The 288,358-nt window shown below is 37.9% G+C and overlaps 2 protein-coding genes and 1 long non-coding RNA gene across 9 annotated transcripts; 2 read left to right on the forward strand and 1 right to left on the reverse strand.

Annotated features, from left to right (window-relative positions):
* Positions 1-272: 272 nt before the first annotated feature.
* tulp1a (TUB like protein 1a) lies at positions 273-141,282 on the reverse strand. 6 transcript variants are annotated; one of them, XM_039748752.1, is made up of 15 exons: positions 141,269-141,282; positions 64,257-64,345; positions 53,158-53,197; positions 23,198-23,327; positions 17,492-17,593; positions 17,080-17,202; positions 13,112-13,225; positions 12,668-12,802; positions 8,795-8,892; positions 6,173-6,340; positions 5,925-6,037; positions 3,151-3,259; positions 2,659-2,757; positions 1,403-1,574; positions 273-512 (listed from the first exon to the last, which is right to left on the reverse strand). In XM_039748752.1, the coding sequence occupies exons 2-15, from the start codon at positions 64,301-64,303 to the stop codon at positions 379-381; spliced, it is 1,584 nt and encodes a 527-aa protein (XP_039604686.1). In that variant the 5' UTR covers positions 64,304-64,345; positions 141,269-141,282; the 3' UTR covers positions 273-378. The 6 variants fall into 6 exon arrangements, with proteins under 6 accessions (XP_039604686.1, XP_039604690.1, XP_039604687.1 ...); XM_039748756.1 differs by lacking the exon at positions 141,269-141,282 and having other exon boundaries at positions 23,198-23,343; positions 64,257-64,287; XM_039748753.1 differs by lacking the exons at positions 64,257-64,345; positions 141,269-141,282 and adding an exon at positions 63,570-63,642 and having other exon boundaries at positions 23,198-23,343.
* LOC120525979 lies at positions 109,997-135,696 on the forward strand. 2 transcript variants are annotated; one of them, XR_005633054.1, is made up of 3 exons: positions 109,997-110,277; positions 110,761-110,877; positions 135,374-135,696. It is a non-coding gene; the product is annotated as an uncharacterized LOC120525979 (long non-coding RNA). The 2 variants fall into 2 exon arrangements; XR_005633053.1 differs by lacking the exon at positions 109,997-110,277 and having other exon boundaries at positions 110,638-110,877.
* A 76,008-nt stretch (positions 141,283-217,290) lies between the features above and the next one.
* On the forward strand, positions 217,291-279,223 carry LOC120525980 (solute carrier family 22 member 3-like). Its single transcript, XM_039748759.1, has 11 exons — positions 217,291-217,714; positions 232,971-233,074; positions 233,433-233,587; positions 236,575-236,743; positions 239,757-239,874; positions 253,310-253,416; positions 254,181-254,395; positions 255,602-255,710; positions 270,436-270,548; positions 278,317-278,416; positions 279,159-279,223. The coding sequence occupies exons 1-11, from the start codon at positions 217,316-217,318 to the stop codon at positions 279,214-279,216; spliced, it is 1,647 nt and encodes a 548-aa protein (XP_039604693.1). The 5' UTR covers positions 217,291-217,315; the 3' UTR covers positions 279,217-279,223.
* The last annotated feature ends 9,135 nt before the right edge of the window (positions 279,224-288,358 follow it).

The raw sequence follows: 288,358 nt of genomic DNA on the forward strand, positions 1-288,358 counted from the left end.
TTTTGTATATTCCAATAAATAATTGACCAAAAAAGATTTTACCTCATTTTAACTATTTCACCATAAACACCCCACCATTATGAGGACACAGTAAGATAATGGCGTTTCTTTTTTTTTCGATAAGCTACAGCTTGATTGCATTAATGACTGAAAACAAATGATTGTTAGTTCTGATAGAGTAGATAAAGCAAAAAGAATGTAGAAGGTATGCAATATGGAAATGTTTTTTATCATATAAGTTTAAAAAGATTTTTATTAAATTGACTGAAATATAACAAACATAAAGAACTAAAAGAGAACGGGAATGAAACAATGATTTTATAACTTCATCTTGCTGTAAAGTCCTTTATTCTCCCTCACCTCAGGCTCCTGTGATGCTTATTCACAGGCAAGCTTGCCATCAAAACTGGAAAGAGCAATAGCGAAGGCTTGCACAGCACACATTGGATAGCTGTAGTCCAAAGTGAAGGTGTCCTCTGCTACTCGGCCAAACTGCATAACGATGTAATCCACTGCAACAGACAGAGAGACACAAGCAGAAAGTGAGTCATGTATTCCAGTGTTTACCAGCAGAGGGCAGCTTCACACTTCACTTGGAGGTTCTTCTATCTGGAACGCACTGATACTTTTTAGCTTGTAATGACAGTCAGTGTAGTCAGATGAATGAGAATGCAAACTACTGTACTTGTGGGAGGATTTCTGCTTTCTTCGTCATCTTGCTGAATGCTTTCATTCTATCCTTTTTAAATTGTTACAATTGAGGTACTGTGTATTATTTTCTAGATGTTCAAATTCTTTTGCTTTATAAATAATTTGTAGCATAGCAGATATTCTTAAGTTGCTTCAGAATGCATGAAACAAATTTGAGAAACATTAAAAAACCTGAAGTTGTTAAGATCCTTTGTTATAATTAGAAAAATGTAAACTTATGGCATGTAGACTTATCTTGCGAAACTGGAAGAATCCTAGCCCACCTCTTTCAAGTCAGGGGGTAACTGATGTTATATATTATTTGAAATTGGAAAAACTCAAATTCTTACTTAGTGGATCTGTTCAAAATTGTTTTTAAACCTGGTAGGATCTAATCAATAACATTTTAGAAAAAGCTTTTATATTGGGGCAAAGTATTCTCTTCCCTCTTTTCTACTCTTAAAAGTTTTACTTTGGCTATTGGCCTTCCTCTCTTTCTCTTGGGTGGGGGTTGAATTGAAATTAGTTTTGGTAAGTTTGACTTGTTTCTATGGAGTGTTACTTGCTTTTAATAAATTCAATAAAATATTATAATAATAATAAAAAAAAGAAAAATGTAAACTTCTGGTCATGGAAATTGTCTTCAGCCGGCTTAGTGTTAGTGTGCAAAATGGTGATCACAGACCCTATCAACAGTTTTTATGACACTTACCATCTTTGCTATGGACAATCTGAAAATTCTTGACTGATGCGTGAGTCACTCTGCCTGAAAAGTTAAGCACGTAGGACTGAGTCTCATTATTCCATACAGGAGTCTTGTTGTGCAGCTCAATCATGTTGTCCATGTTTCTGTTCTGGTATCGAATTAGAAGGCCGTCGTTATCCTAGTGTAGGGAATAGTGACAGGTAGTTTTAGACTATTGTTCTGAAGCAAATGAGTGGCCCATACAATATGCCATCATAACAATGAATGTTTTACATTAACTGGCAATTCCAAACTGGCTTGGTGTAAGAGAGTGGGTCCTGAAATTGAATAATACCCTGTCTAGGGTTGGTTCCAAACTTTTGCCCAATGCTGTAGAGATACATAATGGCTCTGTGTGATCCTGAACAAGATAATCAGGTTACAGAATGAATGATTGGACATGGTCTGACAGTAAATCTTCCTCCAGTGTCTGTAGCCATTTTATAGGTAATAACAATGTCAGTTTTCATTTATTCCTCTAAAAACAGGACACCAAATAGCATTAGACACTGTCCCATTGTCTTTCCTACTTCCTGCTCCTGTTAAATGTGTCTCACACAACAAATTTTGGCAGGTTCCTAATGATTACATTTATATATATATATTAAACCCATTAGCAGGTCTACAAACTGGCTGTGGCAAAAGGATTTTGTTGTCAGAATGAAAACTCTAGCCAAACACTGTATGGACGCAAAGTGATTTTCACAGAGTTGTTGTTTTCTTGAAGAAGAAGCTACTAAGCCATTCTCTTCCTTTATTTACTTGCTCACTATGTCTCCTATTCTGTGGGTAGGGTTGCACTACTCCATGGTAATGGTGTTAGGCTGAGATACACCATGACTTGAATAAAATAATATACAGAATAATGGAAATTTTCAAAAAATTGGATCTTCAAAAATTAAAAGCACTCTGTAATATTACAACTCATATCAGATAAAAATTCCTAAACGGCATAACAATAATTACACTTTTATACAGATACCTCTCAAGTCTCAGTGAAATATAGCTGCTTCATGGTGGACAAGTCTGGTGGAAGAGAAATTAAATCCTTGCAAAAAATATTTATCAATCCCCTTCCCCATCAAACTGACAAAAATAGTATTTTCCTTCATTTGTTACTTAGTTTAGCATTCTTAACATCTTGATACAGGAGGAACGTTATGGAAATTGTCTGAAATCACACAAAAAGAATCCACATAAATTGTCAAGAAGGAGTTACATACATTTCTAGGCCGAACAGGAACACGTTCACTTTCTTCGTTCATGCCTGGAATAAGCACTGTCATTCTACGTGGCCCTTTGAATCCCAGTACATTTGTTTCCTTAAAGAATTCATTAAAAAAAGTAAAATTAAACAAAACAGTCAAAATGCCAATGTCTATGATAAGTGGGATGGTAAGACTGTGGTCCGCAGATGAAGGACTAAAATCACCAGTTCTCGGTTGAACCACAAGACAAACTAGTGAGGGAAAAAAGCAACATCTCAGATATAGAGCTTGAGAAATTGGGTTTGTTAGGCAAAAGGTTTCTAAGAAGGCGTTGAAGATGTTAATCAGATATGCAAGCCTAAGATATTTGGTCTTCTATAAAGAGAAGACTTAATAAAAGGTTTTAGAAATGGCGGGAAAGAGAGAAGCAGATTTCTACCATACCAATATAAGGGCTTAGCATTGTTGAATATGTAAAATCCATTCACTTGACTGATTTATACATACGTAAATAACAGCTGCTAGTTCCTGACGCACATTTGTCCACTCTGAGTTGGCTCTGTCGGGATTCACTCCATTATCAAACACGGTGAACTTTGTTCCCATTAAATTTGATCTGAAAAAGAAGCCATGCAATTTTTTTCTAGTGAGGGTTTTGCTACATTTTGTCAAATAGCAGGTAGCTCCAGATCCTCTTGGCTTTAGGTCTGAGTCACCAGGTATTCAAAGTCACACACCACAAAAAATGGTTGCAATACAAAGTGTATTTGACACTTAGCATTCATCTATGGTGTGCAGAATTGCACAGACTGGACGGACATCATTCAGATACACTGTAATTGAACAGTCAAGACCCTATTTATAAAGCACATGGACTGTGCAATGCATTTGTAATCATTTATCCAAGACAGTTGATCATCCCTGAGTTAAGTTACGCAGCTATATATATATATTTTTTTTAAATTACAGCATTCAAAAATGTACTTTCGACAACATGAAATATAGGAGATTAAACGCTGACATGTGTAAATTGTTGTATTGCTTGCAAAAGGCACAGCATCAGATTACTGATTTATTACATTTCTGGTCATTATTTTGAAAGTTACAAATGGAAAGCTGTATATCAGATTTGCCATGCAATGACAAAAGCTGTGTGAGTCAGGTCATGATAACCTTGGGGCACATGTACTGTTGCTACAACACAACAAGTTACCTAATAATTGCATTTGAGTTTGACAGACGCTGAATCATCGGCCTTTGTGTGACTGAGTGGTCAACCACATGAGCTTGTGACCTAACAGTCTATCCATCAATTAAACAATTCTTAAATTGAGTGGGATAGTTTGAAATCATTTATGGATATATTTTCAAACTAAGCATTCTTGATCAAGAGGGAAAGAAATCTTTATTTTTTTAATACAAATTCTCATGTAGTTATTTCACATTTCTTATGTAAGACAAAATTTAGGCATGGAATTTGAGTGGGCGAGATGCTCTTATATAAAATGGCTACTGTGATGTCCTAACTCTACATGTGTGCAAAGATCTCCCATTAATAATCCCAACATAGTAACAACAGCAACTAATTGCGTTGATTTGTTCATCCTCTTAGTATGTAACAATGCAGAAAAATGTAAAATAAAAGAGCAAAATTATATTTTTGATGATGCAATTAATAAAAATAATTAGAATAGGAGTGGTACATATACAGTATTAAACAAATAATGAATAGAATTATAAGAGTGGCACTGGGTTAGTGCTTCATCATCACAAGTCCAGTGTCCTGGATTTATATCCCATGCCAAGTCCCTCTTTGTGGAGTTTTAACGTTTTCTCAGAGTTGGTCTAAGTTTTTTCTAGTTGCTCTACTTTTCCTCCACTATTCCCAAAGACACATATGTTAGTTTGATTGTTGATACCAAAGTAGCCCTGTGTGGGTGTGAACAGGTCCTAAAACAGACTGGCACTCTATCCAGAATTAGTTCTTGCCTTAATTACAATGCTGCTGTAGTACTAGGGTGTTGTACTGTTTTAGCCATTATGAATGTAGAGAAGAGCCAAGCAAAATGACACCTTTTATTGGCTAACTAAAATGATTACAATATGCAAGCTTTCGAGGCAACTCAGGCCCCTTCTTCAATGCTGCTGTGATAGGCTTTGGCAGTAAGTGACCATGAATTGGCTAAGTGGCACTGAGAATGTTATGTTACTTGTAATAGTGTGAAAAAATTCTGAAACACATGAAGACTAACAGACATATCTTGGCATACAGCTGCGATAATAATTTGACATTTGGGACTCACTATTGGTGCTAGTTGCAAAAAGGCTTTGTAAGTCCAAGACACACAACATCACCTGTAACTAGAGGGCATGTGCTAAGAGAAGGAGAGAGAGAGAGCGAGGTTTCTGTTGCACAAGAAGCCATTCTGCATCTGTCTGAAACCTTCAGACACTTTGACCATGCAACAACATTTAAAGAAGATGTTAACATCTATTACTCAAAAATCGGTATCATTTCTGCCTTCTTTCTGAAGTTTCCAACAGGAAAGTGCATAATTGCACAAGGCTTCTACCTTGCAGGAATGCCAACAAGTCAGCACCCTGTCCTGATGAGTTGTGTCCTCAGTACTACTACGTACACAGTAAATGGGACAAGATCATGTGATGTTACATCGAGTATATCCTGTTGTTCCATGCACAGTCTTTCAGAACAGGGTTATCTGGTTAAATTTTCCTAAAGGACAGATAATGTTCAACTGCTCAGTGGTATCTTGCTGAACGGTCTCCAACAGAGAATGCTTGTATACGTCTGAGACGCTAGATATAGTCACCACTACCTTGAAGAGAATTTGTGTGATTTGTGTGGGCCACAGGACCCAACTCAGGATTTTGTTTGTCTGAATGAAACAACAAATAATGCAGATGCTGTTGTTTTACTTGTTATTAAAACCTGATGTCTGACCCTGTTCTGAAACTGTCAACAGCTTTGGACTAACATGTAATTTGTCAGTGGTCAAGAGGCATGGTAACCTTCTTTCCTTTGATTAAGGAGGTTTCAGAATGTTATGCTGTATCATTGGTTCTTTGAGTAGTTCTGTATGCTACTGTTCATGCAAACTGAATACAATGTTTTTATTTTTTTTCACACAATGTATAAACATAGTCCTAGTGACTACTGTTCATTACAAAAAATGTAATGCTGAAGGTGAAACATTTCACTCCTTATGTCCTGTGCTCTCTTTCCCTTTACTGTATCTACAATGGCAAGGTCACAGACTTACCTTAACTTGCCAATAAAATTATGCCCATCCCTGGATAAGTCAGTTGGATCAATTGAAATCAGGTAATTGGATGTTGTACTCTTTTTCCGTTTTCTCCCAGCCAGTAGAAATACCTTGACAGTATAAAAGAGGAATTCTGAATGGATGATTTATTCTTGACTTAGCCCCTTGGGGTCACTTTGTATCCAAAACGCGAGCCTCATTCTCAGATCACACAGAGGCTTTCAATATTAAATTCTGATCACTACCTTTTTGTCATTGTCGAGGTGCAGATAGTATGTAGGATAAAGCCCTCTGTCCATGCCTTTCTTATCACGAGTGACTCGGCACTTGATGGTAACTCCCTGCGGTGCAGGCTGCAGCACAAACTCTTCCAGATTCTCCACTTCAATGACAGGAGAAGGTGGACGTTCTTCCTGTTAAGAGAAAAACATATGCTTATATTTTATTCTTGACTGTTATCATTAGCCAGCAAATAGAAAATAGACGGACATCAATGGCAATTTCAGAAGAAATCAAAAGATATGCATTAGTCAAAAAATTAGTCCAAATGTAGCATCAAAACCCAACATAGAAATTGAAACTCCAAATCAAGAATTCCGACTTAAATCTACCACCAATGATCCATACAGTATAATGCATTCACACTTTGTTTTGGATGTATCCATAATCTCAAAGTTTATAACTCTAACGTTTATGCACTTTTAATCATCTATCACGGCTGCTGATAACAAAATATTCGAAACATGGAGGTGCTACAGAGATCTAAAATGGCACTGTGTCAGCCACACTAACATGCTCCTTAGTAAATAATGGAGAAAGAAAACAACATTAAAGGATTCCCATGCAACATATATAAATATCACACATAAATGCTCGGTGCATTCTAATTTAAAATGACCAAACTTAGCTTGATTATTTCTACATTGACTCTAGAAGATAAAAAACTGGGAAATGATTGCTTGCTTCATTTGGCTAGGAGTTCAATTAAAAACCAGAACTTGTCTGAAACATAAACCTGCAGCCACAGGGCCTCCTTAGGACCGAGTTTGAGGACCACTGGACTAGAACATTTTAATTGAGAAATGCATTTGAAATCTAAAGAAATATTGTTAGCTTACAGTGTCCTTTTTTGAGTCTGTTAAAACCAGATCTATTTTTTGGTAAAATAGTTGGGTCTGAGACATAGAGCACAATGATCTCTAAATACAGGTATGCAACTGATCCCGGCCTGCATTGGGTATATATTCTGTTTTTTGGCCCCTGTTGTACAGGAAAACTAACCAAAAGACATCAGTATTGTTTATTCCAATACACTTAGAGCCCTGAACACTGCCTACCAGAGAATATGAATCTCCTTCAATTTGTGATGTAAGCCAGGAAAAATTATCACATGTGGTACATCCAACCATCCAGGAAAGGCAGTCTCTTTTAACACACAAGGGGTTTCAAAACAGTCATGGGGTCACAAGTTTGATATAAAGTCAGGACAGATATTAAATTCTGACACACACACTAAAACAGTATGTTCCCGCAGACACATGTTTCTGTATGAAAGTGGTTGAATGGTCTCTGTACCCCTCAAATATCTAACCTTTGGTGGGAAGGCTGCAAATGAGACTGACTTTCCTGCTGCTTATCATTCATGTGCTGTGTTACACCAAGAGGAGGTCCCGTAGCAATTGGGCTCTTCAGGGTGTTTTAGTAGTTGAAAGGTGGCAAGGCAGAGGACGGTGACTTTCTGCGGGAGGTAGTAGAACCCTACATGAATGTTGCCCAGATCCAATGGATTCTATAGGCTGGAGAACAACAAAGTCTACTATTTGGGTGTGCAGAGTTTTAGTTTTAGGTGAGACAAACATATGAGATAATCTATTAAACTAATAATTGTTTTATATCTTAGTAGAAGTTTGTTGGAAATATGCATGTTTTATTGTTATTGCTAGCTCACTTCATTAATTATCCCTTGTACCTGTATGTTTTTGTGGTGTACGTATGTGCAAAGTGATGGGTTAATTATAATTACAGATACTGAGACAAGACATTCTAACCTTGTAACAGCGCTGATCCACAGCATTTGAATGCCAACAGCATGCTTAGCTTACTGGCAAGAGTAAACAAAATTCCAAAGTGAACATCTAGCTTCTGGTCTTAGTGAAGCAAAAGTGTCACTGAAAATGTTTTCTCAGCACTTCAATACATCTTTATTTTATCTTTTGCTCTTCAATGGAACACATACATTCATTTGTATTTCTACCAGTCAGATGGGAATATTTGGGTAACCCCACAGTATCAGTCTGCCAGGTTTGCAGTGTGCATACATGTGGTAAGCAAGAGTAGAAATCTAAGCAGTAGGCCTTTCAAGATCATGTGCTGAGAATGCGTACTGAACTGATTTTGTGAAAAAAAAAAAAGCATCTATATCCGGTTAGTTTTCAAGGAGTGGATATAGATTGGTTCACATCAGTGTCAAGTTGGACAAGTCTCGGAACACAGAGGAACTATATAACAAAAGGCAGACCTTCTCTTTTTCCTTAGGAGACTGTGCTCTTTTAATGTGGGTACTAACATCCTTTACAAACTGGTCAGAAGTATTCATTTCTTTCTTTTCTAAATTGTCATCCTTTTTAGTCATTTTGGTGTGTTCAGACAATGGTGTGTGTGTATATATATATTTATTTATCTATCTATCTATTTATGTATTTATTTATTTAAAGAGCTTCTGTGAAAAGTCAAATGTTCCCCCCCAGGACAAATAAAGTGTTTCTTTCTTTCTATCACAATGGGTAGATACACTGAACTCCACTGCAATTCCCTAGCTCATGTCTGGTAAAGCTCATGTCTTCCAGTGAAATATGAATACAAGTTACTTTTTTTCCTTTTTTTCCTTTGCCTTTTCTCTTTGCAGTTTTCTGGGTAGCTTCAGAATTCTCCTCCTCACTTTTCTCCTCCTCAGCTTTGGCAGAACCTGTTGCGATTAAAAAAAGTGGAAATTGAATGATTTGATGTGAACGTGTACACCCACAGTGAACAGAAACCCACCCATCTAGACACAAAGATTAGGAGCAGCTTTTTGGGAAACAGACACACAGGTTCATATTCAACCTGAATATTTTCTGTAATGGTAGTTAACTCATACCCCGAAGTGGACTGAAATAACCCTCTTATAGTCAAGTGTATTCTGCAGTGACAAGTTATTAATGTCCTGAACTATTAATATCCTGAAAGAGACCAAATTTGATCTATACTTTCAAACTGTTTGGAAAATCTTGTGTGCTCTCTTAGCTATTAAACCAAAAAAGAGACAGAATATATTATTAGCAACATTATATTAGTAACACCAACAATAATATAATTTTTGGAAATTTCTTATGATTCTTCCTTAGGGACTTACAGGATAAGTGGTATTTTTCAAATCAAAGTTATTTCTTCACAAGCGTCGTATATAATAATTTGCCACATGAACATGCATTCTAAAGTGAAGCATATTTTACCACATACGTCCGTTTTTCAAGCCAAAAATGTTATTGTGAATTGATCTGTGTCTTGAAATTACACACATATTGCAAAACAGTGTATCTATGTTGTTTTCAGAAAAATGAAAAGGCAAAACATTGTTGTGAGATTCAGCCATTTTCAAAGGAGACTGGCTGTGCACTTCACTTCACTGCTCACCTTCTTCTGCAGTGGCCAGAGGTGTAGATTCACCTTTGAAAGCCACTGTCAGGTGCCGTTATTGACACTGAATATTGATAACCAGATGTGATTTGTTGTACCTGTTCCGTAAACCACTAAACAATAACAACCAAAAAAGCAACACTTTTGATCATATATATATATATATATATATATATATATATATATATATATATATATATATATATATATATTTACTTATATTCTTTCTTTGAGCAGAAGCTTATTTAATTATTTCACAAAGATATTGCCTGCTGCCACTGCACTGATAATGCGTCTGTGTGCTTCAGTAAGTGGTATATTGAGCATGTGTGTAGCATACAATCAAGTCAAGTGATTGAACTGAACAGAGGTTACAGGCATCCATCCATTAATCCATCCATCTGTCTTCCTAACCCGCTTATCCAGGGCAGGGTCACAGGGCATCGAGCATCGGGTACAATTATTGTTCAGAGTGCCAGTTCTACACCCACACACACACAAAGTTAGCAATACAAATTCACATAAGTTTCATTAGGTTGAAGATCAATATGTTTAGTAGCGATGTTTTAACTTAGGCAGTGTGGTAATGCAGGTTATTCTTTCCTCACAGCATCAGGGTCTGCATTAAGTTTGCATGGTCTCCTCATGTATTTACAGATAAATTGGTTATCATTTAGTTTCAGTGAATTTACTCACTCAAAAATGTTGTCTTTTGTCCTTTTACTACTATATCCACAGCAAGAGCAATTCATCATGCGTTAAAAAAAATTGGTAATTGGTATGTAGTGCTTCAATCTGTTCTCACACTCTGCCCCATTCATTATCATAATTTTTTTTTTATTGTATGTGTGCACAACACACTGTTGAAAGTGCCATGCAGGTGGCTTGGCTCTTTCTAAAGCTTTTATAAAAAATACAAAATAGTACAATCGGTTCAGTTCAGATTTATAGTTATGTGTATAAAGTACAATGAAACTCTTATCTGCAACACAATGCTGCCACTCAACCTGAATCTAAAATAAAATAACAACACAGAACATAAAGGGTCTTGGCCTGGCTCTCTTTCTAATGGGTAGGGTTGATTTGACTCAAACCTAGTTTTGTATAATTTGACTTGCTTGTATGGAATGTTATTTGATTTTAATAAATTCAATAAAATGTTAATAATAAAAAAACAAACAAAAAAAGAATATAAAGAGTGAAAAGCAGGCACTGCTTATAAAAAAAATAACCAAATGATGTGAGCGTGCATCTGCCTATTCCTACAGCTTAAGCCATGGCAAAATATTAATGCTGAAGAAATAGAATTGCAGAAGCAAAAATAAGAAAATAAGCAGAATATATTGTAGATTAGAGAAGGAAAGGTGGAAGATGTTATAACTCCACTCAAGATGCCTGCCGCGAGCAGAGAGGCGTGCAAGAAACTTACCTTTATCTCAAGAAAAACAGTGCAAAGAATCTGCGATAAAATTAAATATCTCGCCCATACTGGCGCTTTAAATTGTAGGCTAAGTGGCACGGTGTAAAAGCTTAAAAATGTACCAAATATGTCAATTTTTCAGGCCAATATAGTTGTTGAGTCTTGTGATTACACACACATTGCAAAATAGACTGTTATTTTTAACAACAAAACACCAGTATTATGAAAGACGAGGAGCTGTGTTCAATAGCTCAGAACTTAAATCTTCTGCAATAACTTTTCAACTCCCTTGGAGAATGGTTTCATCTTGATAGACCAAGTCACAGTAAACCTGTTGTGCCACGTGGTTTTGTTTTATTTTGATTCACTTCTGTATTTACGTGAGAACTCACACAAGTAGGTACAAAAATTATCCTTACCATGAGATGTAGTGAGAAGTCAAGCAAAATGGCACCTTTTATTGGCTAACTAAAAAGATTACAATATGCAAGTTTTTAAGGCAACTCGGGCCCCTTCTTCAGGCAAGATGTGGGGGCCTGAGTTGCCTCAAAAACTTGCATATTGTAATCTTTTTAGTTAGCCAATAAAAGGTGTCATTTTGCTTGACTTCTCACTACACCCATAATGGCTAACACGGTACAACATTCTAGTACTCCTTACCATGAGAAAAACAGTACCAGGGATATGTGATAAAATGATTATTTCTAGACCCCTTTTGTTGTCACAAACCTGCGCTGGAGACCTGGAAAGTGCAGATCAATACTCAACAACTGTCCTGGCTTGAAAAATTAACGTATTTGGTACGTTTTTAAGCTTTTCCTCCATGCCCCATACTCTTCATTGTAAAGCTCCAATTTCGCCTGACAAATGCATTTATACCATATTTATGAAGAAACTAGGCTGACCTGCCTTTTAAGGCGACTGACTTTTAAGTTGACCACTTCTGAAGGCAATTCAATATGTAGATCAATTTGATATTTTATACAAACTCATTAATTTGGTTATATTGCATTTGAGCGGTGTTACTTTAATACTCGTAGTTTCTGTTATTTTTGTGATGAAATTTAAACTTTTTTTCTATATTGAGGTCGCCCTTTTGAACCCCCCTGATATTTACTATGCGGTGAGGCATTTGTACTCCATCAACATAAATAATTTCCAGAGACATAATTTTGTCTATTTTTCCAGCGCATTGCGCACACAAAAGCAAGGGAACGATGGGAGCACCAGAACTCTGCTCACATCATGTCGCTTCGTACCGCAAGCTGCAAGTAGTAAGTCTGTGATAAGCGGAATACCGCTACGCTTTCCACTCACGGGACGGAAGGACAATCCCAACCGCTTTTATATAATAAGATAACTTTGACTCGAAAAATAACAACTTTAACATAATGTAACATAACATGGCATTTTCAGTCCATTTATTCCAATTCAGCGTTGCAGGGAAGTGGAGCTTATTCTGATAGCTCTAGGCATCAGCCAACTCAATTTCAAATTACACATGTCTTTAGGATTAAGAAGGAAAATAAGAATTCAATAATGATGCATGCACTTGCTTTTAAATGTCAGGTTTAGCTGGATTCTAATCCACACCCCACCATGGATCATCTACCTACTTTCACAATAGCAGTGTGAGATGACAAACCTTTCTTTTTGCCTTTCTTTTCCTTGCTTTCACCTGCAGTCTGGAACATAGATGCTGATTTGGCTGTGCTTTTCTTTTTGGATTTGTCCTTTTTGGATTCGCTTTCACTGTCCTCCTCATCGGTCTGGGGTTCTTCTAAAGTTGTGGAGTATATATGAGAACTCAGAGTCAGTTTCAACTTGCATTAGTCAGTGCAAATACAAGCAATTGACAAGAAGCCTGTAAGCAGTGGAAGACTAGGAGAGGAGGAGGAATGTGGGACAACAATGTACAATTTACTGTGTTCATCTAGCAAGCTACAAATCACAGTTTCCCTATAAAAAGACAAACAATTTTTTTTTCTGTTTCTGATGCCCTCTCACTTGCTTTGCTCCCTTGGCTTTTGCCTTGTGACTGCAATAGCCTTCTTTCAAGTGGAATGTACCACTTTTCTTTCAAACTCACCTTTTTTTTTCACTTTCCCATCAGCTTTATTTCCATTGACCTGAAACATGGAAGCAGGTTCTTTCTTTTTGCCCTTTGGTGCCTTTGTCTTTGCTTCTGTGTCATTTGTGTCATCTATAAGAGAAAGTAAAGTAACAAAACCATGAGTGGCACCCCAGCTGCTTACAATGACACTCCTCGGTGAATGCAGGTTAAAAACAGATGTCATCTTCTTTTATTCAATATAACATGAACAAGAATTGGACATTCCACAAGCAAAAGAAACAAACCGCACAGCTCCTGGTTATCGGTCTCAATCTCATCTCATTTAATCTAAAACTCATCTGATGCAGTCTCCTGCAATTTCCACGTTTATATCTCATCCTTGATCTTTTACCTTTACAAACAACAATCTACATTGCTTAAACTTAACCTTTCCTTACATTCTATACAGCACTGATAAGTAAAATAGACATTTCTATAATCACTATATTTAACATAACCTCAAACATATTTCAGTTATATACTTTTTAAAATATTTCATGCCATCTTCTTCTTCTTCGTCTTTATCATCTTCCAGTTTATGGCAGGCTGACATCATTTCCTGTGATGTATTGTTACCAACTGCTGAACAAACTGTCCTATTCTTTTCCTGGGTCTCTTTCTATACCTTGATCTTTTCTGTGTCATTTAAATATACTGTAAATGATCTTAATAAAAATCTATCCTCTATGATCATTTTGATTATTTTACTAAAATTATTGAATGGTTTTCCCTTTTGATTGAAATTGTCTTAACTTTTGCTGTTCATTTTTAAACTTTTTGCAAAACAATGTAAAGTGCTGTAATGCTTCTTTATCCCCATACGATTTGCAAGTCTATTAATTATCTCCTCTTCTTGACTGGATATTAAGCTTAATTGTGGCCTTAACTGCTGGTTAGAATTGATATAATTGTTTCCCTTATTACTGTATTGTCATATTACTTACCACTCATTTAAAATTAGTTTTTTTTAAACACATATTTTATTTCATTTTTTCCTAAGGGTAATTCTAAATCTACTTTAGCTTTATTCAGCAACCTTTGTGCCAAATTATCAGTAATTTCATTTCCCAGTATCCCTTTATGTCCTGGAACCCATATTAATTATACTAACACCTTATTAAATATAATTCAGTCAATTTATATTGTACTTCTGTATCAAGTTATCTCTGTTAGTTAATTTCCCAGACTCTAAAGCAAACAAGGATAACGAATCAGTTAAAATAGGTACTTTCTGAAATTTTATTTCAATTATCCAATCAAGAGCCAAATAAATTTCTGTCATTTCAGCTGAAAAAAAAAACAATTTATCTGATATTCTGATATTAATGTTTCATCTAAAATTCCGATGCTACTTGATTCTTTTCTACTTGATTCTTTTTCTTGATCTGTATATATATATTTGGATGTACTCCTTATGGTCTAACTATTCAAATATGATATATTTTTTGACTTATTATTAAATTTGTATGTTTTACTTCTTGAGTTAAATTAAATTCAATAGCTGGCCTAACTAAATGCCATGGTGGCCACACTGAAATTGTGTTATATGTTACCAAGTATACCTGTAGTACTAAAAGACTCATACTTTGTTTTCCCATACTGATATTCCCACCAGTATTTCAAAATTTCAGCAATTAGATGATTATTGTTTTGTTTTAAATAAACCCGATAATTCAGGTCATAAAAACATCTTTAAAGGTTTAATGGCATTTCTCCTATCTCTACTAGCAGTGCGTTAGTAGGAGTAGCTGGAAACACATTCTGACTGCCCTGTATTATATATGATCTTATTGTGACAACAAAACTGAGGCATATGCTTGACCTCCATAATCCAATATAGGTCTAGTCAAGGAAGTACACATTTTAAATAGTACTGGTCTATCTGCCCCCCATAACTGTCCAGACACACATCTCATAAGATTAAGTTTAATGCTACATTGAAGTACACATTTTAAATAGTACTGGTCTATCTGCCCCCCATAACTGTCCAGACACAAATCTCATAAGATTAGGTATAATGCTACAATTGCTTATAATCTCTGGAATATGTATTTTCCAATTAAATTTATTTTCAAATATCATTCCAAAAGTCTAAATTCATTCTTCCATTCTATTGGAATGTTATGCAAGGATTTACTTTTCTTAATTTTTCTTAATGAGAAACAAACTGCCAGTGTTTTTACTACTGAAAATTTAAAACCCAATAATTGGCTTGTAATTGAGCATTTTAGGCTGCACTTTGGACTTTCCGAAGAAGGTATTCAAAGTTTCTTCCTCTATTTCAAATAGCCCCATCATCTGCAAATAGAGAGATATTTACATCTGATACCATACTAGGTAGATCATTTATCATTAAATTAAATTGGACTAATAAAACTACCTTGTGGTGTGCCATATTCTACTCGCATTTCGACTGATGTTTCGTTGCCTACCTTAACTTGAAAGGTCCATTCAGATAAAAAGTCCCCTGTCTACCAATGTATTCTCCCCTTCAATCCTAACTTGTATATTTTAATTAATAACCCATCTCTCCATAACGTGTCATATGCCTTTTCTATATATAAAAATACTGTAACAACTGTCTCTTTATTACTTACGGCCTTCTTTATTTCAGTTTTCAGTCTTAAAACAAGATCAGTTGTACTTCTGCCTTTCTTCAATCCACTGTAATCAATGCCCGATTTACTAAAATATGATGGCAGTGCTACATAGGTCTATATGAATCAGGAGAACTTGGATCCTTCTCTGGTTTTTGTATTGATAATGTTACTGATTTTTGGTAAATTGCTTCTTATCCAAACAATATTAAACAAATCAACACTAGTTCAATTACCTTGTTCAATTAAAATTTGGAAATATATTGTTATATATACATTATCTGATCCAGAAGCTGTAATTTTTTTCCTTTAGAAATTGCCAATTTTAATTCTACTAAAGTATACTTGTCCTTCACATAAATATTGGTTTCAGACTAATCCTTCAAAATCCAATTAAATTTCATAGTCTATTGATGTCTAACTTCTTTAAACTGAACATTTAAATTTTCATCTCCAGCAGCTTTACTCAAATCCCTATTTATCTACCCAAATTCAGTTTTTAGACAATTCACTTTCTTACATAGGTATTTACCATTCATTCTTTTTATTTTGTCCTGTACTTCTTTAATTAGAGTGACTTTGTTTAGTGTTGAACAATAATTGCTCCAATATTCTTTTTTTGTTGATTTAATGGTTTTCCTGCTCTTCGCTACTAGCCCTTTATAATGTATTAAACTAGCTTTTCTTAACCTTCTGAGTGCTCTATTTCTTTTGTGAATTATCTTATTACACTCACTAGTCTGCCATTTTTGACCACACATGCTTTAATTTGTTAATTGGAATACATTTAACAGTCGATTCATTTATTATACAAACTAACTAAAAATTAAATTCATTGATATTATCTGAAATTGTCAATTGTTCAGCTAATTCATCACAAAATTTCTTAGTGAGCTTTATTAAAATTAAACCTTATTATCCTATCCATATTATGGGGTTTACTTATTTGATCTATTTAAATTATTGTCAGGAAGTGATCACCTCCCATTGTTGCCTCATAATCTATTTTCCAATTACACCACAGAGCCCACTTACTAGACACAAATATCACATCCAAACAACTATACACATTTCTACGGTTATCATATCGGGTCCCTCTACTATCATTTAGGCATGCAAGATTTACATCATCTAGCAGCTGTTGTAGACTCTCTCCATTTTTTTCTGTATTTTTACTACCCCACAGTACATTATGAAAATTGAAGTCTCCGCATATCATAACTGGATAACATACATTTACAAACAGCTTTTCTAATTCTAATAGTTTAAACAGGTGAGAGAATATTATTATGTTGTGCTATGTATGGGTGATCTTGTGCCTTCTGGATTTTGCATGGAATACGCCACCTTTTAGCTTTGACTTTTTTTCTTTGGCTTCTCCCGATGTACCGCTTGCATCTTTGGCTATTTTCTTCTTTGTTTTCTTTGTTGGGGTGTTGTCTTCATGCTCTTCTTCATCCTCATCAGGATCTGAATGAGAAGAATTTCATAAAAGAAAAATTAAATGAATGATATTGAAATACGTAAATATAACTAACAAGCTGGTTAACTGTGCTAACAACACTAAACAAGATATAGCAGATGTCAGACCTGGGCATATACAGTATTTAGCAAATGAGATTAAAAAAACAATCTTTACAAAGAACATGTGCATGGCCTACTGCTATGATGTCTTCTTCATCAGACCTGTTCCAGTTATATATATCTGACGCCACTGCACACTCTAAAGGCAGGTTTCTCTTTCACATGCAGTACTTGCCTTTCTTCTTCTTTGACGTCAGTTTCAACTTCTTCTTATGTTCCTTCTCTGTTGTTTCTTCCTTTTCTTTGTCAGTTTTCTTTTTCTTTACTTTCTTGACATCTATGTGTTGTTTGTACAAGAATTTAAAAAGGCAAGACAGTTTACAGACATTGAGCTCCTTATTTATGCTTTCATTAATATCAATTATTAACAAAATGGAACTACACAGGTAGGCTTCTTCAGAAATATTGTCACCATGTTCTGCAAAGCTAGACTGCTTTTAGTATGCTGGATGAGACTTCAGTGGAGACCACAGGCTTTCTGTTTTTGCCCAGTCTTACTGGTAGAATTCTCTCACCTGATCCTGGGAGTTAAATCAGGAGTTTACAAACTCAGTGCCACTATGGCTGCTGATTTTTATTAGAAATCCTAACTTGGGCTATCATTGTCTGGTGGTCCAATGTTCAGCACTGCCAGCAAACAGACACATGCCTATCTGTTCAATGCCTACTCTTGATTGCCAATTATAATTAACAAAGATCGCGAGAAACAATTGCTGCTAACGTTTCAAGTTCTGTTTTGGCATCTCATTTTTTTAAACCACTATTGTTCACCACAGAGTTATCTTTGTTTTGTCCATGATAAATTTAGTAACATTTTATGAATGTAGACCCATATAGCAAGGCCTCCCTGGCAACAAAACTGTTATTCAGTGCTGACTGTTTATCCAGTTTCAATAAAAGAAACAGTCTGCACTGGAGGAAGAGGTTAAATGGGACTGGAAAAAAAAAAGAATTGGTGTGAATGGTCCAAATTTTGTAATTCAATAGGCCTGGTCCCATGACTTAACAGAGCAGTTTCCAAAACTCCTGGCATAATAAATCAATTTCTATGGAAGTTGTCATTGGACAGTTTTTGAAGGATATGGAGATAAGTACTGAAGCAAACTGAAAAAAAAATCAATAGGCCTAAAGACTGTAACGAGACAAACATAATGCCACTTGTCTGAAGAAGACAGGGCCATTTATCACTATAAATTGGTCTCTGTGTTCAGGGCAGATATCTTGGAAACTGATCATTCAAAAAATTTCGTATCTTTATGAGGCTGTAATTATCCAGGAGCTCTATACAACACAAAAGATTTCACACTTTTCCGAAGAAGATTTAATTTTAAGATAGAAAATCAGTTTTGCTTTTCCACAGACACGCACACATATACCTGTACATATCATGCTACAATCAACTTTTCTTGACATTTTGAACAGAGTCTGAATCTGAACTTAAATAACTTCATAGTTAATTTTTGAGCCCATCATTAGACTTCCATATACATGGAAGTAAAAACCCAGAGATCAACTAAGAGAGAGAGAGAAAGAGAGAAAGAGAGAAAGAGAGAAAGAGAGAAAGAGGAAGGTTAGGAGCATGCCGCACCCACCACATGACAAGCCAACTCTGGATCCCAGATTAGGACCCGAGTGCAGCCATGACACCTCAGCGCCACACTAGTTCAGATGGAGTGAAACAGTGTGAGGTTTTTTTTTTATGGTGGCTGGAGTGGCAATTCTGCCAGCAACCCCTAGGCTTTCCCTGCAGGTTGGAGGAGGGCCTACTTGCAGGACTGAATGCAGATTAACATCATACCCAGGACGGAGCAATTGCAGGTTAAGGGCTTTGCTCAAGGGCTTAACAAAGTAGAGTCACTTTTGGCATTTACGGGATTCGAACCGGCAACCTTCTAATTACCAGTGCAGATCCCTAGCCTCAGAGCCACCACTCCGCCCAGAGATCAACTAAATGCATGGAAAATTCCAAAAGGGTAGAACTTGGGCAGTTTGAGATGTTGGCTGAATCTAGAAACTTCTGAAAAGAGTTTGTTTTACTTTACTTAAAGATAAAATAAAGGTACATGTTTTATTCACAGTAATAAATATTTTTCCCAGATCTTGTTAAACTCGCATTTCTATAATTCGCACACTAACTAGAACAGAGATGTATATAGTAATGTAATGTACAAGAAGAAGTGTCACACTTCAAAATCTTTTAGGATCAACTATGGTGTGCTCCTTTTCTTGAAAATCTTATTGAAGTGGGTGCTTGCATAATCTGTACAGCTTCTAAACAACTAGCATAAGTAACATTTAAAAAGAAAGCCCATTTCAATTTTTATTTATGTCATGACATTACACCTCAGAGATTTTTCTGGTAAGGAAGACAGACATTTCGAGGTATAGTATTTATTTAAATTAAGAAGACAAAAGGTTGGAGATAAAGAAGTTATACTCACTAGTCATGTTACTGGGGAGAAGTGATGTGTTGCATGTTAATTAGCACATATAAATAAGAATTTCACTGTACTCTGTACACGTGGCGATAGAATGACCCAAAAAAGCAATACTATTAAAGGAGACATATACTTGTAAATGAAGAGGGTGTGAATTAAACAGAAGAAGAGCTTCAATTTAATACAATATGTTATTTGCAGCAATATTTGGAAAATATTAAAATACTCAAGGGATCAAACTTCTAATAAGAAATAAAAAGAAAATGCAAAAATACACTGATTTTCTAAATTGTTTAGTCTTTTAAAGTGGAATGACAGCAAGATTCAGCGTTCTAAATTGTGTGACTTACTGATGCTACAGAATGCAAGCAGAAATTTAGGTTTTTAACTAAATAAAGCCATGAATTAATGAGAGGAACTGACAACTAAACAAGAAAGAGGTTTAAACTAAAATCAGCAGCCATACCGGTCTATAGGATAAAACTTAAAAACTCTTGATACAGAATATTCTGTCAGTCCTCATATGCAGACACATTGTGATAATAATTCTTCATTCTATGGCAGAATTGTCAGTATTTTTGCCATACTGGACATCTTTATAAGAGACCTGCTGTAGGGAAAGTAATTGTTCCGCTTTACAAGATGTGATTCTGTGTCATGATATGCATTTCTTTTTGTCTAATAATGTAGGCCATGAGTAGTTGCTCCTTAGAGATTATTATATGAGACAACTTTGAGACAAACAAGCTGCCCAAATAGTTATTGTATCTGTTGGAAGAGCTCTTTGACTAGCACATTTCTAAAACTCAGCCCATTTCTTAAATGATGCTGTTTTAAAATATCCTAAAATACAGAAGTTAAATGCTTAAAGTTCACCATTTTTCAAGTTAAGGGTATTTCTTCAGTACTAGGGTGATGTACCGTGTTAGCCATTATGAATGTAGAGAAGAGCCAAGCAAAATGACACCTTTTATTGGCTAACTAAAAAGATTACAATATGCAAGCTTTCGAGGCAACTCAGGCCCCTTCTTCAGGCACTAATTTGCCAATATGTTCTAAAGTGAAGCAGTTTTTATAAATTTTAAAATACCTTATCTATTCTTGCAGCTTACAATGGGACTAATGGATACATGAGCCCATAGGTGAATGAGAATGCCTCAAAACTTGCAAAATTTGTCCACTTTGAAGCAGCAAGTTTTAAGAAAATATGCCATCTGTGTTTATGAGGAATCCTTGTGATAACAAAAAGAAACTAGAAATAGTTATTTCATCACAGATGCCTGGTCCTATTATTCTTGAGGTAAGAATACATTTCCTGTTTGCTTGTCCGCTCGCAGCATCCATTGTGGGTGGAGATATGGCAGCCTGACAAGCCCCCTTTGCTAAGCGATATTCTGCTTATCATCCTTCTTTTGTTTTGTAATTGTATTTGTAATAACAAACAGATGCATGCTCACATCATATAACTATATTTTACTTTTTACCCATTACATTCTGAATCTATGTATTCATTTTACATACTGTAGCCTACAGTGTGAGATTCACAATGAGTGGCAGCATAGTGAAAACAGCACATAAGAGTTTCAATGGACTTTGTACAAATAACAATCAGTCCAAAAATACACGGGGAGAACATGTAAAACTCAGGCAGACTCAGGCGCTCTGAGTTAGAAATGATAAATTTGTGTTCCTTGCACAAGTCGATATAAAAGGAGCTCCGTGAGCAGTGGCAGCATCGAGGGCTGCAGGTTTAGGGCGCAGAACACAGACAGCGAACGTCCTGAGCGTGAGAAACATCACCTTCTTTGGAGGCTCTATTACCCGTACCTTACATGACAGATTGCTATTACATTTTGCATGTTTGGTATAAAAATGCCGATTACAATTATGATTGTGATGCGCTGTCAATGACGAGGAGCCTTTAGAAAAGAGTAACATATGAAGGGGTGAGCAGGGTGAGGTAGTAGCATGTGTCGTTGCATGGTGGAAGAGGCCACTGAAATAATGAAACAAGCTTCTGTATATTGAAAGAATATTAGCAATCGTTAAGTGTGCCTTTTTCAGTTATTATTGCCTAGTTATCTACAGGGCACAGACAGCAGTTCAAATCTAGGCATCAACATCCAGCATCAATAACACCACTTGGTGAATTTGCAACCCTGGCCCCAAAACATGCTGTAGAAGAAAACAGTTGGAGGTATAAAGTCTATTCTCCTTTTAAAATGGCTGAAAGTCACAAACATGTCCTGTTTTGTGCCTTTCTTTCTTCTTAAAACAACAGGGATATGCTGTTTTTGCAACATGTGTGCAACTTCAAGGCATGGATCAATACTCAAAAACATTTTTGGCTTGAGAAGTAGAGATGTTTGGTAAGTTTTAAGGCTTTTTCATTCACCTATGGACCTGTGTATGCATTAGTCCCATTTTTAGTTGCAAGAAAAGAGAAGGTGTTTTAAAAAACTCACAATTTTATGTGGCAAAATATTATATATCATGATTGTGAAGAAATAACTTTGACTTGAAAAATACAGAACTGTCATGTGCTGCATGAGAAAAGAGCCCACCTGTTATTATGAGGAAGAAAAATAACGAGGAGATGAAACACCAAAAGAAACAGACAAAATTGTAGTGAGGAACGTCAGTATTTCTAAGGGGCAAGACAAAGCTTGTAGTTTGAATATAAAGCAAGTATTTAGAGCTGAAAATGTGCAAATGTTAACTGAATTTCCTTTTTGTGAACTCGCTGAAGCCTGTGGGATGTCTGCTAATGCCAGGCACTACCATTTTATGCTCCGATGACATCATGCACTGCAGAATACTGATCACATGACAAAACAAAATGGTGGCTTCCATGAGTTCCAAAATGGTGACCAAACAAAAAGTTTTTTTCATATGTTCAAAATAAAAATGAATTGCAAAATTTTTGTATGAATCCGAATATAATGTTACAAAGCTATGGATTACAAAAATGGCTTATGAAAACTGAAAAAAAACATTCAACCTTAAAAAATATTCTAATGTAATGGATTGTGCCACAAACACTCTCCCCAGGTTTGACCTAAAACATATTTACATATTTTGGGCTTTACCAAGGAGGTCTGGACATCACATATTTATGTTTATTATTAATAATAGGGAATTTTTAATGTTGGTATTTTATGCATCATGCTTTTTTTAAGTCTAAGTAAAACTAGAAAGTAAAACTCTAAGAGTGAAAGCCATATCCAAATGCTTGTAGTATTACTTCAAAATGTAATAGATTAGGTACTTTATTACTTTTTATCTGTCCTGCACATTGAATACTCTTTAACTAGTCCTTTAATTGAGAAAACATACATTTACTCTTCAAAAGTGAAAAGAGACCATGGTGCATTTTTTTCCCACGTCACCCTACCCTACGTGCACTATAATAACACTCCTGCTCTACACAGTGCAGCTCTTACTCTCTACAGATGAACCTTGTTGGTCTTCTGGGAGCTGCTCATCACTCTTCTTAGCTTTGGTTTTTTTGGGTTTGACCTCCGCTCCATTGCTCTGCCCTTCACTGGCCTCCTGTCTCTTTTTCTTTGGCTTCTGCTTCATCACATCCCTGAAGATACAGACAGTATTATTGCAATTATATCAGAGGCTGCAGTAATGCATATAAAAGACCGCAGAGGCTGGAACACCTAACCAGACTGTATAAATGAGCAATATAAATGATGGCATGACTGCTTTGTTTACCTGTCATGTAAGTTTTAAGTTTCCATAGATTTTACTTCTCCAACCAAATTCCAGGTGGTGAATGCAAATGAACATGGTCTCTTTTGTCCTTAATTCTGAGACAAGCATGTGTATGATTTTGATGAATAACTCTATTTAATTACACTTATATAGCATGTTTACATAGCACTACTAAAAGTAATTCACATAAACAATGGGGATTCACTTCCACAATCACATATATCCAGCATCCACCTGGACAATGTGACGGTAGCAACTTATGCACCTGTATGCTCACTACACACTAACTATTAAGTGGGGAGGAAGAGAGAGAAAGATAGCTAGACAATAAGGAACAGGGGATGATCAGGGGGCCAGAATGGGCACTTTAGCCAGGACTTCAAGAAAGACCCTATTCCTTTCGAAAGATGCTCAGGGATCTTTTATGACCACAGAGAGTCAGGACCTCTGTTTTATGTCTCATCCGAAGGATGGTGCCAATTTTTACAACACAGTGTAACTGCACACACAGGCCACAGGGTAAGTCCCTCCCTGACAGCCTCGCAAACACCTCTTTCAGCAGCAACTCAAGCTTTTCCTAGATGGTGTCTTCGGTACTTTCCAGGTCCAAACATGCTTGGCTTCAGGTGGATGACCTGTTCTGAGGTGCAGGTGGTATGGCTACTTCCAAGTGAAAGCATTAGTATATATGTATGTATCTATCTATCTATCTATCAGCGCAACATATTTGTCACCATCAACGAATCGCTCAGGTTCCTGCCTCTCTCCATATCATTCACTCTGGGAGACTGACCATGAACACAGCATCTTCAACTTATGTCACACAAGTCATCCAATTGAGCTAAAAGAACCTTCCTTACACAGCTGAGCAAGCATGCCTTTTGATTTCTACATAGTGTAGAAGTCTCTGAGCCGCACTGCCCCTCTCCTGAATGCTGCCTGACAAGGTCTCCAAAAGTCGGCAAGGAACCACTCAAGAGTCTTGTCCCTCTCCATTTCACATTCTCACACCGAAAAGCGGGCTACAAACCCTTGGTTGCCAAGTTAGAAGTTAATGATTATCCAGCTTCGTTAAAGGAGACCTCTTGCTGGCACAGAGGTTTCTGTATAATCTAAGATCCCAAGTTCACATCCCCTTGCTGCACAATATTTTATTTAACTACTTGATTATTGGCAGTTTGCTATCCAAAGGAAAATATATGACCATTTTCTGACTTGAGTTGTTACCATTTTGAACTTTGTCTAAATTGGAAGGGACATGGCTGGGGATTGCTATGAAATTTCACCCTGTTGCCTAAACAAGTTATTTATTTATAGATCCCTTGGTCCTTGCAATATACCTCTGTCAATAATCTACAAATTGTTTAATATAATTTAAGATCCCTCTGTGGTTATTGACATATGTACAGCTACAATCTCAAGAGAATCTCATTAGTCAGAGAGGAGGTAGAATAAGTGGCTTACCGTGTTGATGATCATCAGGAAGCAACGGGAATGTAAGAAAATAGACAGTTACAAAGAGAGATGAAAGGATCAGATTAATGTTATTACTTGTCTGCTGTCACTAACAGTATGCCATTGACTAAGGATCCCCACAGTTCAGTGTGCCTTACACGTGCAATGAAGAGCATCCCAACAATAGTGTCAGATGCCCACCTTGGACTTCACTTTGAGCAAGCAAGAAACTGCTGTAGCTTTCTCTTGAGGCATTTTCTTCACAGATTGAAACAATTAAAAATATTTTATTAAAATTAAACTGCCTGCAATTGATTTTTCCCATTTAACTCTTATGTCAAATAGGATTTCAGAGGATTTCTATCAGACTAAAGTTAGAAAAAAAAAATTCCATGTGTTTAATGATTCATGTCTAGATTAGCTGGTTTTGTCTTCTTATGTCGAGCCCTACACATCTACAGAGCTGCAGCTCCACCCCTGTCAAGGTTTGTTGTTGTGTAACATTAACCAAGTGGCAGTCATGTGAGAGGAGGGTCAAAGAAATCAAAGAGGCAGCTTGGGATAGGCTCTGTGCTTTGGGATTGTACTTACAGTAAGTGCCTTTAAAAAGCCACAAGACAAGGTCTTGTTGTATTTTTGATCTTTTGCTTGGTTACTGAATTATGAACTTCTCATGTCTTTCCATACTTTTGCCTTCTCCTGTGTATTTGCTTACAAGCCATCTGCCTTTTTTTTTAGAGAACTTGAATAAAGAAAAATTTTTAATGTCTTTGAGTCTGCATATTAGTATTAGTGTGTGTTTTCCTTGGAAATATTTTCCTTCTTCAAACCAAAGACACACATTTTGGGTTGTTTTGTCCTCCTGTATGAGCGTGTGAGAGTCTTTGCCCTATAATAGATTTATGCCATAACCAGTCTTGATGCTTGCTTTGAGCAAAATGCTGCCTAGATAAAAATAACGTGTAGGAACTATGGGGCAAGAAAATAAATGAATGAATGCAGGAGTACAGACTAGTGAATTATCCAATGAGGATGCCTTTGTTGTCAAATCATTTTTGATTGATATATAACTGGGCATCGGCCACCAACAGAGAAATAACAGATGGTCCTGTCACTACTTAAGTTACATGTTTAATGAGCAAAATGAAAGCAATCAGCAATAATCAGGCAACACGTTTAAGAGCAATGGCACTGGACTTTAAACCACAAAGTTGTTTGTTAATTTCCTGCCTCTTCTTCTTCTGTTAAAAATTCTTGCAAGTCACCCTAGGTAGATATATCAATCAAATATATAATAATAATAATAATAATAATAATAATAATAGCCCTGGAAAGAAAAATCTGTGTCAATTTCTGACTTGGTCAGTGTGTGCAGTTCGTGTGTGTTTATCCTGTGTCGATGCAGGTGTTTTCCATGGACTCCACTTTTTTTTTTTTAAACAGATTGGAGTATTTATAACACATCATATCAGGCAACCCAGTTCCTTACCCTTCATGGTAGCAAAGTGCTGTTTTTGTACTTTGGCCTTGGGAGCCTCCTTGTAGCTGCTATTTTTTGTTTTAAGTGATTTCTCAATGAGAAAAAAAGGAATTTGTTTTTACTGATTAGGTACTTTCTCTCATTTCACAGTATAAGTATGCCCTAAAAATGTTTGGTGCACTTATCTAAAAAGTGTCTTGAGACAGCAGTAGATCAGAACCCCTTCTGTGTTTTAAAATGCTATCATTAAAAATGTGTTTTCAAATTATTATCAAAGCGGCCACTTTATAGTGAGCTGACACTGGGGCAAATGACACTGAATTAGCTTTTTAAAGTAAGTACAGATAACAGAGTTAAAAAATTAAGGGTTAACAAGTAAACTTATCAAATACAAATAAAATATAAATAAAATAGCTTTTAATGTAGTAATAGGCAAGGCAGTTATAAACTTTATAGAAAAGTTCAGTACTTACTATTTGAAAATGTTAGAATTGCAAAATGAAAGCAGAGACAGACCAGCTCAGGAAATGACAAATTCCAATAAAGACACTGAGTGGTGCAAAATTCCTGGAGCTACAGACAGGGCCAGGGTCATGTTTTGACACCTCTAATACATTTAAAGTAAAAAGTATAAATGGGGGACCAGCTTAAGGGGTGCTACAGAACAACAAAACGATTAAGAATCAACTCCTTGAGACTGATGAGCAACATTAGAACATTAGAAAAGTTGTGATGAGAACAGGCCATTCAGCCCAACGAGCATGTCCATGGTATTCATCTAGATTGTCAAAAATAACATTGAGTCAAGATCTGAAGGCCCCTAAAATCCTATCCTCCTACACACTATATCTTTATATTTCACCGAGTGAAGGAAAACTTTCTAATATTTGTGTGAAGTGTGTTCTCCTGTGTTCTCGTTGCAGAATTTAAATTAGGATCTACTATAGTAATTCTTTTCATACTTTAAAAGCTTCAATAATGCCCCACCTTAAGGTGTTTTCACACTCCTAGGTTGCTTGCTTTGTTCTGAATCAGGGGATGATTCATTGCTTTGTTTTAACTTCCAGTTAGTTTGGTTGTATTTCACACTGCAAACTTTTAAGCCAACTAAGAGTACCAAAAAATATCCTACGACCGTATTGTGGACTTCTTTCTTTGTGCAGAAACATTTTTTTCCCTAATTATCATGGAGGGTTGAAAGCATTTGTGTTTGCACACAACGATACATCTTCCATAATTATTTGTTAATTTACCAGTTGTGTGAGTAAAACGCCTGTTATCGAGCAACTGGAAAAACACTTAAAAATCATGGACTACTGTGCATGGTACAAGAAGGGCATGTTTCAAACAGCGGAGTGTACAAAAGAAGGCAAGTTCTGCTTAGGGTGCTCACTGAGGCGCTTCACTTTATGACAGCAGACATGTCAGATGAGTGTCATATAACTGAATGATGTTAGGTATATAGTGCTTAGTAGCCGCCATATAAACCTGACCTCAAGATAGGCCATCTCAAATAACGTCTTCTGACGTAACTCCTATGACTATTTAATTATATTTACAACTGAATGTTTGTTTAAAATGTACTACTTATGTCAAAATTACTGTGCCTCTGTATCCACCTCACCCCAGAAAAGTAATCACATTGACAGGACACCCTACCGTTGTGTATCACTTTTGTGGTGTAAGATTAGGGGCTTTGACTCACAGGACACTGCTGTCAGTTTCTCGCCACCTCTGTATGTGTGTTGATCGACCTGATCACAAGTGAATTTACACCTTTCTATTTTTTTTGCACATTTGAAGGGCATGTATCAGGTGCTCGGCCTGCTCTGATTGACTGGTAATTGTACAAGTTGTTTTATGGAAATTGTGTCACATTTGTACCTTTGTATGTATTTATTTTGACCTCCTAATTTTTTGTAATGCTCCATGTTAAGCCTCTACTCTGTTGTGAGTGTAATTCGATAATTACCAACAGCATACACTTAGCATAACTATTACGGCATACACAGTTTCACGTATAATGCACCTTATTTCTTGTAGTTAGATCTGTCCCTTGTCAGATCACATTCAAATCTCATGAGAACCACTCCTACCATACCGTACTGAGACCATCCTTTCTAAAGGGTCTTGGTTCTGCCCTTTTGGTTCACTCACAAGTGCGAATGGCATGTTCACGTCTACTTAAATGAACTAGACGTTCAAGGGAAATCCACCACAATTTGAAAAAAAACACCAAACAAAACTCACTCTTAAAAATAAATGTGCCAGAGTTCTTCAGATCAATGAGATAGGGGACCATTTTTGCCTTCCAAAAGACCCATTCACATGAAGGTTCCAGAAAGAACTTTATTTAGATCAATAAAAGTAAATAACCAGAAACATAGGGTAACAGATTTGTTAAATACCTATGTTTCATGATTTTCAAAGGACTCCTGCTGCATACTATAACATGGGCTAAGTTCTGTTTTTTTAATCTGTTAGTGTACTGATAGATAACCTACCACACAATACATATATATATTTTTTTATATTAGGAAGATTTTCAAGGCACAAAGAACCAGATTCACATAGAAAAAAACCCTCCCAGAAAAAAATGGTGCTTTATCAAGAAATAGTTCCACAAGGAACCACATTACCCATTAAGAACCATACAGTACCATTAAAGAACCAGTATTTTGAAGAGTGTAGACGTGAAATACAATTTCATTTCTGTTCACTCAAGCTGAAAAGGTTTAAGTCCTTCAATCTTTCCTCATAGCTCATACCTCTTAGTCCTGGAACCAGGCTAGTTACTCCTCTGTGAACCTTCTCTGTTATTGCTGTGTCTTTATTTTTGGAATATGGAGACCAAAACTGAACACAGTACTCCAAGTGAGGCCTCACTAGTGCGTTATAAAGCTTAAGCATAGCCTCTCGTAACTTTTATTTTGTGCATTGTAATATATAACCTACAATTCTGGTAGCAGTCTTAATCATTTTTCCTGTACACTGTCTTGTTGTAGATAGAGATGACTCCACTATGACTCCTACAGTAGGTCCTTCTCATATGGCACACTTTCAAGTGTCACAGCTCCACTGAGTGTTGGAGGAAACATTCTATGTATCTTTAAGATGCTAGGGAACACATGATTTTAAATGTGTTCAAGTGAGATGGTGATATGGTGATATACCTTAAAGGAAGTCAGATAAGAGGCTGCCTAGATGTTCTGGTCCTGGTAATATGAAGTATGGGGGTTGCAGGGACACCAGGAGCCACTAAGTCAAATTCTAACCTGGTGTCCCTACTCCAAATGGAGACCAGACCCTGACCTGAATGTACCTGAAAATGATCCCAGAAGTGGTTCCAGACAGGGGTTTAAAAGGCCTCTTTTTGTCATAAGGTCAGTGAGCATGGAGTCGGGAGAATTGGTGCTGGCAAGGATGAGAAGAAGCCAGAGTTTGGACAGCAAAGGTGTGGCAGGTGAGAAGGGAGTCCTTCCTGTTAGTGCTGTGGTGGGTGAGTGTGTATTGCACTCCACTCGTTAAATAGGAGAGCTGTTAGCCAGGCTTTCTCTGGTTATTCCTCCCTTGTATTTTACTTTATTAATAAAACACTTTTTTGATTTATTTTGGCCTGGCCTCTGTTAGGATTATTTTTCTATTTTCTGTTTTTTAGAAAGCTTTTTCTGTATCAACTCTGGTAATCTGACACTCATTGTTTTATGAACCAGTGAATTTGATTCTGACAATTGTTGCAATTCTCCATCATTTTGTACACAACTGAATTATGTTCCTCTTGAAGGCTCTACATCTTTTGCATGATGGTTTATAGCTCTTTCTTCTAATATTAAAAGAACTAGCAAAATACCCACGCTTTGCAGCGGTGAAGTACTAGCTTAAAATTTTTATTAAGAAGAAAATTAAACCTTTTTAAACTGAGGGAAAATATACCAATAATTATTTGTTAAGGATCTCTTTGTATACCACATTGTGAGTTCGGCCCATCGGTTGTAATATGACCAAGCTGTGCGCTGAGCTTACTCTTGAGCATGCAACGTACAGTTGGCCATGTGAACAGTAATCTTGTTTCAAATCTCACAGCTTGGATTGCTGCTGTCATAATCGGTTTGAGTTTCATGGTTTGTTTCAATTACGACAGTATTTGCAGGACTTGTGTTGATGGGACAATCGGCATCTGTCAAGCGTTCTAAGTATACAACCGGTTTCATTGATAACTTGATATCCAGCTTTTGAGAGTTTAAACATTCATAAACATCAAAGTGTCCACTACTGAAATCGTCACCTGTCAATCTAAGATGTTTAAAATGCATTGGCGGTTGTCGAAAGGTGTAAAATATTTGGCCATTTCGGTACACTTGAAAGCGACAACCGAAAAATTCAGCGGCAGCCATCAACTCACATGCAGATGCATAGGTGAAGGGCTTAAGCATTTCATTCTTATAGTGCTCCTGTGTAGTATAATTATCTCCTGTACCGTCATCAGCCTTCTACCTACACAGGAAGTTGGACAATTAGTGACGTTGGAAAGTTCAATATGGCAGCTGACAGTGGCGTCATACCACCGAAATAAGTACGTACATTGGTTTCGGTTAGCTCAGGGAAGCCGCCTACCGAATTTCGTGAAGATGGGGCCATGAATAAGAAAGTTCAACATGGCGGACGTTGTTGACCGTTATGACCATTACGCATAGAATTTCGAAATGAAACCTGCTTAACGTTTGTAAGTAAGCTGTAAGGAATGAGTCTGCCAAATTTCAGCCTTCCACCTACACAGGAATTTGGAAAATTAGTGACATTGGAAAGTTCAATATGGCGGCCGACAGTGGCGTCATACCATCGAAATAAGTACATACATCGGTTTCGGTTAGCGCAGGGAAGCCGCCTACCAAATTTCGTGAAGATGGGTCCATAAATAAGAAAGTTCAACATGGCGGACGTTGTCGACCGTTACGTGTAGAATTTCGAAATGAAACCTGCTTAACTTTTGTAAGTAAGCTGTAAGGAATAAGCCTGCCAAATTTCAGCCTTTTACCTACACGGGAAGTTGGAGAATTAGTGATGAGTGAGTGAGTGAGTGAGTGAGGGCTTTGCCTTTTATTAGTATAGATTAAAATATTTTACTCATTAGTAAATAACAGAACTAATTTTTCCAAGGGTGGTCTATTCCCTTGAGAATGGCTTTTGGCTTTGGCTACATAATACACATCTACACACAATATTAGACACATGGAGCTTAGATTAAAGCTGATCTATAGATGGCATCTCAGTCCTGTGAAAACAGTTCAATCTTATGAAAATTGTTTTCCTATATGCTGGAGGTAATGTGGCAGAAATGGTACTTTCTTACTTATGTGCTGGTCCTGTAAGTTACTTTATCATTATTGGTTGGTGATTCAAAAACTTCTCTCATTCTCTTTAAAATTGAATGTGAAATAAACTGCTCCGTTGGCTAGAGATTTTGGACAAATATCAACCACAATGTCACACTTTTAATCTTACAAACTTTATTTGCATCTAGACTGGTTATAGCACATCATTGGAAATCCCCTATTGGTCTAACTTTTTCTTGGAAGAAATGTCCTTTGTGCTTCTTTTGAAATAACGATCACAATGAAAAATTACTTCTCTCCTTCATTTAATTTGTTACGTCATCACATCACCATTTTAGAAGCCATTTTGAGTGGGAAATGGGTTGCAAGGGAACATTACCTGGTTGCTACGAACCGACTCCATGACCAACGTCACGAAGACTTGTCATAAAATTCCAGCGTAGTGACAGAAGCCCTTTAACTGAGGTTGAGATTTGACTACTTTGAGTAAAACTTGATAATCAGGATTCTGGCACTCTAGTTTGTGACTCATAGTTTTTCTGTCTCAACTTGTTTTTTGTCTAAAGTTGGCGCTGGTTAAATAATAAGACTCTGCGTAAGTGATCTTTTAAAATCATTGTCCGACTATGATTGTGGTTTAACTCTTGCAGCATTTTTTTTGCTCTTTTCGATTTCATTCTCAAATTAAATACACATCTCCTGGTCTGCTGCTATTGACATCTTAGAAAACATTATGCACTTGGAATTTGCAACTTGCAGCCCACTTGTTTTGTTGTGCCAAATCTTTGCCTATACAGTATGTCATATTGGGATTTCCCTGGTCAGAATTATTGATTGGCGGCTGAAATAAATTACTAAATGGACTCCTTAGTGTCAAATTCCTGGTACTGGAAAGGGTGGTTCCCCACCACTAACCTGATATTCAATCAATCTCTTACCCAGAGTTTATGAGGATTATGAAGGTGTCTTTAATAAGCAGTTCACAGTAGAGCTTCCCCTCTATTGCCCCATTACTATTCTTTTGAATTGTTGCCAGGTTATGCTTTGCCTAAGAGGCACACTTACACATTATCCAGACCTGAGGGTCATGTGATGGATATCTCATAGTTCTTTGGGGCTAGAGGTATTTTCCTTTGAAAAGAAAAATGGAAGTCTTGTTCATGTATTGACTATAACAAGATTGATGTTAAAGTAGCTCTCTGCTTCTGTTATTTTTTGTACTGAATCAAGTCACATGTTCCACGAAACTGGACCTTTGCAGTGCTTACAATTCAGTTCAAATGTGAGAGGGGGATGAGTGGAAGATGATGTTTAACACCACTTCTGGAAGTTGTGAGTACAAAGTAATGCAGTAATGAGCTGGCCAATACATCCTTGGTTTTTAAAGCTTTGTCAAAATAATTCTTTGTGACTTATTGGGAATTATGGTTTTATGATATTTTCAAATTACATGAAGAAGCATGATTCTTGGACAAAGTAAACTCTACACAGCTTCAAATGTGCAAGTTTCACAAAGATACTGTACCATGTTATTCTTAGGTTATGAGACATCTCTAATAGGTCTGAAAATGAATAAGACTAAGTGTGGTGATTCACGTTAGGCTCCATGGCTGTAGGCAGGTTTTTAAAAAGGAACAGTGTAACTTGGGCTGTGTGGGTGTGTGTGTTTGTGCAGCCCTGAGATAGTTAATGGGCGGATTGGGGCTGATCACACTTGTATATGATGGTGCTGTTGGTTCCAATTCTTTCATTCACTCTCTCTGGGTTCTAATTAGGACACTGCACCAGCAGAGGTATGACAGTCAAAGCATGTGAGATGGACAACAAAAAAGAGAAAAAACAGAGACAGGAGGTAAAATGTGTGAAATAAGGGAGACAAGAGAATTGTGATGGTGCTGTTGCTGATTTCTTTGATCGCTCCCTTTCTTATTCCACCCACATAAACCACATTAAGAAACTTTCTTACTTTCACTCTCACATATCCCACGTTCGCTCATTCCTCTTCTTCCAGCTGCTAAGTAAGTTGCCCATGCTTTTATCACACCCTGCATCGATTATTGTAACTCCCTACTTGCAGATGCCCCTTCTAATCTTATATCACAGCTCCATTTTATTCAAAACTCTGCTGCAAGAGTCTTTACACAAACCAGCAACAGCAAGCACATAATACCCATCCTGCTTCACCTCCACTGGCTCCCTGTGTCTTACAGGATTGCATTTAAAATCCTATTAATAACCTACACAGCTTTAAATGGCCTTGCACAGAATTACATCAGAGACTTTCTCTATCACTCTGCTCCTGCTTACTCACTAAGGTCCTTTAACTCTGGCAATTTTGTTGTGCCCCACACTAGTTAGCTGTATAGCACCCAGACTTTGGAATGATCTCCCTATAATTAATTAGATAAGCTGACTACATTCATTCTTTTAAAAAACAACTTACAATTCATCTGGAAAGCTCTAACATTCTGCCCCTTCTTTCACTTTACAACTCTGACCAGAGGCTCAGGATAATTTGTGTTTGTGTCTTATATCACACATGATGTTATTTGTTTCAGGCTTTTCTTCTAGTATTGAATTTAGTCTATTTAGACTATTTCTGTCTTTTATTGTTTTCTATGCAGGAGATATTTGTATCCAATGTTACATATACACTGCTGTTCTTTCTGAGACTATGTGAATTGCCTTGAGCATAGGAAAGGTACTATATAAATAAAATGTATTAATATTATTATTATTTTTAGTGGAGAGCAAGCTGTTATGCCTCGCAGTTAGGAGATCCGGGTTTGCTTCTTGGGTCCTCCCTGTGTGGAGTTTGCATGTTCTCCCCATGTCTGTGTGGGTTTCCTCTGGGCGCTCCAGTTTCCTCCCATAGTCTAAAGACATGCAGGTTAGGTGCATTGGCGATTCTAAAATTGTCCCTAGTGTGTGCTTGGTGTGTGTGTGTGCCCTGCAGTGGGCTGGCGCCCTGCCTGGGGTTTATTTCCTGCCTTGTGCCCTGTGTTGGCTGGAATTGGCTCCAGCAGACCCCCATGACCCTATAGTTAGGATATAGTGGGTTGGATAATGGATGGATGGAAGGAAGCTGTTAAAAGAAATTAACTTAGGGAAGCATGTAGGCAGTGCTAGAAGGGGCTGAAGTACAACTGCTCTTGACATCTGTAGGCTGAAGGCCAAAGACTGGTGGCGGGACACAGAAGCAAGGCTCAGCATGGCAGCCTGCTGGATGCCTGGTATGGTGGGGGGTTAATGGACCAGGGTTAACGGTGGATTGCACCTGTTGGTTGTCATCTCCTTGTGCTGAGGAGTCCAAAAAAGGTACGTCAGTTTTTAGAAGGAAGCACTGTGGCTCAGGATGGTTCTAAAGATCAGGAGTCTTCCTGAGATTTTAACCATGTTTTAGGGATATATTTATTGTTATTCATTGGATATTTTAACTTCCATCAATGACACTGTTTTTATGATGGAATTTTTAATTATTACAATGGATAAAGCACTGCACAATTTGCACTTTATTTGGAAGAAAATAATTTGTGTATCACACCTATTGTCAAGTGCCCTCATTTGCACTGGTGCATCTTGGCTCATGAATGTCAAAGGATTCAGCTGCAGCCAGTCTAGATGTCACATCAAGGTATCTAAGATTTAAATGGTTGATTCACCAATGGTTTGTACTTTTTAAACATCTCTTTTCAGTGAACACAAACAGAGTGATTCAGTGGAGCACACAGAAAGTGCTAAAGCACATGTGTGTCCTTCCTGCGCGATGTTATCAGCGTCTTTCATTTCGCTTGTAGATGTTTAAAGCACATGTGAATGAAAAGCCTGAATCAAAAATTCTGATTCATCTGATTTGCAAATGAGTTAATACTCAAAAATAAGTCTATTGATTCTTGTTCATATGATTCAATGAATGAATCATTATGAATGTACAATTCCCATTCACTTGTGATTATGTAATAAAACATCTTATTTTAATTAAATATGTTATGCTTTGTGTATGGAAACAGGACAATGACAAATGAATTATCATGTTAAATTTACAAGTTACATATATATATATATATATATATATATATATATATATATATATATATATATATATATATATATATATATATATATATAATTAGTTATATATAAATTAAGAAAAAATGGTTATCCACAAATTGTGATGCAATACGAGTGGACCACCCAAATCTAAATTCTCCCCCCTATGCCCTGGACTCCCCTTATATGTCAGACTGAAAGTTAATCAAAAGAACTGATTCACTTAAACAGGTAGTTTGATAAAATCGAATCAGTACAGTGAATCAAAATGGCCATCACTAACGGAAGAATCTCTATGCATCCACCTTATATATGCAGGACAAAAAAGAAATGACTTCTGCAACATATGACCTGTGCGTCATGACCATAAATATAGTAACTTGGCCAAGGCAATTTAAAGCTAACACAAAAGGGAACTGACCATAAGAAAGAAAATGGTGTTGCCAGACTAATGAAAAATATTTCAAAGCTCTTAAAAACAAATTTTACACTCTCACATGAGTCCAAAAGGGAAGGGTAAACAAAATGATGTCAACAAGAAGACATTCACAGGAAGTTCAATCACTAAGCAAAAGATTAAATGAATGGAAATAAGACAGCATTACGAGATGCATGCAAGAGGCTGCAGAGATTTACATGTAATACATAACATCCTCAGAGCTGCTTAATCTAATTCATGGATACAAAGGTGCAGAGTCTGTCCCAGCAGAACCAGGTGCAAGGCAGGAATCAGCCCTGACCAGAGAGTGTCAGTCCACCACAGGTCAATTCCAAAACATAGTCTTAAATGTGGCATCATTTGTTAAAGGCAATGGAAAAAAAGACAATGGATTAAGTCTGTTTGACAAACAGGAAGAGAAAAAGTTCACAGAGACACTTGAAATACCATAACAGGTGTTACATAATAAAAACAAAGACAAAACAAAACTGTTTCCAGCTTTTGTAAATGTGCTAAATTTGAATGCATGATCTTCCCACAATAAACTTTGCATTTAGACTGCAGAGAAATTAGGTCAGCCTAATGTTGAGGAAAGGACTTAATGTCACAGCTTCTAATCTCATTAACAGGAATCTATTTGTAGAGTCACCCCAGACACTCCTTTTGCCTTCCACTTAGAAAATTCTGGGCAGCATCTGTAAGCAGTAATTCCACGAAGGAGATGTTTTCCCTTCCCCAAAATTCATTCCACTAGGCTAACAAGCACTTCCTGGTTTTCTGCTAGGATAAGACTGATATATATATATATATATATATATATATATATATATATATATATATAGGTGGCAAATATCCACTGGCCATTTGTTGGAATATACTTTAGCAGTTGAGCTGATAAAGCAGCACAATGCAAGTAGCTTGGACATCAGTCTTTACCAGTAACAAGCCCTTATTGGTCCACTATCTCCATGTCACTCAGAGCAGATCATTAACGCCCTGAGTTATCCATTAACTGACAGGAAGCAAGCAGGCACATTCTAGTAGAGAGACATGCACAGCAAATATCTTGGGAAAACCCAGATTTGTAATATAAAAATGGCTACACTAATGTTTTTCAGGTGTATGTATATACACTTAAAAAAATGTAAATGGACAGTCCTGAAAAATAGAGGTTAAGACTTGAACCATACATTAAGAACATTAGGAAAGTGGCGAGCCAGCTCATCCAAATAACATGCAATTTATTCATTACTGCTTTGAGTTATTTACACCTTTGTTTTTTAATGTATATGGTGGAAGGTTTAATATATCCTAACTACAGGGTCACGGGGGTCTGCTGGAGCCAGTCCCAGCCAACACAGGGCAGGAAACAAACCCCGGGCAGGGCACCAGCCCACCGCAGGTTTAATATACACAGTATTATATATTTTAGAAGTATTTTACATATTGTATATATGATTGCTTGCTGTACTGAGGACAGGTGCAAAAACAATTTACATTGTTGTTGTAGCAAGTAAATAACATTTAAATGGAATAGAATTTTTCACTCTTTTACAAAAAAACTTATAAAATTATTTTAACATTATAAAAATCTTTCAGTTTATTCATTATACACATTATACTCATTGCTTCCCATCAGAAAGTATAATTCAAAGTAATTAAGCTGCCATACTATAATGTCTCTGTGTTCAGTGCACCCTGCTATTAGGATTGTGCATTTGCACTGGGTGACATACTGCAAACTCAAATCTACTCTCTCTATATAAAATCCTAAGCCTAAAAGCGCAACAATTTTGTGCAACGATTTTTTTTGTCATGCTTGGTCAGGGTTATTTTATTTTTATCCCTTTCAGAATTTATCAAACTTTAATGTGATGTTGTTAGATTTTCAGATTATAATTCATTATAAACTAAAATATCAAGAAAGTAGTGTTTTTTATTTTTTGATCAAGTAAACATTCTTTCATTTAGGCGATTTAGTTAGCTGAAGGTCAAGTTACGATGACCCATTGCATACCACTTTAATTTTCACATGATTTTTCCTGTTATTTAAATGAGTCATTTTTTTAAAAAAAGTTTTTTTTTATCTATAAGAATGTCAGTTAAAACGAATGGATCATTTGTTTAGTCTCTTATAAATACTCATCGAGCATATTGGACCTCAGTTTAACGGGAATACTCCAATCAGTAAGAGAGTAAATATTTTATTCTCATTTCTTGATTTTTACTCCGTTAAATAATAATTAATTTTTCTTTTACATATGTATAGAATTCCGTGATTTTGACTCCAATAAATAATCATTTTTCTTTTGTACATTTACAGATTTCACTAATATCCTGGCCGCAACTGGGGGTTGGGCGCCAAAGGTGCCAGGGGGCTTGGCCCCCCTAGTAAGATATAAATATCTATAACTTAATATATTTGGACATTTTGAATTTTTTTTCAGTGTTATTAATCATTATTAGGGCTTTTAAACAGCTATACAAAACAGAAGTCCACACACAGACACGCACACACACCAAGCAAATCTTGTTCCCCATAAAACTCTCAGAAGACAATCTTATAAAATAATAATTGTAAATTAATGCATTTGCACGTAATGCTAGTTAAATGTTAACAAAAATGTAGGTGAACATGCATCATTTAACACTCACAAAAATGCTCTTGTATTAACATGTACACACACTGGGCTAAACTAGAATCTGCAATTACTGTAAATTCTATAATGCATACCTCTTAAAATAAATGACATTTTCTTATAAACAAAGCTGAATGGCTGATTAACTTAAATGACCACATTTTCTATCTGTAAATGAAGGTTAACATGCTCAGGAACTGCGAGAAATTACAGATTCCAAAATAGGCCAGGCCAGGCAAAGAAGCAAGTACCTAGGGGCTGCCAGTGAGCAGTGCTAACTGGTATACCACTCAAATGAAGGACAACATTATCTGAAATATCTTTGCTTACTTCAGCTCACAAACTCTGGTGATAATGTGACAACTTAAAGAGGAGGATGGGCTGCACAGGCACAATAAGGAAAAAGGAACAAAAATGAAAGGTGGAGTTTCATAATACTTTGTAATTATGAAGCAAAGCACTGACTGTGAACAGCCTGCGTAACCTGCTTTGCATCGAATCTGCTAATAATGCAGTCTTTATTTAACTGAATGACTAAACAATATGAAACACTTAACAACTGATGGCCTTTTGATCTACAGAGAGCTCTTGCGTAATAAGCCTCCACTGGTTCACAAGGCTTGACAAAAGACTTCACAATTCTTTAAGGCTTGCGCAAGTGTGCCATAAAGTGGCGTTCTCTGCCAAGGACACCCAAAGCTCTGGACAAGCCTTGTTTTCACTGACACACAGTTGGTACTCTGGTTGAGGGATGTCTTTGGCAGTCAGGTGAATGGTTTGTTTGTTGACTCAGTCAGCTAATCTGCTTTATTCTGCTTATTACATAACTATTCACTCAGACTCTCACTAATCAAATCTTAGTACAATGCATTTAACTTCATTGTAGAGACCAAGGAGCCAAACAAGTGAAAAAGTGTCAATTCAAACAGCACTAACTTGTCTCATGGTATTTCTATTTCCCATTTGTGTCAAACTGAGGTGGCAGATATGAAGATGCCTAGAAGATGCCTTCTACTGACAACGTCACAATCACACATTAAGGCTCAACATTACTATGATGCCCCCGGGTATGCCTTTCAAGATGCACTAAGAATACACTGAGATTCTCCTTCAGGCTAAAGGAGAAATAATGCAACAAGTTCCCATCTTACTGATGACAAGTAGTTGGGAGTTTTTTCTCTTGGTAAGGCAGATCCCTAAATGCCTGTTCTACAGGAAAACAAAGTACAAGGTCATCTCTTTATCAGACACAACAGGACCGAATATGCCAAATGCGTCCCCAGAATCTAGAAAAAAGGCCGGCTGGGTGGTAAGCACCTAGTCTCAGCTCCACAGATGAGATTAAGGGCATTGATATTAAGCGTGCAGCAGCCTGTGTGGTTTACATGAAATGATCTGCTGTAGCACAACTTATACAGAGCAAGGAGAAATCATAATTACCTTTTCAGCTGACATCTTCTCTCCACCTGCTGCCATCAAACATCCATTACAAGACAAAAAAAGAAAAATGAAGGCAAAGAATGGAAAAGACGTTGATAGTTAAGCTATAGAAGAAGAGGCCCTCAGCAGAAAGTTAGATGTAATAGGATTTCCGGGAGATCCATCTGCCAGTGGAATAGCACGCTAGTACTTGGAAGAAACCATTCTCCTACAGGATGGTCTGCTGCTTTAGCCATACCACTTGTGGTCATTCTCAGAGTCCTAATCCAGCAAACTTACTAGAGGGGCTGGCAGTCTGCAGCCGGGGTCTGTGTACTTTGTAATATGGATGAAAAGATTTTAAACAAATGCAAATAAAGTTATTGCCATTAACCAGCTAAGAGAAAAAAATATGTATGTGCCCAAAAAAACTGTTATTAAAAATGCAGCCCTTGGTTTTTAACAATCCAAAATCCTGTATTAAGCTTCACTTCAAACTTATATGGCCGCCTCAGTGGTGCACAGCCCAGCTACATAGCAAGTAAAATAAAGAATGTGCTGTGCATAAGACACAGTACAAAGGTAATTAATGACACAACAATTAATGTTTAAGCAACTTCTTTAGTTGCCTTTCAGTGTACATTCATTATCTGTGCTCTTTAGGCACAATTATACAGCAGAGCAGCCATATGTGACTGAAAGACTGGAAATGCAACTCCACTCAAAGAACTTGACTTCAGTATTGTAATATTAAGCCAAGAACGTTTTGGTTTGTCGCAGGTCTCGCTCTGATGCTTTGCTTTTGACTTTTTCAATTGAGTTTTCCTTGTTTTTTGTTAAATAGTTCTGTTTAACATGATTTCTACTAATTTCTTCTTAATTTCCTATTATGTGTATGCTATTCCTTCCAATATTTCTATGCCCTCTCTTCTGCATTTTGTTAATTTAAGTAATTTAATAATTAAACTGTGGGCTGAGAGCCCAAATTAGGCAATTGCCTTCAGATGCTTCTCTTCGGGTTTTCAGCAGTACCTAGCAGCTGTGAGACGCACCTGCTGCCACAACATTTTGCTGTGACATTAACCTTGTGTTCTTCTGCTCCATCTTTAAGCTGGTCTCTTTTTTTGACCACTGAATTAAGGCTTTTGTTTGTTTGTTTTTTTAATTTGAGTTTGTTCTTTGGATTTTGTTATTGGATTTTTGGTTTTGTTTTAGGTTTTTTCATTTATTTTCTAGTACAGAGTATTTCCTATATTTATTTTATTTTTATATTTTTTTAACTTCAAAATTTGTTTGTATATTTTTGCTTTTTTATTTTGTTCTTTGAATTTTGTACTTTTGAAATTTAGAGAATTCAAGATGCATGTGTGTGTTTTTTAACAGTTTCCTCCATTTTGGCATTGACTGTTTTGAGAAACAGTCCTTTCTGAATGTAAAAAAGAAGACCTGACACCCATATATCACCTTCTGAACTATATAAAAAAAATCTATATTTCTAAGTTATTATTTTATAAAATTGGACGATGCACTGGAATCAATGAAATAAAGTTGAAGGTGGAGGACAAAATAATAGGAGCAAGTCAATTTTCAGTTAATTTGACCCTTTACAGACAAATTAAACTGACATTCAATTAGCCATCAAGGAAAATGTTAAAAAATGTCTAATTCAATGATACAATAAAATGCCTGTATTTTAAATACACAAGTCCTGTATTTTCTCATAAAACTCAGTGATTTAGATTAAGGAGGTGCATCACCTGCATACTGTATGTGGAAACCTACATTGGTAAAAGTGGACTATTTATGTGACCAGTGTAGAAACATCCCAGGCTCATTGGAACACATGTTCTGATCTACTACAATTTTGGATGGCAATTTTTGAAACTTGTTTTCATATCTTTCGCATCACTATTGAGTAAAATCCCTTCATTGTTTGTTTTGCAGTTTTACCAGATGATGTATAATAATCCAAAGAGAAGGTATATTTGGTATCATTTCTTACCTTTTTAACAAGGTGGAACCATTCCACAGCCCCTGTTCCCTCAGTCTGGATCAGGGAAATATCATACTTTGCTAAACTGGAAGGTAAGGTACACTCAAAATGAATCATCAGCCAGCTTTTTTCAGTATATGAAGAGCTTGTAACACATTTTGGCAGTGTTAGATGGTAATGATGATACAGTAACTCCGTAACTTTAATATAAAGTGTGTGAAATGGACCATACACAAACACACATACACATATTTCAAATGTATATATATATATATAGGCTGCTGATCAATATAAAAATGTATTAAAAAAATTCCCTGTAAGAGGAAATCTTTAAAACAACAAATAAAGGACAAAGTCAATTTCCCCAATATAAATGCTTATTCAAAATTTTTATTAATTAGATCTTGCCGTATTTTAAAAAAAGTTTTGAACAGATACTTTAATTATATTTTTTTCCAATTTCAAACAGTATAAGACATCAGTTACCCACTGACTTATAACAGGTGAGCTGGGATTCTTCCACTTGTGCAAGGTAAGTCTATGTGCTAGTAGTGAAGTAAAGGCAATTACAGTACAATCAATTTGTCCGTCCTCACTTTAAGCCCATCTGGAAGTACACCAAACACAGATATTAAATGTTTAGGAGTGATTGTGACAGCAATGCTGTCTGATAGGCATGCAAATATATGTTGTTAATTTGGTGTACACTCAAAACATGTGGCCAGTGAGCCTGAAGCTAAATTGCAACATTCACAGGTTGAATCTTTCCCTGGAAACATTTTGGACAATTTTAAATGAGATAATTGTGATGGTTAAAAGATTTTGGGCTGAACGATTGAATGCTTTGCATATATGGAGCTAGAGTGTATTCTATGCATGGCCGATTACCACCCTTTTTCTGATATATTAGCTTTAAGGTCCTTTCCCCATAATACTCTGGCATCTTTGAAAGGAAGAGAGTTTTAAATGTTTTTATATATTATTGAGATTCTGGGGGCGGCATGGTGGCGCAGTGGGTAGCGCTGCAGCCTCACAGTTAGGAGACCCAGGTTCGTTTCTCAAGTGCATGTTGTCCCCGCGTCTGCGTGGGTTTCCTCCGGGCGCTCCGGTTTCCTCCCACAGTCCAAAGACATGCAGTTTAGGTGCACTGGCGATTCTAAATTGTCCCTAGTGTGTGCTTGGTCTGTGAGTGTATGTGTGCCCTGCACCCTGCTTGGGGTTTTTTTTTTCTGCCTTGCGCCCTGTGTTGGCTGAGATCGGCTCCAGCAGACCCCCGTGACCCTGTATTTAGGATATAGTGGGTTGGATAATGGATGGATGGATTGAGATTCTGTCCGAGTCTTCATGACTGATCAGTATTTATTCTGGAATAGAAATGGGCAGGAGGTGAGGAAAATTGGGCAGGTTCCTTTTAGTAAAGTTTCTGATTTGAAAGTAGTGGAAATTTGTGTTTATGGGAAGTTAAATTTGAAGCATAATTGTTCATAATATGCAAAGACATTATCTATATACAAATCTCTTAAGTGTTTTAATCCCAGATGATTTCCAAACATTAAATACTGTGTAGGTTTGAGAGGGTAGAAAAAGTTGATTATCATGCAGTGATGCAACAGATAAGAGCTTCTCTGTCTTAAAGTGCTTCCTGCATTGGTTCCATATTCTGAGTGATTGATGGGCAATTGGATTATTAGTATATTGCCAATAATTTGTATTTAGTGGGGCTTAAAGCAGGGCATATAAATAAGTACAGCAAGATTGTATTTCTATTGCAGACCAGATTTGTGTATTCATAAATTTGTGTCAACTTCCAGGTCTTTATAGCCTGTATATTTGCTGCCCAGTAATAAAACTGAAAGTTAGGTAGTGCCATGTGCCCTTCTGCTTTAGGCCATTGTAGAACCACTCTATGTATATGTGGATGTTTCGAATTCCAAATAAATGAGGTTATAATTGAGTAATTTCTCAGAGAATGATTACTTAATGTATAAAAGGATGCTCTAAAATAGAAAAATAAGCTTGGGAAGGATGTGCATCTTGGCAGAATTGATTCTCCCTGATCTATCTATCTATCTATCTATCTATCTATCTATCTATCTATCTATCTATCTATCTAATGTGAGATGGAGGGTAGCCTATCTGTTCACATCTTATTTAATTTTTCCATGCTGATAGCAAAATTTTGTTGAAAAAGATCATTATAATTTACTTGTGATGTTTGCCCCTTCATTTCTAAACTGATCTGCTAAAATTAATGGAAAGGTCTAATATTGTGTGCAAAGTTAATTTTAAGTTTTTTGAAATTCTGCTAGTGCATTAACTACTGGTACTGAAATTTGTGGGTCTTATATACTGTATAGAGTACCATATTATCTGCATATACTGTAGTGATATTTTCTGTTCAAGTACTTCTCTGGTAATCGCTTTTATTTCTGATGCATTTTGAAAGTGAATGGTCAATGGCTCAATGGTGACTGCAAAAACAATGAAGATTGGGGGCATCCTTGGTGAGTAGCACATTTTAGTTTGTAGTAGTTTGAAGTAATGTTGTTAATACAAGCATATACAAGCTGGACTGGTATAAAGTACTTTTATCCATGCACATATGTTTGGGCCAAACCCAAATTTGTGCAATGTGGTGAAAAGATGTTCCCATTCAATCATGTCAGATTACCAACACAGATGAAGATAAAAGTATTGACCATAAAAATATAACCCACACATTTATGGAGTACTTTATAAGTCATTCTATTCTACTCAGTTTAAGGATTATAAGACACTCATTACAAATTCCACAGTTAAGATACTGTTAGTGCAGAGTAACTGGACAAAACATCTGACAATCTCAGAATTACTAGATGCTACAGACGGTTTTGGAAGTAGGTCCTGATGGCTACCCAGTGGAATTTTATAAACACTTTTCAAGTTAGTTACCTCCACTATTATTAGCAATTAGAAGCTACAGACATTGAAGCCTTACCTCAAACATTTTGCCAAGCATTATTACTGTCTTTCCAAAGAAAAATAAGGACTTACTACAGTGTGCATCATACAGACCAATCTCTCTTCTGAATAACAATGTTAAGATACTCTTCAAAGTTCTAGCCAGAAGGATTGAGAAACTGTTTCCTTTCCACAAGGCCAAACTAGATGTATTAAAGGCAGACACTTAGCTTCTAATTTTTGACATTTGTTTAATGTAATATATTCGCCCATTTAATCTGATACCCTGGAGATCTTATTATCTTTTGACACAAAAAAGCAAGTTATTAATTTCTAATATAAAACAGTTAATATTTACTTGCCTATTCCTATTCAATTATTCTATCTAGTGTAACAGAAACAACTGAATAAAAGTAAGTTTTTTTTGAGCCACATTATGAAACAAATCAGTCTATCACTTTGACAGTTCCATCATAATTCTGTGTTTAAATTTATATGAAGATAAATAAGACATTATTGATGTTCTGAAGATTTATTCAATCAGTTGCTTAAGCAAATTAGTTAAATTTACACTGGTTGTTCAAGTGATTCCCTTATCTTATTAACATCATATCCAGGTACAGGAAGCAAATGTTTACAAGGAACCAGTATTGGGAAATGATACTTTTAAAGTTAACGTAGTTGCATTGTTCATTACTTACAAAAAAAGTAAATATGTTATATAATTACTTAATTATAAAGTTTAATATGTTACAAATAGTACATTACATTAACTTTATGTTACTTTTCCTTCTAGTAGAGATATGAAACCTATACTTGTAATCTACTTGAAAAAGAGAAAAAAAGAATGTTGCAATATTCACTACTACTCCATTCCAGATGAAAATCGATGCTATTCATTTAATTATGCAGTTTTTGATGCTCCTTATTTAAGACTTTGTTGCTTCTTAGCACGACATTTCTAGCATTGGTTACAGTGGAACATAAATTTCAACAAAGCTCATTTTAAATTTAAATGTAGTGGTCAACCACTTCTCAGTTAAGAATATATGTTTAGTCCTTTGTGTGCTGTGAAGTAAATAACATCCATCCCCTTTTTCCATCCTCAACACAAGCCCCAAAGATTCGAAGGCTGAGCACTAGCTGCTGCACCACCAGATCCCGCAGTTTTAACAAATCTATAGAAAATAACTGAATCAAAAATATACTGATTCTTTATTAATAGGTTTCTGTTAGTGGACTGCATACGGCACACTCTTTTCTGATTGGCTGTGTGACTGAGCACTGCAAAGGCATACAGTCTAACGCATCTGGCTCTTGCCTTTTACCCAGTGTTGCTGCAATGATCACTGGCTTCCTGTGAGCCAAAACTGGGTGGGCTAAATATACCCCTCAACACCACATGCAGGATTAAATGCATTCATATAACTTTTCTTCAGTTCGTTTCACTAGATTGCACAAAGCCTGCGTGTTTTTAACGCGTCCTTACTAGTTGTCACCAGACAGCTAGAGTACCTGAGTGCACAATGTTATAACTCCAGAAGGTGATGTCTTTGAGAAAAGAGGCAATACTTCTGCAAAATAATGCAGTTGTTTTTTTTTTATTGAGTGGCAGGAATAAGCCTCTGTAGTAACACAGTAACATATGTGTTTTTTTTATTACTTCAGTAAAATAAGTATTGCATTAAGTTACTTGTTACTTCAGAAATTAATCTGACTATGTAAATGTAAATTTTAAAGTGGCATCCCCCAACATTGCAAGGACCGTAGTGGCCAGGGTTTCTAGCAAATTCAGCCAGGACTGGGCATTTATCCACCTGTAGCTTTCACCACTGCAATGGGACTAAGTCAATGTCAATTTGTTGCTCAAGTCCGTATCAAACAACAATATTCTGTGGAGGAAAAGTGAACTATCAATGTCTCATCTTCATAGTCTTATAACAGTTGTGCTACTGCATTTTATTTTGGGGTGTTTTTTTCTTATGCGAGTTAAACATTATCAAGAAACAACACAGGAAACAATAAAGCAAAGCTTACCCCAGTGACCCACTACCACTATCAATACTGTAGATAATCACTGTATAGTATATAAAAATATTGAAAAGAAATGCAGTGATGGACTGGCTTCCCGATGGGGTTGAAGGACCCCTATAATGAAAGAAGGACACAAATAGATGTACAATGGTGGATGCTATTGCCAATGATTTGGATTAAATAAGACAGAACCTTTCTGCTGATTTTACAATGCAACATAGTGAATACAGTACAGCTTCGAACAAGTTAGAAAATGCATGCAGGACATTATGTTCATGAGCATTTGGGAATTGTTTAAAAAGTTCAATCATATTTTTAGAGCTGCTGATTAACCGCTGTTAACAGAAGTGATTAACACATTAAAAATTTCTATTATTATTTTTTTATGCAACCCCTAAATGTGTTACCAAGTCCAAGGAACTCTGTGTAGATAAAATTGTGGTGAGGCACAGATCAGGTTGGTTGGTTGAGAGCATATGCTGATAGTGCATTGTCACTCCCACCATACGACAAACCACCTCAGGGCAAGGGTATAAACCATTTATAAAGCTTTGACTGTTACTGGGAATACAGTGGCCATCGAGCCGAACTGAATAACTGAGCAGAAATTGACTTGGTTAGGGAGGTGAATGAGAACCCAATGGTCACTCTAACAGAGCTTCAAACGTTTGTCTTTCTGTAAAGGTTTTCCTATCTCAGCAGCAGGGGATGAGTTTTGTACCATTTAAAGGAGGGAAGGGTTGAAATCACCTCACCAGGGTGGCAGTATGGTTTTGTTTTTTTTTTCCTATACAATTGGGCCCTTTGTGTTGTCACTATGATCATGCTTGTCTTGTGCACTGAAATAAAAAAACAAGAAATAAAAACACAGTATTTCTTTAAAGGCATGAAAACTGTTGTTTGATGTCCATGGTGCTTCCCAGCAATACTTGATGACATTGGATCCAAACTTACTACAATATATTAATTGAGATTAATCAATAAAATCAGGATACAGGGTCACGAGGCTCTTAAAAGACTTACACGTTTTTGCATTCAGTACTGTCTGCATGGTATTACATTGCCCCTTGCTCAACTAGTGACTGATCTTCACGCTCTACCTGGCTCTAATGGCTGACAGCTCATTGGACAGATGTCTTTCTTGAACATGCAGGGCTTTGCAGAGAAGTGGAGTACCTGGCTATATTATTCAAGATTGGATTCAAACGTTTGAATCTAAACGCCAGAAGACAAGGAGATACAAAAGAAAAAAAAAAGGTGAGTAAACCAGTCTGATGAAAAACAGTTGAGAAACGGTAAGAAACCACATGGTCAAAAATCAATTAAAAATGAGCAAACAGTAATAATGTTGATCGGTGGAATTCCCCAAAGTGTTTTTTGCAGCAAGTATCCTCTATTCACTCATGACCTTGTTCACTGAATATTTTTCTGGAAATTCACAGTATAGCTGGCTTAGATTACATTTCCCAGTGTCCCATGATGCTTTGCAAGGTCGGCATGACATCACAGAGCTGTAGCAGCCAGTGTTGGATTGGACATTCACAGGGCTTTGAAAACACAGGGCCGTGTTTGGGACATTCTGGGGAGGGTATCACAAGTAAAGGTTCTATTCCATTTTATTACAGATGCTAAAATAATTTCCCGGGTCTTAATATAAATTTGATCACAAAAAGAAACACATAAACATCTCATTTTAATAGGCCTAATTGTTTGCCTAGAAAACCTTCTCCACTATCACCTCCAGTCGGTACTGTTGAAACAAGGTAGGATGAATTAAAGGATTCATGCTGTTTATGCCAAATCTTAACCTTCACACTGGATCAGGAATCAACATTCACCGGATGTAACAACTTTATTCCAGTGTTTAACAATTCAATTTAGGTGATTTCATACCCACCACTGCCTTGTTTTCCTCTGCTGTCAGCTATCTGCCAAAAATTCCGTCATAGTGTGCATTCAGATGCTGTTTTGTACAATTTTCAGACTGGTCATTTTCATTTTACTTCTTTCATTAACAAGTTGTTTTCACCCCTAGCACTGCCACTCGCTGGATGTTTTTATTATTCCCTCCCCCCAAGTTTGCAGTAACAAGTGAGTTAACATAAAACAGTGTCATGTGATGGGACAGCTCCTTTTTCAGGGGTGGTTCCCATTCTGCACTCAAAACTGATGGGATAGGCAATCGGGTCCCAATATTCCTAAACTGGATAAGCTGCTTAGGTGAATGAAGAATGAATATCATTAATCAATAAACAGTCATGCTTGTAAGTGCTTTCCAGAAAGTCATTTGTGCACCCTGTGTACAGTAGAATTAGAGACGTTTCATACCTACCAAGTGTGCTGTTCTTTACTGTATATATAAATACACATGTCCCCCAATGACTTACTGACAAGATATTCTTGCAGACAACTTAGGGAAACATGGATTTTACTAACAGGCCAACTGTATGGCCCAGAAAAATCCTCCTTCACTTAAAAATTAATTTGACTGTGAACAAAAAACATCAGATCAAACAGAGATAATGTTTCACATTTAATAATTGCAAATGTCCATTGTGTTATTCATTGCATAAGAAAATTGATATGCCCCTTAATTGCCAATAGTAATTAATATACTATAAAGTGAATGGGAAAATAAAGTAAGTATAATAAAAATGGTAGCGAAGTAACCAACTACAGTACATGTAAATGACGGTAGTATAAACAATATGTAGTTTCCAATTTTATACACAAGGGGGCAGCATGTATTAATTCTTTTGCTGCCAGAAGACTGGTATGGCAAGCTGAGTTAACATTTAGAGATTTCTCAAAATTAACTTTAGATATCTTAAAATCTAGATAATGCGGTTTCAGATATCTGAAACTTATTTTCAGATGTTTCAGAATATGTTTCTGTAAAATATCCAAGTAAAACATTACAACAATTGTGAAGATAACAGGCCATTCAGCCCTACAAGCTTTTCTATCCTAATCACATTGATTCTCCAGAGTAAAATCAAAATCAATAATAGCACCACCTTACTTGGTAATTTATTCCATGTGTTTATAGTTCTTTGTCTAAAGGAAAACTTTACAACATTTGTATAAATACTGCCCCTGTTCTTGTTAAATAATTTATTTTAAAGTGACAGCTAGGATCTACTATTCTAACTCACTTCATAATTCTAAACAGTTCAGTTGTGCCACTTCTTAATCTGTTTGCTTAAACTAAAAAGTTTCAGCTCCTTTAATCTCTCCTCACAGTGCATGCCTCTCAGTTCCAGAATTGACCTAGTCACATTTCTCTAAACTTCCTCTAAAGCTGCTACATGTTTTCTATAATATTGAGACTAAAACTGCATACAGTTCTTCAAGTGAGGTCTCACAAGTGTATCATATGTCTTACAAATAATGTCCTTTGATTTGTGCTCTATATATAGTGATACAGTATATAACCTGAGAGCCAATTAGCCTTCTTCATCACTTCTGCCTGGATGTAGATAGTGATAAATCCTCTACAACTCCAAATTCTTCTCATAAGGAGTACATTCAAGTTTCAGCCATCCCACTGTTTATTCAAATTTAACATGTCTATTTATGCAGTACTTTACATTTACATATATCAAATTTCATCTGCTTAAGTCTGTATGATGTCCAAGTTGCTCTGTAATTATTCAATGGATTCAAGATTATCTGCCTTTCCAGCTAGTTGGGTATCATTTGCACATCTTGAAATACAATTCAAAATATTCTTAACAGACAGACATTTTAAAATATAACAAATTCATGATATCTAAAAGTATATCTTAAGATACTGTGATTACATTTTTAGATATTTTAAAATAATATTCAGACCATTTCAAAATATATGAAATGCTTTTTAGGACATAATACCTCATTATCAGATATCTCCAATGTATTTCAAAGACATCACAAAATAGCTTACTACTCATTTCAAGATATCTCAAATTTATTTAGAGATATCTTAAAACAGAAAGGAGGTCCCAATACAAAATAGGAAATTGTACAGCAAGGAAATTTGAAATATCTTGAAATTCACTGCAGATATCTCACAATTCCTACACACTTATTTTAAAAAATCTCAAAATGTATTTAAAATCTTACAAATGTACAAGAACTTACATCAAGATTTCCTGAAGTGCATTTCAGATATCTGAAAATAATCAGCATATCATTTCAAGATATCTTAAAATTTGTTTTAGATATCTTAGAAAATGCCATCTTACAGTGCATTTTAATAGTAAATTTGCCTTGCCACAAACAGGTATCATTGCTGATAGCAATTTTTGTTTTGTCTGAATAGTGGAACCTTGGCTCACGACCATAATTCATTTCAAAACTCTGGTCGTAAACCGATTTGGTCGTGAACCGAAGCAATTTCCACCATAGGATTGTATGTAAATACAATTAATCCATTCCAGACCGTACGAAGTGTATGTAAATATATAGTTTTTAAGCACAAATATAGTTAATTATACCATAGAATGCACACCATAATAGTAAACTAAATTTAAAAACATTGAATAACACTGAGAAAACCTTGAACAACAGAGAAAACTAACACTGCAATAGTTCACGCTATAGTGCTAGGAACCGCTAAAAACTCTTTTTTTAATGAGTTTTAAGCACAGGGAAAAAAATTAATATTTGAAAAATCTGTAATTTAATAAACCACCAAGAAAAGTAACATGCACGCTATAAACTCATCGCTGTAAACAGAACTGAAAAACAAAACAGGCCTTTTCTACCTTATGCGTCCAGCCCTCCCTCTCTCGCTCGCTCTCTTGCTCATTCTCTCTTTCTTTCGTGTGTGTGTGTGTCACTTTTGCGAGCGCCTGTGTGTGTGCCTTTGTCTCGTGTGTGTGTGTGTGTGTGTGTGTGTGTCTGTCTCTTGCGTGTGCCTGTGTGTGTGTGTGTTCCTCTGTCTCGTGTATGTGTGTCTCTCGCACGCGCCTGTGTGTGTGTCGCGCTCTCTCTCTCTTCCTCACTCGCTCGCTGCACAGGAAATGAACAGGGATAGACTGAACATGTACAAACCGAAAGGGAAACTGGCTTGTACGTATACCGAGTGTGTGTGAACCGAGGCAAAAGTTTGGCAAACTTTTTGGTCGTAAACCGATTTGTACATATACCGAGATGTTCATGAACCGAGGTTCCACTGTAGTACCTAATTTAATTATTGAAGAAAAAACTAAAAGTGACCAATTCTCTCATGTGTGATACTGAGCCAGGATATAGGACGCAGAAATATAATCTGACTGACAATGTGTTATGAAACTTTTTAGGAACACAAATTTAAAGAGGCTTGATTCACACATCACCCCTTATTCTGCTGCACTAGACTCTGTGTGTGTGTGTGTGTGATGTAGCTTAGCCACACCCTTCACCCCCCTGCCATCCATAACCCTACACCCTGTTTACCTTCCACCCTTGTTCTGTGTACACCTGCATTAGTCTGACCATAATAAACTTCTTGTTGCCTCTCTGGTTAAGGATCATTTGACTTGACTATTGTATGCTTGTTAAATAATTTCATCCACAGTACTCCTTATCATCTTCTGTCATGCTAGTCTACTATACTGCCCACATTTGCCTAGTTTCTTACCATCAGCGGTTACTGAACTCATAGTTCCAGGAATAGTTCTCTTGATAGCTTTTACAACTCTTTGTAACATTACTTAAAAAGAAAGCCAAAATTAATGGTATCAATAGAAATGAGCCTTCATCTAACAGCACATCCAGCTTGTATTTGACTATTTTCATTTCTATTGTATGAAATGAGTGAACTGCCTTAGAAAATGCTCTGTACTAAATGTTAACTAAAACCTAACGAATAGCTTAAAGTCTATTTTCTGCCCAAGTTATGTGGCCTTCTTAGATTTCTCAGAAAGTTCTTACCTTTAGAAGCTTTGGAACAAGGTCATTCCCATTTTGTTGACTAAAACAGAAAAATGGAAGAAAATCAGGTAAAATAAATGTGGGAAAGAAAAGCAACACAATGATAATCATAAAGACAGACAAAATTGAGAGCAACAATGAAAGACATGTCTTGTTTGAGAGTAGATCCCATTCATTGGGAGAGATGGTTGTCTAAGATGGTGGTCTGCAGGCAGCGGTGTTCACTTTGCTGCCTTTTTATATCTGTTTGATATTGCATTTCATCGACTAGTCAAGCAGTGGATGTAGAAGTGGTCCACTCTTACAAGTACTTGGAGGTCCACATTAACAACAGGTTGGAATGGTCTATGAACAGAGAAGAACAACATAAGAAGGGGCACAGCAGGTTCTTTTTCCATAGGAGACTGTGTTCCTTTAATGTGAGAAGTGACATCTTTCATATCTTCTATAAATCTGTGATGACCAGTATGACTTTCTACTCTGTGGTGTGCTGGGCTGGCAACATCATTTCAAGAGAGGCCCACCTAATCAAAAGGATAATTAAAAGGGCAGGCTCAGTTAAAGGAATCATTCTGGACCCCCTGGAGGTATTAGCAAAGGAGGGAATTAAAATAAAACTGAGTGCCATAATTAGCAATGCTGCACATCCCCTCTCACTGACTTGCTAACACTGAGGACTTTCAGCCAATGAATTATTCAGCAAACGTGTGTCAAGAAACACTACTGGGGCTCCTTTATACAAACAGCAATGCGTCTGCATAATGCCTCACTGCAAATGGGACAGCCACGTCATTTTCATTTTCTGGCTTCATAGTCATTCCAGTGTGTATTCAGACCAATGTTTTTGCATTTGTTTATTTATGTACTCACTTACTTATGTAGTCATCTACCTGTTTATGTACTTGTTTATTTAAATAGCTTCTGTAAAAAGCCATATTTCCCCGTTTCAAAGGGAGAAAACGAGGGAAAAAGCAGCTAACAATCCACTGAAGTCATAGCCTGTATCGAGTTCATATTCGCAATATGGCCTACCACATACTGAGCTGGAGGAGACAGGAGAAAGAATAGATCAGCCAGAGCCTTACAATGCAACATCTACTCTGGCCAACAGCAAATGTGAGAACAAAAACTAGATTGAGGCAGGCTGGTTTTGAATTGGGCAGAAATTCATCCCCACTGTCAAAAATTAACAATACCTCCTGCAAGTCAAAAGCATTAACTCTTTCTGGATACACAACTCCACCTTCCAAACAAGGAGGTTGCCTGAGTTGAAGATATTGCTAACTGCCTTTGGGTTTAATATAAAGGAGAATATAAAGGGAACGCACAATAGAAAAAAATAAATCACACAGTAGAATAGATAAGCTGAAATAGGAAATGAATAATCAGGAGGTATGTATGGGCAGTTAAAAGAAAATTTAGCAAAAGTGGATGAAAATATTAAGGAAATAGCAAAACTGAGAATAAATTCAAAGTATTTGTGACACAGCTAGAAGAAGTTAAGTAAATGTTTACAACTTGCATTGAAGAAGTAGAACAATTGACATCTGCCACTGATAAAAAAACAAAAAAAAAAAACCACTGCCATAGAATCCAAATTCAACATACTTCGTGGCAGGTATAAAAAGAACAGCATCAGAATTTAACAATTTTTTGAAAACCAACCTAACCCAAGATAACAAAATGTTCCCAAATGTTAAGAAGCTGTATTTATCTGAACAAACATTGCACTTTGTAAGCTGGAATGTCAAAGGCCTCAATCATGATCTAAAGAGAAAAAACATATTCCCAGAGGCCTAAATGCTAAGACAGTGACAGTATTTTTACAGGGGACTCACTTAATATGCAAGAACCTGGCCAATTTTTTCATTCCACCTATGTAAAGAAAATCAGACATGTGGGGATTTTAATACACAAGGCAATCCCATTCGTAGAATCATATTATATGACCCTGAAGGGCTCTAAACCATGGTGATGGGTAATTTATTTATTTTAAAAGTAATTTTGATAAAGATATATACACCTAATAATATGGATGACAGAGCCTTTATCCAGGACTGTTCCCATCCATTCCCAATGTGAGCCCTTATAAAATTAGAATGGCTAGACATTTTAATTGTGTTTTAAATCTAGACCTGGGTGGAACTTCAACTGCAGTAATGATAACATCTCATACTGAAAGGATAATTGCACAGTTTGAAAAGACTGTGTACCAATGGAGATTTTTAAATCTAAATTCAAGAGTATATTCCTTATTCTCTCCAGTAAATCATAGCTACTCAAGAACTGATTACTTCATCAATAATAATTTACTTCCTACAAATCTTGTAAATATGACACTATTGTTATCTCTGATCATCCTCCTCTTACATTGGAGCTTGAACATTATGCTGTAAACTCTCATTTCATAGCTGGCGTTGTAACCCCCTGTCATTACCATTTGTGAACTTTATAGAGTTCATCTCCAAACAAATGAAATATTTTTTAGAGACTAACACATCCTCAGAGGTTTCCAAAGGAATACTTTGGGAAACTCTGAAGGCCTTTTTAAGTGTTCAGATTATTTCATATGTCCCACATACACATAAAATAGACACAAAAAAGATGTCAGAATTATTCAGTGAGATTCCAGAATAGATAATGAGAAGCCATATTTCCAAATGAGGCAATATACAGGAAAACACACCCTCTACAATCAGAATTTAATCCCATAACAACAAAAGAAACTTAATAACTCATTTTAAAATTGAAACATCATTAGTAGGAACATGAAGAGAAAGCTAATAAGATTTTAGTTTAACAAATCCACAAGCAGGACGTTCGCAATGCAAGAACAGAAATTATCAATGCAACTGCAGATAAAATCATGGACCATAAAAATTTTACTTAAAACATTTAAAGAGTACTATAAGTCCTTATACTCCACTCAGTTTAAGGAAGATGAAACTCAATCTAATTAGCAGGGGTGTGGAAATGAAATTTGTTTCTACTTGTCCACAGACAAGTAAACTTAGAAAATCCACTTGTCCGCCGGGTTAAATTCACTTTCCCATAAACAAATAGCAAAAGTGAAAAATAGTTTATTTTTTCTGATCTCTTTTATTGATACCAAAACTGCTTTCCATTTTAAAACTGAAAAAAGTTCTTTCAGGGAGTAGTATTTTGCCACCTTGCTCTAGAACATTATATAAAAGATTCCCTTATTTTAACTGGCTAATAAACAATGCCTTCATTATAGCTACACTAGTTCTTTTTTCATATATTAGTTACATAACAGAACACTGTCCTGATTCATTTTCTGCCATGTTCTTCAGCTTTTATCTTGCAACACCTTCTCCCTCAAGAATCTTTACCATCTCAGACAGCATAGGCTGAATGCTGTTCATTTCTGCTTGAGCTGAACTGCATGGTTCCTGGATTGATGGTCCTGCAGAAGTGGATGCTGATGACTTTTCAGGTTTTTTATGAGTGATGTGCCTGTTGCCAGGTGACAGCCAGAATTCCACAGCTGCTCTTCTAAAGAAGCAGTATTGAACAGCCTAGCATAACGCTCAACCCTTCGAGCGTTCAGCTTTAGAAAACGCTTTTTCAATTGAACCAACTTTTTTCTTACTTTTAGACTCATGTCTCTATCTGACGTACTAAACCCCCAGTTCCTATCCTTTTTCTTTCTGCACATAACCAATCACCACAAAATAAACGTATTTGTGAAATTAAAACTAGTTATAAGCTTAGACCTCTGAATGGATGGCATAATTAAACATGTATAACGAAAATTGTTTTTAAAGTTCTGAAAACTGAGGTAAAAGTTCTGAAAACTGAGGTCTAGGTTTATAACTAGTTTTAATTTCACAAAGATGTTTATCATGTGGTGATTGGTTATATGGAGAAAGACAAAGGCTAGGAACTGGGGGTTTAGTATGTACGATAGACAAAGCAAACATGCAATAAAGAAAGCCTGCTCAGAAAAACATCCATTGAATTCTGCGTTCGTATCTCCGACCTCCAGATCACGAACCCAACATTTATACAATATTTCAGTTAAACCTGTGCGATACCCATTCAAATATCCAGTTTTTTGGAGCCTTGTCACACCTGCCATAAACTTCTCTACACTGAACGTTGACCTGAGAACCCCTTAATGCAAGGGAACAGCACTACAGTCACGCCACCGTGCCCCCTGCCACCCATGTCTAATATATGCTTTAATGCATTTCATCGTGAAAAAGATATCAAGTATTTATCTTAGTATTCTGAATGTTCATTGAGCAGGAATATCATGAAGTCAATGTGCGGCGATTGTCCTGTTGAAGTATCCTACCTACATTAAACTTATAACGTTATACCATGTCATCATTTAATATGTTGTATTTAGAAGTCGTCTATCAAATTTATGGAAATGTTAACATTTCTCAATTTATTATATTTGCATCATTTAATGGCTGAAAGAGACACAGCCTGATGCAAAGATTTCACAAGACGGTGATTACTCGTGCATGGATACAATGGCCTGTACAAGATTAAAAGTCACACATGCAAAATATACAACTTATAAAATGTTGACAGTAAATACCTATGCAGTAAACTGTAATAAATGCATTAATGCAGTAAGGCTAAGAAAAGCATACATAAAGTTGCGTAATATTGGTCTGCGCATGTGTAGTATCAGTGAGTAGATCATTTCAATGGGTAGGATGTTTCGTTAGAACACCGGCGCCTCTCACTGCAAGAGAAAGTCAGTTTAAGAAGCGCGCAGAGATTAACAACTGGGTCGGGGAACACTTAATATAAAGCATTTAATGTGCTACATTAAATTATGACAGAGTTTGAGAAAATCTAGTAAATGAAGCATTCATTTTAAGATGAAATTTAGTTTGCGACATTCTACTGACAATTATGAGAATAAAGTCAACATGTCGACTTTAATTTCGACATTTACATTTTTTTGTCTTCACTGTGTCCGTATTTTTTTCACAGTGGCCTTACTACGCTTTCTTAGGTTTTTCAAGGCCTGTTGTACCAGTTTTAATCAAGAAATGATCCATTTCTCATCCGCGATGCTACTCAACAACACGCATATAGCAAGAACAGCGTGCTTACCGCAGTGCATTATGGGTTACGCAGGTAATTCCTAATGACATATTCGAAATTCAGCAAGAGGTTACATTTCCAAAGAAGTAAATATTACCGATGTTGTCGGAAAAAAAAAATAATCGCGTCTAGGTGAAGATTTTTATTGATATTTCATAACATTTGGAAACCGTTAGAATGTTTTCTTTATTTTTAAAAAACTGACAGCGCGAAACCAACTTGTTTTATATGAAAAATTCTCTAATCAAAAACGATCTATAGACAGCTCATCAAAACTGATGTCACGCAATAAATTTCTTAACTCCTCAATATATCACAACCTACGCGAAATCGCAAATTTCAGAAAAGATCAAATGCCTAACAAGCTTTATGTGGCGAAAACAATTGCATTGTAGGTGAAATGACCGCATTTTTATGTAGAAAAAATTAATTTTATTAATAATATATAAAAGTTATCAATTATAATGAAAAATCATCAAATTACATCGTAATGCCGGCATAAAAAAATCTCCAAGCGTGTAAATAGTAGGGTAAAATACTTATGTAAGACCACAAGAGTGCTTCCCCTTTGAAAAATCAGCCATCATTTTGTAAACAATATTGAATACCAATTTGAGACATGAAGAACATGCCTAAGTAAACTGTTTCCGCGAATGCATACCCAAATGTTTAAAATTTGAAAGTAGTGGTAAAAATGTGCCCTGCACTGCACATTTAATTGTTTTATTCTCCAGAAAAATTGCACTTGTCCACGGACAACTGAAACCAGAAAACACGCTTGTCTGACGGTCAATTTACCCGTGTCGAACGAGTCGGGCGTTGGATTTCCGCAACCCTGAGGAGTATTTTGATCCAATACAAATACCACAGTTCAATACTTGGTGCAGAAGAACTTGACAAACCACTCCAAAGTTGGAAACCAGCAGGTCCTGATGGCTGCCCAGTGGAATTTTATAAAAAAATTAAATTAGCTTCATTATTATTCATAGAAAATTGAGAAAACAAAAATTTACCACAAACTTTTTTACCAATCATTAATTACAGTTTTCCAAATAAATAAATAAGGATTTATACAGATCAATTTCACTTCCGAATAATGATGTTAAGATGCTCTCCAAAGTTCTAGCTATAAGGATTGAGATTGTGCTTCCTTCTGTAATATTCATTAAAGGCAGACACTTAGCTTCAAACCTTCACCGTCTGTTTAATGTAATATACTAACCCACAAAATCTAACACACCAGAGATCTTATTATCTTTGTGTGCAGAAAAAGCCTTTGTTGTGTTATCTATTCACCACATTTGAAAAATTCAAATTTGGCCCAAATATATCTGCATGAATAAAATTACTTAATGATAGTCCAGAAAAATCAGTTCATATTAGCAATACCTACTCAGACATGTTATCATAAGCCACTGACTATTCATTTTCAAAATACATCAGAGATAAAGGGGATTATTGGGAATGACTTAAACAGAAAATATCACCGTACGCAGATGATATAGTACACATCAGACCCATACATATCTTTACCATTAGTCCTTAACGCATTAACATAATTTAAAAAGACATCAGCACTCAAAATCAATTTGGATAAAAGTACTTTTTCCAGTGAACTCTCTAGCACACCATTCTGCCATTTTACCTGCTTGACTGTATACTATGACACTTTCTTAAAATAAAAAAATGAAAGTCATTACTTGATGATGTAGCTTGCAATCAATTATGTACACAGTTTCACTCATCTGTATCTTTGAGGGACAAAATTGATGACAAAAACAGTTCATTTGGGCTTGTCTAGATTTGACTGTGCCAGGAATTCTAAGAAAGTTAAGTCTATTGGAGTTAACTTAACAATGTGTAGCACAATAGGGTTGTTTATCACATGTGCTTGATTACAAAAAGAATGACAATATTGGAAATCTGGATATTAAAGTGAAGAATACTGCACATGTAAGACAGTGAAAAATCAGGACCTCCAGGAGGCAGTGCAGCACATGTAGATAAATGAGACAGAATGAAAACCTTCTCTTGAACTGTTATCGAATGCTACACATAAATCACTGTGTCTTTACTGGTTTCTCAAAAAGCAGTAAACTAAACAGAAATGAGTTTCAGCTTTAACTTAAGGGGCTTAACAAAGGTATTGCATTAAGCTTTCAGAAATTACATCATTTTTCATCAAGTCTCTCCACTTTCAGAAGCTCAAAAGTAATTAGACAAAGTAATATAAAATATATGCATTGTTTTAATACTTAGATTAAAATCCTTTGCAGTCAACAGCTGCCTGAAATATGGAACACATTGACAACACCAAATGCCGAGTTTCCATCCTTGAGATGCTTTGCCAGGCCTTTACTGCTGCTGCCTTCACTTGCTGCTTGTTTGTTGGTCTTTCTGCCTTCGGTTTTGTCTACAGTAATTTAAAAGCATGCTCTATTGTGTTGAGATCAGGTGATTGACTTGGCCATTGAAGAATATAACATTTCTTCATCTCCGTGGGTGTGTGTGCTCACACAGCTATGGGAGGATGGTGGAGTAATTGGGGAAGGGTATGGTCTGTCTCAATTGCTTCAATGGCTTTCTGCAGTGCACGACTGAAGTGCTGCATCCACAGAGGCAAATAAAAGGGAGCTGGCACAAAAAGAAAGAAAGAAAGAAAGAAAGAAAGAAAGAAAGAAAGAAAGAAAGAAAGAAAGAAAGAAAGAAAAGTTAAAAGATGGGAGAGAAGAAGAAGGCAGGAGGCAAAGAGAGCCAGAGCCAGAGCTTGTGAGCAAGTGGATGGGAGTGAGACCACGAGAGAAGGCAGGCAGCGGGGAGGAAGTCCCTGGAGGGAGCATGGGGAGGACGCTAAGGGGCTGTTGGCCACTCCAGCCAAGCGACGTGGAAGCTAGAGTGGCTCACGCATTGCTTGACTGGAGTGACCCCACATAAGGCCGGGGGAAAGGGCACAGGAGCTGCAGGGGTAACGAATGGCACAATCAGGCATCCTACAGGTGGTGCCATGGACCGCAGGGACACAAGCCTGACAGCGGGAGTGGGAGGCTCGGAGTGTTGCCCTGTCAGGAGCCAGAGACGCCTATAGAGACATGAGCCTAGGAGCAAGGGCACAGATGGTTGGCTGAACTGTTGGGCATCCCATCAGCTGCAAGACCCCGCCTGGTGTTTTTAGGTGATGCACCGGGATCTGTATTTTTAAAGAATGGATATCTCCCTCTGTTTTAACCTCATTTTAATGGATTATTTATGGAATTGTTTTTAACCTCCACTATCAGTTTTTTTATTGGAATATTTATTTATTGAACATTTTTCTACTGCACTTTTAGACACTGTTTGATTTTGGCTGTTTTTAATATAAGCACTTTTATGCACCAAACCCTTGCTTTGTGTGAATGCCCTCATCTGCTGGCTCATCCCTCATGTACACTATTGCCAGAAGCGGGTTCAAGAGGCTCCCGAGATGCAACCAATACCGTGAAACTAACCTGTACCATCACAGAGACATTTTATCTAAATAATTTGTCATGGAATAACAAGGGAATGGAGAACACCTGGCCAAAAAACTGCTTGTCAGTCATATGTCCAATTACTTTTTACTTTTGAGCCTCTAAAAATGGAAGAAGTCTGTGAAAAATGGCTATAATTTCTGAACGCTTAATGCAATGCCTTTGTTAAATTCCCATAAATTAAAGCTGAAAGTCTATATTTCCATCACATCTTGATTACTTAATTTCAAATCCATTGAGGTGGTATACAGAGGGAAAATTACAAAATTGCATCAATGTCCAAGTACTTATGGATCTAACTGCACATGCTACACAAACATATGGGCTCTCATGTTTGTACTCTTATAACACTGCAGAGCAGATCTAGTCTTGGACATCTGCAGTCTTTATAGCTACTGCTGCACCCTTTTGACTCATTCAATCCCCTTGGTCATGACTTTTTTTTTCTTTTCTAAAATATCATTACTGGTTTGCAATGTTCTTGATATCTCTGTATTTGTTTGTCTCGCTTTCTTCCAGGTCACATAATTATAGTCACTGGTGAAGAGCGTATGACAAGAATGAATTCTTTATCATTTTCATTGTTGACTGCTTATAACAGTCTCTCTGCTTTATATAAACATTTCAGAAATAAAGATTAACTCATGAGAATTTGGCTGGAAAAAGAGTGGTGATCTGATGACGGAAAACCTATGCAAATATATTGTAGAAAAACAAAATTTACATTAAAATAGATGGTCTATTTGAGTAAAGAGCTGTACATGCCTCATCTAAATTATGATCTTCACATTTGCAAAAACTGAAACCTAAAACCACAACAACCCTCTGGTACTTTTTTTCACCTTATCTTCTTCTATGCAAACCCACTTATTTGAACATATATACGGTAATATAAAGATTTACATATACATGTACACATATTCCTTTAACATGTTTATATGTGCAATTTTAAACTACAGATGCGAATACTGACACATACTGTATATCAAACAGACACACATAAGCAAACATATGCATTCACCTAAACAGTCCTATATTTGCACATGCAAGTCTAAGAGCAAAACAACACTGATGAGCCACACAAATACACATTTATACAACAATATGTACACAATTATTTAGATGGACATACTACAAATAAACACGTGTACATACTCCTATCCGAATATATACATATCAGTTTGCCCCATATTGCTAACTGCTACACACACACATGATAGATAGATAGATAGATAGATAGATAGATAGATAGATAGATAGATAGATAGATAGATAGATAGATAGATAGATACTTTATTAATCCCAAGGGGAAATTCGCAAAATTAAGTGCTTTAAGCTGACTTCTTGAATAGGCGATTCTCGAGTGTAACAATCCATGTCAAATAGTAAAATAGTAAAAATGTGTAAAAAGTGTCCAGGGAGCAATTCCACATAAAAGAAAGTGGTAGAAGTGATCAGTGAGATAGAGAAAAATAGAGATAAAAAGGTAAAAAGATAAAGTCGTATACGGAGCTGCTGGAAAGGCTGCCACTCGAATGCGGCGTCGGAAATGAAAAAAAATATATACATTAACAATGCAATAACATTAACAGACCCATTTGCAGAGATGTCCACATGCATGTATAATGCCAATCTCCAACACTCATATACACAAATACCAAGCAAACATATTCTACCGTTCATCTTTACACAAACACAAATACCCAGTTTTGTCCCACTGGTGTAAGATCAATGCTCAAATACAAATAAGATAAGAATTCACATAAAACAAAAAGTACCACCACACAGTTGACAGACCACGTTCAGGTAAATTACCTATGAATGTCGTGTATTGCTGACCTGGGCTTCTCAATATTTTGCGACCAGAACACGTTGTAGGCATGAAGAGAAATTGCCATGATTGTCACTGCCTATCCAACATGCCTGTTGCTTGTTTAATTAACTGATGAAAGCTGAGCTGCAAGTTCATATTTCTCGGCATCATCCTTTTGTCACATAAAATGTTTACCACAGCTTTTTCTATTAATTTACAATGGCAGCAGGGCTCACTGTGCCCTTCCAGGGACAGATGAAGAGTTTATTTGAGGTTCTGGCTGCCTGTGAACCCAAAGGTCCCACAGAGAAGAGCACAAAGTCTTCTAAATGTTATAAAGGAAATACATTGGGGTATGGGAGATTTGCATTTCTATTACTTTGCTTGCTTGTGAGCACTGCCAGTAACTTATATAGACACCCACAAGCAGATAAGTTGGGTGTATGGGAAAACAGGAGTGAGTTACAATGAAATTGTTTATGTGTGTGAGATGTGGTATAAATTTGTTGGAGTCCAGCTGCCCAGAGGGCATCTCCGACCAGTCTCCATTTTCTTCTACTTGCTGCATTTCTGGTTGACTTGAGTTCATCAACAGAGCCTTAAAACATGCTAAGAAAGAGTCACAGCTACAAAAAGCTCAAAGAAATTGCAGACATTCACCTATTTCAAATGGAATGATGAGTACTTACTTGTCAGCAGTCCAGACTTCTCTCAAAATATGAGACTGAAGTGGCATGGCTTTCCTGGAGATGGAAAATTTGCCTTGTCTTGTGCAATTCTGTCAGCAAACAAAAATATATATATATATAATTTATAAATTGTTCAAGAAGCCTCACTGCAAAATATCCACAGTATTTTCACCATGTCTCAGCAGTGCCCTCATCTTCCTTACAATGCTGTCTTTGCTGGGTGTTACATCTTAGGCCATTTTCTAAGAGGATTTGAGGCCTGACAAGGTTAACCCTTGAAGGGCAGACTTAAGCTGCAAAATGAGACAATGTGGCACACACATTACAGAAGAGCACTACGGGCACACACTGCCCCGCAATTTTTAAAGTACAGAGGCAAAGCTCTTTACTGCAATAAGAAGCGAGTGAGTGCAATTACATTTAGCTGTCACACACATTGCAGAATTGAAAGTGAATGAAAAAAAAATCTCCTGGACAGTAACAACAGATGGGGCAGCTCATCTTTCATAATCGCCTTTATAGCAGCAAGACAGAAATGAGTCTGTTCACTGCTATTGTCTTACACTCTCATCTTGTGAAAAAATTTCAGGAGGCAGGGTCAAAAAGTAAAGGTGCCAATCTGTCTCTCTGACTCGTCCATTGTGTGAGCTAAACAGCAGCTCAGAGTGAGCTTGGTGTAAACTGTTCAGCACCTGGAACTTATATTTTCCTGTTCCGCTTACCTTGCTTTACAGAGACTAAGGCCATATTCACATTACAAGCCTCAATTCCAATTTTCCGCTCAGATCAGATTTGCCTTCTTGGTGGTACACATTCATATGTACAAGTGACCTGTATCTAACTCTAATGTTAATGCATTTGTCCTCAGAAAAGACACGTTTGCGCACATTGATACATTGTGCACATCTGAGGCACCAACAACAAATTTATATTGTATTTGTTAAACAGCTTGTGGTATTAAAATGGACAAAATGAACATGCTAGTAGCAAACAGTTTGTTAGCTGTACATGATTAGGTCAAGAAGGTGAAAAAAAAAAAAACACAGAGCATTTGCTGTTTTCAAAGGTATTGCTGGCACTGGTGCACCAAGAGATGTGTGAGTACAAGAAAGGAGCCTGCAATGGTGGGGCCATGTCTGCTGTCACAGATGTAGCTCTCCTCGATTGTTGTTTTTCTGTGCTGCCTATGCTGGCTAATGACGGAAGCGCTCAACCTGTGTGTATAGGCAAAAAAAACCACATGAATTCTCATCTGACAGTTCTCACTTGTGGTATGGACATGAATCAGATACATATGAATGCAACTGAATGATCAGATTCCCTTGTCCAAACAGCCCTGAAAACTTCAGATTTGTGTCATATTAAGGCAAAAAAAAAAAAAAAAATAGGATTTGAGTTACTTCAGCCTGGTAATGTGAAATTAGCAAAGGAACTGTGAATTCAGCCTCAAAATGTGGGTTCTCCTATTATCATCATCATCATCATCATCCATTTTGCTAAAAATACTGTAAATGGTGAAAGTGAAATACCTTTTCTGAAAAAAAGGAAAGTTACCTTATATCCTAATGTAAATTACCTGTATATATTAAATAATACATTTCATTATTTTTTACAGCCAAGTCCTGTTAAAGCAATATTTTTCTACCTTCAAAATATGCTGCATACGCAATATACTGTTTACTGATACATTACATATAGCTTCCCAATATCTCATCCAGATACTTTTTAAAGGTAGTTAAGGTTTCTGCTTGAACCATATGGCTTAGTTGTTTCTTCCAGAATCCCAAATAACTTTTTCCTGGCTTCAGCATTACATGAACTTCCCCTTAATTTCTGCTAGTGTCCTTGAAGTATATGAGTATTCACCATTAAGCTAAAAGAATTCTGCTGGACCTACTTTATCTACATAACATAATCATCATCATGAGGGCCAACACTGTGACTCAATGCTCTTAGCACTGGGCACAAAGAAAATAACATTAAGCAAACAACATTGAATGTTCTTCATTAAAGAGCCATGGCTGTCTCACAATATGAAGACCAAATCAATAGTATACTTTGCCTCTATAACGGAAGACTCACCATGCCAAGAGTAATTGCGACCTTTGCTTTCAAAAGTAATTAATCCAATTAAAAGGCACAGTCAGTGTTAACTAGAAGCACTTCATGAGTTGTGCTTATCAAAACATTTCCCTTATTATCTTATGGGTGTGAATAAGGCGCTATATAGGCGCCCGACCCGGCACAGATTCATACGTCTTCCCAGTGTCCCACAGGCCCAACACAGTCCCAAACCACTTCAACTCAACTCAACCCAACCCAACCCAACCCAACCCAAACCAAACCAAACCAGTTCTTCCTCTGATGGCGGCACCACCACTCCTCTCAGGCAACCTCATCCTCTTCCTCCCGATTCTGGCTTCCGAGTAGTGGCTGCAGGCTCTTTTTGTAGCTCTCCCAAAAGGTGGTGATTGGCCTAATTAGGCTGCACTTCCAGGTGTGGTTGCATTCTAGCCCACAGAGGCTCGTTAAGCCATGCAGCTCCTCCGGGTGGTGGCCATGTAGCCCAACAGGTCTGAGTCCTGAAGTCCCACACCTGTGGCCCCAATGTAACCCAGGAGGGCTGCCACAAAGCATTAAGGGGGAAGTAGAGTGCATCCCATGGCTGCTCCCCCAGATCTAGTGTTGAAGGGGCGCCCCGGCCGGGCATGGGACCCGGCCGCCCATCACAAGGGTCAAGAATAATGGGTTTAAATCAAGGTACTTACCTGTGTGGAGTTTCCAAGTTCTCCTGAGTGCTTTCAAACACGTGCATGACTGGCTAAATGAGGACTTTAAATAGGACACCAAGAGTGGGTTTGTGCATAGGTGGACCCTGCAGTGATGTTCCAGTTCCTGATGTCTCTGGATTGGATCAGTAGTAAAATAGATTTTGGCATTTACCGAACCTGCTTAATCCGATTTTATGATCACAGTGGCTGGTTGTTATCAGGCACAAGGCCGGAACTGAACCTGGACTACGCTAAGTCCATCAAACACCCACACGCTGCCATGCAAGATGAATTTAAAGTCTCTAACATAGCACGTAGAACTGTTGGATGCACACAGACAAACGTATCCAGAGAAACACTCACATACAGAGTGTGCGATCTGCATACAGAAATCAAAACAAGGTTCCTGGAAATAAATGTGAGAGAGCAATATATTAAATATTCATAAAATTAGGCATTAGCAAATTAATATGAAAACAATAATAGTAATAATTCATGTTCCTAATACTAAAAAACAAATATTTGTTTCTAAAATATCTGTTTAATTAAATCTGCACTTCAATAGTTTGGTTTTTATAAACTGTAATTTATTTATATTAACCATATCTTATTTTTATGACTTTTATTTGTCTTTGTACTGTTGTAAATGAAAAGCGGAATAACTTTTCAAAAGTGATGGGGCACCTCCTCTTGAGGACAAAAATACATTTACCTCATATTGGCTAAAGCACAGGAGCTCTGTCTCCATCTGTTGCTGGTCCTGGAATGAACACCATTTCCAGTACTGTGAGGGGTTGGAATTTATAGGAGTTCTTCTGGAAAGGAGAAGCTACCAAGACAGGGCAGAAGTGAGGTCATGTGTTATCTTGACTTTGCCCCCTTTAGAAATGTAGATGGAAAAGAAGTTAGTGTCAGCACTCCCTCTCATCCTGGGGTAGAATCACTTACCTTGACAAAGTCCTGAAGGTGACCCTTAAGCACTTGTGTGTGACACTGTATATGTATTTTTTTCTTTTGTAAAGAACTTTAATCTGCACTTGATTTGTATGAATACACCCTATATATAGAAAACATACATGTGGATGTTTTAGAAAAAAAAATGTTTAATATGAAAAATGACACATTCTGCTGCACAAACTGCAAATATCCACAGCCATACCCCAGTGTCAAAAATCAGTGTTTTTACGTCATGAAATCAACCATGTCCTGTAATATCTAAAAAGTGATGAAGCACAGGTAAGGAAAATAATATGCATTAGTTTATGTTTGCATGTTTGTATCCTGTTGAGTTGGTTTAGTTGCAGCTATTTAGTCAAAAAGAAAAAAAATGATGGTATGCAGCTTTTTTCAGTTGACATGTTATATCAGAAGGAAACATTATTGCATGTAAGAGTTATTGTCTCTATCCATCCATCCATTATCCAACCCACTATATCCTAGCTACAGGGTCATGGGGTTCTGCTGCGGCCAATCCCAGCCATCACAGGGCACAAGGCAGGAAACAAACCCCGGGCAGGGCGCTAGCCCACTGCAGATTATTGTCTCTATTGTTGCATAAATTACAGTAATTATTTAGTGTACCTTTCTCCTTTATTGTACTGTTTTTACTTAATATTAAAACACTCCAAGCTACTCCTGTTATTTTATAATCATCCTTACTATATCCAAAGAAACATCCAAAAAGTAATAAGATAAAAATTATTGCTCTCCTATAAATTGTCCAAACATTACTGTATTAATATTAATAGGCTGTAAAAGTGAATGTGTGTTTTTCACAATTCAATATACTATTCACCTAATATTTTATAAAAATCCTAAGACAAGTGGCTACATTGAATGTTTAATTGACTAAATTATCGCTGTATGTCCCAAACTCAGTCTTTTCCCATTTTGTAAAACAAGCAAATTTACAATGCTGTAATGACTTGGCAGTCACTTGGCTGAGTACTCGTAAAATCAATTTACATATAAGTGTTTTAGACTTGATGAGAATTTTCAACTGCTGTGCTGACAGCCTGACAGGGATACACATTACAGCAGCTCTAAGCAACAGGAGGTGGAGCCTTTGTCACTCAAATCATCCAATCCGGTAAAGGCAAGAAATGGCAGGCTGCTCTATGCAAATTCTGGTACTGAAAGGCCTTGGAGGTGGCACATAATCTCACAATGAATAAAAGGATCAGAGACCAAGGAAGAGTTTTGTTGTGCATGAGTGAGTTATTACTTATTAGGATCATCTCTGAAAGACAAACTTGACAATCAGGTGGTGGAAATCCATGATTAGTAATGTTGGCCTGCAAAGCAGTAGAAGCATCAGAGGGAGAAGAAGATACAGTCTGATTGCTATCGGGAATCTGGCAGAAGCTGTGGAGCTGGTAGTGGCAGTGAGAGATGGATGGGCAGTCAGGGAATGGTCATTCTAAAAGAGTTTCAAAAGTCCTCTGCTGAGATGCGAGAACATCTCAGCAGCACTCCTTCAACTAGGCATTTATGGTAGAGTGGTTACATGGAAGCCACTCTTGAGTAAAAAGGCGTATGACAACCCAAGTCGATACTGACAGAAGAAGGAAAAAAATTCTCTAGTCTGATGAGACAAACACTGAAGTCTTTGGGCAGAACTCCATGTACTATGCCTGCCAAAGACCAGGCACTTCTCATTACCTGCCTAATACCAACCCTACAGGGAAAGAACTTTTGTGGTAGCATCATGGAATGGAAGTGCTTTTTAGAAGCAGGGACAGAGAAACTAGTCAAAACTGAGGGAAGGATGAAAGCAGCCAAATACAAATAGGTCCTTGAAGAAAGCCTGCTCCTGAGTACATGCAACCTTAGACTGGGATGATGGTTCACCTTCCAGCCTCTCAATAAACCAAAGAATACAGCCAAGACAATGCTGGAATAGCTCTGGGACATGTCTCTGACTGTCCTTGGGTGGCCAGGCCAAGCAAAGCCCAGATTAAAAACCTTTAGAACATGTGTGGAGAGACCCAGTGAAGGCAGTTTACAGGCACTTCCCGTCCAATCTAATGGAGCTTGAAAGGGGTTCACAAGTGTGCAAAGCTTTTAGAGACATAGCCAAGAAAATGTGAAGCTGTAATTACTTCCAAAGGGGCCTCTACAAAGTACTGAATTAAGGTTCTGAAATCTTACATGAATGAGAAATTTCAGTTTTTGATTTTTACTAAATTTGCAAACCATTATGAAAACATACTTTCACAATAATATGTAATGCAAGTGAAGACATCTGAATCCTCTATAAAAAGGTAGTAACACTGTAGGAAAATTATAAATATGCTGTCAATTGGAATGATGTTGGCTAAGCATGAGAATTGTCAAGTTAAGAATTCAAGAGTCAGCCAGTGTATATTGACTAGGTGCTAAGGTGGGCTACTGCAGAGCACGGGTTAAAATACCTCTCCTACCCAGCTGCACAATAACTGGAAAAAAATATGCTACATTTTGGCAACTTGGTCTGTAACTTTCATGGGAGAATGCCAGACAGGAAATGGCAGCATATGAAGTATAGCTTGAGCAGGTCCACTTCAAGTCATCAAATTAACAAAGGTCTGCTATACCTGTAATGGAAGAAGTTGCTCATGAAAATATACTGAGAATTGCTTCAAATAGAAGAGAACAAACATATGCATATTGAGACAGAGAACATTTGATTACAAGAGAATAACATCAACTGCACCTGAACTTGAACTCTAAACTCCTTCTTTCCAACTGATAATATAGGTTGCCACCTTCTAGTCTTTAAGAGCAGATATACTGTATATTGTACAGTATGCATGAAAACACACTACTTTAGATAAATCACTGCTTTCACATTCCAAGAATGAGTGACAATTACAAATCAAAAGCAGAAATTTATAAGTTAGCTGAATGACTTAGAACAGGACACTGCAGTGTTTTCCTGGCAATAATTAAAACCAAACTGCTTTATGAAGAAGAATGCAGGAAGAGGAAACTGTTATCACTTTGAAAAAACGCATAGAGAAACAAGAGACAAGCAAAAGTGTTTGATAATGCAGAAACACAAGAAAGAACAGCTCATCACCAGACTACAAGTCTTGTCACATCCGGACAGCAAGAGCTAGAACAACTATACTGGCATCTATCCAGTTCACCTCTCAAGACAATTGGAGGAAGTATAATTAATGTGGCTGATTGCATTACCTGTTTCTGAATAAGCTGAATAACTGCTGTAGCAGTCGAGCCATTTGATGTTTCTTGTTTTGTTTTACTCACTTGAAGATTTAGGACTGCAAGTACTATGGGGTGTTTTCTTCAGTGAAACAAGCAGTCATGTTGAGTATTCTAACTATGGCCTCTGTTTTATTTTACTGCTAGAGTAACTCAAGGCAGGCAGATTTTACCATTATTACAATGAGGCAAAGACAGAGTAAAGTGTAGCCCCTAGGAAATGGGCATAAAACCCCAGTGTACACTTCTTGCACTCAGCAGCAAACATTTTGATGTGCAGCTGACTGGATTTTATCAAGCACTCAGTTGGTTTCTGTAGAAATATTTACATAGGAAGTGCTGAGACCCTCTCCATTTTACTTTTAGGCAAACGGGATCCCAGCCTCTCATATGACATGTGTGAAGATTTCAAGAATTAATGAATAATTCTCAGAGTGGGATGTTGTCTGAACTTCAGCAGTGACTACATCTTGGAGTTTGTAAAGCTATCCTGTGCCACTGGTCATGGAGTTTGACATTCGATCCAGTGAACAATGGTTTGTAGTTGCTAGCATTTTGTGGCTAGAAATTGAATATTTTGTACATTTGTAAACTGCTGGTGATTTTTGAATCAGTATGATTAAGCACAGACAAAAAAAGTAGGGTGGTTTATACATTGTTCTTCCAATCTACTTTTCTTTTCTTATTCCACTCCTTTTTAATTCTTGGCAGATTATCATTATTTGTAAAAACTTTTGTTTGTTATCACATTTCACCATATGTTCACGCAACAAGATGGGCAGAGTTCTTGAAGCATCAACCCCATAAACACCCTCCTCCCCTTTACTGGGTAGACCACTAACAAGAGAGTAATACCTATGGACCTGTTCTCTTGTTGCAGGTAGGCCATAAAATTATGAAAACCAGGACATACACATTGAGGGCTACTGGAAGCAGGGAATCCAAAACGAGAACTAACCCTTCCAGTTAATCTCCTCTTGAAGGATATAAAAGTAGATGAAGAGAAATAAAGGGCAATTCACTTACCATCCAAACGTAAGCCTGATAGTCAGCTCTGAGCACCACAGAGGGATTAAAGTACAGTATATAATCCAGGAGGACAGAATATGTGAAGAATCAAGATACTCATTTTTAAGGGTTTAAGTAAATGGGCCACAATATCTGAGCTCAAAGACCACACAGGAGTCACATCTTGTGCTTCATTAGACATCCACTATCAGGCATTATATCCTCTCCAGTTTTACATTATCTGATATCTGAGTCTCTGTTTTGGTGATCTATATCATAACAATGACCAAGCCCAAAACAAAAAAAAATTACATATTAGACTTACACATAATCAAGCAGCAACATATGCAAAGGAAGGATGTAATTAAGGATAACCGTTAAAAGCTCCTGTAAATTTACAAAAACTCTAAATTCTGGAATATAAGTGAAGACCAGCAAAATTCAATGGAGAACAGGGTAATTTTTTAGATGCATACAGTTGTCAAATGGTTATAATGATACAGCAAACTACAAACTACACTGCTTAAACAAAATCTGAATTGTTAGAAAAGTATTTTAATGAATTTCAAACTATAGCAATAAAATGTTCAATTGCAGCAATTTGATTGAAAGTAGAGATACAAGAAACCAACAATAAATCTGTTAATATTTTTGCAAATATTATAACTGTCAACAGAAGTGTGTCTTTGTGTGGGGAGTGTTTTCATAGGTCATTAATAATGACAGTGGACAGTGCTCAGACCACACAGCTGCAGAGTCCAGGGTTCAAATCCTATCACAGGTGCTGCCTAGTTGGAGTCTCCCCCTATTTGCATGAATTTTTCTTTGGGTATTCTGGCATTCTTCTCATATTCCAAACAGGTTATTTTCATTGTTGGGTCTAAATTGGGCTGGTATGAGTGAGCGTGAATGTGCGTATGAGGGTTGGTTCTTGCCTTGTGCACACTTGCTGCTAGGAATATGCATCAGGCCACCCTCAACCCTGAACAAGATAAACAAGTTGATAAACGGATGTATGAATAATCACTTGGAATCTGATTCCTGGACAGTAACCGATTTATGTATTTTTGGAGCTTGTAGGTAACTATTTTTCTCCTGTGTTTCAAAGACATGCAGGTTAGGTATCATTGAGTGTTGGTGTATAAATAAGTGTTCCCTAGTTCCCACCTTGTGCCTAATGTTGCCGGGATAAGCTTTGTTTCTGTGCAATCCTGCACTGGATAGGAATGTCAAAAATGGATGAATGAATGAATGAATCATAAATCTAGGTTTGATTTCTGGCCTGATCATTGGCTGTGTGGAGTTTACACTTCAAGTCTCACCATGTCCTCCTACTTTGTGTAAAAGATGTATCTATACTAATAAAAGGCAAAGCCCTCACTGACTGACTGAATGACTCACTCACTCACTGACTCATCACTAATTCTCCAACTTCCCATGTAGGTAGAAGGCTGAAATTTGGCAGGCTTATTCCTTACAGCTTACTTACAAAAGTTAAGCAGGTTTCATTTCGAAATTCTACACATAATGGTCATAACGGTCGATAACGGTTGACAACGTCCGCCATGTTGAACTTTCTTATTTATGGCCCCATCTTCACGAAATTTGGTAGGCGGCTTCCCTGCGCTAACCGAAACCGATGTACGTACTTATTTTCGATGGTATGACGCCACTGTCGGCCGCCATATTGAACTTTACAACGTCACTAATTTTCCAACTTCCCATGTACGTGGAAGACTGACCCCATCTTCACGAAATTTGGTAGGTGGCTTCCCTGCGATAACCAAAACCGATGTACGTACTTATTTCGGTGGTATGACATCACTGTCGGCCGCCATATTGAATTTTCCAAACGTCACTAATTCTTCAACTTCCCGTGTAGGTAGAAGGCTGAAATTTGGCAGGCTCATTCCTTACAGCTTACTTACAAAAGTTAAGCAGGTTTCATTTCCAAATTCTACGCGTGACGGTCATAACAGTCAACAACGTCCGCCATATTACGATTATAGTTATTGTGTAGGTATTTTAGACTTACTTTACATTGTTCAGATACCCATTTCCTTTATCATTCCAACCGTACCCGCATTAACATGTCTATCGAGGTGATCACCATCGATCAAACAACTGTCACTTACCGAGTGGTTTTCATGCCCAGAGATGGCACCTGTCTTTTCCATTCTCTTTGTTATGTATTGCACGGCCGTATCAGCCTCACTGTTGATATCTGGAGAAACATTGTGTCTTATGTATCGAATGACTGGGACAGGTTCAAGGTGTGGACTGATGATGGTACAGGAGATAATTATACTACACAGGAGCACTATAAGCATGAAATGCTTAAGCCCTTCACCTATGGTTCTGCATGTGAGTTGATGGCTGCCGCTGAATTGTTTGGTTGTTGCTTTCAAGTGTACCGAAATGGCCAAATATTTTACACCTTTGGACAACCGCCAATGCCTCTTAAGCATCTTAGACTCACAGGTGACGATTTCAGTAGTGGACACTTTGAAGTTTATGAATGTTTAAACTCACAAAAGCTGGATGTGAAGTTATCGATGAATCTGGTTGTATACTTACAATGCTTGACAGATGCCGAATGTCACTTCAACACAAGTCCTACAAATACTGTCGTAATTGAAACAAACCATGAAACTCAAACCGATTATGACAGCAGCAATCCAAGCTGTGAGATTTGAAACAAGATTACTGTTCACATGGCCAACTGTACATTGCATGCTTAAGAGTAAGCTCAGCGCACAGCTTTGTCATATTACAACCGGAGGGCTGAACTCACAATATGGTATACAAAGAGATCCTTAACAAATATTTATTGGTATATTTTCCCTCAGTTTAAAAAGGTTTCATTTTCTTCTTAATAAAACTTTTAAGGCAGTACTTCGCCGCTGCGAAGTGCAGGTATTTTGCTATATATATATATAGATATAGATATAGATATAATGTGTGTGTATGTGTGTATATATATATATATATAGATATATAGATATACAGATATAGATAGATATATATATAATGTGTGTGTGTGTGTGCATGTATGTACAGTATGTATGTGTATATATATAGAGAGATATAGATATATATATATAGGTATTAGATATATATATATAGTTATACGTAGATATATATACTGTATATATAATGTGTGTGTGTATGTATGTATGTGTGTGTGTATATATATATATATTGTAATAAATCAAGAGTCTTTTCAAACTAGAAAAAGGTTTGGGGGTTTGTCCCCATATATTGTCGTCCAGACAGAGAATGAAAAAGTTGATTCAAAATGACTTTACAGTACAAAGTGAATACATGACTGCAACAAGATGGCGTTTTATAACAGATGGGATGATGGGAAAGGAAATGGTTGTCAGGAAGTGACGATTGAGGCGGACCATGGAACCAATGTCACCAAGAGTAGACCAGAATAATCGAGTGTGGAACCGAAATGACGCCATCAGACTGGAACCGAAGTGACGTCATCGCGCCATTTTGGATTTGAACTGGAAAGTGTTTTATTTTTCTTCCGGTTTTCTGTAGATAGAAAGAGGTTCAGGTAAGTACCACGTGATAAACCCTTGTCTCGCGAGATTTCACTCACCTTTAGGCTCTTTGACTGCCTCCTACTCGCACGCAGTGTGACATGACCCCCTCAGCCCAGACCCATCCGTCGGGCGATCTGCACCGAGAGGTCGTGGACCCGGGAGAGAGCATCTGCGTTGGCCTGTAAGGAACCCCTACGATAAGTAACGCTAAAACGGTATGGTTGAAGATCCAAAAACCACCTAGTGACACGAGGATTCGACTCCCGATGAAGGGACATCCACTGTAAAGCGGCATGATCCGCTATCAGAGTGAACTCTCGCCCCAATAGGTAGTACCTTAATGATGTAATAGCCCACTTAATCGCCAGAGCCTCACGCCCACCGCAGCATACTTCATCTCCGGTCCAGCAGTTTCCGCTCAGATACATAATGGGGTGTTCAGCACCGTCGATACATTGGCTCAACACGGCACCCAATCCTGTGGCCGATGCATCGGTCTGGAGAACAAAAGGAAGAGAAAAATCAGGAGATTTTAATACAGGTGCTGACGTAAGAGCCAATTTTAAGTCACCAAATGCTTTATCTACTTTATCATCCCATACCACTTTAACAGGTGCTCGCTTTGTCAAATTGGATAAGGGCGTAGCAATTTCTGAGAAATGAGGTACAAAACGACGATAGTATCCAGCTAATCCCAAAAATGCTTGTACTTGCCGCTTATTTATCGGACGGGGCCAATTAATGATGGCATCAATTTTAAGACATTGTGGCTTCACGACACCTCCCCCCACTAGGTAGCCCAAATATTTGGCTTCTTTCAATCCAAAGAAACATTTCTTTGATTAATACGCAGCCCTGCTGCTGCCAGTGTGGAAAGCACCGTTTTCACCTGCTGTACATGATCCTTCCATGTGCTGGAATAGATGACAACGTCATCTAGGTAGGCGGCACAAAAGGAATTGTGGGGCCGTAGCAGTGTGTCTACCAGACGCTGGAAAGTAGCTGGCGCCGTGCAAACCAAATGGAAGGACCCTATACTGCCAATGTCCACTGGGAGTGCTAAACGCTGTTTTTCTTTGCAGAATCCGTTAAGGGAATTTGCCAATACCCTTTGTCATGTCAAGGGTAGTTAGAATTGAGCGCTTCCTAGCCGATCGAGCAGGTCATCTACTCGCTGCATCGGATCGCATCAAATTTAGAGACCTGATTGAGTCGCCGGAAGTCATTACAGAACCTCCAAGACCCATCGGGTTTAGAAACTAGAACAATTGGACTAGACCAAGGGCTATAGCTTTCTTCGATAACCCCTAAATCCAGCATTCGCCTAATTTCTAACTCCACTTCCGCTTTGCCTCCGGAGTCTGTAAGGTCTCTCCCTGACAATCACCCAGGGTCCGTAATAATATCATGTGCAATCAACGCAGTACGCCCAGGTAATTCGTCCACCACCTCAGGTACAGACAAGATAGCTTTTCGAGATCTTGTCTCTGTTCGGTGTCAAATCGGGACCAAAATTAAGTTTGGCACAGGACATAAAAGTGAACTAGGCTGTCCGGAGGAGGGATCAGGCTCCCTTTCCTTCCACGGTTTCAGCAAGTTAATATGATATACTCTTTCACTCGGTCGACGATTAGGTTGTTTAACTAAATAGTCGGAGACCTTTCTTTCTTTAATTTCATAAGGTCCTTGCCAATGAGCTAATAATTTATAATGGGAGGTTGGGACTAATACCATAACACGATCACCCGGGACAAATTCGAATGGTGGTGTTTCTATTATAATAACGTGACTGTGCTGCTTGCGCTTTTCTAAATTATCTTTTAGGATAGGTCGGATTTTTCTAGCCTATCGCGTAACTGCGCGATATATTCAAGAATATTCGAGGTAGGGAGTACCTCCTCCTCCCAACCTTCTTTTAACATGTCCAAAATCCCCCTGGGTTGTCTTCCATATAATAATTCAAAAGGAGAAAACCCTGTTGAGGTTTGAGGGACTTCCCTGTAGGCAAACAAAACGAGGGAAGCAACTGATCCCAGTTTCTCCGTCCTCGCTAACTACCTTGCGTAACATCTGTTTTAACGCCTGATTAAAACGTTCAACCAGTCCATCAGTTTGAGGATGATAAACTGATGTTTTAGATGTTTTATCCTGAGTAATTTGGCCACTTCCCTGAACGTTTCTGAAGTGAAAGGAGTCCCTTGATCTGTTAAGACCTCTTTGGGGATCCCAACACGCGCGAATATCCCTACTAATTCCCGTGCGATATTTTTTGAATTTGCTGAGCGCAAAGGAACAGCCTCTGGAAAGCGAGTGGCATAATCTACTAGAACTAAAATATATTTAAAACCTTTTAACGAGGGTTCTAATGGACCAACGAGATCTATACCTACTGCTCAAACGGGATGTCAACAAGGGAAGGGGAATAAGAGGAGCTTTAGACCGTCTGGGTATCTGGCGAAGTTGACACCGGACATGAAGCGCAAAATCGCCTGACCTCCTCATTAATTCCCGCCAAAAAATCTGAGTTTTATTCTCTCCAAAGTTTTTCGAGCCTAGATGAGCTCCTAGAAGGTGGGCATGTGCTAATTCACATACGTTTACAAACGCACGTGGAATTAACAGCAAAGCCCGCACTCACCCTCGTGTTCTGCCACTCTATATAATAATTCATTTTTAATTACAAAGAACGCATCGGTGGCATGGGATCTAGGTTTGTATAACCATCGGTAGATACTATTGCATTTCTTGCATTTTTTAATGAATCATCATTCCATTGTTCTCTTTTGAATGATGATGGGGTTAACCGAAATTGAGTTGCTAAGTTTTGAATAGGGTCTCTTTCGAGTTCAATGGGAGGGGCTATCGCCTCTACGCCTTCGGCGCCGACTGTATCAGTTCCCGCAGAGGACGATGGGACATCAACATTTTCGCACTGGGTACCCGTATGGATCCGTGCTACTGAGGGACACGGCGTGGAGGCAGTCGGAGCATTATTCTCCATTACTAAGCCTAAATTTTTTAGATGAAGTTACGTTCTTACCGCTGTTGATGTTATTCCAATCTCTTCCTAAAATGACTGGAAAAGGGGGATCGGGTAACACTGCCATAGCCATACTGGTTATTTTATGATCTAGCGATATTACACACCTGGCAGTTCTGTAATATTTAATATCCCCATGAATACATCTTAGACTAGTTTTCCCCTTAGTCCACTGTCGCGGTAATACGTAACGGGCAGCAACAATGGAAATGTTACTCCCGAATCAAACATTGCCCTTACCTTTCTACCATTTATTATAACTGCACCTGTATATGGAAGAGACAGAGGGTTATTCACTGCGGCACAGTACCTTTCTCCCTTCACTATCGAGCAATCCATAGGCTCGTAGGCACAGCTCGGGGACAGATGTCCAATCTCCCCGCACTTGAAACAGCGAGGGGGACCGGCTAGTCTGTCCCTTCTACGGACGGCAGGTTCGGAGTTTGTCGGGGGCTCAAGGGCTGCTCCACGTATCTGTTGGGTTCGGCGAGAAGACCGTTCCGTACGCCCGATTTATAGGCTGCCCAATGACGCTCTGCTATTTGTATTAGGGTGTCCATATCCTCGAACGTGTGCTTTCTTATTTGTTGGGCGATGTGGTCAGGGAGGGCATTCACGAAGGTTTCGCATGCCAGGAGCTCAGCCATTTTGTGGGAGGAATTTATATCGGGCCGTAGCCAGCGACACACCTTACCCCAAGCTTCAAAGCCCTGAGTTCTTAGCGGCCTTTCTGGATCGAATTGCCACTCCCTCCACTCTCTCGCCTGTTGTTCTGCTGAAACGCCGTAGCGCTTGAACACCTCCGTTTTCAGAGCGTCATAATTGGCCGCCTGCTCCTCGGTTAAATCGTAATAAGCCCTCTGCGCCGTTCCCTTCAAATAGGGAGCCAGTAGGTATGCCCACTCCGACTTCGGCCACGCGTTCCGCTTAGCGGACGCTCAAAAATCAAAAAGTAAGACTCGATGTCATCTTCTTCAGTCAAAGGGTTAACTGGATTGGCTGTGGCGAACCACCTCCGCCGTGCACCAGCACGAACGAGCCTCGGACTCTGCCAGTTGAGTCCTGGTTTCTCCCATCTGTATCTTCAATGTTTGAAGATCTCCCATGATGGTGTGAAGTACCGTATTGAGGTCCTGTTCTTCGCTCATGATGAACAATATCCTGCCGACTACGCCAATTGTAATAAATCAAGAGTCTTTTCAAACTAGAAAAAGGTTTGGGGGTTTGTCCCCATATATTGTCGTCCAGACAGAGAATGAAAAAGTTGATTCAAAATGACTTTACAGTACAAAGTGAATACATGACTGCAACAAGATGGCGTTTTTATAACAGATGGGATGATGGGAAAGGAAATGGTTGTCAGGAAGTGACGATTGGAGGCGGACCATGGAACCAATGTCACCAAGAGTAGACCAGAATAATCGAGTGTGGAACCGAAATGACGTCATCAGACTGGAACCGGAAGTGACGCATCGCGCCATTTTGGATTTGAACTGGAAAGTGTTTTATTTTTCTTCCGGTTTTCTGTAGATAGAAAGAGGTTCAGGTAAGTACCACGTGATAAACCCTTGTCTCGCGAGATTTCACTCACCTTTAGGCTCTTTGACTGCCTCCTACTCGCACGTGTGTGACAATATATATATATATATATATATATATATGACAGTAACACTCATAACAGTGACAAAACAATTACATTGACGATCATGTTACGTTATTTTCAAGATGTTTCCTTTTCTTTTTCATTATTTCTTTAACACACTACTTCTCCGCTGCGAAGCGGGGGTATTTTGCTAGTATTTTAAATTGATCTAACACAAGTGATTGTTGCATTCATGATTTCAACCCAGCTTGCAATTGATACAACCTAGATATGTTCCTGGTAACCCTGTAATGGATGAAGTAGTTTCTGTTTGACCAGTAGTTAGATTTTAGAGCACTAAAGCCTTTCATTATTTCCTTTCTTTTTTAGAAGCAATGTAAGCCTCCAAAAGCTTATTAAATGATTTCACTATGCAATACTTTTATTAATGTAACTAGCCAACCCGCAGCGTACCATACGCCGCATAATCAGGCCGAGTTTTTAATGATTTTTAAGCACAGGGAGAAAATTAACATTTGAAAAGTCGGTAATGTAATAAATCAGCAAGAAAAGCCACATTGTAACAATGCACGGAACGAACCAACACACAATCTTCCGTGACTGAAAACTGGCGGACCCCCATCGCACCTTCTCCTGCCAGACAGAGGGATGCGAGTGCACTGCGCTCAGGTGCGTGTGGAATGGCAGGAGAGGAGAAGGACGTCCACTCGGCCCTCCGTCATGCTAGTCTGCTGATTTCTCGTTCAGTATGTACTGCCCGTTCATGTGCCCACCTCCAACTCGTCACTGGAGTCGTTGTCCTCTTTACACAGTCCAGATGCACATGTGACTCACGTAGACGTTTCATTGCTCTGTGCGGTTTTGGCTGCTTTTCTATATATAATCCACCAAGACACCCGACCACGGTAGTAGCGAGGTGGGAGGGGGGTGTCCACAAAGGGTAGGGACGCAACCAGTGGGAGCGTACGAGTCGCACTTAGTGGGAATTCCACGGTTTGCAGCCCGAATGGGGTTCAACGGCTTACCCACGCCTAGACACGCGCTTTTATTTATTGAATGCTAAACACTTCTGGAAAGACACAGTTGTCTAAAAAGGGAGGGTTTTAGGATACAACAGAAAGTGAATGAAAAGACGGAACTCTGAAGAGAGCAACATATAATTGTCCGTGAGTGAAGAAGACGCATGTTTGTCGCGGATGCGAATTACTGTATGTAGCGTGTAAAACAGTTTGCTATGGTGCAAAAAAAAACTTGTTTTTTAAAGACTGCTTACTTCATTGTGTTTTAACCTCAGTTGTAAAGGATTGTTTTAAGGATCCCATGGGGTACCCCTCGCAAATCGTTTTACATGCTGCATATGGCAATTCACCTCATGCCTCTATGAACAGTCAACGTGGCTCGGAGGTGCCAGGAGTTGGTGGGCATGGCTCCTTCCTGCGTGCGCCATAGGTGTCTTGCTTGTCAGCGGCTCAGTGAATCCACGCCCCTTCCGGCATGCTTTCCATGGTTGTCTTGCCTTAGTGAATTATATATATATAGATACTCTGTGTTTTGCAAAGGTACAGAATTTCCAAAAATTAGCTTCTTTTATCTTGTACCCTAGTGCTAGCTGAAAACACACTGACATGCATTAAAACAGACGATGAATGATAAAACACTACATAAAAATAGCAATCAGCATGACTGTAACTGCTGGTTTAACTTTGGACATACAAGCAGCTGTAGAGACAAAGTACATTTCATTAGCATCATTTACATCATCAAGTTGAAGGCTATTCTCAAAACATATAGAGTACACTGAAATTATTACCTGCATGTCTTAAGCAACAGGCAAAACTTTGTCACTCTTCAACGCTATAATCAGCAGATATTACCTGTCAAAATTGTGCCACATCTTGAAACTTCTGTATTTTGCCTTTCCCAAAAGTGGTTTGTTCATTCAGTAACATGAAATATCAATTCTTACAATACAGTATATACAGTTCAATGAGGTATGAGTCATTGTTTAATTGGTACCTCTAAATTTTTGTCATTATATGTGATCCAGTTTGAAAATCCACTGTGATGGACTAACCTTGTCTAAAGTTGGTTTGTACCCATTGCTTCCTTGATATACTCCAGTCCCAAATCTCAATGCCTGTAAATATAATTATATATTGTGTAGCAAAACACTTTGTATACAGTTAGGTCCATAAATATTTGGACAGAGACAACTTTTTTCTAGTTTTGGTTCCGTACATTACCACAACGAATTTTAAATGAAACAACTCAGATGCAGTTGAGGTGCAAACTTTCAGCTTTAATTCAGTGGGTCGAACAAAACAATTGCATAAAAATGTGAGGCAACTAAAGCATTTTTTCAACACAATCCCTTCATTTCAGGGGCTCAAAAGTAATTGGACAATTGACTTAAAGGCTATTTCATGGGCAGGTGTGGGTAAGTCCGTCGTTATGTCATTATCAATTAAGCACATAAAATGGCTGGAGTTGATTTGAGGTGTGGTGCCTGCATGTGGAAGATTTTGTTGTGAACAGACAACATGCGGTCAAAGGAGCTCTCCATGCAGGAGAAAGAAGCCATCCTTAAGCTGCGAAAACAGAAAAAACCCATCCGAGAAATTGCTACAATATTACTAGTGGCAAAATCTACAGTTTGGTACATCCTGAGAAAGAAAGCAAGCACTGGTGAACTCAGCAACACAAAAACACCTGGACGTCCATGGAGGACAACAGTGGTGGATGATCGCAGAATCATTTCCATGGTGAAGAGAAACCCCTTCACAACAGCCAACCAAGTGAACAAAACTCTCCAGGGGTAGGCGTATCGATATCCAAGTCTACCATAAAGAGAAGACTGCATGAAAGTAAATACAGAGGGTGCACTGCAAGGTGAAAGCCACTCATAAGCCTCAAGAAAAGAAAGGCTAGATTGGACTTTGCTAAACAACATCTAAAAAAGCCAACACAGTTCTGGAAAAACATTCTTTGGACAGATGAAACCAAGATCAACCTCTACCAGAATGATGGCAAGAAAAAAGTATAGAGAAGGCGTGGAAAAGCTCATTATCCAACCAGATCATCTGTAAAACACGGTGAAGGCAGTGTGATGGCTTGGGCGTGCATGGCTGCCAGTGGCACTGAGACACTAGTGTTTATTGATGATGTGACACAGGACAGAAGCAGCTGAATGAATTCTGAGGTGTTCAGAGACGTACTGTCTGCTCAAATCCAGCTAAATGCAGTCAAATTGATTGGGCGGCGTTTCATGATACAGATGGACAATGACCCAAAGCAACCCAGGAGTTTATTAAAGCAAAGAAGTGGAAAATTCTTGAAAGGCCAAGTCAGTCACCTGATTTTAACCCAATTGAGCATGTGTTTCACTTGTTGAAGGCTAAACTTCAGACAGAAAGGCCCACAAACAAACAACAACTGAAAGCCGCTGCAGTAAAGGCCTGGCAGAGCATTAAAAAGGAGGAAACCCAGCATCTGGTGATGTCCATGAGTTCAAGACTTCAGGCTGTCATTGCCAGCAAAGGGTTTTCAACCAAGTATTAGAAATGAACATTTTATTTCCAGTTATTTAATTTGTCCAATTACTTTTGAACCCCTGAAATGAAGGGATTGTGTTAAAAAAAATGCTTTAGTTGCCTCCCATTTTTATGCAATCGTTTTGTTCAACCCACTGAAATAAAACTGAAAGTCTGCACTTCAACTGCATCTGAGTTGTTTCATTTAAAATTCATTGTGGTAATGTACAGAACCAAAATTAGAAAAAAGTTGTCTCTGTCCAAAATTTTATGGACCTAACTGTATATTTTACTGTTATTGTGACTATTGGCTGTGAACATTGTCTGTTGTTAGTACAGTGGTGTGTGTTTGTACGTCATCCTAGATTCAGTCTTCATAACTTTAAGAATTCAGCTTCATTGTGGTTTGTGTGATGAAGAAGCATATTAAATTATTGTTTTTGTATACGTTTTTCATAACAAGGTTGTTCCTAATTTGGAGGGTGCCTGCACTTTATATCTCTTATATAAAATATACTGAGACAGTATACTGTAAGGCAGGCATGTCAAACTCACTACCATTGGTGGGCTGCTTCGACTGCCATACATGCGTCAGCGGGCCACACTGTAACAAATACTATTATAATATTATACACAGTTATTGTAGTTAAAGTTTAAATAAAAGCAATTTATTTCCATGCAATCTACATACAACAGCGTACAATTAGAGTCTTAGCCTCTTAGCTAGGTCCTAATATTATTATATTATAGTCATTATATTATATTCATTGCTTATATAGGAGTCTTACAGTGTGAGATCTATTTCTTTTGTCCCTACACGTGGCATCTCTTGTTCGTCAATATCAGGCTTGAAATCTTGTGCAGCTGCAACTTTTATGAAGGATGAAAGCTGCTCGGCAGTAAGTCTTGAGTGATGTGGGGTTTTGGTAGCTTTCATTAACGAAAACAATTGCTCACAAAGGTAAGTGCTCCCGAACATAGACAGTACTCTTGATGCCAACTTACAGATCTGCAAATACGAGGGTGGCAGGTAAGCACAAAAGCCTGGCACACCAACTTCATTGTATTTTGCCTTCAGAATAGAATCTGACTGCAGTTCAATCAATTCCATTTGGATATTCTCAGGCTCATTCTCAACATTGTAACAGAACAGCGCAAAGTCCTGTTCGTGTGGACTGAAATCATGAAAATGCTCACTGAATTCATTGACAACCAAGTGGCGACCCATGATATTCTCATTACGGCAGAACGTTATAATACTACATATAGCTTACTGCTCCGACTCTAGCGATATTAGTAAATACAGCATACTAATTAACAAGAAACACAATATTTTTCGGTCACATTGCCGTCAGCTGTGTCATTATTTTCTCTTTCTGTTTTATACTCAATATATATTGGTGTGGCGGCCCTGTGCAGGTGCACAGTTTGCACATGCCTAAGGCCACCCCTGCTGCCCGCTGCTACAGCCTAGCACTTCAGTTGCGACATCGCGGCTCATTAACTTTGGTCAAGGCTTGTGGCTATACTAGCAGATGACGTTTCCGGTACCGTAATGCCATGGGAAAATGTGCTTTTGTCAGAAGGCAGAAGTAAGGAAAGTCAATAAGTAACGCTGAAGATGCAGAATGCTTTAATCACAAAAGATAGTAATCATTTTGTACAAGTTCAATGCTAACTAAGATCTGTCATGTGGGCCGCACATATTTCTGTTGCGGGCCGCATGCGGCCTGGGGGCCGCGTGTTTGACATGCTTGCTGTAAGGTATATGGCAAGGTTTTGTATCTGTTGCTGAGTTTTTGCCTATGCAGCTGTGCCAAGACATTTTGGTTTACAGGAAAGGCATGTAAAGGCTAGATGGAATATTTTGAATAGCAGTTCAATGGTTAAGCAATGAGACATAAATGGAAAGCAGCAGGGGGAATGGCTGCTCTTTTATGTCTTATTAAAGTTCAAATTTATCATTATGTGTACATAGTACAATGATATTTATATTATAACATCTGACCAACATGCACCACTCTGCCACTCTTTTGTGCTATAATCAGTAACAATTACTCTCATCCTCTCTTTCTCTCTATATCCATAATATTCTGGGAAGTATTATACAAAACATTTTCTACGTGCCTTGAAGCAAAATCTTCTCCTGAACTTTGTCCCTGGATATTTGATTTCAGCCTTAGCCAGTCTTGAAATCATGAAAGGATGTTGGAAACTGAAGTTTTTTTTTTTAATAAAGCACTTAAAACTGATACATAATAGATATATCTATGTCAACCTGCTACATATAAGACAAAAAATTATTACAGTTATGCCAAAAGTATTTATTCACATCTGTCCATCTAAATCCATCCATCCTAATCATGATTTTCCAAAACAAAAAAGTTAAAGTTATGTGCTTCACTTGTTACACCATCTGCTTACGGCACTGGCTATTTCCAGAAAACACTAAAATGCTTTTATACAGTATATGTGATTAAATGCAAGCTAAATCCATGTGTAAAAATATAAATCAAGCATAAAATCATGTAATGAATACTATAAGTTTGCATTTCCACATTTTTTCCTTAAATCAATGTCAGACTTGTGGTATATTATGCTTTAATTTGTTGCCTATTGCATTATTATTCACTTTCTTCAGTTTTTTTACACTCCCCAATATTTAGCAGCAGCTGAATGGTTAACAGTGATGATTGCCACAACTGTATGACTGCTAAACATGTAACCTAAAACAGAATTTCCACAGACTCCTTATCTGTAGTAGATGACTGAATGTACTGTATGCAAGAAAACAAGTTAAGATACAATCTGACATCTTAGCAGGTGGGCCTGGGGGAATCAGTCCATGTGAATCCAAATTATAAAACTACTAGATGTCTTGACTCCAACCGCAGGCATTTTCTCTACTCAAGATGAGACTGGCATTGTTCTGTCATGTTCAAAGTGGACATGCTAGTGCAACTAAAACTTTTTAAAATACCATGTTCAGTTAGAATAACAATACTGCAATATACTGCTAAGACAAGATGTATAAAGTTTCCATTATTTTACAGGGGATGAAGGTAAGATTTGCTGCTCTGTAATTAAAGAGATCAATTTAAGCTCTCTCCTTATGAAATTGAGACATTTCTTCTGTTAGCAGGTGTTTTTCCAATTTAGGTGATTGCTACAATATGTTTATGAGTATACTATTGCTTTATAGATACCACTGTCCACTTCTTTTAGCATTACTGTTAAATTCATTCAGGCTCAGACAACCTGATAACCTGTCAATGCACATAATGGCTGGATAAAACCTCCCTATTTTAATTAAGCTTGTAACTTTACCTGTCAATAGTCTACATATCAGTTAGGAGACTCCACTAAATGGAATCATAGAAGTAGGGAAGAAGTGATGAAGAAAGGCAGATTTCTTTCAATAATGGTACAGTCTCATAAAATGAATATACCCTTATGACCATTATGAAGAAAACTTAGAGAAACACTTATTTAATATATGTATAAACTGTTTCAAGAGATGAATCAATACGCAGGATGTTTTATGGCTTTTGTTTCTCATTTATTCCAGTAGCCCACTGACTGTGATGAATGGCCGGTGACTAAGTGCAATTTTAAATAAATAATCATGACCCAGGAAGTGCTTTATAAATTGAAAAATACTAAACTCATTGTTTAAGATGGGCTATTGTAATACAAAAGTTAAGCAGGGTATAGATCTACTTCCTTATGACCTGACGTTTTTTAAACTGGCTCTTTATGTGCAAATAGAGATACATTAATAGGCTCAGTTTCAGAATCAAACATTTCACTGAATTCAAAATTGCTTACCCTAGATTAGTTACATTTGCAGTATAAAGATGAAAATACTGGAAAACACTTGGAAATATTGGAATTGGCTTCTTATTAAACTGAAAGAAATGATATGATATATAGACAGGAGAATCACAACTTTTACCACAAAATAGAATAGAAAGTGTGCTTGTTAGGCAGCTTTGAGATGAGCAGATCATGTGAGCTCCACTTCTGCTTGCTAAATCCTTAATCGAGATAAACACCATTTATGAAAGCAGAGAACATAAAATGATAAATTACTCTTGCCACTTTGCTTAAAGATCAATTCATAAATATGAGTTGAAGAGCCAACAGAGACATAGACATTAAACTATACAACACAAAATAGCTGTTGACTGGTAACAAGCAATAGTTTTGCAAGAACAGAAACAAAATGACTTGGGCTTTAGTTAGTTCAAACACATTACCTAAAAGATTAAAACAAGTAAATCAAATTACAATCAAGAAAAAAGTCAAACTTATGAGAAGCTAGCAAGTTGGGATTAATGAGAAACTACCACAAAACACAAATATTGTGTAAGTGTCAAGAGCTTGCTTAAATGTTATAACCAAAAGGCTAAATTAGCCTTAGTTGATTGTTGGTGTCTTGCAACAACAGGCAAAAAGTTTGGTCTTGGGTAAGACACAGCCAAAAAACTGCATTAAAAAGGTTTTGAAATTAACAAAAAAAATGTTTACAAGGAGCAGGAGATGTGAGTCAAAATGATAATTAAAAACAAGCCAAGGTCAAAACCAGGAGAAAAAAATGCTAAGTCACAAAAATCCATTATGCAAAACCAAAAGCTAAGACAAAGAAATACGCAGAAAAATCCTGTTTTCCTGAAACTAGTAACCACATAAGATTTTGTTTCAGATATTCAGAACTTTGAACATCATGATTAGCATGCAGCCATCTTATATAGGCATGGAATGATGCCTTAAAATTTCACATGATTAGCAATAAGCATACCAACAGTAAGGGTGCAGCCATACAAACAATCACAAAAGGTGGCAGGACTCCAAAACAATACAAAATGGCACTGACCATGATACAAAAGAAATGGTGCAAAAAATGGCATAAATATAACAATAACATACTTTCATAATCATAATTAATGTCAAAAGTAAATGTATGGGAACTATTCAACAAGGTTAAAAAATAAAATAATGAAAAGAATGTTGCTCTTCCACTTTCTTCAAGGATTATTGATATTCAGTGGCATTTTTGGCATGAAAATACTGTTGGTGAAACAGGGACCTGGAAGAGAGATATTGTCAGGTGAAGCTGTGCAGATTGAGTGAGTGTGTGTTTGACTGTGAGTGAGAGAATGAGAGGACAGAGACAGATGATAAAACACTTAAAGAGTAGGACTTATGACCCCGATCCTCTTCTTAAATCTATTGGCCCAAGTACATTGCCATTCCAATCCAATCCAAGCATTACACATTCCAGGGAATAGTACTGGCTTGGATTGGATCCTGGAGTTGGGAAAAGAGAGTGAAGAATGTGTTGTCTATAATCATAATTGAATGATGTGAGGAGGAGAATCCAGGGTGATAAATTTGCAGAAACCAGACAAGACAGAGAAAAGCTCATTAGAGTCACACAGAAGGAGCCATGAAAGATTGGGGAGGCAGTAGCTATGTTGGAGGGAGGCTGAAAATGTAGACGGTCCACAGTAAACCTTGCATAAGGGACAGTGGGAAAGACTGCACAGTACCAGTACCAGTGGTGATAAAATGTCAGCTGAGCAATGCCATAAAAAAAAAATAAAAAAAATCACATGAAATGAAGATTGTCACCAACAAAGGTCCAAGGTTATTGCAGTTAAGGAAAATTAAAATCAAAAACTGAAACTATTAATAAAAAACATTTTCATAAAATGAAATAAAATAATTAACAAAACTGAAATTAAAAACTAAAACTAAATGAATTCATTAAAGTAGCTGGAAAGACTAACGGAAATAAAATAATAATCTACTAAAAATATTTTTAGTTTTCATCAGAACTGGACTTACACAATGGGTAACCTAGGATGCAGTGGTCCCAAAATTAATCACATATTAATGAGAATTTCTTATCTGACTTTTGAATAAATAATACACTACACCAAATTCCAGGCTGCATATGAGTCTGATGTTTGTTATGATGAGCTGTCGCATTTCTTTGTGCTGCTTTTTGTGACTGCTATTAGCGAAGTTGTGTTTTTGGTTGTGCGTCACGCAAAATGGAACAGCGGAATTTGGAGCAACGTTGTGCCATTAAATTTTGTGTTAAGCTTGGAGAATCGGCAAGTGTGACGTTTGAAAAGTTAAAACAGGCCTATGGGGAACATTCTTTAATCCGAGCTCAAGTTTTTCAGGGAGGCCTTCAACTTCGAAAACCAATGAAAACATTGAACGTTTGAACACTCTTGTGAGATCAGACCGTCGTTTAACATTAAGAATCTTGAGTGAACAATTAAATTTGAACAGATTTACCGTTCATCAAATTTTGACTGAACATTTGCACATGCGAAAGGTCTGTGCCAAAATGGTGCAGAAAAACCTCACAAGTGAGCAGAAGGACAATCGAAAAAACGCATTCTTGTGGTTCCCCAGCCCCCTTATTCACCTGACCTCAGTCCGTGTGACTTTTTCCTTTTTCCTAACCTGAAAAATGTCCTCAAAGGATGTCATTTCGGGACTTTAGAAAACATCCAAAAGAGTGTAACGGACATGCTGAAGACCATACCGGTTGAAGACTTCCAGCGCTGCTACCAACGGTGGGAACAACGTCTCCAAGGGAACTACTTTGAAGAGGATAACATTGATGTTTAAAAAAAATAAAAACTTTGGTAAATAAAAAATCAGTCTCATTACTTTTCTGCCACACCTCATATGTCAATAGTCTAATATAGTTAAGTGCAGGGTGACCTGCAGAAGGACCACATTTCAAATGTTTATTCTACAAAAACTCTACAAGATAAAATAAATTTCATTACGACACAAGAAAAAAATAGAATTTTTTCACTGTGTTTTAAAAATGATGTCTTGAAGATGGTGGCCATCATTAGTGATAACACTCTTTGAGATGATTTTTGACTGCTCGCATGACTCGTTCGGCCATATCAAAGGGAACAGAAGCGATTTTGTAGTGAATAGCATATCCTTGAAGGCTTCAGGGTTTTGAGGTTGGTGTGTATATACCTTCGACTTAAGATAGCCCCACAAGAAGAAATCACACGGCGTGAGATCAGGCAATCTGGGAATCAGGTAAATGTTTATGATAACCGCAGCTTTTCCCCAAATAATGGATATTTTTTTATTTCCTTTTCATATACAGGTATGCTTATTTGGAATTCACTCACTTTCCCCTCCTATTACAAGTATTATGTTTTTCCTTCAGTCATACAGTACATCTGATAAAGGTTATACAGTACTGCCTAACATTGTGTCTATAACGTTATATTTTTTACTACGAAGATGAATATACCTTTACCTTTTTTTTTTTGCTTTTTCAGATACCCACTAATTCAGTCCTTCAATAACTGAATTTATATTTTTTTGCTATTTACTTCTTTTGTGATGCAGTGGTGTAGGCACAGTTACCCGTTTTTACTGAAATTTTCTTAACCATAAAAATGTTTAAAAAGTGCAAATCTGTACTAAACCCATTTACTGAACAGTGTGGCAGGTATCTTGAAGTTGTTAAGTGAAACACATATGATGCTATCACAATAAAATGGCACTGTGAACTGTAAGAGGCATTACACTTACTGGTGTATTCCAGTAATTTGCACACTAATAGCCACCCACAACAGTGCATCAGCCTGATAAGACACATTTACTTTCCTTCAGCTCTACAGGAAAATGATGGAGTATTTTATTTACACAGACAGTAAGTATTTCAGGCTGCAATGAATCACAGGCAATATTTCCTGTGTATACTCTTAAAAGTATTATCATTGTGTTTCTGGTTATAATTATTTGCAGGTACTGTATAGGCATTCTTTAGTCTGTGCCTTAACAATGAAATTTAGTCCACCCGCATGTTTTTGTAGCCCATTTAAGCAGTTCAGGCTCATGAACAGACACTAATGTAATTGCATTTTTGGTATGCTTTGTTTCCGATTTTGGACTTGATGTACACTTCTACTCCATTTTTGTAAAATGTACAGTAAATTAATTCATCATTATTTTGCCAATTCCAACTTGTGTTGTTTTATGGAGGCTTGCTGACATTTTGTGACAACCTCGGTGTGGCCACTTTCATATTATTCACCATTGCTTTGTATGTTGACAGTTCATTGAAACAGTGGCCACATGGCATATTGAGTCATCACCCCCAAAAAGGTGCTCCTGACATGCATGTATGGAAACATCTTTATCACAAAAAAACAAAAGTCTCTGGTATTGCAATTAGGAACAGTTTTAAAACAAGCCAGTGAAAGAACTTTTGCTGTGTTTCTTGACTTTTTTGATTAGTGTTTTAGTTTTGTTGTTCAATTGTCAGACTTCCACTGTTTCTGAACTCCAGCATGCCTCAGACCTAGTTTCTGTTCCTCTGCATTTTCTTTTTCATTAGAATAGAGAAAGCAGAAAGGCCCTAACAAGATATAGGGAATTTGTCTGCCGAGCTTAGTGCTTTATCACCTTGTTTCAATCTTCCATAATTATAACAGATGGTGCCTATCCTGGTAGCTCAGAGCTCAAAGCACAAAGCACTCCAGACTGGGCATCAGTCTGTCATAGGTCAGATACCTGCACACACAAGGGTCACTCATTCAAAGCTAATTGAGAGCATCATTTAATGTAACATAGAGGTCTTTGGGATGTGGAGGAAAACCAGTGTCAGTGGAAAATATTTTACTTCTGTCAAAAGCATTCACTTAATTATAAGAATTTTCATATTTTGTTAAAAAGCTGAGGTTTTGGGCTTTCACTCAGTGCCTTTACAAGGCCACACATAACTGGTTTAAGGTGAATGACCCAGTTAAGGCAGAAATCAGGTTTCTTTAAAATCCTTGTTTACATGAACAAGTAATCTCCTAAAGATCCCTTTTGTCAAAAGTCTCCAACATCATTAAACTGTGCAAAAAAGATTTAAACATCATCATCAGCCACCATGACTCTGAATACAAGTATGATATCTGTGATCATTTTCTTGTGTTTTATAAATATGTTTAGTGAAACTGACGCTTTAATTATAGGTTTCTGCTACCATGCATTCAGGACACTCTTTTTAGCTTGGCTGTGCGATTGATCATTGCAAAGAATCCAGTATGTTTACTTCCTGCCTTAATCCCTAATGCTGCTGGAATAATACTAACATAGGTATTTTAACTTCAATAACTACCCAGATCTGAGATTTTACCCTTAAAATATTGTACACCAGTATAATGTAGAATAAAGATTTATTTCCTCCTTCTCCAGTTGTGCTAAAAGTTGGGCAAAATCGATGTAAAAAAACAAAAAAAGCATTACTTCTGTACAGTAAAATTTTCAGAGACAATTTTTTCAACATTTTACAGGTGGTAGATATGTGATTTGCATTTGAGGTATTGTGCCCATAGATTCACACACAAATGTCATTCTGAAAGTTCATGTTCAGGGATACTTAAAATGTGTAGATTTGTTGAAAACTAGAAGCCAAAATTTTAACCCCGTAACAGTACTTTTCCCTATGTGCATACGGTGTATATACTGTACATTATACACACCCACTCCCATGCATAGAGTGGAGCGCAAAAGTAAATACACACCATGAAAAGGTGTCTTTTTTTACATTTTTAGACAAAAGGATATTTGATCGTGTAACACGTGAGATTGGCATGCATTTTGGGAGGATCAGTGAAATGTCATCTGATAGACCACATCCAAGGAGGAAACAACCCAACCAGAATCCACTGCCATTTCTTTCATCTTTATTTTTGAAAAACCTTTTGGCAATTAATTGGGGTGTCCAACCCTTTTCGCAATCTGTCAGGCTCTCATACTAAAAAATGACTTCAGTACAAAAACTAAGCATCAACGTTTCAGATGAGGCCTGGCCCCAAATTTGAGAAGCAGGCTTCATGGCCTGAACAAGTACAAATAAACACAATGCTGGGAAAGATAGAGAGTAACCATAAAATCCCTGACTGACAATAACACAATAGAGTTCCTTTAAATTTAAAGATTTAACAAACATGTATGAAAATAAAAAAAAAAAGACAGGAACAAAAAAGGAAGCAAAAAGTGTACCCCTAAATGGTAAACCTAATGCAAACAGTACCGATCTTTAATTCAATAATCAGAAACCAAAAACAAGAGCACAGTTTATAACCAGACAATCACAAGAAGTAATCAAAAAATAAAAAAAAAAGAAAAAATTAAAAAATCACAAGACAAAGCCAAACAAACATGAATGAATGTCAATGCCTAAGCACTATGAAGCTTTTTTCAAGTTTATATAGGCCTGAGGACTATCTCACAGCGCAGTGTTAGGGGCCCCTAGCCCCTCTGCCTCAACACACAGGACAAGGGACAGAACTAAAAAGTATACAATCAATATGATACAATAATATAAAATAAATGAATAACGGGACAGTATTGTTTAATAAGTAATAAAATAAAACGGAAAGAAAACATAAACATAACTTGAAAAGTGCCTGTAATAACCCAAGGCTTCAGCTATTTCCAGCCACACAATATACACCTCTGTGGTTTCTTTAATCTTGTAGCACTAAAACAAGTTAGACATCGTTTTACTGCCATTTTCCAGGCACTTGGCCATGAGCAATCTGCACATTGTAAAGCTCTACTAAAACTTGTTCATACAGAATTAATCTGATGAAAATTCAGAGTTCAACTGAAAGCCTCAATGTATTTTTTAATTTTGCTTTAGGCAATGCAAGGACATATTATTTCATTTTACTCTACAAATGAGACAGAGGCTGCAGATTATTTGCACAAGGTTACTTGAAGATAAACTGGTGATTCAGGATGCATGTTTTTTTTATCCTGCTAGGAATGTAAAAATGATTTTTCAGGTATAATTTCCAGGGCCTGTTAACTTCTTGATCTTTTGCAGTTTCCATGAAACAAACTTGGATTGTTATATACAGTACCTGACATTTCAAACTTTACATGAACTATGCAACAGTTCTTTGCTTGGCAGGGGATCCAGAAGCAGACCCATGCTAGACCTCAAGAAAGACGAAGAGGCCTGGGGACAGCCCTTTGGCATGTACATCCATTGCACAGACGGTGACAGAACAGAGTCAAGGGAGCGTAAGAGTGCCAATGGGTACCTTATCATTTAAATAATGTGGGCAACTAAGACTCCAATGAGGCTATGCATTTGACAGCCCTTTTTACATCTTGTGCATTCAAAGGTATATACTGTATACTGAATACAAGCAGGCGGAAGCAATGTACTTCTTTTTCCTGCCCATTTGAAAAAGGTTAAACATAATTCTTTGTGTTAGCGTAATATGCCATTTTCTGGTTATCAAAAAGATATTAGGGAGCTGGCTAAAAATTTATTGTTAACTTTGAAAATGCCTGTTGATCAAAGCCATCTTGTATGCTAGAACACAGTCCTGGGGTTATTGGCAGAACTTTATTATTAGGGATGAACATTTTCATAACTTTAGTATTCAGTTATTATTACATTAACCCTCATGAACAAATAGTTGGGGAAAATAATATCCTGAGCTGTAACAACTGAGTGAAATTGCACATATCCTCAGTTTACGCCAGCTCTGAACATCCTACTATTTACTGTAGTAAGGTTTATCTGTATGATAACAGGAACCTGTTTAGTTTTAAATTTTGCATATTATGAAAAGGCAAAGAGTAATATTCAGACACTTGGCAGAGACTACCAGATCTACAAAACATGCAGGAGATTGGATGAGATGGGAAACAGAATTGAACAATGGCATTTCTTGTTGGGAATGGTGGGAGACAGAGTTCCATTAAACTAGAAGAATACTCCACACAAAAAATATATATTTTTTTGTATCTGTTATTCACCCATCATTGTTTGTAGTAATGGCTAAAACACACATTTAATTTCATGCTTTAATGGTGAATAGATATTTAAAGATTTCTAATAAAATAGGCTTCAATGGAGACCCAGCTTGAACAAAAGCAAAAAAATACCAAAACATCCATTAAAAAATCTTACATTTCTTGTATCAAATAATCCAATTATCAAATATCCAGTTGTATGCTCACAACATTCCAAACACGTTTTGGCAATAATTTCATTAAACAAGCCACTTTAAAATGCCCTCATGCATTACAGATAAACACATTCTAACAAGTCTTGCCTCTCTTTCATTTGTTGATCATTGAATATTATTGTTGTTTTGGTGAAGAACTCCTTTATGTTTTCACTTGCGCTTAAAACACCTAAATTAAACAGGCTGACAGCATCATGCATGAGATTTAAACATCTAAAGCAGACTTTCTTAAACTTTTAATCTGAGGAGCCAAATTAAAAAAACTGGTATTGTATTAGGACCCAAGAAGAGGATTATTATCATAGTGACAAAGCATTCATAAGCAGACATATAACAAATGCTATATAATAAACAGTAAATGTTTTTGCTTCTTCTCAAGCATATTTTCTCACGTGAATAATTCTAAAAAAGTAAAGGTTTATCCATATTCCAAATATGTTTATTCAGAGCAGGGTTATGGAGCAGCTGGAGCCTAGCTCAACAACCATAAGGTGCAAGGTAAGAAAAATCTCTGGATACAATGTCATGCCAGGACCAGCAACCCACCTGAACTGCAGGACTGTAGGAGGAAACCGAAGCACCAGGAGGAAACCCACACAGGCATGGGGAGAACATGCAAAATCTACACACAGACCTCCTGGAGCTTAAACCTAAAACGGATATTATTATTTAAAAGAGGAATAGATTCATAAGGTGCATCACTGCCAGTGGAAGTGCTTAGTTTAAGCTGTAGTAAAGCTGAAAGAAGGAATTCTTTGGTCTGTAATGTGAGGATATGATTTTTATTTGACTCATGGCACCAGTTAAGAAATGAAGTACTGTAGTTAAAAAATTTATCAATCTATGCAGCTTATTTACCTTGTCTTAAACATAAAAAAAAAGTGATTTTTCAATTGAGCTCCACCATTAACAAAACATTTTTCTATGAATGCAAATAGTTTAAGATACTCAAGTTCAATTATGCAGAAAAAAATGTAACTTATTCCTAAAATATACATACACTGTGTACTTTATACAGGTAGTAGGATAAATCTTGCTGAATAATTTAGTGAACAGTCCACTTTTAAATGTTTAACTCTACTGGCTAACATCGTGCTGAATGTCTACTGCTTGTCTCACCCTTTTGATATTTTCCAGTGTTCTTGCAGTTCTCAATGGTTTAAAAACAAGTCTTTTACAGTACCAGTAGATTGATATTTACAGTATCAAACTACTTTAAAATTGTGTGGCAAGAAGGAATTCTTCTTCACGAGGGCATGTTAAAGTTAATAACAAGCTTTCTTTCCACATCAGCTTCAGATATATAGTATATTCAATGTATGTCATAAAGACGAACATGTAATGAAGAACCAACCAGTTGAGCATGAACACTGAAACTTCGTTTAACATTAAACACTGCCATGGCGCTATATATACCCTCACAAAACCCCAAAAGTTGTCACATCCTTGAGCCACCCCTGCTTTTTTCATTTTAACATTTCAAACTAGCGTCAGTCATGTCTTCCTCTCTCCTACTTTCTTATAGTTGTCTTTGCAGTCAGTCTTACTATTTTCATTGTTTCACTGGTTGAGATGGAGGGTGGGAATATTTATATTGCCACAGAAACAAAAGCTCTCTGCGTTGTGTAAACGGCATTGTTTCACATGGTGTGTGCCATAAACAGTATAATTGGCATTGGGTGGTTTATCAGTCGATACAGAATTTGCACTTGGACAAACTTGGTTACATTTACCACATGATTATTTTGCCATGACCAATAGTTTAAAAAAGACTACAGTGGAACTCTACTGAATTGATTACAGATGAACTGAAAAGAGTCCTGCAGAAAGAATGACCAGTTCATTTGACTGTAAAATGTAACACATCGCCATGTAGAAATGGAGTGGAGTAGAAAATCAACATATTTGTCAAAAGTATCCACAGCAAATTCTACTTAAGTAAAGAACAAATATGTGAAAAATGCATTTAAGTATAGTAACAAAGTAATTGTACTTTGTTACTTTCCACACCTTACAGTAAGTAATCTACAAATATAAAAGCTGTGAAAGTGCCAAAACAAGTGAGGATGCTTTTTTAAATGGGATCATTTTTCTTCTCTTTTACCATTTCCCTGTTTGCACTTCTCTATGCAAGTTACAGCTGCTGCTCTATTTTAACATAATTTTTCCTAAAAATTCAAGTTAGCTTTAGCTCAAAATTTTTGGGCATGAATTATGTAATTGCGATCATGTGCAGACAAACTAGAATGCCAATGCAGCAATGCCTTCAAAATCTTGCCTCATCTAAATAAACATTTTATGATCTAAAGGTTTACAATAGATAACAGTGAATTGAACATTTTGTAGACATACATTTCTAGAAAATATCCTGCATAAACACTATTTAAGGAACTCTTGGTGCTGTTTTTCACAATTTCACTTTATTGTAAGCTCTAAAAATCTCAGCAGAAAATGTTCTTTAACAAAACTCAGTTTTGCAATAATCACAGCATTTTCGAATTTAAGCCTTTTTTTACAGAAGTTGCTCATACTAATTCATATATATATATATATATATATATATATATATATATATATATATATATATATATATATATATATATATACATATACATTGCCCACAAAAATTAAAGGAACACTTTAAAGAAACACATTAGATACATCAGATCTCAATATGAAGTTGGATATCTATAAAAATAACAACAGGGCAATGTCTTAGGAACAAAAGGATGCCAAGTCTTTTAATGGAAATAAAAGTTTTCTGCCAACAGAGGGCTCAATTGTGTAGACACCCTAAAATCAGAGTGAAATGAAGATGTGGCAGGCTAGTCCATTTTTTCAAAAACTTAATTTCTGCTACTCAAAATGCTTTTCAGTATCTTGTGTGGCCCCCACAAGCTTGTATGCATGCTTGACAACGTCGGGGCATGCTCCTAATGAGATGACGGATGGTGTCTTGTGGCATTTCCTCCCAGATCTGTATGAGGGCATCCCTGAGCTGTTGTACAGTCTGAGGAGCAACCTGGCGGCGCCTAATGGACCGAAACATAATGTCCCACAGATGTTCTATTGGGTTTAAGTCAGGGGATCGTGAAGGCCATTCAATTGTTTCAACTCCTTCATCCTCCAGGTACTGCCTGCATACACTTGCCACATGAGGCCGGGCATTGTCGTGCATTAGGAGGAAACCAGGACCTACTGCACCAGCGTAGGGTCTGACAATGGGTCCAAGGATTTCATCCTGATACCTAATGGCAGTCAAGGTGTCTTTGTCTAGCTTGTAGAAGTCTGTGTGTCCCTCCATGGATATGCCTCCCCAGACCATCATTGACCCACCACCAAACTGGTCATGCCGAATGATGTTACAGACAGCATAACATTCTCCATGGCTTCTGCAGACCCTTCAACGTCTGTCACATGTGCTCAGGGTGAACCTGCTCTCATCTGTGAAAAACACAGGGTGCCATTGGTGGACCTGACAATTCTGGTATTCTATGGTAAATGCCGATCGAGCTACACTGCGCTGGGTTGGGAGCACAGGGCCCACTAGAGGACGTTGGGCCCTCAGACCACCCTCAAGAAGTCTGTTTCTGATTGTTTGGTCAGAGACATTCACACCAGTGGCCTGCTGGAGGTCATTTTGTAGAGCTCTGGAAATGCTCATCCTGTTTGTCCTTGTCCAAAGGAGCAGATACCAGTCCTGCTGATGGGTTAAGGACCTTCTATGGTCCTGTCCAGCTCTCCTAGACTAACTGCCTGTCTCCTGGAATCTCCTCCATGCTCTTGAGACAGTGCTGGGAGACACTGCAAACCTTCTGGCAATGACACACATTGATGTGCCATCCTGGAGAAGTTGGATTTCCTGTGCAACCTCTGTAGGGTCCAGGTTTCGCCTCATGCTACCAGTAGTTACACTGACCATAGCGAAATGCAAAACTAGTGAAAAAACAGTCAGAAAAGATGAGGAGGGAAAAATGTCAGTGGCTTCCACCTGCTAAACCATTCCTGTTTTGGGGTCATCTCATTGTTGCCCCTCTAGTGCACCTGTTGTTAATTTCATTAACAGCAAAGCAGCTGAAACTGATTAACAACCCCCTGTGCTACTTAACTGACCAGATCAATATCCCAGAAGTTTCATTGACTTGATGCTATACTCTGTTTAAAAAGTGTTCCTTTAATTTTTTTGAGCAGTATATATATATATATATGGGCGGCACGGTGGCGCAGTGGTAGCGCTGCTGCCTCGCAGTTAGGAGACCCGGGTTCGCTTCCCGGGTCTTCCCTGCGTGGAGTTTGCATGTTCTCCCCGTGTCTGTGTGGGTTTCCTCCGGGCACTCCGGTTTCCTCCCACAGTCCAAAGACATGCCGGTGGATTGGCGATTCTAAATTGGCCCTAGTGTGTGCTTGGTGTGTGGGTGTGTTTGTGTGTGTCCTGCGGTGGGTTGGCACCCTGCCCAGGATTGGTTCCTGCCCTGTGTTGGCTGGGATTGGCTCCAGCAGACCCCCGTGACCCTGTATTCGGATTCAGCGGGTTAGACAATGGATGGATGGATGGATGGATATATATATATACTCAGCAAAAAAAGAAACGTCCTCTAACTTTCAACTGTTTTTACTTTCAGTAAACTTAATGTGTAAATATTTGTATGAACACTAAAAGAGTCAACACCATAAGACATAAACTAAAAATGTTTCACAATGTGTCCCTGAATGAAGGGAGGCTCAAAATCAAAAGGACCAGTCAGTATCTGGTATGGCCACCAGCTGCTTGAAGTACTGCAGTGCATCTCCTCCTCATGGACTGGACCAGATTTGTCAGTTCTTGCTGTGAGATGTTACCCCACCCTTCCACCAAGGCACCTGCAAGTTCCTGGACATTTCTGGGGGGAATGGCCCTAGCCCTCACCCTGTGATCCAACAGGTCCCAGATGTGCTCAATTCCTTCGATGATAAACACAAATCCGTCCATCACCCCTGGTGAGACAAAACCGTGACTCATCAGTGAAGAGCACTTTTTGCCACTCCTGTCTGGTCCAGCGAAGGTGGGTTTGTGCCCATAGGCGGCGTTGTTGCTGGTGATGTCTGGTAAGGACCTGCCTTACAACAGGCCTACAAGCCCTCTGTCCAGCCTCTCTCAGCCTATTGCGGACAGTCTGAGCACTGATGGAGGGAATGTGTGTTCCTGGTGTGACTCAGGCAGTTGTTGTGGCCATCCTGTACCTGTCACGCAGGTGTGATATTCGGATGTACCGATCCTGTGCAGGTGTTGTTACACGTGGTCTTCCACTGGGAGGATGATCAGCTGTCCTTCCTGTCTCCCTGTAGCACTGTCTTAGGCGTCTCACAGTACGGACATGGCAATTTAATGCCCTAGCCACATCAGCAGTCCTCATGCCTCCCTGCAGCATGCCTAATGCATGTTTACGCAGATAAGCAGGGACCCTGGGCATCTTTCTTTGGGTGTTTTTCACAGTCGGTAGACAAGTCTCTCTAGTGTCCTGCGTTTTTAGAACTGTGACCTTAAATGCCTACTTTCTGTAAGCTGTTAAGGTCTTAACGACCATCCCACAGGTGCATGTTAATTAATTGATTATGGTTAATTGAACATGCATGGAAAACATTGTTTAAACCCTTTACAATGAAGATCTGTAAAGTTATTTGGATTTTTAAAACATTATTGTTGAAATACACAGTCCTGAAAAAGGGACGTTTCTTTTTTTGCCGAGTATATATATATATAAAGATAGATATAAAATACACACACACAGATATTCTAGCAGAGTTACTTGCCATTACTCTGAAAATACATGTAATGACTAACATTTTAGAAAACTGTAAAAAGAAAAAAAAAGTTTTTTTTTGTAAGGCATGGATATTTATACTGTTTATCCTGTAAGGGGGCAACTTATCCAGGAGAAAGTAAGAGCAGGCATAGAGAAGATACGCATAAGTTGAATGGTAGGAATGAGGTAGCAGGGGGCCTGGACTAGATGGCACAATGTGCTAGAGCGGAAGGACACCTGGTCTGACATCTGGCATGCAGAGCCCTAGTGCATAAAATTCCTGATCCAGGCAGTGTATGATGTTTTACCAAGTCCAGCAAACCTTCACACCTTGGGCAAGAGTGAGACACCGACTTCCTCCTTATGCTCAGGAAGGGAGTCATTAGAACACATCCTCAGCAGCTGCCCAAAAGCCCTTGGAGACGGTCGCTATCATTGGCGACATGACCAGGTGTTATGAACAGCGGCAAAAACTGTTTCCTCGGCCATCTTTGCCAGCAATCATCATCGCCCACCTAGCAGGAACACATCCCACCACAGATCATTCAAACAACCAGACATGGCTGTACTGTCAGAAGCCACGAAACAATTAGTAATTATAAAACTTGCTGTTCCCTGGAAGGATTGCGTAGAGGAATCATACAAGGGAAAGTATGCTAAGTACAGGGACCTTCTGGAGCAGTGCCGGAGACAAGAATGGAGAGTTTGATGCCTACCAGTAGAAGAAGGTTGTAGGGCCTTTGCTGGCTCTAGAGAGCCTTCAACCAGCAAGGCATGGCAGGGGTCAAAAAAGAAGAGCAATCAGAGCCATCAAAGAAACTGAAGAAAGAGCCCCAAGATAAGAAACTGGAAAGGGCATCTCTTTTGTAGTGATATTTAAAACATGTTTTAAAAATCCAAAATATAAAATAAATAGGAAGATTAAAGCAGATTTATAATGGAAGCCATGTATGATATTTATGGTTCTAGTGCACCTAATGCTCAGATAGACTTAAATGAGACACAGTGAAAGGATTTGAGTATGATACCGACACTCGCTTGTTTTACTTTTCCATTTGTAAAATAAGAAGATAATGCAAGAGGAAGATAAAGCATAATATATCTGTAGCCAAAAGTGGTCTACCTCAGAGACCAAAATGATAAAAGGAATGTTGAATTACAGTAATAGCTCATTGTTTGAAATAACAGGCCAGGTAAAAATTATGAGTGGAAAGGAGTTTGAGGGAAGAGGACAACTAGATGAACTATCCCCCAAAAGAGGTAGTGAACAACCTGTGAACCATTACCTTTTTTTTATTATTTTTTTTTACTTTCTTGTTACTTTAAGTTCTTCCTTATAAATTTCTTTCTTAGTTATGTTTTAGTCTGTAAAAAAGGGATACTTATTTCTGATATACCTTTGACTCCTTGGCATTGTTCAAGGTTTTTCAAGGAAGTATCAGACGCGCTTACTGATAATATCTTTGACATAGTAAACTCGTCATTAGATACGGGGGTTTTCCCAGACTGTCTTAAGACTGCTGTAGTTAAACCCCTACTCAAGAAAAATAATCTTGACCCCTCTGCTTTTGAAAATTTTAGACCCATCTCTAACCTGCCCTTCTTAAGTAAAATTCTAGAGAAGGCAGTAATTATGCAGTTAAATGACTACCTCAATAAACATGCTATTCTTGATCAATTTCAGTCAGGTTTTAGAACTAATCACAGTACAGAAACTGCACTCGTTAAAGTAGTAAATGACTTGCGGGTAAATGCAGACAGAGGCCATTTATTTGTTCTCATCCTCTTAGATCTGAGTACCGCGTTTGATACCATTGAACACAATATTCTTAGAAATCGCCTTAGTCAATGGGTGGGCATCTCTGGAAATGTCTTAAATTGTTTTGAATCTTACCTAGCAGGGAGAAAATTCTTTGTTAGTTGTGGTAATCACAACTCAAAGACCCATGATATTCTATATGGTGTTCCTATATCCTAGGTCCGCTTCTTTTCTCAATCTATATGCTCCCGTTAGGTCAGATTATCTCAAGTTACAACGTGAGCTACCACAGCTATGCTGATGACACACAGCTGTACTTATCAGTAGCACCTGATGACACCGACTCTCTCGAATCAATAACACAATGTCTTACTGGTATTTCTGAATGGATGAATAGTAATTTTCTCAAGTTAAATAAAGGGAAAACTGAAATTGTATTGATTGGCAAAAACGGATTCAGTGAGGTTATCAGAAATAAACTTGACGCATTAGGATTAGAAGTTAAGACGGAAGTAAAAAACTTAGGGGTAACCGTTGACTGTAACCTGAATTTTAAATCACATATTCATCAGACCACTAGGACAGCATTTTTTCACCTAAGAAACATAAGTAAAGTTAGACCTCTTATATCATTGAAAGATGCTGAGAAATTAATTCACGCTTTTGTTTTTAGTCGATTAGATTACTGTAACGCACTGCTCTCAGGACTACCCAAAAAAGACATAAATCATTTGCAACGGCTGCAGAATGTAGCTGCTAGAATCCTAACTAGGAAAAGAAAATCCAAACACATTTCTCCTGTTTTGATGTCGCTACACTGGTTACCTGTGTCTTTCAAAATTGATTTTAAAATTCTGCTTATAGTTTACAAAGCCTTAAATAATCTCTATCCATCTTATATATCGGAATGTCTGACACCCTATATTCCAAATCGTAACCTTAGATCTTCAAATAAATGTCTCCTTAGAATTCCAAAAGCTAAACTTAAAAGAAGTGGTGAGGCGGCCTTCTGCTGTTATGCACCTAAAATCTGGAATAACCTGCCAATAGGAATTCGCCAGGCTAATACAGTGGAGCACTTTAAAACACTGCTGAAAACACATTACTTTAACATGGCTTTCTCCTAACTTTACTTTAACTTAATCCTGATACTCTGTATGTTCAATTCATCATAATAACTATTCATGGTGGCTCTAAAATCCGTACTGACCCCTACTCTCTCTTCTGTTTCTTTTTCCGGTTTCTCTGTGGTGGCGGCCACCACCAACCTACTCAAAACACCATGATGCCCCAGCATTGATGGACTAAAAGCCAGAAGTCCACGTGATCATCATCATCATCATCATCATCAAATCCTTCCGTGAAAACCATAAATACAAAGAGGACTGTTTCATTTATGTTAGGTAGATTGCCCGGAGGGGACTGGGCGGTCTCATGGCCTGGAATCCCTGCAGATTTTTTTTTTTCTCCGGCCGTCTGGAGTTTTTTTTTCGTTTTTTCTGTCCCCCCTGGCCATTGGACCTCACTCTTATTCTATGTTAATTAATGTTGACTTATTTTATTTTCTTACTGTGTCTCTTATTTTTCTATTCTTCATTACGTAAAGCACTTTGAGCTACATTTTTTTTGTATGAAAATGTGCTATATAAATAAATGTTGTTGTTGTTGTAGGTTCACAGATAAAGAAAGTGGGTAAGAAGAAAAAAGAAGGATAACATTAAAAATAAGGAGAATAAGCAGATGATTAAAAGGGGATTTCAAATTACTTGTGTAAGTCATTAAAAATGATTTCCAGTGGTCAAATACCATGTTGCTGTGTCCCACAATGAATACAGGTCTGACCTAAATAGGGTGTTAAATATATACAGTAGCTGCGGTGGGCTGGTGCCCTGCCCAGGGTATGTTAGGATGTAGCGGGTTGGATAATGGAGGGATGGATTCAAATGAAACTGCCATATTTGGAAGTGCCCAAGGGGATTGCAATACTGGTATCTCCCTTTCCCCAAGCTCCTAGACTGCACTAGGCATTTCCAGTGTCTATGGTACTCAGAAAGCATCCTTTGAACCATTTAGCATAAAACAGAAAACAAGGCTGTATTAGCACAATTGGTCATCAAGCCATCATCATCATCATCAATTGGTCATCAGCCATTTTCATCTGCTGTTTGTGAAACTGCACCATTGATGTGACATTCTTCTTGTTGAAACACTTCATATATGCATAAATATGAGGCATATTTGACATTTAGAGAAGGCAACAGGAGTAATTTGAGGTGTTTTGATATTGATTGCAGTTGTTACAATGGAATCCCACTGTATCATCTCTTTTCTCCATAAAACAATACTTCAACTGTTTTGCTGAACCATCTACAAACAACCAGGGGTAATTAACAGAGACAAAAATAATCATGGGCGTATGGAGTATTATAGCACCCAAGGTTTTTCTGGGATTACATTAGAAGTAAATCCAACTTTGAGAATAATTTCTAGCCAGAGGTCATTAATTCTGGAAACTATAGGAAAGTGGGGAGAAGGTTTATAAGGGGAGAAGTACTGCTAGACAGATACAGAAGCAGTATTGAAGGTGAGGCAGGACTTTCATTAGAATGTTTTGTTGAATGTAAGTGCATGACTCATTCACCCTAGAGGACTGGGCCAAGCACTTGTATAATAAAGACCAGAGACATGGCAGAGCTTTGATTGCTCTTATTATCGATTACTACTTTGGTTCGTTTCCAGCTTTATCTGTTCTTCATATTAGTAAATAAACGGTTTACTGTAAAGTTCTTTTGGCCCATTATATTTTCTGTTAATATTTTCTGCCCCATGTACATTATATTTTATGAAAATTGTTTAGAGTAGGAAAGTGTTTTTAAATCATCTTACATAACTTTTAGTACAAAATCTCTGACATAATTTATTAAACAGTGAAGGAAATTCCAGCATATCCATCCATCCATCCATCCATCCATTATCCAACCCGCTGAATCCGAACACAGGGTCACGGGGGTCTGCTGGAGCCAATCCCAGCCAACACAGGGCACAAGGCAGGAACTAATCCCGGGCAGGGTGCCAAACCACCGTAGGAGACACACAAACACACACACACAACAAGCACACACTAGGGCCAATTTAGAATTGTTCCAGCATATCATGTATGTAAAAAAACCTATACAATCGTACCAGCTAAATTCAATATTTTAAAAAAGCAATGCAATTGTCATCTGCTTGAGTCAGCTCATTTGGGCCTATTTTAATAAAATGCTATATAATTTGTAGTAGTATCCATAGACATTGGAATACTGCAGAATTGTGATTTCTTAATTTTAATGTTCAGGAAGAGCAAGATCAATTTAAATTTTATCTAAAATCAACTGTTTGAAATATCTCTCTCAACACACAAATTTAAATAAAAGGGAAAAATAAACTTTCACATTGGTAGCTATGAGAGCAAGTAGTGATGCATAAGAGGAACACTTCATTTCTAATTTATTAGCATGACTTGTCTCAAAGCCTATTTTTGTAGTACTAGGGTGTTGTACCATGTTAGCCATTATGAATGTAGTGAGAAGTCAAGCAAAATGAAACCTTTTATTGGCTAACTAAAAAGATTACAATATGCAAGCTTTTAAGGCAACTCAGGCCCCTTCTTTAGGCAAGATATTTTAAAAAGATATAGGCTATTGATTTTGACAATACACTTTGGTGCTCAAGCAGAAATAAATTTTGGATTTGACAAAAAACATGCCCTTTAATCAGTATGTCAACTCTATCTATAATTTATGACATAAACAGTAATATTCATGTAGCAATTATGTAGATCTAATTATGCTTTGAATGTTGGGAAAATAAATCAAAAGTAAAAATTCATTTTTAATAAAGGCAAAACTTTAGACTGAGTACTTGTCTTCAAAATGTAGATCATTTTTGTATAAAAATGAGTCAAACAACACATCTAAGTGGCAAATATTACTATCCAGCCAGAACTGCAATCATAGACCCTATTATAAAAATTACTCAAACTGCAGAATATCTGTTGAAATGTAAACAGACAGTTGTTATATGCAATTAAGAATATCTGGATTACACTTACAGAATACTGGGTTTGCAGAAATATTCTGTCTTTTAAGTACTAAAATATAGGAAAGATAAGATTAGACGTGTGATTCCTTTACATCTAAATGCAGAGAGCGACAGTGCATGCACAACCATGTAAGTCATGTCAATAAATTTCTTTGCAAGTTCAGCATGAGAAGGCACACTTCATAGTTATGTCACCATGGACAACCCACTTGATGTTCACATGTGTACTGCAATCCCAGAGAAGTCAAATGACAAACCAGTACACTCCAAAATGTCTTAACTTTTCCAAGAAAATATATGATACTTTTACTCAAACAGCAATTTCTGGGGTCTTGTTACATTGTGTTGATGGTAGACTTTCATCATGTATCTAGTAAGTACCATAGAAGCACTTTCTAAACCATCCATGGCATTTTAACTAAAACTTCCTTAAGCAAATGGTTCATTTTTATTGACATCATGAGTTCATTTAACCAAGTCTAGGAACACAAGGAAATTTTCACCTGCAGAAAATGCCATTCAGAATCATCAATTAATAATAAAGTGATCTATCAGACTGAATCAAAAAATTGTATGTTTTAATCTTCAATAGAGTACCATAAAATAGTATCATCTGCACATATCACATAACTATAATTTTTATACATTTAATTAAATAATGAAAATATGAGTGTACTTTATTACTACAGTATTTAGTTCAAGACAATCATCATTTCTGTTCTGTTGAAAGCAGGGTTATTATATGCAATTCTCTGTGCTCATGGCTTTTCATTTAATTTGAGTGTTGGAATACTTTCCTTTTATATGACATGATATTTTTCTTGAATACCCTCCCAGTTTATTTCCTTTTAACTTGTTCCTCAGTACAAGTGCAATGAAAAGGAAGATAATTAATTACATATTATCTATTTGAAGTTTACCCTTTTCTAAACATAAAGTAAATGTATACAATTTGTTTTGTTTATATTGCCAACTCATAGTGCACTACAAATGTTTTTATCACTGGCTTCATTCTCCCGAGATCCTGACCTTTTCACCATAAACCCATCACAACTCCAGGCATTTAACAGGTTTAAAATTCCCTACTCAAACCTGATATTATATTTTGGGGCTTTAGTTGTATAAAAGTGTTAAGAGGGATGCCATAAGCATTTTATTACAATGCACTCTCTAAATGTTTTGCATCTGTACTGCAATTGCTCAATCTTCTAGCTTACTGACTCCTTCACTCACACCAATTTGCCAGAAAACAGGTGCTTCAGGTGACAAATAAAGTGGTAGAAGCATGCAACTGGTAGACAGAGCAACAGAAAAAGTTGTATTCACTTGCAAGGGCTTATTCTTCCCACTTTGAAAGTTATTAGAAGGTTGTTCTTACTTATCCTCCAAAACAAAGTGTTACATACCCTGTAAAAGACTGATCTTTGTGCTAAGACAGAATATTCAATACAGCATATAATGTGTTATTCTTTTTGCTTTATCTTAAAGGCTATGTGATAAATACTGTGGTAAAAAGTCGCCTGTAGTTCCAAACCATGAGGAGCAGCTAGAAAAGGAGTGGGAAGAGGCTTTTCTATGACACTGTGCAGCACAGCTGTAGAAACAGGAGACGCATGCTTAGGGTGGAGCTCAGCGTGCTTCTTTGAAACATGCCCTGCTCTCTTTGAGCTTTTTGAAAGTCTGCCAGGCTTGCTGCTTTCAAACTGAACATGAAGAGAGACAGCTAGAAAATGTTAAACCACGCCTCTCTACTCCCATTTCTGATTTGTGTTTAATTTTTTTTAATGTAAGAAAGTGTTTTGTAAGAGGAGGGGTTAAGTCAAATCGCGCCTTCTTCTGAAGGCTAGCTTCTTAAAAAAGAGAGAGAGAGAGAGAGAGAGAGAGAGAGACAGATATAAAACGAAAGGAATTGACGTCACTTGTGTGGCTGTCCAAGACAATGCCTGAGAGAGGAAGACAGGAAGAGAAGTGAGACTGTGACAGGCCAGGCCACGGGATACCAAAGCCTTGCCAAGTGCACAAGGTTTCTGGTATTCCTATCTCTGGCAGACATGCACATCTGCGGTTATGGGATGCTGCAAAGATTTGCCACTCAGCCACTTACTGAGTGACTGGCTGCTTTTTAAATATCTACACTTTTTCAAAGGAACTTCCACCACGTTTCACTCTGTGCAAACCACCAACATGCATCTCTTACCATAAGCGGAAGAGCATGGTGATTGGTGCCCTTTAGTTGCCACAGCAAACACGCTTTCAAATCAAATCACGCCGCTTAGAAGGAGCCTGCACTAATGCTCTCATTAGTATTCATCATGTGGTGTTTTTTTTTTTTTGGGGTGTTGAAATGGGATAGCGGGGAGCAGAAAGGTAGTCATATCTGAAGGATGCAGTATATATATTTTGTGTAATTCAGTCAGGCGAAAGATAATAGTCAAAGACCTGTTAAATGGTTAGCAGGGACGAGAAAAGTCAGGCATGCAATACCTGGGATGCGTGCCAACTACCGACAAAAGACTCCAAAGCATGCTCACAAGAAACGTTTCCATTTGTCTTTTTCGTGCTTGCTTTTTTATTTATGGAAGCATCTGCAATTGTGACGAAAAACCCCTGCAACTCACAGCTGGTACATCAAGTCATGTAAGTATCTTTTTATTACTGTACCCACTTGTGACAAGGCTTTCTGGAAGACATAGTGTCCTTAAAAAGGGAGAAAATAAACCTTGATGTGTGTCTTTAATGTATAATATATATGTTTTTAAAATACGAGTCCAACTGCTACAAGTTTTGCCACTTGAAAGAATTAACATGTGAAAGATGCGACTTGTCCCTCTCTTTCCTGACATTGCCTATTCAGCGCAGAGGAGACAGTGTTATTTAATGGCTGTGTCTGTGCCAACCGTCTCTCTCTCTCTCTCTCCCTCTTGCTCCCTCCCTCCCTCCCTCCCTCGTTTCGGTCTCTCCCACTTGGCAGCCAGGCCAAAGTGGGCAGGGAGATTGCAGAAAGAAAACAGTTTACAGAGAAAACGGAGGCCGCAAAGCTGCCTGGGCCTGGAGCCACATCCCCTGTTTGAGTGTGACTGACTGTGAGCGCACCCCTCTGCCTTTTCTCTCCCTTTGCAGAGAAGCACGGGGCAAACCAACGTGTTCTCCAGTCCGCGCCCAAGTTTCGCCATGACCCTTTCGGCTTCAGTCTCCTGAGATCCTCACCCTCTCACCTTATACCCATCACACCTCCAGGTATTTAATACTTTTGATATTCCTTAAGCAATACTGATATCGTGCTTTGGGGCTTTAGTTGTAGTCATATCTAAATTTTTTTTAGCCTGTGTCGTTCTCGGCGTGCCACGCCATTTTACCAAGAGTAGGCCCCTGCCAGGTCGGAGATGGTGAACATTGGAAAAGGTGCTTACTGCAATCAAAGCCCTTCTCCGATATAAGAAAGCTTGCCATTTTTCACATCGTTTTAGCAGAGGCATCGGGCCATGAACTTGTGCAAGAAACATTTTAAATTTTCAATGAGGAAAAAAAAAATCACTGGTTACTACAACAAAGATTTGCACAAGTTTGTGTCTTGCATGTTTTCTTTGAAAAAATGTGTAAAGTAAGAGACTGGCGTCGTTTCGTGTGTGCCATAAAGATGGCCTAAACTGAACACAGCAATCAAACCTCTGCCGCCATACTGTGTAGAAATGCTGGAAACGAAGCAGGGTTGGCGCGCCAAAATGGACGCGCACGAAAAAAATTTTCAAAGATTTACTTTTACACTGTCTTTTCTAAGTTTCAATGGAACCATAATATTGCGTGTGTTAATACACGATTAGACAGTTAAAGCCTAAGATACAAGAAACACTGCCATTGTTGAGCATCCTGCATGAAACATTCTCATTTGTCTGTTGAAACCTTTCCCTCGTGTCTTTCATGTGCTGGGTACGCTTGCCTTTCACGACATGTGCTGATCATTTTTGCTACAGTGTCAAAAATATTACTACCACGATCATAAGCTTTCTTCTTATGCACCTACCAGTATCCTGCTTGATGTCCAGATAAAGGTACATACAAGTTTTGTTTTTCATGTATTTTGAAATGGCACATTTATTTCATTCTTAACCTCACAGCAAGCTACATAAAATACACGCACTTATACGAATATATACAAATGGATGTTTAGTACAAAAAACAGCAGCTGTTATTTTTTTAAAAAATGAACGACTTGTGGGCAGTCACACTGAAAAAAATGGCATAGATGAAAAAAATCACAAAAACCATGCCTTCATTTATTGGAGTACCACAAAAAGCATGTTCTTGTGAGAAAGCAATGTAAGCAATTTGCAATAAAACTGTTCAGTATTGTAAATACTGTTTCTGAAGACTCAAAACACTATTCCTAAAGACTCCTTTAAGTGAAAATACTTTTTTTTAACTTCTTCTGGAAATGGAAATTCTTACAGCACTACTTACAGTTTTAAGTTGTTCTACATGCACACACATTTTTATCCAGGTCATGCTTCCCTGTAAAATACTAACTTGATAGGAATTGCTCTTCTAATTTTTTTTTTTTTATTCGGAATAACTTGAACAGTAAATCTGTATTTCAAATGCTAAAGCAAGAATATAAAATATGATCATCCAAGACTATGCTTACAAAACTCAGTGCTCCACCCTGACATGGAAAAAGATTTCTTTTTGTAAATAAGTAATCTTCAAATTATTATGAAACTGGTATCATTGTTCCCAGTTGCTGTATTACATTTTAACATAAAATTAACCTCTCTGGTGAAACTTAGTAATACTAAATTAAATGTAAGGTGCTAAGAGTGCTACTCCAGCTCCTCCAGAAATGATTCTTGCCTGGGAAATCTCTCTCAAACCATCCTGGGTTAATAATTTAACATTGCCTTTTGAAATGCCAGTCCTGTGTGTGTGCAAGTGCACACATTTCACAGGAACTCAAATCCTCCACTAACAGCAGTCTGAGTGTGTTTTTTTTCTGTTTTAATGACCGAACGGCAATGACTTGTTTTTTTGTACTCAGATTTATCATCTACTTCCTTCTGGCGATGGCTCTCCTCAGATGAACTCTGCTGCATGTTTTTGTGTGAACAAGGCAGCTTTGCTTTCCATTTGTAGTGCTTACAATCCCGCCTTGTCTGCTCACCTAAAACCACAGTGACATGGTTGCGAAGTGCAAAGTCCTATTTCTATATAAAGTAGACGCTGAACATGCAGGCTGTATGAAGAAAACACTTCTCTCAGCAGGAATTGTTTCGAAAGCTGACCAGGAAATACTTCTTCCTTACCCACTGCATTTTATATTTCTGTCTTGATATGTTTATTCATATCTGCAGTACAAAACATTGGGAGACAAATTAATTAAAGCAAAACTTCTTCCATACAGTCAGACATTCACGTAGAGAAATTCTCTTCTTGGGGCATTTTAGTTATTTATTGTATTTAATTCTCTATATTTTAAAGTTAGATCTTCCTTTTCGCAAAGGTAAATTTTTTAAATTATAGTGCAATATGTTCACTATGTAAAATAGACATACAGGCCACAAATGAAGAAAATGTAAGATGTTATTCTGGTAAAAGTTCAGCACTCACATTACTTTAAATATCTGAAAGCTAGCATATATATACTTAGTTTCCACAATAGGAACAAGTAAAATTTATACAGAAGTGAAAACAAGCAGATAGAATCAAGGTAACTAGAATTTTTTGAGGACGCTGACAAGGGCAACCAATCATGGTTTGGCCTATTTGGTGTGTATGTGTGTGTGTGTGTGTGTGTGTTGGGGCTGCTTTCAATTTCTAATCTTAATATTATATTGTTATGTTTGACCCTCGCAGTGAGTTTTCCACACTGCTCCTTCCTTTATCGAAACTTCTGAGGGTATGAAGTGCATTAGGTTCGCTCATTTGTTTTTTTCTATTAAATAAAATTAAGATGCATATTGTGATATGTTTTTATTCACCATGGCACTATAATGTGGTAATCTGTTGTATGGATGGACATACAAGTAACAATTTCACTGTACTATGCACATGTGACAGTACTTCAACTACTTTTACTAAAACAATTTGATTTCCACTAAATCAGATTAGACCTGAGTAACCTTGGTATGGACGAAGAAAGTAACTTCAGATAGTCAAAATGTTGCAAGAAAGTAAAAGACTGATCATCAAATAAAAACAGTGAACCATAGCTCTGTTTACAAAGGCACATGGAGAGTGGATAACAAAACGAAGGAAGGCAGAAAAGAATGAGTAAAAGACAAGCAAAATTTTAATACAGAAATTAATCTATAGAAAATGAAAAACTTGCGAAAAAGGCTTAGAATACTTTATACAGTTTCTGGAATGTATACACATTTTCTTATGCAGGATCTATGAAGCAACATGGCTTAAAAATGATTCTAAGCAACTGACTTATGCAGTTAATTTTTAGATACAAGAAAAAATAAAACATACCGGTTTGGGGTTCTGAGAAAAGGATGAAAAATCAATTCCCATACAGTTTTAAAGCATTAAACTATTACATATTTTTCTGTTGTACCAACGGATAGCTATTGTGACAGAGTTTAGTCTTGGAACATTCCAAAAATTCTTCTAAATGAACTAGTTCCTGTCCCCCAGAAACTGATCATTTATTTTTGCATTGAATGAATGTTGAATCTCCAAAAAAACTAGTTAGAATTAGGCTTTCAATCAATTCTGGCAGCTGACTGCCTATAACAAGCGTAACTGACATTAGATATCAAAAAGCTATGTCCACGACAGCAAGGTCCAGGATGCCTTTCACTGCTCCCTGTTCATTCCTGGCTGCCAGGACATAGTTAGACTAATCGGCTGCTGAACTCTCAGGAGACCACAAGCACAAGTCAAACAAGGTCAATGGCAGTGTTACTTCCTGTTGTACAGTTGCTGTGTGTGCAAGTTGGGCGTTTGTCGTTAACATGGATCAATGTAAGAAATGTTTGCTGTGCTTCAAAAGAAGAAAGGTAGCTCAGTGCTATTTACTGAGGTACAGAAACTACTTGGATTTTTTTCTTTTAATTCAGCAAAGACAAATTTTACTGTATTTTCCTCATACTGACAAGCACATTTTGAAAAAAGCACTTGTGTGTTTGCACGTGGAGCTACAGTACAGGCATAAAAAAAGACTTTACTACTGGTAGAAGCTAGGGAATAAGAAGTCTGTGTTTGAGAGGTAAGTTCTGTTTCAATATTTTATTTGCTAAAATGAAATTATGTCATTTGAGCACTTTGCTCTGTGTGCTTGTGTACATTTTAAAATGCAATTATTAAACTGAATTCAGAGGAAAAAAATCATCTAGGGTTAACAGTAAGCCACTATTTTGTTTTACTTTTTCAATTTTTATTTTTCAATAACAAACCTCAACATGCTAAATATTCTACAGTATGTTTACAGTAATTGTACAAATTAAAAGTTCACATTTTTTTTAATATTACTTTCCAGTTGCTGCCCAAGTGGAGTATACATGTTCCCTCATATACCCAAACATTTCTGGTCAATTGACAACTACAAACCAACTTCATACAGGGCTTAGAGTGTTTGTGAGTGGGCTTTACAATATGAATATACAGTTTGGTAGAATTACTTAATATTAAGCAATTAAATTACTAAATCTATTAAGGTAAAATCTGAAAGTTTCACTTTACCTCTTCACCAAGTATTGCTTTATGTCCTGAATTGAAACAGTATTGAGTTTAAATAAGTCAAACAATAGTTCAGGTTGTCATGAAATATGAAGACATCTGCACATACAGTACTTAACCTTTTAAATAAATCACATTACAGTACTCACCCTTGTGTAGTGGGCTCTTTTTGTACAAAGGTACATAATGCATCGAAAATATTTTAAACTTTTACATGGATAATTTGAAAAAACAAAGTTAATGGTCATATTAAAAGTAAAACATACATATTTAAATTAAACAGAAAAATTTAGACCGTGTTATGCAAATTTTTAAAATATGTTATTCATTGATGAATTCTTCAATAACTATGTCGAAAAAAATCACATTACACACTATACTGGTTATATGTAAGGATGTTTATGTATTTATATAATATAAATTAAGATTTACATTGTTTATAATTGTTATATTTTTCTTTTAAATTTATACATACTGCATTTTTTCTTTTTTTATCTGCTACAGATAATATATACTAAAAACTGTATGATATATAAGAATATTATGAATATTATGAAATTACCACAGGAAATACAAATACTATATTTATAAAGTAAAAATGGGCATCATTTAAAATTATTCTACTATCAAACTACTTGATTTATTAGAAACTAAATATTGCATTTATAAAGGCGCTAAACAAATAGCTTTAGAGAAGTGTGACTATGAACTCGACTTCTCTGATACAGTATGTTTTTAGCTGTTAAAATATTCAAACTACATACATAAGCATGACTGAACAGATTTACAGTATTATTAAAATAATGGATATTTGAAACTGATTTGTGCAAAATGAGTTGAAGTGATCTGTAATATAGTAAACTATATTCAAAGTGTGTGGAAAAAATAAAGAATGCATTTTATGCCAATTACAAATTTTAGAATGTATAACATACGTTTGTAAATCCTACTTAGGCTTTTCAGTTTTTGACTGCTTGACTTTGCAATATTTTGAAAAGGTCCTTTAGGTCAGATCCTTAATGCAATCAATTCTTTTAAATTTCCTTCCTCTAGCTTTTTGCACCTCTTTATATGACATAGTATCTTTCTGATACTTTTGGCACTTTTTAAATTTCCTTTTAGTAATACAAGCTCATGTGTTCACGTTAACCTAAGAAGCAGGAGCTGATTTTACATTAGATACCCAATATAAAGAATTCCCTCAGAAGGGGCCGCCAGAGAGATTTGGTTTTTGAAAAATTCAAACGTTGCACAATTTTTCAAGATGATTTCATCATTTCCAACAGGAAAAGCTTGCCGAGTAGTACTTTACAATAGTGCATAAGTTGAAGTATATTCAGAAGTACTTATAATGTATTCTTATTAATGCTTATTTCGACACTGATGTCAGAATTTTTATTGTTTTCCGCCATTGCATTTAATTCTTTTATTTGGAGAAGTGCGAAGGTCTAAGCTGAAGACAGCAGATTTACAGTATATCACTAGGATTATAAAACACAGGGAATTCTCTTAGTTTACACTACCTGCTTGTAGCAACATCTGATGTCTTTATAGGATTCTGAAAGAAGTTAATAAAACAAGTAGGCAACCACTTAATTAGTTTGCAAAATACACAGTTATCCTTACATATGTTTTTGTCACATTATTATAACATTTGATACTTTTACAATCACTTCCATTATATTCAATAAAAAATGTTTACAAACAGAGCATTAAAAGCATTTAAGGACCATTCAGAATGCAAAAAAAACATTATGCAGGAAAAAAATATGTCTATGAGCTAGTAATCTCAGACTGATAACTTTACTTTGATCTTAGTGGACTGATACAAACAAGAGGAAAACATTAGTACGTTAGTATTTCCTGCTAGCAGACCCCTGTTTGCTTTTTCCTTTCAAAACAAACATCAAAATAAATTGTAGTATGAGAATGCTGTAACACAAATGAATAGTCCCACTGCATATTTGCAAACAGCAACATTTTTAATCTGTAAAGCTTCAGTAAAAAAATCTTCCGGAAAATATGCATGATGGTATTTGCTGGTAATACCAAAAATGTTTATGCTGGAGTTAGTTCCAATGCCATTAGTACTATAGTTTCAGTAAAATGCTGCTAGATTAGAAATCTGAAATCAAAATATAGGCTTATACTGTCCTTTTCAATAGAATATGTATGAGAGTATTTACAAATACATAAAAACATATTCTGGCAAATGATGAAGATGACATCAACTGGACTGAACAGGCTTATTGCCATCTCCTTAAAAACATGCCAGTGCTGCATGCACCAGCATTTTAACTAAAGTTCGCCAGGAGAGGACAGAAGTTGAAATAGTATTCTGGATGCGCCTAACATGTAGTGTATGAAAATTTTAACTCTACCTTGAAATAAATAAACAAAACAGAAACTAAGAAGCAGTCTGGGTACATAAATTGTAGCTTTTCAAGTGTAAAAGCATAGATCACCAATGGTGGACTAAAATACACTAACCTCTTTCCATTATCACAGTGAGCCTTATTTGTAGATGGCTATGGCTTGTACGAGGCTTCATGGGGTTTCTGATGGACTTTGTTTTTACACTACTGCTGGCGGTACCTGTGCCTTGAAAGGCAACATACATAAAATCTTTAGATTGGATGATGAAAATATTAAAGAGGAAGAGTTAGGGTTAAAGTGAATGTATTAATTGACCACATTTTGAAGGATAAGAATGGAAAAAAATTTCTGTGAGCCACTATACAGTGATCATTCAGTAATAGATGACTGTATCCTGACTGCAAGCTCCCTGTACATAGGATAAGGTGAGATGCCTCCAGTTTTGATAACTCTTTAGAGCACAATAGCACAATATTACCACCAGATGTACGGATGTTAGCAGTGGGTGTTTATGAGACTGGTGCATGGCTAGAAGTGAATGAGCACAAACAGCTCTGGACTCAGGAGTTGACAGTGAACACCCACAGAGTCCAAGCTATCAAAATGTGATGTCCTACCACTGTCTAAAGTACAAAATCAATAAAATAAGCCAAAAAATTAACTGTTAACAATTATTTACATGGAAAAGCTATAAATGTAGAGGATTATTAAATTACAAAATGAAAACGCCCACAGTATTTATTTCCTAGGCTATACTTCAGTCACATAACTATGTACCAGAAATATCCACTCTCCCTCTGGCTACAAATGCAATTACCTCAGGTACATCCCATAACCAGAAATGGGAGATTTTTTTTAAACTGGTACAAGGAAAGCAGCTGAAAACTAGTCTTATGTTGTGCTAATGGCTACGCACAGTAGTGAAAAGGGGCTTTTTGTGGATAAAATGTGCTAAAACAGATCAGGAAATGAAAGCACATGAAAAAGATAAGAACAAAGTGGTTGATTTTGCAGAAGTTTGTCCTACTGTTCTCATAAACAACATTGAAGTTATTTTCATCCATTAGCATATACTTGCCATACTTTAAAAAAGTAAAACATAAAAACGAAAATATACAACTGTTACTATGCTAGTAAGTGTGAGCATACCCCTGCAGAATCATATCAAAAAGTTTTACAAAAGAACACCATTAAACACCTAATATTTTATGCTTTATAACTAATCACTAACACTTTATAGTGTTACTCAAAAAAAAACAAAACGAAAACTTAAAAAAAATATTACTCATTAAAGAGGTATCATACAGACGTGTCCAAACCAATTTCAAAAATGAATACTCACAGTTTTTCCTTAATCTTTTCTTAATCTTACAAGTGTTCAATATTTCATCCCAGATTCTTTGAAGCATATCATCATGGTTGACACAACAATCCATATTCCTTTCAAGCTCCAAAAAATGAGAAAAAATTAACGGCATCTCTACAATGTGGTACATACTACATGTTAAAGTGATACTTTGCTTTTTAATAGTATATGTCATTCACCTTGTATGTTTGAATTTCTAAGTATTCAAACTGGGCCTTCAGAATATGATTTCCATCTTTAGTGCACATATGAATGTCAATTACTGTGCTTCTTGCCACAGTTAATACAGGCTGTTTTGCTTCATAATGTAAGAAGCATTCTAGTTAAATACTGAAATCACATGGTTCCTAGGGCTGACCTAAAGTTTGGGCATGCAACACCTACTATTTCAAAATAATTTATACCATACAGCATGTAAAGGTGCAATTATTTAAATTATTATTCCTCCACTTTAAAGACAATATTTAGTGCAATAAAAATAAATCATTGTTTCTTGAAACATGCCATTTGAATCAGATAATGAAGGACACAAAGAAAAAAAATGCAGGACTGAAGCTATACAGTCAGAGAGAAAGACTAATGGCTCTCCGCCACCCTGCACAGCACATCCAAGATGAGCAGAATGCTATTTGCACAACTGAGCAGACCTTGTCCCCCTAATATTCAACAGCTTGGGCTTAATGCTTGTGACATCAAATGTGGCCAGATGGTGAGCTGCTTGCTGCCAACAAGACTGTAGCTGTGCTAAAGCCAAAGTAGAGAGACAGTAGGTGGGAGGATGCAGGCACCAAGTATTACAACCAAAAACAAGGAAGAAAGTGAATTAATGATGAAAGCTGAGCTAACTAAAGGGAAAAATTCACACCTGCATTGTTTAAGTTCAAGATCAAAATTGCTGTCAAGTATCCATAATATATTGTTAGTCTTACTTGCATGTGTCCCACAGACTATTGACAGGAGTACAACAAGCAATTACTATACCAATAACAGTGAATGCAACACCATACATTAAATAAAGTACAAGCAGTAACAAGTACATTAAATAATGTACAAGCATTCATGCAATTATCTGTACTAGCCTTATGACCTGTGGGAAAAATACTCCTGAAAGTGGTGGTGTGAGTACTAACAGTAGTGTACAATTTACCTGAACAGAGAAAGGGGAAAAATGCATGTGCTGGATGTACAAAATTTCATAAATAATTCTGTTTGCCTTTCTTAGGAAACAAGTGTTACTGTATATATGTTGAGTTGAACGTAAACAGTATTTTGAGACAACTTCTCCTGCCTCTGTAGTGCTTTGCAGTTCTAATCTGAATAAATAAAACACCAGGATTTAATGTAGCCATAGAGGACAGACTCAACTGTGCTCCAATTAAAAAAAGATGGTGAGCATCGAAGGAGACGAGCAGACTTTGCCCAGACACCCAAAGAAGTAAGGGCACTGACAAGCCTTCTTGATTATACTTGAGATGTATTGTGCCCACTACAGGTTGTCAATAATAGTGACTTCTACAAATTTAAAACTACTGACCCTCTCCACAGCAACCCCTCTGAAGCAGACCTAATATTCACATAATATTAGATGCAGATTGCAGTCCAGAGTATTCAACACCAATGTCATTAACTCTACAAAGGAGTAAAGCTCCTTGTATCCCCTATGGACACTCTGACTACATTAACCTCTTCCACATTTCAGTGTTTTATTAATTAGTAAGAATTCATCACTTGTTTATACTGTACATGTCTGTATTGCTTATAGCAATTAAGGAGGGTCATTTTGATGTAAAAGGCAAAAAAAAATACATCAGTCAAATGAAACCTTGTCGAATAAACAAGAGTGACTATGCTTCTGCAAGGGTAAACAAGATGCTTAATGTGCTAATTACCTCAAGTTGAGAAGTTCATATTGGCACTAACTATTAAGACATGTAGATACTGTAAGTTCAAGTCACAAAATGTTGTTTAAAGGGTGGCAATAGAGCAGCATACAAAAAATAAAATGTTAATGATTATCATGCCACAATATTGCATTGCTGCACACATGGTCTTAAAAATACTTTTACTTCATTTACAGTGTTACATTAAAGTAGGCTTCTAAGAAACAAACATCAAAAAAATCAGACGAAGAATAGTTATTGCCTAGAGTTTGTGACAGATAGGGGGTGCTATTGCTCCCTTGAACCCCTGTCCAAGACTTCAGACACCAGATAAATGTCCAAATGTTGACTTTATTAATTCTGCACAGTACACAAAGCACGCTCTCCTCCACAATACTCATTCAAATATAATAACAATAATAAACTCTCCACCACTCCCAGACGCGTTGCCCTCCTACAACCCAGCTCAGCTCCTCGTCTGGAGTTCCCGGAGTCCTTTTATATTCCCTGACCCAGAAGTGTTCCCAATCCCCAGTCCATGTGATCCTGTATCACTTCCGGGTCAGGTAAAAAGTCCTTTGCTTCACCCTGGAAGCACATCATTTCCCTTTGTCCTTGTGACTCGGACGTACTTCCTGGGCGTAGGGTCATTGTTCTCCCCTACAGCGTCTCCTAGTGGTCCCCATGGCATCCAGCAGGGCTGTGTATAAAAACTGCAATGTCCATGATGCCCTGCTGGTCTTCGGGGAATCTCCAAACTGCAGGGAGGGCTCCACCTGGCGGCTTGGGAGTATTGGCCGGGATAAACGGCCGGCCATACACCACAAGTTTAAATTAGAATTGTTTTTTGCTCTTCAACTTGACAGTCATCTCTCACCATTTACTACTTCTTTCTGCTCCTTGGTGTTTGGCCAGACATCTATACACTGGGCTCGGAAGTGGAGATAAAGTAGAATTTTTAATTATAATATGCACTTTTGAAATATATAACCTACTATATGTATGCAGAGTATAGACCAATTTTTGGATATTTGCACAATTATTGATTTTTTCCTGTTCTAGCATGCAAATATGCCAGTGAGACGTTGCTTCTTTTTAAAATGTTTAATTATACAGTTTAAACTGAGCTAGAATTACATTTACTAGTATGCGAAAAGCCTAAGGCAATCCAATAAGGCAGCTAGCAGTTTTCACTCTGAAGCTATCAGACTGTACTGCTGAATTTGTGTAGCATGCCTGAGGGAATGAATATATTCTTTCACTTTAAACAGATGTATCAGTAGGAGACCCCCTTTCCACTGACATGTTTCACATAGTTTCCATACGAGTTTTTTTTTCTGATAAAGGCTGCAGTGAGCTGATATGTGTGGTACATCACTAGCACACGCATATCATTTTTGACGTACATTAGTGCAGTTCACAGCAAACACATGTCAAGGCATACTACAAAATTATCCAAACTATGGATTGCATGTGACATCAGGAGGAAGACAGAAGATCAAAATGTCACACAAAAAATGCCAAAAAGTACATATCAAAATATAGCAGAGGAAATGTTCAATTCAGGCTCATTTTTGCTCACTTTAAGACAATCTTAGATTCTAAAAAATAAATCCTGCAGGATAATAATACAAGTATATTTAAAGGGTTTGCCATGTGCAGGGTTCCCAAGAATTAGGAATAAAATAACGTGTAAGAAATCATTTTTCTTAAGAGAAGAAAAATACTTACATTTGAAGTCCACGCTCATTGAAATATTTGGCTTTGATGAAAACAGCATAAGTAGCAATTTAAGGGAACAAAAGTATATTTAATCAATCTACAAAAAAATTAAAAAATTAAAGTAAATATTTTAGTTTAACAATTCATTCCCATAAATTGATTCTTTGAACAAAAGCCACTGGAAACAATTTCAGCTTTAAGCTTTCTTGGATATGTTCACATCAGCTTGTACAACTCGACCCAACTTAGTCAAGCTCTGTCAGGCCTGATGGACAGCATATGTGAACTACATTCTCTGTGTCTTTCCTTATAAATTCAATGGATTCAAACCTTGGCTTTAGATTAGATGTGCCATTATTAATAATAGTATACCAATGTTTTATATAAGGTCTTTATTTTGTCTCACTTTCTTGAGCATAATGTACCTTTTGGTTTCACAAAATGATTTACAATTTACAGCACCACCAATCATGTTCCAACCCTAGGAGGATTATTTCAGCTTTAGGTATTGTGTGTTTTTCCTGTGGAAAGTTGAAATACTGCCCCAATCACTTGAGGCTGTCCCTCAGAAGACTTTTTTCAATACTTGGCTCCATTCATTGTTTTGTCTTATCATGATGGTGACACAATGGCTGCTGCTGAAAGGTATGCCCTTAACATGACACTACCAACTTCATTCTTTTTGAAAGTGATGATATAACTCTTGAGATGAGCTATTGTTCAGTATGCTCCAGACATACTCTTTGCATTTGGGTAAAAGTGTTGCATTTCTTTTCTATCATATCAGAAAATTCTTTTACCATATTCTCTTAGAAATAGCCACATGCCTTTTAACAAATTCCAGAAATCTTCCAGATAGCTTCCAGCTATCCAGTCCTCCAGACAGACTATTATATCACAGACGAAAGAGGCTATAACTTTGAAGTACTGCAAACATTGCTGGCCAATTGCACTCATCTCTAGAATTAAACTCTTTGGTCATGTGATTCTTGCACTATCTGGCTACCGTGGGATAAACATCCGCTCTACTATGAGCTGCTTTACATTATAATTGATTTTACAAACCTTTCAGAATGTAGAAATATTCTGTATTCGGACTTGGTCTTCAGGCTAAGGTGGCTATTCTAACAACTGTAGTATTTTATGCTATAAAAAGAGGTGTATTTCTCCTAAAATCATAATAACAAATTAAAGTGCCAAGAGAAGGACTCCATTCATTGTCTAGAACTGGACAACATTATAAAGTAATCTGCTCAAATAAGTGACAGGAAACTGAGTTTAGAAGATAACAAAATGAAACAATCCAAGGGAAGCTGAATATTTTGTGAAGGCTCTGTATAAACTCAACTTAAAGCTACTAGAACAATCAAAATAATTACTCATGCTTCATTTCTGACAAAATCGATCTCTTTAAACAATGGTATTAAAGAAATAACATTACATATGATTCACAAACCTTATTGTTTATTCATATTAACAGTTACATTGTTATTCATACCTTTAGGAATGTTGCAGTCCATTTCTTTGGTTTCCAGTATTTTTTGAATTTTGTAAACTGGACCTAAAGTATTTACTTGCACCATGTTCATAACAAAATAAGAAAGCTACAACAAAGCACAGATGTTTAGCTATGACAATTTGCATTTAAATAATACTGATAATGTAGGTAGTGTTGTTTTGATTTCATTTTGATTTCATTGTATCATGATATTACAAGCTAAAAAATAAACTCTTATTTAGGCATTGTTTTGAATCTGGGAAAACTTGAGTTTTATTGTTGCACTTCATAAACTGATTTGCAGACCCGTAGTTTAAGGTGGTAACTGAAGTTATTTTAGTCTAGCATATTGTATGCAAACAATATCTGGCAATAGGGTGGTAGAGGATCGACTGTTGAGAAGAGCTGTAGCAGTCTGAGCCAGAATATTTTCATCTGTATTCAGACAAATACAAAATGATTTCTTGGTATCAATTATGTAAGTTCTGGCCATCACACTCATCCAGGGTATATCTCCAAACTATTCTGTGATCATGATTATGTTTCTTACGACAAAATGATGGAGGAAAACAAACAACAAAAAAAACCTTGAACAAATTGCTTATGACATTCATCTATAGGAATCATTTTTTTAATTTGCCAAAGCCGTCAATGTTATACTAAAATAAAAATTCTGTGTTGTAAATGAAGTACTGTTGTTATTTCCATTAAGCCATGCTTGTTAAAACATTTTTAATCAACTATCAAAACTATGTCATTTCAGAAAAATGTTTTTGTAGATGAAAGAAGAGCTGTGAGCAGTAATCTAAATGAAAGCATAAAAGCTTAAGTTTAATAACCCATCATTATTTTTGGAACTTTTACAGGTTCAATGACAGGTTCATCACTTTGTTCTCACTAACCTAGTAGGCAAGAAGATGACTTTACATTATGATTTCTTCAGATAAATAATGGAATATTAGCAAACATTTCAGCATCAATGAGCTTTCAAGTGCACGTACACATATACATACATACACATACTGTACATACACATACATACATGCTGCTGATTTAGGAAACTATTCAGACCCGTTTACTTTTTTCACAATTTTTGCAGCTTTGTGCTAAAATTATTTCCTCTACATCAAGCAACACTCAATACCCAAAAAATTACAAAGTGAAAACAAAATTGTAGACGTTTTTGCAAATTTATTAAAAATAAAAAATGAATATCACATTGACACAAGTATTCAGACCCTTTGCTATGACACTTGACATGTAGCTCAAGTGCAACCTGTTCTTTTGATCATAATTGCGATGTATTTACAACTTGTTTGGAGTCCATCTGTGGTCATTTGAACTGATCAGACATGATTAGGAAAGGCAGACAGACTCTTGTTATATAAGGTCCTACAGTTAAGAATGTGTATGAGACAAAAAACCAAACCATTAGGTCAGAGAAATTGACTGCAGCGCTTACAGACACAGTTATGTTGAGGCACAGATCTGGGGAAGGCTACAAAAATTCCAGCAGCGCTGAAGGTTCCCAAGAACTCAGCTGCTTTCATAATTAATTAAATTAAAATGGAAGGGATTTAGAACAACCACAACTCTTCCTGGAGAAGGTCGCATGGTGAAACTGAGCAATTATGGGAGAAGGACCATGGTAATTGAGGTGAAAAAGTACATGACGGTCACTCTGGCTGAGCTCCAGAAAATCTGTGTGTAGATGAGAGGGATTTCTAGAAGGACAGCCATCACTGCAATACTCAACCAATCGGCTTTATGACAGAGTGGCCAGACTGAAGACACTTCTCAGTAAAAGACCCATGGAAGCCAACTTGGTGTTTTCAAAAAGACACTTAAAGAACTCTTGGATTGTGAGGAACAAAAATTCCTGGTCTAGTGAAACCAAGAATTAGTCTCAGGCCTGGAGGAAACTAGGCACAGCTCCATCAGCTATGCAATACTATTCCAACAATGGAGCATGGTGGTGGCAGCATCATGCTGTGGGGCTGGTTTTCAGGGGCAGGGACTGGGATACTGGATAAGGTTGGGGGAAAGCTGAAGAGAGCAAAGTACAGAGATATCTTTAACAATGACCTGCCCCAAAGTGCTCTGGACCTCAGACTAGGCCAAAGATTTATCTTCCAACAAGACAATGACCTTAAGCACAAAGCAAAGACAACACACAAATCCTCCCATTTAAACATCCCTGAAGACAGCTGAAAATAGCTATCCAGCAACAGTTTACATCCAGCCTGACAGTGTTTCAGAAGATCTGCAGATAAGATTGGCAGAAAATCCCTAAATTCAAGTGTGCAAAGTTTGTTAAATCATACCCGCAAAGACTCCAGGCTGTAATCAATGCCAAAGGTGCTTCAGCTAAGTATTGAGTAAAGCATTTGAATACTTTCATCAATGTGACATTTCAGTTTTGCATTTGCAAAAATTTCTAAAATCCTGTTTTTGCTTTGCTGTGCTGAGGTACTGAGTGTCTCTTTAAATAAGGAAAATGAAAAAGTGTGCGTGTATATATATAGCATATTAAAAGAGATATTTTTCTCACAAATATTAAGATAGCAGTGAAAACACCAGCCTACTATATTTTATCCATTCCATTCCAATACAAGATCATGCAGAAATGGATCCTTTTCTAGTTGAAACAGACTTATGGCAGAAAACAATATTGAGCGGGATGTCAGATGCCCAGAGGACACACTTTTGAATGTATGGTTAATGATATTGGATGGATGGATGGTGATGTTTTAGAAAAATGAAAATTAGCTGACATATATTTTTTGATGTTTGATATTTGTTATTAATAATGCTGTATCTAGTAAGTGGGGCATTTTTACGCACTGCATCTCCCGTTCTGCCATAGTGCTGAGAACGACTGCACAGAGAAATGGGGCGTGCCCATTTATGCAAATGAATGGCATTTGTTGAAGAGAAGTGAGGGGAGCAAATTTTGGTGAAGCTCGAAAAAGAAGCACTTAGCAACTGCTTGCCAGGTGCTGTGGCTGTGAGCATAGTCAATTTTGCGCAACTGATCCAGTTAGTACATATCATCACCACCCCCATTTTATCTGCAACCTTGTGCAACTGCTGAACTGGAGACTACAATTCCCATCAGTCAGTGTGCAGCTCCAGACAATTTAATGACAAAGTTTAAATATCAGCATAGATAAAAGCATCATGTAATCAAATGTAGCAACTGCTGCAATTTTTTTACCCTTAACCACCTTTGGATAACTATTTTATTGTCTCACTCAGTTACACTGTTTATCTTGGAGCAGTGTTTCCCAACCTTTATGTAATTGGGACCCATTTTTACCTTTTAAAATTTCTTGACAAATCACAAACAGAATTTGAATAGTGGGGGAGTGGAGTCCCCTTGGTGAAACAAGCACAGTTAGAAACAGGGAAAAATATCCCACAGCTTTTTTGACCACTTCAGTGGAGAGAGGGATGGGACACATGTGACAATAAATCTGAGATAAACTAATTACACAGCATTATATTTTAATCAGTGCATAGCCTTGTGTTTTTGCATATCATCATAATGATCAGGACTAAGCACCTTTTGAAGTTAAAACAAAAAAACAAAGTCGAATAAAAAAAAATGCAAACTGTGGAGCCAACCCAAGATTGAATGAAATGAAGCATGATTTTTTACAGTTGTTGAAGATGTTGTTCTTCAGAATGTGATAAGAAATAAAGAGGAGTAAGTATGAGCGAGTAACAATAATTAGTAACTTTTAATTAGTAACATTTGTTCAAATTCATTGTATATTGAGGTAGTACAAATTTTAGGGGTTGATGCTAATGGAAAGTAAAGATTTTAAGCAGTTTATAGCTTTGAATGAATCCATTTTAATTCACCTTTGTAACATTACTGAATACTACTTTAATACAGAGTTCTGCTACAATCTCTTTCACACCAGCACAACCAAGGACTGTATGTTACATGTTCAACAGTAAACGGCTCAGGTGAACTAATAATATTAGACCCTGTTTTACAAAATACAAATATTGTATAAAGAAAAGTATTTAGTCACATTAGCTACAGCTGCAGTAACATAGTTTTGAATATGCAATGGGAAGTCTGAAATTAGGATTTAAGAGTTGTAGTGGCGTCAACACTATCAACTTCCAGACAGTGTTCAGATGCCATTAGGAAAGCTAACAAGTTGTTAGGCTTTATAGCGGCCTGATGTGTAGAGTACAAGAGCAAGGAGGTTATGCTCATGCTTAATAACACACTGGTGAAGCCTCATCTGGAGTACTGTGTGCAGTTTTGATCTCCAGTGCAGTGCTCCTACAAAAAGGATGTAGCAGTGGTGCAAAAAGTCTAGAGAAGAGCGACTAGGCTGATTCCATGGCTACAGAGCATGAATTATAAAGAAAGATTAAAAGAGCTGAGCCTTTTCACTTTAAGCAAAAGGAGTTGAAGTGGAGACATGATTGAAGTGTTTAAAATTATGGAGGGATTTAGTGTAGTGGATTGAGACTGTTATTTTAAAATGAGTTCATCAAGAACACAGGGACACAGTTGGAAACCTGTTAAGGGTAAATTTTCCAAAAATATTATGAAGCTTTTCTTTATACAGAGAACTAGAGACAAATGGAATAAGCTATCAAGAAGTGTGATTGACACTTCGATTTCTATGGATTTTTAAACCTAGACTTAATGTTTTTAAGAAGAATTAAATGGATAGGACTGGTGAGCTTTGTTGGGCTGAATGGCCTGTTCTTGTCTAGATTGTTCTAATGTTTCCAGGTAGTTCTGATTCATCCACTTAACCATTGGCACTATAACTGAGACCCACTGTCCTAGAAAATTTCCTGGGCAAAGTCAGGTAAAACAACTAGTAGAGCATATATATGAACTTATAACATCTTATAATTGTATCTCTTGTAGAAGCAGCTTTCAATGTGCCAAGAGTGTTTTATTCAGCTTAAATTGAAAACATCAAACATGAAATAAAATCAAAGAATTGGAGAATAACAAATGAAAATATATACCAATAAAATGTTATTATCCCCAATAATACAAGAGTGTTTTGATTATGGTAAATACTCCACAACCATGTAACTTTTGAAATCTACAAAAGACAAAACTATAAAACATTTAGAACAGGTATTTCAGTTCTAAATATGTATATATAAGCGTGCTGGATTATTTTTGTTGAATACAGATAACAATGGAAATATTGTATGTGTTGTTTGACAGCTGAGGTTAAGACTTAACTAACCACCATCTAGCTCCTTGCCAAATCGTAAAATTAGATAAGTCATGATATGCAAAACCACAGAATTTAAGGAGGGTTTACTTTCTTTTTTATATGCCAGGACAGCATCCCTAGGTACATCTTCAGTCTAGAATAAATGTCACTAATATGTGTCCAAAATGTTAGAAATGCTTTTATTATACCAAACCAAATCACATAGGAAAGGTAAATAAAATGAGAATACAAAGTAGTACATGAAATTGACAATAAATTATCCCTGGTGCTACACCATACCGCTATACAGTTTTCCAAATACCAATGAAATTATTACCTTAATATAGGTGTTGTGCAGTTTGTCAGGTGACGTTGTTATTAATTTGCTTCTTGATTTCTCCAAACATTAAATATTTTTTTTATTTTTTTTTAAAAATATGAAGAAAAGACTATGACGGAAAGGTTTCAGCCTTGCGCCCACTGCTGCTGGGATAGGGTCCTACTCATCAAGATCCTAAACTGGATTAAGTAGGTTTAACAATATTTTACTAAACAAAAGAAAATATGCTATTTGGGTGTTTCATCACTCATTTATGGCTAAACAGATCATTTCTATTTTTTATATAACAAACTTAAGGGAAATGCCAGGCTTACACAAACCTGAGCAATCCTTTGCCTTTAATTAGCCAGGCCTCAAAGGCAGCTTGTGGTCTGACTGCTGCTTTCACTCTTTGGCATCCTAAGCCGGATATCTCTGCTGCCACCTTCAAGCTCAGAGGAATGTCTCCCTCTGACTCTGGCACCCTTACGTAATTTATTTCACATTGGCATACATAAAATAGTAGTCTCCATCAGCAACTGTGGATTTCTCCCTCACAAATCCTTTATATGTCTTACACCTGTACTGTGCCAACCAGCTTTAATTTAAATAAGAATTAATCAATAAATTTCACTTTCACTAATTTGTATAAGAAATCATTGTTCAATTTATTTTTGAAAATGTATACAAACCTTTATTACAACATTACTGTTAAAGGCACTTTTTTAATCTACAAAAAGCAGAATATATTTTCACTATCATAATAATCCCAGTGTAGCCTATGTCACAAAATATCATTACTGTTAAATCTTAATTACACCCTTCAGCTCATCCTCATTTATTCCAGCTCAGCAAACATAAGCCTGCTCTAATTTAACCTAATTGCTTGCCAAAATATTTTAAGTAATGTCTATGTTAATTGGACTAAAGAAAAAGCTTAGATATTAATGAACGCGTGTTTTTTTTTGGAATCGCTTGTTATCATGCAAATTTATGCAAAAAGCGTTAATCCCATCCTAGACTTGCACCAATATTTATCATTCCAGAGTCCTATGCCATTGCTCCTCTTGTGTCACTTTCTCCTGTTTATAAAAGTACACAATAGAGGCTTGAGCCAGTCTGAACAGTCACCAGTGTTCCTTCTCTTAAGTTAGCAATAACAATAATGCTTGATCACAGAACAACAGTGAATTTGTTGCTGAAATGTTGTGAGACCTTTGATCTTATACAGTAGATTTCAATCGAGAACAGGCATCTTTGAGTAAATTGTGGTTTAAACCACATACAGTATTCTATAATTGGTAAGGTAAATAATTTTTGAAAACTTTGTTCAAAGTAACAAATAAAAGCTGAAGTGGCTTAGGATAGATTTTAGGTTTAAGACAGACAATGAATTAATTTGTGAAGAGGGAGCTGTAGCTTATAAAAATAATATATAGGAAATATGCAATGAAGGTAACACAAAAAGCACATTAGAAAATGTCTGAAACTGCTCCACACTAAACAGAGGAAGCACAGGACAAACCTGGAAATTCTAATGAACAATCAGTGAATGAATGCAAAATAATTTGTCAGTCATTTAAGAAAAATCATTTCCCCAAATCTTTTCTCAACTGTGCACAAGTCTCAGGACTAACTGCCACTGCTGCTGTGAACATAATAAATCAGAGAGTTCAGCAAACATCTTAAAAGCATGAAGACTTAATTCTCGATAGACTAAACCATCCATGATAGTGCATATGTTTACTCAATTAGCAAATATTTACATGTAAACAACAGGACCAAATGAGCCTATTATATTTAGTGTTTCATAACAACACTTGAGGGACAAAAACTATCATTTGTACTTCTAGACTTTGTTGTAGTTTGGATGGTATCAAATCATACTGGAGTTTATCAGATTTAATCAAATATACCAGTCACAGCAATGAAAAACAGCACTGCACTGCACTGTAAGTGAGAACCAGGATCTTAAATTCAATTCTAAATTCTTCTGGCTGCCAATGGAAGGATGATAACTTTGGTGTAATTAGAGACCTTCTACTGGATCTAGTTAAAAGACTGGCAGCTGTGTTTTATACAGTTTACAGACAGTAGAAGACAAATTTACTCAAACATGTAAACAATGAATTACAATTTTCTGGGTAAGATGAAATAAAAGCATGGATAAGCATTTTGACCCCTGTCTTAGTGACCACGGTTTTAAGCACAGAAAGGTTTCTCAGATGGAAATAAAAACAACAACTGAGAGACCTGACATGGGCATCAAAGGTGAGAGATTAATTAAAAATGACACCCATGTTAAGAAGACACGTTGAGTGGCGATAGATATCTTTGTGAGCCTTTGACTAATGACAGGATATACTTCAGGAGGAGCAAAGATCAAGCCTTCTTTGGATTTAATCGTAAATAATTGGCAGAAAACCAATTATTAACTTCCAGCAGGCAAACAGCTAGGGATGCTTGCTTGTGTAACTGCTGAAGCTTGAAAGAGTAGTGAAGCTGGATGTCATCAGCACAACAGTGATAGGAGACTGCATTAAATGACAAAATAATCTGAGCTCAGGGTAAAATATATAACAAAAACAGAAGGGACCCAAAATAACCAAACACATCACATGACAGCAAGGGACTGGTAGAAGTGTACTCACCCACACAGATGGAAAAACTTCTCTCAGCTAGGTATGATGAGAATCAAGCCAAGGCTGTACCCGAAATGCTCACAAGATTATGCAATCTGTTGAAGAGACCCATGCGGTCAACAGTGTCAAAGGATGCACTGAGATCTACCAAAATGTATACTTAACACTCTTCAGTATCAGCAGCCATAAGTAAATCAATGTAGTAGCATTTCTGGAAGCCTGACTGATAAGGGTGTAGCACCATAAGATTTTAAAAGAAAATCATCCACCTGCAACTTAACAACTTGTTCCAGAATTGTAGCAAAAAATGAACACTAGAATTCCTGAAGTCTATGAAAAAACTCATAATCCCAGCCCACCTTAAATCCATTCACACCTCTACCATCAGCGTCTTTTGTTTTGTTAATGTTTTGATCAGCACAAACAGCAAGCAGCCTGCTGTCCCATCCCCTGCCTTGACGGAGCTCAACTTGGGCAAAAAGTTCTCCCAGCTCAAGCCAAGGCTCCTTATCTGCATGTGATGTGCCTGGATTTGCATATGGTAAATAATACAGTACATCGTTATTTGGAATACATGCATTTCATGTGTGTTCCATGTCGACAAAGATCTGGGTAAGTGTAGGAGCTTTGGAGATTGAAGTAGAGCACGGAGTAGCCCAGGGTTACGCCCACAATGGACCATGCCTTCATTTACCGTAGGTCTCAGGCAATCCACCAGCCCATAAAAATCAGCATGAATGATGGGCCCCTAATATAAAGCTTTAATTAAGCCTGGAGCAAAATTCTGGGAACAATACACTAAAAACCTCAACTGCAACACAGTCAGCAGCTTTAATACAAAAATGGGTTTATTCAATTAAACACTTGTGCAGAGTGGAACAGTAGAGTTGAATTTCATTTATAGTTTCTGTTTTCTTTTCAAGTAGGACACAAGCACCTTGCCATACTATTTTGCATGAAATGTGGTACATTAAAGACTGTAAAATAATGTATTATCTTTAAAGGCTGTAAAAGGATTTATTATTCTGTTGGCCTACAAAAGATTTTCTATAGTTGTAATAGGTGCTTTATTGGGTATTCTAAAAATTTCTAACAAATGACTGGGATGACACATACCTTCAGTGTAAATGTGAAACAAAAAATCTCAGCCTCATTGTGGTCCAAGGCCATGTTGAACCAAAATTTGCCGTGTTACTAAAAACTATCCATTAGAACTCCCTAAGTTTACATTACAAACAGCTGAAAAACAACATATCATTCCACTGTTTTGATTTATCTATAAAAGTGCATTTCTACAGAATGCCTTGTCTAATGTTCAAGGTAAAATTTACAAATGTTTTCTACATGGATTTACAGAGTGTCATAATGACCCCAAAGCCAGGTTCTGCCAGAATGCTCCACAGAACTAAACTTGTCTTCTCAGGCAACGGCAACTAAAATGGCTGATATGCGGCCATTTTGTTTCGGCAGCAGAGGCGTTTTTGTTTTTTTTTTTTAACGTGAGCAGTGCTTTGGGAAGGCAGCTGTAGGAGGCCATGTTTAAATTCAGCTGTTTATTTCTGCCTGTTAAACAGCAAGCTTCCGAGGGATTGCCTGTTTGGATTCAGCCCAGATTTTGACGAAATGGGCATTAATTCCTGGCAAGCACAGAGCAGTTTTCTAAATCGAATGCCAGCATTCAGGATGCCAGTGAGTTACTCTTAGAGATTTCACAAATGAACAGTTAGTTTTTTTTTTGATGTTCTTTTCTGTATTTTATTACCTTGTTTCATTTTTTGTTAAACAATCCACAGTAGTTGCAGGTGTATTTACGCCTGATATTGCCCCTATGTTTTGTGTGCTTATTTCTTTTTGGTCACAAGACATGCTGCCTACTTTCAATGTGCTCTAGCACTGAATGAAATGCTGCTGCTTTCATTATCCAATATAATTATATTCATTTTACCTATTGTAGCTTTAGCTTATTCAGCTACAAACCAACATGCAACATGTTATTTTGGTGTATTAGTAGGACTTTTTAATGCTGTATTATTTCTTGAGCTGAAAAGTGATGCCCTTTTGAGCATGCTAAATGCAAAATCAACTGCACAACTGCAACTGCTTATCTTTATAGAATTACATTTAGTACTTGTTATACTGCTCTACACGCTCTGGCATGTCTGCATTCAGATCTGTCCTAATCAAATGGGAGTGACGACTAATTCTGGAGACCCAAAACTCTCTTGCATTTTGAACAGGAAAGCCTTTATGTAGCAGTGGCAGTATAGCACCATCAATCAAATGAAGTAGCAGAAGGAAGAGTATCACTGACCTGCAGGTCTAAAGGCATTAGAGTCGAAATATAAAAAAAAATATGGCAAAGTACAAGGAAATTTTTAAATTCAATCAGCTTTAATATTTTTCTTTTTAATGGTTAATAGATGCAATGTGTCAACGATGTCTTTCCACATAAAGTAAAATCCTATGCTTCAGTGGAGGCGGGATGCCATCATATGACATTGGACACGATTTATCAGATGTTTATCACCTGTTTTGGATTAATATGAAAATTTAAAAGACCCCTGATTGCTGATAAGAAAAAATTATTTGCATTTTATCTTTAGATATACCATAACACTAAAATTTAAAAAATATGGTTCCAGGTGATTTAAAGATCATAAAACTGACAATAATTTATTGTGAAATCATCCTGTATTGCATTATGTCTCTGATGACTTTAGCAGGAAAGATCAAGGCAGTTACCCAAAATGTTTATGTAAATGATTTGCATACTTCTATTCCAAACATTTAGCAGTAAGACATATACTAGAAAGGTATTTGGCAAGCTACATTTTTTTAATTAGCTGAAAATGATCTACAAAAAGATTCAAAGAGACACGGCAGAAATTAAAATAAATAACATAAAGGCATTAGAACCATGTAGTTACTTTATAAAACTGATCTAATGGTAAAGATCACCGGCAGGTGAATCTTTCTTTTTGGTCTTTTAAGTTTTTGTAGTTTTTAATGCTCACTCTAAACTTTTTCTTTTGTTTGCCTACAGGAAATGGAGTTTGCTTACCAGGAGATAACCTCTTTTTTGATGCTGTCCTTGGGGCTGAGGTAGTAGATTGAATAGTTGTGGGGAATCATTCCTTCTTGTGTGATAACTATACAATCTACTGTCTTTCCTAAGGAGACAGCCGAATCACCCATAAGAAAAAGACTACAGGTGGAACTGCACAAATAAAAAGCCAAGGACAAGATGGACTGGCATTCAAAAGGGCAAAGAGGGCATTTTGATACTCAGAAATGTTTGATGGCCTTATTACTGTAGTATATACTGGAGTGCTCATAAATAGAAAAGAGTTGAACTATATTATTTTAGTTTGTTCTGGGGTGTGCAATTGTTTTACTAACTCCAAGTTCTTCAGTGTTGGTTGGTCATTGCATTTTATTCTTTACATACACGATGTCCCCTGGTTGGGGAAAATTCTTAAGATTAACAGGTGGGGAATTTACTACACTTTATTTAAAGGACAATGCAAGCACACCCAGCTTTTGCATATATGGAAATATAATTTGATCAAAACCAGGAAAATTAGACTGCTGACCAAAAATAAAACACCTTTATATGCACTGTGTATTATCATATACCAATTCTTAACTTAATAACCTGTTCCACAATATATAATCAAAATATAAAAGCAAACTGTACTCTAGATAGAAGACCACCCATTATGAGAGATGACACAACAAAGCATCCTACAGCAAAAGACTCATTCTTACAATATGAGATGGCAGGCTAATTGTCTTGCACAAGAAGGATCACACAGCGAGTCAACAGTAGGATAGGAACCTTCCTTTCCACTTCACTACGCTTCCTGATAATCTTATTAGGACCTTAAGATCATCCACTGCCAACTTGTAAAATTTTACCTGACAATCAACTTACCTTACAAGCAGAACTTGCTTCCTAACATGTGCTACTATATCTGCAGTCTACAATAGTGGATAAAGCAGATTCAAAGCAACTTCACTAAAGATTCACCCATTGCCTTCACATACACTTACAAATGGTACACACCACTGGATGATACAATGGGGATTTTGGTAAATGCAAGTCCTGAAATGCAAGAAAATATCTGGAGAGCCACTGATATGAATAATGTAAAATAAGCTACAAAATTGGTCATCTGCTGTATTATCCAAGCTGCTGCATCTAAGATGAATTTACCATCAAGTTCTAAGCAGAACACCCAACAGAGAAATTACCGTTCAAAAGGACTGAACCAGTACAGTGCTTTAAGCTAATTTCTAACCATTCTAATATTACATAAAAAAAGTTTTAGAAAAATCCCTTATATTGCTTTGTTATTAATTTTGAGAAATTATATTTTGCCTAATAATAAAAAACATGCAAAGGAACTATCAGTATTGTGACACCAGTAATTCAAATTGTTTCAGAGTATAACAATGTTATACAGTATGTCTAATTTACTTCATCTATTTGAGATTTGTCACTACTTTCTGCACTTTAAAATTAAGGTGTGCTCTATTCTCTTCATTGTTGATGCTCGTCCTGTCAGCCTCAGCATGGAATTTCTGCATTCAGCACTACAGCCGTCTATTTTACAAGAAAACGTACATTTACCAGTAAATATTCATACTACTCATGAAATGTGAATCAGTCGTGAATCAGCACAGAGCAGATATATTGTTCAACGCAACCAGCATTCTGCATTGACATGTCACATTCATGAGCTGCACAGAAGACAACTTGAAAATCTTAAGTCACTTATGAACCAGCACTTAAAAATGAGCTGTGGCCCTCCATTTTTTAAAATAAGTTGTAACTCTCTTGAGTGAACTCGACCCTCCCTGTTTCTTTCTTTTTTTTTTTTTAATTGTATTGATTTTATTGTAATCATGCCATACAAATAGATCATTTTTTACAAAAGAATAGGATTGAAAACAAATCAACCCCTATCCCTGAGAAAGAGAGCATGGCCAACGGACTAAAACTTAAAAATAGAAAAAATGAATAAATTGATAAGTTTATTAGGCGGATAAAAATAAATGGAGAAGAAAAAGAAATGGGAAGAGAATCTGCTTCCTTGGTGCTTTAAGAGCTTATTCTAAAATATTATTGATTAGATCCTGCCAGGTTTTAAAAAAGTTCTGCACAGATCCTCTAAGTGAGAATTAGATTTTTTCCAATTTCAAATAGTATAAAACATCAGTTACCCACTGACTTAAAAGAGGAGAGTTAGGATTCTTCCAGTTTAGCAAAATAAGTTTGCGTGCCAATAATGTAGTGACGGTACACTTCAATTAGATTCAACCAGCTTCACAAGGAGAGTTTATTTAAAATTATAAGAGGAAATGCACTAAGAGCATATGTGGACATCACTCAGATTCAAAAATGGTCAGGATTTTCATATACAGTATATCATACACTTTTAATTTTAGTTTATCAAATAATTGTTACTGGCAGGCCCGTACAGAATAAATACTTACTAAAAACATTGTGACAACAATCTTTGACTGGCCATTTTAAATACTGATATACATTTTACCTATGAAACCTATCACTAAGGCAAATTACAAAACAAACACACTTTCTGAAAGTAGATAGAGCTAAATATTTAAAAAAAAACAGGAATCATCTGTCAGAAACATGCAAATAGGTTGTGCCTTCGCTTCCATTCACCTTAAAGGAGATAATCTGAAGTCTTCATCATAACTAATAATCAAAACTACTTCTGCAAAGACGGCTACTTTAGGGTGTGCTGCAAATCTACAGGTACGAGCTTGTGAATTGTTTAGTCATTGGCTGAAATGGTAAACATTTTTAACATGGTGATTTTTAGGCGGTTTGTCTCCTCTTCCAACTTCATTTCGATAGTAGAGTACCAGAAGATGTGGAAGCCAGTGTCACCACAGGATGAGGTAGTAGGTTGTATAGTTTGAAGGGAGGAATTCTATCCCATCTAGGTGATAACTATACAGTCTACTGCCTTCCTTGAGGGGCACACAGTCTGCCATACAAGCTCAGCAGGACCTCAAACAAAACATAACTGGAAACTTCCCAAATGGGTATGTGCATTAAAAGATGGCTGGACCATAGAAAATAATGACTAAGTCATCAATAGTATTGTCTAGAGGTGTGTAATGGTTTAATTCTTCTCTCATTATATTAAGGTGAATGTTATGATTTTTTTGTTGTAAAATCTTGCAGTAGAAAAGAACATAATGACCTCTCATATGTCAAATGACTTAAAAAAAATAAATAAATGATTTATAATACCAGTTTCTATCAGTGATTAATGCCAGAACTGAATAAATAAACATATAATAGGGAAAAGGCTACTTTAAACAAATTCCCCCAAATGATTTCTGGAAAGTGTAACCACACTGATTTTTAAAATTCTTATCTGGGCATTATCATATTTGTAGGAATGTGAATATAACCTTGTGTAAATGAGATACAGGAGAGAAGTAGAATGAAGAAATTACTGCAGTCATGATGCATGGTAATTTGTTCACTCTACACATATCAGATCAATGCGTCTGTGGGAAAGATAAAAGCTTGTCAGGATGGAAAATGGCCATTTTTATCAGCTGTGCTCTAGTCTAACATGACTCCAGAATTGTATCTTTTCATCTGAGCCACCATCTACATCTCTGCATTGCAGTGGAAAAAATACATCTCTGTTTCAGCTTCTCTAGGCATTGCTGTTGTATTAATACTTCCTGAAGAGAAGAGGGGATTCAAATGAAAACTATGTTATAGTACAAAATATGTTTATTGAAGTTTCAAGAATTTGGATGATTCTATAGTAATTTAAACAGAAAGATATCTAATTTACACCTTTTTTATTGATGATACGTAGTGTCATAACTTTCCCTACATGATGAAGCAGTGGTTAGAACTGCTACTTCCTTGCAGCTCCAAAGCCCTGACACAGTCACTAAAGGCCAAGGGCACCAAAGACCCGAATGAATTATGGATTTAAAGAATATTAAAATTGACAGTACAGTACATGTATGTGACTCAGGGCATAGAAAACTGGTATGACAGTAGTAGATTTTTATCTCCTACTCTGCCTAAGCATTGCAACATAATATTGTTACTCAACAAAAGAACCAAAATACATCACATGAACTTTCACATTACAGAATTTTAATTATTTAACTCTTTTTCTCTTCCATCAAGGGCCATGACTAGATTTATTTTATTAAACAAACAGTTTCAAAACAACCAACAGATGCTGAGAAAAGACACACTGATAGAACTGGATTTTTCAGCCTGAACAAACCAACACCTACTATTAGGCCAAAGAGAAAATTCAAAATATAAAAAATATTCATTCACCTCTACTTTTATAAACCAGCTGATTCAATTACAGGTTGCTGAATTGAGTTTTATCTTGGCATCATTAGCCAAAATGCAGTAAAGCACCATGGCTGGCATACCAGTTCATTACACATGAAAGGAATAAATCAAGGTTTAAAATAGGTTTTCTAACAACGGGACAGACTCATGAGTGGAATTTATTTAACAGCCATTTTCATTTAATCATTTGCATAGTGACAATCATCTTATGGTGCTTTACATGTATTAAGTTCTAAGAAGTGTTATATATATAAAACACATATATATATTTCTTAAATTTGATCAATCAGAATCAGGACTGCTTTGTCAGGAACACTGAATTTATTAAAAGCAAGTAACATTCCACACAAGCAAGTCAAACTTGACAAAACTAAGTTCAAAGCAAATCAACCCCCACCCATGAGAAAGAGAGCTAGACCAAGAGACAGACTAAAACTTTAAGTGTAGAAAAGAATTAAAAATAAAAAAGGGAAGGAAAGAGCTTGCAAAACTATTTGAGTGAATGCCAAATCCTACAATGGAATTTTGTTGTTTATAGTATTTTTATTTTAACTCAAAATTGTTAAATGTTTTATATTAATAAAATCTTATGAAGAAAAATGGATTTGGGGTGAGCAAATTTAATCTGCCTTTTAACATCATTGCTACTCTTGTGATAAACATTTTAATATTTGGGAGTCCAATGCTAATCAAACAGAAACATCTGCTTGTCCCATACTATGCCGAAATTTTTCAAATGTGCTACGTTTGCCCGTTAATTTAACTAGTGGACACACATTGGACCTGGCAAAGAGTGTGAATTAATTTGACCATTGTGTCTGCATTTCGGCTGGTAAAAGTCCCGTTCAGCATAACACAACGGTCCTACCTGCTACAAACACGAGGAAATAAAAGTGGCCCGATGTCATTTAAGAGCACAGAGTGCTCATTACTGCAGTTCATCCAGCAATGTATTTTGCCAGTTAAGTGTGTCCACACTGGCCTGAACAAGTTTCACTCCCAATCACAATATATAATCTAACTCTTTGGGATTACTAAACAGGTCTAATGATATAAATACATCTACATGTTTTGAAACGCGATCTCTTCCAGAACTTGTATTAGAGCGGAATAATTACGTAGTAAGCAGCCAGTTTCAGCCTCAGCGGAATGTAATAGATGGTTGAAATAATTAACATTGTACACGAAGACAACTCGAAAAAGGCAAGTAGCTGGTTAACAAACGCACTGCATTTGTGGCACATGCCATCGATTCTGGGAGTAACTCAAAAAGCAAACAGAAGTTAATTTACAGGCCATTACACAGGAAAGATGATCATGCAGAAGGCGCCGAAAATACGACACAGAGTCGTCACACAAGCTGTCATATGTAATGTTTATAAGCGCTGTTGCATTAGAAGCTTAACGTTTTTATGACAATTCCGTCCCTTCGGTATCATTCTGAGGATTTCAGATGCAAATTTAAGCAGTTACTCTTGTTTTCAATTTCCAGCTGTTAACATGGAAAAATTCACACTTTCAAATAGGCGCGCCAGCTCAAGTAAACGATGTGCCTCCTACCACGTCTACGTCCATCTCTAGCGCCTGCCGCCCACGTCTTATGCCTTTCTGCACATGCGCAACCGTAAAACACATCGCCTTTAAATGCGCATGTCTAGCTTCGCTTCTGGCGCCGAAGGTTTATTCTGCTCCACTTAATCGGTTGAATATAAAGTTGGAAGTGCTTTCGCCATAGCTTCTATCCGTTCAATTTGAGAGCTCAGTCTTTATTCGTGTTAGTGATGGAGGTGTTAGCGCAGAATCCTGGATTCGAAGTCAGGCTAGTCTTTTTAGCCTCGATTCCTTTCATTTTTTTTTCTCTCTCTCATTTTCACAATATTCTGCGTTTATTTGTGCGTTTGTTGCCCCCTACTGTTAAACTTCGCGATCGCTGCCATGATAAAGTTTAACCTAGACTAGCTATTGTTACTTGGCTTCGCCTAACAATGGTCTTCAGTTATAGTGCCGTTTGTTAATCAGCTGTATCAAAAGTATCATGTAACTAAGTGCTATTCTGTATACATTATCGGCAGGCAGCGTGTTGTAGAGGTTAAGGCTTTGAACCTGGAACGTCAAACCCTTTTGTTCAAATCCTACTACTGACACTGTGTGACTCTTAACAAGTCGTTTAAACTTTAAAAACAAAATAAATGTACCAGTTGTATCTCAGATGTTTTCAGCTGCCTTGGATAAAGGCATCAGTCAAAAATATATAATAATACTAGCTGATTACCCAGTGGCTTCGCTCACTGAGTGCAAGGGAAAAAAATAAAATGTAGTATACAAATTATTAAACAGTAAAACATTAACATGTAAGAAGTAAAGATACATTGACCAGTACTGGAGTGCTTAGGGGTAAAGTACATTTTAAAATAACTATAACACAACAGGTAAGTAGCACTAACAGCAGCTTAAATGTATTTGGGTCATCTCTCGGTAGGAGATCCCTTGTGAAAGGCGCTACACGACCGATATGGTATAGAAATAACATTTTGTATGTGTTCCTCCAAATTCTGACAACGTTGCACTACGTGCCTGTGATTTAAGAGAAAAATTATTCTGAGAAATGTGGACGCTTTTGTTCCGTGCTTAACAGGCAGAAGGTCCAAACAATTCCCAAATCCAATACTTTACATGAAGAGGTCGGTACACCTTCTTAGATGTAAACCCCACATGTTGTTAAAAGAATTCATCACAAAAGCAACCTTGAATGTTGCAGGGTTTTAGTGACCCAAACTCACTTTAAGGGACAGTAAGTAGTAGTGCAGCACAATTTACAAAGAGAGTCTTGCTTCGATGGTGCCGATTACTGTCATTCGCAAAGATTTCCACTCTCCCAGGAGCCGACGGGGCACTCGAAGTGTCACAAACAGTGCGAGAAGAGAGAACGCTGCCGGAAACTGCGAAGCTCTCGACCCGGTGGAGGAGCCCGACATTCCACGCCTTTCAGCGTCCACTTTGTTCTCACGACCTGTCGCTGCTGAAGGCGGTGTCATTTTCACGTTGTTTACTGCTCGGCGCAGTTAAAAAGTAGAAAGACGCAAAGCTGTTTTCCTAATCTCTTCTACTATCAAGTACTGCCAATTAAAAAAAGTTACAATATGGCAGTTTCCGCAACAGTGATGTGGACGAATAAATTAAACTTCTCTGTCAGAATGCGCCTGGCAGCGGACAGCTCAGCGCTGGAGTCCAGAGAGGAGGGCTGGGAGTGGGCGATGCGGGGCACAGTTCTATGGGATAGATCGACGTGTTAGTCTTTATTTCTTTTCAATATCAGTAAAATAACTCTCACACAAATAATAACAATTCGTAAAAACGATATAAAAATGGTGTCCACAAACGAAGTGATTAGTGCCTGTATTATAATATGTTCTGTGGTCATACACAATTTCCATTTCAAATGCGAAAATAATTTTATATATATAGATAGATAGATTAAGTCAGTGGAGCTCCTTACTCTTGAACATGCTATACATCAGGGGTGCCCAATACGTCGATCATGAAGGACTGGTAGATCGGAAAGGTAGTGCAGGTAGATCGCGTTGCATTATAAAAATGTTTTTTTAAATTTTAGTCTATCATATATCCTCCCTATGGCATTTACCACTTGATTGACATACAGGGCGGCTAGTCTGAGATCTCTTTTCTTCTAACACACTGGTTGGTCACCCCGCACGCACGATCAAACGCACTAGCTACTGCAAAACTTCGGCTATCTAAGTTATCTGGTTAGCCTTCCAATTTATATTGACTAAAGAAGGGATTTAAAAAAAATTTTTGGTTATGGACTGGATGTGGAATTGGAAGAGGATTTTTTTTCTCACAATGTCACAACTGAAGTGCGTTTGTCTGATCTGTCAATCTGTCATTGCTATTCCAAAGAAGGAAAATGTGGAAAGGCACTTTTGAACTGTTCATAAAAACTACGAAACTGACTTCCTTCCGAAAAGCGATCTGAGAAAGAGAAAGGAGAGAGAACTAAAATCGCAGTTATTCAGACAGCCGTCATTTTTCAGAAGCATTTTCAGAAGCATTCTTCTGGGTGAGTCAATCAATCATTAAGCATAAGAAGTCCTTTCAAGATGGAGAGATGATAAAAGATGCCTTTGTTGAGGCAGATGGCTAGGGAGAAATTCCTGCTGAGATTTCAAGAACCCTGGCTGGAGAAAAAGGAGTTTCTCCTTGTCATTAAACATGCAGAATACAAGCAACTTAATAACGATCAATGGCCGCTAGACTTGGCATTTTTTTCCGATCTGACCAACATGTTGAATGAGTTTAATTTATAACTGCAATGAAAAGAGAAAATCATGGTCAATATGATTAGCTCAGTTAATGCTTTCAAACAAAAAATGCAACATCTGTCCTTAAAGCTGCAGCGCCTTGATTTGGGGAACATCCAAAACCTCGCGTCAGAGCTGGAGATGCAATGGAAGGCGTGTGCGCAACTTGACAGCTTACACTACAGAGCAGATTGAAAATTGAAAAAAAAACTGTACATGTCCATTATAAACTTCACAGACACACGTCTCATTTCATTTTGCTCCCTCACATCTTCCAAGACGTTATAAAATTCAAAAGTTGCCATCTTTTCCAGTAACAAGTCCACTTACAGACGGAGATAAACAACAACACAAAAATGACTCGCAATTACAGCTCAAACCTGACAAGTGACGTGTGTCGTAAAACATTAGACATGCGCAGAACAAATCGGGCAGCGTCGTGAAATGAATTTTAATTAAGCAGAGAGTGTGTGCGCGAGACAAATCAGATGGGGACTCGTGTCGCAAAGTAAAAAAACACAGATTGGGTAGGGTTGTAATAGTAAAGTTCTGCACATACGTGCGCATGCAAATCAGGTAGGCACCGCAGATTGGGTAGCGACAGCGCCGATGATTTCCGCACATGTTCAGTCTCTCCCTGTTCATTCCCTGTGCAGAGAGAGAGAGAGAGACACACACACACACAGACGCACACGAGAGAGATACACACACACAGACGCGCGTGAGAGAGAGAGACGGCTGGACACATAAGGCTGAGAAGGCAGTTAAAGAATGCACCAGGCCTGCTTTTAAAGAGACAGATCTGAGCATTGTTTTAACCTCGTATTTAATGAAGACTTTTTTCTATGGGATTTTAACCTCCACTTCACTTCTGTTTACAGTGATTGGTTCGTAGCGTGCATTGTTGCAATGTTACTTTTCTTGGTGGTTTATTAAATTACGGATTTTTCAAATTATCATTTTTTCCCCTGTGCTTAAAACTCATTAAAAAAATGTGTTTTTTAGTGAGCGGGTCGTAAGGCTATAGCGCAAACTCTTACAGTGTTAGTTTTCTCTGTTGTTCAAGATTTTCTCAGTGTTATTCAATGTTTGTACATTTAGTTTACTATTACGCTGTGCATTCTATGGTATAATTAACTATATTTGTGCTTAAAAATCTTTAAAAAAATATATTTACATACAGTTCGTATGGTCTGGAATGGATTAATTGTATTTACATACAATCCTATGGGGGTAATTACTTCAGTTCACAACCAAATCGGTTTACGACCAGAGTTTTGGAACGAATTATGGTCGTGAACCGAGGTTCCACTGTATATATATATATATATATATATATATATATATATATATATATATATATATATATATATATATATACTGTATATATATATATATTCATGGCATTCGTAGTCTGAATCACAATCTGATTGGTTACCTATATAGCATTTTTAATGTAGGTAGATCATTTTGACCTGGTCATTTTAAAAGTAGCTTTCAAGCCAAAAAAGTGTGGGCACCCCTGCTATACATAATTGTCCTAGTGACTTGGCATTTGTTGATGGTGATTGCAAAACAAAACTTTTGTCCTTGAAACTTTTAGCACCACAACCAGGGCAGCTGGAGGTCAACAGTGCGTAACAGCTGAGATAAAAGTTCTGGTAGTCAGTACCTAAAACGGTGCTTACTGACCATTGACATCTTCCTTGAGGTTTGTTGAAGTGTCTCTTTCCATTTCATAATGTGATCGCATCATTTTTTCCTTGTCCAGGACACCTCTCTCTCTTCAGTTATCAGCCCACCCTATTGGCTTCTGCTCTGTCTATCATTTGCGTAAAGCACGCTCTTATCACAGCAAAGAATATGTAAGTTACCATAAAACTAATAATCATAGACAAATAAAAAAATTATTGACAATTAAAAAATTGTCAGCAAATCTTTTCTTTATAATTTTACCAAATTTCAAATAAATTCGTAAAGGTGCTTTTGAGATTTTGATGTATTAAGTTTTATATTTTACCCCTAAATATTGATATATGTATCAAAATGTCCTTTCTTAGTGGATACCAAGTCCCCTAAATGCACCATCCTGCCAAATTACTGTTTTTTAACTAAATGGGAAAAACTGTTTTTGTTGATGAGCGAGTGAGTGAGTGAGCATATGAGTGAGTTTTTCAACATTGCATTGTACATATTAGATACTTGATGCTTTGAAGCCGGAAGAACAGTCTTTCGTTATTTCCTGGTGCAGCTATGTGGTGCCAGATATGCAGGGATATTTCAGACAAAAGAAATAAGCTAATGAATACTCAAATAAATGTACTGTTAAATGTGACAATAAGTAAATAATAACGTGAAATGTGAGTACAGTTATTCAATGTATCATAAAATATTTGTGTTTGTTGCTTATTTACTTCATTATTTCTTCTTTTGTTTATTTCAGTGACACACGCGTAGCACATAATACAGCTTGAAATGAAAACTGTCATTATAGAGGTGCTGTTGATGATAGTTTTCCAAGAGAGGGAGAAGGAAGAAAGGAGATCACGCAACCACACACAGGCAGACACCTAGAGGTCTAGCCGATACTTTTCACTGCATATTAGAACACCACTAATTTTAATTTGGGAAACAATAAAGATGAAAAATTATACAGCTGGAGTTAGGGAAGGGGAGGGTACAACGCTATAGTATCTGCTTCGAGGACTGATTGGAGTTGGAGATAATGTAAGAAAAAAGAAAGGAAAACTAACCCTTAGTTAATAGAACGTTGCAAGCCTACAGTTTTTGTGGATGTTACAGTTTTTCCTAATGCCTTTACCTGCCCAGGATGGGAAAAGATCAGTTTGCCATTATGGAATGGGAGTTTGTGTATGCCTGTTCAGAGGACATCCAAAGATGATTCCCCACCTTTGGCAGATTTAGAGAACACTTGAAACTTAGGGAGTCAAATTCCAGAAGAGTGATTTTTATCATCAGCAAATGGAAGTACAGCAGGGAGTCTGGGATAGACCATATCAAGTTCAGTGAGAAACTGTGACGGCAGATTTATGGAAAAGTTTAACCAGTTCCATACAGTTTTAAAAAATAAATGTCCAGTGCCATAGTCCTAAATCAGGGGAAAACACTATCCAGGGTCGGTCGTAAGCAACAATATTGTAACAACTGGTAGTTGAGTATTGAAGTTCTCGGAGCTGAACTTTGCTGCACAGTTCCCCCAAGCTATCGGCTAGCGGAATACCAGCGCCATACACGCAGCTGTACCTAGCTCATTAAGCAGGCGAACACTCGTGTCCCATACACCGCACGACCCGAGTGTCTCTGTAAATAATTGCATATTTGGAATAACTAGCAAGACACAGCTCTGTCCTTTATAACTTCTTTAATAGAGCAGAGAGTCAAAAACAAAGCTTAACACATTGCAAGCCCATTGCCAAGGTCATTCATAAAGACATCTTTCTCCATGATGGTAACTGTTACACTTTTATATAACTGGGCTGCAAATGAACCAAACCCACCCAAACTAACTTGACATAAACACATAACATCTCTAATACAAAAGAAATCGACTGCCTTGCTTAATTGACATAAAAAGTAAACTCTAAAGAAATACCCATAATGCACCAGGCTGTTAGCGCTGACTGCCGGGTCATTACAATATGTACTGTTTTTGAGTAAGCAAAAATCAGCACGGGCCAAGTCAAAACTGGGAAGGAAAGAAACCAAAACACCTAGGCACAAAACATTTCAAAAATTAAGTCAAAAATGGCTTCCCTAAATTTGAAAGCCAATAGAACAAAAATACTGTACTACAATATCACCGCCAAACATATGGTCCAGTATCTTGGACAGTTTAACATAGCAGACCTCTAAGTGCAGCTCTCCGTGTTCTTTGCCTGTTTTTATGTTCTTAAATCGTGTAAAATCATTTTCTTTTGTTTTCTTTTAATAGTTTGTAAGTATTTATTTCTATAAGATACTGTAGCGACCCGGCAGTCAGCGCTGCCGGAGTGATGCATTGTGGGAAGGTTGTACGTTCACTGCTTTTTATAATGTTTTTCCTGTTGTATTTATTAATGTCTTAACTTGTAAATAATTGTTGTGTTTGTGTTCAATTAGTTGGGTGGGTTTGGGTCATCGCCGTCCGGTGTTATTTATTTTGTAAAAAGTACCGGTTATGTGAAATGTGTCTTCGTGCATGACCTTGACCATGGCAGTGCAATAATGTCGAGCTTTGTTTACTGGCTATCTGTGAATAAAGAGATACAACAGGACAGAGCTGTTATTCATTGCTAAGATTTTATCTAAGCAATTAATGCCGAGACACTCGGAGTCGTGCGGTGTATGGGACATGAGTGCTCGTTACTTGAGAAGCTGGGTAAAGCTGCGTGCTGCCGAGACATTCGTAGTCGATGCGGTGTATGGGACACGAGTGCTCGTTACTTAAAGAGCTGGGTACAGCTGCGTGTTTAACGCTGGCAATCCGCTAGCCGACAGCTTGGGAAAGGTGCACGGCAGCGATCGGCTTTAAAAACTTCAAGACTCGACCCCAGGTCGCTACATTGGTGTCAGAAGTGGGAGACCAGGCTGTTTAGAAGACGCCGTTATGGAACAGAGTCTTGAAGAATTGGAGCGTGCCATCTTAGAGAACAGCGTTACGTTAGAGCGCCTGATCAGCGGAGCTGTGCGGAGAAAAGCGGCAGACCGGCCTGATGGTACCAGTATTCCCCGGACAGTGTTGCGATCTTCTGAGCACGCCAGAGGGGCGCCGGCTGCCGCAGCGATACCCCAGGTTACCAGTCGGACGGTCCGCTTCTCACGGTCACCTGCTAAGCTGCCGCGATACAGCGGATTGACTCCTTTAGAACCATACCTCGCACAAGTGGATCTGGCCGCGATACACAATGAGTGGAACCGCGAGGAAGCTGCGACACACTTGGCCCTTGCCTTGGAGGGTCCCGCACTTCAAGTACTCATTGATCTGTCATCGGAAGAGTGTCGTGATCTTCAGGCTCTCACCGCTGCTCTCACCCGTCGCTTTGGACAAAGAACTTCAGCAGAATGCAACAGAGACAAGCTGACTAGCCGACGTCGGCATGAAGGTGAGAGTATAGGAGCCTTTGCCGCTGACGTCAGGGTATATACACGAAAAGGTTACCCTACTTTCTCGACAGCAGTGAGGGAAGAACTCGGCCTTCATGCTTTCCTGCGGGGCCTCACACCAGAACGTCTTCGCCAGCATGTCTGTCTATCGTCACCCCGAGATTTGAGCGAGGCACTAAAAGAGGCTGAGCGGGTTGAAGACGTACTACAGGCTGAGTCACCGACAAGACTAACGCCACGACCGAGTCGACTAACAAGAGCCGTTGAACGAAGGGCGGAAGGGGACCTGTCTGAGGCAGTGGAGGTCAGCCGCGCCCAATCAACATCAACCCCGACAGAGACAACGAGTGGACTGCTGTTTTCGATCGCGGAGAACCAGGGCACTTTGCCAGGGATTGCCCTGCCCCAAGTCCGTTGCCTCGTACAGCATCACCGCAGGGAAACGACATCGGGGTGAGGCCGTGAGGGGACCCTCGCTCCGTTTTTCAGCACCCCTCAACAAAGACTGCTTCAAAGTTGGGCTGTGGATTTTCCACTGGACTATACCTAGACTGCACTATTGATGGACGGCCATGCGTGCCTTAGTGGACACGGGGTCCACTATTTGTTTGCTAAGAAAAGGAGTGTTGCCAGAAACAGCTAGTCTTCTTCCCGAGGGCTGGACCCCCACAAATAGCGAACTACGCACAGTTACGGGTGAACGGACAGTAATGCCCGGAAAGAAACTGTTATCTGTGGTGGTAGGGACGAGCCAGACCAACCACGAATTCTGGCTTGCGGACATTAAAGACCAGTGCATTATTGGGTTGGACTTGTTGGCCCACTGGGGAGCATGTGTTGATGTGTCTAGGGCCGTCCTCTGCCTAGGTAATGAGACTGTGTCGCCAATCGGGCTGGAACCGTCCTGGAAGGGCTGCTGGCTTGGATTTGCCTGGATACCACGGCTCACCGGCTCCCGACCGTTGTTCGGAAGATGCAGAGACTCAAGGGGACCCCAGGAGAATGTTGCAGCTCAGACCAGTGCTTCCCAACGGTTTTCCTCACGCGACCACCCATCAGCTGAGACAGTTGCCGCTGTAGAGGAATTGGGCCGTCGAAGTGGGGAACATCTGAACGCCACAGCAGGAGCAACTTCAACAACTATTGAGAGACTTTGTGGACATTTTGGGCTCGAGAGGAGGACTGTACTAGAACGAATTTAGTGAAACACCACATAGACACTGGCCATGCCGCTCCCATTCGTTTGCGCCCCCACCGATTGCCTCTTGCAAAGCGTCAAGCTGCCGAGGAAATGATTTGTGAGATGGCAGCCAACGACGTTATTGAGCCTTCGGACAGCCCCTGGGCTGCACCAATGGTCATGGTACGGAAGAAAAGGGGGGTTGGCGCCCCTGTGTGGACTTTCGGAGGTTAAACGAAGTCACTCGAAAAGACTCATACCCACTGCCACGCATCGATGATGCATTGGATTATGTGGCTGGATCCTGTTGGTTCAGCACCTTGGACTTGCGCAGTGGGTATTGGCAAGTGGAACTGGCACCAGAGGACCGACACAAAACCGCATTCACCATAGGACAAGGGCTGTGGCAATTCAAGGTGATGCCGTTTGGACTGTGTAACGACCGCCACCTTTGAAAGACTGATGGAGCGGGTCCTAAAAGACATTCCCCGAACCCGATGTGTGGTCTATCTGGACGATCTGTTAATCCATGCCAGAGACTTTGATCAGGCTGTCCACAATTTAAGGGAAGTCTTGACAGCCATTCGTAGCGCCGGGTTGCGGTTGAACCTCGAAATGTAACCTCCTCTCCCGACAGACTCAGTTTCTGGGACATGTGGTTAGCGAGAGTGGAGTGGCTACCGACCCAGCAAGGTGACTGCCGTGAGCAACTGGCCCCACCAGCCAACATCACCGAGCTGCGGAGCTTTCTGGGCTTAGCCTCATACTACCGGAGATTCGTGAGAAACTTTGCAACCATTGCTAGCCCCTTGCACCAACTGACGAGTAAGGGCCAACAGTTTGGGGGACGGAGGACTGCGCGCCGCTTTCAACAACTAAAAGCTGCTCTTACCAGTGCACCTGTCCTGGCTTACCCTGACCCCAACCAACCCTTTATTTTGGACACTGACGCTAGTAATGTGGGGGTTGGCGCAGGACTCTCCCAGAGGGGAGACCGAGAGAGAGTGGTGGCCTACTATAGCTGCAGCCTCAGTCGACCGGAGAAAAATTACTGCGTTACCGGCGGGAGCTATTGGCAGTAATCCTGGCAGTACGACACTTCAAGCCTTACCTTTTGGGCACTAAGTTTACAATTCGAACTGACCATGCTAGCCTTACATGGCTGTTAAACTTCCGCAACCTGAGGGCCAGGTGGCAAGGTGGATAGAAATACTTCAGGAGTATGATTTCGAGGTGCAACACCGACCAGGACGGCAGCATGCCAATGCTGATGCCCTCTCCAGGCGACCATGCGTCCTCGACGACTGTCGATATTGCCGCCGGCAAGAAGAAAGGGGTATGGGACCATCATCAGCAGCCGGGTTAGAGGACACTGATGGAGCAGGGGAACCATTCACCATCGACCAGTTACGGCAACTACAAGCAGACGACCCAGTGCTAGAGGAGGTAAGGGGTTGGCTGGAGACCCAGGAATGCCCCGATTGGCAAACCGTGTCTTCCCAGGGGCCGGAACTCAAGTTGTTACATTCGCAGTGGGGCAGCCTGGAGTTGCACGATGGTGTGATCTACAGAAGATGGCAGGCACCAAGGGGGGGTACTGACCGTTTGCAACTTCTGGTTCCCCAGGCTTTACGCATAACGGTCCTCCGTTGGGTTCATGGAGCAGCTGGATCTGGGCACTTTGGAAATGCAAAGACAGTGCGTCGGCTGCGGCAGCGATTCTATTGGCCCGGATGTCGACAAGATGCGGAGATGCACGTCCACTGCTGTGACGTTTGTACAGCGCAGAAAGGACCTGGCCAACGCTCTCACGCGCCACTACAACAGTATCTTGTCGGGGCTCCCATGGAGAGGATTGGGGTAGATGTACTGGGTCCTTTCCCTATCACCGAGGCAGGAAATCGTTTTGTTTTGGTGGCGATGGACTACTTTACTAAATGGCCGGAGGCATATGCCATTCCAGATCAAAGTGCCTCCACAGCCGCCCAAAATTGCTGGATGAAATGTTCACTCGATTTGGGGTGCCGAATGAACTGCACAGCGATCAAGGGCGGAACTTCGAGAGCCGTTTGTTTAAAGAGGTGTGTCAGCGGCTGGGGGTGAAGAAGACCCGAACCACTCCCCTTCACCCTCAAAGCGATGGACTGGTCGAACGGTTTAACCGCACCTGGCGCCCAACTTGCCATCCTCACTAGTCAACACCAGAGAGACTGGGACCAACATTTGCCTCTGGTCTTGTGGGCGTATAGGACGGCCGTTCAGGAATCGAGTCAGTGCACACCAGCGGGGCTGATGTTCGGAAGAGAGATGCGCACGCCGGTGGACTTGGTGTTTGGCTCGCCCCCTGAACCTGAGCTTGTTGGCGGTCACGAGACGGACTATTTCCGACGATTAAAAGAGCGGCTGAACACCGTGCATCAACTGGCCAGGGAGGCACTAGCGGGAGCTGGAGCCCGTCAGAAACGGGCATATGACATTCGGGCTCATGGTCCAACTTTCAAGCAAGGGGACAAAGTGTGGGTCTTTTGCCCACAAAGGAAACGGGGGTTGTCCCCAAAACTGACACACCATTGGCAGGGACCGGAGAAATTCTGGACATGATTTCGAAGTTGTTTTTCGAGTCCGAATGCCTGGAGGGCAGACGGGTGGTGCTACATAAAGATCGCTTGAGCACCATACCACCCATTGGCCCCAGCACCAGAAGGAATTGGAACTCAAAGTGGCTCTCCAACCTCCACACTCGGTGTCGAGACAGACATTGAAAGTCTCCGGACTGAACCTGACACGAGTAGTGGCGAGTCAAGCAGGCCAAAGCGTGTTCGTCGCCGACCGGGATATTTATTAGACTTTGAATGTAACGACTAGGGTTGTGAGGACACTAAACCCTCTTGGGAGGGGCTATGTAGCGACCGGCAGTCAGCGCTGCGGAGTGATGCATTGTGGGAAGGTTGTACGTTCACTGCTTTTTATAATGTTTTTCCTGTTGTATTTATTAATGTCTTAACTTGTAAATAATTGTTGTGTTTGTGTTCAATTAGTTGGGTGGGTTTGGGTCATCGCCGTCCGGGTTATTTATTTTGTAAGAAGTACCGGTTATGTGAAATGTGTCTTCGTGCATGACCTTGACCATGGCAGTGCAATAATGTCGAGCTTTGTTTACTGGCTATCTGTGAATAAAGAGATACAACAGGACAGAGCTGTTATTCATTGCTAAGATTTTATCTAAGCAACTAGCAAAATACCCGCGCTTCGCAGCGGAGAAGTAGTGTGTTAAAGAAGTTATGAAAAAGAAAAGCAAACATTTTAAAAATAACGTAAGATGATTGTTAATGTAATTGTTTTGTCATTGATATGAGTGTTGTTGTCATATCTATCTATTTATATATATATATATTTATATATATCTGTATATATATATAGCAAAATACCTGCAATTGGCAGCGGAGAAGTAAAAAGAAAAGGAAACATTTCAATAATAACGTAACATGATTGGATGTAATTGTTTTGTCACTGTCATGAGTGTTGCTGGTATATATATATATATATATATATATATATATATATATATATATATATATACACACACAGACACATATATAAACATATATATATAAATATATATATATATATATATATTGTCAACGGCACCCGGGCACAGACAGGCAGACATCTTGTTTTGCACAAACCACCACACGTTTATTTACACTATTTACAAATTATGGTCACAAAGACCCAGAACACACCGTGCACAGTACCCCAATCAGTCAATAATCCTGGCCACAATGCCTTTCTTCGGGCCGCCTCCACTCTCCACTGCTTCGTCCTCCTTCCACCCGACTCCAGCACTGAATGAAGGGAGACGGCCCCTTTTATAGCTGACCCGGACGAGCACCTGGTGTTCCCGGCAATCCTTCGTTGCCACGCCCCAGCGTGGCGGAAGTGCCGGCTGTCCTCCCGGCTGCTCTCCGGGCGGCGTTATAAATCTTCCCCCCAGCACTTCCTGGTGTGGCAGGAGTGCTGGGGAAACAAGTCCCCAAGGCATTGGGGCGCCTCCTGGCGGTGACCACGGGCTCCTACAGGGAAAGGCTTCCATGCCCTTGACCCGTGGTCCCCAAAGCAACCCGGAAGGCGAACCCCACGTGATCCAGGCAGGGCTCTGACCCTCTTCCGGTCCCTCCTGGCGTCCCGGCCGGGTCATGGCCCCTGGCATCCCTGACAATATATACACATCTATACACATATATATACACAGTTATATATATATATACATATACACACATACATATATATACATATACATATATACACATACTGTATATACACACACACATATATACATACTGTATATACACATATACATATCTACATATATACTGTATATACACATATATATATATATATATACAAATCTACATATATATATCCACATATATATATATTAGGTGGGACTCGATTAAAAAATTAATCCAATTAATTAGAGGCTGTGTAAGAATTAATCTTGATTAATCGTATGTAATCGACACGTAAATTTGCCCCAAATCGCAAATGTTTTTTTTAATTTAAAAGTGTTTTAGTGGGCTTACAGAATCAAATAATAGACATGGACATGAATATTGTAAACTGAAGCTGTTTTAATTTCTGAAAAAAAAAGCCTTTAAACTGCATTTGAATTCAAAACAGAAACAAAAATATCATCCCTGGTTAAAATTGGGCAGACTTAAAAATAAAGTGGTAGTTTAAGTACTTTAAGTACATTTTCAGAATAGTATTGTCTTTAAATAATAATAACCAAAATTTCAACATAAAGTGCAGTTTTTCTTCTTAAAAAATAAGTCAGAAACATAAAAGGTAATTTGACCAACTTAATCTTTAAACTCTGAGTAACATTAGCCAAAATTATTTTGTACATTAGGCTAAAACAGTGTGATCATTGAACATTTTGTAATTAGATGTAATTAGAATTACTAACGGTCACGGAAGTCCAATGATCCCCAGTAAGAGCCACAAAGTCCGCTTTCTGTAATGCATCTAATTTTGCTTGCTTTTCAGTGTGCACAAAACCATGCTTTTATCAAGGCTTCGCTCGGGTAGTCGAAATGATCAGTCGTAGGAACGCGCTTTATTCCGACTCTAACATTTTTGTAGCTGTGATGTGTGCATCAGTGTAATGGATGTACCAGGAAATCATGCATTGACAAAAGTTCCGCTTGCTTGGAATTGAAAGTGTGATTAAATGCGTTATTTTTAGCGCGCTATGGAGTACATGCATCGAAGCTTCTCAGCTGTGCTTGTGCTAATAAAGGGAAACATTTTAAAAATAACGTAACATGATTCTGCATTAACCTAATATTTTTCATACGTCCCAAACCAAGGAGATGAAGGTAAAATGAATCGGTAGCGCGTACATAGTCAGTACATCCCTCTCGAATCGAACCTGAATGTCGGCATTAGAGGCTTAAGACTCTACAATTAGCCACAGCGTGTGGCTTGTCTATGCTAAAGTATGTATTGTAGATCGGGTATATATATACATTTATATATATACCGCGTATCGCAGTGGAGAAGTAGAAGTTATGAAAAGAAAAGGGAACATTTTAAAAATAACGTAACATGATTGTCAATATACAGTAATTGTTTTGTGAGTGTTATTGAATGTTGCTGTCATCAAGGATTTGATTATCATTATTTGTTTCAATCAGGGTCGTATTTGTAGGATGTGTTGTGTTCAAGTTACATTCCGTGTTTGTCAATCGTTGTAAAGATAAGAGGTTTCATTCATCGATTAGTTTCTTACTGCATCAATAAACAGCTCGTCTTCCTCTTTATCTGAGATGTGACAAACTGCATGCACGTTTTTTTACACTGTCTTCCTTTAGCAGGACATTCACTTTTTCCACCGTGTGCTTTGTTTCCGCAGTAGCTGCACTTATGAATATGATTCTATGTATCAGACGCTTCATATTTTTTTGCTGCCTTCTCAATTGTGTAATTCGGTTTTTGTTCAGCACTCTTTGGAACTGTTGCTTTTTGTCTGTGCACTGCATCAGTTCACGTGAGCCGCTTGGTGTTCTTGCATCGAAGGTTCCCAGCTGTGCTGGTGCCATCTCGTGTAATGTCAGCTAAGACCCGGCACTTAAAGGTTTCTCTCGCAGTTTCAATGAGTTTGTGCCAAACACCACCCTGACCATCTCATCTTCCTCTGCATAAGCACAGTCCTTCACCGTGAATATTTACCGCAGTGTTTGTATTGGATTGCCGCTGATGGACGGCCTTATATGGGCAGGCACTAAATTACAAACGCTAGTGGCAGCCTGTCTATGAACTTAATTTAATATAAACTTACGGTTCACGTGCTTTGTTTCCGCAGTAGCTGTACTTAATGAATATGCTTGTATGCATCATTTGCTTCATAATGTTTTTCTGCCTTCTCAATTGTGAAATGGCGTTTTGTGCTCATCGCTGTTTGGAGTTCTTCCTTGTTCTCTACGTACTTACGTAGGAGGCGTGATGATGTCACACGAAACTCCCCCCACGCCATCTCCAACTCAACTCCATTACATTATATGTAGAAAAATAGGTTCCAGTTATGACCCTTACGCGTAGAATTTCGAAATGAAACCTGCCCAACTTTTGTAAGTAAGCTGTAAGGAATAAGCCTGCCAAATTTCAGCCTTCTACCTACACGGGAAGTTGGAGAATTAGTGAGTGAGTGAGTGAGTGAGTGAGTGAGTGAGTGAGTGAGGGCTTTGCCTTTTATTAGTATAGATTAATGCCGAGACACTCGAAGTCGTGCGGTGTATGGGACATGAGTGCTCGTTACTTGAGAAGCTGGGTACAGCTGCGTGCTGCCGAGACACTCGTAGTCGTGCGGTGTATGGGACACGAGTGCTCGTTACTTAAAGAGCTGGGTACAGCTGCGTGTTTAACGCTGGCAATCCGCTAGCCGACAGCTTGGGAAAGGTGCACGGCAGCGATCGGCTTTAAAAACTTCAAGACTCGACCCCAGGTCGCTACAATACTTTATAACAGTTGCGGAAGTTTTCTACTTTTGATTGTTATCAACTTTGTAATCCAACGGCACATTTACACTCTACCTGCACAGGAAACCCCAGGTGTGTTGCTGGCACTGTTCATTAACAGCCGGGACACGCTGCTATCACTGAGATCAGCTACCAGTTACTCTCCATGTACTACTAAAATACCGGACGAGTTAAAAGCTTTGAAACTCAGAAGGCAAGGAAAGAGAGGTGGACTTTGAGTACGTCTGAGACGAAGTTTTTAAGACAGCTATCATCATGAGTTGGGCCCACGATTTACCGCGGCAAGAAATAGTAAATTCCGCGGCATGTTTTTTTAAATTCGCAAATGCAGTACCAGAACTCCATAAGACTAATTCGTAACCCAAGCAAAATAAATGCAAATTTTCTTATTCTTAATCCTTAATAATAATCAATCGTAATTCGTAATACTAATCAAATAGGTATATCAAAGCGTTCACATCCGCACATTTTAATCCAGAGATTTGCTTTAGACAAACGATGATGAAACATATGTAGGCATAATATTATTCTTAACAAACTGTCGAATAATGTTTCTAAAGTTATTGTTAATTTATTGTTGAAGCAAACGGCACTGTAAGCTCGTAGGTTTTCTTATGAGAGAGTATCGCAGTGGTGACAACACCGATCCATATTTGGAGAACGAACGTTCCATATCAACAGAAGAGATCGGCACCGCAATGTAAACTTTAGCAAGAGCTGCTAAGCGAGGCAGGCTGTAATCTAAGGCACGCCAAAAAGCAGTGATATCAGCTAGAATTACTTCACGATATGCTATGTCCAGATAAACTTGCCATTCATCTGCTGCAGCCATCATTGTTGGCACTGATGGTGCATGATCAGCAAAATTCTTCGATAAGAGTGGTAGCTGTCATGGATCAAATATTCTCACAGATCTGAATTGGTTTGTTGCCGGCTGTTTGGTTCCCACAAAATATTCTTCAAGTTTAGCAGCAGTATTGTGCTTTGCATCTTCACAGCTGCTTGTTGTAATTGGAAATCTGGACGATTTCAGGCAAGATAGTAAGTCAGAAACTTTGTTGTAGACATTGACAGCCATGAATGACTGTGCCTCAAAAGAAGTCAGAGTGTTCATAATTGGCTGGCAGTGAACATATACAAATTCAAGTTCAGCTCTCAGCTCGTTAGGTTTATCAGTACTTTGCAGCAACGCCAACAGCTTCTTTAACTGGACTGTAGCTCTATTGTGTTCGATTTCAGTAGCAACGAAAGAGATTATAATGAGATGATGCAACAGGCTAAAGAAAGAACTTAAAGAAGTAATAAAAACTAATCATACTAATATCAATATGCCTCAAATGGTGAGATTTCATTCAGATTTGGTATTTTCCGCGGCAGTTAGGTTAATTAGGTAAATCGTGGGCCCTTATCATGAGTAATACACAGTTCTTGAGGAATAAACTGGACGGGCTGAGAGCATCTGCGCGATACCTCCACGAGTACCGAGAAAGCTGTCTTGATGTGCTTTAGTGAGATCTGGTTTAAGAATACTGACTCAGATACAGCTGTTGAAGTGAATGGATTTGATTGTGTACGCCAAGACAGAAACCCACCTTCTGGTAAGCAGACGGTTGGTGGGGTCTGCCTTTACATTAACAAAAGGAGGTGCAAGAATATCACTGTTAAAGATCGCATCTGCACAATATATATCGAACTACTCATCCATACTATTTGTCACGTGAGTTTAATGAATTATTTGTGACAGTAATTTACATAACGCTGTATACTGATATGGGAACTACAGCTGAAATGATTCTTGAAACTGTTCAGAAATTAGAAATCAAATCACCTGGCAATTTCAACCTTGTGATAGTTAATTTTAATTTATTTAATTTGGAATTAGTATTACCACATTACCATCAGTATGTGAATATTAATACTACAGGGGATGAAACACTACGTAAGTGTTATGGAAACATGCCTGGAGCCTACATATCGCATCATAGAGCAGCTCTGGGTGCGTCTGACCATGTTGTTGTTCACCTACTACCAAAGTTCAAACAGAAACTGAGACAAGAAAAACACAAAATTGGTGTAAGGACAGTATAGTGGAACTGCAGGAATGCTCCTGTACTGACTGGGATATGCTGACATCCTTACAGTCACTTAATGAGACCACTTTCACTGTGAATGAATTTATGAAATTTTGTGAATCTATGATCGTTAAGGAAAAAACTGTCAAGGTTTACCCCAATAGTAAATCATGGATCACTAAAGAGGTTACAGCACTACTATTGGAAAAACAACATGTTCATGAAGAAAATAAGAAAACAAATTTTACATCAAAGGATTAACAGGTTAATTAAAAAAAAAAAAAAATCAAGAGGTTGTTTAATGATAACAAACCAAGGCAGGTTTGGAAAGGGATACAGACAATCACAGGGCTGGGTTCTAAAAAGAATGTCAACTTTCCAGTTGACAAAGACCAGAAGCTTTTAGCAGATTATTTTAATAATGTTTTTACCATATTTGAAACAAGTGATTTCAGCACCCAAAATGCAGACATAAAGGAGATACTTTACCAAAATACCAGGAATTCTGCTGTGATAGGGTTGCAGGTTAAAAAAAACAGGACAGCGGTGCCAGACAGCATATGAGGTTGGCTCTTAATGTCCTGCTTTAAGCAGCTCTCTACGATTTTTCATTTGCTTTTTAACTGGTCTCTGACCTGTGGTATTGTAACAAAAAACAACATGATATATCCATCCATTTCCAACCCACTGAATCCAAACACAGGGGTCTGCTGGAGCCAATCCCAGCCAACACAGGGCAGGAACCAGTCCTGGGCAGGGTGCCAACCCACCGCAGGACACACACAAACACACCAGCCAATTTAGAATCGCCAGTCCACCTAACCGGCATGTCTTTGGACTGTGGGAGGAAATGGGAGCGCCCAGAGGAAACCCACACAGACACGGGGAGAACATGCAAACTCCACGCAGGGAGGACCCGGGAAGCGAACCCGGATCTCCTAACTGCGAGGCAGCAGCGCTACCACTGCGCCACCGTGCCACCCACAACATGATATAACAACATATAATTGGATACTAACCCACACCTATTCTGTTTCTTTTCTCAGTACTCAAATGTGGCACTTGGTGCCACAGCCCCCCTGCCAAGTTGTTTTGCTTGCTGTGGTGGGTGGCTGGGGTTGGTACCCAGCTGGGACACCCAGGAGGACCGGAGGTGGGCTTGTGCCTCCTCCAGATCAAAAGGGGGCGACTGCCCTGGTTGTGTTGGGGGCCACGGGTAGAGGTCTTGGAAGCCCAACCCTGTAGGTGCCCGTGGCTACCGCCAGGGGGCACCCCGGTGCCTGAAGAACCCTGGACCTCAGCACTTCCACCACACCAGGAAGTGCTGGGGGGAAGAAGACTGGGGACACCCGGAGGGCTTCTGGGTGCGCAGCCAGCACTTCCGCCACACAGGGGTGTGTCCGCGGAGGACTGCCGGGAAGCAGCTGGAGACTATCCGGGCTGCTATATAAGCGGCTGCCTCCCTTCACTCAGGAGCAAGAGTTGGGTGGAAGAGGAAGGAGCTGAGAGAGGAGTGGAGGCAGCCAAAAGGAAGGCACTAGAGACTGTGAGGCCTGGACTTTAGGGGATCGGTGCTGGAGGCACTGGGTTGTGCACTGAATACTATTTGTAAATATTCTGTAACTAAATGAGTGTGTTGGGTGCAAAACCTTGGTCCGTCTGTCTGTGTCCGGGTCTCATTCCACACTGCCTAAGGTAAAGTCATCCCTGAAGGAGGATCACAGGAATCGTGGGTAAGAGGGGTCCTTTCATCGGATTAGTGCTACAGTCATCCCTTGCCACTTCACGCTTTGACTTTTGCGGCTTCACTCTATCGCGATTTTTTCAAATATATTCATTAAAGAGTTGATTGAGACAGTGAAAATGATACAGCGCACGCTCAGTTGTCTGAGTCAATTATACACCCTTGTATTACAATTAAAATTAAAATTAATATACATATGGACTGTAGGCCTATGTATTCGAGCACCCCCGCAAATACTTCAACACCAGGTGCAACCGTTCGACCACTCCTTGTCTGTTCACTGATTGGGTATCCTATCCTTTTCCAATCCTGGCCACTGATTGGCTCAGCCTCATGCAAGTTCGTTTCTCTCATACACGGTTCTACATCGCTACACATCGGAAGCATCTTTGCTCTTGTAAGTGTTTGCAATTTCTGAGAACTTTTATCTAAGCCCCACGATGGCTCGTAAACGTGCTGCTTCTTCTAAGCCTTCTGACGATGAAACTAAGTGCCGGAGGAAGATGCTTACCAATGTACAATAATAATAATATGATATTTGTAACATCTAATATGTCTTATTTTCTCTTATTTTGTCTAATATATTGGGTAATACAAGTGTAATGGTGACTAAAGGGTGTTATTTCATGTCTAGTGGGCCCTAATAATGTTAAAAAACTTATTTAGAAGATCGTAAACAGGTTTTCTATTCTCTAACTGCGAGAATATTCGATTTATAAATAAAGAATCCTACTTCATGGAAATTCATTTACCGCAGTATAGTCTGGAACGGATTAACCGCGATAAACGAGGGCCGACTGTATTTCAGCTGTGGATTGGCCAAATGGGGGAGGCAGCTTGATGGCTGAGGTCTCCAGGACTGTAAACAAATCCAAATCATATTATGTGATATCATCTACTGTTAAATTCTACTCTGTATTTTTTATTTTTATACTGTATTGAGGATTTGTTCTGTTCTGTGTATTGTATTGTATTGACCCCCTTCTTTTTGACACCCACTGCACTACCAACCTAAGTGGGAAGGGGTCTCTCTTTGAACTGCCTTTCCCAAGGTTCCTTCCATTTTTTTCCCTACTAGGGTTTTTTTGGGAGTTTTCCCTTGTCTTCTTAGAGAGTCAAGACTGGGGGGCTGTCAAGAGGCAGGGCCTGTTAAAGCCCATTGCGGCACTTCTTGTGTGATTTTGGGCTATACAAAAAAAATATTGTATTGTATGATATTTTTATATAAAATGAATTCAACTTTTTCATTCTCTGTTAAATTAATTATATTATGTTAAATGAACATGTCAACAAACCATAATATTTTAACAATTGTTTAATAAGCTTTATAAAAAATGTGCCTCCCTGAGTTACTTCCCCCGTGACCCTGTGTTAGGATATAGTGGGTTGGAGAATGACTGACTAGCTGATGAATGAGTTACTTAGCTATAACCTTTTTAGGTTGTCAATTATACCTTTTCCAGTTTCATTTAGTTCATGTTCACAGTCATTCATTATTCATAAGAAATAAACAGGTTTGCTTATACCAGAGCTAGGTTCATTTGGTAAAAACAATGTAAACCAACATAAATAAAAAATATTATTATTCAAAAGCAGAAATGTACAACAGTTGTACAAGAACACTGCTTCTTTGGGTGTGCCAGAATGCCATGACCAATGTATAACTAAATATGAACACAAAATGCCTCTTGGATAGAGTGTTATATTATAAAATACATTTATTTATACAGTATCTGGAGTGGATGAAAGCCTCTATCTAAATCAAATGGACTGTATGGTAAACTGGTGGAGTAAACACTTTCTCACTCTGAATGTAAAAAAGACCAAAGAAATTATATTTGATTTTAAGAGACAGAAATCTGTATGTTCATCCATTGTTGTTTTGGGGTAGGAGATTGAAATAGTGAATAAAATAAATAAATAAATACTTAGGAACTAACTTAGATAACAATCTTAACTGGAATGCAGATACAAAAAAATATTCTCTAAATGCAATCAGTGTTAATTTCTCCTCCGTAAACTCAAACTATTTAAAGTAGACAAGGACCTCATGTTGTCCTTTTATTGCAGTATGATTCAGTCCGTTATCCCTTTCAGTTTCAATGTCTGGTTTAGTGGTCTAACAAACCAAAATTTAAAGAAGCTCCAGCAGATTACTAAACATGCAGCTAAAGTTATTGGAACTGATGTAGATGATCTGGCAAGTGTGTGTCAGAGGACAGTGGAACAGGTTTAAAAATGTTTTACATGTAATGCAGATGCTAAATTTGGAATTAATAGGAAACTAAGAAAAACTCCATGATGGATTAATAAAGATTTGAAAAAGAAGTTGCAAAGGAAAAAACTGCTGTATAAGGCATATAAGACTAATGACTGCAAAGTGAATCGTAGCGCATATGAGAACATGAGGGCAACCATTAAGAAGGATATCAGAGAGGCTAAAAGACAGTTGGAGAGGAATATAGCAGATAAGGCGAAAGAAGACCCCAAGAGATTCTTTCAGTATTTTAGTAGTAAAAGAACAGTTAAGGAGGAGGTCAAGTTCATCAGGAATAGTAAAGGGGAATTAAAAGACACAGACAATGAAATAGCAGATGCCCTAAACTTACATTTTTCTGAGGTGTTTACAAGTGAGCGAGTGGATAACCTGCCAGAGGTAAACGCAACTACTAAGGAGGTACTGAGGGATCTGGAAATTGTAGAGGGAGAAGTGCTGCTTAGATTAAATAAGATGAAATCAAACAAATCACCAGGCCCAGATAATATTTATCCTCGTGTTCTTAAGGAGGCTAGTGAGTACATATATAAACCCTTGACACATATTTTTAGGAAGTCATTGAGCACTGGAGAGATTCCGAAGGACTGGAAAATGGCAAATATCATCCCATTATATAAAAATGGTGACAGGACAGATCCAAGCAACTATAGGCCAGTAAGCTTAACATGCATCACAGGAAAATTAATGGAAGGAATTATTAAGGATAAGATTGAGCAACACATGGCAAGGACAGGAGTTATTCTGAACAGTCAGCATGGGTTCAGAAGAGGGAGGTCATGTTTTACTAACATGTTGGAATTCTATGAGGTTTCAACAAAAGCATACGATCAAAGTGGAGCTTATGATATTATTTATCTGGACTTTCAGAAAGCATTTGATAAGGTGTCACATGAGAGGCTGGGCATCAAGTTAAAAGAAGTGGGAGTTCAGGGTGATGTTTTTAGATGGGTGCAGAATTGGCTCAGACACAGGAAGCAGAGTGTGATGGTGCGAGGAACCTCATCAGAACTGGCCGATGTTAAGAGTGGTGTTCCACAGGGGTCAGTGCTAGGGCTGCTGCTATTTTTAATATATATAAATGATTTAGATAGGAATATAAGTAACAAGCTGGTTAAGTTTGCAGATGATACCAAGATAGGTGGATTAGCAGATAATTTGGAATCCGTTATATCATTACAAAAGGACTTGGATAGCATACAGGCTTGGGCAGATTTGTGGCAGATGAAATTTAATGTCAGTAAATGTAAAGTATTACACATAGGAAGTAAAAATATTAGGTTTGAATACACAATGGGCGGTCGGTAAATCGAGAGTACACCTTATGAGAAGGATTTAGGAGTCATAGTGGACTCTAAGCTATCAACTTCCCAACAGTGTTCAGAAGCCTTTAAGAAGACTAACAGAATGTTAGGTTATATAGCACGATCTGTGGAGTACAAGTCCAAGGAGGTTATGCTCAACCTTTATAATGCACTGGTGAGGCCTCATCTTGAGTACTGGGTGCAGTTTTGGTCTCCAGGTTACAAAAAGGACATAGCAGCACTAGAAAAGGTCCAGAGAAGAGCGACTAGGCTGATTCCAGGACTACAGGGGTTGAATTATAAAGAAAGATTAAAAGAGCTGAGCCTTTACAGTTTAAGCAAAAGAAGATTAAGAGGTGACATGATTGAAGTGTTTAAAATTATGAAGGGAATTAGTACAGTGGATTGTATTTTAATATGAGTTCATTAAGAACACGGGGACACAGTTGGAAACTTGTTAAGGGTAAATTTCGCACAAACATTGGGAAGTTTTTCTTTACACAAAGAACGATAGACACTTGGAATAAACTACCAAGTAGTGTGGTAAACAGTAAGACGTTAGGGTCTTTCAAAACTCATCTTGATGTTTTCTTGAAGGAAACAAGTGGATAGGACTGGCGAGCTTTGTTGGGCTGAATGGCCTGTTCTCGTCTAGAGTGTTCTAATGTTCTAATGTTAAAGAAACTACAAATAACCTCAACTGACGACAGACATTCATTACATTCAGAACTTAACTTACATAAATCAGAAGGGATAGTCAATTTGAAAACCCACAGAAATCACTCCAGAAATTTCTTTCTTCCTAGTACCTTATGATTTTTTTAATAAGGAATATCAGATAACATTTTTAAGGTTTGCTGTGTATCCTATAACAATGTTTGTGTAAATATGCATTATCAAACTATCTTACCTTAACCCGTCTTGTTTTGTTTTATTTAATTTCTTTCTATCTTGTTATTAGATGCAACTGAGAAGGCAAATTTTATGTTTTATTGTGTAAACACAACTAAATAAAGCAACCTTGAACTTTGAACCTTGAAATACCATCTTGATAGTCCAAAATGGTAACGAATTTGCCAAAAAACAAAAAGGGCATTGTGGGAGAACATAAAATAATAAACAGTCCAACTAAGTAGTTCCCAATGTCAGGAACAAAGAAACAAAATCTAATTTGTAGAAAAAGTTAGAAAAAATAAAAACAAACAAACCTAGAATCTAATTTATGATTCAATATGGATAATGAAATCAAGATTGCAAAGTGCAATGACAAAGGGTTCAAGTGCAATAATAAAAAGTGGGGAGACAGGAGACAAAACTGTCTGGCACATTTTTGAATCTGAAAGTTTTGGAAAATACTTGAGTTGATGAGAATTTACTGCTTGTTGAGAAAGAGTATAGTGTCCTGAACATTTTAATATAACCCTTAGCAGAACTCATCCAGCCCACAACCTTCCAAAGAAATTCACAGTTCATGTGGTCAACATTATCATTATATGACATGATTCTGTGGGGTCATTATTGTCATGTTTACAGAGTACAGTGCTAATCTCCATGCAATATGTTGCCAATTTGTTGTCACCAATATAAATTAAGCTCAACAACAGTGAGGCATCAACATGAAATTCCAAATGCCTTTTTTATTTATTTTTTGCCCATTACATTTTGTGCCATTGCATAAAACCTACATTAAACAAATTTCACATTTCATTATGCTTTTTAATTAAACTGAATTATAAAACTGCAAACTGATGAAAATTCACAAAAAGTACAGAATATTCACCAGGGAAATTCACCAATACCTGCACATTCAATCAACTGCAAGGGACAATGGATTCTCTTCAGCCTTTATAGGACTGAGGGAAGTAGGGAAGTCCTTTAACTGTAATGAGAATGTGGCCCCACTTCCTGGTTGACCACCCACGAAACACACAGCACGTGAGAAAAGATGCATAGACACAAAGAAACAAAATAATCGACTATGTTATACAACAGATAGCAATGAGCAAGTTGAAACATGAAATGCTTCCTGTAAGCAGTTGCCTTTTCTGAGAGGTGTGCTCTGTGTGTGTCTGTCTGGTGAGTTACCTATTCTGGTTAGATCACCTGGGTTTGTAGTTGGGGTTTCTGGTATAAAAGAAGCCTGTTTTGGCTGGTTCAGAGAGAACTTGTGTTCAACAAGGCAAGCTATGGAGAGGAAGGCTTGTTTTTGGTGTTTTTTTGTTAACATTTTGTTAAAGTTTGATTGTTTTGTTTTTAAGGAGAGGTTGTAAATAGCTACTAAATGAATTTAATTGATAGTGGGTAGCTAACTTTGTATTTGTTTAGCTAGATGGGTAAGTTAGTGTTTCCCTCTTACCTTTACTTTCATCAAGAAAATTCTACATTAGAGTTAACTAACTAACTGTACTGTTGAGATCCACCTGCTGGTTTATGTGTAATTGTACTGTACAGTACATTTTTCCTCCACTCTTTCTTTCTTTCTTTCTTTCTTTCTTTCTTTCTTGCAACTCTTTTTTTATTTACTGTAGTTATTCATACATCACAGCAACTGTGGAACCCTTCTTAATTCTTTGGATTTTTGTTTATCATTGACTGAACTTTCAAAGTAGCAACTTCCTTTTAATATATGACATGCCTTATGGAAAAAGAAGTATTTCAGCAGTGACATTAAGTTTATTGGATTATCAGAAAATATGCAATATGCTTCATAACAAAATTAGACAGGTGCATACATTTGGGCACCCCAACAGAGATATTACATCAATACTTAGTTTAGCCACCTTTTGCAAATATAATAGCTTTTAGACACCTTATATAGACTTTGATGAGTGCCTGGATTCTGGATGGAGGTATTTGTATTTTCTTCCATACAAAATCTCTCCAGTTCAGTTAAATTTGATGGCTGCCGAGCATGGTCAGCTTGCTTCAGTTCAAGTCAGGGGACTGTGATGGCCATTCCAGAACATTGTGCTTCTCCCTCTGCATGAATGCCTTTGTAGATTTCAAACTGTGGTTTGGGTCATTGTCTTGTTGGAATATTCAACCCCTGCGTAACGTCAACTTTGTGACTGATGCTTGAACATTATCCTGAAGAATTTGTTGATATTGGGTTGAATTTATCTGACCCTCGACTTTAACAAGGGTCTCTGAACTAGCCACACAGCCCCACAGCATGATGGAACTTCCACCAAATTTGACAGTAGGTAGCAGGTGTTTTTCTTGGAATGCGGTGTTCTTCCTACCCTCCATCAAAGCACTTTTTGTTATGATCAAATAACTCAATTTTTGTCTCATCAGTCCAAAATACTTTGTTCCAAAATGAATCTGGCTTGTCTAAATGAGCATTTGCATACAACAAGCGACTCTTTTTGTGGCGTGAGTGCAAAAAGGGCTTCTGTCTCATCACTCTGCCATACAGATGTTCTTTGTGCAAGTTGCGCTGAATTGTAGAATAATGTACAGATACACCATCTGAAGCAAGATGTTCTTGCAGGTCTTTGGAGGTGATCTGTGGGTTGTCTGTAACCATTCTCACAATCCTGCGCATATGCCGCTCCTGTATTTTTCTTGGTCTGCCAGACCTGGGTCTAACAGCAGCTGTGCATTTGGCCTTCCATTTCCTGATTACATTCCTTACAGTTGAAATTGACAGTTTAAACCTCTGAGATAGCTTTTTGTAACCTTCCCCTAAACCAGGGGTGCCCAGACTTTTTAGGCTTGCAAGCTACTTTTAAAATGACTAGGTCAAAATGAACTACCTACATTAAAAACGCTATAGAGTGGAACCTCTAGATACGATCACCTCTGTATACGAGAAATTCAAGATAAGAGGAAAGTATGAGCGAAAAATTCAGATCTAAATACGAGCATTGGCTCAGAACAGCCACGAGCCAGGCTGTGGTTATGCGTGACACGTTTTCCGATCCGCCTCGACTTGGGGATTCACCCAAGCTGACGCTGCCAGCTCGTCAGCTCACTCAGTGTTCCTTGTTCTCCCGTAGCGTGAGGATCTACGCGTTTGTGCGCTTGTGATTTCATTGTTTCGCTGTAGCAGTTCATTGTATAAGCGTATCCAAAAATATTGCGGACATGCAGACGGAGAATAGGAGACGATTGCCCTCAAGAGGAGAGAGAGGGAGGGAGAGAGAGAGAGGCACGCGAGCAAGCGAGATAAGGAGAGAGAGAGAGGCGCACGCGAGCGAGCGAGAGAGATAAGGAGAGAGAGAGAGAGACCCGAAAGCAGCAGAGAGAAAAGGAGAGACAGTGCGCGAGCGAGAGAGATAAGGAGAGAAAGATGTGTGCGCAAGCAAGAGAGATAAGGAGAGAGAAGATGCACGAGAGAGAAGAACTATCAGCTCAGTTATGCTCACATGACGTCCAGCAGACAAAGTGTATCCATACTACTTGTATTGCAAGACATCACTCGTTTTATCAAGTCAAAATTAATTAAAAAATTTAGCTCGTCTTGCAAAACACTCGTAAACCAAGTTACTTGCAAACCGAGGTTCCACTTGTATATATTATTTATCAGTGTTATTTGTTAGGAAAATTGATTTTTATGTTGATATTTTGGGGGTGCAGAACGGATTAACTGGATTTACATTATTTTCAATGGGGAAGTTTGTTCTAGATACGAGAAATTCGCTATACAAGCTCAGTGCTGGAACGAATTAAACTCGTATCTCGAGGTTCCACTATATATATATATATATATATATATATATATATATATATATATATATATATATATATATATATATATATATTGTAATAAGAATGAGTCGGAGACATCATAAAGATTTCGGGCAGCCACCCGTATAATTAAATCGGCTGCAAAAGTAGTTGTAAATAGCACAATGTGCTTAGTTCAGAGTCCAGAACAGAACTGCCTATACTGAGGCAAGATGGCAGTTTTAAAGGGCTGGAAGGGAAATGACGTCATCTATGCTGGAACTGGTGTCCTTGTGCCCGGAAGTGACGTCATCCTTGGGGCCGGCAAAAGGCGGGATTTCCCGGAAAAGGTCTGCAAGGGACTGAGAGAGATAGTCAGTACACTCCGCCACCCCCTGGCCTGGTGTAGAGCTACTAGTGTTTAGGCCCTTCAGCTGATTCCCATGAGCACATGTGTGATAAGACCCCCCCCTTAGCCCAGACCCACCAGGTCAGGCGGACCTGTCCGAGAGGTCGTGGACTCGAGAGAGGGCATCAGCATTGGCATGGAGAGTACCCTTACGATGAACGAGCCAAAAAAATGAAGCAGGCCACCTGCTGCACAATTTGCAGGGTAGTAAATTCGAATGGCTTCAGCCATAAACCTGCTGTTTCCCAGAGAGCATAAGCTTGCTCCCGGGTTGATCTCTTTGGATCATATTCCCAGCTTTGTAGGTGCTTTACCTCCTGGTCTGGGGACAGCCCGTATGTCTCTGGAACCACGGTCCCAACGGACGTCTCAGTCCTCTCCTCTGAGAGAACATAGTAAGCCCTTTTAGTTTTCTTCGCAGGAACCAATCCACGTCAGTGGGTCTCCTCCACATTCTTCTTGTGTAGGACTAGGGGCTCGTTTTCCCTTGCTCGAAGCGAAGCCTGCACCGTGTCGCTCCGGACTGCTAAGCGCACCCCCCACCTGGAAACACGGCCCCGGTACTCTCCTACCTGAGTAAATCCATGGTTCCTTCCCGGTTTCTTCTGGGAAGGTCTCATCCTGCCGGCTACGCCACTGTAATAAGAATGAGTCGGAGACATCATAAAGATTTGGAGCAGCCACCCGTATAATTGAATTGTCGTAGAACTACTAGTGTTTAGGTCCTTCAGCTGATTCCCATGCGCACGTGTGTGACTATATATATATATATATATATATATATATAGCAGAATACCAAGCCAGTAGGAGAAGTAGTGTTTTAAAGAAGGTACGAAAAAGAAAAGGAAAAATTTTAAAAATAACGTAACATGATTGTTAATGTAATTGTTTTGTCATTGATATGACATCTATCTATCTATCTATCTATCTATCTATCTATCTATCTATCTATCTCTATCTATCTATATATATATATACCTCTATCTATCTATCTATCTATATATATATATATATATATATATATAGCAAAATACCCGCGCTTGGCAGCGGAGAAGTAGTGTGTTAAAGAAGGAAAGAGAAAGAAAAGGAAACATTTTGAAAATAACGTAACATGATTGTCAATGTAATTGTTTTGTCACTGTTATGAGTGTCGCTGTGATATATATATATATAGCAAAATACCCCGCAGCATGATGTCATGTGTTAAAGAAGTTATGAAAAAGAAAAGGAAACATTTTAAAAATAATGTAACATGATTGTCAAAGTAATTGTTTTGTGTATTTGGTGGCAGCGTCACAAAGTTGTTTTCGTAGCTGCATCAGAAAATGTACCACGACGCCTGACACGCCTCCTTTTTACTGTTTTCTCACAGCTTGGATTGCTGCTGTCATATATATATACACACACACACACACATACATACATATATATATAATATACATATATATATACACATACATATCTTCATATCTACATATCTATATACATATCTACACACACAAATTATATATATGTGTGTATGTATGTATGTATGTATGTATGTATGTATGTATGTGTGTGTGTGTGTGTGTGTGTGTGTGTGTGTGTGTATATATATATATATAATCTAGATAGGGGTGTGTGTGTATATATATATATATATATACACATACATACATATATATACACATACATATACTTGTGTGTATGTTTGTATGTGTCTATATGTGTGTGTATAGCTTTGGTCACTGAGTGCAAGGGAAAAATAATGAAATATAGTCTATAAGTTATTAAACAGTAAAACATTAACGTTTTAAGAAGTACAGGTACATTGAGCACTACTGGAGTGGTTGGGTAAACTACATTTTAAAGACTGTGTAACAAAACAGGTAAGTAACTAACAGCAGCTAAAATGTATATGGATCATCTCTCAGTAGTAGATCCCTTTTGAAAGGCGCTACACGACGGCTGTGGTATAGAAATTACATTTTCTATGTGAACGTTCAAATTTGTGCCTCTGGTAATGTGCCTTACCGCAATTAAAGAAAATTATTTTTGTGTCCTCTGCCGTGTTAAGAGAGAAAGGCTTTGGTTTGGGATAAAAGGAAAAAAGGTGTAAAGAAAGGAAAGTTGCCTTTTTCTTTTATATAGTATAGAGAGATGTGTTCGCTGACGTTATGATCGCCTTTTGGGACAGTCGCGTGGGTCTTGTGTAGACTGGTGAGACGCCCCGCCATTAATCGGCTGTGATGGCACTGTGAGTCCTCCACTCGTATGCGTGTGTTCATAATCCGAGCTGAGGACCTGATAATCGATACGTGCAAAAGAAAGTGTGAATCGCCTTAATATTATTTTGCCGTGGTGTAGAAAAGGGGTCCCGTGTTTGCACTTGTCTGGGCTATAGCTCAGGGGGCGGATGAAAAAAATTAAAAGTGCTCACTTTGACTTAAGGCAGAAGCGCAGTCAGCGTCTCAAAGGCCGGCACAGCTATGCACGCGCTGGCTGCTCGACTTTTGCTGGGCAGGAGACCCCTTTGTACACACGCTCATGATATCAAAAGTCTCAGCGCTCTTTGGAGGTAATTCATATATTATATATATAGCAAAATACCGCGCCGCAGCGGAGAAGTAGTGTGTTAAAGAAGTAATGAAAAAGAAAAGGAAACATTTTAATAATAACGTAACATGATTGACATTGTCATGAGTGTTGCTATCATATATATTCCTGCCTAAATAAGTCACCCTCGCTTCGCTCTTACTTTTTTACCGTTCATTTAATCATGGCTAGTGGCGGAAAAATTATAAAATGGAAGGAGGATGGCTTTACCAAAACAATTATTGATGGCTAATCGATTATTCATAAAGCTTGAATTGGTGATCTGTTTTTCTGTGTTAACCTCATATTTTTTCATACTTCTTCTCAAACTAAGGTGGTGCGAGGGTAAAATGAATCGGGATGCGCTGATCAATGTAATCGTGTACCAGGAAATCATGCATTGACAAAAGCTCCCTTTGCTTGTAATGCAAAGTGTGATTAAATGCATTATTTTTCAACGCGTTATGGAGCACATGCATCGAAGCTTCTCAGCTGTGCTTGTGCTAAGAAAAGGAAAGATTTTAAAAATAGCGTAACACGATTGTCAATGTGACCTTTTGTAAGTAGTGCCTGGAGGATTCAGTGTGTTGAAACTCTAGAGACAGCGTGTGTATTAACTTGAGGTAAATGGGAGGGAGATGATGACGTGACTCCCACCCGCCTTTAACTGTCAATCCCCACAAACACAGTCTCGAATTTGCATAAGCACACCCCTTCACCTACAATTTTAACTTAGTTACAAAGTGATCAAAACTCGTTTATATCCCGCGCCCTCTCATTAAACTTGTATCCCGCATTACCTGTGGGCATGTGAAACGCCAGCGGTAGCCTGTCTATGAACTTAATTTAAAGTTTAGGTTTACACCTTGCTTTCTTTCCGAGGTAGCAGCACTCATGAATATGGTAGTATATGCCACTCGCCGCTTCTTATTGTTTCGCTGCCTTCTCAATTATATAATGCATGTTCTCTTAAGCGCTTTTTGTAGGTCTTCCTGGTTTTCTACGCACTGCGCTGACAGTCAGTTCACGGATTACGGGAGGCGTGATGATGTCACACGAAAACCCCCTACGCCTTTGCAGCTCTACTCCATTACAGTTAATGGAGGAAAATACCTTCCAGTTATGACCATTAGGCGTAGAATTTCGAAATGAAACCTGTCCAACTTTTGTAAGTAAGCTGTAAGGAATGAGCCTGCCAAATTTCAGCCTCATTCCTTGGAGAATTAGTGATGAGTGAGTGAGTGAGGGCTTTGCCTTTTATTAGTATATATATATATATATATATATATATATATATATATATATATATATATATATATATATATATATATATTGTCAGGGATGCCAGGGGCAACGACCCGGCTGGGACGCCATGAGGGACCAGATGTGGGTCTGCGCCCACCCTGGATCACGTGGGGGCCGCCTTCCTGGTTGCTTTGGGGGCCACGGGTTGAGGGCATGGAAGCCCCACCCTATAGGGGCCCGTGGTCACGGGGGGAAGATTTATAAGGACACCCAGAGAACTGCCGGGAGAACAGCCGGCACTTCCTCCACGCTGGGGGTGGCCAAGAGGGGAATGCCGGGAATCACCTGGAGCTCATCCGGGAGACTATAAAAGGGGCCGTCTTCCTTCATTCAGGGCTGTAGTCGGGTGGAAGCAGGACAAGGCAAAAGAGGTGTGGAGGCGGCCCGAAGAAAGGCATTTTGTGGCCAGGACTGTGTTGTGTGTTGGGGTATTTGTGCACTAAATGGACAGGGTCTTAGTGACATTATATTTGTAAATATTTGTAAATAAACATGTGTGGTGGTTGAAGAACAACATGTCCGCCTATCTGTGTCCAGGTCAAGTCCACTATATATATATGGAAAAATGGAATAAATCCATTTTTTTCCTCAGAATTCTACACACAACACCCCATAATGACAACGTGAAAAAAGTTTACTTGAGACTTTTGCAAATTTATTAAAAACTAGACATCAAGGCTAGAACAATAGTGCATAAACATTAGTAGGAACAGTCTATATTAAATGGCAAGGGACCTTGACCTTATTCTGTTTCTTGTCTTAATTTTTTTTTTGTCAAAAATATTTTTGCAAGAAGCCTAAAGTAAAATAATAATAAAAATAAAATAGAAACGTATATGAAAAAATAGTAAGTATAATTAATATTGCCTTAGTGTAAAACTTTGTAATAATCTGTGAGACACAATATCTGAAGAAGATATTTAGGTAAAATTTTCTATTTTTTTACCTCATGAAATTTTTCTATACAATTTCATTATAGACAACATTTTTTGTAAATATTCTGTCTGAGTTTGGCAACAGTCTGTCTTGTTCAGGACCATCTTCAACCTTGACAACAAAATCTGGAAAACTTCTAACTTTTGATAATGCAACATATAACTGACTGTGGCTGAATACTGGTTCTGGCAAGTAAATGCCAACTTTTTCTAAGGTTTGCTCTTCTGAGTCTTTCTGTTTTAGCGTTTTTCTGATGGTCATTTTCTTTTTCTTCAATCGATCTATTTGCTCGCATTTTTCTTTGTCTTTCAGCCTTTCTTTTGTTGGTATTTACTTGTTGAGCCGACCGTTCTTCCAGGAGATGTTGCTTATATAGGATTTGATTGTCTGCGTCTTTTGTCCTATTTGACGTGTCCTTTTTTTTGGGTGGCATGTTGTTAGTTGATACGTCCATAATATTTTCTCTTACAGTAATACTGGCTTGTATGTGGCTGTAATATGCGTCACTGTATTGTGTGTTTTTAATTTTCTCTCGCAGTAATGGTTTGTTTTCTGTAAAATGCCTGTAATTTTCTCTGACAGTAATACTGGCTTTGATGTTTGTAATATGACTAATATAATTTTCTGTCACAACAATGGGCAATCAGCAGTGTCCCCAGCAACTGATGTAATGTGTGGCGTGTAGCTGATAATCGTGCCCGTGGCGTCTCCCCAGCAAGTACTGTTTAGTTCCCCAGCAAGTATTTTAATCTGTGCTGGCGTGCAGCTGATTATTGTATGTGTGGCGTCTCCCCAACAATGGATTTTATGTGTGCGGCCGCAACTACCCAATCAGCACTCTCCCCAGCAATGGTGTCATTTATTTCTTATCATGCACGACCATGGCAAGGCCATTCACTGTGTGTCCAGCTTCCAGTGTGTGTGCGTCCACGGTGCTGTGTGCAAGGGTGGGCGCAGTGCGATGCGCGGCGCGGCCCATACATGCGCACTTCACCAGAAGACACACACACGGACACCTGGACGCACACAGGGATTTTATTAAAGAGGATAAAAAAAACTGAGAAGTCACATGTACATAAGTATTCATAGCCTTTAACATGAACCTCAAAATTGAGCTCAGATGCATCCTGTTTATATAAGGTCCCACAGTTGACAGTTCATGTCAGAGTATAAACCAAGCATGAAGTTAAATGAATTGTTTGTAGACCTCTGAGACAGGATTTTCTCGAGGCACAGATCTGGTGAAGGTTACAGAAACATTTCTGCTGCTTTGAATGTCCCAATGAGCACAGTGGCCTCCATCATCCGTAAGTGGAAGAAATTCAAAACCACCAGGACTCTTCCTAGAGCTGGCCGGCCATCTAAACTGAGCAATCGGGAAAGAAGGGCCTTTGTCAGGGAGGTGACCAAAAATCCGATGGTCACTCTGTCAGAGCTCCAGAGGTCCTCTGTAGAGAGAGGAGAACCTTCCAGAAGGACAACCATTTCTGCAGCAATCTACCAATCAGGCCTGTATGGTAGTGGCCAGACGGAAGCCACTCCTTAGTAAAAAGCACATGGCAGCCCGCCTGGAGTTTGCCAAAAGGCACCTGAAGGACTCTCAGACCATGAGAAACAAAATTCTCTGGTCTGATGAGACAAAGATTGAACTCTTTGGTGTGAATGCCAGGCATCACGTTTGGAGGAAACCAGGCACCGCTCCTCACCAGGCCAATGCCATCCCTACAGTGAAGCATGGTGGTGGCAGCATCATGCTGTGGGGATGTTTTTCAGCAGCAGGAACTGGGAGACTAGTCAGGATAAAGGGAAAGATGACTGCAGCAATGTACAGAGACATCCTGGATGAAAACCTGCTCCAGAGCGCTCTTGACCTCAGACTGGGGCGATGGTTCATCTTTCAACAGGACAACGACCCTAAGCACACAGCCAAGATATCAAAGCAGTGGCTTCAGGACAACTCTGTGAATGTCTTTGAGTGGCCCAGCCAGAGCCCAGACTTGAATCCGATTGAACATCTCTGGAGAGATCTTAAAATGGCTGTGCACCGACGCTTCCCATCCAACCTAATGGAGCTTGAGAGGTGCTGCAAAGAGGAATGGGTGAAACTGGCCAAGGATAGGTGTGCCAAGCTTGTGGCATCATATTCAAAAGACTTGAGGCTGTAATTGCTGCCAAAGGTGCATCGACAAAGTATTGAGAAAAGGCTGTGAATACTTATGTACATGTGATTTCTCAGTTTTTTTTATTTTAATACATTTGCAAAACCTCAAGTAAACTTTTCACGTTGTCATTATGGGGTGTTGTGTGTAGAATTCTGAGGAAAAAAATTAATTTAATCCATTTTGGAATAAGGCTGTAACATAACAAAATGTGGAAAAAGTGATGCGCTGTGAATACTTTCCGGATGCACTGTATATATATATATATATATATATATATATATATATATATATATATATACTGTATATATATTATTACTGTATATATATATATACTGTATATAAATATACACTGAGTATCAGAGGTGGGTAGTAACGAGTTACATTTACTCCATTACATTTACTTGAGTAACTGTTTAAAAAAAATTGTACTTCTAAGAGTAGCTTTACTGCACCATACTTTTTACTTTTACTTGAGTACATTTGTGAAGAAGAAACGCTACTCATACTCCGCTACATTGGGCAACACTTGAATCGTTACTTTTTTTCCATTAGATAAAGTCTGACAGACAATTTTCAATCTGCTCTGTAGTGTAAGCTGTCAAATTGCGCACACGCCTTCCATTGCGTCTCCAGCTCTGACGCGAGGTTTTGGATGTTCCCCAAATCAAGGCGCTGCAGCTTTCAGGACAGATTTTGCATTTTTCGTTTGAAAGCATTAACTGAGCTAATCATATTGACCATGGAGTTCTCTTTTCCTTGCAGCTGTAAATTAAGCACATTCAACATGTTGGTCAGATCGGAAAAAAATACCAAGTCTAGTGGCCATTGATCATTATTAAGTTGCTTGTATTCTGCATGTTTAATGACAAGGAGAAACTTCTTTTTCTCCGGCTAGGGGTCTTGAAATCTCAGCAGGAATTTCTCCCTAGCCATCTGCCTCAACGAAGTCATCTTTTATCATCTCTCCATCTTGGAAGGACTTTTTTTGCTTAATGATCGAGTGACTCACCCGGAACGATGCTTTGGTGTGTCTGCCTTTGCTTTTGAATTGAGCCGAGTGAAAAATGACGGCTGTCTGATTAACAGTGATTTTAGTTCCCTCTGCTTTCTCTTTCTCAGATCGCTTTTCGGAAGGAAGTCAGTTTCATAGTTTTTATGAACAGTTCAAAAGTGCCTTTCCACATTTTCCTTCTTTGGAATAGCAATGACAGATTGACAGATAAGACAAACGCACTTCGAATGTGACATTGTGAGAGAAAAAAATCCTCTTTCAATTCCACATCCTGCCCATAACCAACAATTTTTTTTAAAATCCCTTCATTAGTCGATATAAATTGGAACGCTAACTAGATCACTTAGATATCCGGAGTTTTGCAGTAGCTCGCGCGTTTGATCGTACGTGTGTGATGACCAGGGTGTAAGAAAAGAGATCTCAGACTGGCCACCCTGTATGTCAATCAAGTGGCAACATGCCATAGGGAGGATATATGATAGACTAAAATTAAAAAAAAATTTTTTGAATGCAGCGAGATCTACCTGCACTACCTTTCCGATCTACTGCTCGATCGCGATCGACGTATTGGGCACCCCTGCCTTAAACCATGATACTGAACAATCTTTGTTTTTTAGATCTTTTGAGAGTTGCTTTGAGGATCCCATGCTGTCACTCTTCAGAGGAGAGTCAAAGGGAAGCACAACTTGACCACCTTAAATACCTTTTCTCATGATTGGACACACCTGTCTATAAAGTTCAAGGCTTATTAATGAGCTAATCCAACCAATTTGGTGTTGTAAGTAATCAGTATTGAGCAGTTACAAGCATTCAAATCAGCAAAATTACAAGGGGACCCACATTTTTACACAGCCAGTTTTTCACATCTGATTTAATTTCATGCAACTAAATCCTGCTTTACTAAAAATCTTTGTTCAGAAAACACCCCAGTACCCAGATGTTCCTAGAAAATGAAAGACATACCACTGTTATCTTTTTTGTTGAAAGTTGAGTAAATTATTATGCAGGCTGAGAGGGGTACCCAAACTTTTTCATATGACTGTAACAATAAAGATATCTAATCTAACAGTCTGATACATCTTTGTCTTGTTTTTAAAAGGGAATCATTTTGGCTGAATTAATTAAAGTATACAATCTGGAAGAAGAAACAGCAGAAGTCAGCATTTGCGTATTTGGGGGTACTGTTTGCAAACACCCAAATGGAGCTAGGAATTAGGCCATCAGGACCTGGAGATTTCCTTGGATTCAACGAATGCACAGCCTTCTTTAGTACTGATAGTGTAGCCTGGTATTTTCATTGCAGTACCCTCTTCTGCAGAATGCTTTGGCTTTGCAATTTATTGTATAACTGGTATAATACTTTGCAAATTGTTCTAGCAATGCCTGGAGTGCAAATTACATATTTTAAGTTTTAAATAATGAAGGAGGATGAGCTTGCCAAAGCTTTTAAATGCATTATTGCTCACCATTGACATTATCATTATTGTAATATGGGGGAATATGTTATATGGAGAATGGGAATTCATTTTGGGTAATTTTTGTGTCAGTCATAATAGGGTCCTCTTGAGGTACTGACTGGATTCTGCACTTCGGTGACTCTGCAGAAAGTTTAAATGTGGATACTGGCCAAATAAACATATAGGTTTATGATTACCATCACCTTACCTAAAGACAGAAAGCTAAAAATACTTCGGTATTTAGAGATGGGATTGGAATCAAAAGTCAAAGACTTAATAAAGGTGACGAAGATGGACACGCTGAAAAGAATGTAATATCTTTCACTGTAGAAGAGTTTAACATCAATGACATGGCTAACAAGTTGGGGCAGAGGATGGCCATTCACTCCAAGCAGCACTGGACTTATGCATGGTAAAAGGAAGTCAAACACCTAATTGGGGTCCTTGAACATTATCACTTTGCTTCTTACTATCCTTGGACAATGACAGAGGTGTTACAGGTATACTGTAATTTTTTCGTTGAGCTCACCACAATATAGAAACCTCAATAAGGCTGTCAGATGCTGCAGAACTCACTTTAGGTTGGGAAACCACTTAAGGACACATCCATCAAAGCAGTATTTCCCAACCTGTCTGGTGTTTCCGTGTTGCCCAGATTTTGTCCAGGACTTCATGAACCTCAGACAGTACTGTAATACCTATAAGACATTAAAAGTTCACCAAGAATATTAAATGTATGGTTTATCATCACTCATAAGTGGATGGCAGCACTGTGGTATAGTGGGCCCACTGCTCAGACAAAGATGGCTAATTTTTAAATAAATAAATTGTTGAATGGCCAGCTCGATCTCCATGGGTACTCATGCTCACATAGCTGTGGGAGGTTGGTGAGGTAATTGGGGCGAGACATACCTGCACATGAGGGTGGGGTTTGTCTCAATTGCCTCTTATGCTTCCTGCTATGTGTGATTGGGATGCTGCGCCTACAGAGGCATTGGAAGAAAAAGAAAGAGAGGAGGTTAAACTAAGGAGAAGGGCAGGACCGAGTGAGTAGGTGAAAAACGGGAGGAAGCAGGCGGACTGAAATGGAGCCCCAGGAAGAGTGTGTGGCTGGCACTTAGGAAGGGACTGAGGGGTCACTCCTGTTGAGCAACCATGTGGCAGGAGTCACCATAATTCTCAGGGAGTGCTCTTTTCAGGTGCCAGTGACTGGCAGTGATGGGAGGACAGTGGAGCAGGGCTTGGCTGCTGCCGTGGGATTGGCAGCGGGAGACACTGACCGGAATAAAAGGTTATTTGCACCTGTTGGTTTGACGTCTCCTTGGACTACAAGATCCTAATAGGTTAACCCAGAGAGACGTCCATATTGAAAAGGAAGCACCTGAGGACTTGATTTTTAAAGGACAGGTTGTTGCCCATGTTTTTAACCTCATTTTAATGGATTTATTTATCTAATCTTTTAACCTCTACCAGCACCTTTTATTTTATGGATAATTTATTTATTTTACTAGAGCACTGCACTATTTATCTGGAGACTTTTATGCTACTCTTCCTTCCTTTTTGTGAGTGTCCTCATCCAATGGCTCAACCCTCGGGTATGTTAGAGCAATAGCGGGTTCAAGAGGCTCCCTAGATCAACTGGAAGGTTGGAGCCGACCCACACAGCCACAAACATCACTACCTGAATGAACGTTGCATTTGGAGAATGAAATATCTTTTTCAGCACTTTGTTATAATAATTAAAATAACGATACATTGTATTTATAGGCAGTGTTCATAACATGCAAGAACACTGTCCATAAGCTTACAACAATCAAAAGCACAATAACATACAATTAGCGCATAAGAGCCTGTTTATAAAGAAAAGTCTTGAAATATTTTAATTAAAATAATCTATTGTAGAAGACTGTACAATGTACATACAGTGTAGGGAGTTTGCAAACCTAAATACTTGATCATTCAGTGATTTGTAATGTGGTAGAAAGATAGAAAGGACTGTTGTTATGAAAAGCTTCATATGTAAGCAGAAGAAATGTAAAAGCTATATTTATCTGTGTGGTATGTATTATTATATATTTAAGTTCTGTGTAGCTTCTGTCATGTGGTCAATCAGAGTCCCACAGTGACTTGCCTACAGTATGTTTCTGTTCAGTTAGCATCTGAGCAATTATTGTTGTGCATGTCAGTGTTTTTTTACTGTCTGAAATAAAAGTGCAAAATTGCAATTTTGGCCTGTTGATTTGGAAGATGACATCACAGTAATATTATATTTATTGTTATATTTTTATTTGTCCATCCATCCATCCATTATCCAACCCGCTATATCCTAACTACAGGGTCACGGGGATCTGCTGGAGCCAATCCCAGTCAACACAGGGTGCAAGGCAGGAAACAAAACCCGGGCAGGGAACCAACCAACTGCAGGGGAAAAATATCATGATTTATTGTATTTAATATTGACATTTGAGGCTTTAGTGAAGCTTATTGTTACTTAACATTCTCAAAATAATGCACCCTCTAGTGATAGTTCAATATATGCTGATGAGCATAAGAGTAACCTTCACTTTGTTTTTTTTACTTAAGCTCTGCTGAAATACAAACTAGGCTGTAAACCTGCTAGCAATTGCTGGTGTTGAGTGTATGGGGCATTGAGAAGATGCAGAGCATCTCTGTGTCAGCTTTACCTATATGGCCAACTGGTAAACATTCGTCTTTCTCTGCGACTAAGCCCAGCCTGTCTCAGTATCCACATCAGATCTCTTTTTAGCTGTTTTAATTATTTAGATTGTTATGCAACTATTGAATTTTAATATTAAAATAAATGGTTTAAAGTGTAAATGAATAAAAATAGAATCAGCTACAAGTTTTTGGATAGGTATATGAAAAATAAAATGTTAATAAACATAAAGAAGGACAGAGTTACATGCAATTGTACAGTGGTGTGCCTAGAGCCAGAATGTAAAACTTTATGAAAAATATTTCAAATTTTAAAAGAGTCACCACTGAGTATAAGTGATAAAAAAAATTATTTGAAATGCTAATAGAGAGATGAGCAAAGCACTTGGGTGGTCAGAGCTGGTATAGTGACTAAAGTTTAGGTCACAGTATGTAAGATGTGTTGTTCCTGAAATGAATGGAATACCCTTTCACTCCCAGAACCTTGAACTTGATTAAGCAGACTTACCAATGGAAGAATGACCATAACAACACTGAAACAAGTCCCCTTACCTTCTGTAAATAAGAAGGTAAGAAGTAGTGGAGTATGTTCAGCCTCAGCAGATGGTGATTAAAAGGAGACATTATAATAGTTGTAGTAGTAGCTGTAGCATTATGTGCCCTGAGTAATTGCATGCAATATGTTATAGAGGTTTTTATTATGAAATTAATAAGAAGGTTAATGCATGGTTAAAATACCATTACAAAGGTAACAGTGACACCCCTATATTCAAGAAAAATTACCAAGAAAGCAAAACTATACGAAATAAGATAGGGAATGAAGGATGGAAAAAGATACAGTGTCAAAAAAAAGAGAATGAAAGCCATAAAATTGCAGTCACTTATGACTGACTTGCACACTTGATTACTTTAAAGTGAGACATCAATTCCCCAAACTCAAATGCCAACACTCTCTCCCCATCTCACTCTCTCTGTCTCTGGCCTACTTTTTCATGCCATTTAAGTCCTTTTTCTCAGTCATCTTTCCAATTATGCCTTTGGCTTGAGGCAGCCATAATACCAATCCTAGAATTACTTGTGCAGTCAGGAGTGGCTCTACTTTAAGATGGACTATATTTCCTTTTTGACTTCGAAAGCCCCATCCTTAATCTGTTTTCATGGATAAGAATGGTACCCTCAGTTAGTCTAGAGATTATTAGCCTTCCTGTATATATGTTACCGGCAATGTATGAAAAGCCGGCATTCTATAGAATACCTAGGCATTGTATATAATGCCCGGCGTTTTTAGGCAATGTATGAAATATGAGAATTATTACACACTTTCCCTAGGCATTGTATATAATACCAAGGCATTCTATAGAATGACAAATGCAATTTAGGCAAAGTATGAAAAAAGCTCCTGATAAGGCTATTATATAAATGACGTGCATTCCTCAAAAATACAAATGTTATTCTGAAAAAATAATGAGAGTGGCATTAAAAAAATGTATTCAAAATACGTAAAGAAAAATGAAAGTTGTACAAAACAAAATTTATGCCTTTCTTATTAAGGGAAACAAAATTAAAAAAAAAAAAATAAGAAATTAAAATTAACCTACTTGTTGCAACATGGTAGGCTTGAATGACATTTTGAATTACATTTAATTACATTTTACACGCAAAGACATTTCATATTTTGCCATTTTGTTTTACACATACATTTGACGAATCCTTGGCCGCTTCGACTGGACTAAGCAATTGGAACTGACCGGAGAGGAATTTCATGGTCAGGAATATCTTCAATTTTAAGCAAGTTCTTAGGGCATAAAGTGAATTGTGATCTCGCATATACTTGTTTTAAAATTCCTTCAGAAGTTCCAAGTCGGTAGAAACCATCCTCTGTCACACTCATTACAACTTCCAATATATTGCGCGAATCACCTCGCCCCTTGTCGACGTCAGGAATAGAAACTCGCACAGTAGTTCCCAAAGAAGCAGTGGGAAATTTTTTTCCAAATTCATCTTCAATTCAATTTTTTGGCTTGTATTTCCAGATTGATTTTAGAATTTATTTTACCTTCAATAACATTTTCAGTTTTGAAACAAAGGGTGCACAAAATATCCATTTCATTATCTTTACTAGCATGGCCACAGAAGGTATGAATTTTTTGACGACACTTTTTGCATGCAAGTGCATCACTCGTTTCCTTTAAACACACACAACAGGTATCAGAAATGGAAATCTTTTCAGTATGCATGTCTTCATCATGTTGGTTCAATCAACAATAATCAATCAATCGACTATAATCTCATCCATGTTTTTTAAAACAGACTCTTTTTCTTGCATAATCTGATTAGTTTCGCCTTTTTCCATTGTTTGGACTCTTTCTATTACTTTTTTTAGCTGCTCCTCTGTATTTATGTCTTTTAAAACATCTTCTGGTAGAAAAGACGTTATAAGCTCTACTTTAGGTTTGCAGCCAAAAAGAGCTTCGGTATGGTGTTCTTTTGATCCCAGAATGATAAGCTCTATTTTTCATAAATTGAAAGCGGTCAGATTTGTTGTCCTGCATCCAAGTACAGAGCATATTTTCGATATCTTGATTAGCTCTTTCGACACTACCCTGGCTTTGTGAATGGCGAAGCTTCCCATGGACGATCTTCAGTGCTGGCCAAAACTCCTTCAAGTTGGTCACCACATTATTGGCAAATTCCCTACCATTGTCAGACTATAATATAGATGGCGCTCCAAGCAACGAGAATATGTCCACTAGGTTGTAGGCTACTTCTTCAGCTTTTGACGGTAGAGACTTAAGAATCACAAATTTTGTGAGATGATCTTGGTACACCATAATAAATTTGTATTCTCAATCTGGCTGAGATTGAAAGTCAATAAGATCTACCTGACAACGGGAATTAAATTTGGAAAAAATCATAGGAATCACAATAATGCTCTTTTAATACCTTTCTGTTTTTTCTGGCAAGGTTGACAAAGGTGGATGTACAGTTCAATATCATGATGTGTAACGTTTTTGTATTTGGTTGAAAGTCCTTTCAACATTCTATCACGTCCTCCGTGTCTAATAGCCAAATGAGCTTCATGAAGTACGTGAAATAACTCTGAGTCCATGACGTAATACTGTATAGTACTGACGCCTTCTTTAACAGGATAAATGAGTTTACTTTTGTTTTCTACAATCATCACATCATAGCGATTCAGCAACCAATAGTCCCTGGGTTCCTTCTTAGTAGTAATTTTGGCTTTTTGTACATCATTTATTAACTTCTGGTAAGTAGTTTCGGTTAAGAAAATACTGTTTTTTGCAGCATTAACTCAAATTTTGGACAGTTCATCGTTGAATTGTTGTTTCATGTCTATAGACCATGACTCCTTCTCCAACACTACAGCTTGCTCCTCCATTTTATATATATATATAGTGGAAAATGGCTGGCCAGTCATCCTGGCTATTACCACTAGGCCGCCAGGTGGAGCCCTCCCTGCAGCATTGAGGTGCCCCAAATGCCAGCAGGGAATTATGGACCACAGAGTTTTCAACCACAGCCCTGTTGGATACCACAGGGGCCACTAAAAGGCACTGCAGGGAGGAGCAACAAGTATTTTACCTACAACCCTAGTCACATGGACAAAGGGAATGACGTGCTTCCGGGTTGAAGAAGAGGAATTTTCATCAGACCCGGAAGTGCTAGGAGTCACATAAACTGCAGGTTCAGAAGCACTTCCGTGTCACGGACTATTAAAGGACTGTGGGAGATCACAGATGTTGAGCTGAGCTGGGTGGCAACGCGTCTGGGAGTGGAGGATTATTGTTATTGATTGTAGTGTATTGGTTAATGAGTATTGTGGAGAGGAGGGTGCTTTGTGCACTGTATTGTCTAAATAAAAACAATATTTGGACTTTTACCTGGTGTCTGGCGACTGATCTAAGGGTTCAAGGGGACAACAGCGCCCCCAATCTGTGACAGTGTCGTAGTTGGCAGGATTCTCTGGCCGTTGGTTTGGCAGAGGACCTGTACATAAATTTCTGTGGACAGAGAACCCTAAGAAGGCAGCATCAGGACTCACAGCAAAATCGCTGGAACCCACCTTCACCAAGTCCGATATGAGAAAGAAGAGGAGCAAGCAGAGTGATGGCATCAGTGGAAGATCTGAGCTCATCATGGCCGATGCTTGGGATGAGCTACGGAGTGGCCACATGGGTCAAAAGGGGCCTCCAGAGAAGGACAATCATCACGAGGTACGTGCCGGGGATTTAATGGACAATCCTTTTAAAATAACTCACTTTGTCCCGTGCATGTACCTCGGAGAAGACCATCTGGAGGCTCTGCGGGAGGCAGCAGACATTCCCGAAGAAGATGGTGCACTCCTGTTCGAGCAGACAAGCACAAAAGGAGACTTTTGCATGTCGGCTGCTGGTGAGGGACAAGTGACCTACCCCATTGCATTTTGGGAAGGAGAAGGTCTGCGTCCCGCTGTTTGCGACTTCGCCATAAAAACAACGGACTTTAACTTTCCGAAGGGGAAGGGGGAGGCGAGCGAAGCGCCGCTCACCTCACAGAAAGGTAAGGAGGGCCGGGAAATGGCTGATTGATCCACCGACAAATTAACACAAGCGGATTGCAGTCAGCCGAAGATGGCGGCCCGGTCCTCTAATGCGAACTCCAAATCTCAGAAGCCTCTGCGAAGCTTGTCAGAGCACGTGTTATGAGCGGGCATGCTCATTGGCTCCCAGCCGGAGGGTAAGGCTAGTGATGGTCTGGGCCTACCTCCGGCTGAATTAAATAACTTTTTAGACGTGCGGGAACTCAAAAAAATGATCGAGCCTGTACAAGGTATTTTTCATATGCTGACGGCGATAAAGAAGATCGTCGGGGAGCTGGGAGAGACGGCCAAAGCACCCATCAAGAAGGTGGATGAGTACCTGTGGCGGTTTGTTCGAGAGCCTCCCGTCTTATATAATTTGGCGGTACAGGTGAGTAATGCCGGTACCGCACAGATGCAGTGTGATCTGGGCCCGCGTTTAATAAGTAGTGGGTGCCAAGTCACTGCAAGCCCTACAAAAGAGAGATCAAGCCGGAGCAGCTGGATAGTGCTGCCTCTCGGAGTGATTCAGTCCTGAAAACCCTGACCTGTATTATATCTAAATCTAGAGGGGTGCAGACAGGAAAGGGACTCTCTTCAATAAATAGAGAGACTCAGACTGTGGCAAAACCCCAGATTAAACAGGAGATCCCTAAAATAAAATGGGGGTCTCCTGACAAATGAGAAAAGGGTGCTGAAAAATCAGAGGCGGCTCTGGAATCCTCTTCAGCGGGAAAAGGGATGGAGCCAGACTTCCCCAAGTGCTTCCAGTCTCGCCGATGGATACAAACAGGGGGGCCGTGGCTGTGCTATGAATGCTGCAGGCCAGGCCACATATGGCGACGTTGTCCTAGGAGGACAGAGGGCCAAAGAACTCATTTTTATAATGTTCCTCCTAGGTTCTCACGAGAAAAGGCCCGACCTATGGACCCTCCTGGAGGAAGACGACTCTCACGGGGCTGGACGCTCCAAACCACGGTTTTTCGCTGGGGGGGGGAGTACTGTGGACTATGGCCGGACAGTCATCCCAGCCAATACCCCCAGGCCACCAGGTGGAGCCCTCCCTGCAGCATGGAGGTGCCCCGAATGCCAGCAGGAAATTATGGACCATGGAATTTTAATCCACAGCCCTGCTGAATACCACAGGAGCCACTAGAAGGCGCTGCAGGGAGGAGCAACAGGTATTTTGCATACAACCCGGAAGTGTGTCCTAGTCACATTGACAAAGGAAATAAAGTTGTTCCGGGATGAAGAAGAAGAGTTTTCATCTATCCCGGAAGTGCTAGGAAGTCACATGGACTGCGGGTTCAGAAGTACTTCCGGGTCACGGACTATTAAAGGACTGTGGGAGATCACAGACGTTGAGCTGAGCTGGGTGGCAGGGTGGCAACGCATCTGGGAGTGGAGGATTATTGTTATTGATTGTAGTTTATTGGTTAGTGAGTATTGATAGATAGATAGATAGATAGATAGATAGATAGATAGATAGATAGATAGATAGATAGATAGATAGATAGATAGATAGATAGATAGATAGATACTTTATTAATCCCAAGGAGAAATTCACATAATCCAGCAGCAGTATACAGATACAAAAAACAATATTAAAATAAAGAGTAATAAAAATGCATGTAAAAGCAGACAATAACTTTGAATAATGTTAGCATTTACTCCCCCGGTTGAATTAAAGAGTTGCATAGTGTGGGGGAGGAACGATCTCCTCAGTCTGTCAGTGGAGCAGGACAGTGATAGCAGTCTGTCGCTGAAGCTGCTCCTCTGCCTGGAGATGACACTGTTCAGTGGATGCAGTGAATTCTCCATGATTGACAGAAGTTTGCTTAGTGCCCATCGCTCTGCTACAGATGTTAAACTGTCCAGCTTTATTCATACAATAGAGCCTGCCTTCTGGCAACTGATCTGAGGGTTCAAGGTGACAACAGTGCCCCCAATCTGTCACAATATATATACATATATATATATTGTCAGAGATGGATGGGGTGGCGACCCGGCCGGGACGCCCAGGAGGACCGGAGGAGAGCTTGCGCCTTCCCCAGAACATGTGGGGGCGACCACCCTGGTACCTTTGGGGGCCACGGGTACAGAGCTTTGAAGCTCCACCCTGTAGGGGCCCGTGGTCACCACCAGGGGGCGCACCTATGCCTTTGGAGCCCTGGACCTCAGCACTTCCGCCATACCCAGAAGAGCTGAGGGGAAGAAGAGCGGGGACACCCGGAGTGCTTCCGGGGATGCAGCCAGCACTTCCGCCACAGTGGGGCGTGTCAGTGGAAGATTGCCGGGAAACACCTGGAGCACATCTGGGTGATTATAAAAGGGGCCGCCTCCCTTCATTCAAGGCTGGAGTCGGGTGAGGAGAAGGACAGAGCTTGGTGGAGGAGGCAAGGAGGCGGACTGAAGAGAAGTGAGGGATTGTGAAGAGGCCAGGACTTTGGAGACTAGGGGTTTGTGAGCACTTCTGTAAATATGGAGCACTCAAATAAATATGTGTTGGGTGATTTCAACGTGTCTGCCTGTCTGTGTCCGTGTATATATATATATATATATATATATATATATATATATATATATATATATATATATGTGTATGTGTATGTATATATATATACTGTATGTATATGTGTACTGTATATATATATGAATATATATATATGTATATATGTATGTATGTGTTTTAAAAGCAGACACTGAAAAAGGTTAGGGTAATGTCTGTATCTCCGTAAAATGAAAATAATTAGAAAAAAACAGGTCCTTTTACGAAAATATTGATAACGTCTTTTCAGATGGGAGTCCAGTATAGAACAGAATCAAAGACGGCTGAACTGCTAGTCATATGGGTTCTAGGAAGGGATGGGTGGGTACATTTGGGCGGATGACAGAAGTAATGTCAGAGCTGGAACAGTCATCAATCTTCCATTCTGCTGGGGAAGGAAGACAGAAATTATTACCACGCAGCACTAGCATTCTCCTTTAAAACAAAATAGAAAACCACTTTCAACAGGGCCTCATACTATCTGAGGTCTTGGGGTTAAGTCTTTAGAAGTCTGTACATGCATCATTGCGAGGCCACCGTTAATGAACATACAGTAAGTGGAAATTTCAATTAACTCATCTGACATTTCAGCCTATATGGCATTGGCATTTATCCTGTCAATTTACCCACCACAATAAATAATTAGTCTTGCAAAAATCTTTATAGTTTGCTACAAAATTCAGAGCAACTTTTTATACTAGATATTTTCTGTTGGAACAGTACCTGGTGGAAATATATCTCTAATAATATGGACATAGAGGGTGAGCCAAAATGAATTACCACATTTCTCAAGGTCATTGTGTTAGGTAGAGGCAGCTGAGTTGGTTGGGGTGAGGGTCCTTTGATAGGTGATCCCTTGTAGTTTTCAGGCGGCAACATGCCTTGGTCTGGTGCACACCATGCTTTAGCTGTCAGAGCATTCTTCAAAAACAACAAATCCATCATAACTACGCAAAGCGCCTACCGAATGCACTCCAGCATTCTCCCTAATGATGATGTCCCAAATCGGAAAACGGTTCTTCAGTGGATGGCTAAATTTAGATGGGTACAACATTGAACAGAAAATCTCCAGAAATCGTCTCGAAGAGTGTATGCTAATGATGGCCACCACCTTGAAGACATCATTTTTAAAACAGAGTGAAAACAATCTATTTTGTATACCCTTTCTTGTGTCATAATTAATTTTACTTTATCTTGTAGTGCTTTTGTAGAATAAACGTTTGAAATGTGGTACTTCTTTTTCACTCACCCTGTGTTTTATATGAAAGCTTTAACATCGCATAACAGACCTCCTGTGTAATTCCTGAATTACCTGTAAGAAGCATCCAACAATTGGAGTATGTGAAACAGTGACACAGCCTGCAAACCATTTAAGGAAATGAGTCTGAGCCATTGAGTCTGAACCAAAAATATCACCAGCTCACTGTGAAATTAAAATCACACTAATCTTTCTGTTTTTATACTTCCTCGGGATTTCAAAGGCACCATTTAAAGAAAAAACACAAAAGCTAAACTGTTTCTCAAACTCCAGTCACAGATTACTGCAGTACTGAACTTTTTAATCTCTATCTTATTTTCCCTATTAGGTATCTTTCCAACTCACTCAGGTCATCACTTTTATCCTATTTGGTTTTGTTTTCCTATCCCCATTGTAGCTGCATTTACCCCACATTAACAAAGTTCTGCAGCTTTAGTTTGCTTCATGGGATTCTGGCAATAGCTTGACATATTGAAATAATTCCACAGACAAAGTATCTTCGTTTTTAAAAGCTTTAGTAAAAATTCAAAGTAAAGTAATTCACACAAAAATAGAGAAAAAATTTTCATAGCAAAGTAAAGAAAAGTTCTGGTTTAAAAAAAGTTCTGTTTAAGGCTTATATATCTTGCTTGTTTCTTTAGGTTTTCTAATACAATTGAACCATTTCTAAGTGGTCAGAAAACTGTATGACTATCCCATTTACAAACTGAAAATAGGACTTACAGTCCATGCTAGTAATGGGACTAATTACAAAAAACCGACTGTATAACAGATATAGCTAACAAGGTTCTATCTCATGCTAACGTACAGGGGGTAAAAGGCTATACCATAATCTATAGCCATGACAGAAAATTATATTCTGTTCAAATTAAGCAAACACTAATATGAGTTTATCTTAAAGCATTAACTTTCTACGATTGGCTCTTACACCAATCTTCATATTTTATTTGTGTTTTCTTTTTCATGCACAATACTGATGAAGTCTAAATGGTTGAAATATATATATATATCTTTGACTTGCTTTTTAATTTTTCAGGGTGGAAATAACCTTTTTCCTTTCTTTCTCTACAGGAATCCTCCTATATGCTGTTTGCTCTGTATAAACCTTTATGTAAGCAGTGTGCCTATAGGCATTTTGAGAAGAATAAAACTTCATATCACAAGACTAGGATAACCGAGCAGTTGTTCTAAGAACACGGTAATGCCTGATCTTCAGATACTAATCTAGTGGAATAAGCTATTTGTAGTTGACATCCAGCACCATTTAACTTACAGTAAACAACAGTGTGACTAAAAGAGTTGACATAAGTAGCATCTTACGAGAGTCCAAACCAACACAAGCCCTACATGGTTGCTGGTGCAACAACACAACCAGACACATATCTTAAGGTTCTCTTTAATGCAGGCAGGATTGGCCTATGACCCGATGTATTAGGCTGTTCTGGTGTTAAGTGAAAGAACAGCAGAATAATTCAGGTGAACTAATAAAGTAGCCAATGTAAATTAAAGTGCCTTGTGACACTGCTCGCAGTGAAAGGTGTAATATAAAATAAAGATTGATCGAATAGTTAATTTATTGATTACATGCTGCTTAAGTTAATTAGCAACTCTGAATATGCCTGCTTTGAGTGAACATGGATACAATACAATACAATACATTTTATTTTTGTATAGCCCAAAATCACACAGGCCCTGCTTCTTGACAGCCCCCCAGCCTTGACTCTCTGAGAAGACAAGGAAAAACTCCCAAAAAAACCTCGTAGGGAAAAATGGAAGAAACCTTGGGAAAGGCAGTTCAAAGAGAGACCCCTTTCCAGGTAGGTTGGGCGTGCAGTGGGTGTCAAAAGAAGGGGGTTAATACAGTACAATACACAGAACGGAACAAATCCTCAATACAACATAAAAATAAAAATTTTAGAAGTACGGAGCAGAATTTAACAGTAGATGATATCACATAATAAGATTTGGATATTTTTAGAGTCCTGGAGACCTCATCCATCAAGCTGCCTCCCCCATTTGGCCATTCCACGGCTGAAACAGTGCTGGGCCAGCCAATCCGATGAAAGGACCCCTCTTTCTCATGATTCCTGCGATCCTCCATCAGGGATGACTTTACCATAGACAGGCAAACAACTTGGCAGGTGGGCCGTGGCACCAATTGCCACATTTGAGTACCGAGAACAGAAACAGAATAGGTGAGGGTTAGCATTAAATTATTACTATCATGTTAGTTATGTTTTAGTGCTAATGACTAACAACAGAGATGCAGTCTGTACAGTTAATCAGCAACTCTAGTCAGGATATGCTAAACTGAAGTAGTGAGTCTTCAGCCAGGATTTAAATGCTGAGACTGAAGGGGCATCTCTTATAGAAGCAGGCAGACCATTCCACAGTTTAGGGGCCCTGTAACTAAAACCTCAACCTCCCACTGTTATTTTATTAATTCTTGGAATCATAAGCAGACCGGCATCTTGAGATCTTAATGTGCGCTCAGGTTTGTAAGTCATGATAAGTTCAGACAAGTAAGTCAGACCTTGGCCATTTAATGCTTTATATGTTAAAAGGAGGATTTTTAAATCTGCCCTAAACTTAGCCGGGTGCCAGTGTAATGATTTAAGAACTGGAGTTATGTGTTCATATTTTCTTGTTCTTGTAATAATTCTTGCAGCCGCATTTTGGATTAACTGGAGGCTGTATAGAGAACAGTTTGAACAGCCAGTGAACACCGCATTGCAGTAGTCAATCCTACTAGAGATAAATGCATGAATTAATTTCTCAGAATCCTGTTTATTTAGAAAGCACCTTAATTTCCTAACATTTTTAAGATGGAAGAAACATGTTTTGGACAACTTTGTAATATGTTCTTTAAATGACATGCTAGAATCAAAGATAACTCCTAGATTGCCGGCTGATTCAGTAAAAGTAATGGTAATTCAAATTGAGTTAAATGATGACAGAATATTGTTGTGATCAGCGCCATTCCCTCCAACAATTAATATCTCTGTTTTATCTGTATTTAAAGACAAGTAGTTCTCGTTCATCCACTCCTTTAATTCACTAACACAGCTAATTAAAGAGAACTTTGGAGAAACTTCATTTGATTTAAATGAAAGGTATAACTGGGTGTCATCTGCATACGAGTGATAATTAACATTATGTTTCCTAATGAGAGATCCCAGTGGAAGCATGTAAAGTGAAAACAGTAAAGGTCCCAGTACTGAGCCCTACGGGACACCATATTGAACTTCTGTGTATAATGATGGAGTACTGTGAGCACATTTCTGTGCATATTGGAATCGATTTTATAAATAAGAACTAAACCAAGCGAGCACAGGGCCTGTAAGCCCAACATCGTTTTCTAGCCTGTGCAGTAAAATAGAATAGTCAATGGTGTCAAATGCTGCACTTAAGTCTAACAACATAATTACAGTGGAGTTTCCTTCATCAGAGGATATCAGAATGTCATTTATAACCCGTGTTAATGCAGTTTCTGTACTATGACCAGTGCGAAAACCAGACTGGAATTTCTCAAATAAATTGTAATGCGTAAGGTGTGACTGAAGCTGACTGGCGACTACTTTTTCTAGTATTTTTGAGAGAAACGGTAAATTTAAAATAGGCCTATAATTATTTAGTATGTGTGGGTCTAGGTCTGACTTTTTAAGTAAAGGTTTAATGACTGACACTTTTAGTGCATCAGGATGGGGCTCCAGTTCTGCAATGGTTTGATTATTGCTTTGTGATCAGGACAGACACTGTCTTCTTGAATCCCCAACTGGAAAAGCAAGAATCAGTGACGTATTGTGGATGCTAGCCAACTGAATTCACTCCGACACAAGCCTTTGCTCTAATCAACGTCTGCAGTGATGCAGATGAGAGACTATGTTACTCAAACAGGTCAACATAAATCCCTACCATACATTGATTGCTTATATGTGTGCCACAGTCACACATTCAATGCAGTAAAAACTAAAATCTGTATTGGTAATTCACTTGAACCTTTACTTAACAGGCAAAAGGTCAATGAAAAGATTTTCAGTGTATTCAGTGTCTGACACACTTAATTCTATTTGTTAAACATAAACACATTTAGACACTGTATTTTAATAATGTTTTACGTATATGTTTTGTGGATGCTTGTGTCTTTTTATCGTGCCCAGGATATAGCTAAATTTCAACCTGATAATTGTAAACAGTGCTATTGGGGTTGGTCGAGGCACCTCCTAAAAAGGTTGATCAAATCTATAAAGGTTCTACTTATCTGCTGCACTATAAATTACATTTTACCAGTTTGTAAGTCTACAAAGAATAATTAAAAAAAAATCTGACAACATTTATTTATGTACTTGTATATTCTCATACAAAAATTGTAGCTGAAAGTGCTTTTCAACAAGTAAAAACAGCTACAATCAAAAATAGAAAATAAATAAATAGATGAAATAGGCCAGGGGTGGGCAATGTTGGTCCTGGAGGGCCGCAGTGGCTGCAGGTTTTTCTTCCAGCCCAGTTTCTTAATGAGAAGTCAATTATTGCTGATGAAGCACTTATTGCTTAAGTGCCATTTTGTTGCTTCATTTCTGTGGTCTCGTTTGTTAGGGTCCTCCGCTCTTAATTGCTTATTTCAATCTTAAACTGCACAATTCGCTGTTTTAATGGCTTCTTATTAGCAATAAGATGTAAATGACAAAGCAGCCAGCAGTTCTCCATCTAGCTTGTTTCCATTTACATCTGTGTGTGTTCATCATACACTGTTTGATTTAATAAAACACAATAGAAAAATGTGACAGACTGAAAATGATCTGTTTTAGGCTTCAGATCATTTGGATGATATCCTCGGAAAGGAAATAAATGTATACTAATAAAAGGCAAAGCCCTCACTGACTGACTCACTCACTCACTCACTCACTCACTGACTCATCACTAATTCTCCATGGTGTAAGGCTCATTCCTTACAGCTTACTTACAAAAGTTAGGCAGGTTTCATTTCGAAATTCTATGCATAACAGTCATAACTGGAACCTATTTACGTCCATATACTGTATACGGCCATAGCCACTGACAGACTGAGGAGATCGTTCCTCCCCCACACTATGCAACTCTTCAATTCCACCCAGGGGAGTAAATGCTAACATTAATTTTATTTTTATTACTATTTAATTTAATACTGTTTTTTTTGTATCAGTATACTGCTGCTGGATTATGTGAATTTCCCCTTGTGATTAATAAAGTATCTATCTATCTATCTATCTATCTATCTATCTATCTATCTATCTATCTATCTATCTATCTATCTATCTATCTATCTATCTATCTATCTAGCCTGCAGCTCGGTCGCCGTGTGAGGCGGAGTTGCGTCTCGCATCATCACGCCTCCCACGTAATTGAGTGCCTGCCCATATAAGGTAAATATTTGCGGATGAAGGACTGTGCTTAGCATATTCATAAGTGCAGCTACTGCGGAAACCCTCCCTCATCGAAAATGCGAGTGCCAGGTCTGAGCTAAAATTAAATAAAGCCGTGGACATCGCAAGATCGGACAAGATATTCGCGAGATACAAGTTTAATGAGAAGACGCAGGGTATAAAGCCTCGATGCTAAAGACCTGGTGAAGTCATGCCTTCTCTGCTGGCCTAAAAAAATATCTGAATCACAAACTGATGTTAATTATATTTTGTCCATGAACACTTATTAAATAATTCCAAATAATCTGTCTACTTCCTTACATAGCTTTTCTGATGGTTGTGCTGCTTCCAGACATGTATTTTCATATTAAAGCATTTAACCAATCACATTTCAGCCATCATTTGTTGCCAAGCAGAGAGGCCTTCACAATCGCTTCTGCAGGCCCTCTAACATCTAAATGTCGATTAAACTGTTGCTTCAACAATCAGATTTTGAGTTGGTGTCAGTAGGGCCCTCTAGCAGGCGTACGGCAACGTCACCGTATTCAGACCCATTGATTGGATAGAAGTTGATATGAGGAACTCTACTAGGCCACTGAACGCACTGCAGGTGCTCCGAGCGCAAGATCCGAGCACGCACTACCGCCAACTCCATGGCAGGATTCTGGACAATATTATTTGCCAGACACAGACCAGATTTCAAGACCACGAAAAACTGATGTTTGTCACGCTACTCAACCCCCAGAAGTTTCGGGAATACAAGAAAAATTTCCCACATGCAGCCTTCTCCAGTTTAACACAGAGCCACGGAGCAGTTTTTGATCTGTCTCGGCTAAAAACAGAACTGACTGTAATGTATGCCATGGATGATTTTTCAGGAAAATCTCCCACAGATCTCCTTGACTTCCTTCATCAGAAAAATCTGAATGAGAGCATGGGGCAGCTGTTCACATTGCTATATTTGGCGGTGACCATTCCCGTGTACACTGCTTCTGTCGGGCGGACATTTTCAGCCCTAAAGCGAATTAAAACTTATGCCAGAAATACGACAGGGCAGGTTCGACTTTCAGCATTAGCTTCGATAGCGATAGAAAGGGACTTTTTGATGGAACTGAAGCGCATGGATAATCTGTACGACAAATTAATTGAACTATTTTTGAGGAAAGAGAGGAGGATGGATCTTGTTTACAAATAATCCGAATTTTTGGTGAGTAAAATGTTGCGATTTTCCTAAATAATATTGAAAATTTATGAGTTATTATTGATGTTTTTTATGTATGTCGCGGCTGTAGCTGCAGTAGAAAGGAACTTGTTCACCCCTGGTTTGTCTATTCAATAAAGGCATTTATTGTGGCTACAGGAGTTATCTTAAATTAGTTTTTGAGGGGCGGGTTGATTTTGACGGAGCACTACTGAAGGCCTAGGTGTGAAATGCATGGTCAGCCACTGGACCAGATGATACGTAAATTTGATGAACATTAAAACCCAAAAATAAACGAAACTGTAGAGAGGTTCAGATTATACTTCTCCCAGGGCGTCTCTCTAAATCCTCCGTGCGGGAACATTATCATAAGGCTTAACAATCTTATTGTTACACCTTCTACGTGCACCGAACCGTCCTTATTACGAAGCCTTCCTTGCTTTACCGCTGGCTGCTTCTTTCCATTCACCTTCCTAGCTCTTTATTTAAACAGTCTTCCTTCTCACTTTTCCGCTCCTTTGCTGTTTTCTCCCTTTTCGTTCAAAATACGCGCCTCCTTGCCTTTTTACAGTCAGCTCCCCTTACGTCACACCATGGTACGTTTAGCACAAGTTAATACCGGGAATGCCTGTTAAACATCTTACATTCACGAGTAGCGATTTGCGTAGTGAATACTTCGATGAATGAAACCTGTTATCTTTACAACGGTTGACAAAAACGGAATGTAACTTCATAACAGCACATCCTCCAAATACAAACCTGATTGAAAGAAATAATGATAATCAAATCCTTGATGACAGCAACACTCATAACAGTCACAAAACAATTACATTGACAATCAGGTTATGTTATTTTTAAAATGTTTCCTTTTCTTTTTCATAACTTCTTTAACACACTACTTCTCTGCTGTGAAGCGCGGGTATTTTGCTAGTAAATAAATAAATAGAAAACTCCCAAATGGAATTAAGCATAACTTAAATTATTAATTATAAATGGCTTTTAAGTCTATAATAGCATTAATGCTGATGTTATGGTCAGATGGTCAAGGAGTACAGGAAAGCTAAAACTCCAATATACAGAATGCTGGAGAAAATACATCTGTAGGGTTTCTAAGGTCAAAAGACTGCCAAGCTCCCCAGACAAATAAAATAAACATAAAACAAAGGTTGTATAACTAAAGAACATATAATTTTGACTGGAAACAAGACTCCTGTTAAAGCACAGACTCTTGCCAATGAATGCCCTTTTATATTCTCAACTTTTCATAAAGCAGAAGTGAGAATCTGCAGCGACACAAGTTAGTTTGCAAAAAGGACAGAAATATCATCAATTCACATTTTGTGAAAGCTTTATTAATTATGAAAGAAAGACGCATTACAGAGAAAGTCAAAAACAAAAGTCTAAAATAAAGAGACTGAGATATTTTTCTGTCTCGCAAAGGACAAAACGAAAAACACATAAGTTACAGGAACACACTAATTTGAATATCTTTTATAATTACTAACCAAATTAGGAGAAATGTTTGCAATTTTAAGGTTACCTTTAAACGGTGGTGTTGAATTTTACTGAAGGCATATTAAGACATAAATAAGGACCACACATCCTCATCAGTTTATTAAAGCAAAGAGACAGGCTGCATGTAGATACACATATTGTACAATGGATGACCCTGTGCTCCGACTCCCAGACGTTGAAATGTAGTCTGAGTTTGTCCATGTTGCTGACTAGGAGGGGGCTCCATCATCCTTTTGATGCCTATATTTAAACTTGACAACAGAAATGATTCACTCCATTGTGAACACTCTAAAGATGAGTCATTTTGAATGCTGGTGTCTTCAACCAGGCAACTCTGGAACTCACAGTGTGCTTATTTTGTAGACACAGCAAGCCAAACTTGCTGTATTCAAATATCAATGCATGCAAAAAGACAGTTTTCACTCAGGGATTAGTAAAGCATATCAAAATTAAAAAAGAAAAGAATAGTAGTTGAAAACTAAATACATTGATGTTCAAGAAGCCTAAAAAGCCAGATGTATATTAAGTATAAGAAATATAACTAACAGCAGCTTGCACTTAATTCACAAAATTGTTTTTCTGATTTCCCGTCTACAATTTCACATTCTGTTACGGAACACATTCAGTTGTTGTTACAACCAAACTTCAACTCCAAAATATTTGCCTGAAATAAAATTAGAAACTCACCACATTATTTATAAAAGGACTTAATTCTGTTCTATACAGTCATAAAGATTTAGGTTACATTTCCTGTGTTTACTAGCTAGCATTCCTTTCTTGTTGATACTGTTTCTATTGTTTTAATTTTGACAAACACAAAAGTAATTTTTCAGCCAAAGATTCATTCCCCCTTCATCTGTCCTACTTCCTCTTTTGATTCCACCATTGCAAGATATCTAGGATTATTGGGTCAGTTTGTATAATAAACAATGCTTTACATCACAGTGCACTTTAGAAAAACACAGAAATATACATTCCATACCAGAAGAGTGCAATACAAAATAATTCAGTTTCATGATAAAGCATGTGGAAAACATACTTGAATGAGCCTGTAAAGTTAAAACAAACTGAATACACACAGACATAAACAACAAAGAAGAATGAAAATCAGTATGGTGGACTCCAAGAGTCATTTCAACAATCTAAAAAAAAACACAAAACTAAAGCTATGCAAATAATCCACAGAAACATTCGATCCTGACAGTAAACTTGACAAAACTAGTCAAAAGGGGCCAACAGCAACATCCTAGATTCAGGGCTTGCTTTTGTCTTAAGCCTCATGCTCCTGGGATAACTTGTTGTTGTATTAAGCAGCTTTAAAAATGAATGGATTTTGTTGTTCCCTTGCTGCCTATCCATTTTGGTAATACTGTCCCTTTGATTTTTCAGATGAAAATTAAATATCTGAAAGGCCATAAAGTCCTACACTCTACCAAATTACTTGTTAACGTACTTCATGTGTCCATAGTTTTCTGGGTAAAAAAAAAATTTCTAACATTTGTGGAAAACTTACCCTTAACAATATTCCATTAGAATCTTTATATTCTTGGAGAACTGATTTTAAAGAACATCCTAGATTCACCATACTAATACCATTGATAATTAAAAACACTTCACTTAACACTTAAACTGAACAGGTTCAGCTCCTCAGCCTAACGTTGAAAATGACAACTTATTTTTGTTATTAATTTTAATAATAACGCAAATTAAAATGTATTATTTTAATTATAAGGCAACATATCTGATATCTAATAAACTTATTTACACAGTATGGCAATTTGATCATTTAAAAAAACACTGAGGAAAAGAAATAAAAATAGGCTTATCAGCTTGGACTTCTTTCTTTTCTTTAATGTGGCACCCAGCAAACAGTAGGTCAGCAACAAGAATCTTACGCACTTAGACATTCATCTTTGTTTATAAAGCAGCACACCCCTGATTACCCCTCTTGGGCAAACATGTTCCCCCAGCTTACTAAGCAGCACCATTGGATATCTCACACAGATCTATTATCCAAGTGTTGAACCTTACTGTGCTGTGTAGGTACAACAAGCTTTCTGATGATTGAGTCACATGGGGATAATATTGAAAGATTCAATCACTACATCACAGGCTATATTAACTTCTGACACTACTTGATCTCAACAACAGAGTGCCGCTTTCCAAACAACAAATCTACTCCAAAGGGCTTATTCTCACCTGGATGAAGCTGAAAGCATTATGAGGATTATGTTTTTTTATTTTTCTGGTTCCGTCAAATTCTTCCAGCCAACCCTGAAAACCTGTGGGTTAGGGCTAGTTTTTCAGGCGTGTTCAGGCTTAGTACTTTGATTCAGTGTTGGGGTTTTGAAAAGTATTGTAACCCGGTCAAGAAGAGTTTACCTGGTCATAATGAATTGCTGCTGGTTGATTCAGGAATTTTTGCTGTCTAGTCATGTGTCTTGGAGGTCCTGGCCTTTGAATGCTCTTTATGAAAGGGCCCTCAAGAGGCTGTACAAATGAAGAAGTGTATCTTGCAGTTGCTTTAGGAAAATTCTGATCTTGTGACATTGGTATTTGTTGTATGTACCCCTGGGTTGTAAACCTATTTAGAATATTTTTAAAAACATGAAAGTCTGCCAATGCACATGCTTGTATATGTGCTGTGTTTTGCTGTCCCTGAAGAATTCACCTCCATAAGCGTCAATCTGCTTGAACCAACAAATTAGTTGACTCAAGCAGAGGATTCACACCACCAGAGTGACACTGAACAGGATTTAGAAGGCTTAAGAAATTCTTAGCTAGATGCTTATTTAATGCTTTTTTGCACATCTGTGGCTAAGGATTTGCATTGGTATCTGGAAGGTTGCTGGTTCAAACCCCGTTACTATCGGAAGGGATCTACTCTGCTGGACCCTTGAGCAAGGCCCTTAACCTGGAAATTGCTCTAGGGGTGCTGTACAATGGCTGACTTTGCACTCTGACCACCAAAGTTCATGCAAAAAGACAATTTTCCCCTCAGGGATTAATAAAATATATCAGTCAAAATAAAAAACTGCTATTTAAGGCACCCATAATGGTGTTATAGTGAGGACTGCATCAGCATACATTTTCCAAGGAAAGAAGGTTAAAGGTTATTTCTATGAGTAAAAGGAAAGAAGGTTAAAGACACAACGCTACAGCAGTATAGCTTTCATCTGGTGTGCAACTAAAGGTGAGGAAAAACTGTAATTACAGTAGATGAGCAGAGAAATTAAAAAGTTAGTCAGTCATTAAAAAATTACGAAATATGTCATCCCCTGTTGAGAATCAGTTTAGTTGATGTCTTCTGTTTTCTTTGAAAAGTATCTTTGAAGCCCTGTGAATGAACACAAACAGTAAGATTGGCGATGCTATAATCAGGAGATGTGGAGTGTTCTACAATAGGTCTTGGCTCTAATGTGCTCCCTGGAATCGTCCGCTACCTTTCTCCCTTTAGGTGGCTGGGCACATCATACAACAAATGCAGTAAATAAAGATTTTTAGATGTGTAATAGGCCTGTTGTTTTATTAGAATTTACCAGAGAGACCAGGGTATTATTGATGACATATTTGCAAGTCATACAGTGAGTCTTCTCTGTGAATCCATCTGAGGGAAGACACAGGCTGGGGCTGTCTATCTATTTATACTGTACATCATTGCCATTGATGTCACAGATGTGACGGATGGAACCACGTGATGCAAATTCCGGTTGTTAAAACAGGAAGAATTCAGAAATAAACATTGTCAGAATTATAAAAGCACTTTAAAACCCCCATTAATCTCTTCTTAATGATAAAAAAGTGCACAAACACTAAATAACAATGATTACTATGACATCATCAATTGGATCTTTCAGCACTTATTCTTTATGCTGCATTCTTAAAATTAAAGCATAAGTTTGGTATTTTTCAAGCTGAAGCTAATTAGTATACTAAATAGTTACTGTATGTAGTATACTATAAGCACTTGCCATGCAAAATTGTGTTCTAAAGTTAAGCACTTTCTATAAATTAAAAAAATATATATCTTGCCAGTACTGGTGCTTTACAATGGAGGGTATGGGACATGGAGGAAAAACTTAAAAACTACAAATACATCTACTTTTCAAGCCAAGACAATTATTGAGTACTGATTCACACATTCTGTGTTTCTGAAACATGTGTCTGACAAAAAAATGGAAAGTATCATTTTATTGCATATTTATCTTATGGTAAGGATATGTTTTCTATTTGCTCATGTGAATTTATGTAAGTAAATCAAAGCAAAACCAACCATGTGGCACAAAAAGTTTGCTGTGATTTGATCTTTTGAGAGGAAACCATCTCCTCAATAAATTTGTTGTTCAGAAAAACTAAGTGCTGAGCCAATCTTTTAAATTGGCCGAATCTCTTAATATTGGTGTTTTTTGCTCAAATATGATATGTATAAAGTACTTTATGATGTACACTATGTGTCATTGCAAGATGTGGAACAATAATCGACAACTGTCTTGGCTTGAAAAATGAAAATATTTGGTGAGTTTTTAAGCTCTTCTTCCATACCCCATACACTACAATGAAAGGCGTCAGTGCGGTAAGATATTTTTTTTCATTTATAGAAAACAATTAATTTTCAACAAAAATATTGAACTTATCCTTTAATACAATACATTTTGTTTTCCATGTATACTGCATTTCACCGTTTCTATTTTTGCATGTGTTAAAGTTGTTGAGGGAGGATACTGTATTTGATGAACTACAGTAATTATTAACAGTATTGTAATATCTGGGATTATATAACTCCAAAATAGGCTTCAAAAACAGCAATTAAAACTCCAAAACAAAACAAAACTCTAGGTAGGTGCCTCAAAAACACAAAGTAGGCTTTAAAAGATGAAGTAGGCCTAACCCATAAACATAAGCAGGTCTGAACCTACAGCCCCAATAAGGTCAGGCTTATAATTCATTGGAGAACAAAAACGAGAATGTTTTAAATAAAGTTTGTTCAAAAAATAACGAGAGAAGGCCAAATGCAAAAGGTTGCCTCATAGATGATACTCCAAATGAACAAAGCTTGAAACTCATAATCTAAAAAAACGAAACCTTTAATAATAACTGAAAGTCCATAAGCCAGAGAAGCAAAAATTAAACCTTAAAAAATCCAAAGATCAAAGGAATCCAAGAAAGGTTGAGCCAGACAACATCAGCAAAAGGTATTGCCTTAGCAATATCCTGTCAAAACAGAGCTTTTGTTTGTGTTCCTATGCTTTGAAAAGAAGGCAGAAGATCAAGTAGGCAAAATTGTGATGGGACGTTGTGTTTAAGAGCAAGAGATTTTTGGACTTATTGCAGGAAAATAATAACTATGATACAGACTATGAACTATGAAATCAGGACTGGACTGAAAAGGGTTGTGTTTTGACTTGGCAGAGTCCTATTTGACTTAAGCTTTCTCTTTTGTACTCTGTATTGTGTAGACTTTATCAGAATGACTCATAGACTTACCGCTGTTTAGAAGGTATTGTACTTTAGCACTGCTCCCTACCTTCCCTTCTACATACAGTATATAACCTCAGGCAATTACAAAGAGTAAAAAGACAAGCAGGAGTTAAAGTACACATTTTAAAAATGCATTATTGATTATATCATAAAATAATAATAATGAAGGAGAGTACTATGACACCCCAAATAAGGACACTGTGGTACAAAACCTGATTTGGGGTGCCAGTAGATGAAACTGAGCAACCAGGGGATGTAGTAAGAGAGAATCAGACTAAAAAGACTGCTCAAAAACAGGATTATGATTTATTCCAGCTGAGCCCAAACTATTTTACAAACAAATGTCTTGCAAAACAAAAAGTCTAATACAAAGACACTTACAAAAAGAAAAATTAGTGCAGAGGTTACTTCAAATCAAAAGTAAAAAGAAAAAGAACAAAACAAAAAAAAAAAAAAACTCTTCCACCTCCTTCGTCCAGCCGCATAACAGGCTGAAAAAATAATCAAAAAAGAAAAATGAAAAACTAAGCACCTACTATATACACAAAGGATGGAACATATCTCCACTACTCGATTAAACAAATTAGTAGCACAACCCGAAGACCTGGTCAAAAGATGACTCCTGGTGTTCGGACCATGGTTTTATACTATAAGCCCTTTTGACCATCCAATCAGCATTTATGTTACCTGTGGACATCCAATAAAGAGTCACGTCGGGATGTGCACCATTTGTCAAAACCTGCTCAGGTGCATTCCACCCTATTTAAATGTTTCTGCTCTTGCGCGCGCACACGTACCCATCTGTCTTGGTGACTTGTTGCCTTCCCATTCAGCCTCAGTTAAGTGAGTACTGTTTTACTTTCTCCTGCTTTCACTTCTATGCTTTACCATATATGTGAATTCCCTTTGCTGGCTACTTTAAAACTGAACTGTCTACAGTATCCTTCTGATCTGTTTCTCTGGATTTAAATATTGCACTTTCGTCCTCTCTCCTTACGTTAGCATGCCTATGCACTCAGCTGCCAGAAACTGTGAACTCACTCGAAAAATGGCCTCAGACGCATGCATCAGTGTCGGCTATTTCAGGCCCATTGGCTTACTCTTGTATCACTTGTAGGCCACCAGGCAGCCCTTGGAGCATTGTGGCGCTCAAACCGCTGGTAAAACTTTGTGTCGCTGCTGTGTTAATTTGTGCAGGGGTGGTAAAACAGGTAAATGAAAACTTTATTTCTTTAACATTTTTTTTTTCCAAATTTCTGTGACAAGCCAACAGGCTGTCTCTATATTTGCATTATTCACAGCCACTTAACTTGGCTTATCACAAGTACCTGTGAATAATGGCAACCATACAACCTGATAAATTATAGATGTGTAGTTTCAGGCGGCACACAGACTTGTAGTTACTCAAATGTGTCTGGTCAAGTCATCATGTCTAGTCAGCTTTCTTCAGGACAGGTGGCATATGGCTTCTGCGTTGCCCTCCTCATTGTGTTCTCTTCATGGCCATGATGTGACAGAAAGAGAGAGAGGGAGGGGTAAAGTATTTTTTTTTAAATAAATATTTTGTACACTGGGTGGGTTCATTTCTCTCTTAGGCAAAGGAACATGTAAATATTACATTTGAAATACAGTAGATGAGAAGGCAATAGGCACTCATTGTTGGGACTGGGGTGAGAAGTTAAAAGGCAAATTTCCTGGGTAATGCTGTTACTGATTATTGTGATGACTGTCTACAGGATATAAGTATTTGCTGTCTTGCAAAAGAATCACCTCTTTGAAGTTTTAACTGCTTAAATATACAAACAACACAAAATTGTGATATAAGAACTGCTCCTTCCTTGGACAATGTTTGTATTTACCTGACTTAGAAATGAACATATCTAAGAATATTGGTTTCTGATCAGCATATGTGTACTTATTGATACTTGGTAACAATACATTTTGTTAACTTGTGTTTACGCTATTTGTTAAACACAGGAAATTTGGATGTGTCACTGTTTAATCTATCATCCTGTTGATCTAGGCAGGGACTGAAGGACATTTAAACTTCTGGGCAGGAGAAGGCAGAGTGAGGGACAATCCACTACCCTACAGAACGCTGCCAAGACACTCACACAGAGCAAAGAAGTTTGCAGGCAGACTCGGGTACGTGGCTAGCAAGACGTGAGGCACAAGGACAGCAAGACTTACGTCCAGGGAGGAAGAGACAGCTCCACAAGAAGAGAGAGGGAAGCCACATGAAAGAACAGAGCAAAGCTGGCGGACAAGAAGCAAGGCGTGCCTAGGTCGCAGCAACACAAGGAGCCCAGAATAGGAAAAGACTTCTGTTGGGAAACGAGCGTCTGGTGAACAAAGTGCATTCATGGACAGTTGGACGATTAATTGTTGGGGTAACACAGAGAGCAAACTGGACTCTGAACCACTAAAGGTTGTATCCTCCAATTCTTGTTTTAACAGACTTTTAGAGTGTGGACTGTGTGCTTTTTTTTTGTTTAATAAAAGGAATTTAGTTCCTGATATTGTTAGATTTTTTATGTTTGTTTATCTTTTTAATGTACTTTATATTGTCTTGTGTAATAGAAGTTATTGTTGCTTTTCCTGAAATTACTGTTGTGTCTTTCATTGTGTGTTTACTCACTGCCCAATTTACCTGTGTGCTATTATTGTTAAATTTGAAGAGTTCTCAGTCTCTTAATGAAACTGGGTGGCGTAGTCAGATATTTTAATGGTGTCTAAATTAGATTATCTGTAAGTGTCACACATTCCTGTCTAAATCCTTAGACCAATAGGTGTCATGGCACAGGATGGCCTCTGATTCAAAACCATTCCCAAACAGCCATACTTCAGACCAATGGCTGCACACACTGCCTTTTCACACCTGCCCTCACATAATGAATACCATTTCTTCAGCTGAAGCTTGCCAGCTAGGTAGTTTTATGGTCTTCCTGGCTTATAAGAATGTTCTGCACTGAATCACCCTTGAGAAACCAGTTTGAGGCACCTCTGCTAACCCTGCAAAACATTTCACATCCTGAGTCAGCCCTAAAGGCTCGGGGTTTGGTTAGTTAGACATGAAAGTACAACAAACCTAAACACAGTTTACAGAGAAAGACATAAAAAATACTTATCAACTTGTATACAAAATGCCAGTTCACCACAGGTGGGGAGAGCTGTAAGGGCAGTAAGATTGAGTCAGCCCTGTTTTTGCTAATGAAGGCAGTGACTAACACATTGAATTAAACATATAAGTTGTTGGTTCAGTTATTACCATTGACTCATTGTATGAACCCAGGCAAACAAGTTACCTAATTTGCCAGTGCTCCACTTTTTAAAAAAAAAATTGAAATGAATGCACTATTATTTGCAGTATATTTTGTCTAAAACATATACTGTAAACAATATGATACTGTTAGAGCAGCTGTTAAAGAACATTTTAGTGTTCTGCCTGGCAGGCAACCATGATGATGCACAGCTAGCTTTGTGGACGAGTGTATTAGAGAAGGTGGTGCATTGGATGGACCAAAGCTAACAGAAAAATACTGTAGAATTGAAAGCATCCCTATCTGCCAGCAGAACTCGCCATAGATTATTGTCAGAGATATGGGAATGTATTTGGGCAAAGGTGCACAATAGATAGATAGATATATAGATAGACAGACAAACAGACACAGTCAAGATAGATAGATAGATAGGACAGACAGTCAAGATAGATAGATAGATAGATAGACAGATCTAGCCATACTATGTTCTGAACACACACACACAGGAATGACTAAAAAGGAAAAAAACATCTGACTTGGCAGTTAAAGTGACAGTCACACTCACAGTGAGGCATTATACAAGCATATTAGTATGAAGGAGCCCCAGTAGCTATTGGTAATAACATTTCTGCTGAATGATTCATGTGTCAGAGAAAGGATGTGCAGCATTGTTCATAAAAGCACTCGGTTTTATTTTAATCCTTTCATTTGCTACTACCTCCAGCACGTCCCTGAACTGAACTTTTCCTTTTTAATTAGTTTGCTGATTCAGTGTGCCTCTCTTAATCTTAAAGTGATGTTACCAGCCGAGTACACTGCAGTGTGGGAAATCCATTCTAATCTAATCTAAAATTGCACCGGCCGTTAGAGAGTTATAGAAAATATGATGGATGTCACTATTCATATTAAAGAAACATAGTCTGCCCTTTCTTTTATAATTACTCTGTGTTACAAGACCAGTCCAACCTGTCATTATTGCAGCGTTTCTCAACCCTTAAGTATTTGCGACCCGAGTTTTCATAACAGTTTTAATCACGCCCCCATAACATTTTTTTGAAATGTAGATGCATATTTTATAATACTGTACCTACTTAACTTTTATCAACATTTATTTAACTCTACATTTATTGTTCTAGTATCAGAATTTAGTTTAAGTTAATTTGTTTTTGGTTTCAACAGATGTTTTTTTCATATTTTTGATTCTTGTTTTCTTTTTTTTACATCTTTGCACCCCTCTTTTTGTTACTTCGCACCCCGCTTTGGGGCCCGGGGCCTGCCCCACAGGTTGAGAACCACTGCATTATTAAACAATCACAAGTACTTGTAGGAGTGCACCACCTTTACATCCACTCCCTAAATAGTGACTGGACATTTGGGCTGTTGAGTACAGCAAATGTCAATAACCAGTTCCTTGGTTCTGCGGTGGGTTGGCACCCTGCCCAGGATTGGTTCCTGCCTTGTGCCCTATGTTGGCTGGGATTGGCTCCAGCAGACCCCCGTGACCCTGTGTTCGGATTCAGCAGGTTGGAAAATGGCTGGCAGTTCCTTGGTTTTAATGATGTTACGCTGCAGATAGTTCTTTCTGCACCAGGAAACAAAGTTCTCTACTTGACTCTTTATTAAAAATTAACAAAGATACATAGATGTTGGACAGAATAAAGCTATGAAACTAAGTGGAGGAAAATTTCACTGTATGCCTCTAGATCTGTGAATTGGTGATAAGATGGGTCTTGAGGAATGGGTGTTAGGGTGTTTGTTTGCTTGGTGGGGCTCTGCTTTGCGGGCAAGATGCTTTTAAATATTTACTTGTGACAGAAGGTCAATAATGGAGCAACTAAAGGGTATTTGACTATTTGTAGGGAATACTGTAGATTATTGACAGCTGTAATATGTGGAATTGTGTTGTTTTCAGTACCAGAAAGCCAGTCTAAGGCATAGGCAGTGGCCTTGACTGATTTGTTAAGCTAAAAAACAGACCTCTTTTCATTGTGAAATACTGAGGAAGACCCAAAAGCCTTCCATCTCCACCCCCACTGCCTCCAGCAGTGCTAACTTATGACTATTGCTAGAACGCATATGACACAAACAGTGCTAATAAAGAGAACTTTCAGGGAGTGGTCAAAGTTTTCTTAAAGCTCTGTGTTTGTGCTGTAGATACAGTATGTACTGTATTGCAAAAAACAGTGTGCACATAAAAAGAAAGGTCAGATACAGTATCTACTATATTAATTGAACTCCTGGGCAGTCTCGTGGCCTGGAACCCCTGCAGATTTTATTTTTTCTCTCCAGCCGTCTGGAGTTTTTTTTTCTGTCCTCCCTGGCCCTGGTCCTTACTCTTATTCTATGTTAATTAGTGTTGTCTTATTTTAATTCTTACTTTGTCTTTTATTTCTCTTTTCTTCATCATGAAAAGCACTTTGAGCTACATTATTTGTATGAAAATGTGCTATAAAAATAAATGTTGTTGTTGTTGTTCTTAAGGGCACAAAGGGTGGCAAAACTCCTTGAATTTGTACTTCCCTTTTGAACGCACAGTTAGAGAGCTCGACCCATATATCCACTAATATCAGTGTCCATGTTTCTTTATAATTTATATTGTTATGCTGGGCAACGACAGGCAGCACAGACAGTGGGGGGGAAAAGGTAAATTATACCTGTGGCAGCAGACCGTGGTTGATTACATACATAATCACGCAGCACATTTCTGTCATATCACCTATGTCCATATATTCAATCTCTTTTCACTTTTACCTTTTCATCAATATCTCATTACATTTTTATTCCATCCATTATCCTAACTACAGGGTTATGGGGATCTGCTGCAGCCAATCCCAGCCAACACAGGGCGCAAGGCAGGAAACAAACCCCGGGCAGAGCGCCAGCCCACTGAAGGGCACACACACACACACACATACCAAGCACACACTAGGGACAATTTAGGATCGCCAATTCACCTAACATGTATGTCTTTGGACATACCCGGGTCTCCTAACTGCGAGGCAGAAGCGCTACCACTGTGCCACCGTGCCACCCCAATTTTTATTCCATGTTTGGAATTACACCGTGCCAACGCAATGTATAACTGCCCGTGAGTGAGTATCGTTTCTTTCTCTCTACAAGAAACGTGTCTGACAATAGGATTCACACAAATGAGAAATGATTTCTCTTATGGGATTTCACTTTCACCAAACAACAAATCTTTTAATTCTCACGGATATGCCTTTTCATTGGGAAGAAACACTACTTTTTTTTTCCTGATGGCAACATGATTTAGACAATCGACAAGTCTCCAACTTAAATTTTAAATCCGAACAATATATTCGATCTCTTTTCGCTGTTCCGTTATTTCACCAAGTAATAATTTCCGTTTGTTTGCGCTAAAGCGATCTTTACTATCCTTTATTTGAGACTTTCGAATTTTTGCACTTCCATTATCTCTCTAACCTGCTCTGCATGTGTACCGTGCCGTTTTTTAATTCTTTACGACGCTGTACTTTGTCATCTAATCTTTGGCTTTTATTTCCGGCCCTGGGCGTGGTTAAATCTCTTGGCACAAACACTCGTCTCGCGGGACGTGACAGTGTCTCTCTGTGAAAAATCACGTCTTGTCTCCTTCCAAGATTTTTTTTTATAATAGAGAAATTAGAAATGAACTGATATTTCCGAAGTTCTGTGTTTAGGGAACAATATAGAAATTAGAAAATTAAGTTTGCTAAAAAAAATATTAAAATGTACCAAGCAGTTGTATAGGAATACTGTATTTTTTTTCTTTTTAACAGTGTTTTCATCTTGATTTTCATTCTACTTTTCAAGGTGTTCTAATTGTTTAATTAATCCATTATTTACTAATTAGTGGGTCTGATGCTAAAGTAGTTGCAGCCTTTGATTATTCAGTTTTGTTTTCCTGGGTGTCTGATCTGCTCGTTTTAAATTATCATTAATAAGATACAATGAACGGGGAAAAACTGCACAGAGAAAGGCCAAAGTATAATTAAATCAACAAAAGAGAGTAAAGCATTTAAATCTATAGCAAAAGCAGAAATATTTATAAATGTCTTATAAATGTAAAAGTCATGCTGCTGTGCTTTTCTGAATGTCGAATAAAAGAAAAAAAAACAGCTAATTAAATGAGCTCAGTGTTATCAGGTATTGTCACTGATTATGAACCAGGTTGGAACAAAAACCTGCAGCCACAGTGGGCCCCCAGAACTGAGTTTGGGAAGCACTGGTTTAGACTAAGCTTTGTGTCAGCCTTTACTTAAATTTTAAAAGAACTTCATGTAGAAGAATACTGCTGCTCCAAAAAGTTCAACTTGTCTCCAGTAGGGCTTAACCTAGAAATTTAAGAATGGTCATTTTACTCATCATCAAAATAAGACATTTTAAACATTATTTTTTAAAGAAAGATTCTCTTCTTGCACAGAGCAGTAAAATCAGGCTTTCATTATTCTTAAATCTACCTGCTTCTGTTTTCAATTGTGGAATCTGCAAAGCTTTGCCAGCCGGGCTGAGCGTGTTGAGCTGTTCGGCTGTTTTATAACCTTAAGCAAAGTGACTGTTGATTTTCTTACATTAATAGAACATTTAATTTGCTAAATAGGTAAAGAGAATTCTTGTATTTTCAGTAGATGATGTTGGTTAGACACACCCCAAACATGCACATTTGGGGCACTATTAATAAATTTTTGATTTCAAATATGTATTAGAAAACAACACAGACAGTCAATTAGTGATTAACTAAAAATAATGTGACTATTCTTAAATATTATTAGAAACAAATCTAAAAATATTAATAACAAGCAATGCTAGATGTTTTAAACAATACCATACAGTATATTATCAGACTTGTCTTCAATATCTACACTGTTTCAGAAACAGAGATTTACTCTTCTGACAGCTTTTCATTTTGTGCAAGCAAAAATAAATGATGTCATACTTCTGTTCTCAAAAAACAGAGCCTTTATTATATTTAATTTTTGTTAATACTCTAGAACGTTTTGCCCTAAAAATGCACGTGTTTGGTAAGTTTTAAGATTTTTTTTCATATTTGCATCAATGCACTGTAGACCCCATTTTAAACAGCATGGTATTTCTTAAGCTTAAACACACAACTTCCTACAGCAAATTAATGTGTACCATGGTTTTAAAAATGTAACTTCTTCTACTTCTTCTTTTGGCTGCTCCCGTTAGGGGTTGTCACAGCTCATCTTTTCCCACGTCTTTCTGTCTTCTACATTTTGCTCTGTCACACCAATCACCTTCATGTCCTCTCTCACCACATTTATAAACCTCTTAGGCCTTCCTCTTTTCCTCTTCCCTGGAAGCTCTGTCCTTAACATCCTTCTCCCAATATACTCAGCATCTCTCCTCTGCACATGTCCAAACCAACACCATCTCACCTCTGACTTTGTATCCCAACCGTCCAACTTCAGCCGACCCTCTAATGTACTCAATTCTAATCCTATCCATCCTCATCACACCCAATGCAAATCTTAACATCTTTAACTCTGCCACCTCCAGCTCTGTCTCCTGCTTTCTGGTCAGTGCCACCATCCAACCCATATAACATAGCTGGTCTCACTACCATCCTGTAGACCTTCCCTTTGACTCTTGTTGATTACCCGTCTGTCACAAATCACTCCTGACATTCTTCTCCACCCATTCCACCCTGCCTGCACTCTCTTCTTCACCTCTCTTCTGCAATCCCTGTTACTCTGAATTGTTGATCCCAAGTATTTAAACTCATCCACCTTCATTAACTCTACTCTTTGCATCCTCACCATTCCACTGACCTCCCTCTTATTTACACGCATGAATTCTGTCTTGTTCCTACTGACCTGCATTCCTCTCCTCTCTAGAGCATATCTCCACCTCTCCCGGGTCTCCTCAACCTGCTCCCTACTCTCACTACTGATCACAATGACATCAGCAAACATCATAGTCCGCGGGGACTCCTGTCTAATCTCGTCTGTTAACCTGTCCATTACCAATGCAAATAAGTAAGGGTTTAGTGCCGATCCCTGATGTAATCCCACCTCCACGTTGAATGCATCCGTCACTCCCACCGCAGAACTTACCACTGTCACACTTCTCTCGTACATATCCTTGTACATATCCTGTACAACTCGTACATACTTCTCTGCCACTCCCGACTTCCTCATACAATACCACAACTCCTCTTGAGGAATCCTGTCATATGTTTTCTTCCAGGTCCACAAAGACATAGCGCAACTCCTTCTGGCCTTCTCCTTTAGGGTGTCTGGGACTGCAGGGATGCTTGGGGCTGATAAAGGATGTTCCTGAAGTACTGTTGGAGTTTTACATTGCTAGTCCTATTTCTAGAATACACTAAGGAGAACTAGTTGACTGAGACCTAAAAGTCACTTCTGGCCATTGTCCATGTGAACCTGGATTCGGGAGGTGAGTGGTAACAAGAGCAGTTAGACAGTGGTGCAATAGCTGTCTTTGTGTCAGACCAAAAGCGGCAGCTAAGTGTTTATTTTTTATCTGATTATGTTTATTTCCTTTCTTGTGATAATATTTTGTTGCTAAAACATGCCTTTTTTACCTTTTTACTCCTTGGTGTTTCTTTTTTTTTGGGGGGGGGGGCTTTTAATGCCCCCTACAGAGAAACTGTATTGCCATTGCTGACAAAATCAGTAAGAAACTGGTTTAAGTCTTTCTGATATGGTGCCATTTTCTTATCAAAATGCAAAGTTTAGTGATATTGGAAAGTTAATGGATAGTAGAGGAACATTCCTGGCAACCTGTGCAGACTCTGAAAACAGATTTGGTCTAATGAACAACTTACAGTAATAAACTATGTAATCTATACTAATAAAACGCAAAGCCCTCACTGACTGACTCACTGACTGACTCACTGACTCATCACTAATTCTCCAATTTCCCGTGTAGGTAGAAGGCTGAAATTTGGCAGGCTCATTCCTTACAGCTTACTTACAAAAGTTGGGCAGGTTTCATTTCGAAATTCTACACTTAACGGTCATAACGGTCGACAATGTCCGCCATGTTACAGTTTCTTATTTATGGCCCCATCTTCATGACATTTGGTAGGCGGCTTCCCTGCGCTAACCGAAACCGATGTACGTACTTATTTCGATAGTATGACACCACTGTCGGCCACCATATTCAACTTTCCAACGGTCTTTGTTACTTAATGGGCCCATCTTCAAGAAATTTGGTACGCGAGTTCCCAACGCTAACTGAATCCTTACTTACATACATATATATACGTCCATAGCCTGCAGCTCGGTCCACACTCTGAATCCTTCAGGGACTCCTGAGCATAATCTAATTTTGAAGGTTGGGGCACCAATAATGTTATTGAGAAACTTACAGCCACCGAAACTTTGTAATGGCACGAGACTTCAGGTCACATGCCTGCAAAACAACCTGATTGAGGCAACTATTTTTACTGGCGGTGGCTCAGGGGAGAGAGTTTTTATTCCTCGCATCCCCGTTATACTCTTTGATCTCCCATTTCAATTCAAACGCCTTAAATTTCCAGCAAGGCTCTGCTTCGTGATGACAATTAATAAGTGTCAGGGACAGACCCTACAAAAGGTTGGCATTGATTTGAGGCAAAATTGCTTTTCACATGGCCAACTAACTATACGTTGCATGCTCAAGAGTAAGCTCAGCGCACAGCTTGGTCATATTACAACCGGAGGGGCGAACTGACAACGTGGTATACAAAGAGATCCTTAACAAATAATTATTGGTACATTTTCTCTCAGTTTATTATTTAAAATTTTAATGCAGTACTTCGCCGCTGCGAAGCGCGGGTATTTTGCTAGTTCTTTATAAAATGATCTATTAGAAATGTTCATCTATGTTACAAGATATCACAGTCATGGCAAGTGACAGATCTGGATAGAGTTTACAGGGAGTCAAAGATCAAAGATCTCTGAGAAAAACGGTAAAGTGAGAAAATTAACTATTGATTTGGAAATTTATGAATCTGTAGTTGGTTAAGTTTTCTAGTGTTATTTGTTCTTGTGGTGTTTTGAATAATCAATAAACATATACATCGACAAAGCAATGTAATTTAAACTTTCTTTTATTATTTAGTTACTAATACAGTATGTATGCTTACTGGGCAAAAATATCACTAGCCAGTTCTACTTTTCAAATTTCATTCCTGGAATTAAATTCCTTTGTTTCCTAGTTAATTAAATTAATTGCTGATACCAACAACAAAACATTGATAATGCCAGTATTGTATAATTATATGTTGTAAATGTACCTGCATTTGGCTTGTGTTGCACAAATCTGAAATAAGTTTACAAAAGCTTTCAAAAATGAATTACTTTGCACAGAAATCCAAACAAATTTTAGAGGTAAAATTTGTAGAGTGTAACAGAAGGCACTGACAAAGCTATCTTTATATATAATATGCTACCATGGTTATTCGTTTGTCTGTCCAGGATTTTAAATCACCTGTAGCTCACAAACCTATTGACCTGAAATTTGGTACACATATACTATGTGGCGTCTACTATCCGCTTTCGGGGTGATGATTGACCTCCAAGGCTATTCCTCTTTTTATTTCATTTTTTTTATTGTAGAATAAACTCTCGCCAGTAGCCAGTAGGGCAGCCGTGTGACTCATGCATACAGGTGCCGTTCTCAGTCCCTACCACCTTCGCCGTCACTTCCTCTACCTCTTCATAACTTAAATCATTCTTGAGGCAGATTGAAGACTAAAGTGCCAGCTTAAATGAAAAATGAAAGAAAACGTACTAAGTAATTGCAACACAAACACTGACTTAATCAGTTTTAATGCGAAAAGATGCCAACGGAAGAAGAGAAGAAGCGGGCCACTAGGATGGAGAAAAGAAGAACTACTCAGGAAGCAGCAAGCGCATCAACCACTGAGAAAATGAATGCAAAACGTACAGAGAAAGAGTATGAAAACTAGGAATGCTCAAGTCAAGTGTATTACACCATTACTGGTTAAGAATAATACAGAATAAAAGTATACTGGGAGGTCCAAATCTATTTATGCAGATGCAGATCGCCTGGATGATGTTGATTTATACAGGGACAATTCCAGTTTGGTGCAAAGATGATTCTTCATGTCGTCAGTTTGCACACTTCTCGATGGTCTGGGATTTTCGGGATATTTTCTATGTAATAGACTTAATAAGTTATAGCGTAATGAAAATTTCATAATTAGATCTGGACCACCCTATACATTAGTGATGGGTGCCACTGCAGAGCAGCTTCACAGCCTTGTCATATTCTACATGATTTTGGTATTCTGTGTAAGTTTTTTCTGATGATCTCAGTTTGTTTCCTAACAGAACCCAAAGGGATGTGTGCTTGCTTTGCATATTAAAAATATCACGCATAGGATTTGTGTATGAGTGTGACATGCAGTTTATGCATGTCTTGTTGCTGCCTCTGCGGTGGGCTGGCGCCCTGCCCAGGATTTGCTTCCTGCCCTGCACCCTGTGTTGGCTGGGATTGGCTCCAGCAGACTACAGGTGACCCTGTAGTTAGGATATAGCGGGTTGGATAATGGATGGGTGGTTGCTGACTTCCACCTGATAACTGTTTCTTATCTGCCAGGTAATAGAAAAGCACATGCAGAAAGTAGCTGGATGGATGATGGAGGTGAGGTTCTTGTTTGGGGAATGGAAGGCGCTTTAAGATCACATGACCAAATGTATATAAGAAAACTTTAAAGCTATGAATAGGTAGTGGGCACTGGGTTTCTGTGGGGGTTAAAGATGGATATTTCCCATACCAGGCATTTTTGAATAGTTGGTACAAGAAGAAGAACACAAATGACATTGAGAGAGCTATTCAAGAAAACCGGACTGGGTGCTTGAAAAACACCCATGTGATTTGAAAGTTGACTAGTCTCTGTTCAGGATGTGTGGTTTGGGAGAGGCACATGATGGGGTGAAATGTTCATTTTAAGATTGCTAGCACAGCCAAAGTCAGAGATACAAGATAACTTTCCTGAAACTGCAAGGGAAAGAGGCGTTTAGCTGAATTGCAGTGGTACTGCTATGGAGGTGGAGTTGTTGAAATCTCACGCCTCTCCTCTGCTGTTTAAATAAAGCGCCCTCGGCGCTCCGCTGCACAGCTCTGCAATGATCAACTTTGACGCGTTACTCACAGACATCGGCGAGTTCGGAGCCTATCAAAAATGGATGGCAGTATTGTGTTGCATCCCCGGGATCGTGGCTGCTTTTGTATTCGTGGGCTTTATCTTTATCGGAGAAACGCCTCCGTTCTGGTGTCGCGGTCCTGGAGTCGAGACATTCGCGGAAAAGTGTGGCTGGACTCTGGAGGAGGAGAAAAAGTATACGGTACCCACGGGTTCAAATGCTGCCTGTTTCCGCTATGATGTTGAATGGAACCAGACTGACCTGGAGTGTGCCGCGTGGGAATCGCGCGTGGCAAATGCCTCGGCGATGAACTTGGTGCCAGTGGCTCCATGCGGAGGCGAATGGGTTTATGACTGGAACCGCACCAGCCTCGCAACTGAGGTGAGCGCTATATGAGTAAGCGTCTATCCAGCTGCCTGTCAAGGCGCTGCTCTGGCTGACACCAAGTCACATGAATGTGGAGTTTTTCGAGGCGCTATATCTAGCTTTGTAACCGTAGATGTAACACTTCACTACACAACACTACACAGATGAAATGCGTCATTAGTTTATTTTCTAACAAGCCTCATGTATTGCCGTCATTGTGCCCATGTTCACACAGCAGCTTTCTTCCCAGAATTTCTATTGTGGCAAATTGTATTTATTTGTTTTAGCTATTCGGGTATACTATTTAAACCTTGTATGTGGAGCGTGAGCGTTCGTACTTTTATCAAAAATATTCCGTTCAGGGATTAAATGCAAACAAATTGCCTGATTCAAAGAGTGCTCCTTGTGTACCTTCCACTTTTATTTTTATCAGTCGCAGAGTCCTGTGACTCTGTCCACTTGGCGCAGAAAATGGAAGTATGTATAATACAATTCATGAATAATGAAACAAAAAAGTGTTGGGGGCTTCAAAGGTTTGTCTGAATATTTTTTATTGTTCCACCAATAAGTGGCCGAATAAAACAGGTTTAGGTTAATTTTAAGAACATTTAATGCTTAATATCTGTAAAATCTGCAAGGATGCATTTTACTGGTCAAGGAAATCAAAAAAAAAAAAAAAAAAATCTGATATGATTACTCAGGGGTCTGTTCTTAGTTTTACTATATAAACATACAGTACTCAGCTTGAACTCTTTTTTTTACTTCAACTTTAAGGTTAGCTAAGTTAGTTACTTAGCTTTCCATGTTGATAACCATTAATCCGTTCTCTGTAATGTTCTGTAGTTCTCTAAAGTCGATATTCAGCTTGCAGAATACTAAAATGTTCCAGTAGTGTATTTATAAAAAGTACAATCTTAGCCTTGGCCGGGGTTAGACCCAGAAGCTATTTAAAGTCCTCCATATTGACAGTGCTGACAAAACAGAGTAGATCAGGCATGACTAATTTATTCTGATTTCTAATATACAGTATAGTTAAGAACATATTTGGACCCCTACACTTATTTCACATTTTGTTATGTTGCATCATATTAACACAAGTATTCAGATCCTTATATAAAATCAAAATAGAAACAAAATTACTCAATGCTTCAGTGAAGCGTCTTTGGCAAAAATTATAGCCTTGATCTTCTTGAATATAATGCAACACTTAGACTTTAGATTTTTCTGCCATTCTTCTCTGCAGATCCTCTCAAGCTTTTTCAGGTTGGATAGTTACTTTCAAGTCTCTCCAAAGATGTGCTTTTAGGTTCAAGATCGGGGTATGGCCTGGTCACTTAAGGACATTCCTGTCCGGTGTCCATAAGCCACTCCTACATTGTCCTTACTTTGTCTTGTTAGCCCAGTGTGAGTTCCAGAGTGCTTTAGATAGATAGATAGATAAAGCAATATATGATTGATAGATAGATAGATAGAACACTATATAATAGATAGATAGATAGATAGATAGATAGATAGATAGATAGATAGATAGATAGATAGATAGATAGATAGATAGATAGATAGATAGAACTTTATTTGAAACTAAGAGAAAATTTGGCTTTTTACAGAAGGTCTTTAAATAAATACTTGCATAAATGGATAAATCTACACACACACACACTATCTAAACACACTGGTCTAAACACACAACTAAAAAGTTAAAAATTAAAAAGAAAGAAAACCTCTGATGTGGCAGTGAGGCATTATTCAGGTGTATTACTGTAGGTATGAAGGAGGCCAGCGGCATTTCTTGGCACACTTCAGCTGAATATTTTTTTTGGCTGACTTTTTTGTGTCAGAAGGAGGATGTAGTATTGTTCATAATGCATCCAGTTTTGGAATAATTCCAGGGGGTCCAGAGTGTCTTCCATGGCTGGGCCTACCCTTTTACTTAGCTAGTTAAATGTTTTTATTTGGGATATCTCTATACTTTGCTCCATGCAACTAATCTCCCCTGTCCTTGCCACTGAATAACAACCCCAAAAGATGATGCCACCACCATGCTTTACTTTTGAAATGGTATTGCACAGGTGATGAGTGGTGCCAGGATTCCTCTCAACATGATGCTTACAATTGAAATAGTTTAATCTTGTTTTCATCATACTGGAGAATCTTGAGTGTCCTTTGGGTGCTTGTTTGCAAACTCCAAGCGAAATTTTGTGTGTGTGTTTTATTGTTGAGAGGTTACGATCTGGCTACTCTTCAGTAATGCCCAGAAGAGTGGAGTGTTGCAGTTATGGTTGTCCTTTTGGAAGTTTCTCCCATCTCCACACAGGTTTTGTGGAGCTCAGCCAGAGTGACCATCTGGTTCTTGTTACAGAATGAAGGGGTTATGAAATGTTATGAAGTGAGCCAGAAAGCACAGTGGGAGCATTTGTACCCTTATGAAAAATACTTGGAACAGTGGTGACTGTTGACTGACGTTACAAAATTACTATAATAATTGCTAAGAACTTTAGGATTCTTTTGCAATAGCAAAGTTTAAGTGTTCATAGCGAAAACAATTAGAAAGATTTTGGGCTAAGGGAGTAGGGAATAGCAAAGCAGAATCCCCAGCTAACCTGGAAAACATCAACAATTGTCTCTCATTTGCCAGGATGATCTCCAATACTTTTAGCGGAAGCATTCCACAGTAAGAACATCATACCAACAATCAACCCTGATAGTAAACATGTGATGATTTAGGAATGCTTTTTGACTTCAGCACTTGCATAACTTGCTAAATTCAGATCTATAGCAGCCAATTCCTTAAAAATTAGTTTTCTATCATCTGCTCATGAGCTGAAGCTGGAATCTAGTTGGATAACTATGTTTTGCTACTTTGCATAATGGGTTAATTAGGAACAGCAAATAGCAGTGGATAACAGTTTTAATATGTTAATAGGAACATAGGTTTATAGACTTGTAAATGCTTCCTCCTTCATAACTCAAACAGACAGAACATTAAAAGACAGATAATCAGAATGGGTCATAATTCATAATAAAGCAACAGCTGCGGAAAAATGAATACATGAATGCTGTGTGTTGACTGGAATTCCTTTGTAAAGCAGCATTGCTTTTACTGTTTTTTTTACTAAGACTTAGAGGAGGAACAAGAAAACAAGTGGCTGGTGAAAACCAGAATGTTCATTCAACTGATGTTCCATTCTGATTAAGACATTAAATGAGAAGAAAATGCCTCTTTTTTGATCAGGCATTCTTTTACCATTGATTTCTCACCATTAGTTTTATTTAAAGTATGTGCCCAAATGTCAAAAATATCAAGACTGACTTCTTAATGTTCTGTGTGTTTCTACACATGTGCACTTAGTGGTGAAATTGTGGTAAAGTGGGTACATTCAGTTCTTTTAGAGCTTTATTGCAACCATTTTTTAAAAATTGTTTAGTATTTATGATATAAGCCACCTAATTAGATGGCTTGTTCCTGTTATTTTCTTACAGTCTTACAGAAACTACAAAAGCATAGTACTGTTTTTTTTCAACATGAAATTTGGACAGATCCAATGCTACTTCTGTCTCCTCAAACACAGCAGTTGTTTTGCTTCTTATTACATGAACATCTTGTTATAAGATTTTAAAATTTGATTTTTTATTTTTTTTTAAAACAGCAGCCAACTAATAATAATTAGGGCTTGAACAATAGAACCCAGAGCATTAGTGTGTTATCATTGACAGCGATTTATTTGCCTTTCAGATTGTAAGGTTGGAATAGAGGTTAAGAAGATGGAATACTAAAAGTTGTATAAAATGTCTGTAAACACATGACAGAATAGTCACAAGTATGTTAATAACTTGAGTGCTTTCGTCCATTAGACTATTTATTCAGGAAATCTGAACATTTGGTTCCTGGCTGTGTTTAATATTACTTCCCAAATTATGCAGATTTTCAAAACAACTAATTTTGAAAAGCAAGCAAATATTTTTAAATTCTCTGGTTGTATGTGAAAACTTTCAAACTAGCCACATGGTCAAAAACATCACTGCATAAGTATTCTTATGATTAAATCACTCATACTAGGTTTAGTATATCTTAGATAAGGCTGTCATGTCATTTCAACAGTGAACTTTCAAGTACAGTGTGTAGCTGTACTTTTATTTATTACTAGGGGGTTACCCCCTGCTCATTTCGCTCGTGAAACCCCCGGCCTGTGCTATGTGCTAGCCACTTCGCATCTCTGCTGCTCGCATTGTGAAAAGGTGGGCTCAACACACCCCAAGAAGATGCGGTTGCTCCTCCGAAACCCTCTCTTAAATGGTGATACAATGGGAAACAAATGCAGATTTTTTTTTACCTTCTCTTTGATCGACCAGCTGCTGGCTTGCTGCTGCTGCTGCTGTGTCGCATGATCTCCATCTCATGCGGAGTATGAACGCTGGCCCGGACACAGACAGACAGACTTGTTGTTCATCACCACACACTGTTTATTTACACTATTATTTACAATATTACCGTGCTCACAAAACCCCAGTGCTTCTTGCACCGATTCCCCAAAGTCCAGGGCTCACAGTCTCTGTGCCTTTCTTTCCTGGCTGCCTGCAGTCCTCTCTCCAGCTCTGTCCACTTCCACCCGACATCCACTGCTCACTGAAGGGAGGCGGCCCCTTATATATGATTCCCGGATGAGCACCAGGTGTTCTCGGCATTCTTCCCTTGGCCACGCCCCAGCGTGGCGGAAGTGCCGGCTGTCCTCCCGGCAGCTCTCCGGGTGTCCTCCAAAGTCTTCCCCCCAGCACTTCCGCCACACCAGCTCTCGGGATATCCAGCCACCGGGGCGCCGCCTGGCGGTGGCCATGGGTCCCTACAGGGCTGGGCTTCCAAGCCCTTAACCCGAGGCCCCCAACATAACCAGGACGGACGCCCCCTCTCAGTCTGGAGGAGGCACAAGCACTCCTCCGGTCCTCCTGGGCGTCCCGGCTGGGCCTCACACGGGATATTCAGGCACCGGGGTGCCACCTGGCGGTGGCCACGGGTCCCTACAGGGCCGGGCTTCCAAGCCCTGTACCCGAGGCCCCCAACATAACAAGGACGGACGTCCCCTCTCAGTCTGGAGGAGGCACAAGCCCTCCTCCGATCCTCCTGGGCTTTGACCATTTAAAAGCCTGTACAGCAGTTGTCCTACGCTTTGTCTTTTATTTCCTGCCTGGGGCATGGTTAAATCTGTTAGCACAAAATCTTGTCTCACAGGACATGAGTTCTTGATATTTTTTAGTTTATAATTTAAAAATGGAACAAGAATCTGAAACTCTAACAACATCACATTAAAGTTCGATAAATTCTGAAAAGAATGATACCAAACATATATGTAGGTTATTTTAAAACCTACATACTGTATATGTAGGTTTTAAAATAAGCCCGATTTAAAGCGTAACAAAAAATGTGACATAAAATCGTTGCACTTTTAGACTTAGGATTTTATATATATACAGTAGATTGTTCCTGTAACTGTATATATAAATTAATACATGATCAGTTCTTAAAATAGGTTATAAAGCAATTCTGTGGTCTAGGAACACTAATCTGCATTAGCGAGATTATTTCTCCAAAATGGCTGAGTCGATATTCATAAAATTTTGCAAGCACATTGCTGTTGATAAAACTGAAAATCTACACTTCAAAGCTTTTTTCAAGGTTCCATCAAGATACTGGTTTCAATGTGATGGGGAGACACAAAACCCAAATTGAATTGTATAATCACTGCCAAATGGTTCTAAAATCCAAAGCAGGGAGGTAGTGTAGCTGACACATGGGACAATAGCATTTCAGTCAGCAATGACAAAAGGATTACCATTTAAAAACCACATTACCATGTTGTGTCAGTGATCAATTATTAAACCAGTTATCCAGTTTATTAAGGTGTGGTTAAACTTTTTGGAACCCACTAAACCCAGAAATGAAAAGAAATAGCATTGATACTGCCAAATTCTTGGCTCATGAGGTTTGGGAGGTAATGTAGATGTCAGCAGGGTCAATCAGCAATGACAAAAAGGTCAACATTTAAAAAACGCATACAAATTTGTTTGCTTACCTGAACCTCTTATATAAATATCCCCAGGCAGTGCCGGGCATCTTATGATTATTTTTTGTTTTGCTTACACCCGTTTTTTTCATAGTTATTGAAAATTCTAGCGCAGTTGTATTTTATTCAGCCTGGGCTAAAATCTTAGCTCATTGCTCTGTTTAATTTTGTATGTTCTCCTAATGTCTGTGTTTGTTTCTGCATGCATTTTACTTTCTCCTATATCTTAGATACAAATATTTAAGCTTAACTGCCTTCTCTAAATTGGACCAATGTAGTTGTACGCATGAAAATGTTCTGTGATAGATCTGAGTCCTAGCAAACTGATTAAAGTCATAGCTTTGGTTCTTGACTTAATCCAGCATTCTACTAGAGTAGACTTTGGCTTCCTATGACCCAGCAACAGAATAAGTTATGTCATTTTCTAACCCACTTAATCCAGACCGGGTCAGAAGAGCATATCCCAGCCAGCATAAGGCACGTGGCAGGAACAATGCACACAAGCCAATTTAGCGTTGCCAGTTCACCTAACCTGCATGACTCTGGAGTATGGGAGAAAACCAGAGCGCTTGGAGGAAATGCAGACACAGAGAGAACATACAAAGTCCAGAAAGAGAGGACTTGGGAGGCGAATTCTAGTCTTCTTACAATGAGGCAGCAGCACTACTACTGCAGCACTGTGCCACCCTAATAGAATAAGTGTATGTTAGAAATGTAAATATAATCAATGTCTTTTTAGTGCTTTCTGATTTTTTTCCCAACTTTATACAAATATTTTCAGTCTCTTTCAAAACTCATATGATTAATTCTAAAAACAAATCTGACTTTTCAACTGTTTAAAAATTCCTTAGTAGCGTCCATTTTGCCTTAAATTTCTTAACTCGGAATTGGGATGGAAATATTAATTACTTATTCACTTTGAAATTGAAAGTGACTTTAAACAGCCCACAGCTGTTGTTACGTGGCCTCCATGCAAACCAGGGTGCTGCCCTCTTGCGTCCTGGGGAAGATACTGCCCATCTCCCTGTCCTTCCCTTCTCCAGGCATCCTGGTGGGGCAAGGTCCCTGGTTGTCTGTCACATTGCATAAAAATGAATCATGCAGACCTACATGGTGTTACTTAGTTCCACTACGGGGACAGCTTTGGGCATAACAAGACTGTGTTATACAACTCTTCTTTTCTAGATTATGCCATATAAGTTTATGCTTATAGTATCAAGCAGCTGCAAATGTAATTAAAGGCATATGTTTTGCATTAATAAGTATACAAAAAAAGCATCAGCAAGTGCAAATCACAGCCAGAATGGTGCAAGAGTCTTTTAAACCTGTATTATCTGGCTGCTTGGTGGGTTCTGAGGAAGATGGATGTGGTATAATGGCAGGTCTGCTGCTTAATAGTCAGAAGCCCATTTTAATAAATAAATAATTGAATGGCTGGCCTGATCACTGTGGTTGTGCGTGCTCGCACAGCTGTGGGAGGTTGGTGGAGTAACTGGGGCAAAACAAAGAAACAAAGATAGGAAAGAAAAAGAATGCAGGAGGTGAAGGGAGCCGGTGCTTATGAGCGAGTGGATGGGAGAGAGAGCGTGAGAAAAGGCAGGCAGACTCCCTTGAGGGAGCATGGGGAGGACACTCAGGGGCTGTTGGTCGCTTCAGCTGAGCAACCTAGAAACTGGAGTGACTTAAGCATTCCTCGATTGAAGCTACTCTGCATAAGGCCGGGAGAAAGGCAGCAGGAGCTGCAGGGGTAATGGAAGGCTTAATGAGGCTTAATGTGCCATGTACCACAAAGACGTGAGCCTGGCAGCGGGAGTTGGAGGCTCGAGGTGTTGGCCCTGCCAGGAGCCAGAGACAGCTACTGGTGCCTAAGCCTAGGAACAAGGGCGGAGAATGTTGGCTGAACTGTCAGGTGTCTCTTCAGCTGCAATGCTTTGACTGGGGGTAGGCCGAGGAGACAGCCATTTTTAGGTGATACACTGTATTTTTTAATGATGGATAACTTGGCTGTGTTTTAACCTCATTTTAATAAATTATTAGCAAAATACCCACGCTTCGCAGCGGAGAAGAAGTGTGTTAAAGAAGTTATGAAAAAGAAAAGGAAACATTTTAAAAATAACGTAACATTTGATTTCTATTCGTTTGCATAAGCACAGTCCTTCACCAGCAATTATTTAATGTTAGCTCAGACCTGGCACTTAAAAGTTTCTGTCACACTTTTGCTGAGTTTGTGCCAAACGCTATTCTATCCCTGACCATCTGATTTTTGTTTGCATAAGCACAGTTCTTCACTAGCAATTTTAACTTAGTTACAAAGTGACTAAAAGTCTCGTTTATACCCCGCGTCCTCTCATTAAACTTGTATCTTGTGAATATCGTATTCGTTTTAGGCATGACAAACGCCAGCGGCAGCGTGTCTATGAACTTAATTTAGGTTTACACCGTGCTTTGTTTCCGCAGTAGCTGCACTTATGAATATGCTTGTATGCATCACTCGCTTCATATTCTTTTGCTGCCTTCTCAAATGTGTAATGCGTTTTTTGTTCAGCGCTCTTTGGAGCTCTTCCTTGTTCTCTACATATTGCGTTCACAGTTAGTTCACGTGAGCTGGTCTCTTGTGTGATCTTGCGATGTCCACGGCTTTATTTAATGTTAGCTAAGACCCAGCACTTAAAAATTTCTCGCTACAGCAATTTTAACTCTGTTACAAAGTGAACCAAAGTCTCGCTTATACCTCGTGTCTTCTCATTAAACTTGTTTCTTCCGAATATCGTATTCGTCGTAGGCATGACAAATGCCAGCGGCAGCGTGTCTATAAACTTAATTTAAACTTACTGTTTACACCGTGCTTTGTTTCCGCAGTAGCTGCACTTCTGAATATGCTTGTATGCGTCACTCGCTTCATATTCTTTTGCTGCCTTCTCAATTGTGTAATGCGTTTTTTGTTCAGCGCTCTTTGGAGCTCTTCCTTGTTCTCTACCTACTGCGTTAACAGTCAGTTCACGTGAGCCGGTCTCTTGTGTGATCTTGCGATGTCTACGGCTTTATTTAATGTTAGCTAAGACCTGGCACTTAAAAGTTTCTCTTGCACTTTCGCTGAGTTTGTGCCAAACACTAGACCATCTCATTTTCGTTTGATAAGCACAGTCCTTCACCCGCGAATATTTACCTTATATGGGCAGGCACTCAATTACGTGGGAGGCATGATGATGCGGGACGCAGCCTACCAAATTTCAGCCTTCCACCTACACGGGAAATTGGAGAATTAGTGATGAGTCAGTGAGTGAGTGAGTGAGTCAGTCAGTCAGTCAGTCAGTCTCAGTGAGGGCTTTGCCTTTTATTAGTATAGATATATGGAATTGTTTTTAATGTCCACTAGCACTGTTTTCTTTTAGATTATTTATTTATTGAATATTTTTACACTGTACTTTTGGATGCTAATTTGATTTGGTTATTTTAATAAAAGTACTTTTGCACTTTTATGTACCTACCCTCTGCTTTGTGTGAGTGTCCTCATCCGCTGGCTCATCTCTCGATTATGTTATCAGCAATAGTGAGTTCAAGAGGCTCATTCAACCAATAGCATGGAGCTGACCCGCACCGTCAAAATGGAGCATACTTTATACTAAATCTTAAACCTTTCGTTTCCTTGTAACTGCATATCTTTTATCTGCTTTTTAATGGTAAATGTCATGGCTCTTTAAACTGCCTTATTTTTTATCATTTTGTAAGGGACATCAGACATGTAATGAAGATGTTTACGTTTCTGACGTTATTGGATGACTAATGTCATCTAGGCAATGTCTGCCTCTACACTGTACAATAAAAGGAAGTTTTGTTTTAGTGAAAAATAACAATAACAACAAAATTAATTTTTATAGCACATTTAGCACAATATAGCAAAAAATTCTTTACAAGACGACAAAGATAAAGTTACAAGAAAATAAATACAATTACTTGGGGGGGGACCCAATGCCACCTCACACGGTGACCGAGCTGCAGGCGATGGACGTTTATATTTACATAAGTAGGATTCAGTTAGCATTGGGAACCCGCGTACCAAATTTCTTGAAGATGGGCACATAAGTAACAAAGAACGTTGGAAAGTTCAATATGGCGGCCAACAGTGGCGTCATACCACTGAAATAAGTACGTACATTGGTTTCAGTTAGCGCAGGGAAGCCGCCTACCAAATTTTGTGAAGATGGGGCCATAAATAAGAAAGTTCAACATGGCGGACATTGTCAACCGTTATGACAGTTACACGTAGAATATCGAAATGAAACCTACTTAACTTTTGTAAGTAAGCTGTAAGAAATGAGCCTGCCAAATTTCAGCCTTCTACCTACACGGGAAGTGGGAGAATTAGTGACATTGGAAAGTTTAACATGGCGGCCGACAGTGGCATCATACCACTGAAATAAGTACGTGCATCGATTTTGGTTAGCAGAGGGAAGCCACCTACCAAATTTCGTGAAGATGGGGCCATAAATAAGAAAGTTCAACATGGCGGACATTGTTGACCGTTATGACCGTTACGCGTAGAATTTCGAAATGAAACCTGCTCAACTTTTGTAAGTAAGCTGTAAGGAATGAGCATGCCAAATTTCAGCCTTCTACCTACACAGGAAGTTGGAGAATTAGTGATATTGGAAAGTTCAATATGGCGGCCGAAAGTGGCATCATACCATCGAAATAAGTACGTACATCGGTTTCAGTTAGCGCAGAGAAGCCGCCTACCAAAGTTCGTGAAGATGGGGCCGTAAATAAGAAAGTTCAACATGGCAGATGTTGTCGACCGTTATCGACCGTTATGACCGTTATGTGTAGAATTTCGAAATGAAACCTGCTTAACTTTTGTAAGTAAGCTGTAAGGAATGAGCCTGCCAAATTTCAGCCTTCTATCTACACGGGAAGTTGGAGAATTAGTGATGAGTGAGTGAGTTAGTGAGGGCTTTGCCTTTTATTAGTATAGATTGCCGATATCTGAAGAATATCATAAGTCTATAGACAGGTGGGAATAATGCTTTTTTTTTTTAATAATTTTTGAAAAAAAAAATCCATCTGCTCCCTAACTGAGAAGATTAACACAGAGCACAATCACAACCAATCAAATCTAGAAGCTGGAAGTCATTGAATTATGTTATAACACATGTAATAGGACTGAGTTTTTGAAAATTTAAGGAGAACGCTTAATGTGGTGCTCCTGAAAGATCTCTTAGGTTTATATTCAAAGTATACCTGTTTGTTAAATTAGTATCCAACTAAAATATAGGAGAAATAGCAAAATGAAAAAAAAAACACATAGAAAATAAATTTTGGTGCATTTTAGGTTGACATTAGCTTGGACAAAAGTTATTGAGTTATGTAAACATATTTAAATGTTACAGACAGCAAAATGATATTATAATTCTTGATTTTCAGAGATGAATGATTCAAAGTGCAGTATGCAGACTGATTAAATATACTGAATCATCGGAAGCAGCAAGTCATAGTGTGAGGAACATTTCAAGATTAAGGGGCCTCATTTATATAATTTTGCCTGGATTTGAGCAAGAAAAAAAATAGGAAAATGTTTACAGCAAAAAAAAATGTATTTATGAAACTTAGAGTATGCACATTACTACATAATTTACTCTTTATAAATAACTATACCTTGTAAATATCTGTACATAAATGAGCCTTGAAATGCACCCTGAAACATCAAATATACAAAATGCTAATCAATCTCATACATATTCAGTCACAATGCTCCAGAATCTTATTGGCTGGTAGAGTAGCTCCCACCTCATGTATTGAGACCCCACCACATGCATCCAAGAGTATCTGACTGTGCAAAATAATATGCGGCATTATAATGCTTGTCCTCTGTGTTTTGGTGTTCTGGGAAAGGCGTATGGCACTAATGTCTGAGTAGGTAGGCACCTGACACATATAATGACATGACTGCTATTACAATGAATAGTACAGGCAACACAAAATACTTAGGGTCAGCTAATTAACTTACCAACAAGCAGACACAACACACAGCACCATCACATCAAGCTACTTTGCCTCAAAATAAATGAATCACAGGTTCACCTAGGTCAAAGAGATAAGATGCTTGCCAGTCACAACTTGGATGAATTGTGTTTTAATGGAGTTTACCTGCTTTAGGTTAGCAAAAGCAGCTTCATTCTCATGCAATTTATTGAAATATGAGTTCAGTAAAGCAATCTGGTTATGTTAGAAGAACTAGACACTGCTGCAAATATTTCATTTTATGTTGGCGAAAACATACTGTACTGTGTGCCTCATCACTCAGTTAAGTGCTTCCAGCACAGTGGGCATGATGAATTGAAGCTCATATGAGATACTGTTGACCTGTTTGCCATTTCCCTGAGAAATGACAACAGGTTGCCAACAAAAAACTACAAAAGTTGTTTAGTGCAAATACGTAGCATTGACCCTATTAAAAAGGAGCTAAAATATACTCTATGTATCATATTCATTATTTTTGAGGTGTAATATGTTTGTCAAGTCAATGTACACTATAGTAATGGCCCAGTGATATGACTTATTATGAGTGTGAGTCGTCATTTCCCTGCTTCAACAAGGTTGTAGTCATTTCCTACTTTCTCCAAAATGTTATGTACGCATGGGTCAACGCTACCATAAATATATGCATGTTCCCCGTCATATTTTCTTTTGTAAATCCTGATGTTTGCATGGGAAGTTGTGTTTACACATTTCAAGCCTTTTTTGTGTGTACACAAATGTTATAGATGAGGTTCTGGATGATGTTAGAAAACAGGGTCTCACAGGAATCAATGTTCGGGTGACTTCTCTTTTTAGAATAAAAATATAACAGTTGGTTCAATTGACCAACGACACTTACATATGAGTAACAGATGGCATGTAACTAGCAAAATTATTATTGGAGAACCATAGCAGAATTCCAATTTAGGCATATTTGTGGTAGTTGAAATTTAAAGTAAATTAATTTAAACATTGCACATAGGAAGTAAATAATATTTATATTGTGAGTGCATGAGAAACTTAAAAAGATATTTTATTAAGGGACTTTAATGCTAATTTCATCTTGTGTCTTATGTTTTATCTGTGGTACAGAACGAGAAGAATCCATTGAAATGGTGAAGAAAGTTTGGTAAAATATTTCTGTATTTGAGATCAAAAATGTAGACACAAATTTTGCATGGATGATGGAGTAATGATTATCTACAGGTGAGATACAGTATCACTTGTATTACATCCATCCATTATCCAACCCGCTGTATTTTAACTACAGGGTCACAGGGGCCTGTTGCAGCCAATCCCAGCCAACACAGGGCGCAAGGCAGGAAACAATCCCTGGACAGGGCGCCAGCCCACCACAGCAGTTGTATTACAGACCCATGTAAATCTCATCAGCGTTTGCTTCTTTTCTTGCGAGCTTGTCGATGGTTGATATGCATTCAGGACTGATCAATCTTGGGATGAGACGAGACTAATCCTGCAACGAGATGTGACTTTTTGAAGAGACTTTTTGGAAGGAAGTCCCACAAGACAGAGTCTTTTACCGTGAGATTCTTTCAAGTCACACCATACTTTCAACCTTTGGAAGCAAGTCACACGAGACGGAGACTTTTGGCATGAGATTCTTTCAAGTCATGCCCTAGTTACAACTATTTTCAAACAAGACCATGGTCATCAGGTGCATTCCGGCACTTAACCTGGACAGACACCAATCCATTAAAGTGCTTAATTACGAAACACTCGCACACACATACACACACACACTTACGAAGAGCCAGTTTGGAATCACCCATTCATCTAAATATAGCAGTGAGAAACGATGAAGTCAAAAGAATTAACCTGAAAATTGTCAACTGGTTACACGGCAAATTGATTAAATGTGTATCAATAGACTATGCTGAAGCAGTTGGTGGTGATCCGTGCTGAAGATGAAAACATCGATTTACAATATCCCATAGAATATCTACAAGCGTTAACACCGTCCGGTCTTCCACCGACCAAATTACTGTTGAAAGAAGGATGTATCGTAATGTTATTGTGTAATTTATGTATGAGTGATGGACTATGCAATGGAACAATATTAGTTTATTAAAAATTGGTTGAACAGTTCTAACATGTAAAATTTTAACAGGCGACAAGAAAGGTAATGTAGTACATATTCCACGAATAACATTAAATAACACAAAAGGAGATCTTAATATGCCATTCATATTAAAACGTTTACAGTTTCCTGTGAGAATAGCTTTTGCTATGACAATTAACAAATCACAAGGACAATCATTCGAAAAAGTCAGTTTATTTATTAGACAGAAAGAATCAATATTCACCCATGTACAGTGAGTCACAATATAAATCCAAATATTAAATCAAAATTCAATGCGATATTGAAGAAAAGTTAATTCCAAATATTGTTTTAACTGAAGTTTTAAAGTAAAGGTGAAAATAATGCATATTTAACAATTCCCATTAAAATAACAAGCTCTTTAAATTGTATATCCTCTTAACCAAACCCAGGGGCTGGCGAGTGAAGTGAGCAGGGGGCAGAGCCCCCTAGTAAATTATATAAGTAAATAAACTATATAAGTCAGAAACAGTCTTTAGACTTTAATGAACAGCATCATCTATTAAAGGTACAACAAGACAGTAAATTAGGGCTTCTGTCGCCTTTTCTACCCAAAAATATAGCATTTCCTGGTGAGACATTTCTTGAGTTGCAGAGTTTAGGGGACATAGGATGGAATGAAATTTTATACCTTAATCCATTTTCTATTGTAGCATGTTCTGATCAGGGCTGAGGGGAGTTGGGATAAAATCATGAAGAAAACTTTTCAATCTAGTAACTCACGTTCAATGGGACATTAGATTGTTATGTCAAGTGAAATTGAACTGAAAAATACTAAATGCTTTATTTGTCATTGTAATATAAAATAGGCTAATAATAATCAAATGAGTTGACATTGAAAGCATCATGATATTGTGAGATGCTGACTAAACCATGAGTTCCGCGAACACACTCTTGAATTGTATGCAGTACTGGCTCTTCTCCTAAGACCTCCTAATTTATATATACACACAAACATATACCATTTAGCAAAATCAAGATACAATTAAGATAGACATTTTCTGCTGTCTGCTGGGAAAGTGTTGAGAAGTCTTATGTTGGTGATTGTGGTGGAGTCTCATTTCTGTCGGTTTTTTTTTAGTTTAATCTTGTGTGCACAGACTCCTGGAAGTTGGATTGGACCCAGTCTTCAGTGTCAGTAGGATACTTGATAGGGGCTGTTCTGACAGGTTATGTGGCAGACAGGTAAGTAGAGTTTTACCAGTGTTTTACAAATATAAGCTGTAGAACACTATCCAGAGAACAAAGAAGTTACTCCTCTCTGCATTTGTCAATACTGAGACAAGTAGAGTTAATCTTTTGGATGGTGGACATCAAGTAAAACTTTGCTAACGGAAGAGTTATATGCTCAGTAATGAAGCTGCTTCTGTGTGAAAGAGTGCAAGTTGATTGAAGATGTACCTTCAGTTATAAGGCGTATTCTTATACAACAGGACCAAAGAGTTTGTTCATGCCTTTTTATTCTGAATGCAACCTCAGTGTACAGTAGTATGCTTTTAGTTGCACTGACTGTTGTCTCCCTTTTGCCCCACTACTTTTTCAGATATGGAAGGAAATTTTGTTTCCTCATCTCAACTTTTGGACTGGCTGTTGCAAGTGTTATTGTATCTTTTTTACCAAACTACATCTTATTGCTGTTTTTTCGCATTCTTCAAGGCTTTTTTGCAAAAGGAGTATGGATGGCCTCAAATGTACTTGGTAAGGCTTAAAGTATATGACACATAAAGAGTAAGTGTAATCAAATGAAAAAAGTGCAGAAAAGCACTGAAAATTCAGGGTCATACAATCAACAAGCAATGATATTACTTATGACCCAGGATTATAGTCAGAAATATTGATAAATAATATGCTATACCTGTGTAGCTAGGTGATACACTTCCACATGAGTTAAACACAGTATACACAAATGGCTTGGATATTAGACATTTGCTTATTTTCTGAACTAATTCATCTGACAGGATTTCATTGAAATGCGGCAACACATTTAGAGTGTACTGCATTGTTGAAAACAGACTGTAAAATGTTACCTGTTGATACTTAAGATGTACCAGAACAATCTGTTAATACAGCTTATTTAGAGTTTATTCAAACCCTTTCACTTTTTTCACATTTTGTTATGATGCAGTCTTATGCTGAAATAATATAAATTCATTTTTTCCCTCATCAAGCAACACTCAATACCTCAGAATGACAAAGTGAAGAGAGAATTTTGTGTTTGCAAGTTTATTAAAATTAAAAAAACTGAAATCTCATGCAATTTCAAGTATTCAGACCATTTACTCAGCCCTCATTTGAAGCACATTTGGCAGTGATTACAATGTGGAGTCTTCTTTTCACAACCTCGGATTTGGGGGTTTTCTGCCATTCTTCTCTGCAGTTCCTGTAAAGCTCTTTCAGAATGGAAGAAGGCTATCAATGAACAGCTATTCACAAGTATTTCCAGAGATATTCAGGTGGGTTCAAGTCTAGGCTCTAGTCGGGCTACTCAAGGTCATTCATAGAGTTGTCTCTAAAGAACACATGTGTTGTAATTGCTTTACGCTTAGGATCATTGTCCTGTTGGATGGCAACCCTTCTAAAGTCCAGAGTGCTTTGGAGCAGGTTTCATTAAGGATATCTCTGTACTTTGCTCCATTCAACTTTGTCTCTACCTTGAATTATCTCCCAGTCCCTTGCTGCTGAAAAACAACCCTAAACCATGATGATGCCATCACCAAGCTTCACTGTTGGAATGGCATTACAAAGATGACGAACGGTGTCTGGTTTCCTTCAAAAATGATGCTTAGAATTGAGGCCAGATAGTTCAATTTTGGTTTCATTAAACCAGAAAATCTGATTTCTCATAATCTGGAAGTGCTTTAAGCACCTTTTTGATAATCTCAACTGGGCTTTCATGTATCTTTTACTGAGGAGAGGCTTATATCTGGCATCTCTAAAGCTCAGATCAGTGGAGCGCTGTAGTGATTATTGTGCTTCTGGAAGTTTCCACACAAATTTTTGGGAGCTCAGTCAGAGTGGCCATCAGGTTCTCGGTCACCTCTCTTAACTTCTCCATTAGTTGATCAGTCTGATTAGTTTTCTTTCATTTAAGAAATATGGAGGCTACTGTGCTCTTGGGAAGCTTCAGTGCTACTGGCATTTTTTATTCCCTTCCCCAGATCTGTGCCTTGAAACAATCCTGTCTTTACAGACTATTCCTGTCATCTCATGGCTTGGTTTTTGATCTCATACACATTGTCAGCTGTGGGATTACATCCAGTCAATTGAAATTAGTACAAGTGGACTCCAAACAAGGTGTAGAAACATCTCATTGATGGTCAATAGAATGGAATGTGCCTGGGCAAGATTTAAAGTGTCATCAAAGGGTCTGAATACTTGTTTCAATGTGATAATTCAGTTTTTGTAAAACTCTTGTTTTTGCTTTGTCACTGTTAGGTATTGAGTGTTTATTGATGAGGAAAAAAATAATAGTTTAAACAATTTTAACATAACACTGCAACAGTAAAATAAGTAAAAAGTGCAGGGGCCTGAATACTTTCTGGTTGAGCAGAATACTGAGCTCTACTGTGAGAAACTGGGATATGCTGGGTGATGTGGAAATAGTTATGTTGTTTACTGCTTACATGTAACTGGGATTCTCAATGTTAGACAGACTTCATAAGTGAAATTTAAGTGCACTGAAATATACTTGACTTAATTGATTAAAACTGTGCCACAATAGATACGTAGATTGACAGATAAATAGTAGATTACTATTACATAAGTGCAAGACCCGGAATTGTATATTTAACATAATAAAAATGATGTAATAGTATTTAGGAATATTGTCCCTGTGCCAATGTGTCTATTATAACTGCCTAGGGTAAAGTTTTATGTGATAAGAGTCATTATATTATCTGATGGCTATTGATGAAAAAGAGACCTAGCAGCACCTCATAGCACACTGTGGTAACTAAAGCTGCTGCACTACAAGATGTTGTGTAGAGGATAGGTAGCATTAGTCCCAAGCTCCTCTGATTTTGAGGCCAAAGTTATCCCTATAGTATGGTCTTCTTAGTCAGTATATTTGGGTGTTTGGCATCCCCTGACCTAGTGCTATTCCCCCAGCAGAAAACAGTTTATAACAGGTAATATAAAAGATAGAACAGGAAATGCAAGGCTAAACTGGTTCTCACTGGATGATGGTGGACTACACTCGGTTGCTTTCTGTTTCACTGGACAGCACAATACTCTTTTGGGTGACAGTGGCTGTAGGTAAAAGTGGACTTATCTCTGGTAAAGTGAACTACTTTAGATGAAACTGAATATCTTTGTGTAAGACTGTGATCCATTTAGTGAAGCAGGATACCAGTGGCTCATAGCAGACTCCACTAAGCCCTGGTGCTTAAAAGTGACACTTATGCATTACATGGATTTGGTGAAAATTTGATTGGCCCTTTTAACTAATATAGCTTGGTATACACTAAACTGAGCTTAGCTTTAGCAGGGAAACATATTTCTTCTGAGGCAGAATAAGAATATGTTCCATTTTATATGACTGAGATCTCTTGTGTGAAAGTGGACTCAGTTCTTTAAGAGGTACTCTTTTAGACATCTTGTTTCTTGAAGATGGAACATCAGTATAATTTTTGCATTGCCATCACAAGATGAGCTAGTTATTAAATTGCTTTTTGTTCATTAACTAGTTGCAGAAATTGTTGGTGCAAACTACAGGAGAATTGTGGGCATCATGGCACAGATACTGTTCACTGTTGGAATCATTGTTCTGCCTGGAATTGCTTACATCATTCCTTCCTGGAAGATGCTGAATCTTGCCATCAGTTTACCAACATTCATTTTATTGCTCTACTACTGGTACAGTATATTTTTCTTCCTTCCATTTTCAATCAGAAAATCCCATGGCCAGTAGAAAGGAACATTTCTCACAGCCTTAGGACCTGAAGAGAACTTTTGCTGTAGTTTTTATATACTGTAGGTAACGCAAGGCATCCATTGCAAATACTGTAGTTGTTAGTTTTTACAGTCAGTGATCAGTTCCTTTGGTTTTGAACTTCTTTTGGTTAAGTGAGTGTATCACTAAATGTTAACAATGAGGAAGTAGTCAGTCACTCTTGAGACTGAGAACACATCTAGGAATACATTGTCTTATGCAAACCTCTTTCTTGTAGAAAAAACAGTCCTTTCACTTTATTTCATAATTCATTAGTTACTATTGACAAATCAGTTGTTTAAACATTAGTTAAGCAAAAATTGAATCACTCATTAAATCACTGTTTATTTTATATATCAGCTTTTAGAGTGAAAAACACAAATCAAAATACAGAATTTAATGGTGTTTGAAACATAATTTTCTAAATACATGTAATCCAAATTCTAGGTCAGAAGAGTCAGAGCCTTATCCTGGCCACATAGCAGGAACCTACACTAGACAAGGCACCACCAGCACCACCATAACAGAGCACGTTCAAATACACAATCCCACACATTCATACCATTAGAGTCACTAATTAGCCTAACATTGGAGAGAGCCTGCTCACTTCACATAGATAATCATTGGTCTGAGATTGGAACGCACATGTCTGCATTGATACAGCAGCACTGGGCATTGCATCACTGTGCTGCACTGAAAATCACAGATTAAAAATATCCATTGACTTTTTATAGCTAGCTAATATAATATGTGCTTCTTTACAAAGGCGGTTACTTTAGCGTCCATAGTGTTATGGTTGCTTACCTAATTTTGAAAGAGTGATATTCTTAGTCAAATTTTTATATTTAGTTCTAAGGAGAAAATGGTTGTGATTGTTATTTTAAAAAGCTCACTTTTTTTTAGCCCTGCTCATAATTAAAAATGTCCTTACGTTATTAACATTTTCCTTTGTTTCTATGTTTTTAAATTATTTCCTTACTGAATTTTTCTGTTGCCTTTATTTCCATAGGCCAATCATTATAACTACTGTTATCTTACTGACTGCATTTCCACTGCTTATGCCTAGTTATTGTACAGTTTTCTCCAAGTATTTTCCATCTGACAATGTTTTTGCATTATTAGCACAGTGCTTTATAGCTCTGTTAAGTCGGTCATCAGATTCTGATCTCAACCTCCATTTTGTGCAATTGTCTTGCATGCTTTAATTTTGGCACTGTACTACTGATCTAGTTTTTAAGCAGAGTTCCATAAAGGGTGTATCTCATAATAGCAATGTTTTTTTAAATACATTTTGTTGAAAGTTCTTACAATAGACATTAATAGTATATCAAACTATTAGTACTGTCAACATTACTAGTCCAATAGAAAATCCTGCAGTTTTGAACTTTGGACAGTGTTCATGCCCTTCAATGTTTTGGGTTTTCTACAATTCAAAATCAGCCAAGTTGACTGTTGGTGATAAGTTACTATAACATCTTGGTAAGGATGAATTCCTACTTCCAATGGGTACAGCACCTTTGTAATTTGAGGTCATGCTGCTGGTATAAACTTAATTATTCTTGGCCCTTGTGATCATCTTAATATGCAAATGTTCTGCAAGTGATGTTAATTAATTTGGAGGCTACAAAGGCAAGGAAAGAAAGACCAGGAGATTAAACCAAAATTAAGCAACTCTGTTGAGGATGTAAATCAGGAAGACAAATATTAATGTGACAAAGGATTGAAGTACATCTATTACCAGACAGTCAATAAAAACAGTACAGGCAAAAGGTTTTAAACTTGTACCCACAAACTTGAAACAAACTTGGACAACGACTGATGTATAATGCTAGCTTAAATACTGTTCTGCTGATGATGTTATGTGATCTTGGAGATTAGACCTTCAAAACAGACTACAGTACTGTGTCTTAGCAACAAAGTCTCAAAATGGTAGTTCCCACTAAAAAACATGATGGCATCATAATAGAACTAAAATATAAGAGTAACATAAAACTAAGTCTTAAAAAAGCTAGATAACAAAGTAAAAGATGAAATTAGGGACAGCTATAAAACAAACATTACAAAAAAACACAAGATTCCAAAAGAAAGTTAATTAACTCAAGAGGAAATAAAAATATTACAGAAAACAGTGAACATGTGACATCCTCCTTTTAAATATTACTCACAGCAGCCGCAGAACATGTCTGTCATTGTTTTTAATATGATGCTGCTTTTAATGAACAGTATTACAAATTAAATTTTGGACAAAAGAAGGTAAAACATCATAATCAATGGTTAAGAGGGAAAGCAGTTTAATTGACTGCTTTTCTAAGAGCCTTAGAGAAGTGATGCATCTGACGCAAAGGGGTAATTTAATATTGAGCAGCCAATATAAATGACTCATCCAGAGAAGTTCAAAAAAGCTTATGTGTAGACGGAAAGCCATCTTAAAAGGTTACATGGAGATTCACAACATTTTCTGGATTACATAATATAAAGATGAACTTCAGTGATTTATGTGCAAATATCTGCATGTTGATGAATTCTTAGAAACAGACAGAGTATGCACTATGCATGAGTCAGGACTGTAGCTCTGCCAGGGAAGGCTCACTGACAATGAACTTTTAAACGTCTTATCAGAAGTTAGTGAAGGTCTGATAAAATACATTTGAGTCCAAGGTAAGCATTAACTGTGGAAATGTTACATCATGTGCAGAAACACATTGCAGCATTATTATTTAAGTAAGTGCCTTCATGTCCCTTTCAAACAACTGCATGTAGCTACTGAGGGATGGATGCATCATTGGGAGAGAGATAGCTCCACTCCTTTCAGCACAAGCCTTCTGGGGACTTCAAACTCAGTGGTGTAGAAAGCATAGAACTTGGTGCCTATACTTAAATTTACTATCTTGGAAATTAAACTTTCCAAGCTCAGTATCAATGTCATTTGTTTTTAAGGTTTCTTCCAGAATCTCCAAGGTGGTTGCTAATTTGCAAAAAGAACAAAGAAGCAATCAGAATTGCCAAAAAAATTGCTAAGCATAATGGAAGACCTTTCCCTACAACGTGCCAAGAGGTAATGAATCATAATATTTTTGTTACCATATTTGTTCAAAACTTTGAAGCCCTTTGGAAGTGATGTTTTGGCACTAAAGTGGCACTAGTGTAATAAACTGGTTACGAGATACAGCTTAAACCCTTCTAGTTTGTTTGGCTATCTTTTTAGCTCACTGGTAGCTGAATTAAGACCTCACTCATTTTGTCTTGGAAACAAAACATGTTCGGTGGAATTTTGTTATTATCTTGCTTTAACTGATCTAAACATGTAAACCATGATTGTTAAATCAATATTTATTTTAACACAAATGGCAACAAATGATTATTCGTAACACTAAACAAACTGAAGGAAGGTCAACAACAACAGTAAAACAAAAACACCAAATCAAAAGAGGCATCAAATCACATAGTAAAACGATTAGGTTTTATATGTTTAAATTGTATTATTGTAAGTTTTGAAAACTGAAAGTGTAAAGAATTTCTTATTTAAACACAAAATTGTACATGTGTACAACTGCAACATATCTTCTGTTTCAGAGAAAAACTTTGTTTAGGCTGCTAGAATATGTTATTTCCTTTAAATTAAATTTTGCACTTGATTCCTTTCTATTTTAAATGTCATATGAAACAATCTTCAATGTTGTAGTTTTCATGGAATGCACAATCATAATCAATATTTGAACAGAGGCCTTGATGGACTAGTTAATGTTTAATTTATTAGTTAATGTTTTTTTATTATTTTGGGCAGGCATTAACACCTCAGTTATGTTGAAATTCTGTATTTGTTACCCTGAAAACTTTATTTTGCATTTACTTTATAAAATCACCTGTATCTTAGTCACAAGTTTAATTTAGCACATAAAACATTCTCTGATTGGCTACATGACAGAGGAGCTACTTACTTTCACATGTAATCCTTGGTGCCATTCAAGTGGGCATTGTATGGCATGTTTTGAAAGTTGTTGTATGAGAAAATATAACATTTTTTTAGAAAATTGATATTGCAGTTCTGCGTGTAGCAGAAGTTAAAGATTCATTGGTAGATTAAAATTAATTACTGGACGGATGTAATGCAGACTCATATAAACAACCAGCTTCAATTCCAAAACACAATAAACTCACATCTTCAAACTCTAGCTCACTTAGTATTTTGAGAGAGAAGTATGAACAAACTCTTAAGGCAACAATTTGCTTTACTCCACCAAATATCTGTATAGTGTTATTTAAATAGACATTTGTCAGGCTGGTACTGTTGAGCATTTTAAACACTGCTGAAACACACTTTTAAATTTGGCCTTTTCATATTTTTATAAATGTTGGCCTCTTTGTACATCTGAGTTGCATGCTGTGTTAAAAGTGACATAATAGTAGTTGTTTACTTAAGCCTATACCATTTATTAATTGGTGTCTAAACTTAATTTAAGAAATCACTTTGGGAGCAGAAAAAATCTTTAAAGAAATATTTTCAAGTTTTGACTAAGCTATTACTAAAAGTATTACTGCTTGTACTTACTACTTTGAGTTTCTTTTGCTCTTTTGTCTCTTTGGTATTTTGATACTTGCTTAGTCTGATTATTCTTTTCAGTTTTATGTTCTACCTCTGCTTCTGAGATCTGACGTAAGTTAAGATAGCATTTACAGTCTTTTAATAAGAATAATACATATTATACAATATATAATAATCTTCTTCTTCTTTTGGCTGCTCCCATTAGGGGTTGTCACAGTGGATAATCTTCTTCCATATCTTCCTGTCTTCTACATCTTGCTCTGTCACACTCATCACCTGCATGTCCTCTCTCACCACATCCATAAACCTTGTCTTAGGCCTTCCACTTTTCCTCTTACCTGGCAGCTCTATCCTTAACATCCTTTTCTTAATATACTCAGCATCTCTCCTCTGCACATGTCCAAAACCAAAGCAATCTCACCCCTCTGACTTTGTCTCCCAACCGTCCAACTTGAGCTGACCATCTAATGTACTCATTTCTAATCCTGTCCATTACACCCAGTGCAAATCTTAGCATCTTTAACTCTGCTACCTCCAGCTCCATCTCCTGCTTTCTGGTCAGTGTCACCATCTCCAACCCATATAACATAGCTGGTCTCACTACTGTCCTGTAGACCATACCTTTCACTCTTGCTGATACCCATCTGTCACAAATTACTCCTGACACTCTTCTTCTCTAACCATTCCACCCTGCCTGCGCTCTCTTTTTCACCTCTCTTCCACAATCCCTGTTACTCTGAATTGTTGATCCCAAGTATTTAAATTCATCCACCTTCACCAACTCTACTCCCTGCATCCTCACCATTTCTCTGACTTCCCTCTCATTCACACATATGTATTCTGTGTTGTTCCTACTGAAGTTCATTCCTTTCCTCTCCAGAGCATATCTCCACTTCTCCACGGTCTCCTCAACCTGCTCCCTAATCTCGCTACAGATCACAATGTCATCAGCAAACATCATAGTCCACGGGGACTCCTGTCTAAAATTGACTGTCAACCTATCCATCACCATTACAAATAAAGAAAGGGCTCAGAGACGATCCCTGATGTAATCCCACATCCATGTTGAATGCATCCGTCACTCATACTGCAGTTCTCACCACTGTCACACGTCCCTCGTACATATCCTTGTACAACTCTTACGTACTTCTCTGCCAGTCCCGACTTCCTCATACAATACCACAACTCCTTTCGAGGCACACTGTTATATGCTTTCTCCAGGTCCACAAAGATGCAATGTAACTCCTTCTGGGCTTCTCTATACTTCTTCATCAACAAACTCAGAGCATTGCATCTGTGGTACTATTTCCTGGCATGAAACCACACTGCTGCTCACTAATCACCCCTTCACTGCCACCCAGTGCCTGTCTCACCTCCTCCCTAAACTCAACCTTGCAGTCTTCTTTTTTCACCTTCCACCATTCGATCCTTTGCTCTGCCCTCTCTCCCCTACTCTTCTTCTTGATCTCCAACGTCATCCTATAGACCACCATCCTATGCTGCCTAACTACACTTTTCAGTCTTTAATCTCCTTCAGATTGACTCGTCTGCATAGGATATAATCTACCTGTGTGCATCTTCCTTCACTCTTGTTCATCACCCTATATTCCTCCCTCTTCTTAAAATACGTATTCACCACAGCCATGCCCATCCTTTTTGCAAAATCCAATTTCCTCTGACCTTCTTCAGTCCTGTCCTTGAAATTATATCTACCCATCACCTCCTCATCTCCTCTGTTCTCTTCACCAACATGTCCATTGAAATCCACTCCAATCACCACTTTCTGTCCCTTGGGTACACTGTCCATCACCTCATCCAACTCACTCCAGAAATCTTCTTTCTCATCCATCCAACACCCAACTTGCGAGGTATGTGCACTAACAACATTCATCATCACACCTTCAGTTTCCAGCTTCATAATCATTACTCTGTCTGACACTCTTTTCACCTCCAAAACACTTTTGATATACTTCTTCTTTAAAATAATCCCTACCCCATTTCTCCTCACATCCACACCACCTGGCCTTACTCCCCTTCCATTTAGTCTCTTGTACGTACAAAATATAAAAACCTTCCTTCTCTCCATCATATTGGCTAACCCTCTTCCCTTACCAGTCACACTTCCAACATTAAATTTCCTACCCTAAGTTCCACTCTCTTTACCTTCCTCGTGTCCTTCTGCCTCCAGGACATGTCCCCCCCATCCTCTTCTCCTTCTTTGGCCAACAGTAGCCCAATTTCTGCCAGCATCCTGTTGGCTAACAGTACTAGTAGCGGCCATTGTTAACCCGGGCCTCGACCGATCCGATATGGAAATTTGTATCGTTGTATGCATATTGATCTTTTACACAGGATGCCCTTCCTGACGTAACCCTCCACATTTATCCAGTTTTGGGACCGGCATGAAGAAACACATTGGTTTGTGCATCCCCTGTGGCTGGGTTACAAAATATAATAATAATAATAATAATAATAATAATAGTTAAAGCCATATCAGGAGCTATAGTGGTGTTTGATAATGGTTATCCTAATCGTTTAAACTTCTTTTTTGAAAGGGTTTACAGCATATGTTGAGGTAATATTTTAAGTAATGATTACAAATTTAATGAAGATGCTCTTATTGCTGTCTTTTGAAATTGTTTGGAGAGCTTAAGATGACAACATACCTAGTTATGGAGAGAGAAAGGATCAGAAGGAAGTTTTGTAATTGCCCTTGAAAATTGGCCCAAGTGGCAAAAAAAGAAAAAAAGAGAAGAAAACGGAGATAACAAATTTTCTAAAACCTCTCTTAGGCAATAGGTGTTTCCCTGTGCTGTAAAATGTACTGTTTGACTAGAGGAGACACATTGAGCAATAAATGAATTATGCTTTTATTGTGGTCATTGTAATAATCAAAGAAACAATTATCGTGAGCATTTTGGCATTTTGAAAATTAAACCACTAATAAATTGAATGGATTTGATTCCTAAATGGAACACTTGAATTTCACTATTTTAATTACTAGTTTGCAATAAAATGAAGTTCAGTGCAATTAGGTCCATAAATATTTGGGCAGAGACAACTTTTTTCTAATTTTGGTTCTGTACATTACCACAATGAATTTTAAATGAAACAACTCAGATGCAGTTGAGGTGCAGACTTTCAGCTTTAATTCAGTGGGTTGAACAAAAAAATTGCATAAAAATGTGAGGAAACTAAATTATTTTTTTTAACACAATCCCTTTATTTCAGGGGCTCTAAAGTAATTGGAGAAATTAAATAACTGGAAATAAAATGTTCATTTCTAATACTTGGTTGAAAACCCTTTGCTGGCAATGACAGCCTGAAGTCTTGAACTCATGGACATCACCAGATGCTGGGTTTCCTCCTTTTTAATGCTCTGCCAGGCCTTTACTGCAGTGGCTTTCAGTTGCTGTTTGTTTGTGGGCCTTTCTGTCTGAAGTTTAGCCTTCAACAAGTTGCATGCTTAATTGGGTTAAAATCAGGTGACTGACTTGGCCATTCAAGAGTTTTCCACTTCTTTGCTTTAATAAACTCCTGGGTTGCTTTGGGTCATTGTCCATCTGTATCATGAAACGCCCAATCAATTTGACTGCATTTAGCTGGATTTGAGCAGACAGTACGTCTCTGAACACCTCAGAATTCATTCGGCTGCTTCTGTTCTGTGTCACATCATCAATAAACACTAGTGTCCCAGTGCCACTGGCAGCCATGCATGCCCAAGCCATCACACTGCCTCCACTGTGTTTTACAGATGATGTGGTATGCTTTGGATAATGAGCTGTTCCACGCCTTCTCCATACTTTTTTCTTGCCATCATTCTGGTAGAGGTTGATCTTGGTTTCATCTGTCCAAAGAATGTTTTTTCAGAACTGTGCTGGCTTTTTTAGATGTTCTTTAGCAAAGTCCAATCTAGCCTTTCTATTCTTGAGGTTTATGAGTGGCTTGCACCTTGCAGTGCACCCTCTGTATTTACTTTCATGCAGTCTTCTCTTTATGGTAGACTTGGATATTGATACGCCTACCCCCTGGAGAGTGTTGTTCACTTGGTTGGCTGTTGTGAAGGGGTTTCTCTTCACCATGGAAATGATTCTGCGATCATCCACCACTGTTGTCTTCTGTGGATGTCCAGGTCTTTTTGCATTGCTGAGTTCACCAGTACTTGCTTTCTTTCTCAGGATGTACCAAACTGTAGACTTTGCCACTCGTAATATTGTAGTAATTTCTCGGATGGGGTTTTTCAGTTTTCGCAGCTTAAGGATGGCTTCTTTCACCTGCATGGAGAGCTCCTTTGACCGCATGTTGTCTGTTCACAACAAAATCTTCCATATGCAAGCATCACAACTCAAATCAACTTCAGGCCTTTTATCTGCTTAATTGATAATGACATAACGATGGACTTACCCACACCTGCCCATGAAATAGCCTTTGAGTCAATTGTCCAATTACTTTTGAGCCCCTGAAATGAAGGGATTGTGTTAAAAAATGCTTTAGTTGCCTCACATTTTTATGCAATCGTTTTGTTCAACCTACTGAATTAAAGCTGAAAGTTTGCACCTCAACTGCATCTGAGTTGTTTCATTTAAAATTCATTGTGGTAATGTACAGAACCAAAATTAGAAAATAGTTGTCTCTATCCAAATATTTGTGGACCTAACTGTACATATTACATAGTACAATAAAATTCTTACTTACATTTCTCCTCAGAATAGTGGCAATAATAGAGTACCAATGGACCAACAGACACATGCATATACATGCACAAAAGGTACACATATAATGCAGCATATATACTGTACATGTTCTAATAACATGAAATAAGCAAGATAAAGAGATAGGGCACCTTGAAGGCGAACCCTGTGTAACTGGATGAAAAAAGGCAAAATCTGACAAGAGAAAATATATCCTCAGTTCTTGTTGATCTAACAGCAGAGTTTACTACTTGGTTCACTGGTGTGTAAGGCCAAAAGTAATCGTCAGAAGTATAAATGTGGAATTGCATGCTCTGCATTTTATGTTGCTTCCATGACATCAGTATTATTATTCTGATATATATTTGAAAAAGAGAGTTCTTTCAAAATCTGGCATAACATAAACACCTCATTGTCAAAGCTTATATTACATGGAGTAAAAAAGAAATGCTACTGAAACCATCCATCAATCCATCTATTATCCAACCTGCTATATCCTAACTGCAGGATCACGGGGGTCTGCTGGAGACAATCCCAGCCAACACAGGGCACAAGGCAGGAAACAAACCTCGGGCAGGGTGCCAGCCCACCGCATTACTGAAACCTTAAATTATTATTATTGCGTCTGAGAAAAATTAAGAATAATATATTGTATAATCTCTAACATGTTCTGATGCTAATCTGTGCAAGGGAATCTTATTAGCACCTCTGCGCTGAGTCCAGAAGAATCCTCTTTGCACGGCTTGACATATGTAGCTAGAGCAGAATCCAAAGAATTCAACTTAATTAAATAGAACCACAAACACATACTCATACAAGAACTGAGACAAACAACTATGTTAGACTTCAGTGAGCAAAAATGATCAACATGAATAGACAAAAATAAATTTTAAGAAAAGTGCCACAAAGACTGACTATTACTTTACTAATTAGCATCAGTAAAAGGTTACCTTTACTACTTCAGACTTTTTCTAAAATAGACTTACTCACCAAAGCATCCACAGTTGCACACAACTAGATGTGTGTATGATAAAACCCAGCTGCTTGTGCAGCCATATTAACTATTGTGGTGGCACCACAGTGGTATTCCTATTTTGTAAAGAAAATAAGCCTGCAAAGCATAAGTAGTGAAGCCACAATCACATATTTCGATTGCCATTTTAAATATATTATTTACTATTATTTTACATGTTGCATTTCACAAAATTAGTGCCAACATTGTCAACATGGTACATCACATGTTTGTACATACTCCTTAGTGAATTTGGGTGCCTCCTTTAGGGAACAAATGTACTTGGACTTAACTGGAAATCTTAACAGATCTTTAGGAATTCTTTTACATATTATCTCAAAATTATTATTACTACCTCAGCTTATTATTTCAGCTTTAATTTTGTTTTTCTTTTGTGACTACTTGGAAAAAAACCAGTGATGTGTCCTTAACTCTGTGAAAATACTGTACATTAAGCCTTATATCTATCATCTAAAAATAAATGAGATAATTTGCTTTGAGCAAAAACTTTAGATTTTAAATAGAATGTAAAATTCACTGGGTTTCTGACTTTTTGTTTTTCAGGGAGGGTTTTACAGTAACAAATTCATGACCCAGTTTTTTAAGGCATTCATAGTGCAATTTTTAGGCCAGATCTCTTAACCTCAATGTTGACACTCACATCATGATTGAGCAACATTCAGTGATAAAGGCTTCTTCATTTCACAGTCAAAAATGAGTGTTTTTAAATTGTGAATCAATTGTGAATTTTATTGTTTTATATTCTTGCTTCTGTGATGGGCTGGTGCCTTGCCTTGCGCCCTGTGTTGTTTGGGATTGGCTCCAGCAGACCCTCTTGACCCTGTAGTTAGGATATAGCGGGTTGGATAATGGATGGATGGATAGATATTCTTGCTTTCTATTTATTTATTTAAAAATAATTAGGCCAAACTTAACAAAGCAAACAAACAAAGCAAAGACAGAGACAGTATCCAGAGATACTCTTTTCCATGAAGTAGAAACTTATTCTAAAATGTTATTGATTAGATCCTGCCATGTTTTTTAAAAGTTATGAATAGATCCTGTAAGTGAGAATTAGATGTTTTGCAATTTCAAGTAGTATAGAACATCAGTTACCAACTGACTTAAAAGAGGTGGGGTGGGATACTTCCAGTCGAGCAAGATACAGTAAGTCTACATACTAGAAGTGTAGTAAAGGCAATTACAGTGTGTTTGACCTTCTCCACTTTAAGCCTGCCTAGTAGTGCACCAAACACAGCTGTTAATAGGTTGGGAGTGATTGTAACACTGAGGCTGTCTGATAGGCATGCAAAGATTTTTATCCAAAATGTTGTTAATTTGGTGTATGCCCATAATATGTGGCCCAGTGAGGCTGGAGTTAGATTGCAATGTTCACAGGTTGAATCGTGCCCTGGAAACATTTTGGACAATTTTAAACAAGATATTTGTTCTCAATAAAAGATTTTAAGTTGAATGATTGAGTGCTTTGCACATATGGAGCTAGAGTATATTCTGTGCCTGGCTGCTTTCCATTCCTTTTTTCAAATTCTAAGTGACAGATCCTTTCCCCAATGTACTTTGGAGTCTTTGAAATGAAGGGACTTTAAAATATTTGTATAATTTGTAGAAGTGCTATCTGAGTGCCTGAGTATCTGATCAATAGAACAAGGTGGGAATTGAGAAAAGTTGGGCAGGTTCTCTTTAATAAAGTTTCTAGCTTAAAAGTAGTGAAAAAATTGTGTTGATGAAATGTTGAATTTGAAGCCTAATTGTTTGTAGGATGCAAAGACGTTATCACTAAGTGTTTTAATCCCAGACACTTTTCAAACTTTAAAAGTGTATATTTTTGAGAGGTTGAAAAAGCTGGTTGTCACAGAGAGATGCAACAGATAAAAGCTTCTCTGTCTTAAAGTGCTTACTACATTGGTTCCATATTCTGAGAGAATGAAGGGCAATTGAATTATTAGTAAATTAACGGTAATTTGTATCAACTGAGGCACAGAGCAGGGAATTTAAAGAAGTACTGCAAGAGCTTATTTCTATTGCAGACCAGGCTTGTGTATATTAATTGATTTGTGTCAATGTCCAGGTCTTTATAGCTTGTATATTTGCTGCTTAGTCATAGAACTGCAAGTTAGATAGTGCCATGCCCTTTCTGCTTTAGGTCGTTGTAGAGTTGCCCTTTGGGTGCATGGAGTTTGAAATTACAAATAAATGAAGTTATAATTGAGTTGTATTTCTTAAAAAATGATTTTTTAATATACAGTATATGGGCATGTTTTGAAATAGTAATAGAAGCTTGAGAATGTTGTTTCTCCCTGCTAATGTAAGATGGAGGGTAGACCATCTATTCATGTCTTGTTTATTTTTTTCCATGCAGACAGCAAGATTTTTTTGAAGAAGAGCTTTATATTTATTTCTGATATTTAAACTGATATGCTAAATAAATGGGAAAGTATCCAGTCCGACATTGTGAGCTAGGGAATTCGCTGAAAAGAGCACACTTTTATTTAGATTGATTTTATTCTAGATATGTTTTGAAAATCTGGTAATGGTTTTAGAACTGCTAGCATAGAATTTTGTAGGTCAGGATGAAAAATTTGTCCAGACCACTCTCTTTGTAACTAAAACCAGTCCTTACTTAGTAAGTGGTCGCCTGTAAAATACTATCTTGGCATTTAGACTTGTTAAGTGTGAGAGTACATCCATTTTTTTCATTTCTCTTTAATTCATGTTTGAGACCCTTGATATTCCAGCTAGACATTCCAGCTATCAAAGTTCACTGTTTGGTCATAGAAATTTTGCTTGTGAACCTTTGTTAATATTTTGTAGTCTTTGGTTGAGGTAGTAAATTGTTACATATATTTATTCTTTAAATGTAACTGTCTGTCTGTGCCAATTGCTTTTTGTAACAGATGTACCTTGACCTGACTAAGAAAAACAGTCAAAGAAAATAATCTATGATGTTCATTGTATAACATTATGTTACCTCTACTAAACATTTACTTAGTACCATTTTGGACAAAATTAGTTGGATTACAACCAAAAAATAAGACTATAACAATTTATAGAATCATATAAACACCAGGGTTCCTTAGGTGGAATATAATAGTTGCTTATTTGTTAACAGAGTTGCAAGGGATTCTCCAAGTACTTTGGTTTCTGCCCACACCATTGATCTAATTATTTAATTAGCTTGTTCTTATATTTCACATTCAGAAAACTGCTCTAATATGGTATTTACATTTAGATAAAAAATCTGAAATGTGTGTTTTTTCAATTGCTTCAAAAGCATCCTTTTTTACCATTTTCTTTTAATCCATTTTTTCTGTGTAGTCTGCTTCTGTAATTGTTTCTAATTATTGACAAACAATGATTACCAGGGCAGACACAGGTACAAATAAAAATGAATGCTAAAGGAGAGCATCTGCTTCAGTGTCATATTAATGTGTGTGCTAATTACTAAGATAAGGTGTAGGAAATGTGGTTTTTAAATATAATCATACGACCCATGGTAACTGTTGACATTAATCCCAACCAAGTTCTCCTCTTAACTGTATCGTTGCCTTCAATACTAAGCTGTCTCTGCCTTTTTTGTGTCAGTCCAGTAATTATAAAGTTAGTTTGCTATTTTTTTATTTGAAATTAGCAAGTATTTGTATGTGTTACTGAGGGGATTCATTTTTCTTTTTCTTCATTTGATGTTCTGATTCTTTCAGCATTATTTCATAATTATAACATTGCTGATATCCTTTAATATTCAATGTCATTTGCACTTCATTGTTTCACTAATGCATTTTAATGGATCAAACTCCATAGAAAAAAGTTAAAAAATTGTAAAATTAAGTTAATACTTGAAGCTAAGTCAAAAATACAAATGTCTGAATTTATTTTACCAATAAATATAATTCTACCAAATTTTGCATTGAATGCAAAATAACAAAATATAGCAAATTAAACAATTACATTAATGGAAAGACTGAGAAATTGATTTGTGAAACTGGTTGTAATGAATAATGTCCCCCACAGGGGTACTCAAGATTTGATCTCAAGAATCCCTGACTTAACATTTCAGTATTCATTATCTTCTTGAAAATGATTGTGATGAATATTGTTATCTGTAGAAACAGAAAATAAAATATCCAGCATTGATATTGGTTGCAAAGTACCCAGTTTATTATTTACAAATTCTACTTTTTTACTCCTTAACTGTTTATGGCGTAGATATTAATAATTAATTTGGCTATGTCAATCAGCCATCACTTTTAATAGCATGTGTGATGATGCGGGTTCAGCGCCATGCTCCCATCTGCTGTTTGGGAGCCCTTGAACCCTACACCGTCGGTAATGTCACCAAGATGAGCTGACAAATGGGGACAAATCTCTCAAAGCCAGGGGATATATTCCAAAAGTGAAAAAGTGTTTTTATTTAAAACAATCAATAAACAAAAAGTGCAGTGCAACAGGTTCCAATAAATAAATCCATAAAAGTTCCAGTGGGGCTAAAAGCCATCAATAAATAAATCCTTTATAATCAGTGGTTAATACGCAGTCTCTCTCACTCATTACTCTCTGGCCCACCTCCGTCTTTCTCCCCGTCTCACCCATTGTTCACTCAGCCGGCGGAGCCCCAACAGCCTCGAGCTCCCTCAGTCAACCTCCGTCTTGGCCTCCTAAAGTACGTCACTGCCAGACCGTCGAGGTTGGCTCTCCTCCCTTCATCTTTCGCGCACCCGAAGTCGCTTCTCAGATTCCTCGGGAGAACATCTCTCTGCTCACCCCACTCACTAATTGTCAGTGGGGCGAACTAGCCCCAAGAGCGCCTCCACCTAACGCTCCTTCGCGGGGCCCCAACTCGTTCTGTTTCTCTCTTTTCATGTGTCCCGATCATCCAGCCTAGACTGCCATTGCAGTCCTTTAACGACCACCTCCATATATCATTGTACCTCCTTCCATTTCTCTCCCACGATTTATATCTCTCTCGTCTCCATCCATCTATATATACTCACACCCGGCTGCCTCCGTGGGTGCAGCATCTTTATTACACACCGCAGGAAGCCAATGAGGCAAACAAGAACGATCGCACCCATAAATGCAGGTGCGACTCGCTCCAATCACCTCATTAACTCCCCGCGGTCATGCAATCGCGCCCATAGAGAACGACATGGCTATACGGATTTAAAAACCCGACCCTTTTTTTCGGAAGCCGCGGACCCGCTATACCAAAGCATGCTCCATTACAAGGCACATTTTACAAAGACAAATGGACCCAAATGAAGATTAGGGAAGTTCTGAGGCAGGGGAGTTTAGTTGTTGTGGTTTTCTTTTCATAACGCCAACAAATCAATACTTATTTTTATAGAGCATTTTGATGATTTACTTTAGAAGCAGCAGTGTGACTTGGCCTTTCAATATCATAATTTAAGGATTAACTCTATTAGTACATAACTATGTTCCCCCATTAAATGTAGGAATTTAGAGAATGAGAAATGCTTTGGCTTTTTGTTTTTTTTTTTTAGTATGATGCTGAAGTTGTGAGGGTCATTGGCACAATTAGAAGCTGAAAATTTTGCTGACTGGTTTCAAAGTGCCTTACATCCCATTTGCGTTTTTTCATAATCTCATTTACCACCCATGTTACTTTATAGTTATGTATCACTACACCTCTAAGGCTGCTTTGAGTCAAATGGGATGGTCCTTTCCTACAATAACAACTTCCATTACATTGGAATATATGTGATATCTGTAAATGTTTAAGTTTGTTCTATTGCTGTCATACTTTATATCCTCATAGGCATAACAGTTATGCTGAGTAACAGATCTAAGAAAGAAGGGGCAGATGAGAAAGGTTAAAGGAAACACAAGTTAAAAACCTTTAAGCAACTGTTAAAAACAAAAAGACTAATCAATGTATAAATAAAAAGGGATTTAAAATTTGTCGAATCAAGGAGATACTGTAGACTAGTGGTGTGGAGGGTACAGCATATATCTGCTTACTATACATGAGAAAATATGAAAGTCATGAAACTATCATACAAACTTAAAAACAAACAAACAAATAAACAAATCAATAAATAAACATTTGTAATTTCCCCAGTAAAGTACATTTTGCATAGAATTGACAAAAAGAGTGTGGCATGTAATTGCTTATTATAAGTGAACAAATATGCAGGTCATGGGCATGTCCCATAAAGTACAACATAATATTATTGGTGTCTTACTAATCTGAATTGTCTTCAATTAGGTAGACACAGATGAGTCTGATCCAGGAAACAAGCACACCCCCTCTGTACTTGATGTGTTTAAGACAGCTCAGTTGAAGAAGTACTCTCTCATTTTAATGTATTCTTGGTAAGATAATTCACTCCAATACTGCTCAAGGCCTTTCCATTTTTCTATCCCTTTCAATCTGAGGCTGCTATTTCATGTTTTAAAAATGTATGCATGTTACTAAAAATGCCTGGGTCCTGTCAATGCCATATTTTGGAGCTGGTAAATTGGGGAACTTTAACATTGTCCATGGTTGTAAGGGTGATAAAGATGTCATATGGGATTTAATTTCTCTGTGTTATTGCTTGAAATGCTGAAGCAGTGGGCTGTTCTGGGGACTTTGTTTCTACAGTAGAAGGTGAAGAAATGTGAAGATAACATCTACAATTAGAATAGGTACTTAAAATCCATAGCTTATTTTACATGTAGTGTTTTTCTCAGTAGATGCTGAGCGTCCTATAGCTCACAATCTTTGTATAATTTGTCTTTTTTTATAATAATTATAAATGTATGTATTTATGTACAAACACATACTGTAAATATATATACTAATTTAATTAACAATAAATAAAGTCTTTAGCTGTTGGGATAGACTCTAGCCTCCCTGCATCTCTGAAATGTGTAAAATGCTGTTTAAGATGTCATGTTATACAATAACACAAACAATGGGGTTAAAACTCAAAGCTCAAGTGTACCATCCCAAGCCAGTCACCCTCACCCTGTTCCATCAAACTGCCTACAGTTAGGCTATGGCTGTGCTGACAAGACTAGTAGGAACAGGAATGTTAGTGTGGGTTACACACATCAACTGTATATCTTTCAATAACATGCCTATTTCCATACAGGTTTTCATGTGTTGTGGTGTACCAGGGGCTGGTCATGCGCCTTGGAATTATTGGCGGAAACCTTTATTTCGACTTCTTTTTATCAGGATTGATGGAATTTCCTTCTGCATTTATAGTACTAGTGACTGTAGACCGAGTTGGAAGACGACCACCTTTTGCTTTGTTCAGTGTTTTGGCAGGACTGGCCTGCTTGATCACTGCATTTATTCCTGAAAGTAAGCTTTGTTTACTTTTGTAGACATTCTTTATTTCAATAATGACGGTCAGTTTTTCTTTGTATAAAGAGCTTGTCAATCCCACCATAAGGTGCAAGAAAGAATGGCAAACAAAAGAAATGATCGACTACAGAAATGAAAGCCAATCATTTCTACATATTCAGAGAACACCAAGCTATCTAATATAATGTTAGAAGGATTGCATAAGAAACTGTAATAGAGTATGTAAATTGTGTGGCAAGTTTATCTAGATCTAGTAAGACTTCTGCCATTCAGCGGCTCAAGTCAAGACACTGAAGGAAGATCTTCTGATATCTAGTTGATTATATAGGGAAATAAGTGATACAAAAAAGAAATCAGAACATTAATGTGATAAACAGCACTGTGGTTCTGGATGAAGTGGTCAGTCTTACTTATGGAAAATTCAATCTTCAAAATAATATACTTTTATACTGTACAGGTATGGAATGATTTTAGGGTCTAATCCATGCCTTTACTGTTATGTGAGTACCTACAGTATTTGTTTTACTTTGCAATACCGATCTATTTGGACTCACTTTTACCTAATCCCTTATTTGTACACGGGAGTGTGACAAAGTCTATATAAGCATTCCTTGTCATTTCCCACAAACAAAAGTAACATACTATTTCTACATGTTATGTCATTTTGATCACATACTTTAAATTAGTAGTTATTATTGTGCTGTAAAATGTGACTTTTCTTTAACCAAACCAGTAGAACAAGTAAATAAACTTCAAGCAGGGTAAATAATGTATACAAATATATGAAAAACAGATCTCATATTTCATATTCCATTTCATTTAAATGATGCAGGAATCAAATAGCAAAATGTTTGCAGGGTAAAAAAGATAGAAAACTTGTTGTTATAGAAGGGAATAAACAGAAATAAAATGTTACTGCTGTTGGTAGACATGAAATCAAATGAACAGACATTTAATTTATGGAACATGTTTTTTTCTTACTGTACGAATATCTGAGAAACGAAGCATTTTGTAGTAAATGTGGTCAGTTGTTGTGGTATGACAGATTAGACAGACAGTAACAACATTTAATTAAATTGTAAGACATCTTATTTTGAGATTTTCAGTATGCTTCATGGATGCACAGACTACTGGACATAATACAGACTAATGGACATAATTTTTAAAAAATAAAAGATGTATTTTATTCCCTTGTTCCAACAGGCTTAAGCTGGCTGAAGACGAGTATTTCTATCATAGGAAGGCTTTCGATAACAACTGCCTTTGAGATACTATATCTTGTCAACACTGAGATCTTTCCCACTCCTCTCAGGTATTCCTTTTGTCAACTTGCATGTTGTTGTTGTTTCTGGACGTGTTTGCTTTTTCATATTTGTGGAGAGCTTCACCATTCCCCCTCCAGATTCTCTGTTTGTCTTCACAAATCTGACTTTGTAAAAGTTCAACAGTCATTGTTTCTGGTTCTCTGATGCCCCACAGTTTGGATTTCCCATTTTGAAAATATTTTAAATGCCAGAGTCATTTAACTTTTCTGAAGAATTTAGAGAATATTTTGTTGGTAAGTATGCACAGCAGGCAGTCAGCAGTGACCTGGCTTTGGAAGTTAGTAATTAGAAGTGTTTTGCTAATGTGAGAAAGACTTATCATAGCATTATAAGAACAATATTTCAAACTGCAATATAATTTATTTTAGATTTCAAAAAGAAATGAATACCCACTCTATTACAATACCAGTAAGTGTGATAATAACCTAGGTCATGCTGGTTAGACTGATTGGCAATTTCAGCCTAGTTCCAGTATGAGTGCAAGTCTGGATATGTGTGAGACTAGACCCTGAGATGGAGTGGCACTCTGTCTAGCGCTGTTTCCCGCTTTATTCCAAGTGCTCACAGAATACGTTCTGGCCAACAAAACCTTGACTTGGATTAAGCAGGTTTGACAATGATAAGGATTATTTATGTAAATATGAAAACTAGGGATCTAGGTTTACGTTACAGACAAGCTCCTTTAAAAATGAGTTTTTCAAATTTTTTCATTTTCTTTGGTAACCCATGTGTGTTATTTAAATGTAGAGGAAAGTGTCCTCTCCCACCAACCTTGGATTACACTGATTAGGAAAATTAATTGATAGATGGGCGACTGTTTAAAGATACACCTTTACCAGAAAAAAATTAGTTGGCTGGAAACATCAAACCCTTTTTCTTTTAAAGCAACTGATTGTCTGGTATGATTTTATTGTTCAAAATAGTTTCATTAGTAGTTGCATTACTTAGTGTTGCCTGAGTATCATTTAAAAGATTTGCTGTAAATGTTATTTTATGCTTCGAATAGATTTGAGCAGATTAATTTCAGTATATTAAAAAAGTATCCTACATTCAGTTGTTCAGAGTATTATGATCTGAAGTGTCTTTTACAAATTAATAGGAGGAGGCTAGGTTTTAGCCACTTGTAAGGCAGCATTATGAAAAAGTACAGTCAACAGAAAAAATGATTTAAATAGTACTATTGTATATACAGAATAATATTCTACAAAGTGAGAAAATGTTGTTGTATTTACCAGGGCTCTGGAGTTGGAGTCGAGACAATTTTAGGCACCTGGGGTCGGAGTCAGCAAAAATGTTCCGACTCTGACTCCTAATAAATTTAAATTGTAATGAAAAAAAATACAGCAAATTCAAATGTCCTATTTCACAAACAGTAGTGATAATTATGTACTTCTCTGATGTAAGAACCAAGCCTAGTGTGTAGTTGTGTTACTACTAGTGTGAAGTTCAGCTGAGCTATTATGCAACCTCTGTAGACATTCACATACTGTAATCTGGATTATGGTACATTACAAAAAGTGGTTTCATTTTATTTCAGATATAATGTGTTTAACAAGTTCATTTGAGTGTAAACAAGTGTAATGATGTAGGTGAAGGTGTGTGCTATGGCCTGATGTGTGTTCAGGGGTTCTGTTTGCACTATTCACATATGCTCCTACCTGGGCCGAACTTTAGCATAACTTTGCACCCCACCTGTTCTAGAAGATTTTGAAATTAAAAAGGAACAGATTCTATTTATTTTGCCAGATAGTGCTTCTAATATGTTAAGCACAATTGAGAAAATGAATAAAGTAGATTAACAAAGTGACAAACAGATATTAGAAGAAGACAGTTCTGCAAGTATTGGAGAAAGTGAAACCAAAGAGAATAGTGAAATTTTGGATAACATTGCTGAAGAAGTATCTAAGCTTACTACTATTCAACATATGCATTGTGTTGTTCATACTCTGCAACTTGCAATAAGAGATGAATTGAAATATCGTCATGTTGCTACTCTGATTGGCAAATTGAGGCAAGTAACTGTTTCAGCCAGGGCCCTTAAAACAGATGCCATATTGAAAAGACGTGCAGGAAAAGGAGCCATTTTGGATCAAACAACATGCTGGGGAAGCACTTGTTTGTTGGTAAAGCATTTGCTTGAACTAAAAGACTTTCTTGAAGAACTGGACAATTAAACAGTTTTATTAACTGAACGTCAGTGGGCAAAAGTAAAAGAACGGGAAAGTCTGCTTTCTTACCCCTTTACTGTCACCAACAGGTTGCAATATGAAGATTTAACGCCCGGTAAATTTTTCTGGGAATGGAAGAGCTTGACATATTACTTGAACAAAAGTAAAGGGTTGATAGCTGATGGCATTGCATCTTCAATGAAGAAAAGGGAGAGTCTATTACTGGATAATCAAATCTTGTTAGCTGCTATTTATGTTGATCCAATGAGTCGAATTGTGTTGAGCAGTGACCAGATTACTAATGGAAAAAAGGCACTCTATGATGTTGCAGTTCACATGAAGGGATTACTACTACCTGAAACACCACCACTGGATGAAGCTATAAGCACTGGTAACTCAGGATCATCCTCTTCAAATGAAGAATTAGACTTTGATTCCTACTTGGACAAAATGGAAGTTTCAAAAGCAAAACGACGTCGTCTATGTGTGAAAGATAAACAACCAGTAAATGTCCAAATAAAGAGATTCCAGCAGGAGTTTTTTAAAGAATTAAAAGAATTTGAAAAGTATGATCACTCATCGAAACTGACTGTAGAAGAAGCCACCCTTGTTGATCCAGAGATTATTAGTGATGTGGCTAGAACTGTAACAGCAATGCCACCCACCAGTTAGTGGTGAAAGTCTATTTTTAGTTTTAAAAATAATCAGATTTAAGTCAGAGTTAATTTTGGATTGCATTTAACAGCTATTCTACTCAACAACTGTATTCCAAGTTTAATATATAAACTGTTTTTTGTTAATGTGGTTAAGCTTTGTTTTTGTTTTAAAACTACTGAAGAATGTGGTTTATATTTTTTGAACTGGTAAAGTTCCTGTTCCTGATTTTTATGCATGCTACTACCTACTACTTTATAGCCACTTGATAAAAACAATAAATAAAACCTTATTGTTTTCATTTTTTTGTTTTTTGTTTAACTGGCCAATACAGTTGAGAGTCAGCTTCCTAGCCAGTAGTTCTGTGGTTAAATGATGTGTATGTTGTCTTCCTTCAATCAACATGGAAATACATTAGCATATTAAATACCAGGGAGTCGTAGTCAGAAGTACCGGAAACTAAGGAGTCGGAGTTGAAGGTTTTATTTACCGACTCCACAGCCCTGGTATTTACTAATATAATTGGTGATCTCAATTTGTTATGAGATTTAACTCAGTTGTGGAGTTGTGACTCTGTGATCTGGTAAGCTGGGTATGACTCCAAATACTTCAGAGAAACAGCACCAGAAAAGTTGTGTGATGATTGTGTAATTGTAAGCATACTTTAAATCAGTTTTAATTCCTGGCCATTACAATTGCCTTTCCTCAATTAAACATTTCTTTATACATTTTGTTATGGCTCCATGTTACCCCAGGTGGGGCATAATTGTCTCCTGGATCATTTATTGCAATTTAGGCTCACGAGAATAATAAAAGTTAGATCATATAAAAGTAAGAAGTCTATTCAGTGGTCAAGCAAGTTAGTCCTGCCAAAACATTGGAGAAAGTGAAAATTGGTTGTCTTCCAACTTGGCCTACAGTCACTAGTACTCTAAATGCAACAGTCTTCTTTCCATTATATGCATTTGCATTAGTAATTATGTTTGGTCAGATGTGTATGCTGCAATCAGAAGATAATGAGAGAAAAAAAAATTTATAACAGAACAAGAAAATGTCAAAAGAGATAAAGATTAGTTGGACATATGGTGACTTTGCTTTGCTTTACTGATAGGTTAAAATATTCTGTATGGCATATACATATCCTGATGTGACATCAAGTAATCTTGCTGTGTATGTTAGTCTGTGGCATTTGCTTCTAAAAATTCTTTTTATTGTGATAGAGGAGCAATACTGACGTTTCTATAGCCTTTTCTCCTATTTTAATATGGCATATAGCAAAGTTTGTGTTAAACAAGTGAGTTTCTTGCCTTTTTCAGTATCTTTTTTTGGAGCAGAACTTAGCTGTGCATTTCAGTAAATTTGAGTTTCTGTAACTTTAATTCACTGTGAGATGAAGCCCTCCATAAGTGAAGGCAGCAGCATAGAAGTCGCACAGAAGGTAATAGACAGGTATAAAAATGAAATCATAGCACTTAATGAGCCACAAATGAGAAACATTGTGAGCTTGAAAAATGCAAAAAATGAAACTTCACCAATATGATGGATTATATCCTTGTGTGCACCCTTCCCCAAAACAAACATTCCAAAACAAGCAGTTTGTTAAAGTTATTTATTAGGCAAGGATAGCTACTCCTAGGTTTTATTTAATTTGATTTAAATGAATATACTTTCTCACAATGCACTATGGTCTCACTAAATTCCTTCTATATTGCACTTTTGTCACAAACACATACACACCCCACCCCCATATCCACTCAACAGTAAGGTGAGTGGGCCTGAAGTGTTATCAGACATAACCTACTCAAACCTTGGCCCGTACCCTGGCAGCAACCAATTCTGGACATGGCTCCAGTCCATTGCAGGGCTCTTCCTACACATACTCACACTTGTACTCGCACTAGGCGAATTTACAAATTGGCTATTAAACATAAGAATAAGGCAGCTTTATATCCCATCTCAGTTTCACTTCCAAGATCAGTAAAACTATCAGAAAATTTTTATGCATTCATCCTCTGCTGACACCAAGTCTAATTTGCATTTCCATGTGAAACTGGAAGGAGACTCTGATATCTCTAGAGTGACAGGCAGCATAAAGGATGGTCAGTGGAGCATGTCTAAATCTACCTCCAGAGTGAAGAAAACCATGGTAGTAAGTTAATTCAATTAGTAGAAAAATTTATACCATGTTTGTACTAGTGAAAGAATCTGCTCTGTGTTTTGCCAGGGGAAAGGTACAAGACCTGTGAAGTTCAAGTTTATATGTATCGTCACATAAACATAATATATAGAAATTCTTATTCGCATGTTTCCCACAGACTACTTACAGTACCACAATAGTAACAACAAACAATAAAAACAACACCATACATGAAATGCAACATTAGACAATATATGAAAGAAAAAAGTAATACATTTGTCAGTATAAGTAGTCTTTTGATCTGTGGATAAAAAGTGACCCTATATTTAGCAGTGTGAATGTTAATGGCTCTGTACTGTTTACTTGAATGGAGGAGGTAGAAAGGTGCCTGTGCAGAGTGGTGGGGGTGTTTAATAATACAAAAGTTTTCTTAAATACATTGTAATACCATTAGAATTACCTCAAACAAAACAGTAAACTTTACATTTTTTTTAAATCTATACTAATAAAAGGCAAAGCCCTCACTTACTCACTCACTCACTCACTCACTCATCACTAATTCTCCAACTTCTCGTGTAGGTAGAAGGCTGAAATTTGGCAGGCTCATTCCTTACAGCTTACTTACAAAAGTTGGGCAGGTTTCATTTCGAAATTCTACGCGTAATGATCATAACTGGAACATATTTTTGTCCATATACTGTAATAGAATGCAGCTCGATAACCGTAGGAGGTGGAGTTTCGTATTAAAATATTTAACCAATCACATTTCAGCCGTCATTTGTTGCCAGGCAGAGAGAATAGACTGCAGCTCGATAGCCGTGGGAGGCGGAGTTTCGTATTAAAGCATTTAACCAATCACATTTCAGCCATCATTTGTTGCCAGGCAGAGAGGCTTTCACAATCTGTTGTGGAGGCACTCTAACACAGAATAAATGTCGATTAACCTGTTGCTTCAACCAATCAGATTTTGAGTTGGTGTCAGTAGGGTCCTCTAGCAGGCGCACGGCAACGTCACCGTATTCAGACCCATTGATTGGATAGAAGCCGATATGAGGAACTCTCCGAGGCCACTGAATGCACCGCAAACGCTCCGAGCGAAAGATCGTCGCGTGCACTACGGCCAACACCATGGCAGGATTCTGGACAATATTATTTGCCAGACACAGACCAGATTTCAAGACCACGAAAACCTGATGTTTGTCACGCTCCTTGAGCCCCTGAAGTTTCGGGAATACAAGAAAAATTTCATGCACGCAGCCTTCTCCACTTTAACACAAGAGCCACAGAGTACTTTTTGATCTGTCTCGGCTAAAAACAGAACTGACTGTAATGTATGCCATGGATGATTTTGCAGGAAAATCTCCCACTGATCTCCTTGACTTCCTTCATCAGAAAAATCTGAATGAGAGCGTGGGGCAGCTGTTCACATTGGTATATTTGGCGGTGAGCATTCCTGTGTACACTGCTTCTGTCGCGCGGACATTTTCAGCCCTAAAGCGAATTGAAACATGCCAGAAATATTAGCTTTGATAGCGATAGAAAGTGAGGTTTTGATGGAACTGAAGCGCACGGATAATCCGTACGACAGAGTAATTGAACTGTTTTTGAGGAAAGAGAGGACGATGGATTTTGTTTACAAATAATCCGAATTTTTGGTGAGTAAAATGTTGCGATTTTCCTAAATAATATTGCAAGTTTATGAGTTATTATTGATGTTTTTTATGTGTGTCGCGGCTGTGGCTGCAGTAGAAAGGAACTTGTTCATCCCTGGTTTGTCTATATATATATATATATATATATACTAGCAAAATACCCGTGCTTAGCAGCGGCGAAGTACTGCCTTAAAATTTTTATTAAGAAGAAAATTAAACCTTTTTAAACTGAGGGAAAATATACCAATAATTATTTGTTAAGGATCTCTTTGTATACCACATTGTGAGTTCGGCCCTCCGGTTGTAATATGACCAAGCTGTGCGCTGAGCTTACTCTTGAGCATCCAACGTACAGTTGGCCATGTGAACAGTAATCTTGTTTCAAATCTCATAGCTTGGATTGCTGCTGTCGGTTTGAGTTTCATAGTTTGTTTCAATTACGACAGTATTTGTAGGACTTGTGTTGAAGAGACATTCGGCATCTGTCAAGCGTTGTAAGTATACAACCGGTTTCATCGATAACTTCACATCCAGCTTTTGAGAGTTTAAACATTCATAAACATCAAAGTGTCCATTACTGAAATCGTCACCTGTCATAAAATATTTGGCCATTTTAGTACACTTGAAAGCGACAACCGAACAATTCACTGGCAGCCATCAACTCACATGCAGATGCATAGGTGAAGGGCTTAAGCATTTCACTCTTCTAGTGTTCCTGTGTAGAATAATTATCTCCTGTACCGTCATCGGTCCACACCTTGAACCTGTCCCAGTCATTCAGTACATAAGACACAATGTTCCTCCGGATATCAAGAGTGAGCCTGATATGGCCGTGCAATATGTAACAAAGAGAATGGAAAAGGTAGGTGCCATCTCCGGGCATGGAAACCACTCGGTAAGTGACAGTTCTTTGATCGATGGTGATCACCTCGATAGACATGTTAATGGGGGTACGGTTGGAATGATAAAGGAAATGGGTACCTGAAAAATGTAAAGTAAGTCTAAAATACCTACACAGTAACTATAATTGTAATAAATGGACAATAAAACAGCGGAGAAGCCGTGGATTAAATAAAAAGGCTGTAGTTATCAGCAGGTAGATGTGAATCCCGTGGCGAAGCAAGGAAGGGAATGTAGAGACCAGAGCGACGGACGGCCTTATATAGGCAGGCAGCCAACAATGTGGGAGGCGTTGGGATAGGGGGCCCAACGCCGCCTCACATGGTGACCGAGCTGTATACTTGCAACGCTTGACAGATGCCGAATGTCTCTTCAACACAAGTCCTACAAATACTGTCATAATTGAAACAAACCATGAAACTCAAACCGACAGCAGCAATCCAAGCTGTGAGATTTGAAACAAGATTACTGTTCACATGGCCAACTGTACGTTGCATGCTCAAGAGTAAGCTCAGCGCACAGCTTGGTCATATTACAACCGGAGGGCATAACTCACAATGTGATATACAAAGAGACCCTTAACAAATAATTATTGGTATATTTTCCCTCAGTTTAAAAAGGTATTTTGCTAATATATATATATATACACTCACCTAAAGGATTATTAGGAACACCATACTAATACGGTGTTTGACCCCCTTTCGCCTTCAGAACTGCCTTAATTCTACGTGGCATTGATTCAACAAGGTGCTGAAAGCATTCTTTAGAAATGTTGGCCCATATTGATAGGATAGCATCTTGCAGTTGATGGAGATTTGTGGGATGTACATCCAGGGCACGAAGTTCCCGTTTCACCACATCCCACAGATGCTCTATTGGGTTGAGATCTGGTGACTGTGGGGGCCATTTTAGTACAGTGAACTCATTGTCATGTTCAAGAAACCAATTTGAAATGATTCGAGCTTTGTGACATAGTGCATTATCCTGCTGGAAGTAACCATCAGAGGATAGGTACATGGTGGTCATGAAGGGATGGACGTGGTCAGAAACAATACTCAGGTAGCCCGTGGCATTTAAACGATACCCAATTGGCACTAAGGGGCCTAAAGTGTGCCAAGAAAACATCCCCCACACCATTACACCACCACCACCAGCCTGCACAGTGGTAACAAGGCATGATGGATTCATGTTCTCATTCTGTTTACGCCAAATTCTGACTCTACCATTTGAATGTCTCAACAGAAATCGAGACTCATCAGACCAGGCAACATTTTTCCAGTCTTCATCTGTCCAATTTTGGTGAGCTTGTGCAAATTGTAGCCTCTTATTCCTATTTGTAGTGGAGATGAATGGTACCCGGTGGGGTCTTCTGCTGTTGTAGCCCATCCGCCTCAAGGTTGTGTGTGTTGTGGCTTCACAAATGCTTTGCTGCATACCTCGGTTGTAACGAGTGGTTATTTCAGACAAAGTTGCTGTTCTATCAGCTTGAATCAGTCGGCCCATTCTCCTCTGACCTCTAGCATCAACAAGGCATTTCCGCCCATAGGACTGCCGCATACTGGATGTTTTTCCCTTTTTACACCATTCTTTGTAAACCCTAGAAATGGTTGTGCGTGAAAATCCCACTAACTGAGCAGATTGTGAAATACTCAGACTGGCCCGTCTGGCACCAACAACCATGCCACACTCAAAATTGCTTAAATCACCTTTCTTTCCCATTCTGACATTCAGTTTGGAGTTCAGGAGATTGTCTTGACCAGGACCACACCCCTAAATGCCTTGAAGCAACTGCCATGTGATTGGTTGATTAGATAATTGCATTAATGAGAAATTGAACAGGTGTTCCTAATAATCCTTTAGGTGAGAGTATACAGTATATGTATATGTGTGTGTATATATATATGTATATACTGTATATATATATGTTTATATGTGTGTGTGTGTGTATATATATATATATATATATATATATATATATATATGACAGCAACACTCATAACAGTGACAAAACAATTACATTGACAATCATGTTACGTTATTTTCAAAATGTTTCCTTTTCTTTTTCATTACTTCTTTAACACACATCTTCTCCTCTGCGAAACGCGGGTATTTTGCTAGTATATATATATATATATACACACACCGATCTACATACTGTCAAATAAATGAACCACACACCATGGCACAACATTAGAGGCTTCGTCTCTAGCGCTGACGTCCGAGGTTCGATTCCCGAGAGGGGGTGCAGTGAGTGTGTATGCCTGATGAGCCCAGAATTAGGGCGAAACACATGCCGCATACTGTTTGCATTATTTGACAGTAAAACTATTTCAATATATTCAATATATATATATCAGCGCTTCCCGATTCATTTTACCCTCGCACCCCCTTGGTTTGAGAAGAAGTATGAAAAAATATGAGGTTAACGCAGAAAAACAGATCACCAATTGAAGCTTTATGAATAATGGATACTTTATTCGCAAAATTCTTCGAGGAGATGGGATTGGGCTGAAGGTGTGTGAACATGCATTAAATTTCACATTCATTGGGATTTGTAAAGGGGAAGAATGTGGAACTTGACATACGCACTGTTTTGTGCATCTGGATTTTTTAAAAATAATTTTATTGATTTTATTGTAATCATACAGCAATTCATAGAAATAAATAAATTTTTACAAAAATAGGATCGAAAACAAATCAATCCCCACCCCTGAGAAAGAGAGCATGGCCAGCAGAGTAAAACTTAAAGCTAGTAAAAATAAGTAAATAGATGACTTAATAAGTAAATAAAGATAAATGGCGAAGAAAAAGAAATGGGGAGAGAACCTGCTTCCTCAATTTAAATGCTTATTCTAAAATATTATTGATTAGATCCTGCCAGGTTTTGAAAAGGTTCTGCACAGATCCTCTAAGTGTGAATTAGATTTTTTCCAGTTTCAAATAGTATATAACATCAGTTACCCACTGACTTAAAAGAGGAGAGTTAGGATTCTTCCAGTAGAGCAAGATAAGTCTACGTGCCAATAGTGTAGTAAAGGCGATCACAGTTTGTTTGTCCTTCTACACTTTAAGCACATCTGGAAGTACACCAAACACAGCTGTTAGTGGATTAGGAGGGATTGTAGCATTAAAGGCTGTCTGAAAGACATTTAAAAATTTTGGTCCAGAATGATGTTAATTTGGTGCAGGCCCAAAATATGTGACCCAGTGAGGCTGGAACTTGATTGCAGTGTTCGCAGGCTGGATCTTGCCCTGGAAACATTTTGGACAGTTTTAAGCGAGACAGATGTGTTTGATATATAATTTTAAGTTGAATAATTATACGCTTTGTGCATATGGAGTTCGAGTGAATTCTCTGCATTGCTACCTTCCACTCTTTTTCTGATATGTTGTGTGAGAGATCCTTTTCACACTGTCCTCTTGGATCTTTGAAAGGGAGGGACTGTAAAATGGTTGTATATATTGCAGAAATGCTGTCTGAGTCCTCAAGACTGATTCGTATTTTTTCTAGCATAGAGGGAGGTGGAAGGTGAGGAAATTGAGCAGGTTCTGTTTAACAGAGTTTCTAATTTGAAGGTAGTGAAAGAAATGTGTTGCTGGAAAGTTAAATTTGGAATTTAATTGTTCGGAGGATGCAAAGACGTTTTCCAGATATTAAAAACTGGATATGTTTGAGAGGGTAGAAAAAGGTGGTTCTCCTGCAGAGGTGCCACAGATAAAAGCTTCTCTATCTTAAAATGCTTCCTATATTGGTTCCATATTCTGAGTGAGTGAAGCACCATTGGGATGTTGGTATATTGGCGATAACTTGCATTCATTGGGGCACAAAGTAAGGAATATAAAGAAGTACTGCGGGATTTTACTTCTATTGCGGACCAAGTCTGTGTATGTTCATCTATTTGTGTCCATGGCCAGGTTTTTATAGCTTCTGTTTGCTGCCCAGTAATAAAACTGAAAGTTAGGTAGAGCCAAGCCACTTTCTGCTTTAGGTCTTTGTAGGGTCGCTCTTTGGATATGTGGATGTTTTGAATTCCAAATAAATGAGGTTATGGTTGAATCTAATTTCTTAAAAAAATATTTATTAATGAATATTGGAATATTTTGAAATAAAAACAGAAGCTTAGTAAGGATATTCATCTTAACAATGTTAATTCTTCCAGCTAAAGTGAGATGAAGGATTGACCATCTATGCAAGTCTTGCTTAATTTTTTCCACACAGATGATAAAATTTTGTTGATAAAGAGCTATATGTTTACTTGTGATGTTTACCCCTAGGTATTTAAGCTGATCTGCAATGATAAAAGGGAAGGTGTCCAATCTAATATTGTGTACTTGAGAATTCACTGGAAAGAGCACACTTTTAGTCAAATTAATTTTGAGACGAGAAATCTTTAGCAATTCTGTTAGTGCTGTTAGGACTGCAGACACATTATTTTGTGGGTCTGATATATACAGTACCATATCATCTGCATATAGAGAACTTTTCTGTTGAAGTCCTTCTCTGATAATCCCCTTTATCTCATAAGCTTTTTGACAGTGAACTGCCAGTGGCTCAATGATGATTGCAAAAAGTAGTGGTGATAAGGGACATTTTAGTTTAAAGTAGTGTAAATTAATGTTGTTAATACACACTGAATTTTCTGGATTGGTATACAATAGTTTGATCCATGCACAAATGTTCGGGCCAAACTCAAATTTCTCCAATGTAGTAAAAAGGTAGTTCCATTCAATCATATCAAATGCTTTTTCTGCATTCAAGGATAATAATATCTCTGGGGTGTTTGACTTTGCTGGTGAATATATTACATTAAACAGACGTTGAAGATTGGAAGCTTAGTGTCAGCCTTTAATAAATCCAGTTTGATCGTGTGATATTGCCGAAGGCAGCACTTTCTCCACCCTTCTAGCTAGGACTCTGGAGAGTATCTTAACATCATTATTCAGAAGTGAAATTGGTCTGTATGATGCACATTGTAATAAGTCCTTATTTTGTTTCGGAAAGATTAATGCTTGGCGAAAAGTTTGAGGTAGAATTTGATTGTCTCTAGCATCTGTGAATGTTGCTAATAAAAGGGGAGCTAGCTGAGTGGAGAATTTCTTGTAAAATTTGACAGGGTAGCCATCGGGGCCTGCTGCTTTTCCACTCTGAAGTGACTTTATAGCATCTAGTAATTCTGATAGTGCCAGAGGTTTATCCAATTACTCTGCACTAACAGTATCCATTTGTGGTATCTGTAATGCATCCAGAAATGCATTAGATTGTGTCTTGTCTTCTTTAAACTCAATAGAATATAAGAAATTGTAGTAGTCTTTAAATGTGTGCATTATATTTTTAAGGTCAATGATTTTGTCTTTGGTTGTGTCGGAGATTTTTGGGATTGCATTGCAAACATCTTGCTTGTGGATTTGTTGAGCTAAGAACTTATTAAATTTCTCTCCATGTTCATAGTAATGATGTCTTGATTTAAAAATGAGTTGTTCAGTTTCTTTAGTTGTCAAGAGGTTGAGCTCTGAATGCAGAGCCTGCCTTTTCTTATGAAGAGCCTCACTTGGACACTTGGCATGTTCTTGATCTATTCTAGTAATTTCGCTGGTTAGCTCTGATACCTTCTTGGTTTCCAATTTATTTCTGTGGCAATGATATGAGATAATCTATCCTTTTAAGAAGGCCTTCAGGGTAGAGTGTTACTGCAGAAACATCTGAGGATGTATTTGTCTCTAGAAAAAAAAAACTAATTTGTTTTGATATAAATTCTGTACATTTGGCATCTGCTAATAAAAGTGGGTTAGGACACCATCTGTGAGATGGGTATGTGGGCATAATGATTTTAGCTCCAAGATCAGAGGGGCATGGTCGGAAATAACAATAGTGTTGTACTTGCAAGATTTAATCGTAGGCAGGAAATTGTTAACTACAAAGAAATAATCAATTTTTCAGTAGCAATGATGCACTGGTGAGTAGAAGGAATATGCTCTTGAGTTTGGGTTTAGAAATCTCCAGGGGTCTGATAGGTTGTGATCAGTTACAAACTATGTAATTGTCTTTGCAGTGTCAGGTGTCATCCCCCCTGTGACAGGAGACCTATCTAGGTCTGGATTTAAAACACAATTAAAATCCACAGCTGTTATGGTTTTATGAGTGTTCACATTGGGAATGGATACAAATACATTTTGCATAAATTCCCTATCATCCACAATGGGTGCATAAACATTTATTAAAATCACTTTACAGTTAAATAAATTTCCTATGACAATCACATATCTCCCTTCAGGATCAGATACTACATCTGATACTACAAATGAGACTGTTCTATGTATAAGAATTCCCACACCTCTAGATTTCTTTGTAAAGCAGGAATGGAACATTTGGCCAGTCAAGTCTTTGTGCAGCCGGACCTGATCCTTACTTAATAAGTGGGTCTCCTATAAAAATACTATTTTAGCGTTTAGACCTGTTAGATGAGAGAATACTTTCTTTCTCTTTAATTCATGATTCAGGCCTTTAAAATTCCAGCTCACAAAGGTAACTGTCCCATCATGGAGGCATTGATTCTGAATTTTTGATGTCATTTTGTAGTTTTAACTGAAAGTGAGGCAGCTTTGACCTTAATTTCCAATTTTCCCAGTTGTTATTGCCATGAAGCCTATTATGTTGGCACTCATCATTATAAGGATTAAAAGGATATATTAGATATAGCTTGCTCACTTTCTCTCTGGATTTTTTTGAGCATATACACATTTCCAGTTTTGTCAGAGTGCCATGTTTTAGTGTGAATTCTACGCACAGCATTATACATGAGGACCCTGGTCTATTCCTAAAAAATACTAAATGTATAAAATATCTCTTAAAAGAAGTCATTAAAATTGAAGTATATGCTATTATAGTACTGAACAGAAATTGGCTGCCTAGGGTTTGAGAAAAGGACAGTTTTCTATATGACAGTGTACAGTGCCTCCTTAAATAGAAGTTGGGCATGGGCCATAAATATTACTTGCAAGGTATTTATGTGTATTTCGAGTCCAGAAACCAAGTTTTGTTAGGTAAGAAAAATGTATCATCTTTGTTTGTGAATGAGATTTTTGTATGCTGAACACAGAAAATGTTTTAAATCAAATAAAATGGTAATGCGGGAGCACTGTTAGTTATCTGGAATGAATTGTCTACTGCTCTTAATATATTCTCTAATTGTCTCCTTCTCAGAAACCTTGGACTTTCCATATGCTCAAGTCTCTGTGATATTGGGGGAATTGTGGCACCTCTTTTACTCTATCGGTTAGCTGCAATCTGGGTGGAGCTACCACTTATTCTCTATGGTGAGTGTATACTGCTGGCTAAGACTTCTAATGGTCTAGATGGATCATCATTAGCACACTTACACTACACAAGTTGATCAAAACTTTCATTGAGAAAATGCTAAATGGCATAAAAGAAATAGGATGCTTCTGCTATCTTAATATTTAAATTAGCAGTATCCCACCATTCTTGTAATAACCACCAGCCTGAGCTTACTGATATATGAAGTTCTTAATAAAGTTCATACCATATGAATGAAAACATAGTTTTTATTTATATAATATTTGGGGTAAATTGTGCCAGATTTATTTTTTTTTACCTGATAAATATTGTTTTACTCTTCTCCTGAATGGCAAATTTTTGAAGGAAAAACCATGGTATCATGGATGTGGCTATAGTGTAAAGACAACTTCTGATTTGCTTGTATTTGCTGCTGTAGCATTTGATCGATATCCAACATACTGTAGCATTGCCCATCTTTTGTATAGGATTCAAGTTCAATAAATTGTTACTACATAAATGTGTTAAATGATGATAATATTGTTATGTTTATCTGCGGTTGTATGGTAAGGCCGTGTTTATACTTCATGTGACGCATGCTCCAGTGGCTGCTCCTTCTACACAGGTGTTGTATTGTTTATACTTGCGTGCGTACTTTACGTAAATCTGGAGGAATCCACCAGGTGGCAGTGCAAGATATCATCACGGTGAGAACAGGTTTGGCTTTGCTGTGTTGTGATTTGCCTGGAACACCCATTAAATTACGATGACACCTTGCCGCAATATCTCTGAAAAGGAAATATAATGATTAAATCCATCAAACCAGGGAAGTGCCCATTCCAGCTAGCATTGGGCACAAGGCAGAAACAATCCCTGGGCGGGACATCAACTCATCACAAGGTGAATAAAAGCACACACATACACTGGCATCATTTTAGTGACACCAAATCTGCATATCCTTGGAAGGAAACCAGAGCACACCATGGAAACCCAGCAAGAAAACATGCAAACTACAGGCAGGGAACACCAATGACTTGACTCCCTGCAAGACAACAGCGCTACCCCTCCGCCACCGCGTCACCCCCATGTGTGTAATTATTAACAGTATTCATTATTTAAACGAAATTAATGATTTATCTGTAAAATGTAACATACATACTTTAATACATTTTATCATGAAAGTGATATCAAGTATAAATCTAAAGATTCTAATTGTGCAGAGAGTTGGAATATCATACATTTAATGTGTTCTGTGTAGTGATCTATTGCTGCTTGCCACTGCTGTCAGGTCAGGAGGAAGCCCCAGAAGCTCATAGCGATTAAAAACTGGGATGACGTTTACGATGGTCTGCTTTAATGATAAAGTAAACTACTAGGTTAAAGTGGACATTTCGAGATTAAAGCCAAAATTTCCACTTTAATCACAAAATACACCTTTTCACCATGTCCTTATTTTTTTTCTCTGTGGCTCAAATACAGCACTGTACATTATGTTGCTGTTGTGAAGTTGCAAAAATAAAAAAAAGCATAAAAGATGGCATGTGAGACTTTTAAAATGTATCGTGTCATTACGATCAAGAATATCTTTTTGTTGGTACTGCAACTCGCGCACGTGTTGCGTTAATTTCTGAGGACCTGCTCTGAGGACGCTTCAAATGAACCCTGGGAACGCGTGGCAGCCATGATGTGTTCGCGTATGCATTCTGAAAGTGAAGTATAAACAAGCCCTAATAGTGACTGAAATTATAACTTACAAGACTTACCATTACTGGGATAAGTGACATAGAAATTTTAAGGCAATGAGAGTTTAGAATCCTCATCATGATCTATTAGTGTACTCCTTAATGATATTATATTGGAATTTCTAGGAGTGATAATGTATGGAATTGTGTTGACTTGTTTAGTATGAGAATAGGATACCACCAATAACAATAGCACATCAGCAATTCCACTATCTAGATTGTTGTGTCACGAGAATATGAAATATAAAGGATGGAAATGCAGAGCTGGAATTTCCTCACCCACTTGTTTTATGGTGGTGCTTAGGGCAGATTGTGACATTTAGAGAGTGGCCACATTAGGACATACAGTCCTTTTTATCATTTGATGATTTTAAAAAAGCTTTTATCTCATCCTGGCCCGATTAATGTAACACTCTGTAACACCCTGTATTCCTTTTCCCACCTTCAGCTGGTACAGAACACAGCAGCACATTTACTAACAGGCACTAAGAAAGTGACCATATTACCCCAATACTCACATCCCTTCTTTGGCTTTGCCAGTAGTTCAGGATAAAATTCAAGGTTCCCAAGCTTACCTTCAAAGCTATACAGGGATTCACTCCCACCTATTTTAGTAACCTGGTTATTCCTTATACCCCAGCAAGGTCATCTGAGGTCTTCTGATCTGTTTTTTTTTTTTGACTGCTCAAAAATCTATGCTAAAATAGAGAGGTGACTGGGCTTTCTCTGTCCTGGGTCCAAAACTTTGGAATGGTTTATCCCTGAATGTTAGGATGGTCCCCTCATTGCCTGTTTTTAAATCCTGTCTCCAAATATACTTTATTCCCTGGTTTTTAGCTCAGTTTGTTTTGTACTTTGCCTGATTATAAAATTTGTGTCTGCCATAGTTTATTCATTTGTTTTATTTATTTTTATTTAAATTCTTATTTTATTGTGTTACTTGGTATATGGCCTGTACTGCAGTTTGGGTTCAACTCTGGTTGTTTTAAACGTGCTCTATACATAAACATGAAATGAAATAAAATGAAATGCGAATTAAAACTCAGAGAGGAATCAAATATAACTTCAAGGTTTCAAACACTGGATTTAGCAATCTTGCTGAAAGATTCAAGTGCCTTAATCTTAGGATAAGTGTCAGGGGAAGTCATAATCATGGTTTCCATTTAGCTGGAATTTAAATGTAAGTTGTTTAAGAGCCACTGTTTTATCTGTGAAACACAATCAACTAGGGTAGACAACGTATCAAGCTGGTGTGGCTTAAAAGAAATACTGTATATAGCTGAATATCAGCATGAGATGAGATGTCTTTAAAAGACTGAATGATCCCTGTTAATGGAGGATGTAAAATGAAAATACCCATGGACCAAGAATTTAGCCCTTGGGAACCCCACAGTTTAGGGAAGCAGGGTAAGATGAAAATTTACTTGTATTAACACAAAAGCTCCTATTTGATAAGTAGGATGGAAACCAGTCTAAGGCAGAGCCAAAAATACCAGCCAACTGTCTAAACCTATTAAGTACAATGTTATGATCCACAGTATCAAAGGTAGCACTATAGTTGAGTAAAACAAGTACGGAACAATTCCCTGCATAAGAAGGAATTAGGATATCATTATAAACCTTGAAAAGAGCAGTCTCAGTGGAGTGCTACTTTCAAAAAACCAGATTTTAAAGGTTCAAAAATCTGTAAATTGTGTAAAAGAGTTTTAAATTGGATTTCAAAAACCTTTTCTAATATTTTACTAATAAACTGTAATTTTGAAATTGGCTGATAATTGCACACAGAGCTAGTATTGAGGTTAGTTTTTCTTAGTAAAGGAATTAGCCCCAAGTAAAACAGAAGGAGGTAACATCTCTAAAGGGAATGATGGAGGTCTCATCTTGCCAACTATTGTAAATAGATATTTAAATGAAACCTGAGAGAACAAAGTTAAAGACTCTGGGTACTGAGTGACATCATAATATGGAGAGGAACATAAGGATATTTTGGATCTCAAGTCCATCACCTTATTCACAAAATTGTTAAGACAAGTATTGCAGTCATCATCTGAGAATAGCAAAACATGCTGGGCAGAGAGTGTAAAAATTTTGTTAATGGAATTGAATAATACTTTGGGATTATTCTTACTACGAGTTATGAGATTAGCAAAATAAGAAGACCTAGCCTCTTTCATTGATTAATTATAAGAGTAAAGTATTTCTTTAAAATGTTCACAGTGGACACCCGAACCTGTAGATTTCAATAGATGCTCTGCTTTCTGACAGGAGCATCGAAGACCACGAGTAAGATTGTTAAGCCAAGGCATGGGAGAAACTGCAGAACGGTGACTCATTTTATAATGGGCAACCTTATCACGAATGGCCTTGCAATTATCATTAAAAGAATTAACAAGGAATTTTTAACAAGGGGGCAGAGCCATGGGGAAAAGTTGCCCATAAAAGGAGCTTGTGCAGAGATGTTGGCTTTGAAACCATGTCAGCAGATACAAAAAGAGAATCCAAATAGGCAATGGATGAAGAAGAAGAGGGTGAGTTGAATTAGAACCAATGGTGAAGTCTCAATGCAAGAACAGCATGAGACAGAGCGGCAGCACCAGGAGTGCATCCAAGGAGGCTCAGGTGATTTTAGGGGGCCATCAACAGATAATGCTGTGTGAATGCTGATCCATTGCTCTTCTGTACCCTAGAACATTGCAGTATCAAGATTGGACATGCAATATCCCTAACTCACTAGTTTTGCTAAGCACCATTGCTAGTTGTAAAAGGCTAAATAAGTAAAGTTTTCAAGGTGTTGCCAGCTACTATTATTTGCACTATTGTGTATACTGTTATTTATTACAGCTAGTTCCTAGTCTGTAGAACTTGCAGGTGATATGAGTGTTTTTAAAATTATTTGTCATGAACATGAAATTTACAAGCGTGGTTCAAATATATCTCTGGTTAAAAATTCAGAAATATTTATTGAATAGTCACACTACCAACATGGCAGTTTAATGTATATTATGTAGCTGAGGTGTTTAAAATAAAAAAAGAGTTTATGCATCAGCTTAAATGGGCTTCTTACTCCTTCACTAAATGTATGCATACTTGTGCATTTCCTCAGAATTTTAGGAACAGTTAGGTTCACTTTAGAACCACTGTTACAAAAACAAATTAGCATTAGATTTAATTGGTAGCAAATGACAAAAATACCTCTAAACTAAACCATTTTGCTGCTTAAAACCCAAGAACTGGTTCAAAGAATGCCCCCAGCGTTACACTAATTTTTGTAATAATTGAACATGTATGTATGTTACTAGTGCACCAAAACGTATACTTTAACATATGGATTCCATCCAAAGTTATGTTTTTTTTTTCTCCTGCTCACGGTGCCACTTCTACAAAGCTGTCGTTTGCAAATTTTGTTGCACAACTGGCCTCTGCAAAACTGCTGTAAGCAGGAATATCAATACTATTACTACAGCACTCATAAAATAGTTACCAACCATTAAAACATGTAAGTTTCATTGACTTTGTAAAAGGAAATGACAGAAGGAGATGTCAAAGGATTGGGGACCCTTTCAATGCACAAATAAATGAAAAGAACATAAATATTAAAAATCATCATGGATGAGACGTCTTTCATCCCCTCTGTCAGGCTAAAAATCTCCATTCCTTTCTGCCTTTAGTCCAGAAATGAGCGCGGATTTTCTGCGACATTGTTCTTTAATCAGCCCACAGGGAGGAAGAGGCAGGAATGCTGGGGCAAAGCTGGAGGTGACGTCAGCACTCATCGTTGGACTTGTCCACTTGTCTGCAGGTGAGAGAAGACAGGCTCTGTTAATGACAATGCCTCCCCGGTCGCTGCTGCCGTTGTGTTTCCCTTAATTGAACTATGTGGATGCTTCTGATGCGACACTCGTAATCAAAATGCATACTCATGAGATATATATATATATATATATATATATATATATATATATATATATATATATATATATATATATATATACTTCAGAATTTTCTTATTTGCTTAACCAATAGCCATTGGCCAGATAACAATGAGAGGCAGAAGACAAAGGAAACGGCAGTTCACCATCTGACTCTGTGGTTCTTAAGTTCAGTTCTGGGCCCCTTCCTCTATGTCAGCAGGTTTCCATCTCAAACAACTTTTGCTTTTAGTTGCACTCAACAATTAATTAAGTGGGCTGTAACCGTATTTCCCAGTTTCTTTATTTTGCTGTTAATTATTATACTTGTTATTGAACAATTGTCACATTAGCTAAAAGTAGCTGCAGCCTTTAAGTGGCATTTGCCCTTATAGCTCCTGTGCTATTATGCCTCATGTACTCAAAGTCCAACAGAACAAAGGGTCAATTAATAGGACATTAAAAAATAAAGTTCAGCATGTAAAGCTATGGTAAAAAATACCTTTAAATGTTAATCAAAGTTTTCTAAATGCAGAAAATGAAGAACACATTTGTACTTCAAGCATTTGGCTGTCTAGAAAATGTGCAAGGATTTAAAGTATATAGTAGAATCTGCTGTTAAAGCTTTGAATTTTATCAAGGTCCAACCAGTGAGGTCAGGATAGTTTAGCATGCTATGAATGAAATGGACAGCTTTTGCTTCAAACTAAAGTCAGATGGTTATTGATGGGCATCACTATATTCTAAGAACTAAACTTCAATGTCAATCTCTGCACTTTCTACTTTGGGGAATGACCGATATGACTGTTAAGCATCTCTTGCCATTGAAAGAACAGCTCTCATAATGTGCTGATCGGGAAAGGTTGTGCAGAGTATCATCAGATGAGACTTTCATGGCAGAACTGTACTGACTGTCACTGTTGACATTCTAAATGCAAAGCATTTTAATAGCTCTTGCTACTAGCTACATTTGTGAGAAAGGCTTCTCAGCTGTAGAATAGTGGCTGAGTCAGATCTGAGTTTGAACCTTACTGGCTTTGTCCCAGACATTTCAAGACTATGTAAGACTCACCCTTCGCACTGAAATGGTAAGTCACCAGTAAGATTATGATTTATGTGTATGTTTGTGGCTATGAGTAAACTTCCATGTGCAATTATCCCATTTTTATATGGCCTGAAATATCATCTTGTTGCAGAAGTGTTTCTATTTGTGGGTAAAGAAATCAGTTTACATGAGTCTTTTTGACTTGTTATGATGCTAGACTGTAATTTGTGGAGGTGTGTGTGTATGCTCATTCTTGTGTTTATCACTGACATTTTCTGCGGCTTGTGTGAAATGCTAGCTTGTTGGTTGGTACTTTATCGCTGTATATTGGTTAAAGGAGGTATGTGGTCCAAAACATTGAGACCCACTGAGCTAGAATGATACAGTAAAAAATAAAACCACTGAATTTCTTAGTGTGCTCATCAGTGTGCAATAGCTAGCTTATCACTTGCTTAAATTACCATTTGAAGAGGGCTGTATGTTAAAGACAGCTTGTAAAATTTTGCTTAGTCTACACTCAAATAACCCTTCTAAAATTATTTATTAGCAGTTTGTATTGTGCTTAAAACTACTTTCAAACTCTTATTTTTGCATTTAATCACTCTTTTTGAAAAAAGAGCATGGTATGTTTAGTTGGAAATGTTGAAAATCCTAATATTTTTATTGTTGTGGTATTATCAAATTATCTATCCATCCATTATCCAACCCGTTATATCCTAATACAGGGTCATGGGGGTCTGCTGCAGCCAATCCCCACCAACACAGGGCGCAAGACAGGAACAAACCCCGAGCAGGGCGCCAGCCCACCTCAGGGCACACACACCATACAAACTAGGGACAATTTAGGATCGTCAATGCACCTAACCTGCATGTCTTTGGACTGTGGGAGGAAACCGGAGTTAAATTATAATTTAATTTAAAGTAACTTGAATATATTAGTATTTTTTTGATCAGAAACTTTGTTACTGCTTTTACTTCATGATTTAGACTCCTCTTCCCACCTCTTCATAGGTCCTAGTAAAGAACAAGTGCTTCCTTACCATATTTGTTATGAAGTGAAATATGAAAATCATTACAATTCCTTTTTTTCTAGCTGTTTTTGCTTTACTTAATGGTGGACTGATTTTGCTGTTACCTGAAACAAGAGGCATCGATTTACCAGAAACCTTGGAGGACCTAGAAGCTTTAGAACGGTAAATGAGAAGTGGGACATTGGTGGGAGTTAATTCAGTCATAAAAGAAAAGGATTCCTTTAGTTGCTTAAATAAATGAAATGTATTTCCAAATGTACAAGGAAGAAGAGAATTTAGGACATTAAGTAGGTGAGGAAGGGAATCATTGAGGGCAGGTGTATCATGAAAAGAACCAAAAAAAGAGACAAGTACTGGTGGGAGGGAGGAAAGTACAGAAGTATGTGATGGGGATTGAAAGAGAAGACACAAGTGAAATTGATGAACAGGGAGTAAGGTGATGAAAGAAAGTCAGAGGTGCTGTCTGTAGCTTAAACACAGATCCAACAGCTTTGTTTTCTAAGGCACCAAATACTTGCTTTTTATTAAATTTTAGTTTTTTAATTATTGTAAGATATTATTGCAAATGTATTATACAAACAATTCAGCTTTTGATCAGAATAGCCTGCATATTATTGGTACTATTTAGTGTACTCCTTGTATCTCGTGTTAACATAAGCAGTTAATAGTTTTTTATAATTCAATCGCATTATGTATATATATATATATATATGCTCTATATTTTCAAACTATTATCAGAGAGAGAGAGAGAGAGAGAGAGAGAGAGAGAGCTTGGTTTAAAAATATATGATCATTAACAGATTATTTGTTGTCTATAAATCAGACAGAATTTTAAAGTAGTGTGCCATATACATAACCTATATATGTCTGTTCATTTCTGTTTCTTTCTTTGTTTCTTTTGCAGTAAGCAGCACACCAAAACTGAAAAAAGCAATTCCAGATCTTGTTCAACTTACCTTTAACTGGGAAGAAACAAAAAACTCACATTTTTAAATGGGCTTTGATTTAGCCTTTCAAATACCTCTGAGCCAGGCTCTCAGACTGACAGCACACAAATGTGAGGTGCCCATTCCTTGTCTTGATCACCAATTTTGCAGCCGAAATACAGATGATAAGCTTTCTTCACAAGAGCAGTCATCCAATGTGCCTGAGGCGCAAGTGTATATTCGCCACAGATATAGATCGTATGAATGTATCGTAACATCTATAGCATCAGGCTTACTTACTGTTATATTGCTACAGATACTATACTTTACTATACTGATACTATACATACACACTGATATCTATATAAACTAAATGAGCAGGATTTTTAGCATGCTGAGTCAGCGTCAAGCTTGTTCAGACCTGCCCATGCATGCCCAGGATGTTATCTTCCACAGAACAGCTTCCAATCTGGCCCGATTCCAGGCCTGGACATGCCCAGGCTGCACAAATCGTTGTTGATAAGCAGTACCCAAAAATCTGTAAGAAACACCCAACAGTGTTGAAGAAGCAAAAACTTTGCTGTGCAGTGTTAGGTGAAAAAATAAATATTCTACATTTTGGTCCTAAACGAATCAAAAATGTTAAACTCAAATTTAATTTAACAAAGGAATCTGCCTTGTCACAAAACTGTGAAAACGAAGGTGGCCCAATGTGATTTAACCTTTACAGTGCCCATTAAATATTACAGTAAATCTCATTTATCTGATATTGGAGTGAGAATATTCACCCAGGTACTCGCAATGGACAGGGCAAAACTCGGCTGCACTTTAACAAGGGTTAGGTAAGGAAAGGTAAGGTGGCCCAATATGATGCAACTCACCCATGCAGGTCCTAAATGTGGAATATATAGCGTTTCAAAGAAAGGACCAGTTTATATTATATCAACTAATATACACGTTGTAAATGTGCAAGCACTGTGACATGGTGGTTGGAGCTTTGCACTTTTAAAACTGTGCATTTCTAGGTTCAAGTCCTGATACTGACACCGTGTGGCGATGAGCTAGTCACTTCACCTGCCTGTGTGGTACGGGGGACACAGGGCGAAAGAAATGTAGCCAGCAGTATCCAAAATTTGTATGCTAGATAAAGGCATCAGTCGTAAATGTAGCATATTTTGCCTTTAGAATAAGTAATTGGTTTCAAAAGTTGTGTGAGAAAGTACAGACGCGGGTTTCATGCAACTATGTAGCTGGAAGCGAATAACAAGACGGCCGAATACTTAGCTAACTTCAGCCTTGTGTTCATTTCAGACTCAGTGGTAAATTCTGTTAAATAGCAATAACTATTACCAAGTACTTTCGCAAACGTATTGTACGGAAAAAAGTATTACACTGTTTTAATGCCGATTAGTCTCCTATCCACTTCTCTTCACACTCCAAGACTCTACCGGCCCCTGAGTTCCTGTTTCTTGCCCCTCCCATTTCTGCTGAAGATCACGTGAACAACCAAAACAAGTTCTCACGCAGAACCGTTAAGAGTTCATATACAAAGTTGCGATAGGGTTCGTATGCGTAACCAGTATGTTTCGTACGAGAAGCCGACATAGTACACACATACAAGCAATAGAGTTCAAGTGCAAAATCGACATATTACCCACATGAAACTAGCATAAGATGTGCATGAAACCAATAGTCCATCCGGCACAAAAAGCAAGCCAATAAAGTTCATACGCACACCGATAACATGCGAACGTAAACCAGTGCAGTTCACTCACAAACAAATAACAAACCTACTTGAACCAGTTATATACACAAGCACATCAATATAGTTCATATGCAAACAATGTGGTATGCATATACAAATGGATATAGTTCACGCACAAACCGATAATATACGGACACGAACCAATGTAGTTGATATGAATGTAACCGAGAGAAAATATTCATAAACCAAAAGTGTTCACATGTGAACCAATAGATTACGCACAAAAAATATGATTTATGGCCTGTTTGGCCCCTCATATAACCACGTGTGCTGCTGCATTTAATCATTGGCTGATTAAATGTACCCCTCAGTCCACGGAGGATTAAATGTAAATTAAAACAACGTACAATCAGTTCTTTTGAGTTACTGCCATGCACGGTAACTTCTTCCTCATTAGCTTTTACAAGATGATTGGTCCAAACGCATTTTGTTTCTTTTTTTTTTAGCATATCATAATTTACACGCTTATCGACACTCATGTGTAATCCGTGAATTTTTCAGGATGTCACCTGCTTCATTGAGACCCCAGAATTGTACTCTCGACTCCCTTTGATGCACAAAACGGTCCTTTGAAACAGTGATTGAAGATTGTACCAACTGCTCAACACTTACTGGAAAGGCTTCGTTAAAATAAATACCAAACATCACACGCTGCTCCCGAGTCGGGCATCCCGCCTAAATTTACAAGCGCAGTAGAAGCCGCAATGGGCGCATCGGCAAGTAAAATATATATATATATATATATATATATATATATATATATATAAAAGATGTTTAAGTGACGCAATTTTATTCAAAGAGAGAGAGAGAGAGAGAGAGAGAGAGAGCTTGGTTTAAAATATATGTTATAATGCAGTTATAATTTTCTATATTTAGAGTCTGAATGGCCCTTTTAGACTCCGATTTAGATGAAACTGTTTTGAAATTATCGAAGAACAGGTGGAACAGACTCTACTACACTCCAGTTCAGGTGATGCAGTACCCTGCTCTGGACGTCCATCCTTTGACATTTCAGCTGAGTCAATAGAACACCTTCTGTTATGCGGATCTGTATGATGTATGAGAGAAGACGATCACAAGACGAATGAGCCAGTTTGATATACGGTAAGCTGCAACGGCTGTATTAGTGCAGGTACTTTGACATGGAATGCCCAAAGCAGCTCCACCTAATATTTTGAACTGAACAACTTTATCACTGATCAGAGCTGTACAGTTGTTTGAAAAAGTAGCTGCGAATATGCAACTGACTTTCTACTCGTAAAACAAGGGTCAAATACTCAGTTCTAAAAGGGCCGCCAACATTGTAATTTCTTCCGATAAATCTTCAATTCTCTCTCTGAAATACGTAATATCTTCGGCAGAATCCATTTAATCGGCAGTAGTAAGCATTTTTCTAATTAATTCGTGTGCTATCGATTCACCAATCAGTAACTAGAGGGCGTGTTAGAGCCCACCCTCTCAACTTTGATGAGTGAAACTGACAGTTTTATTTCAAGCCGTATTTCATGACGGTTTGCAGGAATGTTACGGACAAAATGAAATAAATAAATAAGCAACGAAAAACATATTTCGTGACACATTTATTTATTTATGCTCTCATTTCATGACATATTTATTTATTAAGGCTGTCATTTCATGACACATTTATTTATTTATGCTCACATTTCACAGTACTTTTATTTATTTACGCATTTATTTATTTATTTCATTTTGTCCGAAATATTCCTCCATAACTTTTAGCTAACATTCGTACTGCCTAAACGAAGTCGAAAAGAAGCTCACAGCAAACAAAACTTAAAGTAAAGTTCGCTCTCCCCATATTTGCTTTTTTAAGACCCACGTGTTTTAATATAATGTAACGGTTTATTTCATTACTACATTCCTTTACATTTGAAGTGATTATGTTCAAGTTGTAAGATTTGGGTTCAGTTGCGATGTAAACAAGTATAGACAACGATTGAAATTTCAGAAGCTACTTTTCAGTGTATTTTCATTACATATAAATATTGTATTTATTGATTAACCATTTTCTTACAGTTTTTGCAGTCACAAAGTGTCTGATTTTGGAATTTACCCATAACATTCTACACAAAAATCCTGTGTATATCATATCCAATGAACCTTTTAATTGTAGTTTGAATAAATAAAAAAGAAAGGTGTGAAATGTTTTTGTCTGTCTTTCTCGTTATGAAACGTTTACATGTACTCTTTATATTTAATTATGCACTGTTTCTGTTTCAGAAAACAGATGCATTACAAGCGTGAGAACATCTTAAAATAATAAGCAGTCATGTCGAATTCTAAAAGCCAAACCTGACGGAGGAAAAATGGAATAATAATAAAATTCTGTCAGAAGTTAAAAAATGGTTAAATAGATTAAATAAATGAACCATCAATATTAATTATTTTAATATTCCACATACTTCTACATACATTTAAAGCACCTCATAATTCTGTCATTAATCAGGTACTGTCCACCCTTGTCTCCATCTTTATGTACCATATCTGTGTCTGTTTCATCAATATCATTGCCAACCAGACAGCCTGTTAAATTTGCAGTTTTCAAACATGTTTTGTAAATGTGTTGTTTTTGATTTTTATAATTTTGAAATACAATACTTACACATAAAATGCGCTCCTGGTAATGACAAACCCTAAAACTGATACCAACTAAAATAATAATGCTTTAAATAAAATATTATCCAAGGATTAAAAAATTACTGATTTGATACAAAAATTAATTATTTATAATTTTATTTCTAGCATTTTCAGTCTCCAGTTAAGAATTGCCTTACAAGACATAATGTATGACCAGTTTTTTGACTTTTTGAAGAGCAGAAATCTACAGGAAATCATTCCAAAGTTAGAAAAAGAAAAGGTATTGGAAATTAATTTATTTAATTGTCAGCATATGCTAACATGGGGGATTTGCTACACATTAAACTACTGAATTTAATAGTGTACAGTAACAACAAAACAGTGCAGTGTATTTTATTCACCACTTTGCTCTCCAAAAAGGATGTTGTGGTGATGGCAACAAGGTGACTTGGATTCGGGTGCTTTCTGTGTGTACCTTGCATGTTCTCCCCGTGAGTATGTGAGTTTCTTCCCACAGTCAAAAGACATACAGGTTAGATGTACTGGTGTTGTTAAACTAGCCCCAGTGGCTGTGGTATAGGCTTCAGCTTTTTCACAGCCATGCCCTGTCTAAATGGGTTTGGGAAACAGACAGACACTCGAAAATCTTTTGAGGACAAAATCCAGGAGAGGGTAATCATCACATTACAGAAGACAGAGATTTAGGGTATAGTATACATACTTTTGCACAATTTTCTTAAAGTTCAAAAAGGAACTTGGGCTTTTTAAAAGTATGTGGGGTCAAGAATCCCACAGGGAGTTATATTAAGCTTGCAGTTTTTTAAAAATTGTATAATTAATTTAAGTAAAAATGTGGCTGTTACCTTAATTTCAGTTGATAATGACTGCAAAGTTGGTAGATTGCCAGATAAGTAATGAAAAATAACAACAGAGGGACTAAAGTAGACAGTGTATGCAAGAGATTAGAAATTGTAATAAGGATGTTATGTTACTCAGTATCCATGAGTTGCTGAACAGAGTTGGTCAGAAAGGTTCATCTTCCCTAGTTTGGCACACTTGTCAGGTTTCATCTGGAACTGTATGCAGTTCTAGTCCCCATATTACAGCAAAGATGTAAAAAAAAGTAATGAAACTGCAGACCAGGTTCAGGAGCTTAAAATACAGCTATGAGTTACGATAGAACTTAAGACTAAAATGGATCATAAGAGGTGACATGAAAAAAATATTTTAAATGGTGGTTGATGGTTGATGATGATAGGTTGATTGTTAGATGAAACTTTTAAATCTGTCTTTCAAGGGGAGCACAAACTGAAGTTGATTAGAGGGACAGCAAAAACAAAGTAAAATAGTGATAACTGCTGATATTAGGAAAACAGGTGCCCTGAAAGTATACTAGGTAAGCCTGGTGTATCACCATTGCTGACTGTAGAGTAGTCGGAGGATTGTCTTTTCTTTAGATACATTCTAGGGAAAAACTGGTAAGTCTGCTTACTTGCAGTTTAAAGTAAATCCTTTCCACTCCATTTTAAAGGTCATGGCCAGCAGTAGAGTTTTGCTGGATGAAAAGTGCTATAAATAAATGGACATCCTGAAGAATATACCAGACACTGTCATAATTTGTTTATCAATGTACTTCTTTTATTGCTGTTATATTTTAATACAGATTGATCAGAATGTTTTATTACTCATGGATGAGAAGGCTTTATCCACTTATTTTCCCCTATATGGTGATCGTTTAGCAGTTTTAGACTTCTGCAAGAGGCAAACATTTCAGACGCATGAAATGTCTAGAAAAGAAAAGCTACTACAGAATTTACGCAAGAAACTCTGTGTTTTGAAAAGACCTGATCCTTGTTCAGATGAAGAGGATAAACGACCAACTAAACATACAGTATGGGTCGGTATGGAAATAGTAATGCTAAAAAGTCTGCACGAAAAATTGAAATTGGGTGGCTTCAGAAAGAAAATCAAACAAGTGATCTTAAACAAGTACGTACAAAAAGTGGTGGAGGAACAAGGAAATTATCAGTTTTAAAGAGTGCTACAAAAGAAGACATTCTAAATATGGCAAAAAATATTTTCTTTCCTAATGGTAAGTCATCACACGGATCAGTTGAGGAATTTGATTTTGATATTACCAACTTTGAGCATAAGTCTCTAATGGATGAATACACAGTTGGAGAATTATATGACCAAACAAAACTCTCACTGCTGCGTTTTTATATGGTTACTTGCAAGAAAGAAATCATAAATCGTGAAGCAGTTTGCAGATCTAAGACTCTATTAGAAGAGAAGGAAACTCCTAATATTCACCAATCACTGAGCAACGTTCCGCATCCTCACCTGCAAAGTCTAGAGATCTTAATGAGGGATTAGTCTCAAATTCACAGAATGATGCTATCTTTGTAGTGCCTGATGCCTTGATATCTGAATCTTGCAAAGCTGGTTGCTCACATACCCTACTAGATTTTCCTGCAGATGCTTCTAATTCTGCAAATCATTTTACATTTGATGTAAATAAACATCAAAAAATAAATGAAGAAGGTTTGGATTACAACTATATAAACTATGAAATTCCCAAATCACCTGAAGAGTGCCAAAAAGAAGATAAACAGTGTACTGAACATGAAATTTCTAATGATGCAGTATTTAGCACATTGAGTGATGACAGCAACATAATTGTCTTTGGACCTTCTTTTGAGTCTGATGTCTTATCAGACACAATACCTCTTGAGTCTACAACATGTTTCATGGAGTTTGAACTTATTGTAAGATGTGGAAATGCTATGGAAGATATAGTACACACTTTTGAGAAAAATCCAGAAATTGATCATGGCTGCACTCTGAAGATTAAAAGACTTCTACCCTCAGGTGAAATGGAAGAAGCAGATGACTTTGGTGGAGTAATACGTGATGCATTAGCAGAGTTTTGGGAGGAATTTTACAATAAATGTACACTTGGTAAAACATTCAGAGTGCCATTTCTGAGGCATGATTTTACATTAAGTAAGTGGAGAGCCATAGCAAAAGTGATCTTGATTTGATACGAGCAGTGTAGATACTTTCCAGTGCAGTTTGCCCCAGCTTTCATGCAGCAGGTTTTTTTTGGAAGCATTGAGAAAAACAGTACACTTTTAGACAGCTTCATGAAATTTGTACCACCTTTGGAATCCGAGGTTCTCCAAATGGCAATTTCTAATTTCACAGAAGTGGAATTACCTGAACTCATTGAAGTTCTTCAGGAACACTCATGCAAAAGGCTACCCAAAGCTGATAATATACAGCAGATAATAATGGAGATAGCACATAAGGAGTTGATTCAAGAACCAATGTTTGTTATTGATATCTGGACCGAAGTTCTGAAAAATATCATGTTTACTGTGACATCATTAAATAAAATTTATGAAGAGGCAGTACCTGACAGCAAGAAAGTTCGAAAGATGGTCCATTTTCCAAATGAAATGAACCAAAATCAAAAAACTGTTTCAAACTATTTGGTAAAATTCATCAAGGAACTAGATGATTCAGAGTTGGCCACATTTCTTCGATTCTGTACAGGCTCAGATATAATTTGCACAGAAAATATTGATGTAACTTTTGTGAACCTTGAAGGTTTGGCACGCCGGCCAGTGTCTCATACTTGTGGTGGTGTTTTGGAATTGCCAGATAACTATGAAAGTTATCCTGAATTTCGCAGTGAATTCTTAGCTATTCTAAAGTCGGGCATATGGGTAATGGATATTGTGTGACTAAACAAACGTTACGGTACAGCCATATAAACATGTTCCATTTACAGTTCTTTGCATTTTAGCAGCAAAAGTTGGCATTGTTCTCTGTTGTGTTCCCTAATTATGTTCCAAAGTAAGTGAGGAAAAATATTTGGAATACCAAGAAATGATGGTTTCATTAGTAGTAGAAAGTATGTTTCATTATACAAGCAGTGTTGTACTTTCTGATATTAAAAGATGTTCTTCTTGTAGGACATTGACTCACACTTAAAAAATGCTATTAATGCAAATATAGCAGTACAACTTAAAACAAATTTCTAGATTATGTCAGGAAAAACAAAGCATTTTATTTCCTATTTCAATGTTTTCATATAGTGTGTTAAAGAGAGGCATATTTTTGTGATTACTAAAGAACAAGATTGTAATATTTTGGCTAAATTATTTTTAACAATATTATTTGTTTGAAATATTGACTTAACTGTTATATGGATACTGATTAAGTATTCAGTTTGATGCAAATTTTGTCACAAAATAAAATTTGTAATGTATCATTACTCTTGTGAAATGGTTAAAACATATTATGTGTATTTTCTTGGACTGTTTTAATAGTCCTTTCACTTTTTTCTTCTGGAAATTAACAACATTTGCTGTACAACAATTTGAATGCAGAATAAAGAATTATGTATGCTTTTACAGTTTTTTTGTTAATAATAAACTTAAAATTATTACCAACTTTTATACTCCTTCATTTTCATAAAGTGTTCCATTTTTGCCTAATTTGCAACTGCTATCTTTGTATAGTGAAATACAGTGAAATAATGCAAGAAATACTGTGAGCATATGTGCTGATAACATGAGAAGCACAGTGATTGGATTGGCACTATTTTCTCAGAGGTAGTCCTGTGTTCAGACACTATTCTGGACACTGCCTGTGTAGTCTGTGTGTTCTTTCTGTGATTGTGTTAAGTTTTCTATACCAATTTCATGTCTTTGCTATGTCAGTCTTCCACTGTAATTGGTCATTCTAAACAGGTGCTATATAAGTGAATCTGGGTGTGTGTAAAAATGTACTCTGTGAATGACTGAT

Source organism: Polypterus senegalus, chromosome 3 (assembly GCF_016835505.1).
Source record: "Polypterus senegalus isolate Bchr_013 chromosome 3, ASM1683550v1, whole genome shotgun sequence".
Taxonomy (NCBI): domain Eukaryota; kingdom Metazoa; phylum Chordata; class Cladistia; order Polypteriformes; family Polypteridae; genus Polypterus; species Polypterus senegalus.

Excerpts from the sequence above, each read along its gene's own strand:
- tulp1a (XM_039748752.1), bottom strand. The coding sequence starts at position 64,303 with ATGCCACTTCAGTCTCATATTTTGAGAGAAGTCTGGACTGCTGACAA. Across the intron at positions 17,594-23,197 it reads ACAAGGTTCATCTGTAGAGA|ATGTCAAGAAAGTAAAGAAA; the intron begins GTAAGAGCTGCA and ends AACAACACATAG. Across the intron at positions 6,038-6,172 it reads ACCTCGACAATGACAAAAAG|GTATTTCTACTGGCTGGGAG; the intron begins GTAGTGATCAGA and ends TATACTGTCAAG.
- LOC120525980 (XM_039748759.1), top strand. The coding sequence starts at position 217,316 with ATGATCAACTTTGACGCGTTACTCACAGACATCGGCGAGTTCGGAGCC. Across the intron at positions 217,715-232,970 it reads GCACCAGCCTCGCAACTGAG|TTTAATCTTGTGTGCACAGA; the intron begins GTGAGCGCTATA and ends GTTTTTTTTTAG. Across the intron at positions 255,711-270,435 it reads ATCTTTCCCACTCCTCTCAG|AAACCTTGGACTTTCCATAT; the intron begins GTATTCCTTTTG and ends TCTCCTTCTCAG.